Consider the following 225,000-nt stretch of genomic DNA (forward strand, 5'->3'; position numbering starts at 1 on the left):
AGAAGGGCTGGTCTGAGTATTTCAGAAACTGCTGATCTACTGGGATTTTCACGCACAACCATCTCTAGGGTTTACAGAGAATGGTCCGAAAAAGAAAAAACATCCAGTGAGCGGCAGTTCTGTGGGCGGAAATGCCTTGTTGATGCCAGAGGTCAGAGGAGAATGGCCAGACTGGTTGGAGCTGATAGAAGGGCAACAGTGACTCAAATAACCACCCGTTACAACCAAGGTGGGCAGAAGAGCATCTCTGAACGCACAGTACGTCGAACTTTGAGGCAGATGGGCTACAGCAGCAGAAGACCACACCGGGTGCCACTCCTTTCAGCTAAGAACAGGAAACTGAGGCTACAATTTGCACAAGCTCATGTAAATTGGACAATAGAAGATTGGAAAAACGTTGCCTGGTCTGATGAGTCTCGATTTCTGCTGCGACATTCGGATGGTAGGGTCAGAATTTGGCGTCTACAACATGAAAGCATGGATCCATCCTGCCTTGTATCAACGGTTCAGGCTGGTGGTGGTGGTGTCATGGTGTGGGGAATATTTTCTTGGCACTCTTTGGGCCCCTTGGTACCAATTGAGCAATTTTTGCAACGCCACAGCCTACCTGAGTATTGTTACTGACCATGTCCATCCCTTTATGACCACAATGTACCCAACTTCTGATGGCTACTTTCAGCAGGATAATGCGCCATGTCATAAAGCTGGAATCATCTCAGACTGGTTTCTTGAACATGACAATGAGTTCACTGTACTCAAATGGCCTCCACAGTCACCAGATCTCAATCCAATAGAGCATCTTTGGGATGTGGTGGAACGGGAGATTCGCATCATGGATGTGCAGCCGACAAATCTGCGGCAACTGTGTGATGCCATCATGTCAATATGGACCAAACTCCCTGAGGAATGCTTCCAGCACCTTGTTGAATCTATGCCACCAAGAATTGAGGCAGTTCTGAAGGCAAAAGGGGGTCCAACCCGTTACTAGCATGGGGTACCTAATAAAGTGGCCGGTGAGTGTAGAATTCTGTGGAATATTGCAAAAATTGATGGAATGGAAGAAAGTGAAAAGTTGAAATGGTCTCAGTTAAAAGAAAAGAGAACAAAGCTGTAAAACGAGTCCGGCTCAGAGAAACAGCAGAGACAGAGAAAAGGAGAGAAACCGTCACTCTGTTCCACTAATTAAGACTGCAGCTCAGGGATATCTGGGAAATATTAAACACATGAAGAAGAAGACGACAGAAAGGGGTTTGGTTCGCTGGAACTATGAGATGAAATGTAGACGTGTGTCTGATTATGAGGCAACTTCTGACGGGCTTCTCCTGGAAATAGATCCACCTGCTACAGATCATCTGAACAGGAACCATTTTTTCCAGACGCAGCGTAAAGCTGTTTAGATGGTTGTAAGCAGGGGGAGAATTAATGGGGTGAATTAACTGTCAACAAAATCAAGAAGAACAAACAGGTGTTTAAGTTCGTCAGATTGTCAGGATCCGGGACTTTGCCCACCAGAGGGCGCCGTGGATCCAAGCCTGGGGAGTTTGGACGCAGCTTGATCAGCTGTTTCCAGTCTGCTGATTGCGGAAGTTTCCTATATAAGCTGTGTGTGAATATGTCTCTGTGCTGGATCGTGTGTCTTACCTTTGCCATCATGCCTGTCTGAGCTTTGAACCTGTAGATTCCTTCGTGTCTGTGAGTCTGCATATGGGCTAGTAAAACCAACGCATCATGACAGAACGATCCAGCCAACAGACTAGCCCCGCAGACTCCTTCTACGCGCTCCTGGGGAGCTCGCTCTGTGCCGTCTAGGAGACCCCTGAGCCCGCTCTGTGCCGTCTGGAAAACCCTGAGCTCGCTATGTGCCGTCTAGGAGACCCCTGAGCCCGCTCTGCGTCGTCTGGGAGACCCTTGAGCCCGCTCTGTGCCGTCTGAGAGACCCCTGGGCCTGTTCTGCGCCTTCCAGAGCCTTCGGAGGTGGAGCCACAATCGGTGGATCCCTCGGTTCATTGAGGTGGAGCCACAATCGGTGGATCCCTCGGTTCCTTGAGGTGGAGCCACATTCGGTGGATTCCTCTGTTCCTGAGGCGGAGCCGTATTGGGCGGACCTGTTGCAGAGCTGCGGGAGCGGAGACGGCGTCCTTCCCGGGGCTTCATGCGGAAGCGGAGACAGAGTTTCTCCCGGTGCTTCCTGTTGAAGCGGAGTTGACGCCCTCTTCCAAGGCCCCTGCAGCTTTTGAGTCTCTGCTCTGCTGCCGGTTTCATGGCCGGCCACCTGAGCCTTTTTCTGGCATCCCTGGTTCCCCCTTCGCCCTCCATGGGCGAGTTGTTTTTTTTGTTTTCTTTGGGGCGTCTGGAATCCGCCCTTGAGGGGGGTACTGTCAGGATCCGGGACTTTGCCCACCAGAGGGCGCCGTGGATCCAAGCCTGGGGAGTTTGGACGCAGCTTGATCAGCTGTTTCCAGTCTGCTGATTGCGGAAGTTTCCTATATAAGCTGTGTGTGAATATCTCTCTGTGCTGGATCGTGTGTCTTACCTTTGCCATCATGCCTGTCTGAGCTTTGAACCTGTAGATTCCTCCGTGTTCCAATAAATATTGGACTTTTATTCCTCCCTCCGTGTCTGTGAGTCTGCATATGGGCTAGTAAAACCAACGCATCATGACACAGATGTTTCAAATGTGAAAACAAAAGCCAAGCAGAAACCTGCAAAAATACAAACACAACTTCACCGGTAAAAATCCAACCTCTAAAGCTGGGCGTACACTGTGCCACTTTTTGCCCATTTCGGGCCGATTTTCCAGTCGTGCAAGAATTTTTCGATCGGGCCTACTTTCAGCCTGATGGTGCGTGGTGTAGTGTACAGTGGGGAGAACAAGTATTTGATACACTGTTGATTTTTCAGGTTTTCCCGCTTGCAAAGCTTGTAGAAGACTGTAATTTGTATCATAGGTACTCTTCAACTGTGAGTGATGGAATCTAAAACAAAAATACAGAAAAATACAATGTATGATTTTTAAATAATTAATTTCCATTTTATTGAGTGAAATAAAATGGAGTTGTGACCGCACTGTGACGTCACAAAAGTGAGATGGCAGGAGGGAGGGGCTACTAGATTTGGACAAAAATGGCCGCTCCCAGATTCAATAAATCACATATTAGTGATAGGAACATATTAGTTTTAGGTATAGATAATAATATATTGATTATTCTTTGCTGACCGGACTTCTCCTTTAACAACTTTCAGCTGCATTACCGCCACCTACTGGTAGGGACCAAAACATCTACATCATTGTTTGTAAAGCCGCATTAGTTCATTTGTGATTCCTGCTTGTATTGTTGTAACTCTGACTTATATTTAAACTGCTTAAATGGTGAAACTTCGCACAGATGAAACATTTGATATCACACATTTTTGAGTTGACAAGAAAAAAATACAAATCTTGAATTTAAGAACAAAAACCTCTTTATTGACAGGTATCTTACCCAGTAGAAATTGACACATTAAAGTTTTTTTTAAGGATATTCAATAAACTTCAGCTGCACCAATATTTTCATCTTTGCTCCTTTAACCCCCTCTGACCTGCTGGTTATCAACTGGTGCTTCAAATGTTGAACTCTTGAATTGAACAGAGGCCGCCACTCTCTGGTTCTGTTTGGTTCAGATCTGGGTGGTGTTCTGATCACCGTGTTAAATCTATGCACTTGTTATATATTTAATCCCCCCAAGAAGAACTTGGCATCCAGTATTTTCAGCTCATAGCAGAACCGCCAAGCAAGGGATCTTACAGCTGGAGTTTCCTGTGAGATAAAATCCACAGATCATCTCCAAACGGTTCCTGTAGTTTGGGAAGAAGTTTGATCCCATCATGAATTTCTCAATTTTTTCCCTCTCCACATCCACCAGAAGGAAACATCTGTATGGAAATCCATTTGGAACGTTCTCCTGCTCTCCATCGTCTCCCGTGGATGCACTCACACGGAGCTGCTGCCAGTCTGAATCAAGCTCTGCACTGGTGGCACCATAATAATGTTTAGCTTCACGGATGAGGAGACATTGCTCCTGGATGTGATGATATCCATCTTGGTCCTTGAGGAAACTTCCGATCTCTAAAGCTTTTCACATCAATTTAATTTGGACTGAAATTCTCAGTTAAAAAAGCTTTAAAAAGAATAAACTCTGCTTTAGAGCAAAGTTCTGCTCCATCCAATATCTGGTTGATTCTGCTTGCTGTGATATTTGGAATCGGTTTGTAAAAAGCTCTAAGCTCAGGCAGGCACTTCCTATTACAGCTCTGCAGAAAGATGTTAAACAGGTGAGACTCAGTTTTTGGGATACAACTAAAATCCCACTATAACATCATGTCAACATCATTTTTCCTTCTATTTCGATAATAAAGTTGTAAAATTAAGGGAATAAAGTCGCACCGAGAATAGTCTTTAAATTACGACTTTATTGTCGTAATAAAGTCGTAAAACTATGAGAATAAAGTAGTAAAAAAAATTAGGAGAATAAATTCGTAACATTACGGAATAAAGTCGTACAATTACGAGAATAAAGTCGAAACATTACGAGAATAAAGTTCTAAAATTAGGAGAATAAAGTCGTAACATTACGAGAATAAAGTTGTAACATTACGAGAATAAAGTCGAAACATTACGAGAATAAAGTCGTAACATTACGAGAATAAAGCTGTAACATTACGAGAATAAAGTTCTAAAATTAGGAGAATAAACTCGTAATATAACGAGAATAAAGTCGTAACATTACGAGAATAAAGTTGTAACATTACGAGAATAAAGTCGTAACATTACGAGAATAAAGTTCTAAAATTAGGAGAATAAAGTCGTAATATTACGAGAATAAAGTCGTAACATTATGAGAATAAAGTTGTAACATTACGAGAATAAAGTCGTAACATTACGAGAATAAAGTTGTAACATTACGAGAATAAAGTCGAAACATTACGAGAATAAAGTCAAAAAATTAGGAGAATAAAGTCGTAATATTACGAGAATAAAGTCGTAACATTATGAGAATAAAGTTGTAACATTACGAGAATAAAGTCGTAACATTACGAGAATAAAGTTGTAACATTACGAGAATAAAGTCGAAACATTACGAGAATAAAGTCCAAAAATTAGGAGAATAAAGCTGTAACATTACGAGAATAAAGTTCTAAAATTAGGAGAATAAACTCGTAATATAACGAGAATAAAGTCGTAACATTACGAGAATAAAGTTGTAACATTACGAGAATAAAGTCGTAACATTACGAGAATAAAGTTCTAAAATTAGGAGAATAAAGTCGTAATATTACGAGAATAAAGTCGTAACATTATGAGAATAAAGTTGTAACATTACGAGAATAAAGTCGTAACATTACGAGAATAAAGTCGAAACATTACGAGAATAAAGTCAAAAAATTAGGAGAATAAAGTCGTAATATTACGAGAATAAAGTCGTAACATTATGAGAATAAAGTTGTAACATTACGAGAATAAAGTCGTAACATTACGAGAATAAAGTTGTAACATTACGAGAATAAAGTTGAAACATTACGAGAATAAAGTCCAAAAATTAGGAGAATAAAGTCGTAACATTACAAGAATAAAGTTCTAAAATTAGGAGAATAAAGTCGTAACATTACGAGAATAAAGTTGTAAAATTATGAGAATAAGGTCATACAATTACGAGAATAAAGTCGTAAAATTACTGAAATAAAGTCGTAATATTAAGAGAACAATGTCCTAAAATTACGAGAAACAAGTTGTAACATTCAATTTCAATTCAATTCAGTTTATTTATATAGCGCCAAATTCACAACACATGTCATCTCAAGGCACTTTACAGTTCAACCAGATCATACAGTCAAATTGATACAAAGTTTTCTATCTAAGGAAAACCAGTTGATTGCATTGACTCATTGACTCAAATACAATCCCCCACACTAAGCATGCTTGTAGCGACAGTGGAGAGGAAAAACTCCCTTTTAACAGGAAGAAACCTCCAGCAGAACCAGGCTCAGTGTGAGCGGCCATCTGCCGACTGGGGTTCAAGGAGACAGAAGCAGAGATACAAAAAGCAGCTGTAAAAGGTGGCCCCGTCCAGGAAACACGCAGCCAGGCAGACGAGCTCCAAGGCAGCTCCCATGCCAGAGGACGAAGAGAGCACATCCAGCCAGTCACGGTCAGAGAAACAGGACCACACTGGAAAACAGGCCGATCTCCAACATCTATAAACAAGGGTGTTGATAGAAGCAGCACAGCTGATGTTTCTTTCCAGGATGACGTCACAGCCAAACAGGAACAGACGACAACATTACAACATTATGTTGTAATGTTGTATTTTATGACAACTCTTCCAAGAAGCCCTTCCTTCCCTAGAATGAGGAATGTGGAGCATCATGTGAAGTTCTACTTTAGCATCGGTTTGACAAATCAGGAAATCTTTTAGCAGCAGCATCAAACTGGGCAGGATGTCAAAGTGGACTCTGGTTGCTGATTGGTGGAGCTGGTCGGACGTCATCTGCTGGGCGGAGCTCCAAGCTTTCTTTCTGAAAGAGGTTGTGGTTTGACTTCATTCTCTTGACTTCATTTTGGTAATTTTACGACTTTATTCACAAAATTTTAAAAATCTCTTAACCTGGCCCTAACAAACAGAGTCAATTATTGATCCTAAAAATAGGAACTAAAGGTTTAATACTACTGAGTGTATTGCAGCCTAAACACTAACCAGGAAACTGGATAATTTCTTGGTATCAAACTGTTTTATTTAGGTAATTATACAGAGTAATTAAGGGAAATGATGCAGAAAGGTGCTGAAACAGTTTTTACTTTATTACACAGTAATCCTGGATTTCACAAACATTAGAGACAAACTGTAGAACTTTAAATGTAAAACCAACATCAGTCTTTTAAAAGCTTTATTAACACCCGTCGCTAAAGAATGACAAACTTATTGCTGCTCTCCTTCTGCATCGTTATCTCCTTATTCCTGAGCTGTAACAGGAAGTGCTCCTCAGGCTCATGTTTCGATTTAAAGTAAAAAAAGGAAAGAAGGATAAATGTTTGCCTTCATTTTGGAAATCGGATAAGAACGAATCTCTGCGTAATCTACCTTTAAAGTCTTTCACAGAGATCTGCTTTACAGACGTTTATAGAAAAATAGCAGTAAGAACAGAAACATATCTGGAGGTAAATCACAGGAAGGAATCTTTCTTTAACTGTTCACATATTGTCCAGGGAAGCTTTGACTGCACATGAAGTGAGGGTCCATGGAGGCCACTTTGGCAGCGATAAAGGAGTGAATACAGTGGAGGACTGCAGTTAGGTTGGCAAACTCCAGCTCCTGAGAGAAAAATATAGAAGGAAGAGAAGAAGTGCTGGTTTATAAACCAGCATCAAGATTTTAGCATTTTTTTAGCTTTTTCCTTAAAGGAAAAGTCCGCTCATATTCAGAATTCAAACTTTTGAAAGTACTTTAAATATGAAATTATTCCATCCTGTTCAATAAATGATCAGTGTTTTTAATTCAGAGTAATTTTCATGTGAATGTGCTTTACTGCTAACCTGACTCCACCAGATGGATTTGCTCAGCATATCCATCTGGAAACCTTCCGTTGAAGTAATTTTGGGAAGGGGCGAAAATACTGGTTAGCTGATTGGCCTATGTTGGTGATAGACGGGCCAAATAAACCAATCAGATCAACGAAGCATATGACGTACTAACAGAGCGACGACGAAGAGGAGCCAATTGATAGATCAAACTCTTGCCGAAACCAGTCGGGAGAAGAGCAAAAACATCTTTTCCTCTGAGAAAAGCCTCCAGAGCAGTGTTTTGCTCTTCTTTCAGTGAAGAAATACTCTGTAATTCCCATAAAACTTGCTCGATAGCCACCCTAACGCTAGTTTCATCGGCTGAAGCCGCCATGTTCTTTAGACTGAACTGTCGCGCTTCTCGTTGCGTCACACCTCAACCCGCCTCAAAGCCAACGCTGATTGGACGTTCGTTTGGTGAACGGCTCCAAATTTTCTTTAACGGAGAGTCTCCAGACTGATCTGCGAGTGAAACCTTGAAAGCTCGCATTCATCCATCCATCATCCATCCATCCATCCATCCATCCATCCATCCATCCATCATCCATCCATCCATCCATCATCCATCCATCCATTCATCATCCATCCACCATCCATCCATCCATCCATCCATCATCCATCCATCAATCATCCATCCATCCATCTTTCATCATCCATCCATCCATTCATCATCCATCCATCCATCCATCCATCATCCATCCATCCATCCATCCATCCATCCATTCATCATCCATCCATCCACCATCCATCCATCCATCCATCATCCATCCATCCATCATCCATCAATCATCCAGCCATCCATCTTTCATCATCCATCCATCCATCCATCATCCATCCATCCATTCATCATCCATCCATCCATCCATCATCCATCCATCCATCATCCATCCATCCATCATCCATCCACCATCCATCCATCCATCCATCCATCCATCATCCATCCATCCGTCATCCATCAATCATCCATCCATCCATCTTTCATCATCCATCCATCCATCATCCATCCATCCATCCATCCATCATCCATCCATCCATCTTTCATCATCCATCCATCCATCTTTCATCATCCATCCATCCATCATCCATCCATCATCAATCCATCCATCCATCCATCCATCATCCATCCATCCATCCATCTTTCATCATCCATCCATCCATCCATCCATCCATCATCCATCCATCATCCATCCATCCATCCATCTATCCATCCATCATCCATCCACCATCCATCCATCCATCATCCATCCATCAATCATCCATCCATCCATCTTTCATCATCCATCCATCCATCATCCATCCATCCATCCATCCATCATCCATCCACCCATCCATCCATCCATCCATCATCCATCCATCCATCATCCATCCATCCATCCATTCATCATCCATCCATCCACCATCCATCCATCCATCCATCCATCATCCATCCATCCGTCATCCATCAATCATCCATCCATCCATCTTTCATCATCCATCCATCCATCATCCATCCATCCATCCATCCATCTTTCATCATCCATCCATCCATCATCCATCCATCCATCCATCCATCTTTCATCATCCATCCATCCATCATCCATCCATCCATCCATCATCCATCCATCCATCCATCCATCATCCATCCATCCATCCCTCATCCATCCATTCATCTTTCATCATCCATCCATCATCAATCCATCCATCCATCATCCATCCATCCATCCATCCATCCATCTTTCATCATCCATCCATCCCTCATCCATCCATCCATCCATTCATCATCCATCCATCATCCATCCATCCATCCATCATCCATCCATCCATCATCCATCCATCCATCCATCCATCCATCTTTCATCATCCATCCATCCATCTTTCATCATCCATCCATCCATCATCCATCCATCATCCATCCATCCATCCATCCATCATCCATCCCTCATCCATCCATCCATCCATCATCCATCCATCCATCCCTCATCCATCCATCCATCTTTCATCATTCATCCATCCATCCATCCATCATCCATCCATCATCCATCAATCATCCATCCATTCATCATCCATCCATCCACCATCCATCCATCCATCCATCCATCATCCATCCATCCGTCATCCATCAATCATCCATCCATCCATCTTTCATCATCCATCCATCCATCTTTCATCATCCATCCATCCATCATCCATCCATCCATCCATCCATCCATCTTTCATCATCCATCCATCCATCATCCATCCATCCATCCATCATCCATCCATCCATCCATCCATCATCCATCCATCCATCCCTCATCCATCCATTCATCTTTCATCATCCATCCATCATCAATCCATCCATCCATCATCCATCCATCCATCCATCCATCCATCTTTCATCATCCATCCATCCCTCATCCATCCATCCATCCATTCATCATCCATCCATCATCCATCCATCCATCCATCATCCATCCATCCATCATCCATCCATCCATCCATCCATCCATCCATCCATCCATCCATCCATCCATCTTTCATCATCCATCCATCCATCTTTCATCATCCATCCATCCATCTTTCATCATCCATCCATCCATCCATCATCCATCCATCCATCCATCATCCATCCATCCATCCATCATCCATCCATCCATCCCTCATCCATCCATCCATCATCCATCCATCCATCCCTCATCCATCCATCCATCTTTCATCATTCATCCATCCATCCATCCATCATCCATCCATCATCCATCAATCATCCATCCATCCATCTTTCATCATCCATCCATCCATCCATCCATCCATCCATCATCCATCCATCATCCATCAATCATCCATCCATCCATCTTTCATCATCCATCATCCATCCATCCATCCATCATCCATCAATCATCCATCCATCCATCCATCTTTCATCATCCATCCATCATCCATCCATCTTTCATCATCCATCCATCCATCCATCATCCATCAATCATCCATCCATCCATCTTTCATCATCCATCCATCCATCCATCCATCCATCCATCAATCATCCATCCATCCATCTTTCATCATCCATCCATCCATCCATCCATCCATCCATCCATCCATCCATCCATCCATGTTCTTCCTCTTTATCCGGGTTGCAGAGGCAGCAGTCTAAGCAGAGATGCCCAGACTTCCCTCCTCCAGCTGCTCCCCGAGGCGACACCAGGCAGCTCAGAGACATAGTATCTCCAGCGTGTCCTGGTCCCTCCAGCAGGCCTCCTCCCAATGGGACATGCCTGGAACACCTCCTGAGGGAGGCGACCAGGAGGCATCCGGAACAGATGCCCGATCCTCCTCAGCTGGCTCCTTTCCACGTGGACGAGCAACTTCTTCTTTTTTTTATTACAGTTTTCAATTCTGTATTACATCATAAAACATGTTCTTTTCTGTCAACAATAATGGAATAAAATCCACTCCATGTAATATTTCCTACTATTATCTTCAAGTTTAACACATTTCTGTTCAACGTTCCTCTGTGACTCGTTTTCACTGTTATAACTGGTGTGGAGGCAGTTATTGGGCTAAAATATGAGCTTAAAAGCAGCATTATGATTTATGGAGACACAGAAAAGATATATTCTTACCTTCATTTCTATTTGATTGCTCTCAGCGTTCTTGAAAAGCAGCTTTACTCTCGTCTTCCCATCGTCAGAGGAGCCTTTGAGTTGAGAGAACTTGTATCTCCACAGAACCGTCTGCGGAGCATGAGAGGCATTTATAAAACAAAGGACTCTGATTTCAATAACGAGCGCATCAGAAGAGAAGAAAGGATGTAGAAGTGGAGAAGATCAAGATTCTGTTAAAAAAATGCACCAATAAGTGGGGGGGATAATTACCGTTGAAGCGACGTCTGAGCAGCTGAACCCTGATCCAAAATCTATGGTGAAGCTTAGAACTGTCCCCTGGCTGCTGCACATGTAGCTGTTGGACTGAGGAGAGGAAAATGAATCTGCGTTAACGGCCATGCTGATGAAATATTGCTTCTCTAACAGGTTTCAGAGCGCCCCACCAAGGGTGTAACTCTGAAATGAAAGTATGTGGGGGCGCTATAAGGCTGGGGGCTGATGGACCTACAGTTACTCCACCCGAACGCTTTTGTATTTTACAAAAATTATCCATCAATCCAAAAAAATATGGATATGCTGCATTTTAATTATATTTTTTTCTTGTAAACTTTCTGGTAAACTTGAAGACATATTTTCTTTCATGTTCTTTCAAATCTGCAGCTCTCCCTTCTTCTCTCTGTGCTCTGTTTAAAAAGATTTATGAACCTATTTACTAATATAATGAAGCCAGAAACAACATTTCAAGATGTGTAGAAGCTCTGCAGTCTGATTCTATCTGCACAATTAGAAAACGTGTTCATTTTAACCTGTAACTGGGAGGGATGGTCCTCTGAAAAGCCAAGATTTTTTTAACTAGTAAAGAAGAACACAACATAAAAACAGTTTTCTCAGCTTCTTGCATCATAATACTAACTTGTATAAACTGACAATCTGTTGCCATTTTTAGCTGAAAAAGCTCTGGATGTCTAATAAACAGATTTTTTGATGGCATCTTAAAAGCTGCTGGTTAATATTCACTGAGTGCTGCTGTGTCGGTCCTCCTCCACGTAGCTATTCTGTACGTCAGAGAAATGCGACCGCAAATCAGATGACTCAAAGCGACAGATCCGATGATGTCACACCGAGAGACGGGACACGGGAGCAGAGCGAGAGAGGAAAAAAAAACACTGACTCGAAACGTTCTAACCAGACTCGGAACGATTTTCAGCTCGGGCAAAACAATACAATATAGAGGCAGACAGGCAGTTCTTCAAGAATGAATCCATGAAAGCTCAGCGGTTTGGAAGCATTCACTGCCAGAATAGGTGGCATGTGGACAATGAAAACAAATAATCTATGATTCCATCAGTCAACATACCGAAATCAACGAAACCAGCAGTCCTACTGATACTACTACTATTAAGAGTAGTAGTGGTGAAGTGGTGAATTGTAAACTTTGACACACAGCCGTGAGTCAATTGAATGCCTTCCAAAGCCTTCACACTACAGGTGCTGGTCATAAAATTAGAATATCATGAAAAAGTAGATTGATTTCAGTAATTCCATTTAAAAAGTGAAACTTGTATATTATATTCATACATTACATACAAACTCATATATTTCAGATGTTTATTTTGTTTAATTTTGATGATTACAAATGACAACAAATAAAAAACTCAAATTCATCATATCAGAAAATTAGAATATTGTGAAAAGGTTCAAAATTGATGGCCCCTGGTGCCACACTCTAATCAGCTAATTAACTCAAACCACCTGCAAAAGCCTTTAAATGGTCTTTCAGTCTAGTTCTATAGGCTACACAATCATGGGGAAGACTGCTGACTTGACAGTTGTCCAAAAGACGACCATCGACACCTTGCACAAGGAGGGCAAGATACAAAAGGTCATCGCTAAAGAGGCTGGCTGTTCACAGAGCTCAGTGTCCAAGCACATTAATAGAGAGGCGAAGGGAAGGAAAAGATGTGGTCGAAAAAAGTGTACAAGCAAGAGAGATAACCGCACCCTGGAGAGGATTGTGAAACAAAACCCCTTCAAAAATGTGGGGGAGATTCACAAAGAGTGGACTGCAGCTGGAGTGAGTGCTTCAAGAACCACCACACACAGACGTATGAAAGACATGGGTTTCTGCTGTCGCATTCCTTGTGTCAAGCCACTCTTGAACCACAGACAGCGTCAGAAGCGTCTTGCCTGGGCTAAAGAGAAACAGGACTGGACTGCTGGTGAGTGGTCCAAAGTCATGTTCTCTGATGAAAGTAAATTTTGCATTTCCTTTGGAAATCAAGGTCCCAGAGTCTGGAGGAAAAGAAGAGAGGCACTTCATCCACGTTGCTTGAAGTCCAGTGTAAAGTTTCCACAGTCAGTGATGGTTTGGGGTGCCATGTCATCTGCTGGTGTTGGTCCATTGTGTTTTCTGAGGTCCAGGGTCAACGCAGCCACATACCAGGAAGTTTTAGAGCACTTCATGCTTCCTGCAGCTGACCAACTTTTTGGAGATGCAGATTTCATTTTCCAACAGGACTTGGCACCTGCACACAGTGCCAAAGCTACCAGTACCTGGTTGAAGGACCATGGTATCCCTGTTCTTAATTGGCCAGCAAACTCTCCTGACCTTAACCCCATAGAAAATCTATGGGGTATTGTGAAGAAGAAGATGCAATACACCAGACCCAACAATTCAGAAGAGCTAAAAGCCACTATTAGAGCAACCTGGGCTATCATAACACCTGAGCAGTGCCACAGACTGATCGACTCCATGCCACGCCGCATTGCTGCAGTAATACAGGCCAAAGGAGGCCCAACTAAATACTGAGTGCTGTACATGCTCATACTTTTCATGTTCATACTTTTCAGTTGGCCAACATTTCTATAAATCCTTTGTTTTTATTGGTCTTCAGCAATATTCTAATTTTCTGATATGATGAATTTGAGATTTTCATTTGTTGTCATTTGTAATCATCAAAATTAAACAAAATAAACATCTGAAATATATGAGTTTGTATGTAATGTATGAATATAATATACAAGTTTCACTTTTTAAATGGAATTACTGAAATCAATCTACTTTTTCATGATATTCTAATTTTATGACCAGCACCTGTAGGTTACAAGCATCACACCTTTCTTCCTTCTTGCATTGAAATACAGTTTATAGTGGTATTTCACACTCACCATTAAGAAAAAAGCAAAACATGATGAGCACGGACACACAGTTTAGAGTATACCATTTTTTTAGAGGGATATAAAAAGTCTGTCCACAAAGCACAATGAACTCCACCTTTAAGGGAAAATGAGCCGAACCTACTTCAGCGAACCTACTTAAAGGAATAGTACACCCAAAACATGATTAGGCTTCATTTTCTACTCACCCCCATGCTGAACAACACTCTGGAGTACTTTTTTGATATCTCAAATGCATCTGGAGATCTGGGAGGCTTCTTGCTGTCTGCTGACATTCAAATAATGGAGGTCTATGGCGCCCGAGGCAGAAAGGTCCATAAAAGTCCACAAAAAACGTGTCAATATTCCTCCATACTGCTCGTCCAATGTATTCCAAGTGTCCTGAGTGGGTAGCGTCCATAATTTACTCAAAACGAAGTCATTTAGAATGTTTTTAGAGCATAAATAGTAGTGTATAGGATTTCCTAAAAGCGCGTTCACGAGTCTACGGAAACCGCGGCAGACCAAACCAGATGAAAGTGCGCATTCAGCTCGGCAAAGAACTCATGCTCTTCCTCAACACTGAAGTCCTCAGACATTTTTCTTTCTTTGTTTCTTTCTTTGCACAGGTAAACAGCACATTTCTTCTTCTACGCTTGCATTATCGGCAGAGCAGACGCTGAATCGTAGGTCACTCTAAATGCAAAGTGGTCCCATACAGCAGACCTATAAAGTGCTGCTGGTGCGTCTTCCAACTCCTGTTCTTTCCCACTCGCCATACCCACACAATTCTCCACAACTGATTTTTTTCTGCTACACCCGGCTACGCTGCTTCGCTTCTTCTTCTTCTTGTTTACTACTGGTGGTTGGCTTTGGTCGCAGTACCGCCACCTTCTGCTCTGGAGTGTAAACGCTTCGCCTATGAGAAAAAGGAGCAGCGCATGAACCGAACACAACACACGCGAACCGAACCGAGACAGTCGAACCGAACGGTTCGGACGGTTTTCATAAACCGTTCTATCCCTAACACTATCGTTGGACAACATGCGGTAATTTATAAATATTTTAAGTCAAGTTGGGTCCAGATTAGCCAGCAGGTGGGTCTGGATCCGGACCACGGTCCGCTAATTCGTGACCTCTGGTGTACAGATAACAAACTGTTAGAATAGTTGTTGTTTTATTCTTTTTCCCATTGAAATTAGACCTGCTAACAATTGTCTTTTGGATCCCTTCCCATTTGCAAAAAAAGCCAGATCTGAGAGATGGACATACTTAAACATGTTAGCAGCCTTTTTTTTCCTCTGCTTGTTTCATTATTAGTTACATGTCAGATGCGCTGCACCAACTCAGGTTGATCCAGTTAGAGTAAATTAGGAGCTGGCTCAGTGTTATACTGAGAGCTGCAGCCAGTCTAAAGGCCGATCAATACATGAGAACAGAGAAAATAGTTATTTTACTCAAGGCTATAAGAGCAAGAAAAGCTTTCAGGCTGGAAATGACACTTCAATCTCCACAAGAACCAGAAAAGAGTTTAAATCGGAGGCAACTAGACTTTACCTCAGTTCTTCTGAAAAGGTTTTGCCACCTATCAAGGACTCTTTATCAGTTCTGGTGGATCGGGCGTCTGCATCCTTTACATTTTTTAAAGGATCGCTTCAAATGTTCTTGTTTAATATCAATAAACGGCCTAAGGCTGCTTCAATACGTTTGGTTTTGTCTTTGTACTCAGTGGTTCCTGCAGAAATGTTTCATGGGGGGGGGGGTGGCAGATGGGGCCACTAAAAATCTTTCCACTGAAACTAAAAGCCATAATTTTAGGGTTTGGATCTATCATTGTGTTAAAGCTAGCTCATCCAGGCAAAGCCACATCGCTCCCATCCTCTCCTCCCTGCACTGCCTCCCGCTCTGTTTTTGGATTGATTTTAAACTTTTAACTTAGCTTTTTAAAGCTCTTAATGGTTTCGCTAACCTATATTTAACTGCCCCAGCAGAGCTCCCCGGTCTGCTGATCAAATGGTTGTGTGCGTCCCTAGCTCCGGGTATACTGTACACAGTGGGGTGATCGTTCCTTTGTGGTTACGGCACCTAAACTGGAACAATCTGCCCCTCGGTCTGCAGGTTCTCACTGATCTGCACCTTTTGAGTCCAGATTAAAGACTAAGGTCTTCCTGGTGTTGTTGTAAAGTGTTATATAAACTTTGATTCATGGATTGATTGATTGATTGATTGATTGATTGATTGATTGATTGATTGATAATAAAGATGGCGCAGGCATCTTTATTATTGTGCACAAGGAGAAACTGCATTTTTTTTTAAAGTGGAGAGGGCGGGTCTTTTCAAAAAAATCAGTAAAAATCCTCCATAATATCTTTAACAAATGCTGTTGTTCAGTATAATAGTAAAATTGCTGTAAAGTAAAAAGTGACTCAAAAGGAATGAAGACAAAATATTTCAGTTATTGCTCTGCCATTATCCATATCTAATACATAAAACACTTCTGTCGGTTTAAATCCTCACATTGATCTAAAGACTCAGGCTAACGAGCCGACTCTCTGACAATAGACAGATAAGCTAATAAGCTTCATTCTTCTTCGAGACTCTGCTGCAGTTTTCCTCCTTTTTTCTTCCAGAGTGAAACTACTGAACGTGAAGGAAAGTGAGAAAGAAAAGGAAGTACAGAGAAACTCTGACGACTGTCTGAAATTATTTGCATCTTTGTCATAAATGGAGAATTGAAAAGTTTTTCTTTTTCCGACTCAAAATCAGCTTTGGTTCCAAATTAGCGCTCAGAAACGAGGAATTTCACTGTTTTAACTTGACACTCAGTAAGAACTTTTAAATATTGTAGTGTGTTGGGGCAGCTGGAGTTGGTTTTCCCAGCATGCACTGGGCAGCATGTTGGATAATAGCAGCTGCCAGTTAATGTCAGTCGCTGCAGGTTATAAACCTACAATTATATCTGATGCTACTCTTATGTCTGTTATAAGCTACCATCTAAGTTAATGTTATAATGTTATCAACATTTTCCAGGCCAAGGACCCCCAAACTGATGGCGAGATGGAGCGGGGACCCCCGAATTATATATATGGTATGTTCTTTATGTATGTGTTCTTTCAAACTGGTCCTATAGTCACTCTATTACACATGGAGTAATGTAACTAAGTAATTTCTCCCTGGGATTATTAAAGTATTTCTGATTCCTGGTTGATGGGACAGGTGTTGTGAATGAAACGGTGCCCAGCTTGAAAGAGCTCCTGTGTCTCTGAATGTGAGCATTGATGACTGAAAGACATCTTCTGGCTCCATTTATCTGTTTACTACAGTCTGTTGGATTCATGTTAACGTGGATTTAAAGACATTTCAATTAGTGGGAAAAAAAGCAGGGAGGAATATAAAAAAAAAAAGTCTAATCAACCAAAACTTTCGCGTAGCCTGGCTTGTGGTTGTGTTTTCGTCGTCGCTCTGTTAGTACGTCATATGCTTCGTTGATCTGATTGGTTTATTTGGCCCGTCTATCACCAACATAGGCCAATCAGCTAACCAGTATTTTCGCCCCTTCCCAAAATTACTTCAACGGAAGGTTTCCAGATGGATATGCGGAGCAAATCCATCTGGCGGAGTCAGGTTAAAGTATTGGTTGCCACACCACAAGTCTGGGAGTTAGCACCGTTAATGAGTTCTCACCAGTAGGTTTTCCACATGCTTATCAATAAAAAGGGCTCTGGCTTCAGAAGTTGTGACTCCGTCAGGTTAGCATCCATCCACAACTCATCCATCCATCCATCCATCCTCCATCCATCCACCCATCCTCCATCCATCCACCCATCCATCCATCCATCCATCATCCATCCATCCATCCATCCATCCATCATCCATCCATCCATCCATCCTCCATCCTTCCACCCATCCATCCATCCACCCATCCATCCACCCATCCATCATCCATCCATCCATCCATCATCCATCCACCCATCCATCCATCATCCATCCATCCATCATCCATCCATCCATCCATCATCCATCCACCATTCATCCATCCATCCATCATCCATCCATCCATCCACCATTCATCCATCCACCCATCCATCATCCATCCATCCATCCATCCATTCATCCATCCATCCACCCATCCATCCATCATCCATCCATCCATCATCCATCCATTCATCCATCCATTCATCCATCCACACATCCATCCATCCATCCATCCATCCATCCATCCATCCTCCATCCATCCATCCATCCTCCATCCATCCATTCATCCATCCATCCATCCATCCATCCATCCATCATCCATCCATCCATCCATCCACCATTCATCCATCCATCCACCCATCCATCCATCATCCATCCATCCATCCACCATTCATCCATCCATCCATCCATCCACCCATCCATCCATCCTCCATCCATTCATCCATCCATCCATCCATCATCCATCCACCATTCATCCATCCATCCATCCATCCATCCATCCACCATTCATCCATCCATCCATCATCCATCCATCCATCCATCCATTCATCCATCCATCCACCCATCCATCCATCATCCATCCATCCATCCATCATCCATCCATCCATCCACCATTCATCCATCCATCATCCATCCATCCATCCATCCATCCATCCATCCATCCACCATTCATCCATCCACACATCCATCCATCCATCCATCCTCCATCCATCCATCCTCCATCCATCCATCCTCCATCCATCCATCCTCCATCCATCCATTCATCCATCCATCCACCCATCCATCCATCATCCATCCATCCATCCACCATCCATCCATCCACCCATCCATCCATCATCCATCCATCCATCCATCCATCCATCCATCCATCCATCCATCATCCATCCATCCATCATCCATCCATCCATCCACCATCCATCCATCCACCCATCCATCCATCCATCCATCCATCATCCATCCATCCATCATCCATCCATCCATCATCACGCTTATCCCAAGTGGAGTCATGAGGGGTGCTGTTGTCTATCTCCATCTGTCTATGGGCGAGAGACGGCGTCCACCCTGGACAGGTCACCAGTCAATTGCAGAGTGTGCAATTATTCAATAAATCAACTGTTTCTTGATTTAATCATAAAAATAAACCTTGAAATAAATTCCAGATCCTAGAGTTGTATGTAATAAAGATTCATGAGGTATGGAGCTATATACAATGAACTGAACTATACCTATACGGCTTTTTTTACATTCAACACAATCCTTTTCTGGAGGTCTGTTGTTTAATGCATCTGTCTCATGATAAGCAGAATTATTCTTCACTATCTACATTTAAATATTTATTTTTCCTACGGCAAAGCAGAGAAGGTTGGATCTCCGTCTTTTCCAAAGGTCTTTTGAAAGCACTGATGTGTGAGCTTCCTCCCAGCCTTTGTGGGTCCTCACGCCTCTGTAGGCTGCGCTTGCATCACGACTTAATTTTGTGACTGTGTCATCCTCTCGGCTGGAATACAGAGGAGGCTATTCTGATTTTTCTCTCTGTGTTTTTCTTTTCTTTGCACGCACACACTCACTTACGCCGTGGAGGCCTGGTGATTTTAATTATGGAGTGCAGTGTGCAGTGAGTGTGGCATGGGACTGTACAGAAAGTGTTTTCTGCTTACAGAACCCTCCCCTCCCCGTTTCTTAGCTGTGTAGGAATTCAGCTGCGACGGGCACGAATTATAAATAAATATAAAAACAGCAGCAAGCCAGCTGCAAAGTTCTTACTGTCACCAAAATAAGACGCTGTTGTGGGATGCTGAGCTGTGACTACGCTTCGCTAATTGGAAGGGATTTTTCTCTGGGAATTAGCAACTTGGATTGCCCCCCCTAGTAAAATCAGCTTAGCACATTTGGACAGAAGTGTTTGTGTGTGAGTAGAAATGTGATAAAACGAGGAGTAGGAGTAACACAAATAGGAACCCTTGTTCCCAAGAAGAGAACCATAAATATAGTTTAGCTATAGGGCCTTAATGAAGTTTTACAACAAAGTGAAACTTGTGATTTGTATCAGAGCAGATCCACTATTAATGTTTCCTGCGGCCATTTTTTTTATACTCACATCAGAGTTCAGTAACCAGACTCAAAAGACATTTCAAATGCTTGCATTAGCTTTGCGTCACAAAAATATTTAATCCGACTAGCATGAACTGAGAAATGCAGAAAGAGGATACATGCACTGCAAAAGTTGTCAATTTAACAAAGTTTTACAGTCTTACATCCAGATCCCTGTTCCTGCTCTTGCAGCCTGAGTAAAAAAATATTTTCTCTGGTCTTTCAGAGTATTGATCGGCCTGCAGACTGTCTGCAGGACTCAGTATAACAGCCACTGATCCTGCTCTTTTAATTTATCCACACTAACTGGATCAAATTAAGTCTTCTATACACTCCATGTATACAAAATGACAATAAAAGTTGTTTAAGTCTAATGCTACGTTCAGATCAAAAGTAGAGCAAAAACACGTGCTGCTTCGTTTTTGATGCTTGTACAAGTTTATCTCTGGGTAAAAAGTAGTTTTAATATATTTTTAATGAGAAAGTCCTCCTGAAAACTTCATCGTTGCAGTCAGTTCATCCAGATTACCATCCTGCCTTCAAATATTATTTCTGTCGGAGCCGCTCAGACCCCCACATACCGGTGGAGCGCTGTCACTGGGAATCCCATTCAACAGCAGCCTCCTGCCCAGTCACTTCTTAGCAGTTTTCCGCTGGTGTTCACAGCGGCTGGAAGGCGTTTTTTTACGTACATAGCTGCGGACACCAGAAAAATAAAAGCGAACATATTTTACCAGCAGGTACTTTAATAAACGTTAAACGCTAGGCGTTAATATACTGTTTCAGAGGAGTGATCATAGCGCTCTGCATCAGCAGTGCTGTGTCTGACTCCCTGCCAGCTCCCAGATCAGCTTCTCTGATTGGTTGATGCGGCGCGTCCAGCAGCAGAAGTTAAATTTTTCCAACTCCAGCAGCTGCGGCTTCTGAAGAGCATCGCATGTGTCAGATGCTCAAAAGCTCACGAAGCGCTGCTCCTACTGATCAAAACGCGCTGCAGGACCTTTTGCTATGCCTTGATGCTCACCAACTATTGACCTTTCATGTAAACAAGCTGCTTCTGCTGCCTCTGCTGCTTGTGTGAACATAGCATAACACCGCCTCAGAATCCGATGAACCTGAATTGGTAAAGCCTATCAGACATGTTGCTAATAAAGAAACAGACGGACAAAAAGGCCGTTCTTACTGCCTGTTGTCAGTCCACTTCTTCCACTTTGTGAGATTCAACTACAGAAATGTTGCTGCTCTGCACAGCAAAAGGGCTCCACAGCGCTGGGAATGCGGAGATAGCCAATTTCCCCTCATTATTTAAGATAAAATGTTTTGTTTTTTAAAATGATATTAGAAAACTTAAACTTCAGAAAGTTCTTTAAATCTGAAATGATTCCATCCTGTTCAATAAATGATCAGTGTTTTTAATTCAGAGTAATTTTCATGTGAATGTGCTTTACTGGAGGCATCCATGTTTGTCAAAGAACACTACTGCCACCTACTGGTTAGTGACGTCACGGTGCGGTATCGGCTGTTGATCAAGTCCCAGTGCTGTATCTGGTGTTTGTCACAACGCGCTATTATCCAAGTCATCTTGAAAACATTCTTCTTCCAAATGTTGGCTACATATTACGGGTTTTTTCTCTGGCCAGAAGTTCGATGGCAAATCCTCCCTCTTCAAGTTGGCGATCCAACGACCAACCCGTCTGTGGAGGATCAGGAATCAGAAAGGTGGAATAACTCTTTTTTTTCCACTTTTACCCGATGTATTCCAGCATCCAGCTGCCATGCACGTGGGCATTGTCAGTTTCACTATAGCTCTGGTGAATTTCAATGGTGAAGTCCTCTGGAAATCTTCAATAATTGTTGTTGATTGCAGATGTGTCTAGTAGTTCCCATTGATTTAGCTTGGAAAGCGGGGAGAATGGCGCTAGGCTTACCGCACCGTGACGTCACTGCTGGAAGATGGCAGGAGGGAGGGGCTACTATATGTGGGCAAAAATGGCCGCTCCCAGACTCAGTGATCACAAACGAAAATTGTTGTTTTTATTTTTTTTACTGATTAACGCTAAATTCATTAAGATTCTCTGTACTCCTCATAAACTGAGATTAAACAGCTGCAGTAAAATATGGATTCATTAGAACCTTTTTATTTTTACCGCAGAGGCCGATAAAAGTGGCCATCATTGCAGCTAAACCTGAGACCTCATGCTGTGACCTAAAACAGTCCAAACCTCTGCTCCATGTTGGAAACATCCACTTCATCAACCTCCTAAAACGGTTAATATAGGAAGAAATGCAAACATGAACATTTTTGAAGCCCCTGAACATTAGTCTGTGTTGGACCATTTTAATTGGCTGGAGGAAAAACTGAAATCCTTCATTAGGAGCTTCTTGAAGGACTACGTCTCATATTTACATCCTCTTTACATTTTGATTCATCTTAAACCAAGATAGGAAGAAAGGTTTATATGAGACCTTAAACTGTAAGAAATTAAAAGCTGTAGAAACTCAAAGAGGCGTTTTATTCACTGCTAAATCATCTAGAAATAAGTAAAAAGTGTATTTACCATTAATTTTAATAAGGTAAATAAGATGATTTGCCAATGGAATGAGTATTTTTACACCTAAAATAAGATAATTAAGCCGGGCATAATGGTACGATATTTTCATTTGATGCATGCAGCTACAGCTAAAGCTGTACAACGAAACTGCAGGGATGAAAAGTGTGGCCCGACGCTCTGATGCGATCTACCTGCTCACGCTGGTCACTCAGCGCCGTGAGGTGGCACTGGTCGGACTCTTCCCACTGCAAAAAATTTAAATCTAAATAAGTCTTTTTTTTTAAATAGGTGCATTTTTTTCTTGAATTGAGGAAGAATGTGAGAAATTTTGCCAATGGAACGAGACAATTAACATTTACATTTATAGGAAAAAATGTATAAATTATTTCACGACAAAAACAGCCTCAGACTTTATCCAATTTTATCCGCTGTTAAAAGTCAATCATCCTCATTTCCATTTTGACTCAGTCTTTAAAGTTTGATCTATTAAACTAGAAACCAAAACATGACTTTTTCTACAGTAGATCTTTATTTAGACCCGGATTCTGAAAAGGATGAACTGAGTCAGAGGAATTATGCCTTTAAACCCTCAGTGAGCTCTGCTAACATGTCAAGGATTATACGAGGATGTAAAACCTTCCAAATGAAGCCCATTTCCAGCGATGCTACATGCTGCATGCTAATGCACCCATGAAACAGTCATGTGATTATTTCTGCTTCTGACCCGATGTGATTAATATATTTTCAGACAGGTGCTCTGCTGTCTAATATTTATAAATGTCTCTGCTTCAGTGTCCGAGCCCTGCAGCGGTTATCTCTGCATGTGTCAGAGGCCTGGGAGGCTGCGAGGGGAGGGAATTACTGAAGCCAGCGCTGGCCATTTGGTGAAGAGTCTGACCTGACATGTGGCATTCTCTCCTAATTCCTGAATACAATGTGTGATCATGGCCGGCCAGCAGCCTTTAAAGCTCACAGAGAAAGCGGTGATACAGCACATACGGAGGATTAAAGCTTTAAACCCAACATGTGCTGCTCTTGACAGCAGAACCTGCTCTTTTCTTCACTGTATGAGACCCGAATGAAAGAAACTTGGATAATGTGTTTTTTTTTCAGAAAAAAAAAAAAAAAAAAAGAGTGAAGCAAGCAGAAGAAAAGATGCCACTTAGATCTGGGATGAGTTCAAACATTTTGAGCTTCAGTCGTATTTCATTCTACTTTATTACTCTATGCCAAAAAATTTCAGGTTTAAAAAAAGAAAATTAAAAAAATTAAAAACAGCTGTATGTGGAGAGAAAATTGTTTCAATGTTACTGAAAACAAAGAGAAATAAAAAAAAGATATATGTTTCAAAAACAGAACATCGAGAGAGTAACGACTAACATGACTAGCAACACCAGGAAGAAAACAACGCTGGGATTTCTTGAAAGAAGCTAAAAAGATTACTAGCCTCGTGAGACCATCCTGATCTCGCGAGCTTTCAAGGTTTCACTCGCAGATCAGTCTGGAGACTCTCCGTTAAAGAAAATTTGGAGCCGTTCACCAAACGAACGTCCAATCAGCGTTGGCTTTGAGGCGGGTTGAGGTGTGACGCAACGAGAAGCGCAACAGTTCAGTCTAAAGAACATGGTGGCTTCAGCCGATGAAACTAGCGTTAGTGTGGCTATCAAGCAAGTTTTATGGGAATTACAGAGTATTTCTTCACTGAAAGAAGAGCAAAACACTGCTCTGGAGGCTTTTCTCAGAGGAAAAGATGTTTTTGCTCTTCTCCCGACTGGTTTCAGCAAGAGTAGCCTGGCTTGTGGTTGTGTTTTCGTCGTCGCTCTGTTAGTACGTCATATGCTTCGTTGATCTGATTGGTTTATTTGGCCCGTCTATCACCAACATAGGCCAATCAGCTAACCAGTATTTTCGCCCCTTCCCAAAATTACTTCAACGGAAGGTTTCCAGATGGATATGAGGAGCAAATCCATCTGGCGGAGTCAGGTTAGTGGTTTACTCCCTCGGGTATGTTTCAACCTCAAAGTGAAAAAAGTTGAAAAAAGAAACAGGAGAAGGAATCCCGTGACCCATGGGATTCCCGAAAAAATGTCAGTCTCTAGTCCCTGAGCAGGACCCTCAACCCCACACTGCTCCCTGGGTGCCGCACAATGGCAGCCCACTGCTCCCCAAGGGGATGGGTTAAATGCAGAGAGTGAATTTCTCCAGTGTGAGATCATCCATCCATTTTCTGTCACGCCTATCCCGGCTGCTCCACTGAGCAGTCTGAGATCATTAAAGTTCAAATTATATTTTTCTTTTCTACAGGTCCGTGGAAATCTAGCAAAGAAGCAGCGTTCCCTCATGCACGCGCCATATTGAGGGGCTGCTGGTTCTGAATCTGCATCAGAGGTGTCAGTAATAAAGTACAAATACTTTGTTACTTAAGAAGTCGTCTTTGCTATCTATACTTTACTGCTTTAATTATATTTTAGAAAAGTTTTTACTTCTACTCCTTACATTTTAAAAATAGACTTGTTAGTTTTGTTTCATTTAAGCTCATTTAAAAAAAAATAAAATAAAAACCTTCAAAATAATTAGTTTTATCCAGACAATTAATTTCTTTTGGGTTGGATTCGGTGCTGCCCCAACTTGTTGCTCACCACAAACCGAAATAAATCGTTTTTCCAGATGATGCAAAGTTAAATGTGTCACTGTTACCATTAGTTACAAAACTAAGATGAAGTCTAAGGATGTTATCATCCAGAATTGTAGAAAAATGTTCCTTTAAAAAGGTAGAGCAGTAAAGATTCTGGCCTTAACATTTTTTCCTGCATTATTTGTACTTTTATACTTTAAGTAGTTTATAAAATGCTACTTTTACACATTTACTGGAGTAAAAACCTTAAGTTGGTCCTCTAACATCTACAAAAGTATTTTTAAACAGTAGGATTGATACTTCTACTGGAGTAATAAGCAATTATACTTTTGACACCTCTGATCTGCACATATAAAGCATTCAACAGTTTACTACGGAAGCCCTGAAAGGCCAGAGGAAAAAAAATGCCTTTTCTGACTTTGGGTTTGTGGTGGAAAAAAATAAAAGACTTAGAAATGTAAACTAAGAGTTTTTCCCCCGCTCTGTTGCTTGATGTGGTATGAGGATAAAATTCATCTAAGTTTCCCATCTATGTTCCATTTAGCTGTTATAACTAAATAATAAATAAATATTATAATTGAAGGATTCATATTTAAATTGTTGCCACATTATTTTCTCACACCCATGTCTAACTTAAGTTAACTTATGTTAAGCATTGACTGACGGCAAGTTTAAGGTTATCTGAGAAATACAGTCTTGATCTAAAGAAAGAGTCGTTATGATGCTGTCCTACAAATATCCTGGATCATCCCTGCAATTCATTCTCTATTGCTCAAATACAAGTTTGTTATAATAACCACATGCAATGGCCAATGAATACACAGCTTTTGTATCTTACTTATTTTACTTTGCAAAAAACTAATTTTATATTTGGGACATTGATTCTTGAAAACCAGGCCTCTCTGTCTGTTTTATTACATCACTGTCAAAATAAACAATTACAAGAACAAACAGAAAAATTTGCCTTTGATTTTTTTTTTTTTTTTTACTTCCCTTTCAGGGCAGAAAACAAAACAAAACAAACTTTTCTTTTCCATTTCTTTTTTTGCTCTTGCCTTTCAGGGCTTCCATAGCTTACAGTAGTTTAGGTGTGTTGTAAATAAAACTGATCCTAAGAGTATTTGCACTTTTGGCAGTATTCTGACCCCATATTTGCATTTATAATGAATTTGATTAAATTATTTGATTTTATGTCCAGAGAGCAGAATTAGGTTCATATTAGCCAGATCTTTTTTGTAATTCAGGGTTGAAACAGATCCAGATTTTCTTATAAAAATCCCTGAATTCCTCTAAATTTACAGACAATATTCAGCAAAATAACTTTTTCCAAACGCTGCATAAAGAACCATCAGCAGATGTTTGAGCCGAAAAGATATTCCTTTTTTTTTTTTTATCAGTGTCCTGTGGCAATAAGAATAATTGTCTTGATGCCAAAAAGAGCCCAACAGATTTTACTTTCACAAGTGGAGCAGTACGGCTATCGCCAGAGTGTTCCGCTTGTTTCATGCATATAAATAACTTTATTATAATTATGCAGGGAGTTTTACAGATTATATGGACACTTCAATGTAAGTAGAACAGGAAAGGAAAAACAGAAAAAAAGGAGAAAAGATGGAAGACAGAGGAGATAAAAGGGAGATAAGGATAAAGGTTCAGCAGAGGTGGAAAGAGTACGAAAAAATTGTAACTGAGTAAAAGTATCTTTACTTTGCCTAAATTCTACTCAGAGTAAAAGTAAAATTACCCATCTCAAAATTTACTGAAGTAAAAGAACAAAATTACTTCATTTAAAATTTAATTTGATGAGTCATGAATCAAATTGAGCACAAGGTGTTTTAATCGATTTCAAGGCGTATTTCAGTGACATCCACACTGCAAACGATCAACATACTTCCTCACAGCACAAGGACAGTCACAACCTGAACCATAAAATGCAAACTATTTTCAATCCTACTGTCCAACAGACACCATGATAACTAACTTACCGCCACATTTTTTCATAAATTGGATGTTGATGTTTTAAAAGCCGAAAGCTCCGTTTTGCTGGGCAGCCACATGTTGCACTGCATTATCACATTGTTCCCTTTGGTGCATCTGAAAACAAATAATCCTTCCAAATATGGCCGAGGGTTTTTCTGGCTTTCGTCTCCAGAATGTGTTTCCTCTTCAGGTCTTTCCTCATCCATACTCCCTACGTTGTGATTAGCAGCTGCCATCTTCCTGTATCGGCCTTTAAACTGAATATCGGACATCGGCCCCCCCACCGATATTTAACCCGATATTTGATCAGCTTCTGAGTTTCTAAAGTCTAAAAAAATAAAATAAAAAATACTACTTCTTCTTCTTCCTCAAAAAATCTTTTTTACAGACTTAAAAACTTCTAAAGATGAGGGAAAAAATATTGATACATTAAAATCTCTTCATATGCTGATATATTGCCATTTAAAAACACCATATCAATCTCTTTTACTAATGAAATATTGCTATATGTCATCGTTATGCTACGAAATCCCCCGAAAATTCATGAAATGTTGCCATATTTTTAGATGTTGATATATTGACGCGGTATCGATCTATTTTACTAACAAAATCTCACAAGAATTTGCAAAATATCACGAGAGTTTGTAACAGAACGATGAAATTTCACGAGATTTTAAAAAAGTAAAATAGATCGATACCGCGTTTTAAAAAATCAATTTGATATCAGCATATGAAAATATATTTGAGTTTATTATTTTTCAAAGTGTCAGAAATGGATAACAAAACTGCTATTTTCAATGACTACTTATTTTTGTCCAGCTTTAACATCGGTATCGATATCGGTTATCGGCTACATGAGTTTTAAAATATCGGCATATCGGATATCGACCAAAATCCCAATATCGTGCATCCCTAATAAAAAGGGTAAATGCAAGGCAGGGCCACATTTCATTTTTCACCATCAGTTTTTTTTTGTTTGCTTTTTTATCAGTAACGTGAGGGGGTTTTAAATGTAGCAAAGTAAAACTACTTAGGTTAAAATTTACTCGAGTAAACGTAAAAAATTACATATTTCAAAAACTACTCATAAAAAGTACTCAATTACAGTAACTTGAGTAAATGTAATTCATTACTTTCCACCCCTGAGATTCAGATATTCTGTCATGAAGCAGTCAAAGGTCCCGGTTCCACAGGAACTTCTCTCCTTTCTTTCCCCTCCTTAATGCACCAACAGGTCGAACGTTTTGATGGACATGAGCAGTGTTGGGAAAGTTCTCTTTCTACGTGAACTAGTTCAAAGTTCAGTTCACACATTTTAAAATGAACTAGTTCAGTTCATAGTTCATAACTGAAAATTTTGAACTAAGTTCACAGTTCCAAAAAATGAACTAGCTCATAGTTTTTTTTTTTTTTTTCATATATTGCTCAATTACACCATAGCCTACTGTAGAACCACAGACAGCAATTATTTTATCAGTTGTAACTCTGAAACTGTGCGTCAGATTTCATCTTCATATCCAGTTTTGAATCCTTATCCAACCAGGGTTTACATTAGCATTGAGGGGACAGCATTTCCCCATTGTTGCTTTAACGCTTTGTTGCTGTCCATTCACTTCACACTAGTAGCAGCTGCAGCTTTCACCCCTACAGTATATTCTCAAAAACATCAGGAAAAATGTGCTGCTTGAATGGTCTTTTTTATTAGGAATTACTGAAAGAAAAACAGGAAAGTAGTCTTTAAGGGGCAAATGTTTTTTTTTTTATTTTAATCATTTTTGCAATTTGAAATTCCATTTCAGTACATACTAAAAAGGAATCCTGGAAAATTATACCAAGCAGGTTTACATGAATAATAAAACCCTCAACAGCATTTTACTAACACAAACTGAGGGACCAGGCTGAGGTAGGAATTTAAGGTTACTGAAGTGCGGATTTTTTTCCTGAAAGCCGGCGGGCAAAGTTTGCAGAGAAATGTAAGATTGTTGCCATCATCCTCACCGACCACCTGGTCATAAAACTGTTTTAAGTGATCATACTGCTGCTTTGTCGCCTCCACGGTCGCCTCCATGCTGCTGTGGCTTCCACGCTGCATGTTGTTTTGATGACGCACGCGGCTGTAGGCTACGACGCTGGTAGCTGGTGTTGCCAGATTGGGTGTTTTTCCCGCTACATATTAAGGCCTGTTTACGGTGTGATTTAGCCGGGGTTTCGCCTGGAGGGCTCTATAGAAATCTGGCAACCTATTGAACGAAGTTGAACTGAGAGAGCGTGCCGTTCACAGACACCAGAATGAACGAGTTCACAATAACGTTCATCAGGCAGTAATGCAGTACGTTCAGTTCACGTTCGCCCAAAATATGAACGAGTTCATGAACTTACGTTCAATGAACGCGTTCAGGCACAACACTGGACATGAGACTCATCACGCTCAAAGGAAGGAGCTTCCCACCACCAGCTTTACGTCTCCAGAGGCAATTTAATGATTTATTGATGTGAGGATGGATTCTTTATGTTCCTGGTGATGAATGAAACCTTTCCGCTCTCCAACAGCACTTAAAGTTCTGTGAAAAACCGCCAAACCTATTATGGGTCAACATGTATGCAAATCAGTCTCTGCTGCCGAAGCATTAAATTGGCCTGAATTCAAAGAATCTAAGAGAACTCTGAACTTTATCTCATTAAACAGAACTCTGCAACGATGATGATGATGATGTAAGCAGGGAAATTAATCACCTTTAAATAAACCTACACAGTCCGGGTAAAAAGAAAGTACACCTTCTCTAAATGATTGGGTTTCTACACCGAGGAACAATATAAACGGATTTGAGCAAATTTATCCTACAAACAACAGCTCCCACGGTCTCCATGGTAACCGGCTGCAGCACACTGCATAACTTGAAATCTAAGCCAATTCCTTTTGAAATAGGTGTTCCCTCCTGCATTCAGTAGAAAAAAACTCTCCTCCAGACAAATTACACACATGACTTTTTACAATCCCGTAAACTTTAGGAAAATATTAGTTTTAAATAGATATGTTGCATCAGATGCTATCAGAGTTTTATTAGCCTGTTTAATATGCAAACAATATCAGGAGCGGATCGGAAACCAGAGACTCAGTGGAATTCAGAACGAACAGATTGATGGGGAATCAATGAATTCACAAAGAGAAGATTAATTTTAGCTGAAAACAATGTTTCCCAATCGCACTGCAAAAAAACTGAGCTAAATCTATTAAAACTGCTCTTATCAAGTGTGTTTGTCCTTAATCCGATCAGGTAAATAGGACGATCTGCCAGATAAAATAAGATAATTTTATATTATGCACTTGAAATAACTTAATATTCCTTTTTTTAAATGATTACTTTAAACATAATGATATTCTGCAGGTAAATTGTCTCTTATTTATCTCCTCAAATCAAGGGAAAGTAGACTTGACACAAACTGACTGCCGTATGTTTCATTTTTTGCAGTGTGTTTATTTTCCATGGAAATTTTAAAGGTGCTGTGGAGGATTTATTAAAAGACCCGCCTTCTCCACTCTAAAGTCCTAGGGAAATTATATTTAGATGTCAAATCATTCTGGCTTAAACATGTATATAAATGTACTCTTTATCAGACCATATTGGCCGAAAATTTAAAACCTTTCGGTTTAAAAAAAAAAAATCCTGTCTTAAAATCTTTTTTTTTTTTTTTCATTATCTTCTGCAGCCCAGTTAGTTCTACGTCAGCCTGAACATCTAAATTCGGCCAATTATATATCAACGGTCATCTGTCAATCAAATTTGATCAAATCATATGTCGCAGCTAAATCAGAATCCTTTCCTTTCCCATTGAGTTGCGTCCCAGTGTTCACGGGGATGGACGTCTGTGTCTTCGGCAGGCGTAGAGCTAACAGAACTGGCAGCGTTGCGAGGCAAGGGCTCAAACATGTACGGCTGGAAGCCTTCTACACCAAACCAAGCTTCTGCCGCCCTGGCGTCCTCTTCCACAACATCTTCGTCCCCGCTTTCCTCCTCTAAATAAAAAATGGATGACGGAGGAGACTCATCCACGACCTCCGACACTAAACTCTCCTCCTCTTGCATGTTTCCTCTGTCCATAGCGTTCCTTGACAGCGTCGTTTCTAAGTCACCAATTTAGTGCTACTTGGTCCCAATGGAATTTCCCATTGGGAACCTGCTAGCACTAAGATGCTAACTGGTTAGCAAGATGCTTCCGACAAACCGGCCACAACCAAACTTGCTAGTGAACCTTCCTCCACAACAATCCCGCCCACTTCATAAACGACCAATCACATACACTTTATTCACTCGTGTAAAGTCGGGAACCACTCGGGAGAATTCGGAAATTCAACAGTTGGAAGAGTCGCTTCCCTAAAACATAAAAAAAAAAAAAAAAAATGCATGTGCAAGAGCATGCACGAGCCCATTTCTCCTCGTGCGCCCTCTTTAAAATTGTTTTGTTCTCATAGCTCATACAAGCTCACTGTGTCCACACAGCGGCAACTGTATAGTGACCTTTATACTGTACTCCGTTAACTGACCGTTCAGACAGATGATCACTACTTTTTGCTGCATTGTTCACGTAACTCCTCCTACACCGTGCGGTGCCTGCGCCATCTTTGTTATTAGCCACCGCTGTCAGGTAGCGACAGCCTGTGGCGACAGCGGGCCGCTGTGTGAGTAAATCCCATAATGCTTTGTGAGGAGAGCTCTTCACGCAAAGCTGCCTCTTCTGGGGCCCTTTTTTTCTTCTCACACACTTCATAGACACTTTTTCTCTTACGACCCTCTGCCTTTTTCAAAGAACCACAGTGAGAAAGGTGAGTTTCAATGACTGTCTGAAACCGTAGCTCACCACAGATATACGCCTGAAAGTGCACAGAAAAAGATAGCTAACGGGACGAACACGTAGGACGGCCTTACATAAACATATCACCAGATTGATTGACAGTTAGGAGAACCACTGATTTAGATGATCCATCTGGAAATAAAAGATTGTCAATACTTTGAAGTTGATAACCTTAAAGCTTTTGTTCTGAAACAGATTCATACCTGGGAGTTCCGGACTAAAAAAAATCTAAAAACAAACAAAGAAACATTTGGAATGAGTGAAACCAGGAGCAGCTGATAGATGAGGAGATTTTCCACGTTTGGAAAATATCTATCAGCAACCATCTATCTTCTGGATCTTCATCCCAGAAGGAATAAAGCTGCTGATTTTCAGAGTCCCTCCCTGGCTTGTGAGGACAGAGTAACTCCACCCAGCAACGCCGAGCAGGCTGCACCGTGCAGAGTCACAAGTGGGAGTACTTACTCGCACTCGCTGCACCTCCAAGAAGACGGCTCTTTGGAAGGATTTCTCCCAGATTGCCAGGTCGGTGGCCAGCTCCACCCGGAAGGTGTGGCTCTGACCGTGGCCGACCAGAATGCTGAAGCAAAGCGACTCACTGCTGTCCTGCTGCTCAGGAGAGTGTTCCAGGCCCAGGTAGAGCCGGGCCTGCAGCCAGCAGTCCTCCGCCATCCACAGCTGCAACAAACACATGGTTTCATCATGTGTTGGAGAAAAGCTCTGGCTAATTTCTCTCTACGTCTGAAATCTGCTTTTCGTGTCTGTCCTGCTATGAATACTGTTCTATGGAGTTAACTTTATGCCATTATTGTTGCAAAGAACAGAAAAATGTCAGCGGAGAAACTTTGCATTCTTCAATTCTATATTTCAGATCATATTTTTTTCCAAATAAATTTTTTTTTCTATTTAATAGAATATGAATTTATGAAATCTGTAAAAAGTCAAAAATTGATGGAAACATTTTTGGAGCAAATACATTTTGAAATAAAATCTGACTGACTCACAACGTTAATTTAAGAACTGTTTTTTAATTTAGAATTTTTTCAAAATTTTATTTATAGATTTCTTTTTTAAATTATTTTTTATCTTCAAATTTCTTTAATTTTAACAGAGATTTTGTTTCATTTTATCTTTTCGTTTTTTTTTGCATTGGTTTCTTTTCAGATTGCGTTTTAACCATCACAGACCAACGTCTTTACTCCTCACTCCATAGGAAGCCCCAGAAGGTATGAGATAGCAATCTGTTAAATGCCATTTTAAAATAAAGCAATTAAAAAACTCAATTTGAAGTTTTAAATAAATAAATTTGAAAAAAAGAGAGTATAAAAATTAAAATATTAAAGACAAAAGGGAAAAGCTATGAGGGAGTATTAGGGCCAGGCTAGAGATTTTTTTTTTCTTCTCTTTCGAGAATAAAGTCGTAACATTTGGAGAATTAAGTCGTAAAATTACGAGAAGAAACTAATAAAATTACGAGAAAAAAGTCATTTTATGATTTAAAATTTAATATTAATCTCATAATATTACAATTTAATTCTTGAAATAGAAGAAAAAAAATCTGTAGCCTGGCCCTAATACTCCGTCGTAAAAAGCAACAACCTGAAAATAAGAAAATCTGAACAAACAGCAGACTTAATTTCAAAAATCACTTTTTCAAAGTTCCATCTCTGGATTGCATTTTTAAAACTTTTACAAAACCTGTTATTTGCAACAAAAATGGAGCAAACTTCACTCCATAGTTGTTGATCAAACCTTTCTTTAAACCTTCCAGACAGTAAAAATTACACAATGGTTGTCTCCAAAATATACCTTATGAACCTTAAATAGAACCTCATAGAGGTTATACGTCGTCTCGGCTTGTCCCCAGTCAGTGGCGCCAATCTGAGGACAATAAAAACAGTTTGATGAGTGCGCTGGAATGGAACAAGCTTCCCGGCGCCTCAAAGAAAGGTTGGAGGCTTGAGTGTGGCGTTCAGGAGCTGCCTGGGTTCCTGCATGAAGAAAAATACTCATCTAACAAAAAGAGGCTGCAGAATGACAGAATGTTACTGAGGTTTTAAATTTTGTTTTAAAAGGAAGAAACATTTCAATCCATATAGTGGGGAAATCTGGAGCCAATGGACAGAGATTAGGTCTCCTCAGTTTTTGCTAATCTAAGATGAAAATCTAAATGTACGAGAAAAAGTTGCGATTTCTTTGTTCACGTTTTAATGTAGAAAAAGAGAAAATATAAGATGTTTGTGCAGAAGTCAGAGCAATATAAGTATCTGTGAGAAAACATGGAGGCTGTAAGTAGCTTCAGCAGCAGAAAGGCTAACTGGAGGGATTAAAGTGACTTTATTATTGTTAGTTTCAGTAACTCTAATTGATTCAGAGAAGACGCGGTTTTCTAATGATAGCAGCCAGATTCTGCAAAAATGGAAATATATTTAAAGAGATTAAGGATTAGCTGTAACAACAGATTTATCTGAACATTTTTTTTTCAATATAAATACAAATTTTAATAAATCTAACTAAAATATCTTCAAAATGACATCGCCATGTTGTTTACGCTGCTATGAATTCTGGGTAAAAGATGTATGCTAGGTCCTGTAGCACTAGCTCTAGTTAAAACGGTAATGAGTAACTTTAAACCTTTTCCGTTGACATTGATGAAAAGTCACATCATAATGATAAAGATTACCAGGAAACAGAAGGCCCCTAATGTAGCCTTTAGTTTTGCCGCGCACTAAACTAAAGGTTTTCAAGATTTGAAGACGTTTCGCCACCTCTCCAGGAAGCTTTTTCAATTCAAATGATTCAAATGAAAAAAAAAGCTTCCTGGAGAGGTGGCGAAACATCTTCAAATCTTGAAAACCAAGTCCAGTGGATATTTTTTGAATTTTTACGGAATGACTATGACCTGGATGACTGAGAACCTTCATCAGCTACGGGGGATTTAGTTTACACACTAAACTAACAGGGCCAGATTGTAGCGACATGACGATCAGCACAATGTGTCACTGGTTTAGCTCCTTAGGGTTTGAGCTACAACACAAGAAGTTAAGCTAGCATTACCTAATGCTAACTTGCTATGCTAGTGATTATACAAGAACACCAGCATAAAACAATGTAACTTATGAAGATATTAGTTATTGAAGTAAGTTGTGACTAATGAAACTGTTCCCTAACCAAATGTTGACCGAGAGTCCTTAGATGTTGCCTTTTTTAGCGCCACTTTGAACGACTAGAACCACAAGGCACTTAAAATATTAAGGAGCATCGTCTGTTACTAATAAAAACAAGCAGAACCAAATCAATCGGCAGTAAAGTGCTCTGAGTTGGTACTAGTGGAAAAGGGGCATTGTAGTTTAGAACAGAGCACTTCGCTCTCAATCTGCAGGTTTACTAGTGGTTCCTAGAATTTCTAAAAGTAGAATGTGAGGCAGATCTTTTAGTTATCAGGCTCCTCTCCTGTGGAACCAACTACCAGTTTTAGTCCCTGAGGCAGACACCCTGTCTACTTTTAAGGCTAGGCTTAAAACTTTCCTTTTTGATAAAGCTTCTAGTTAGAGTGGCTCAGGTTATCCTGAGCTCTCTCTATAGTTCTGCTGCTATAGGCTTAGACTGCTGGAGGACATAGGGACCCCTTTTTCATCATTCTGCTTCATTCTATCTCTATTCTCCCACTCTGCAGAATCTGTTAGTTCAATCTCTAACGTTCTGCTCTCTCTGCTTTTCCTCATAGTAGCTTCATCTGGTCTGTTCCTGTTTGGCTGTGACTCCATCCTGGAGAGAAATATCAGCTGTGCTGCTGCCATCAACACCTTTGTTTCTAGATGTTGGAGCTTGGCCTGTTTTTCCAGTGTAGTCCTGTTTCTCTGACTGTGACTAACTGGATGTGCTCTCTTCATCCTCTGACATGGGAGCTGGCTCGGAGCTCGCCTCCCTGGCTGTGTGTTTCCTGGACGGGGCCGCCTGTGGAGGAAGTTCCTTTGTATCTATGCTTCTTTTTCTGCCTTCTTCTGTGCCCTTGACCCCCAGTTGACCTCAGCAGACGGCCGCTCACAATGAGTCTGGTTCTGCTGGAGGTTTCATCCTGTTATAAGGGAGTTTGTCCTCTCCACTGTTTCTACATGCATGCTTAGTGTGAGGGATTGCTGAAGAGTCAATCAGTCGATGCAATCAGCTGATTTTCCTTAGATAGAAAACTTTGAATCAATCTGGCTGGATGATCTGATGAACTGGAAAGTGCCTTGAGACGGCATGTGTTGTGAATTGTGGAGCGCATGTCTTCAAGATGGATTCTTGCTGAGGTTGTTTGGTAATTTCTCACTCAGAGGAGACATCGGAGCAGAAACAGAAGTTGATTGAAACACTTTCAGGTCAGCCAACGAGTCTCTTCTCAGCCTTGGTGATTGAATCAGACATTTTTTTACAGGTAGTAGGCTCCTTTAAAGGACTGTGTGGATGTGTTTAACACCTAAAGCCAATCCAGCAGTTAATTAGCCACCTGAAACAATAAACACGGACATACGGAAGGAGGACAGCGTTCTACAAAGCGCCCACAATCACTGTTGTAATCATGTTTTTGTCAGGGTGTATGTGAAGGAATGTTTTGGCCAAAGCCACAAATATGAAAGCAATTTGTCAGACACTCAGCAAAACTCTGAAATGTTCTGGCTTTTTCATAGCCCGCTGACCTGTAGGTGAATGCTGCATAAAGGCTCATGCAATATTGATACCAGGACCAAACCAGTGGTTATGTTCAGGTTGGGAGGCTCATCTATTATTTTTATCATCGTGTAAATAAAACACAGCGACTGCCAGAGCAAATGTTAACATCATGTTCCTCAGTCTGAGCAACCCCAAGGTAACATTAGTGCAAACATGGAGTATGAGGTCTAACCAGGCCAACAGCAGGAAGGTGAAGAGAAGCCGACCTTCCTCCTGTGAACTCATCCCGTTAGTTTGTTCTCTGATGAACTTTTCATCTGAGCAGAAACTATTTTTGGTTATTTCTCCTCCTCAACCATTATTTCTCATAATCAAAGGCAGCGCTTCCGCTCCTACAGATACTGTGGAGCTCAGGATATGTTAACATCACATATGTCAATTCTAGTCATATCTCAGGATTCCCTGAAGTTAGCAACCATTCAAAATGGCCCCTCCCAGTTAAACACCAGCTGAATGGCAGCCCACTTCACCCTTTCACTGAATTACAGGGTCTGACCAGGAGATAATGCTTCTCTTTAAATCTTTATGTCCACAAATAATGACAGAAAGAATATTTTAGTATAAAGATAGATGTTTAAAAAGTCCTTCCCCCCCATCCAAAGGGGTGGACCCGTTAGTCTGTTTCTATTTGCATGTTTTCAAGGCAAAAGAAAGGCTTTGTTGGGCTAGTGTATAAAACCTAAAAACTCAACGTGCTGTTCAGAATGACTAAAATTTAACACTATTCCTGACATTTTGAAGTAAAAAAGCTTCCTGGATGGGAACCGATCGAAACGTCTTCATACTTGGAGACAAAGTCCAGGGGATTGTTTTAACTTTTTTGGGATGTTTAAAAAGGCATTGAAGGGGGACCAGCCAAGGACCAACCAAGGACCAGCCAAGGACCAGCCAAGGACCAACCAAAGACCAACCAAGGGCCAGCCAAGGACCAACCAAGGACCAACCAAGGACCAACCAAGGGCCAGCCAAGGACCAGCCAAGGACCAGCCAAGGGCCAACCAAGGACCAACCAAGGGCGAGCCAAGGACCAGCCAAGGACCAACCAAGGACCAACCAAGGGCCAGCCAAGGACCAGCCAAGGGCCAACCAAGGACCAACCAAGGGCCAGCCAAGGGCCAGCCAAGGACCAGCCAAGGACCAACCAAGGACCAACCAAGGACCAGCCAAGGACCAGCCAAGGGCCAACCAAGGACCAACCAAGGGCCAGCCAAGGACCAGCCAAGGACCAACCAAGGACCAACCAAGGGCTAGCCAAGGACCAGCCAAGGGCCAACCAAGGACCAACCAAGGGCCAGCCAAGGACCATCCAAGGTTCAACCAAGGACCAACCAAGAGCCAGCCAAGGGCCAGCCAAGGACCAGCCAAGGACCAACCAAGGACCAACCAAGGACCAACCAAGAGCCAGCCAAGGACCAACCAAGGGCCAACCAAGGACCAGCCAAGGACCAACCAAGGGCCAGCCAAGGACCAGCCAAGGACCAACCAAGGGCCAGCCAAGGACCAGCCAAGGACCAACCAAGGGCCAACCAAGGACCAGCAGAGGACTAACCAAGGGCCAGCCAACAAGGACCAGCCGAGGACCAACCAAGGGCCAGCCAAGGACCAACCAAGGACCAACCAAGGGCCAGCCAAGGACCAGCCAAGGACCAACCAAGGGCCAGCCAAGGACCAGCCAAGGACCAACCAAGGGCCAGCCAAGGACCAGCAGAGGACTAACCAAGGGCCAGCCAACAAGGACCAGCCGAGGACCAACCAAGGGCCATCCAAGGACCAACCAAGGGCCAGCCAAGGACCAACCAAGGGCCAGCCAAGGACCAGCCAAGGACCAACCAAGGGCCAGCCAAGGACCAACCAAGGACCAGCCAAGGACCAACCAAGGGCCAGCCAAGGACCAACCAAGGGCCAACCAAGGACCAGCAGAGGACTAACCAAGGGCCAGCCAAAAAGGACCAGCCGAGGACCAACCAAGGGCCAGCCAAGGACCAACCAAGGACCAACCAAGGGCCAGCCAAGGACCAGCCAAGGACCAACCAAGGGCCAGCCAAGGACCAGCCAAGGACCAACCAAGGGCCAGCCAAGGACCAGCAGAAGACTAACCAAGGGCCAGCCAACAAGGACCAGCCGAGGACCAAACAAGGGCCATCCAAGGACCAACCAAGGGCCAGCCAAGGACCAACCAAGGGCCAGCCAAGGACCAGCCAAGGACCAGCCAAGGGTCAACCGAGGACCAGCCAAGGGTCAACCAAGGATCAGCAGAGGACCAACCAAGGGCCAACCAAGGACCAGCAGAGGACTAACCAAGGGCCAGCCAACAAGGACCAACCAAGGACCAACCAAGGGCCAGCCAAGGACCAGCCAATGACCAACCAAGGGCCAGCCAAGGACCAGCCGAGGACCAACCAAGGGGCATCCAAGGACCAACCAAGGGCCAGCCAAGGACCAACCAAGGGCCAGCCAAGGACCAGCCAAGGACCAACCAAGGGCCAGCCAAGGACCAGCCAAGGACCAACCAAGGGCCAGCTGAGGACCAACCAAGGGTCAACCAAGGACCAGCCAAGGACCAGCCAAGGGCCAACCAAGGACCAGCAGAGGACTAAGCAAGGGCCAGCCAACAAGGACCAGCCAAGGACCAGCCAAGGACCAACCAAGGACCAGCCAAAGACCAACCAAGGGCCAGCCAACAAGGACCAGCCAAGGGCCAGCCAAGGACCAGCCAAGGACCAGCCGAGGACCAACCAAGGGTCAACCAATGACCAGTCAAGGATCAACCAAGGGCCAGCCAAGGACCAACCAAGGACCAGCCAAGGACCAGCCAAGGACCAACCAAGGACCAGCCAAGGACCAACCAAGGACCAACCAAGGGTCAACCAAGGGCCAGCCAAGGGCCAACCAAGGGTCAACCAAGGGCCAGCCAAGAAGGGCCAGCCAAGGTCCAGCCAAGGCCATCAAGGAAAGTTGGGAAATTTTGAATGGCTCCGAATGTAAAGTCCGTATTTAAAATCCTTCAGTCTATAAATCTCTAAAATTCGTTACAGACTTTCTGTCAGCGGTTAACCTCCCAGACTTCTCAGCTCAGACGGATCAGATCTACTCTGCAGAACCAAACGTAGAAGAGCAGCTTTAGGTTCTTCTGCTCCAGTAATCTTGAATAAACACCTGAAAAACTGTAAAAGCTTTAAAACATGTTTCCTTTGAAACCAGATTAAAACCAATTTGTTTTATCTGTGACTGCCATCTAAGCCTGGTAACTAAAGTTTGCAGTCCAACTTTGATTTCTTTTTGCTCATCAATCATTAATTTTGTTTTTGTTTTGTTTTTAATAATCATCCTATCATTCAAAAAATTCAATTGTATTCTCAGTAATTATTTATGTTCATGAATTATTTCATTACTTTTATCCCACGGCAGTTTTCCTATCATGCTTCCTTTTTTTAAGTACAGAACTTTGAAGGGTCTTTCCACCTAAATGTGCTGCACGTATAAACGTACCGTTCCTTAGTATAAAGTCCTGCTTTAGGAATTCTATTATTTTAGTACCGCAGGTAAGCAGTGTTCTGTCAGGTGAGCATGCCCATAGTCAAATATTTATCCATTTATGTATCCCTTTAGTTTTGAACAAAAAATGAGCATGTATCCCTTTAGTCACGTACAAAAAAAAAAATGTAATTGCTTACTTTTTGGTGTTTTTTGAAGCGTAAGGAAAGCAAAGCAATCTGACCTTAAATTGTTTTGGTTTTTTTGTACATGATTAAAGGGATAAACGCCTGTTGAGGTAGATTAAAGTCTATTTTTACTATTTTTCCTACAAAACTAAAGTGATAAACCAAGGGTGTAGCTTTGTAATGAAAGTTGGTGGGGGCGCTATAAGGGTGGGGGCTGATGGACCTACAATTACTCCACCCAAATGCTTTCATTAGGTTTTTGTATTTTCTTAAAATGAGCTCCAACATCTATTTATTGAATGCTGTCCTATTGTTGAGAACACAAGAGAACCATAATGCACTGATATTATATTTATAGATACTTAGAGAGATGACTTCCAGCGCATTATATATATATAAATGGCCCAAAAACATTAATGTCTAATGCCAAAATCGATGTCATGCATCCCTAGAATTTTCAATTTTTCAGTTCCATCCATCCTTTAAAAAAAATATGGATATGCTGCATTTAAAATATAGAATAGTAATTTTTGTCCTTGTAAACGTTCTTGTAAACTTATATTTTATTTCATGTTGCACATCCCAGTAAATCTGTTTCACCTTTAAATCTGCAGCTCTCCCTTCTTCTCTCTGTGCTCTGTTTTTTAACAGTTTAAAAAGATTTATGAACCTATCTACTAACATAATGATGCCAGAAACAACATTTCAAGATAAATGGAAGCTTTGCAGTCTGATTCTATTGGATCAATAAGAAAATGTGTTAATTTCAACCTGTAACTGGGAGTCATGGTCCTCTGAAAAGCTAAGCTTTTTTAACTAGTAAAGAACAAACTATGTTATATCAAGCTTCTTGCATTATATTACCAACCTGTATAAACTTAAAATCTGTTGACATTTTTGCTGAAAATGCTCTGTATGTCTAACAAATAAGATTTTTCAGCTGTATGAATTTTTTTAACCAACCCGTCTCCTAACTTTTAGTTAAATATCAAAGTAGCTGCTGGTTAATATTCACTGAGTGCTGCTGCGTTTCTCTCCTCCTCCACGTAGCTACTCTGTACATGAGTGAAATGTGACCGCAAGTCAGATGTCTCAAAGCGACAGATCCGATAACGTCACACCGAGAGGCGGGACACGAGAGCAAAGTGAGAGAGGAAACAACTCTGAACAAGATAGCTGTTACCTGTGGCTAAAGTAAATGAGCGGAAAGTGGGCAAAAATGCAGAAATTCTTGGTGGGGACTGACCCTCCACGTCAAAGTTGGTGGAGAAATGTCCCACCAGTCCTTCAGAAAGTTACGCCTGTGAGATAAACACAAATCTGACATCTCGTGCATGCCTATGACTATGGGTATGCTGGTCTGACATAACATCGGCTTCCCAAAGGTCCAGTTTTCTCTCTTTAGAACAACCTTTCCTAAAGTCTTTCAGATCATAATACACATTGTTTTTTGTGACTTTTTTTTTGCCCTCCTGTGGCTCAACCAGGTTCTGGCCTCTGAACTCTTACAACCTCTTTAGCTAATGGGGAGAACAGCCATGTTTTTGTTAGGTCCTGGGTTCTATTCCCATTGAGTTCAATGTGCTGCCGGTCCCCAACCTCCAACAAAACATCTGGAAGATGCTGAAAAAGTCTTTAAAAATCTGCACCAGCAACATCTGTGCTATATTTGTACATGGTGGGGCAGCTGTGGTAGCTGTTTCTCATGTAAACAGAAAGTTTTAGGTGTGATTCCACATTCCTCCTAACAGATGCTGATCTGCCTCTGAGCAAGGCATTTAACTAGAGGTTGCCTACCTATCTGTGTATGAATGTGGAGCTAAAGTTGCTATAAGTTCTCAGTTATCAAAAGAGAATGCCAGGTTTCTGCAGACCGTGATGCAGAAATCCAGATGTTGCATCGTCACTGTTAAGCTACAACACATGGCAGAAAAAAAAAAAAAATAGGTTTGAGTGAAAGACAGACAGGGCAGATTCCTGCTTGAGTCCAATTAAACTGAGGCCAACCCACTCGAGAATAAAACAAGAGCAGAACCTGGAGCCGTGTGCGCTGACAAGTCCATTAACACTGGGCCAAAATGAAAATACTCAGCAGCAGCAGAAGCTTTCACTGCGGCGGCACAGTCGGTCCTCGTCGCTACAAGGACAAAACAATAAGCAGACGCCGCATGGCTGCCGCCTGTCATTAAATTAGCAGAGGATCATGCGGTGTCGGCTAACGTGCTGCCAGCTAGTCTCACATTCAGGCAAAAAACAAGCAGATAGTCAGCAGCATAAAATCATCACGATTTTACTTAAAAACACAAATTCCAACTGAACAATCAACTAACATTTTTAAACATTTGGCAAAAAAGCAAATGAAAATCAGTTTATTTTAAAATTAAAACAATAAAGAAGAAGAATTTGCTGCAAAAACGGAAATATAAGTCAAGTTTATTTTTCTTGAAATAAAGGCTGTATCTGGTGTTTGTTACAACGCGCTATTATCCAAGTCATCTTGAAAACATTCTTCTTCCAAATGTTGGCTACATATTACGGGTTTTTTCTCTGGCCAGAAGTTCGATGGCAAATCCTCCCTCTTCAAGTTGGCGATCCAACGACCAACCCGTCCGTGGAGGATCAGGAATCAGAAAGGTGGAATAACTCTTTTTTCACTTTTACCCGATGTATTCCAGCATCCAGCTGCCATGCACGTGGGCATTGTCAGTTTCACTATAGCTCTGGTGAATTTCAATGGTGAAGTCCTCTGGAAATCTTCAATAATTGTTGTTGATTGCAGATGTGTCTAGTAGTTCCCATTGATTTAGCTTGGAAAGCGGGGAGAATGGCGCTAGGCTTACCGCACCGTGACGTCACTGCTGGAAGATGGCAGGAGGGAGGGGCTACTAGATTTGGGCAAAAATGGCCGCTCCCAGACTCTGTGATCGCAATGAAAAATATTGTGTTTATGTTTTTACTGATTAACGCTAAATTCATTAAATCACTTCAACCGTATTAGTTTTATCTATAAATAATGATCCATTGATTATATTATTATATATAAATATTTTGTTATGGAGGGAGGTTTGTTCCCTTATATTTGCTAAGAGCATGTTTTGTTATCAAAGAAAAAAGTCAATCTAGAAAAGAAACTACATGTCTGATATTTTCACTTTTCTTTTTCAGATTAAATTTAAAAAAAAAAAATTTTTTTTTCAAACTCTATTTGATCTCATTCTCTGCACTTCTGGCCGAATCCAAACTTTCGATGTTGACCAATAAAACTGTTGTTGCCAATGGCCAGATGAAGATCATTTTGAAAATTCTAAAATGGATATATAAATATCGGAAATTTTAAAATCGGAGAAAATGTAAAAGTTACTCTCAAAACCTTTTTTTATATTAAGAAGTTTTTTAAAGTTACTCCAAAAAAGTTTAAAAATCAACCCACTGGACTTTGTTTCCAAGTTTTAAGACGTTTCTCTTCCATCCAGGAAGCTTCTTCAATTCAAAACGTCAGAAATAGCGTTTAGTTCCAGGTTTTATCCAGCAGCCCAACAAAGCCTGGTTTTAGTTTAGAAAACATGCAAATAGAAACGGATGAACGGGTCCCCCCCTTTGGAATGGGGGTCGTTTGGCTTCTTTGTTAGCCTGCAATGCCCCATACCTGTCTATGTCTCTGAAAGGGGGTCGTTAAAGGGAATTGTTGGCCTGGCTGAATAGGTGTAGCCTCGTGAGACCATCCTGATCTCGCGAGTTTTCAAGGTTTCACTCGCTAATCAGTCTGGAGACTCTCCGTTAAAGAAAATTTGGAGCCGTTCACCAAACGAACGTCCAATCAGCGTTGGCTTTGAGGCGGGTTGAGGTGTGACGCAACGAGAAGCGCCACAGTTCAGTCTAAAGAACATGGCGGCTTCAGCCGATGAAACTAGCGTTAGCGTGGCTATCGAGCAAGTTTTATGGGAATTACAGAGTATTTCTTCACTGAAAGAAGAGCAAAACACTGCTCTGGAGGCTTTTCTCAGAGGAAAAGATGTTTTTGCTCTTCTCCCGACTGGTTTCAGCAAGAGTTTGATCTATCAATTGGCTCCTCTTCGTCGTCGCTCTGTTAGTACGTCATATGCTTCGTTGATCTGATTGGTTTATTTGGCCCGTCTATCACCAACATAGGCCAATCAGCTAACCAGTATTTTCGCCCCTTCCCAAAATTACTTCAACGGAAGGTTTCCAGATGGATATGTGGAGCAAATCCATCTGGTGGAGTCAGGTTGGAATAGGCGAGGTCTTCTGTTCTCCTGTAAAGGGGGTTGGGGTTCTAATGACAGTGGGAAGTAATCAACTCCATCACTGCGTTGTAGGTTTTTGAAAGCTGAGTCCCCCCCCCACCCCCCCTTTGCCTTTGAACTGCCTTTATTTTTTTTCAAACTTTACTTTTCACTCCAAATCTTATTTTAAGGACATAAATGCTAATTCCATTGGCAGATTATCATCTATCTGCTCAAATTAAGGACTTATTTTGGATCCGTTTTTTTTACAGTGCAGATAATCTGTCAGTAAAGACAGACGGCGTACCGGGGGAGTTTTGAAGATATAGAAATATGGTCCTCTCAGTGCCAGGAACCTGAAGACTGAACTCCGACATGTGGTGCTGCCCTCTGGAGTTTCACATGTCCAGCCCATGTGAATAATCTGCACAAAATACATGTGAAAAATGTTACTTCATCAAATATGAACACACACTGTTAATAAAACAAACCGAGCCAGACGTCATAATCAGACAGGAACTACTGATGAAGCAGCTTTGAGGTGATTAGAAAGAGTCAGGTTCAGTGGATGTGGCCTTAGAGGGACAGAGGAACATCAGGTCAGAGTTTCCATTGTTTTTCTGAAGTGCATCACGTTTAACAGGCTGACTGACTGATCTCCATCTCTCTCACTCACAGCATCCAGGAAAAAAAAATAACAGCTGCTGTAGGATCGACATGTTTGCCTCCAATACTCGGTGCGGTGTGCAAAACTAAAGCAACAGCATCTGTTACAGTTTATATAGAGTAAATTTTGTTCCATTATTGGATAATAATAACTGACCTTTATTGATCTAACACTGGAGAAATTAACCTCTGTATTTGACCCATCCCCTTGGGGAGCAGTGGGCTGCCATTGTGCGGCGCCCGGGGACCAGCGTGGGGTTAACCCTTTATAGGGCCCTCAGTCAAATACTTTGAAAGTCAAAATTTCAAGCCAATAGTGTTATTGGAATCCAGGAAAAGACGCTATTAACATTCAACAAAATATGGATATTTTGATGGTAAAAATTTTTGTCAATATAATAACCCCGTTGATTTTGAATTGGTTTCCCCTGGAATAAACTGAATTGATTTGATGACCTAGTAAAATGATATCATTGAAGTTATTGTAGGTTATATTCTATTATTTCATATCTATGTTTAAATTGAAAATATCTTTGATATTTTTAGATGCAGCCAATAAATACTGTAAAGACATAAAATTTAAGGGAAAATGTGATTGAGGATGCTTGTGGACTAGGATTTTAAATCAGAATTTTAAAACAATAAGTACAGTAAAAACAGGAAATAAACTAAGAGTTGAAATTAACTTTAATTCAGATGAGTTGAGTGATAACTGAGAGGGAAGCGATGACACAACGAGAAAATAAAAATAAAAATGCAACGGTTTCTACTCCTTTTAGGCTCCAAAATTCTTGATCATTTTAATAATAAACCGCAAAAGACGAGACATTTTTGTAGCAGATGCATCATGTTGACAGATACGTTTTTAAACACAGTTTAGTGAGTTAGTCAGTTGGAAACTACTCCTAGATCGGTCACATAAGTAGTGCATTTTGTAACTATATAAAGTGAAAAGTTTTGAGCAGGAAAAAAAAGGAAAAGTAAATGTTTTGTTTAAGGTTTAGCATAATTAGTTACTGTTTACTATTTCTGTATCAAGTATTAAATGAATAAACTTTATAATCTAAATATAAAATAAAGTAGAAATTAGTGCTGTCAATCGATTAAATTTTTTTAATCGCGATTAATCGCATCAATGCCTAAGTTAACTCGCGATTAATCGCATTTTTTTTTTTTTTTTTTTTTTTTTTTTTATAAATTGCTTTATTATAATTATGCAGGGAGTTTTACAGTTCATATGGACACTGCAATGTAAGTAGAGCAGAAAAACAGAAGAAGAAGAAGGAAAAAGAAAAAGAAAAAAAACAGGACAAAAGATGAAAGAAAGAGGAGATAGGAAGGAGACAATGACAAAACATTTTCAGTCTGCTTCAACACCAGTAACGAGATGAAAAAAAAAAAAAAAAAAAAAAAAAAAGAACAGCACAACCAAAAAACATGGTACGAGATATACAATAAAGCAAACACCTTGAAACTATCGCTAACGTAATATTATTAAGTCTGACATGTACTCTGTGTTACCTGAAGATATGAATGTGGGGTGGAAGTGAATCTCTAAGTACCTGAAGCCTAGCACCTGTAGTTGTTTGTGAGGGTGAACTTGTGCATGTAAAGTTTTAACCATAGAAAAAATGCTCAATAGTGGTTGTGGAGAGCCGGAGAGGCACACCCCCCAGAGCACTGAGTCCAGCGCCGGGAGACCCAAAGCCCCAGGCGCCCAAGGGGACCCCAGAAGCGAAGGCACCAAGGCGGGGCCAGCCCCGGAAACCAGACCCCACCAAGGCAGGAGGAGAGACAGCCACGAAGAAGCCCCCCAGCCACCGCCATGCCGGCGCCCCGGGGAGCCGCGGGGACGAGTCCGCGGGCCCCGCCGGCAGCCTACCACCCCGAAGTAGGGCCGGGCACCGAACACCAGCCCCCCCACGGCGCCGACCGAAACGCCCCAGCCCCACAGAGCACCGAAACACGCCCCGCCCCCCAGCACCAAGCCCCGGCGACCGGCCGCAACACCCACCGCGACCGCACCACCCAGGAAAACACTCAGGCGGCCCCGCCCCCGGCCGGGGCCCATGCGCATCCGCCGCGAACCGGCCGCGAGCGCCGCGGGACCCCCCCAAAACGCCCCCCCCGGCCAAAAGCGCAGCCCCACCCCACCAAGACCGATGCCAACAGCGCGCAACGAAACACATCGCGCACAGAATCAGCCCGAGAGCAGAAAAGCCGCCCGGCGCAAAACCGCAAGAAGAGCAGACCGCAGCCGGCGCAACCACCCCCCCCAGCAGCCCGAGGGGCAGCACAAAGCCAGAGCGGAGCGAACCGCGCCGCCCCCCCACCGGACGAAGCCAAAGCAGCCCAGCCACGTCCGCCGCCCCCCCCCGCCGCCCGCACCAGGCCCTGACATGCGGCCAGAGCAGCTCCGCCGCCCCGGCCCCCCACCACGCGCCGGCCATAGCCACTCCAGGCCCCCACCCGCCCCGCAGCCCCACCCGCCGCGATCAGCTGGAACAGAGCAGCCCCGCCATGCCTCCAGGAGGGAAAACCCACCCGAATACCTAGCCAGCGCAGCCAGCCCGCCCAGACCGGCCCCCCAACACTACCCCCACCGGAGCCGCCCGGACCCCCCACACACCAGCGGCGCGCCGCCAGCAGGACCCCCACCCAGCAGGCCCGCCCGCCCCCCGAGAAAACAGACATGCCAAACCCCCCAAAGGAAGAAGAAAAAAAAAAACAATGCCCCCACAATGCGACAGCGGACACCAGACACCGACCCGCCCGCAACCGCTCCCCCCCACCGAGGAAGAGAAAAAAAAACCTAAATAAATAGGTAAATTAATTAATTAATTAATAATTACAATTAAAATAAATAGGCAAGAGGAGAAGTGCGAGCGGAAAAACCGGAGCCCAAAACAGGACCCAAGACCCGCACCCCACCATGCCGCGCAGCTCCCCCCCTCCCCGAACCGATACCACAGAACCGGCATAGGAAAGAAACACCGCCCAGGAACCGGCATCGTAGCGAAGGCACCGGCACCGACCCCGAAAATCCCCGAACATCACCGAGCCCCACCCCGAAGCGGATCCAGTCCCAGGCCCCAGGGATCCGAGGCCCCAAGGGCACCCGATCCCCAGACAGGAGCCCCAGCAAAGCCCCGGCCGGCCGGGGCCAGCGGAGAGGCCGCCAGGAATGAGCCAGCAGTCCCCCGGGCATCCACCCCCAGCTCCACCAGTGCACCGGTGAGCCCCGACGCCAGCCAGCGGAGGGAGAGCAGGACGGGGGGAATGGGCTCCGCACTTAGCGGAGACTTGAGATGTATTTGGGAGAGGGTGCGGTTGAGACCCCAACCTGGGAGAAAAAAAAAAAAGAAAAAAAAACACACCATCTCAATCATGCCTTCCCTCCCTAGTGCCCCCACTCGTACCACAGGAAAAAAAAAAAAAAAAAAAAAAAATTGAATAAAATAATAATAATAATAAATAAAGAAAATAACAACGCGGACACACATTCACACATAACACTCTCATCCAATAATACCAGGACCAAAAACCCGGTGACACCGGTGGTCGGTCCCGGGACTATCGGATGACCCCATAAGTGAACCTAAAATCCGGATGTGAGGGGAGGGGAGCGGCGACACCGCCACACCAACCCATCTCTTTCCTGCTTCAAGCCCGACCCCCCACCCCGCACACGGACCGGACCACCCCCAGCAAGAGCCCCCCCCGGGACCGGGGCCCACCCATCCCGCGCCGGCCACCCAACCAGAACCGCCCCCCCCCCCCCCGAACAGAAAAAAAAAAAAAAAAAAAAAAAAAAAAAAAAAACCTTCAACCAGGCACTTCATGCCCCTCCATCCAACCTTCTTTGGGGAGAGCGGAGGTGACAGCCCCGCCACCAGCAGGCCACCTAGGCCCCGCAGCCAGCCCCAGCCAAAACCACGGACCAGGCGGCCCGCTCTTCCTCCAGGCCCCAGACTCCAGGCGGCAGCCGGAGAACAGGGGTGTGAGAAGACCCCGATCCTCCCTGCGCCCGCTCGGATGTGGTGTTGTTGCGTGTTGCTCTCAGATGCAATTAAAACTGGGAGTACCAAGAGGGGGTGTCCGGCACACTCCACCCCCCCTCCAGGAGATAGACGGTGCCAGCACACCCCCCCCTTCGACAACCCTCAACCCTCAATGTCTAGATGCGAGAGGGGATGGAGGAGGCCGACCGTGGTGAGGCCCATAAAATAAGCCCCCCCCCCCGTGGCCCTGACCCCCAGCCGGGCACGGAGCCGACACCACCACCACCCCCCCGTCCTGTCCATCCAAAAATAAAAATAAAAAAATAATTAAAAAAAAATAAATAAATAAGTAGATAAATAAATAAAAAAAAAAATAAATAAATAAATAAATTAAATTAATAAAAAATATAAAAGGAAGATAAGAAAAAAATAATAATAATAATAAATAAATAAATGAATAAGGGGGGGGACAACCCCAGCCGGCCAGCCAACGCGCAACACGCAGAGCCCCCACCCCGGACGAAGCCCCACCAGGGGGCAGCACGGACCAGGACCAAGACAGGGAGCCAGACCCGAAGCCCTTCAAAGATCTCCTTCCCTCTATCACCACCCCCCACCCCCCCTCCGGAGATGTAATCCCTCCCCTACAATAACAATCAAGCTACTCACCACACAAGCGACAGAAGACATCCAGGCCGAGATCATACCTACTCCCCCTCCCTCCCCTTCCCCCACTTACAGAGTGCAAACCCGTGAGGGGGTAAGCACTTGCCATAGGTGTTAATGTCCATGCCCCCCCCCAGCCCAGCAGGCCCCGAGGCACCCCGGCACACCAGAGGCCGTGGCAGCAGGGACAGACAGCCGGGCGTACACCGGGCCAGAACCCAAGCAGCACTCCCCACAGAACCCGAACCCCCACCGGGGACCCCGCCCAAGGGCAATGCGCCCCAGGGATCCCAGACCCCAGGACCCACCCCAGACCCACCCCGCAGTAGGGCCGGGCAATGCCCAAAAAACCCCCGGCGCCGGCGCCAGCGCCCCCACTCCGACCCCGGCCCCCGAACGACTCCCCCCCAACACCGGTCCCACAGCACCAATCCGAAGAAGAAGAAAGCCACACAACACAGCAAAGTGCAAATCCCGAGCCCCACTCCAAGCCCCGATCCCCCCGCCCACACACCCCCTCCCACACACAAAAAAAAAAAAAAAAAAAAAAAAAAAAAATTATTATATTCTCCCCCTCACTGGAGAAGAACGGCCGCAAACAAGCCAGTGCCCAACACCCACCGCCACACCACGAGGACCCCTCCAACCAGATGCTCCTCCCCAGAAAAGTCAACATGCCTGCCTAATCGCATTTTAATCACACATTTTTTTTTCTGATTGAAAATCATTTAAATACTCTCGATGACATACAAAAAATACATACAGGCTAGGTTTGTGCCAATGTTCTTTTTTTTTTTATGAAAACAGGTCACAGACACTGATTTATGCCATAGAAACATATGGCAAGAAGATGGGGAGGCATGTAGCAAAAAATAACAAATATGTAGCCAAAAAAAAGGCCCTGAAAACAGGCTGATGTAAAAGACAGTCTTTACAGTTAATACAGTCTTTTGAACAAAGACAAGCATTTTACCCTACTGCTATAAAATGTAGTAGAGTTAACATTAGATGTCAATTAACCAAGGTAATAATGAACAATTTTCAATCAATACATCAAAATCAATAGACCGACATCACTAGATGGAGGTAGTCTATGCTCTAGAAAGTTACTTTTCAGCCTCTTAACAAAAATGAGAACACACACACACCCACCCACACACACACACACACAGACACACACACACACCATACTGACCTGTGGCGAACACAGACAGCAAGAGTGCCGTAGCAGATTCCATTTCACCTCAGTAATCTGTTTTCTCAGCGTATTTCATGTTGCTATAGGCACCAGACACTCAACTTGTTTGTTGGTGGTGGGGCTTAAAGAATAGGCACTAGCGCTACCCAGTGTATGAGCGTCTTTTTTCCTTGAGGAGCTCCGCTCTCGAAGCCTATGGAAAATGCATAGACTGGGGGGAAATAGCCCCGCCTTCCTGCAGGCTGCAGCGGGATGTACTTGGAAAATTGTACCATAAAACCACATAGCGTTAATCTCACGTTAAAAAAATTATCGCCATTAAAATTAATTAATTTTGACAGCACTAGTAGAAATATAACAAAGTCCTTGGTTTCTGATTTCAGCCCAGGTGGTAAGCAGTGATCTGATTGGTTAGCCCCGCTTGGCCTTCATCCAATCAGATAACTTCATGGTGGCTTACCTGGTCCTCTGAAGAGCAGGAACTGTTCAACATTTTTATCTGCAACAGAAAACACAAATAGACACGTCCAGTTAGGAAAGTGTTTGAAATATAAGATATAAGTATCACTGAAATACTCAGTGATTGAAATCTGTTGAAGATTCATTTCTGTTTATTTTCCATTTTTAAATAACTGCTACATCTGTTCATTTCTATATTTGTTCACTTTCTGTGTGGGTCAGCCAAAATAGATGACATATGATGACCAGGATGGCATCACCTTATATGGTAATGCTGTAGGCTGTGTGAGAAGGACAGGATGTTGACTGGGGCCTTTGGGGGAGACACCTCCTGGCAGACTTTAAGATAAATTGGAAAGTATGCGGAGGCTCTCTGCCGTTTGTGCTGGATGCCCCAGCTGAGTGGTCTAACTGCGGCATTCGACACCGTGGACCACGCAGTTCTCCTCTCTCGGCTGGCGGAGCATGTTGGTGTTCAGGGCACGGTCCTGCAGGGGTTCAGGTTCTACCTGAGTGACCGGAGCTTTGCTGTGATGGTCGATTCCTCCTCCTGTGCCCCAATATCATCTGGGGTGCCACAGGGTTCCATCCATGGCCCGGTCCTGTTTTCACTTTACATGCTGCCACTGGGGTCCATCATTGCCAAACACAATTTATCATTCCACCTTTACGCTGATGATGTCCTGGTATATTTACCAGTTCTCCCTTATACTGCCATTGCTCTCGCATCTCTTGGTAGCTGCCTTTTGGACATTTAAAAATTGCTTGTGCAGAATTTTCTCCACCTGAATGAAAGTAAGTCTGAATTCATAATTTTTTGGTTCCAAGGATGTCCCTCAGATTCAGTCCAGGGTTAGGGGTCCAGTCCGCAATGCCGTATCTTCGACCGTGAACTGAACTTCAAACAACAAATAAATGCTGTTGTCAAAGCTAGCATATTCCAGCCATGCCTTTTGACCGAGGTGAAAGACTTTCGCTCACGCCAAGACCTGGTGTGAGTTTAGAATCTCACAATTCTAATGCTGTGTTTACACCGGACGCAGCAGGCGTGGCAGAAGCAGCGAGTTTACATGCAAAGTCAATGGTTGCCGCGCGTCAAGGCGCAGGAAAAGGTCCTGCAGTGCGTTTTGAGCAGCTGAAGCAGCGCGTCAGGCGCGTTTAAGCATCTGACGAACGTGGCGCACCGCAAACGCGCTGCTGCTCGAGATGGAAAAATTGAACTTTTGCTGCTCGACCCGCCGCGTCAACCAATCAGAGAAGCTGATCTGGGAGCTGGCAGGGAGTCAGACACATCGCTGCTGACACAGAGCGCTGTAATCACTCCTCTGAAACAGTTTATTGACGCCTAAATTAACTTAAAATGCAGAAATCTGCCGGCAGAATATGTTCGCTTTTATTATCCTGCTGCCTGCAGTTTGGATTATTTAGATGAAAAACACCTACCAGCCGCCGCGGTGAACCGCGAGGAGGCGACCCAGCCAGAGGCTGCTGTTGAATGGGATTCCTACTGACAGCGCACTGCACTCTGAGCGGCTCCGACAGAAATAACATTGGAAGGCAGGATGGTAATCTGGATGAACTGACTGCACTGATTAAGTTTTCAGGTGTATTTTCTCACTTAAAAACATATTAAAACTACTTTATTCCCACTGATCACAGCAAATATAGCTGCAAGGCAGAGAAAGGATAGAGTAGCTCCGCCCAACGTGCGTCAGACACACTTTTGCAGCTTTGCTGCTCCTGCTGCGTCCGGTGTGAACGTAGCATCAACGTCCAACATAAAACGGGCAAATCCAAACGAAGCACAGAGTTGACGTAAACTCGGGGATGTTGTCTTATTTGGTTCTGGGGTCTAATTTTGTCACATTCACGGCCCAAGAACATGAATAGAGGTAGATGGAAGACACCAGTTTAGCTGTTTAGTCTACAGTTACTCCTACAAGAATTACAGAAGAGACAGTTTCTCTATCGAAAATTAGCCAGAACCATGGGCGAAAACGCAGTGTTCCAGGCAGCATGGAGAAAGGGAAACATTTTCACAGTTGTCCCAAGGATCCGAAGAGTCGATTATTTTTGTCTATCAGAAGATAACTGCAAAGTTTGATGCTCAGCTGTTCATTTGCTCGAAGCATTTTACCGAAGACTCTTCTCTTACTGAAACAAGGGGCTGTTCCGACCGAAAGGCCATCAGAACTGTAAGCTGGAAGTATTATTTTGTCTGGTGACCAGATTTGTGTTTCTGGAAAGGAGGTCACTTTTTTTTCGGTGGGGGGGGTTCTTGTGCCCGGTGTGTTTCTACTACCTGCTGCACTATAGTCGATCAAAATCCTGGATGATTTTTAAATTCCCCTCGGATATTTTTTTAGGTCTGAAAAGTAGGACATGTCAGGGAATAAGAGGACGTCTGGTCCCCCTACCATATCAACAATCTGATGTTTCAGTGAGTGAGTGCTTGTTGCTATGATGCGTCTTTGCTCAGCAGCTTCGCTCGTTATAAACCAACCAATCAGAGCACAGCTCATCTAAATATCCATGATCATACCTGTGGTTTCATTCTAGGGCTTTTAACCAGGCTGCATTAGGGCTCATAGAACAGCTAATATGCCATTTTCAGCCTAACCAATGTTACACACCCTATTAGAGACCTGAAGGACCAGATACCCTATAGAATCATTCTATCACCCTATTAGAGACCTGAAGGACCAGATACCCGATAGAATCATTCTATCACCCTATTAGAGACCTGAAGGACCAGATACCCGATAGAATCATTCTATCACCCTATTAGAGACCTGAAGGACCAGATACCCTATAGAATCATTCTATCACCCTATTAGAGACCTGAAGGACCAGATACCCTATAGAATCATTTTATCACCCTATTAGAGACCTGAAGGACCAGATACCCTATAGAATCATTCTATCGCCCTATTAGAGACCTGAAGGACCAGATACCCTATAGAATCATTCTATCACCCTATTAGAGACCTGAAGGACCAGATACCCTATAGAATCATTCTATCACCCTATTAGAGACCTGAAGGCCAGATACCCTATAGAATCATTCTATCACCCTATTAGAGACCTGAAGGCCAGATACCCTATAGAATCATTCTATCACCCTATTAGAGACCTGAAGGACTGGATACCCTATAGAATCATTCTATCACCCTATTAGAGACCTGAAGGACCAGATACCCTATAGAACCATTCTATCACCCTATCAGAGACATGAAGGACCAGATACCCTATAGAATCATTCTATCACCCTATTAGAGACCTGAAGGACCAGATACCCTATAGAATCATTCTATCACCCTATTGGAGACCTGAAGGACCAGATACCCTATAGAATCATTTTATCACCCTATTGGAGACCTGAAGGACCAGATACCCTATAGAATCATTCTATCACCCTATTAGAGACCTGAAGGACCAGATACCCTATAGAATCATTCTATCACCCTATTAGAGACCTGTAGGACCAGATACCGTATAGAATCATTCTATCACCCTATTAGAGACCTGAAGGACCAGATACCCTATAGAATCATTCTATCACCCTATTAGAGACCTGAAGGCCAGATACCCTATAGAATCATTCTATCACCCTATTAGAGACCTGAAGGACCAGATACCCTATAGAATCATTCTATCACCCTATTAGAGACCTGAAGGACCAGATACCCTATAGAATCATTCTATCACCCTATTAGAGACCTGAAGGACCAGATACCCTATAGAATCATTCTATCACCCTATTGGAGACCTGAAGGACCAGATACCCTATAGAATCATTTTATCACCCTATTGGAGACCTGAAGGACCAGATACCCTATAGAATCATTCTATCACCCTATTAGAGACCTGAAGGACCAGATACCCTATAGAATCATTCTATCACCCTATTAGAGACCTGTAGGACCAGATACCGTATAGAATCATTCTATCACCCTATTAGAGACCTGAAGGACCAGATACCCTATAGAATCATTCTATCACCCTATTAGAGACCTGAAGGCCAGATACCCTATAGAATCATTCTATCACCCTATTAGAGACCTGAAGGACCAGATACCCTATAGAATCATTCTATCACCCTATTAGAGACCTGAAGGACCAGATACCCTATAGAATCATTCTATCACCCTATTAGAGACCTGAAGGACCAGATACCCTATAGAATCATTCTATCACCCTATTAGAGACCTGAAGGACCAGATACCCTATAGAATCATTCTATCACCCTATTAGAGACCTGAAGGACCAGATACCCTATAGAATCATTCTGTCACCCTATTATAGACCTGAAGGACCAGCTACCCTATAGAATCATTCTATCACCCTATTAGAGACCTGAAGGACCAGATACCCTATAGAATCATTCTATCACCCTATTAGAGACCTGAAGGACCAGATACCCTATAGAATCATTCTATCACCCTATTAGAGACCTGAAGGACCAGATACCCTATAGAATCATTCTATCACCCTATTAGAGACCTGAAGGCCAGATACCCTATAGAATCATTCTATCACCCTATTAGAGACCTGAAGGACCAGATACCCTATAGAATCATTCTATCACCCTATTAGAGACCTGAAGGACCAGATACCCTATAGAATCATTCTATCACCCCATTAGAGACCTGAAGGACCAGATACCCTATAGAATCATTCTATCACCCTATTAGAGACCTGAAGGACCAGATACCCTATAGAATCATTCTATCACCCTATTAGAGACCTGAAGGCCAGATACCCTATAGAATCATTCTATCACCCTATTAGAGACCTGAAGGACCAGATACCCTATAGAATCATTCTATCACCCTATTAGAGACCTGAAGGACCAGATACCCTATAGAATCATTCTATCACCCTATTAGAGACCTGAAGGCCAGATACCCTATAGAATCATTCTATCACCCTATTAGAGACCTGAAGGACCAGATACCCTATAGAATCATTCTATCACCCTATTAGAGACCTGAAGGACCAGATACCCTATAGAATCATTCTATCACCATATTAGAGACCTGAAGGCCAGATACCCTATAGAATCATTCTATCACCCTATTAGTGACCTGAAGGACCAGATACCCTATAGAATCATTCTATCACCCTATTAGAGACCTGAAGGCCAGATACCCTATAGAATCATTCTATCACCCTATTAGAGACCTGAAGGACCAGATACCCTATAGAATCATTCTATCACCCTATTAGAGACCTGAAGGCCAGATACCCTATAGAATCATTATATCACCCATTTAAATGTGAACAACTTCATTTCATTTCAAGTTTTTTTTTATTACTGGATTTGATTAGTCAAAGGAACACATTGAATGCTTGTTTATTTCTATTTTTGCTGTACACTGGAAATATTATCTACAAATAAGTACAAATTTCTTAAATTAATCGTATTTTATAACACATTACAGTACATAATTGTATACACTTCGGAAAATAAAGAACCTTAATTTAATCAATGTACATTTTGTAGAAAATAATTATTGTTTGTAGTCTAACTGAACCCCTTATATATATTCACCCCCCAAATAATACCTTACCACCCCTGTTTAAAAAGCTTAGCTCTGACACTGCTCCTTGTTTACCCTAATAATAATAATTATAACAATAAATCTCTTCTTCAAGCCAGACATGAGTTCAGACCAAGGTGAGCTGCATTTGCCGTGATTCTCCCCTGATATCAGAGATGGGTCCTGCTTCTGTTATGGTTTCACTCTGATCTTCAGATTTCTCCTTTTCACTCAGAAAAGCAACAAACTGCCCAGTTCCTTCATGCCAGACTAGAAGCAGCTTCGTTCAGAGTCTCAGCACCAACAAGAGGCTCCATCTAACGGTTGCAGATCCTTAATAACCAGAGTTCTACTTGCTCCCGTAGCAGCGGGACAATTAGATTCTGATTGGCCGTTCAGCAATCATCGTGGCAGTAATTAGGCAATGAAGCCCTGAATTAATCCCCCTTTTTTTTTAAATAAGGCAGCTGTGCAGAGAAATACAGTAGACTGCATACTCACCAAAAACACTTTGCATCATCAGCGCCATAATCAAAGTGAAAAGGAGGAAATGAGGGCGAGGAGAGCACATTTGGAAGGAGCACTTAGCAGTCATTAATTAGAAACGAAGGAGGACTTCTTTCTGTCAGGTGCCACCGGGAATCAAAGTGTGCTCGTCATCCCCAGATCCATCAAAGCCTCGTTAACGCACCGAAAAAACACACAACAGCAGAGCAGATCCTGCCCTCAATCTTTAACCTCCGGCTGATTTAATACAACAGTAACAGAAGTTTGAAGACGGAGTCTGTGTCACCAGGAGAGCTCAGACATAAAGCGTCTAAATCTACTAGAGGTGAACTGCAGTACAGATCAACCAATGCTGGTTTTATTTATTAGCTGGCTGAGTGTGTCCTGGACGGGGCCGCCTGTGGAGCTGGTAGACAGTTGCCTTTTTTATCTTTTTTTGACAGTTGCCTTTTTTAGTCTGGAGACTCTCCGTTAAAGAAAATTTGGAGCCGTTCACAAAAACGAACGTCCAATCAGCGTTGGCTTTGAGGCGGGTTGAGGTGTGACGCAACGAGAAGCGCCACAGTTCAGTCTAAAGAACATGGCGGCTTCAGCCGATGAAACTAGCGTTAGCGTGGCTATCGAGCAAGTTTTATGGGAATTACAGAGTATTTCTTCACTGAAAGAAGAGCAAAACACTGCTCTGGAGGCTTTTCTCAGAGGAAAAGATGTTTTTGCTCTTCTCCCGACTGGTTTCGGCAAGAGTTTGATCTATCAATTGGCTCCTCTTCGTCGTCGCTCTGTTAGTACGTCATATGCTTCGTTGATCTGATTGGTTTATTTGGCCCGTCTATCACCAACATAGGCCAATCAGCTAACCAGTATTTTCGCCCCTTCCCAAAATTACTTCACCATCATGGCTTTATCAAGCTGCTGCCTACCTTTGTGAAGCAGGAAAAAAGACTAAAACAAAGTGAACTTTTTATTGCCTACCTGGAATGGGTGACAATAGTTGAAGATACTTTTGGCTCTAAAAATGATATCTGTGCCCTATTGGTTGGTACTCACCGATACCGATACCACCATTATAGTGATGGATCGGGGCCCCGCCCCACACTGGTATCAGTGCAACACTAAATGAAACCAGACAGGTATGGGGCATTGCAGGCTAGCAAAAGAAGCCAAACGACCTCCATTCCAAAGGGGGGGACCCGTTCATCCGTTTCTATGTGCATGTTTTCTAAACATAAACCAGGCTTTGTTGGGCTGCTGGATAAAACCTGGAACTAAATGCTATTTCTGACATTTTGAATTGAAAAAGTTTCCTGGATGGAAGAGAAACGTCTTTAAACTGGGAAATAAAGTCCAGTGGATTGTTTTTTCACTTTTTTTGGGATGCAGCTAATGCAGGCACAATTCAGCTGATACCGAGACAAGAAAAAAACATGCAAATATGGGCCGGCCGACGTGTTGCTGTTCTGCAGATCTCTTTTGGCTTGGACTTACGTTCTCCTGCGTCAAGTCGTTGATGTTTGTAGATATTGCTTGGAGCCAGTCAATGCTTTCAGCCGCAGTGCAAAACTGAAGAATATTGGTGACGGTTCCATTCAGGGCAAAAACCTCGAAACAGTTGGACCTGGAAAGGCAGGACCAGAGGGGTGAGAGAAGATTATAAAAACAGGCCCAGGGCTGAAGTTCTGGGGAGTCTGAAACTTGTTTTAAGTTTTTAATAAGTTTTAATAAGTCTGAATAAAAACACAAAAAGCAGCTGCAGCTTTAAGAATACGTCAAGGATGCCGATGAACTTGTTTCCTAACTTCTTTTCAGTTCTAGAAAGATTTTTTTATCTTTTCCAGTTGATTTATTAAGTCAAAATAAAAGCAATATCCATCCATTTTTCGTTACACTTTTCTCAGTTGGGGTCACCTAAGGGGACTTTAGAGAAGCCAATTAACCTAACAGTCATGTTTTTGGACTGTGGGAGGAAGCCGGAGTACCCGGAGAGAACCCATGCATGCTCAGGGAGAACATTCAAACTCCATGCAGAAAGACCCCGGGCCGGGAATCGAACCTTGTTGATGCAAGGCAGCAGTGCCATTCACTGCCCCACTGGTGCTGATATGTACGTATACATAAAGTAAAATAATAATTATAAGTATGGAGTACCCCAGGGATTTGTCCTTTTGCCTTAAATCTTTATTCTGCATATAAATGATTTTCTTTATATGTCCAAACTGTTTAAATGTATTCTGTTTGAGGATGATACTACCTTAATTTATTCTGGGCAAGACAACATAACACAGCTGCTCAAAAAAGAACAAGAGAAAGAAGAAAACGTTTGATGGAAACAAATTATTGTTAAATCTGAAAAAATGAAACTTCTGAAAGCCCAGATTTTACACTTAACATTGATGGAACTCAAATTAATAGATTAAGGGACATTTCTGGATTTAATCTTGGGTGAGAATTTAGGCTGGAAATCATATATAAATTACACAAAAAAAAAACTATCAAAAGCAGCTGGGATATAAAGGGTTTAATATTTAACAAAGTAATGTATATATTTTATAGCACTATAACACTAATACTGTTTAGAAGATTGATGCATTGGATGTGAAACATTTATCCCTTTGATTTTTGCAACAAAAAAAAGAGATTTTCACAAGTAAAAACCAAATGAATGAGTGGGAAACACTGTAGATATAGAGCTCGCTACAAATCCAGTATTTCTTATGTTAAAATTGTTGAAGTTTGACAAAATTATCGACTGTTTGGATAAACATTGAGGAGAAAAAAAAGATAAATTATTATTAAAACGGAACTGATATTTTTCAGAAATAACTTAGAACAATGATTCTATGAAGCCGGGCGTACGCTGTACAATTTTTTTTTACAATTTTCGGGCCGATTTTCCAGTCGTGTGAGAGTTTTTCAATTGTGCCGAGTTTCCTTATGATCCTGCGTCGTGCATCGTGTAGTGTACAGGGGGTAACGAAGGGCGATCAGCCTCTCACAACCAAAATCAAACGTGTTTGAAATTCAGTCAGCCGTCGTAAGTGTTGGGTTCAAAAATGTAGGTTTGTAAAAGAAGAACTGAAATACACAGTAAGGGGTTTTCATACGGCTTCTGCAGAAGGAGAGACAGTTGAACCCCAGACTCAAACACATTGTCTCACCCCGGACCTCCTCCACAGAGCGTTTTATTAACAGAACATGACAGATGGTTACAAACAGAGTATTGTTCTGACAGAACAATTGATCAGTTCATAAAGACAGGATGCTCCCCTCTTGACTGAATCACAAGGCAGGATGGTCTCCTGACTGAATCATGAGACAGGAGTGGAGCGTCTCATTTCTACAATGTTTCATATGAACACACATTACTTCAATAATCATCATTGAATAAACCTAACAGTAAGGTGGTTGTGGGCAAATCGCTCTGTGGGCAAACAAGGATCCTTCTTCTTCTCAGAGGAAAACCCAGAAGCATGGCGGGTGGTGCAAAGAGTGAAACTGTAGTAGCCATGTTTGTTCAGCCATGTCTTTGTCCAAATACGTCGTCTCCTTTTCTTTTTAGGGCTTTCAGCACAAATTGCCCAAATCCCTAAAGCAGCGCGTTTCACTCTAGAGAGCTTCATATTCCTCTTCTACTGGTTTGACTTCCAGATAGACGAGTCCGAGTAGCGCCATCTCACTGCAGAGTGTGAGCAGGTAGATCACATCAGAGCGTCGGGTCGCACAGTGTGAAAACAAACATTGTGAGCTGAACTTTTATGCTCTGCGGTTTCGTCGTACAGTGTGAGCTTTAGCTGACTGCAACAATTGAAAAAAATCGTACCCTGTACGCCCAACTTTAGTGGAATCCGTTTTTGGAACAATTTGAACAAAGAAACCAAAGAATCATTCAATATTTATATTTAAAGGGACGATAAAAGCTGTTATGCCTGAATGTGATGCAAAGCAAGTCATTGAGTCAAATTCGTACTTTATTTTGAAATTCTGCAGTAAACCTGCAGTAACCCTAAAATACAATGAGGATGTCATATTTGGAGGACAGATATTTCATTGGTAACGTTTTAGTATTTATAAGTTCCTTGTAAAGGTATTTTCCTACGCAAAATCTAATGTTGGCATTTTATGTTGAAATTACAGCGTTAATTCAAAGATTGTTTAGTCTAATTAACTTAATTAATTAGTTATTAATGAGAGAGTTAACTCATCCAAAGTATCAGAGTTAAATTCAAGTAACTCTGTGAGGTGTCGGATTTAAAATAATCAATTAGTTTGTGTGAGTTTCTCCAGAAATGCTAAAAGTTTTAAATGAGTCATACTCCACGGACGGGTTGGTCGTTGGATCGCCAACTTGAAGAGGGAGGATTTGCCATCGAACTTCTGGCCAGAGAAAAAACCCGTAATATGTAACCAACATTTGGAAGAAGAATGTTTTCAAGATGACTTGGATAATAGCGCGTTGTGACAAACACCAGATACAGCACTGGGACTTGATCAACAGCCGAGACCGCAGCGTGACGTTACTAACCAGTAGGTGGCAGTAGTGTTCTTTGACAAACATGGATGCCTCCAGTAAAGCACATTCACATGAAAATTACTCTGAATTAAAAACACTGATCATTTATTGAACAGGATGGAATAACTTCATATTCAAAGTACTTTCAGAAGTTTGAATTCTGAATATGACTGGACGTTTCCCTCACATTTTTCTTTCTTTTAGTTTTCAAACAATGTGTTGACAAAATTATCATTTAATAACAGATATTGATTTGAAGTCAGAGTTGTACCTAGAGGGAACAGCAATTAGACTGAAGAGGTTTTGCTAACATTATAACCAGGAATAAAACAGTACTTTTTCAAACGGGGGGATTTCCTGAAAAGCAGCCAATCACAGGCAGTTTACTCTGTGGATTGGTCCCTCCCTCAAACTGACAGAAGTTGACGCACAGAAACAGATTAATCAACACGCGGGTAGAGAGAATCTACAGGGGAACGAAAAGCAAGTAAAGGAGCATGAATTCATGTCTGACATAAAATATTATAAATGAAATTAGTTTGTGTGTAAATTTTTTAACCTAAACTCCTTATTTCAGTATTTATTCATATTAATTGCTTCATAATCTAAGGTCTATAGTATTTTTTTTTTATAATGCTGTATTGGCAATTCTGTGTAACATTACAGAATAAATCAAACATCAAGCACAGATATACAACAGTTGGTGACATTATAACTTTAAGAAAAACGAGACATAGAAGCTAAGAAATAAAAAAAAAGGGGAAATAAACAAATAAATAAATAAAATAAACACATAAATAAAATAAACATAAAATAATAATATTTAGGGGTTTACACTGAGTTTACGGTCATTTACAAAAGTGTATAATTTTATACCATTTTTCTTCTTCCTAAATTTAAGTGATTGAAAATACAAACAAAGTTCTTTAAGAAAAACGTTGAAGCTTGGCTTGGTCATCTAAGGTCTATAGTTAGAGCAAAGACTGACAGTAGTTTCTGTTTGTTTGTTTTTTTTTAAAGGTGCCCATGGTTGGACCAGTTCACCACTCATCTAAATAAGGTGTCCTCCTAACTGTCAAGGCCAATCCTACGCCCTCGTCCCCATTTTCACTTACCGCTGGTGAGTCTGACATAGTGGAAAAATTGCTTATCTTTTGGAAAGTAAGCTTGTATCAGTGACCCAAACAGCTGCTTTTAAACAGAGCGTTCACGAGGAGAAATGGACTCGTGCACACCCTCACACGTGGTTGTGCATTTTTGTTCAAAAGTGGAGAGGGCAGGTCTTTTCAAAAATTCATGAAAATCCTCCACTATACCTTTAAGCAACAGAAACAATCGGACATGAACTGTGTGAGCCGAGAACCTGAGGACCTGAAGGGAGAACCTCACAGAAGACACTGGTCCACTGAAAGTCAACACATCCTGAAGGTGACCTCAGCTCTGTGTAAATTCTTTGACTTCATTTCTGCTCGTTTTATATCTGCTTGGAAGATGTCAGGAATGAAGAAGGTCGGAGTCGATAATCCTGGAGAAAGGCTGTCAGCTCAGAGCAAGAAAAGGAGGAAGAATGAAGATGATGAGGCACAGGGGGAGCAGGATGAAATAAGGCGGAGCATATATGCTCTGCTTGACAGGATCTTAACTGGACACATTTCTGCTCGTTCATCTTTGATAAGAAACACTGACATGAATCCTGACGGGCATAAAAACAACTAAAGGTTTCCTGCAGCTGCTGTGTGACCAATTTGCTTCACTCTCTCTGCAGAAACGGCTGCATTTCACAGAACATGAGCAGAGATGATAAAACCCAAACATGTGAGACAAGTTTCCTTCCTCGGCCTCACGCCGATAAACAGGAGCGACTCGGCGCCGGCTGAAGCCGTCTTTGACCGGCCCATCCCTCTAGCTGCAGACGCTCTGAAACTGATCTATGTTTGCATATCAAAAGCTGTCCTGGACAGTTTGAGAGCTTCTGGAAGCAGCCGGTTTCAGTAACATCTGTTCCAATAATGCTGCAGCAGATCTGCATGCTAGAGGTTCTCTGAAGACTGGGAAAATGTTCTGGAGACTCTTCTTTGCAGGGAAGGTTTTCCTTTAATGCTGACAGGAATCGGTCTTTCTGTTATTTCCAGATCTTGTCACACACTGAAAAATTATCTTGGATTGAGGAGGTAAATGAAACATTTTGCCAATGGAACAAGAAAACTTCCACTTTAAATAAGAAAAAAACAATTGTAATGTCTTATTTCAAGGGCAATATTATCTAATTATCCTACTTTAAGAGTAATTCTAAAGGTGCTTCAAATCTGAAATGATTCCATCCTGTTCAATAAATGATCAGTGTTTTTAATTCAGAGTAATTTTCATGTGAATGTGCTTTACTGGAGGCATCCATGTTTGTCAAAGAACACTACTGCCACCTACTGGTTAGTGACATTGTCACGGTGCGGTATCGGCTGTTGATCAAGTCCCAGTGCTGTATCTGGTGTTTGTCACAACGCGCTATTATCCAAGTCATCTTGAAAACATTCTTCTTCCAAATGTTGGCTACATATTACGGGTTTTTTCTCTGGCCAGAAGTTCGATGGCAAATCCTCCCTCTTCAAGTTGGCGATCCAACGACCAACCCGTCCGTGGAGGATCAGGAATCAGAAAGGTGGAATAACTCTTTTTTTCCACTTTTACCTGATGTATTCCAGCATCCAGCTGCAATGCATTTTTGGACAAAAAATGGCCGCTACAAGACTCAGTGATTGCGATGAAATTTTTTTTTCTATTTTTTTAACGACTAACACTAAATTCATTAAATCACCACCAATGCATTAGTTCTGCTGGAGGTTTCTTCTTGTTCAAAGGGAGTTTTTCCTCTTCACTGTCGCTACAAGCATGGTGTGAGGGATTGCTTAAGAGTCAATGAAGCGGGGAGAATGGCGTTAGGCTTACCGCACCGTGACGTCACTGCTGGAAGATGGCTGGAGGGAGGGGTTACTATATTTGGGCAAAAATGGCCGCTCCCAGACTCAGTGATCGCGATGAAAATTATTGTTTTTATTTTTTTACTAATTTTATGAAATAACTGCAAACGTATTAGTTTTAGGTATAGATAACGATCCATTGATTATTCATCGCTGACTTTTCCTTTAAGCTCATCCTTAGCCAGCAGTTTCAGCTGAGGTACTCAGATCAGATCAAAGCTCTAAAACAGCCAAAAGTTTTACCAGATGAACAATTAGATTCTTAATTCATCTCTGATGTGTGGCAGGAATAAAATAAGAATTTTAACATTTATTTTTATTTTTATTGTCTCATTAATTTTTTTATGCAAAAAATACAGTGTGAAAGCAAATGAATTTGTTTTCATTATTAAATGCACTTTGAATTTAGAGAAATTAAGTTTCAAACTGATACATTTAATTTGACGTTTCACACATACAGATCCACTCTGAGTCATTCCAGGTTAGTTTTCTGCCCATAAAGGTTATCTTCTTTCCTTTCTATACTTCTGATTAAAAAAAAGGGTTGTTAGATGTTTTTTCTGCTCAGGTTTGATTATCTTCACTTTTATTCTAAATTTCAATTTTAAACTATTTTTTCGGGGATATTTTGAGAAAGAAAAAACTAAGAGATTTAAAAAAAAAAATGTAATGTAAACGTTTTCTCTTACAAAAATCTTTGTTTTTCTGCACAGAAACAGCCAGTAGTTCTGAGGAACATGTCTTATTTACACCAGGGAGAAAATCCTTTATTTCCTCAGACACATACAGGTGCTGGTCATAAAATTAGAATATCATGAAAAAGTAGATTGATTTCAGTAATTCCATTTAAAAAGTGAAACTTGTATATTATATTCATACATTACATACAAACTCATATATTTCAGATGTTTATTTTGTTTAATTTTGATGATTACAAATGACAACAAATGAAAATCTCAAATTCATCATATCAGAAAATTAGAATATTACTGAAGACCAATAAAAACAAAGGATTTATAGAAATGTTGGCCAACTGAAAAGTATGAACATGAAAAGTATGAGCATGTACAGCACTCAGTATTTAGTTGGGCCTCCTTTGGCCTGTATTACTGCAGCAATGCGGCGTGGCATGGAGTCGATCAGTCTGTGGCACTGCTCAGGTGTTATGATAGCCCAGGTTGCTCTAATAGTGGCTTTTAGCTCTTCTGAATTGTTGGGTCTGGTGTATTGCATCTTCTTCTTCACAATACCCCATAGATTTTCTATGGGGTTAAGGTCAGGAGAGTTTGCTGGCCAATTAAGAACAGGGATACCATGGTCCTTCAACCAGGTACTGGTAGCTTTGGCACTGTGTGCAGGTGCCAAGTCCTGTTGGAAAATGAAATCTGCATCTCCAAAAAGTTGGTCAGCTGCAGGAAGCATGAAGTGCTCTAAAACTTCCTGGTATGTGGCTGCGTTGACCCTGGACCTCAGAAAACACAATGGACCAACACCAGCAGATGACATGGCACCCCAAACCATCACTGACTGTGGAAACTTTACACTGGACTTCAAGCAACGTGGATGAAGTGCCTCTCTTCTTTTCCTCCAGACTCTGGGACCTTGATTTCCAAAGGAAATGCAAAATTTACTTTCATCAGAGAACATGACTTTGGACCACTCACCAGCAGTCCAGTCCTGTTTCTCTTTAGCCCAGGCAAGACGCTTCTGACGCTGTCTGTGGTTCAAGAGTGGCTTGACACAAGGAATGCGACAGCAGAAACCCATGTCTTTCATACGTCTGTGTGTGGTGGTTCTTGAAGCACTCACTCCAGCTGCAGTCCACTCTTTGTGAATCTCCCCCACATTTTTGAAGGGGTTTTGTTTCACAATCCTCTCCAGGGTGCGGTTATCTCTCTTGCTTGTACACTTTTTTCGACCACATCTTTTCCTTCCCTTCGCCTCTCTATTAATGTGCTTGGACACTGAGCTCTGTGAACAGCCAGCCTCTTTAGCGATGACCTTTTGTGTCTTGCCCTCCTTGTGCAAGGTGTCGATGGTCGTCTTTTGGACAACTGTCAAGTCAGCAGTCTTCCCCATGATTGTGTAGCCTATAGAACTAGACTGAAAGACCATTTAAAGGCTTTTGCATGTGGTTTGAGTTAATTAGCTGATTAGAGTGTGGCACCAGGGGCCATCAATTTTGAACCTTTTCACAATATTCTAATTTTCTGATATGATGAATTTGAGATTTTCATTTGTTGTCATTTGTAATCATCAAAATTAAACAAAATAAACATCTGAAATATATGAGTTTGTATGTAATGTATGAATATAATATACAAGTTTCACTTTTTAAATGGAATTACTGAAATCAATCTACTTTTTCATGATATTCTAATTTTATGACCAGCACCTGTACATCATGGCTTCAGCAGAATAAATCATAGCGATTCGAGGGGATTTATCCACTTTTTTAAAGAAGTTTTCTTTATAACAGAGTATTAGGTCCAGACTAGAGATTTTTTTTCTTCCATTTCAACAATAAAGTCGCAACATTACGAGAATAAAGTTGTAATATTAAAAGAATGAATTCATTGTACCACAACCCATTTCAGAAAGAAAGCTTGGAGCTCCGCCCAGCAGATGACGGCCGACCAGCTCCACCAATCAGCAACCAGAGTCCAGTTTGACATCCTGCCCTGTTTGATGCTAACCTGACTCCGCCAGATGGATTTGCTCCACATATCCATCTGGAAACCTTCTGTTGAAGTAATTTTGGGAAGGGGCGAAAATACTGGTTAGCTGATTGGCCTATGTTGGTGATAGACGGGCCAAATAAACAAATCAGATCAACGAAGCATGTGACGTACTAACAGAGCGAGGACGAAGAGGAGCCAATTGATAGATCAAACTCTTGCCGAAACCAGTCGGGAGAAGAGCAAAAACATCTTTTCCTCTGAGAAAAGCCTCCAGAGCAGTGTTTTGCTCTTCTTTCAGTGAAGAAATACTCTGTAATTCCCATAAAACTTGCTCGATAGCCACGCTAACGCTAGTTTCATCGGCTGAAGCCGCCATGTTCTTTAGACTGAACTGTCGCGCTTCTCGTTGCGTCACACCTCAACCCGCCTCAAAGCCAATGCTGATTGGACGTTCGTTTGGTGAACGGCTCCAAATTTTCTTTAACGGAGAGTCTCCAGACTGATCTGCAAGTGAAATCTTGAAAGCTCGCGAGATCACGATGGTCTCACCAGGCTAGAAGTGTGCTGCTGCTAAAAGATTTCCTGAATTGTCAAACCGATGCTAAAGTAGAACTTCACATGATGCTCTACATTCCTCATTTTAGGGAAGAAAGAGCTTCTTGGAAGAGTTATAAAATACAACTTTAGTCTCGTTATTTTACGAATTTATTCTCGTAATTTTATGATTTTATTCTCATAATATTACGACTTTATTCTCTTAGTTTTACGACTTTATGCTCGTAATGTTACAATTTTATTCTCCTAATCTTACGACTTTATTCTCGAAATGGAAGGAAACAAAATCTCTAGCCTGGCACTAATACTCTGTCGTATCTTTAAGCGTCAGAAACCATGAAAGATGGAGGTGAGTGTTTGAGCAAAGGAAACAGAGGAATAGAGATTCAGTTTGTTCCTGTGGGGAAAAAAAACGGCTTAATGCTCATATCTAATCAACATCTGCATCAAACATCGTCCTGCTGGAGCTGATTTCTTCAAAATAAATAGATCACATGTGAGTGAGGCGGCCGCCATCATTTAGCTGTGGCACGTCAGGTTTTATTTAGCCATCAAAATATCCATTTTCTGATCCGTCTCTCTCAGCACCACGAGGTTAAAAGCACAGATTTACTAAACCAATTAAATTTCTCCGTTGATGGGGTGTTGATGAGGTCATCTGAGGAAGATCACACTCATTTGCAGAATGTGAAACTTTGTGACATTTAATTTTGTTGCTTTTGGTCGCTGCTGACACTTTTCGGCCTCTCAGAAGGCTGCTGAGGATAACAGGGCTGGAGCTAAAGCAGTTCAACAGGAGGGCGCTCTGAGGCGCCGCGGAGGAATCATCTGCAGGACGGTGAACAGAAAGATCAGGTAAAATCCAAACACTTCCTTCTGACCGACGAATGCAGCAGCCGCTCAGTCTGAGGGTAAAAGTCAGCATTTTTAACAAATCCTCTGGTGGGCATGACTTCCACGCTGCATCTGCAGTCAGCTCGTTAAAAACTCATGTTCTGCTGCCTGTGTACTGACCCGGTGACTCTCAGGGGCCGATTTGCACCACACTTGAAGGTTTTTCACTTAACAACAGGGAAACATTCTCCAAAGGCTGAGGACGCCTGAAGTGCATTTTACTTTCTCTAAGCGGAGGGGAATAACTGATCACACAACAGAGTCAGTTTCTCCTGATTAAAAACCTCTGATGCTCTTCAGCAATGAAGCTGGAGAGAAACGTTTGGAAGTTTTGAGAGGAGGTCCGTGTTGGAGCGCAGCCACAGAGGCTCTTCCAGTCTTCAGGGAGCAGCAGAGAAGTCCTCGCTGTGAGACGAGAGGCTTCCACATGGCGGCATTGGTCCCGACGGTACAAATTATGGTTTCCAGGCCTGCTGCTGACTAGGCAGGAATAAATCCAGAGAGACAGAGTGGGATGAATCATCCAGTCAACTAGAAACATGGATTTATGGAAGGATCTAAGTATCAGTTCCTCCTTACAGTAGGAGCCATTAAAAAAGGTCCTTCCCAGTTAAATACCGGCCGAATGGCAGCCCACTTCCCTCCAACCCCCAGCCAAATCCCCTCCAACTTCCAGCCACTGCAGTGACCCCCTCCTGCATATTTTTTTTACTCTGACTCCACCCTTTCACTCAATTACAGGGTCTGACAAGGAGATGATGCTTCGCTTTAGATCTTAATGTCCACAAATGATGACAGAAAGAATATTTTAGATGCTTAAAAAAGGGATTGTAGGGGACCAGCCAAGGACCAGCCAAGGACCAGCCAAGGACCAACCAAGGACCAGCCAAGGACCAACCAAGGACCAGCCAAGGACCAACCAAGGACCAACCAAGGACCAGCCAAGGACCAACCAAGGACCAGCCAAGGACCAACCAAGGACCAGCCAAGGACCAACCAAGGACCAACCAAGGACCAGCCAAGGACCAACCAAGGACCAGCCAAGGACCAACCAAGGACCAGCCAAGGACCAACCAAGGACCAACCAAGGACCAGCCAAGGACCAACCAAGGACCAGCCAAGGACCAACCAAGGACCAGCCAAGGACCAACCAAGGACCAACCAAGGACCAGCCAAGGACCAACCAAGGACCAGCCAAGGACCAACCAAGGACCAGCCAAGGACCAGCCAAGGACCAGCCAAGGACCAACCAAGGACCTGCCAAGGACCAGCCAAGGACCAGCCAAGGACCAGCCAAGGACCAACCAAGGACCAGCCAAGGACCAGCCAAGGACCAGCCAAGGACCAACCAAGGACCAGCCAAGGACCAGCCAAGGACCAGCCAAGGACCAGCCAAGGACCAACCAAGGACCAGCCAAGGGTCAACCAAGGACCAACCAAGGACCAGCCAAGGGTCAACCAAGGACCAACCAAGGACCAGCCAAGGACCAGCCAAGGACCAGCCAAGGGTCAACCAAGGACCAACCAAGGACCAGCCAAGGACCAACCAAGGACCAGCCAAGGACCAGCCAAGGACCAGCCAAGGACCAACCAAGGACCAGCCAAGGACCAACCAAGGACGAGCCAAGGACCAGCCAAGGACCAGCCAAGGACCAACCAAGGACCAGCCAAGGACCAACCAAGGACCAGCCAAGGGTCAACCAAGGACCAACCAAGGACCAGCCAAGGACCAGCCAAGGACCAGCCAAGGGTCAACCAAGGACCAACCAAGGACCAACCAAGGACCAGCCAAGGACCAACCAAGGACCAGCCAAGGGTCAACCAAGGACCAACCAAGGACCAACCAAGGACCAGCCAAGGACCAGCCAAGGACCAGCCAATGACCAACCAAGGACCAGCCAAGGACCAGCCAAGGACCAGCCAAGGACCAACCAAGGATCAGCCAAGGACCAGCCAAGGACCAACCAAGGACCAGCCAAGGACCAGCCAAGGACCAGCCAAGGACCAACCAAGGACCAGCCAAGGACCAGCCAAGGACCAGCCAAGGACCAACCAAGGACCAGCCAAGGACCAGCCAAGGGTCAACCAAGGACCAACCAAGGACCAACCAAGGACCAGCCAAGGACCAGCCAAGGACCAGCCAATGACCAACCAAGGACCAGCCAAGGACCAGCCAAGGACCAACCAAGGACCAGCCAAGGACCAGCCAAGGACCAACCAAGGACCAGCCAAGGACCAGCCAAGGACCAGCCAAGGACCAACCAAGGACCAGCCAAGGACCAACCAAGGACCAACCAAGGACCAGCCAAGGACCAACCAAGGACCAGCCAAGGACCAGCCAAGGACCAGCCAAGGACCAGCCAAGGACCAACCAAGGACCAGCCAAGGACCAGCCAAGGACCAGCCAAGGACCAGCCAAGGACCAGCCAAGGACCAACCAAGGACCAGCCAAGGACCAGCCAAGGACCAGCCAAGGACCAGCCAAAGACATTTTGAATGGCTACTACTGTAGATCGAGGCAACATCTCCGGATGGTTCCTGCTCAGCCTTAACATTCCTGAACTTCAGTTACTTTGCAGCAACATGCAGTTATCCTGTTTTTATCACTTTATTGGATTTATAGTTATACATGCATATATATATACATATATATGTAGTAGGGATGGAACGGCTTTTGAAAACCGTCCGAACCGTTCGGTTCGACTGTCTCGGTTCGGTTGGCGTGTGTTGCGTTCGGTTCATGCGCTGCTCCTTTTTCTCATAGGCGAAGCGTTTACACTCCAGAGCAGAAGGTGGCGGTACTGCGACCAAAGCCAATCACCAGTAGTAAACAAGAAGAAGAAGAAGCGAAGCAGCGTAGCCGGGTGTAGCAGAAAGAAATCAGGTGTTGTGGAGAATTGTGTGGGTATGGCGAGTGGGAAAGAACAGGAGCTGGAAGACGCGCCAGCAGCACTTTATAGGTCTGCTGTATGGGACCGCTTTGCAGATATCATCCACGTCTATTTAAAGAAAAGGATAAATGCTGGCCTGATATCTGAAGTTCTATAAAGTCTGACTTTGTATTTTCCAGGTTAACAACCAGAAACACCTTCAGCTTAGTTTGGATCAGGAGTTCTGCTGCTGGCTGAGATCAACATTTGGATCAAAAAAGCTGCCAGAATTTAAGAACACAGTCAAATGTTGGCACGCTGAATAAAATAAGTTTTACTCACTATCCATGCATCTTATTAAAAAGCTGTCGCATCTTGAGATCCTACAGTTATTAGGCATGAGTCTGGCCTGCAGAGGCTAATTTCTGTCTCTTAAATATCTCAGTAAAATAATACTGTAGACATTTACAGCTTTAATTAGATGCTTTTAAAAGAAGTGTTGGCAGCATTTTCAACAACCAGCAGCAAACTAACATTTTGCAAGGTGGTCAAACAATAAAGAAAGCTGCAAAGCAGTTTACAGGTAAATTATTAACTTGACTGCAAACACATTTTATCTCGTTCGTAAGTATTTGTTATAAATTCAGCACAGTATCCATGCTAGAGACAAATGCTTTTTGTGATTACAAGCAGGGCCGTAACCAGGGTTTTCGAAATACCGAGGTCAAATCTTACTTGAAAAAAAAAACCTCCCAATATGGTGACTTTTTAAAATATATTTTGGAAACGTGAATAAAGAGAGTTAAATCACAAGCCCATCAAGGAGGTGAATATGAACATTATTATAACAATTCCAAAACTCACAAAATTAGAGTGTTTGAGTGAGTGAGTGTTATTATTATTAATATCATTATACTATATTATTGTTGTTGTTATTATTAATATTGATTTATAATTATTACTAATATTATTGTCACTATCACCTCCATAGCCTTGTGAGACCATCCTGATCTCGCGAGCTTTCAAGGTTTCACTTGCAGATCAGTCTGGAGACTCTCCGTTAAAGAAAATTTGGAGCCGTTCACCAAACGAACGTCCAATCAGCGTTGGCTTTGAGGCGGGTTGAGGTGTGACGCAACGAGAAGCGCCACAGTTCAGTCTAAAGAACATGGCGGCTTCAGCCGATGAAACTAGCGTTAGCGTGGCTATCGAGCAAGTTATATCGGAATTACAGAGTATTTGTTCACTGAAAGAAGAGCAAAACACTGCTCTGGAGGCTTTTCTCAGAGGAAAAGATGTTTTTGCTCTTCTCCCCACTGGTTTCAGCAAGAGTTTGATCTATCAATTGGCTCCTCTTCGTCGTCCCTCTGTTAGTACGTCATATGCTTCGTTGATCTGATTGGTTTATTTGGCTTTTTTCCCTTTCCGCTCATTTCATTTAGCCAAAGGTAAGAGAGGTTGGATGCAGCTAACTGTGTTCAGAGGGTTTTGCATCTGTTTTTTTTTTTTTCCTCTCACTCTGCGCTCGTGTCCCACCTCTCAGTGTGACATCATCGGATCTGTCGCTTTGAGACATTTAATTTGCGGTCGCCTTTCACTGCTTACAGAGTAGCTACGGGGAGGAGAGACACACAGCAGCACTCAGTGAATTTCACCAGCAGCTACTTTCATTTTTAAGTAAAAGTTAGGAGACGAGTTGGTTAAAAAAATTTGAGATCACGCCACAAAAAAATCTGTCTGTTAAACCTACGGAGCATTTTCAGTTCACTAAAATGGCAACAGATTGTAAGTTTATACAAGTTAGATTCACAATGTACAATGTCAAATGTGTTCTTCTTTACTAGTTAAAAAAAGCTTCTCAGAGGACCATGACACTCAGTTACAGCTTATAATTAACACATTTTCTTATTGAACAGACAGAATCAGACTGCAGAGCTTCTACATATCTTGAAATGTTGTTTCTGGCATCATTATAAAGTTTGCTATATTTACACTAATCAAAAAAATGAAAGGAACACTTTGTAATCAGAGTATAGCATCAAGTTAATTAAACTTCTGGGATATTGATTTGGTCAAGTAAGTAGCAGAGGGGGTTGTTAATGAGTTTCAGCTGCTTTGGTGTTAATGAAATTAACAACAGGTGCACTAGAGGGGCAACAACGAGACGACCATCAAAACAGGAATGGTTTTCCAGGTGGAGGCCACTGACATTTTCCCCCTCCTCATCTTTTCTGACTCCTTTTCACCAGTTTTGCATTTGGCTAGGGTCACTGTCACTACTGTTAGCATGAGGCGCTACCTGGACCCTACAGAGGTTGCACAGGCAGTCCAACTCCTCCAGGATTGAACATCAATACGTGCCATTGCCAGAAGGTTTGCTGCGTCTCCCAGCACAATCTCAAGAGCATGGAGGAGATTCCAGGGGACAGGCAGTTACTCCAGGAGAGCTGGACAGGACCATAAAAGGTCTACAACCCATCAGCAGGACCGGTACCTGCTCCTTTGTGCAAGGAGGAGCAGGAGGAGCACTGCCAGAGCCCTACTAAATGACCTCCAGCAGGCCACTGGTGTGAATGTCTCTGACCAAACAATCAGAAACAGACTTCACGAGGGTGGCCTGAGGGCCCGGCGTCCTCTAGTGGGCCCTGTGCTCACTGCCCGGCACCGTGGAGCTAAACTGGCATTTGCCACAGAACACGGGAATTGACAAATCCGCCAATGGCGCCCTGTGCTTTTCACAGATGAGAGCAGGTTGACCCTGAGCACATGTGACAGACGTGAAAGGGTCTGGAGAAGCCGTGGAGAACGTTCTGCTGCCTGTAACATCATTCAGCATGACCGGTTTGGTGGTGGGTCAGTGATGGTCTGGGGAGGCATATCCATGGAGGGACGCACAGACCTATAGAGGCTAGACAACACCACCCTGACCGCCATTAGGTATCGGGATGAAATCCCTGAACCCATTGTCAGACCCTATGCTGGTGCAGTGGGTCCTGGGTTCCTCCTGGTGCATGACAATGCCCGGCTTCATGTGGCGAGAGAATGCAGGCAGTTCCTGGAGGATGAAGGAATTGATACCATTGATTTCCCCCCACCCCCCCCCCCCCCACCCCCATGCTCACCTGACATAAATCCAACAGAACACCTCTGGGACATTATGTTTCGGTCCATCCGACGCTGCCAGGTTGCACCTCAGACTGTCAAGGAGCTCAGTGATGCCCTGGTCCAGATCTGGAAGGAGATACCCCAGGACGCCATCCGTCGTCTCATTGGGAGCATGCCCCGACGTTGTCAGGCATTAGAGACTGACACGGGAGTGGATTTTCACTCCTGTCCCGTCCCACTCCCATAGAAAAAAACGGTGTCCCGTCCCGATCCCTGGCCAGAGTAGAAATCTAAATCCTGTCACGTCCCACTCCTGGTGAAATTACTCCCACTCCCATCCCGCTCCCATTCAGAATGACTCCTGCTCCTGCACCACTCCCATTCCTGTTGTCTTCAATAAGATTTCTGCCAATACATTGAATCTGAATTTCTATGAAGGGTCAGTTAAGTTCCTGTTTCTAACTGTAGTAACTCTTGGTCCCTCCACTGTTGTTTTTGAGCGCGGGTGAAAAACTCAGAGCGGAAGCACTGTTGGTTTTTGGGTCGTGTAGTTTTTTTGACTCGCATTATAGTGTAGGCTTCAAGGGAAAAAAACTACAAAATGGCGGCGCCAGTACTGGATTTCTTTTCTTTCTATTTTATTTTATTTTTTGGCATCGATCTTAGTTTTTTTTTGTTATTATTGGTTTGCTCCCGCTCCCGTCTGCTCTCGTTAATGTTTAATCCTGTACCGTTCCCAATCACGTGATCGTTACTAATACTGACTCCCATCCCACGGGAATCCCACGGGATTCCAGAAGAAATGTCAGTCTCTATCAGGCACGGACACGTGGGGGCCATACAAATGACTGAATACCATTTTGAGTTGCTGCAATGAAATTTCACCAAATGGACTAGACTGCCGCATCATTTTTTCAGTGTAATTTTTGGGGTGTGTTTGAATTCAGCACTCTGTAGGTTGATCATTTTCATTTCCATCCAATGATATGGCATCCCTTTTGTTCCTAACACATCAGCCAGTCCATATCAGTAGATATAAACAACATGATTTTTTCCCCATTGAGATCTGATGTGTTTTCAAAGTGTTCCTTTCATTCTTTTGAGCAGTGTATATATAAAATAAAGGTAAAACAGATTTATTGGGATATGCAACATGCAATAAAATATATCTCCAAGTTTACAAGAAAAAAAGATGCTATGATATATTTAAAATGCAGCAAATCCCTATTTTTTTAATTATTATTTTTTCATTGAAATTGTACTTCTAGGGATGCTTGATATATAGATTTTGGCATCGGAATTGGCTGTTATTTGTTATTTTTTTTATACATTATTGTTTTTGGGCCTTATATAAATAATGCACTAAAAGGCATCTCTCTATAAATATAAATATCAGTGTACCGTGGTTCTCTTGTGTTCTCAATAATAGGAAAGCATTCAATAAATAGTTGTTTGAGATCATTTTTGGAAAATACAAAAACCTAATGAAAGCATTCGGGTGGAGTATCTGTAGGTCCATCAGCCCCCACCCTTAGAGAGCCCCCACCCACTGTCATCACAAAGTTTTTTTTATTTTTTTTATTCCTTTCTTTAACCAGGAAAATTCCCGTTGAGATTAACAATCTCTTTTTCAAGGGAGTCCTGGCCAAGACAGCGGCAAAAGATTACATTACAGTTTACAATTCTATCTATCTATAATTAGAAATTCATAAAACAGTTACAAACCATAGATCTCATTTCCAAACCTTTGAGCAATCGTTAAAAATGTCCGATTGGAATCAAATCCTTCAACTTCCAGTTCCAACTTCCCAACTTCATTAGGGTTTGGAGGATATAAAGTGTTGATTAAAACAATTTAACATTTCGACTTTATCATAGATATTTGTTGAGTTACGAACAATAGAATTTGGCAAAGTCTGTGAGTTATTTTCAACAGCCAAAGTTTTAATTGTTTTCCAAAACTTTTTAGGGTCATTGAGACTTTCAGTTGTGGTTATAAGAAGAATTCGGACTTTGATTTTTTTGTTTGAGAGGTACCTTTATTTCTCAATTTTCTGAAAATATCCCAGTTTAAGATGGGTTTTCCTTGCCTTTGTCCATGCTAAGTCCAGAGCACAAGTTAAAGCCTTGTGCGTTCTCATGAGCTCGTGAAACGTAATCAGCCTGAAAAGTCCTCAGATGCTGTTCTCGCCCCTCCCTCTTTACTCAGCATGCATCAGAGCAGACTTTGCTCTAATGATGGCTTTTTCAAGACTTTTTGACAGCAGTCGCCATATGTGTGAAATTCAAATCCAAATAAAAAATGACTTTCAAGGATGGCTGTCTTTTTAAAGGTGTTTTCATAAAACTTTTAATGGTTTAAACTTTGTTGTTTCAGATTTAATAAAATTTTGGGGATGGTGAAGGACCCGTGAGACTTTCTTATTGTGAAGTGGTATCAATAAAAAAGCTTCTATTCTGTCTGAATCATTTGCTGTTTTATTTTTCTTGTATCTAATCCAGATGAAGGGGCAGGAAGTTGGTGGATGAAGCTTGGAAGGAGCCAGATGTACACCTGGTTGCAGATAAGACCTGGTAGAGCTGCAATGTTTCTCCTTCCTTCACATAAATCCACCTCGACCGATGGAATGAAAGGCAGAGAATAACTTCCTGTCAGACTGCAGGAAAGCGAGTCGTCTGCCTCTCGGCTGTCAGCGTGATGCCGCTTCAACCGCCGAAGACTCGTTCAAGGAGCAAATTAACATCCAATACTTAAACATTTCAATATAAAAATCAAAAAACATGAGCGTCCTAAAAAACTTCAATGTCGAAAAAAGGAAATGTTTACAGGATTCTTCTATGGAGAAAAACTGATTCCAATGTTAATAGAAAAAGTCTGGTTATATTCAGAATTCAAACTTCTGAAAGTTCTTTAAATCTGAAATGATTCCATCCTGTTCAATAAATGATCAGTGTTTTTAATTCAGAGTAATTTTCATGTGAATGTGCTTTTTTTCACTTTTCCCCGATGTATTCCAGCATCCAGCTGCCATGCACGTGGGCATTGTCAGTTTCACTATAGCTCTGGTGAATTTCAATGGTGAAGTCCTCTGGAAATCTTCAATAATTGTTCACTTTTACCCGATGTATTAGTAAATAAGTAATGTTTATTTATGTAGCACCTTTCACAGACAGAGGTCACAAAATGCTTCACAAAATTAAAATACAAATAAAAATACATTTGTAGTCACAAAAGACATGGTCATAAAACAACCCTATTCTACTAGAATTCAAATGCTTTCTAATTTAGTTTTCAGTTCGCTATTAAAACCATCAACAGAATCAAATAAGTGGAAAGACAGAGGAAGATCGTTCCAGAGCGCCGGAGCCACCGCCTGAGAGGAGCAATCTCCCCTGGTCCTGTAACGAGTACGAGGGACCATGAGCAGGTTCTGGTTCTGAGACCTCAGCCTCCCATTGGGGTTATAAGGAAGCAACAAGTCTCTAATGTAGGACGGAGCCCTGAAGGGCCCTAAAGGTCAGAACCAGGATTTTAAAGAAGAATCCTGAAATCGGCGTAATATGAGCCGTTCTGTTTGTACGAGTCAGTGACCTCAATGCCGAGTTTTAAACCTGCTGAAGACCAGACAACTCCTTTCTGTTTAGAGGGAGGTGTTACTATATTTGGGCAAAAAATGGCCGCTCCCCGACTCAGAAAAATATTGTTTTTATGTTTTTTACTGATTAACACTAAATTCATTAAATCCCTGTGAACGTATTAGTTTTAGATATAGATAAATATCAATTGATTATTTCGAACTTTTCCTTTACACAGAAGCAAGGTGCAGGTGAGAATATTTGGCTTTTTATGGCAACAAGTAATGAATGGAAAAGAAGAACATTTTTCCAGCTCTAGTTTCCAATAACATTTTAAATCCTGTTTATTTTATGACTAGAGCAGCATTTTATGAAGTCACGTTGTTTCTCTCTGAGTTTTAGGTTTTGCAGTTTGCAGAGAAACACAAGCTAACAAATCTACTGAGAACTTCATCATTTTTATTCAAGGAGGCTCTTCTGCTGTTTTTTTTCTTCTTCCCCGGTTTGGGTTTAAAATCCTTGCTGCTACATTTCTTAGGGCTCCTTTATGGGCCCTTTACTTTCCACTGCCTACCGCTTGAGGCTTAAAATTAGATAACTCTAAGCGCTGCGTCCAGTAATCAAGCTGAATAAAGGTTTTAATTAGGTTTACGGAGCAGAACCATGTCATTAATTCACGATTAGGAAACAGCAACTCCATCCTAGCAGTTTCTGGAGAGATTTGTGTTCAGATTTCCAAAAGCAAAGTAAATCAGTTCTTGTTTTCAGTCAAGAATTTAATCAGTTTATTGTCTCTAATGTGAGGACAGTATCACCTGAGTTGAAGCATCTTTTCATAGTTTAAAGGAAAAGTCCCGTCAGCAAGGAATAATCAATGGATCATTATTTATACCTAAAACTAATACATTCACAGTGATTTAATGGATTTAGCGTTAATCAGTAAAAAAAAAATAAAAACAGGTGTTACATATAGTAGCCCCTCCCTCCTGCCATCTTCCAGCAGTGACATCACGGTGCGGTAAGCCTAGCGCCATTCTCCCCGCTTTCCAAGCTAAATCAATGGGAACTACTAGACACATCTGCAATCAACAACAATTATTGAAGATTTCCAGAGGACTTCACCATTGAAATTCACCAGAGCTATAGTGAAACTGACAATGCCCACGTGCATGGCAGCTGGATGTTGGAATACACCTGCCATCTGAAGGCACTTTCCAGTTCACCAGATCATCCAGTCAGATTGATTTAAAGTTTTCTATCTAAGGAAAACCAGCTGATTGCATCGACTCATTGACTCTTCACCAATCCCTCACACTAAGCATGCTTGTAGCGACAGTGGAGAGGAAAAACTCCCTCTGAACAGGAAGAAACCTCCAGCAGAACTAATGCATTGGTGGTGATTTAATGAATTTAATGTTAGTCAGTAAAAAAATAAAATAAAAAATTTTCATTGCGATCACTGAGTCTTGTAGCGGCCATTTTGGCCCAAAATGCATGGCAGCTGGATGTTGGCATATATCGGGTAAAAACAAAGAAAAAAAAGAGTTATTCCACCTTTCTGATTCCTGATCCTCCACGGACGGGTTGGTCGTTGGATCGCCAACTTGAAGAGGGAGGATTTGCCATCGAACTTCTGGCCAGAGAAAAAACCCGTAATATGTAGCCAACATTTGGAAGAAGAATGTTTTCAAGATGACTTGGATAATAGCGCGTTGTGACAAACACCAGATACAGCACTGGGACTTGATCAACAGCCGATACCGCACCGTGACGTCACTAACCAGTAGGTGGCAGTAGTGTTCTTTGACAAACATGGATGCCTCCAGTAAAGCACATTCACATGAAAATTACTCTGAATTAAAACACTTTTATTGAACAGGATGTAATAATTTCACATTTAAAGAACTTTCAGAAGTTTGAATTCTGAATATGAGCGACTTTTCCTTTAATGGAGTAGATTGTTGAAGTGCGAAATGAAAAAGCCAACCTGCAGTGAGGTCAGAACACTCTGGGTCCAAATACATTTGATTTGGCTTATTTTTAGAAGGCTACTTGGAAACCAGGAGCTCTGATGAAAATGTTAAACAATGTCAAACACACAGCTCTAAGGGATCTTTTGTTCCAATGCTTGGACATGATGGAAACCAGATTGAAAAAGCTTCTGTGTAATTACTGCTCACAGGAAAAATCAATGAGAAAGGACAGGCATCATAATCAAAAAGTCTTTGCGGGTCGGACCGCCGCTCTCTCCTCGTAAGCCGCAGCTGCTCTGACCTTTTAAGCCGTTTATGTCCCTGCATAGATATTGGCATTAATGCTCTTTCACCTAAATGAAAGTGCCTGGTAAGCCAACAGCTGCGCTCCCCCAACTGTGCACCTTAGAGGTGAATCATATCATGGTGGATTAGCCTTACCTTAATTTATCGGTGCCAGCTTTGTATCTGGAGACTCTGGCCATCAACAAGGGCAAACAGACAGCGTCCAGCCAGCGCTTCTCATACTTTGGTTCGTTAGCCGAGGGCGAGGGGAGAGATGGAGCCTGTGTGGAACACAGAAACAGTGCAATGAGCTTCAGCTTCCAGAACTGCTGGGTAAATATGGAGAAAAAAACAATCTCATTGGAAGCTGCCTCTTTTGTACACTGAATTTTAAAAACTGATTTTTTTTTTTTTTTTACACATTGAATTTCTTACAATTAATTTTTATCTGGTGAGAATTGAGCTGCAAAAAAAACCCCTGCAAAAATATTCACCTGCAAAAAAAATGAGCTGCAAAAAATGCAGCTGCAAAAGATTCAGCTGGAAAAAGATTCAGTTGCAAAAAATTCACTAGCAAAAGATCCAGCTTAAAAGATGAGCTGCAAAAAAGTAACCTGCAAAAAAAATTAGCTGCAAAAAATTGAGCTGGAAAAAGATTCAGCTGCAAAAAATTGAGCTGGAATAAATTGAGCTGCAAAAAATGAGCTGCAAAAAAAAATAGCTGGAAAAATTTCAGCATCAAAAAATTGAGCTGGAAAAAAATGAGCTGGAATAAATTGAGCTGCAAAAAAATTCCCTGCAAAAAAAAAATAGCTGGAAAAAATTCAGCTTAAAAAAATTGAGCTGGAAAAAAATTCAGCTTCAAAAAATGAGCTGCAAAAAAGTAACCTGCAAAAAAAATGAGCTGCAAAAAATTCAGCTGGAAAAAGATTCAGCTGCAAAAAATTGAGCTGGAATAAATTGAGCTGCAAAAAAATTCCCTGCAAAAAAAAATGAGCGGCAAAAAAAAAATAGCTGGAAAAAATTCAGCATCAAAAAATTGAGCTGGAAAAAATGAGCTGGAAAAAAATTCAGCTTCAAAAAATTCAGCTGGAAAAAAGTAACCAGCAAAAAAACCCCACCTGGAATCAGCTCAGTTATTCAAACTCTAATGGCTGTCTATTCCAAGCTACCTGACGTTTTCTAATCATATCTATTTAAAGCTGCAGTCTGTAACATTGAGAAGAGAGCAGACTTCGACTGAAAATTTGAAGAAAAACAGGTTTCACGCCACTCCCCCACCCTCTCTGCTTCACTCATGCCCCACCTCCAAGCTCCACCCCTCTCACATCATCAGCGCGGCTACCGCATGCGAGCAGTAGCGTCCAAGCAGCGTACGCGGCATGGAGTGTGAACCGGTAAGAGCGATGACACTCACCTCCAAGCAGCTAGATATAAGATGCTGGTTATACCGAAGTTTGTGATTTTTAAAAATCACTTTTTCAAAAAAGTGATTTTTCAAAACTTACAGACTTCAGCTTTAACAAGAAAAACTTCTCATCAGCTTCATTTAGTCATGAATAAAGCCAGGCACAACTGTTGTGTCACATGATCAAATGAGCTAATTTCATTGGCAGCTCGACTGCATCGAGTGTAGATTGCTTTGGCTTGAGTTCACCAAAACGTCGACACATTTTCTAGGCAAATTTTTACCAGGTAAAAATTCTGTGAAAGGAATTCAACGTGTAAAGAACTTCAGTGTTTAAAATTTGCCGTACAAAAAAAAGGCAGATTCCAATGAAACAGTTTTTCTTCCATAGTTAAATTATTTAATGTGCCGTCCATCTCATCAAACAACTGGTTCTGGGCTTCTCAATATTGACTGGATGCTACGGTGAGAGCTTGGTCCCCAATTGCCCCGAAACTAAACCTTGTAGTTTTTTAACCATGAATCCTTTCAGACTTTTTCTTTCGTCTTTTTTTCTGTTACCATACTTCTGGCGTAGAGTAGTGTTAAACTACTCTTTTGGACTTTTCATTTACTAAGACTCTTGGATTGGATTAAAGTCTAACTGATGCATGATCCGTCAGAGTTCATTCATTAACATCCAACAGCAGCAGAGAGGCAGAGGCGGGTAGAATACCCAAAGATTTAACTCGGGTAAAAGAAGCACTACTTCACCATATTTTTATTCAAATAAGAGTTTAAAAAATAGAGTATTTGGTAAATGGGCTACTAAAATGCTGAGTAACTCATCATAATATCTAATGTAGTATATTCACTGGTGTTGCACCGATGTCATTTTTGGCCCCGATACCGATATCAGGCTGTGCAGTATTGGCCGATACCATCTGTTTGAAATTGATGTGTGTATCTATGAAGAACTGCAGACTCCTAGGATGTAGAATAATCGCCATCATGGCTTCATGTCAAGCTGCTGCCTTCCTTTGTGAAGCAGGAAAAAGACTAAAACAAAGTGAATCCAGTAGAACTTTTTATTGCCTACCTGGAATGGGCGACAATAGTTGAAGAAACTTTTGCCTCTAAAAATGGTATCAGTGCCCTATTGGTTGGTACTCGCTGATACCGATACCACCATTTTAGAGCTGGATTGGGGCCCGATATTCACTAGTATTTAAAGTGATCTAATAAGACAGAACTAAATGGGAGGTCTGGATTAAAGAACTAATGTCTTAGCATTAGTCTAACAATTGATCCCTGCAGCAGTGTCTTCACATGTCTGTCTAAAAGTGGATCAGAGCTGCAGCTGCCTGCGTCCTCACTAGAGCTAAGAAAGTGGAGAACATCAACCCAGTTCTCCACTTTCAACCCAGCTAAACTGGAATTAACTCCCATAAAAACTATAAAAGTTCAGAAACCCTCAGTGGCTTTTAGTCAACATTAAAAAAAAATTTCTGAATGGCCTTTGACTCAGTTATCTCAACATTATTAGTGTACGTATGTAGATCTATGGAGTGAATTTTGTACCATTAGTTTTACAAAACCAGGTTTTGTAAATGAAGTATTGAAAATATTGAAAATCTTCTCATTTATAAAAGGTTTGATTTTACTTTTTTTTCATATTTTATATGTTCAATGTGTTTTTCTTGAAAATATTTTGTAATTTTCTTATATATCAAAATTTTTATCTTTTTATGTTTGTATTTATGTTTTCTTCATATTCTATATTTTACAGTGCTTTTTTAATTTTTTTTTTTAATTTTTATGAATATCATTAATTTTCAAATTGTGTTTTAAAGATCACATTCTTCTCCCTTCTAGCCCAGTAGAACCATTCGCTCCTGACCAATGAAAAATGTTTGGCAACATCCAGGCTGACCAATAAAATGCGTCTTCGCTCCAGAGGGAAACCCAGCCCCCAGCAGTAAAGCACATTTTAAAATCAGCACAGTTACTCTAAAAGCCTTTTTATTTTGTTTAGAAATTTTGATTGTAATTTTTTTTTTTTTTTTTCAAATTTCCCTTTACAAAACAGGCTGTTTGCTTCCAACAATAATGGAACAAACGTTTACTTCGTCCGTCAAACTGTTTTCCTAATCATTTTAATTTTCTTATATCAATAATTTTAGACTTAGACAAACGTTATTGTCATTTTGTACACAGCATGTATATAAAACGAAATTTTGAACAGTAAAGCTCTCAAGACATCTACATTTTTTCAAAGTGCAGCAGTGATCAAATGTAAACTACGGAAGAGGATTAGGGCCACTGGAAAAAAAAAAAAGTTAACTGTTTTTTTTTATTTTATTTCAGTATAGTATGGGAGTGCCTCCAAATCCGAGGCCATGGTCTTGAGCTGGAAAAGGGTAGAGTGCCTTCTCCAGGTCAGGGGGGGTGTCCTGCCCCAAGTGGAGGAGTTTAAGTATCTTGGGATCTTGTTCACGAATGAAGGAAGAAGGGAGCGGGAGATCGATAGGCGGATTGGCGCAGCATCTGCCGTGAAGCGGGCGCTGTACCGGTCCGTCGTGGTGAAGAGAGAGCTGAGTCAAAAAGCGAAGCTCTCGATTTACCGGTCGATCTACGTTCCTACCCTCATCTATGGTCATGAACTCTGGGTCATGACCGAAAGAACGAGATCGCAGATACAAGCGGCCGAAATGGGTTTCCTCCGTAGGGTGGCTGGGCTCTCCCTTAGGGATAGGGTGAGAAGCTCGGTCATCCGGGAGGGACTCGGAGTAGAGCCGCTGCTCCTCCACGTCGAGAGGAGCCAGTTGAGGTGGCTTGGGCATCTGTTTAGGATGCCTCCTGGACGCCTCCCTGGTGAGGTGTTCCGGGCACGTCCCACCGGGGGGAGGCCCAGGGGAAGACCCAGGACACGCTGGAGAGACTATGTTTCTCGGCTGGCCTGGGAACGCCTTGGGGTTCCTCCTGAAGAGCTGGAAGAAGTGGCTGCGGAGAGGGAAGTCTGGGCCTCCCTTCTTAAGCTGCTGCCCCCGCGACCCGACCCAGGATAAGCGGAGGAAGATGGATGGATGGATGGATGGATATAGTATGGGAAAAAAGTCAGAATTCTGAGATTAAAGTCAGAATTCTGACTTTGTTCCCATGTTAAACTGAAATAAAATTTAAAAATCCGTTTACTTTTTTTTTTTTCAGTGGCCCTAATCCTCTTCCGTAGTAAACATAGGACTGAGATATGATTTAAAGTTTTTCCAACATTCAGCGTTTTTTTTATTTATTTTCTACTTAAAATAAAATATTATATATCTAGATAGATAGATAGATAGATAGATAGATAGATAGATAGATAGATAGATAGATAGATAGATAGATAGATAGATAGATAGATTTATAATTTCTTTTGTATTTCATAGTAAAATCATCTTACTTTAAGTTTTGACTTTTACTCTCTAACTAAGCCACTGTAAAGAGTTTTTTATAGAGCGGTTGGAAATATCTCACCACTGAAATAAAGCATAGAAATAATCTTTGCTAAAATGCATTTTGGAGTCACAGGCTGAACTCTTTGGGGTCCTCTGGTCTAAAACTCTATGAATGGAAAATAAACCATTAAATTTTGTCATTGCGATGTTTTAATCCTTCACACCCTGGGGTGGATGGTTTCTATAACCCTTTCTTTTCATAGTTCAGCCGTTTCTTTATTACGCCTCCTCCCATGTGAGGAACATCTGGGTAAAGCTATGCAGAGTCAGGGATGCGCTTCAGGGGCATCAGTGATGGTTGCAGGACTGGGACTGGAAGAGTGACCCCCAACCAAACTAAAAGGCTTCCAGGCAGGACTTAATGCTCAGCATGGAGGCAGGCTGAGCTGCAACAACGCCTGCAGGGGTGAAGGTTTGCTGCTTGCCTGCTTCTGTGAATAATTGGAAATTGGATTCCAGAGAAGTGCTGGACAGCTGGAAACCCTGAGCTCCGGTTAGTGTGAGAGGCAGAGGATCCTAACAGAGCGTCTGGAAGTTGGGTGATGTTTGGAGGACGGAGCGCGTCGGAAAACAGGAATAACCTGCTCCCAGGAGCAGCACCATCTTTTCATTCTGGTTAAGAACAAACTCATCGAAGCAGGAGGGTCTATAGAGCAGAGATGGAAGCTGAAACATGTGAGGTGTAACAAAGAGGAATGGCACTTAATCTTCATTTCAATAAAATAAGACTGGAGCCTCGCCTGAAATCTGACAGCCATGTCAACAGCTTGGTTAAGTGGTGTTTCTTTCAGCTGAGGAACCCGTTAGTAATCAAGCCCCCCCCCCCAGGCCCCATCTAGAGACAGTGATCCATGCTTTCACTACTTCATGTCTGGATTACTGCAGCTCTCTTTTGATCAGCGTTAGTCAGGCCTCCCTCTTACTATATCCTGTATGATTTTTAACTTGTGCAGGTAGAGAGCACATCACTCTGGGTCTGGCGTCCCTTCATTGGCTTCCATCCATTTTAAAGTTAGCCTGTTTGTTTTTAAGTCTTTAAACGCTCTTAGCCCTTCTTATTTTTCAGAACTGTGGTGCCTTTAAATGCCATCACATTGGCCCCGTCACACCTTGCTGATTCAGCCAGCGTATGCCTGACGTCCCACAATCTCCTAAAACGCTGAACTTTCGATGTAGTTTTTCAATTTTGGGCGTATACATAGAGTATTCATAAAGAGCACGAGCAATGCATAACGCACGGCAGCGTAATGCCCATGACAAGTTAGTTTATGTTGACTGGAGGTCAGATGTCTTTAATTGCAGTATTAACCTAGCTGCTGTTTATCGCCCGCCCAAAAAAAATAAAAAATAATGAGAAAGAAAGACAGAAACACGAACGAACGAAAGAAAGGTTTCTGGTGGCAGCAGATTGAGCGTCATGTCTGCTAGGGAGTTTGTTGGTGGTGGGCGTGAACTGTCTTATTTTGTTTTTCTATCTTATTTTGTTTTTTGTCTGCACCAACAACACCAAGTCAAATTCCTTGTAAGTGCAAACCTACTTGGCAATAAACTTGATTCTGATTCTGAACGCAGGGAGGATCCATCACTCACCTTCTGGCTCACCCTATGATGGGGATGAAGTCTGGAGGAGAACTGACGGTTTCCTCCTGTGAACCCCCTTTATACCAAAACGCTGCCAATACGCCATTATACAGTAGCTGGAAGGTAGACACACGTTCAGCGCTCGTCTGGAACACGGCAGATACGCTGATATGCGTTGGAGAGAAGTTCTGGATAAGTTACGCAGAAGTTACTCAGAGGTTTAGGATAAGCTAGATGCCATGACTTAAGGTCTGGTTATCCTCCAGCAGCAGTGTGTTGCAGTGAGCTTGTCGCAGATATTTTTGATTCATGCCCAATATTGAAGCGTGGTCTGCGCCATGTTATTCCACGCCACAACGCAAGAGGGACAATCGGGAACTAGCTGTGGGTCGAGATACTGCTGAGGCGGTGAGGAAGTGGGGGCAAGTTTGTCCAGCAACGGAGGGACATGAGGGCGAGAGAGAGCGGGGATCCAGGTGGAAAAAGGTTCCCAGCGTTCTCGCGCACAGAGGCATGCACAGACATTTTGGGGGGCAGGTGCTCGGGGGGGGGGCACTTTTTAGCGCACGTGGAACACTTCATTATAAAAAAAAATACACACGCATGTTGAATGAAATTTGACTTTTATTTGTAACATTCTCTAAGTGTGAGTTTTCAATGGAATAAGTCACAGCATCAGAACAGACTAAAGCGTACTACTTTGAGTACGCTTGCTCATCTTTCTTCTTCTTTCATGTGGCTCATCTCCCTGTTTTCCTTCACCCATCTGCTCTCCCTCACCCATCTGTTTTCCCTCACCCATCTGTTCTCCCTCATCCTGGTCTTTTTCTGTCTCTGTGTCTTCCCTGAACTCTTCCTCATCTCCTGTCCTGGTAGATGTTGATGGTATAGAGCTTCCCTGCTGTGACTGGCTACAATATAATAAAAATAACCATCATGACAATAACAATGATAATAATAATAATAATAATAATTATAGCTTTAACAAATATGCCACATTAGTTTAAATAATGGGCTATTAGGGCAACATGACTGGAAGTCTTGTCTAAGTCACGTGGATATGACTTATGCTAGCCTACAAAATAATAGCTATTTTAATACCTGCTGATTTTGTACAAACCACTTAAAAATAAAATGTGAACAGCTTTTAAGGTTTTTCAATACGTTTAACCCAAAGGAGCAGATCAATAGCATATAACTAAGGCTCCCAACTACAGTGTAAAACTTTATCTAGTTTAACTAGTTTATCAGGTGACCAGTCGGCAAAAATGCTTGTTTGGTGCTGCTGAATGAGACATTTTAATGCACAACAAAATGATTTGCTTGATCTGTATATTACCTGGCTAATGGGGCACGGGAGAAGCAGCCTGTCAGCGACCGTTCCTGCTATCTTTAGACGCTTACTGAACTGCTATGATGCGGCGCGTCTGGCATGCCCTGCGGGCGACCGAGCGAGTTCACGTGACAAAGGAAGAGAGATAGGCTGGTCGGGTGTGCGCAAGGAGGTGGCTCATTTCGGGGCATTGTTTCAGTCCTTTTTAATGGCTCAGGTTTTCAAAAGATCATTTCAAAACCAACCTCAGTAAATCTTAATAATATTAACAATTTTAAAAAATAAAATAAAAACGAGTTTCAAAAGGGCATTTTCGTTGATAAAGGGCAAACTTCGCGCACCAGTCGTTTTCCACAATGGCGGTCATACAAACAAAACAAGCCAGTATGGAAATACGCATAGTGTAGAGCGGATGTAGAATTGATCAACCAGAGGCCTCCTGTCTGCAGCCCTGTCTGCGGTCACCTACACCTTGGGAGAGTTGCAGCAGAGTGCTTGCAGAAGGGGGGCGGGGCATATCTGCAGTAACTGCGACACACACGCAGATGACCTGGTGTCTGAGTATAAACCAGGCTTTATGTGTAACTGACACTTATGTCAACCACCAGGTAACTTACCTGGAAATGATGCCCCATGTATGGCATACGCTGGTATATGTGGGGAAATTTTGAACTTGCTCAAAATGTCTCGATGTACTCGCCGTATGGCGACGTGTTTCAGCGTACCGATAACTTATCCAACATATGCCAGTGTTTTAGGAGATTCTGGGACGTTAGGCATGTATAAATCAGAAAGGTGTCACAGGAGCTTTAGATCATTTGACTGGAAATGCCTTTATTTCATCTTAAGGAGCCTTTTTATGGAATAAGGTCAGGCTGGCCTGTTTTTGGTTTATAAAAGTACACTTTTTCTCTTTGGCTTTTCACCCTGAGTGAGCTAACATCTTTGCCCTAATATTGCACTTGTATTTGTGATATTTTGATTTTATATATTTCCCTGTTTTATTGCGTTTGTTTATTTTTATGAGTAAAGCAGCTCGGTCAGCTGCTATGTTCCATTTTAAGTAATTTCGAAATAAATGTGTGGGTACGGCTGAACCTCTGATGGCTCTCACCTGCAGACCGCCGCCCCCTGTGGGCAGGCTGTCATCTGACAGTGCAGAAAAAATTACGACATTCTGTAATTTTCTAATAGTGACGTTAATTTATTTTATGGGAAACTTTTTTTTATCACGGTGTTCATCTAATTTTGATTAAAAGCGAGGGCGGTTGGTCGGAGAGGTAAACATTTCTATCAGCTGCAAACCTGCTCCTTTATTGCCACAGCTCTCTGCTGAAGTTTCTACAGCAATCAATCCTGCAGCAGCACAGGTGGAAACGACTGCAGATGATAGGAGAATCCGTGGAGAGCCTGATCTGGATGTTTGGATCGAAACTCATCAGGAGGAACGTTACAGAGTTCACAGCAGAGGATGCTGGACACAAAGCTGAGATTTAATCTGTTTAATTGCAAAGAAAACAGAAGACTGAACAAATTTCCCTTTAAAGACAATAATATGTAAACAGAGAAAAGGGAAAGGAGAGTTTAAACGTCTTTGTTCATGAGAGTAAGTCTCCTTCAGGAGTCAGAAGTTTACACTAAATCAGAGGTCATGGATTAGTGGACCGCGGTCCGGATCCGAACCCACCTGCTGCCTAGAGCTGGGCAGCACTACTTGCGTCGCATTTTCTAAGCAAGTTATGCGCACAGGATTTAGTAAGCAAGTACGACGTGACCAGGCGTAAGTCTAGAAAAGCAAAAAAGAGTTTGGATGTAAAGTTATAATAACGTCCGCGGGAGGAAAAACATCCAAAATGCAGCAACATCTGCACACACGCCATGGCATACATTTTTACGAATGCCGTGTTTTTGATGTTTCCGTACAGAAGCTAAAGTTACGACCATCATGGAAGGAAACTCTGGTGGTTAGTAGCTAGTTTTTTATGTCACTGGCTGAGCTTAATGTGGTTCCTAGTAAATCAGATGCTTTTTCTGGAAATAAACCAGTTTCCTACCTCTCTTTAGGTTATAGAACATGCTACCAAGTTGCTCTGCAGTTCAAGAAGCCAGAGAAAGGTGACGCTCATTCATTTAAATCAGGGGGAGATGAGTTTAATTCCCGTAATAGTACAGTAATGCTTTTTCATTAAACGGATGCCTTCTCCATTAGATTTAGATGACTGTGAGGAGACGGGTAGCCTGGCTGGATCAGAGGCTGCAGCTCCCGTTCACTGCCTTCTGTTTTTACCGAGGCAGGCAGAGATAGAATGACCCAGGAGAAGGTAGACCAATGTCACCGTGCATTTACCAAGTTCATTGTTAACAGAATCGATAAGAGAATTGATAAGGGAATCAAATCGTTTTAGAGAATCGATAAGGGAATCGGAATCGTGAAAATCTTATCAATTCCCAACCCTACTCGATACCTGACTGTGCAGTATCGGCCGATACGATATCTGGCTTTGCAATATCGGCTGATACCGATACCCGACTGTGCAGTATCGGCCGCTACGATATCTGGCTTTGCAGTATCGACCGATACCGACATCTGGCTTTGCAGTATCGGCCGATACCGATATCTGGCTTTGCAGTATCGGCTGATACCGATACCAGACTGTGCAGTATCGGCCGATACCTGGCTTTGCAGTATCGGCCGATACTGATATCTGGCTTTGCAGTATCGGCCGATACGATATCTGGCTTTGCAGTATCAGCCGATACCGATATCTGGCTTTGCAGTATCGGCTGATACCGATATCTGGCTTTGCAGTATCGGCCGATATCGATACCTGACTGTGCACTATAGAACGATACCGATATCTGGCTTTGCAGTATCGGCTGATACCGATACCAGACTGTGCAGTATCGGCCGATACCTGGCTTTGCAGTATCGGCCGATACTGATATCTGGCTTTGCAGTATCGGCCGATACGATATCTGGCTTTGCAGTATCGGCTGATACCGATATCTGGCTTTGCAGTATCGGCCGATATCGATACCTGACTGTGCACTATAGAACGATACCGATATCTGGCTTTGCAGTATCGGCCGATACCGATACCATCTGTTTGAAATTGATGTGTGTGTATATATGAAGAACTGCGTCCTGCTTGGATGTAAAATAATCACCATCATGGCTTCATGTCAAGCTGCTGCCTTCCTTTGTGAAGGAGGAAAAAGACTAATACAAAGTGAATCCAGTAGAACGTTTTATTGCCTACCTGGAATGGGTGACAATTAGTGTTGCACCGATACCAGTATCGGAAGGGGCCCCGATACTGCCCTAAAATGGTGGTATCGGTATCGGCGAGTACCAACCAATAGGGCACCGATACCATTTGAGAGCCATACGTTTATTCAACTATTGTCACCCATTCCAGGTAGGCAATAAAAAGTTCTACTGGATTCACTTTGTTTTAGATTTTTTTCCTGCTTCACAAAGGAAGGCAGCAGCTTGACATGAAGCCATGGTGGCAATTATTTTACATTTTTATGGTATCGGTATCAGCCGATACTGCACAGCCAGGTGTCGGGTATCGGTATCAGGGCCAAAAAATGGCATCGGCGCAACACTAGTGACAATAGTTGAAGAAACGTTTGGCTCTCAGAATGGTATCAGTGCCCTATTTGTTGATACTCGCCGATACCATTATTTTAGTGCTGGATCGGGGCCCCGCCAGATACTGGTATCGGTATCGGTGCAACACTTGTTTAAAATAACAGATTATAATTAAAAATGTCTCTTGACCTTTACTGGTTGTTGATTTTCTTTATTTGGACCCCGCAGGTTTTAATAAATTTTTTTGAGACATTGATATTACCTATGTATGAATGAAAAGAAAATAGTTTCTGGATTGTGAAAATATTGTCCTGTAAGGTTTCCCTAAAACTTTATGAAAGGACAGATTATTTTTATGCTTCATAAATATCTGTAAAGACAAAACATGTATTTTTGTTGCTGCTGCTTTAGGCGGCTCATGAGATTGACCAAGATTTATAGATTTCCTTTAATGGTTGTGATTTAATCTGAATATAAAAATCCAACAAAACTTTTTTATTATTGACAGATTTTAATAAGATATATTTATGCCTTATTTTGCTGTTTTCCTGCTAGAAAATATGGGAGAACACAAGGATAATTTATTATACTGCTGGATTTTCTTTTTATATTTGACATATATAGCAGGACATATTTTTTCTTCTTTTCCCCCTCAGTCAAGGTCCCTTGGAATCTTCCTAAACCCCCCCATACAGCGCCCCGACCACCTCCTGTGAAACCAACGCAATAAAACACACCTGCCAAAAGGTCCGGAGGCGCTAAACGTTGACAAAGGTTCAGCTAACTGGAAGTTTCCCCGCATTCAAATGCAAATGGACCCTCGTTCTCTCTCCTAATGGAGAACAGATGTGTTTCACATCATTCAATGAGTTACGGATGAAATGAGCCAACATCAAACAGCAAATCACTCCTTGAGCAAAAGATAATCTGTCAGCATTAAAGCCCCAAACTCCTGGGAATAATCTGCTGTTGTCTAATTATCATTACAGGTGGGGGATATGGATTCATAACGGAAAAACTAAACCGATGTTTCCAGCCGAGCAGCGAACTGCCCTCTGGCTCAGCTGGTGGTCCAACATCTCCACTCCTTTTTTCCCCCTGAACTTCCAGAACAAAGTCAGCTCCACGGAGCCGTGTTTCTGAACAAACCATCATCCTTTGCCCCAATTACGTCAGGCGAGGACAAAATTGTTAGTTTGGCTCTGGAGTGGAGGCCCCGGGAAGCGGGAGGTGTAGCAGGAAACGGGCGGCTATCAGGCTGTCATTGTGGATTAGTGTGACGGAGCACCTGCCTCTGCTGGAGCTGCAGAACACAAACTTAAACCTCAGAGCAGCTCTTGACATGGCGCACGCTGCTCCTTCAGAGGCGACGTGAACCCAGAATAATTATCAGAAAGCCGACGGAAGACAAAGCTCAGTGAATGCTAATTCTCTGCCCAGGAGGAGGCTTTCATGGTGCTGGAGGACATTTCTACCAACATTTCAACAACTGATCCAAGCTTCATCTTCTATAGAGGAAAATAAATTCTCCCTAATTTTCGCTGAGCTTCTCTTTGCATTATCTTTGCCTGATTTGAGATCACCCTCTGAGCGAAAAATTGGTTAAAAAGATGAAATGATTTACGTCCTTTCCACGTTTTAGACTATTTAGAGGTTGGTTTTTAGGCTAAATCTTGATTTAGTCCAGAAACTGTTGTTAAGAATTGGGCTGTGTTTGGTTTGTTCAACTTTAGTCCAATAAAAGACGTTGAAAAGACGTTACAAACCCAGTTTTCAATGTATTTTCAACAATCTAAAAATTGGGGCTTTTCACCTTTCACTTTTCAACCAAATGCAGACGTTGTTTGGATGTAAATGTCGTCTCTTCAATGTAAATTGTTCTTCAATTTTTGCTCTGTGAGACATTTGGTTGAAAAGTGAAAGGTGAAAAGCTTTACTTTTCCGATTGTTGAAAAGGTATTAAAAACTGCTTGTAGCGTCTTTTCAACGTCCATTATTGGGCTAAATCAAGGCTAGGATGCAAGGGTGTAACTTTGTGTTGAAAGTTGGTGGGGACGGCTCATAAGGTAAGTGTTGGGAGCTGGAGTAATACCACCTTCCTCCAGCAGAGTCCGCCGTGGATCCTCCTCAGCCTAGCCTCCTGCACAGCTGAGGCTCATTCCTTCATCAGAGGATCCACACTATATAAGCTGTCTTCAGACCTTGCCTCAATGTCGCAGTGTTGAATTCAGTTGGTTAGCACTAAGGCCAAGATCCTTCTGAGCACTTTGTTGACTTTGAATCCAGACTGGATTCTAACCCATTTTGTCTCTACTTTCAGGAAACCTGTTTTTCTCCTGTGAAGCTCTGGAAGAGCTTAACCTGCCGTGTCTGCCCTCTGAGCCAAACCTGAGGACTCCTCTCTGGATTTCCATGCAGCTCTGGACCAAGAGCTGGAAATTCAAAACCAAGGTCTGACCTCTCTCTAGAAGTAAGACGCTAAGCAGCTACGGACTCTGCTGAACAAACATTCTCTGGACCCAACAGTTCTCCTCCCAAAGCTTAACCAAGAACCCTCAAGGTACAACCTGAAACTCTCAAAGTCAAACTCTTCTGATGCAACGCTAACTGAACTATCTCCCACGCAGACTCCAGTGAACCTGCCCCCCAGGCCTGAACCAGAAACTGTGATTTCTCTGTGCTTGTGAAACAATAAACTTTGTTTAACCTTTCACTTCAGTTTCCGTTTCGTGGGTTCTGCATACTTGGGTCGACAGAAAGGGAGGTCCCTGCGCGACGCCTTTTTTTTTTGTTGGAAAGGATAAAGCCAAAAAAATGCGAATAACATTTATCAATTTAATGCTTACAGTTGAAAACATAACTGTTACAATATTCACTTATATATTTTGTGCAAAAAATATCACATAAATCTAAACAGACAGTAGAAATCAAATAAATATATCAATTTTGTAGAACATTTATTGGCGGTCAATTTTAGGTCACTTTTTAAAATTAATTTACTTTTAAACCAGGACTCGGACAAGATCTTATGGGGCCTTAAGCAGAATATGATTAAGCAACTCCGTCTTTCTGTCAAGAACATCCACCAGCAGGGTATCCAGGGGGGGATTTACCATTAGGCAATACTAGGCAGTTGCCTAGTATTGCCTAATGGTAAAGGAATACAACTATTCCTTATTTGTGCACATTAATTATGTTTTTGATAAAAATCCTTTGGCTAAAATGCCATCAGAACGCTGATAAATAGAGAGGAAAAAGGGACAAGAAGAGAGGGAGAAAACCTAGAACAAATAATGGATGTCTATTCTATTAACATTTCTCTATCTGCAGAATGGGTCTGTTTTATGGGTTTTCTTCTCAGGGGGCCCCCTGCCTGTCTTTGCCTAGGGCCCCAAATTTCCTAAATCCGCCCCTTAGGGTATCAATACTGATTTGATAGAATCTGGGAGAACGGACTATGTTCAACCATCCATTTTCTTTAACCTTATCCCTCAGTGGGATCAGGAGGTGCTGGTGCATATCTCCAGCCACGTTCTGGGTGAGAGGTGGGATCACCCTGGACAGGTCACCAGTCTGTCGCAGTATGTTCAACCAGCTTAAAAGTAATCGGTAATCAGATTTATTATTTGCACTTTTACTAAGTGAACTTTCTAACTCCCTTAAATCTGAAATTCCAATGCCAAAATTGTTTAAAGCTTTTATCTTTGGACCCCCTGCAGAGTGACGTCACACCTGCAAGATCCTATCCTTACCTTCCTGCTAGATTGCAAAAAGCAGCTTGCTCATGAGTTGTCAACTTAACACGCTAAATCTTAAATGTACGTTTACATATAAAAGAAAAAGGGGCGCAGTGCTTGCTACTGAATGGCAACACTATCAAAGTCAGGAAAAAGTTTTAAGTAAAGCCGGGATTAAAACAGTAGCTACAAGAAGCTTGAAATAAAAGGTGTTCTTTATGTTCAACCTAAACACCAACTCCGATAGACCATCAGTAGAGCAGGTGTTTAAATTAATCAATCACTGCTGCGAAAGCTTATAGCAGTGAAAGCTAATAAACCACAGCCATCACTTAATAAACGCAAAATAAACAACCCTCTAAAAACGGAAAACTGTAATGGACCGAAAGTCCTGTTTTTTATGTGGGAAATTATTTGCGTGTGTTTTAGTATAATTCTGATATATTGGCGCTGTTGTCTGTTTCTATGGCAACGATACTGAATGTAGTGTAGCTTAGAGACCTGCATGGGTCGAGTTTTACCAACCCGCACCCGCCCGAACCCGTTAGGATGACTACCGAACCCGACCCGTCACCCGCGGATATCTTCAATTCAAATCCGAACCCGATCCGACCCGTTGATATTTAACCCGCAACCCGACCCGTTAACACATCATAGGCTATTGTACGCTGCGCTGCACCCAGTGCCTGATTAATATAACATTTCTGATGTCCATAACAACACACACGCATAAAAAAAAATCACCACCTACCCGCCCGGACTAAAAAATATCCGCCCGACCCGTTTATTTTTTTAATGTATTTTTCGCGGGTACCCGACCCGTTGCAGGACTCTAGTGTAGCTGACATAACAGGGCCGGAAAAAAGTGGTTTGAGTTTTTTTTCCAACGGTTTAGTTATATTTTAAATACGGTATTAACTTATTTTTACACTATTCTCTATTCTTTTACTACTTTAAGTCTCTCCTGACTAAAATTAGGTCTTAATATTTCCACAAGTCCCTCTCACCTGCAAGTCTGAGTCCACTGCTGTCCCTGAATGGGTTAGCATTTTTGGAGGGAAGCAACAGGTGTTATGGGGAGAGGGCGGAGGGGGGTGATGGGGAGAAAGCGAGAGGCAACAGATTCTTTTTCTGAGTTTTTTGTTGGGGTTTGTGGACGGTGAGCAGCGGGGAGAACTTTTTCTTTCTGAGGAGCGGCATGTATGGGGTTTTAATCAGATATACACAGCACCGAAAGCAAAATACGTGTACAAAATATTGGTGGGGACATGTCCACACCAGTCCTTAAGGAAGTTACGCCTATGCTAGGATGGAATGACCAGATTTAGCCTGAAAACCAACATCTCTCTTTAGGCTGAAATGATCCCTGCTGCATGTGCAACATTTTCTAGCAGACATTTTCCTTCCACTCAGCTTTCCAGTCATAAGGTTAGAAAAAGCACTCTGTAAGAAGTCGACCAGAACGGAACATTTCCTATGAGGTTGGGTGAAGGTTTGAAGAGGACTCAAATGCACAGACTGAAGCTGATGATTCTATAGAAAAAAACCCACAAACATAAATCCACAAAATCCAAAAATACTGAATACCAGGAATCCTCACAACAAGGGGGAAAGAATTGATGACAAACCAGCAACAGTGACTGAGCGAGAAACAAAGACCAGGCTAATGAGCAGACTGGGAGCAGGTGTGACCAGAGGAGTCTAGAAGGGAACTAGGGAAAAGGAGACTGACCTGAGGGGTGAACAGAGGGCAAACAAGAAATACCTAAGAACTCAAATATTCAAATACAAATCCTGGATGCTAATTGGTTGACTGTTGAACCAGCAGAACTCCTCTATTCTGACATCTAGGCTCATTTCCAGGGTCCAAACGTCCCTCAGCTGCTCTAGCCTACCAGTGTTAGGCCAGTCAATGGCTGCAGCCTGTGATTTAACCCCCCATTGTGTTTTCTTTGCATCAGGCTCGGCTCTACTGGACCTGCTGTCAGAACACAAACCGCTTGATTGCTGAACATTAATGAAAACACGCAGAGTTTCTCTCTCATTTCAGGAACTCCAATCAAATCAGGTATTTCCCAATAATGCCTTCAAACTAACGTCGTTTAGAGCTGGACATGAAATTGGACATTTTTACGAGTGCCTGAAATTTATTCTCTTCATGCTGTGAAAGCAGTGATTAAGAGCGATGTCTGCTGCAGCCTTGGGTGACGGCTGCTGCCGATCCAGCTTGTATGAATACCTCAAAATGAGCTTAGAGATGACCGTGATGATCAAGGACTTCAGGCTTCAGGTCGGCGCAGCTAAGACGCGATGCTTTAGCTGTAAAACATCCTGAGGAGAAGAACCACAGTCCTTCTAGTTCCGCAGTAAAGGGAGTCACGGGTCTTATACTGCAAAAAATGAGCTAAAATAAATATAGAAGTGTATTTGAACTGAACTTTGAGCAGCGGAATAGGATGATCTGTCAACATAATGATTATTATTGGTCTTAAAAAGATAAGATATTATGTTCTTGAAATAAGAGAATTGAGTCATTTTTTCTTAGTTTAAACATGAATTGTATTACTCTGGTGAATTTTATTATTTATCTATTAAAAATAATGCAAAAAAATTCTTTGAAGAAAAACTAACTTACAAAACAGAGTCAATAAAGGGGCTATTTCAAGCAAAGGTATTTTTTAGCCTTTGAATCTTTCTAAAATGTAATTTCATTAACAAAAACCTCCTAAATGTTACTTTTGGTCGTTGACCCCTGTTTGATTAACCATTTACTCTACTTGGAAGCTCCTCCCACATCTCCAAAGGGTGGGAATGCCCCCGCCCTCTGCTATAAAACGGTCATTTTGGGGAGGGGTTGCCTAGCGGTTAGAGCATTGCGCTTGGATCCCGGAGGTTTTGAGTTGAAGTCCCATGGACTGCCACTCTTGGTCTCTGATGAAGACCTTTAACCCCAGACTGCTCCCCCGGCCGCCGCACAATGGGAGCCCGCTGCTCCCCAGGGGGATTTAAATGTAGTGACAGCTGAATAAAAAAGGTAAAAAAAATTAAACCAACAATGGACGATCTGGTAGAGACAGGTCGTCCCTATATCATTAAATCCGATAAATGTCAATTTATCATTTGTTGAAATAATTATCAATTATTTAGTAACTTATTAATCTTTTAGTTGAGTATATAGTAGAGATGCACTGATCCATTTGTTCCCGTTTAGTCTGATACCGATACCTGGGCTGAGTGTATCGGCCAATATCCAACACCAGTCAGATTCAATTGCTGAATGAATGAACCATATATGTTCCATGAGAGGGAAAGCTTTAGCCTTAAATAAACATTGTTAAAACGGTAACAAATTATAACAGATAAAATTACTTTATATTACCGATTAACAAATAAGCAGAAAAAAAGAAAGAAATAACAGTTTCCTGTAACGTGCAGTGGGGTGGATCACAGATATTCGATGAGAAGTTAAATGCATTTAGATGTCCGTTTGTGTCTGTTAGGAATGGAAATTTCCTTTTTTCTTGATGTTACACAGAAGGATCTGAGGAGGATTCACTAGAACTTAGAGTTTCTGTGGATCAGTTTATTTACTGAACATAAGCTGGTCTTAATGCTGTGCCACTTCACTGCAAGATATTGCATGAAGATTGGGCTTTAACTAGTTATTGCCAGCTAGCTTGCTGCTAGTTCCCTGGCACTGCCAGCAGATGGCACCAGGTCTGGTTATGTCTCCACATTTTACCTGGTGCTGGAATTCTATTTAGGCTCCAAAAGGACTAAACACTATCAAGATGGACACTTGGTGGTTTTTGTAAATATGCACTTTTAAAAAGTATGTTAGTTTTGGGTTGATCATTAACTTAAGAGCGGACGGAAGCAGCCCATCAGAGGACTATTGTTTATCTTTTCTTAACTGATGTCCAATATGCAAATTCCTCTACTTTAGCACATAAATACATACACATCCATAATCTACTGGTTACCATGCCAACCACTGACAAGCATCAGGCTTAAAGGAATAGTACACCCAAAACATGATTAGCCTTCATTTTCTACTCACCCCCATGCTGAACAACACTCTGGAGTACTTTTTTGATATCTCAAATGCATCTGGAGATCTGGGAGGCTTCTTGCTGTCTGCTGACATTCAAATAATGGAGGTCTATGGCGCCCGAGGCAGAAAGGTCCATAAAAGTCCACAAAAAACGTGTCAATATTCCTCCATACTGCTCGTCCAATGTATTCCAAGTGTCCTGAGTGGGTAGCGTCCAGAATTTACTCGAAACGAAGTCCTTTAGAATGTTTTTAGAGCATAAACAGTAGTGTATAGGATTTCCTGAAAGCGCACGCCTGCGAGTTCACGACACGCATTCAGCTCGGCAAAGAACTCATGCTCTTCCTCAACACTGAAGTCCTCAGACATTTTTCTTTCGTTGTTTCTTTCTTTGCACAGGTAAACAGCACATTTCTTCTTCTACGCTTGCATTATCGGCAGAGCAGACGCTGAATGCGCACTTTCATCTGGTTTGGTCTGCCGCGGTTTCCGTAGACTCGTGAACGCGCTTTTAGGAAATCCTATACACTACGGTTTATGCTCTAAAAACATTCTAAATGACTTTGTTTCGAGTAAATTATGGACGCTACCCACTCAGGACACTTGGAATACATTGGACGAGCAGTATGGAGGAATATTGACACGTTTTCTGTGGACTTTTATGGACCTTTCTGCCTCGGGCGCCATAGACCTCCATTATTTGAATGTCAGCAGACAGCAAGAAGCCTCCCAGATCTCCAGATGCATTTGAGATATCAAAAAAGTACTCCAGAGTGTTGTTCAGCATGGGGGTGAGTAGAAAATGAAGGCTAATCATGTTTTGGGTGTACTATTCCTTTAATTTGGATTAGTATTCCCGACTGGCCATGAAAGGGAAAGTGGCGGCCTAGTGTTTAGGACATAGAGCTTGGAATCCAGAGGTTCTGAGTTCAGGCCCCACTCCCACAGACTGCCAAACTGGGTTTAACCCCCACTCTGCTCCTCGAGCACCGCACAATGGCAGCCCACTGTTCCCCATGGGGATGGATTAAATGCAGAGATGAATTTCGTTGCTTTGTACTCGTGACATTGAAATGACAATAAAAGGCTGGGGGGGAAAAATGAAACGATACACAGCTAAGATTCTTTTGTAGAAACTGTTCCAGGATCCGCAGCCTTCAAACCTCTGCCTCCAGGCTGCCTTTAATTAAACTGGGACCATTAAAAGACGCCATTAGAACCGGCCTAAAAATAACAGCCAAACAGGACGTATCTGCAGAGAACAAAAGGAATGTGGCTTATTAGCCAGATGAGAAGAATCTCATTTGAGGTGACCCAAACTGTTCCGATGCATTCTTCAGAGTTTTTTGTTTGTTTGTTTTTTCCAGGGGGGAGGATTATAATCCACAGCTAAAAACGGTCTGAGTCAGCTGAAAATGTTCATCTCTTTGTATTTGTACCTCAGAGACACAACAAACTAACTGGGAATAGAAAGAAGTGCAGAGTGTTTAATGTTTAATGCTACTTGAAATAAAACTTTAAGACCAAATTTGCAAGAAACACAATAAAAACCTGCTTGTGACAACTTAACCCAAAGGTTTATTTTAACATAAACCACTGCACTAATGTTTCAAATTTTTAAAAGCTTCCCATACAGGAATAAAGCTAAAAACACACAAATGACAGATATATTTGAACAATTATTTAACTGAATTCACAAACTTTGTTTTAGCAGGGAACAAAACTAATCAGTTTTAAAGCCCCAACATAACCAGTGCTAAGTCTTTTTTGCAGCTATTTTTCTTTGTATGGTTTTCTTAGTATGTTTGATTTGGTGATAAGTGGAGGCGTTGCAGAGACAAGGGTGGAACTAAACTGAGAAATACCGGCTGTTTCTCTCTAACTCCATTTTGACGCTTTGTGTTTCGCGCTTCGCATGTGCGACTCCACTGCCTTAATTCCCATCGTTCTGAGCTTGAATGACTTCTTGCACTAAATCCACTGAGCCTCATGTATGTTCCCTGGTTTTAGCCATGGAGGAAACTCTTGGCTGGAGACTATTTTGGATACATTTACGCTTGCTCATATTTTCCAGACAAAAAGTTAATGGTGCATCTCCCAAATGTCCCGGCAGCAACAACGCTTTATTGGTTCCGCTATCGGGACGGAACCAATGATGGAGAGCAGTTATGTTTTTTTTTATAAATAATAAAAAAAATTGTCAATATTAACGCTTTATTTAGATTACAAAAATAAATCGTAATAAAATTGTCCTGTTATGATGTTTTAAAAATTAAGACATACGAAAGACGGATTTAAGACATTTTAATACCAATTAAGGCCTTAGTTTTATTTTGAAGAATTCAATGCCTTTTAATACTTTTTAAGGACCCGTGTGAAGCCTGGCTGTGGGTGTTGCAATGATAGCGGGAATGAATTAACTGAATGGAATTGAAAAAGCTTTCTGGATGAGAAGCGAAACGTCTTCAAACTTGGAAACAAAGTCCATTGGTTTGTTTTTTTAACTTAAAGATGAAACTTCCTGAGCTATTTTCTATCTCTATGCTGTTATAGGCTTAGGCTGCTGGAGGACTAAAGGAGCACTTTTCCTCATGCCGCTTCATTCCATCTCTTTTCTCCCATTTTGAAGTATCGAAATTCCGCTCAAAACTTTATGTTAACACATAAAAAAGTAAGAGCAGACATGAAGTCCAAACAAGCCATATTGCCAGTTTAATCCTGACAATACGAGCCAACATACCCGTGAATAGTCTGGAATTTAAATAGCCTGTATACACATTAGGGTAAAATTTGTGTAATCTCTGACACTTTGCTATATGTTGTGTCAAACCTTTTTTAGGGTAATTAGGACACAGCTGTCCTGCATATTAGCAGTGCCCCCTACAGGGTAAGGAGCAACAGTGCAGGAAACTTGCCAGATGTTTACTAAGCTGCAGCCGAGGGGCCAGCGGCCCCCCACTGGGCTCTGGGCAAAATGAAACGTCTCATGAAATGATGTGGCTCCACTGTAAATCCACCTCCAATCAGCTCTGCTGCAGACACTGTAATCACAACCATCACTTCTTCAACAACAAGCGAGTAAAGAAGCCAATAAATAGAACAAAACTAAAGGTTTGCTTCACAGTTTATGTTCAAGCAGTTTTCAAACCTTCAGACATCAAACGTATTAAACTGCAGACACCAAATCAGCCATTTTTAATCATCTGACGGTAGAGAGTCTGATAGATCTGAAGCCTTCTGTTTCCAGGATTGAACTCTAACAGCCCTGTTTTATTGTTCAATGAGGAAAGAAGAAATGAATCTCACTCCCTCTGCCGAGGTATCGTCTCCAGAACCGCAACGTCTCGCAGCTAAACGCCCTCCCAGCATATTTGCACTAAGGACAAACAGGATTACTAACATGTCAAAGTGGATTTGTGAGCGGCACACAAAAAGGCAGAGGCTGCGGCTGATAGTGCTGCCTCCTGCCTGCCCGGTGGTCAGCGCTGCTGAGCTGACGGCTGCTGTAAATACAGAAGCTCTCTGTGGAGAACAATCGGCTGCGCTTCAAAGTAAAACACAGATTATCCAGCAGCCCAGAGAGCTGCAGCGCAAACCTCTGGGTCGCGCTGCAGGTCGACCCGATCCAGAGCTGAAGTTAAAGCAAACATCATCAGGTTATTTAAACATTTCTAACTATGTTTCACAGACACAAAGTTCCTTCTTATCATTTGAGTTGGCAGCTGTTGGTCTGGGTGAGGTTTCTGCAGAACCAGAAAGCACCATCTGCTCATGAGCTGCATCAAAACATCCAACTGTCTCTACATGCATTTCATTATAATCAGCAGTCCAGTTCAAATCTTTAGTCAATCTTTTGCTTAAAGGTTTTCTTTTTGTTTTTATTTTTTAAAAAAAGAAGAGCAAACTGACACAATCTTTGCCTTTGTGGATAGATGCTGGTGAAGGTTATCAGTCATCAGGATTATAGTCATTAGGGATGCACGATATTGGGATTTTGGCCGATATCCGATATGCCGATATTTTAAAACTCATGTAGCCGATAACCGATATCGATACTGATGTTAAAGCTGGACAAAAATAAGTAGTCATTGAAAATAGCAGTTTTGTTATCCATTTCTGACACTTTGAAAAATAATATACTCAAATATATTTTCATATGCTGATATCAAATAGATTTTTAAAAACGCTGTATCGATCTATTTTACTTTCAAAATCTCGTGAAATGTCATCGTTCTGTTACAAACTCTCGTGATATTTCGCTAATTCTTGTGAGATTTTGTTAGTAAAATAGATCGATACCGCGTCAATATATCAACATATAAAAATATGGCAACATTTGGTGGATTTTCGGGGGATTTCGTAGCATAACGATGACATATAGCAATATTTCATTAGTAAAAGAGATTGATATGGTGTTTTTAAATGGCAATATATCAGCATATGAAGATATTGGGATATTTTAATGGATCAATATTTTTTCCTCGTCTTTAGAAGTTTTTAAGTCTGTAAAAAAGAAGTTTTTGAGGAAGAAGAAGTAGCATTTTTTTTTTTTTTTAGACTTTAGAAACTCAGAAGCTGATCAAATATCGGGTTAAATATCGGTGGGGTGGCCGATGTCCAATATTCAGGTTTAAGGCCGATACCGATAGAGGGCCGATTATATCATGCATCCTTAATAGTCATTCAAAAAAAGTAAACAAAACAATCCACTGGATTTGGTTTCCAAGTATGAAGATGTTTTGCTTCCCATTCAGGAAGCTTTTTCAATTCAACACTGCAAAAATGATCTAGAAATAAGTAAAAATGTCTTAAATTAAGTGTATTTACCCTTAATTTGAGTTTGTAAATACGATGATTTGCCAATGAAATTAGTATCTTTACTCTTAAAATAAGATGATTAGATAATATGCACTTGAAATAAGACAATGCAATTGCTTTTTCTTATTTTAAATGTTAATTGTCTTGTTCCATTGGGAAAGTGTCTCACTTTCGTACTGAAATGGAGAAAAAATGCACTTATTTTATGTAAGAATTGCTTAATTAGATTTCCGTTTTTTGCAGTGAAAATGTCAGAAATATTTATTTAATAATAATTTTTATAAATGAATGAATGACATAGTGAAAAAAATTACCTCCTTATTTTTCTCTTAAAAGACGCTAAATAACCATAAATATTGCTCCTAATATTTGACTGCTTAACTTTACAAACGGCGCATCATAGGGCACCTATATTTTAGGGAGAGCCAGAATCGGTGACTGTAGTGAGGAAGTGGAGCCGTCAGCTCAGCATACAGCGTCAGGCCAGCATACCCTTATTAATACGCATTACATAGTTTCATCTGTCTCCGCTCTCCTTACAGCCAATCACGCCGTTTTATTTCCCGATTTAGTCCGGTTTTTGTCGTAGTTTTGTGGATAAAAAAACAAAAAAGTCATTCACTAGGTCCAATACACACTTTAGCCTTTGCATGTCCGTTTGACGAGAATCTTATTGAAGAATGATCGGCATTATTTCACAGAGAATTCAATATTTATAGGGAGAGGATTCTACAACTCAGTTGACAGGATATGAGATTTATTTGTTTTTAGTTTTTTTAATATGAGCAACATGCAGATCATTTATTTTTTTTTATTTAATTTTACAGTACATGCAAGGACTACTGAATTATTATGAGAATACACTTTAATAGATTATATAACTCCACGGTGGAAAAAGAATTAATTCAGGGTTAGGATTCACTCGGTGATAACAGTCTACTGGCACAATCTGAAGACATTTAATGGGACTGATAACCGCTAATGACGATCACGCGCTCATGTGTATTACTAAGGGTATGCTGGTCTGACGGGGTATGCTGAGCTGACAGAACACCGGTGTCCGCATCTCGGAGTCGCCGGCTCGACCTGATGCAGCCCACTGGGCTCTGCAATGGCTTCCTCAACGTCTCGTTATAAGCAGAGTAAATAATTATCCACTTAAAATGATCTATCCATGGAAAAACCATAAGCATCCTTCTGCTCACTGTCCATGCTTTATAAGGCTAAGCTAGGCTACGCTAAGCGATTTGTAGGTATTTGGCCAAGTCCACACACTATAATTCATCTATTTGTGTGAAGGGGCAGATAGCAGACTTTTCTTTGTTCTGCTCCTTTTTATTTAGATTTTTTAAGTGGTATTGAGTTTGTTTTGTTCGACAAACAATTAAATATATTTTAATATGGTTCCCTCTAACAATCCATCCATCCATCTATCCCTGGCAGTGTTATAGTTCTCCCCTTTTGGGACTCTGAGTTGCTAGTTATTCTGTTTTAATGATCTTTGGTTCGTTTTCCGTTACATTTAAGCAGTCTTTAGTTACTCTCTGCTGCCCCCTTGTGCTTGTTTTCTTTCCCCTTGGCTTCCTTCTAGTTAGTTCCACTCACATCTGCTCCATATTTAGCTCATATTCATCAGTCCATCCTTTGTTCTGTTCCCTTTATATACTCCACCTCTGCAGTCACTCAGTGCTGGTTCCTTGTTGTTGTTTTTGCTTCCTCATCTCTGGCTCTCCACCTCAGTTTTCCTCTGATGTTTTTTTGGTTCTCTGTATTTTTGTACTTTGGCTTTTAACCTCTTTTGCTTTATTAAATCTTCAAGACTCTCCTCTGCCTCCTGATCTCTGCATTTGGATCCTCAAAAACCTCCATCCTATCGTGACACCCAGCTCATATTCAGGCGTGTACAATGTTGTGCAAATATTGGTCTTAACTCCTGAAATTGGACCGTTTTAGTGTTTTGTTTTCTTTTTTGTCTTCTTGCAGGTAAGCGGATGCTACTTTGGTAAAATGGTGCTGCCTTATTTTAGGAGATTTAAAAAAAAAAATCATTTTAACTTCCTGTTAAAAGGGAGTTTTTCCTCTCCACTGTAGCCACAAGCATGCTTAGTGTAAGGGATTGCCTTCAAGTTAATGTGTCGATGCAATTAGCTGGTTTTTCTTAGATAGAAAACTTTGAATCAATCTGACTGGATGATCTGGTTGAATTGTCTCTGTAAAGTGACCTGAGATGACATGTGTCTATATAAAAAAACTGAATTATCCAGACTCCAGCCAAACCCTGGCAGGTTGCATCTGCCTTTTAGCAAACAGGATCCCTGCAGCATAGATCAACAAGGAGACGTTTCTTACTGTGTTGCTTCCGTTTCCATTTAAATGTAAGCCGCTGTCGAACAGCGGAGAGGAAACACGACTGTGGTCCAGTCCAGGAGAACCTGAGGGAGAAAACAATGACAGAAACAAATGGAGAGGAATTTATGAAAATTTGACTAAAATAACAACAAAATTTTGGCCGCATTTGCAGTAACTTTATAGCAATTCTCTTTTTCTACCAGTATGGTTATTAAAACAATCCAACCAGCTCATCACTAAAACACCGCCTACATACTCTATGCTACATTCAAACAGGATGTGATTCAAGCAGAAGACGCAGATAGTTTACATGCAAACTCAATGGTTGACGCGCATCAAGGCGCATCAGACGCGCAGCAGGAGCGGTGCCTCATCAGCTTCTGAGCATCGAGAGCATTGAGGCGTGTGACGCGTTTCAGAAGAAGTAGATGCTGGAGTTGGACAAATGTAATGCCTCATCAACCAATCAGAGAAGCTGATCTGGGAGCTGGCAGGGAGTCAGACACAGCACTGCTGATGCAGAGCGCTATGATCACTCCTCTGAAACACTAAATTAACTTAAAATGTGGAAACCTGTTGGCAAAATATGTTTGCTTTTATTATCGTGCTGCCTGCAGTTTGTGCCAAAATGAAATAAATAAATACAGCATTAAATAAATAATTATATGTGTAATTCATTAAATAAATAAGGAATTCAATATATAAATGTGTCATTAATTTAATAAAATACGTCTTCAATTTATTAAAAAATATATATATAATTATTTCAGTGTGCATTTAATTATTTCATGGTCCTGTGTCGCAGTGCATCGAAACCATTAAAAGAATCTGTCAAACTCACCCATCAAAGTTAGGGGGCGGGGTTAACGCGAATCGAGTCTCTGTAATCGATTTGCTTTGCCTTAATGTGCAGGGCGACCAATCAGGTGTTAGATAACCGCCCCCTAACTTTGATGGGTGAGTTTGACAGATTCTTTTAATGGTTTCTATGCACTGCGACACAGGACCATGAAATAATTAAATGCACACTGAAATAATTATATATATATTTTTAATAAAATGAAGATGTATTTTATTAAATTAATGACACATTTATATATTTAATTCCTTATTTATTTAATGAATTACACATTTAATTAATTGTTTATCGCTGTATTTATTTATTTAATTGTGGCACTTTATATTAGTGACGTGGTTTTAATTAATGAATGACACATTTATTTATTTAATGCCACATTTAATTAATTATTGACACATTTAATTATTTATTTAATGCTGTATTTATTTATTTAATTTTGGCACTTTTTATCCTCCACAGTTTGTATTACGTACATGAAAAATGCATAATTTACTTCCAGCCGCCACCAACAGGAGGGGAAAACGAGCGGGCCTGAGGCAGCTGCTGCTGGGGATTCCCAGTGACAGCGCAGCGCCGGTATGTGGGGGTCTGAGCGGCTCCCACAGAGAAATAATCTTTGATTGAATAACAATAATTAACATGTTGAACAAAAAAAGGGGACCTCAAATAGTAACATTCCCATTTAAATGATTATGTTCAAAATAAAGAAAATATAATTACTTTAAAAATGATAAATGGAATAAGCAAAGGTCATAAAAAAATACAGTTACTTAATGTTACAATGTCAAATTGTGCATTTTTACATAAACAAATTAGATTTAATTCATAATTTTAAATCAGTTTTCAAAGTTTTTAATGAGACAAAAAATAATTAGACTCCATTTTTTAACTTTAAGGTATTTTTCCTATTTGAATCATTCATTAGATTAATAAATAAATATTACTTCCACTTAATTCATGGTACATTTATTTAATTTATTGTAAATTTATGTGCTATTTATTTATTGAATGATATATGTTTTCCCTCTACAGTGGTGGAGGGGGAGGAAGATGAAGGAGAGGAAGAGGAGTAGTGATCAGACTCTTACCCAGAGGCAGTTTCAGGAAGGATGGGACTTCTCTCAGGTAGCGAACGGTGATGGTGACCTCATCACCTGCGGTCCGCAGGAGGTGAACCTGACAGCAGAGGCAGATTGGTTCAGATACAGGGAGGGGGTGGAAGTCTGAATCAGACAGCAGCGTGGAGCCATTTTCACTTCAACCAGCTAAGTTTGGTCGTCCAGAACAAAGAAACAAACAAGCCTCTGAAAGTTATTCCTGAACATAAAAGGCAGCGGTCCGCCCGCCTGACGGTCCATAGAGCTGCCAGGCGCCCATTAGCATGCCATGACCGGTGTTCTGTCAGATCAGCATACCTATAGTCAATACACATGCAAAAGACGTCAGATTTTCCTTTATCCCTTTAGTTTTGTTTGAAAAATAGACTTTAATCCACCTCAAAGGGCGTATATCCCTTTATTCATATACAAAAAACAACAATTTAAGGTCAGATCGCCATACGTTTAATAAAACACCAAACAGTAAGTAATTACATTATTTTTTTTGTACATGACTATAGGGAAACACGCCCGTTGAGGTAGTTTAAAGTCTATTTTTCATACAAAACTAAAGGGATAAACAAGTATTGACTACAGGTATGCTGGTCTGACAGAACATCTGCTTCTACGAGAAAACTCCTCATTCTGTGTTTTGACACACAGGAGGTGAGTGTAGTGAGAACTATGCCAGGCCGTTGAGCTGTCCCCCTCTACTGTTGATCTTTTAAATATGATTCTTCCTGGTCTAAAATACATTCCTACTAGTCAGAACTGTACATATAGATATACTAAATATTTTCGCCAGCAAAAGTTTTATTTCAGGATGCCAAAAATAAACTTGTACAGTAAGAATAAGTATGTTAAAATGGCCACTTTAAATAAGTAAAGATTTTAAGATATCTGAAATGTAGTTCTTACTAGTACAAATTTGACTCCAGAGTCCTTAAAATTTAATGCTTGATTGTAATTGTGACTAGGAAGACTGCTTTAGTGCTATCTCTATAATAGAAATCTGATTAGTCAGCCATCTTATTTTATGTTAAAACTGAGCCTCATTATTATTTTGCAAGTATCTAAAACTTTATTTAAGAAAGGCATTATTAAAATTGAGATATCTGGAATTCTAATTTAACTAGTCATAAAATAAGTAGTTGATATCTATTGTTGTATTTCTACAAGCAGAAATATATTTTTGATGTCACGAATTGGATTTCTGGATATCTGTAATGTTATGTTCATTTTTGATATTAGAAATAATAATTGTGACTAACAATAACTCTATTATGGAGATCTGGAATTAGAGTTCATGCTCGTCAGAATTAATTTTTAGAGAGGAAGAATGTTGTTTTAGATATCTGAAATGTTTGTTTTGACTAGGAAGAAATGCATTTGAGACATCTGGATTACATATTCAGTAAATATCAAAATGGCCTGCCATATAAGAACCACTATTCGGCCTGCAGAGTTTGGGTGGGGGGATGCCAGACGATAAGATGGAGAGCAGCGAGACAAACTAAAGACGTCGACAGACATGAGGCCAACAGCCGCTGCGTTTCTAACATGATTTAGCACGATGCTGATCACAGAGGAAGGAATTTATGACATTCATATCGATTTCTTCAAATGATCCGCTGTTATGGAGCAAACTTTGTTCCATTATTGTTGCATTATTGGTTTGTAAATGTGAAAGAAAAAAATGCAATCAAGAAATGAAACAAAGTTAGTCCCAAAATATGTAAGATTTTCACCTCCTGAAGGTATAGTGGTCTTTTTCCAGGTGGATCATCAAAATAATTGGTCCTCCTAACTGTCAATCATTCTGGTGATATGTGTACATATGGCTGTCCTACGTGCTCCTCCGCATTTCATTTTCACGTACTGGTGGTGAGTCTGACGTAGTAGAAAAATTGCAAATCTTTAGAAAAAAGCAGCAACTTTTAAACAAAGCGTGCATGAGGAGAAATGGGCTCGTACACGCTCTCGCATGTGTTTAAAAGGACACAGGGTTGTGCGTTTGCATTTTCTTTTAAGTGGAGAGGTCGTGTCTTTTCAAAAAATGTTACCTTTAATAACTGCATTGCATATTGTTTTTTAAATTTTCATATAAAAAATGTGTTCTTTGCTTGCAATAATAATGAAGCAAAATTCACTCCATACACTGTCATTTCTACTGAGCCCCTAAAGTGACACTGAAAAGAGAAGAAAAAAAAGTATCTTGTGTGCACCAGATACTTTCTCACATGATCGAGTATTTCGGACAACTTTGTTCTCTAAAACGGATGAACATGAACTTATTAGTCTATATTTTCAGTTTGGGCTACCATTCAAAGATATTCCTGCATTACTTTCAAGACGTCACCATTATGTTTTGTCTGAACGTCACTTAAAGGTATTGTGGAGGATTTTCTTTGAGATTCTCTCCACTTTAAAAAAAAGTTTTTTTTCTTTTTTTTAAGTTGTTTAAAAGCGGTTCTCATAGCTTATATCAGCTTACTGTGTCCGAACTTCCACCCTCACCCCCTAAATCCCTCCATCACTATGTAGACTATATAGTGAACTTTATAGAGAACTCAGTTAACTGACCGTGCGGACAGATGATCACTTCCCTGTTGGTCCACCATGCGGTGCCTGCGCCATCTCTGTTATTAGTCATCGCTGTCGGGTAGCGACAGCCTATGGCTACAGCGGGCTGCTGTGACAGCAAATCCCATAATGCTTTGCGAGGAGAGCTCTCTGCGCAAAGCATTCTGGGATATATCTGGCTCTTCTGAGGCCTTTCTTTTCTTCTCATACACTTCGTAGACTTTTTCTATTATGGGCATTTTCAGAGAACCGCGGTGAGAAAGGTGAGCTTCAATGACGGAAACCGCAGCTCACCACAGACATATGCCTGAAAGTGAAAAAGATCGCTAACGGGACGAACACGTAGGAGGTCCTTACGTAAACATATCACCAGAATGATTGACAGTTAGGAGGACCACTGATTGAGATGATCCGTCCGATGATCCAACCCGGAATCTATAGCTTTAAAAGGTATCCTGAAGTCCTGTTGTCTATTTCAGCACAAAGGAAACACAAACCTTGATTATGTTGGACATTTATTCAAACACAACTGCAAACGACTGTTCAACTGAACGCATAAAGATGTTTACAAAATGTCTGGAAAATCGATTAAATGAAAAAAAAAAAAAAGAAGAGGTCCATCTGATATGAGAAAGTATAATTGGTGCAAATAAGAAAGTCAAGTTGTTTTTTTTCCTCTTTAGTGTCTCTTTAGGGGCTTCTGTAAATTTCATTTTTTAAGTGCAGATTAAAGCTGCTGAGTTCGTTATTTTTAACGTTTTAAACATACTTACTACTTCCTGGTGCGTGCAGTTCTCCACATTAATGCCATTAACCTACAGGAGAAAAACAAAGCAGCGTCTGATCATTTGTTGGAGTCATCATGGCGTCAGACCCTGTTCAGATGTTTAAACTACAGACAGGCTGATAAATCGGGGCTTTTTTATGCCTGTCAGTCCATCCATGCATGTTTTCACCGATCCTGCAGCACTTTTAGCAGTTGATGCTTTCTTTTCCCTCTATTTGTGATAGCTACGATCTTAAACTCCTCCCTGCCAGTAAGCGGCACCCTCATGCTCACCTGCTCTCCTTCTACTGTTTGCTGACCAGCTGCCAGATCAGCTAATGCTAATGCAGGATACTCACCCTGTGGGGCTTTTTTTTTTTTTTTAAGGACAGTTGCCTTTTGTATCTGTGCTTCTTTTTCTATGTCTGCTTCTGTCTCCTTGAACCCCAGTGGGCCTCAGCAGATGGCCGCTCACACTGAGCCTGGTTCTGCTGGAGGTTTCTTCCTGTTCAAAGGGAGTTTTTCCTCTCCACTGTCGCTATAAGCATTCTTAGTGTGAGGGATTGCTGAAGAGTCAATAAGTTGATGCAATCAGCTGGTTTTCCTTAGATAGAAAACTTTGAATCAATCTGACTGGATGATCTGGTGAACTGGAAAGTGTCTTGAGATAACACGTGTTGTGAATTGGCGCTATAGAAATAAACTGACTTAAACTGAATTGATCCACAGCCTCCTCAGAAAACTCAAATTCAAATTAGAAATTCAGAAAGACCAAAATCCTGTTTTTGTGTAAATTAGTTGCATATTAGAAATGTTTTGACCTATTGGATCATATTTTCATCTGTTCCAGCTGAACCTTCTCATTAGAATCTGCAGAATAGGCCGCTGCTGCACAGCTTGTATGCAGATGGTTGTAATATTCTGCTGTGTGACCGTTCAGATCCTCTGCAAATAAACGCCTCACAAAGCAGATTCACAATCACTTCCAGCATGAATATTAATATTGGTCTGCTGATTCCATCTGATCCTGGAGATAAACAGCATCCATCTGATAAAAAAGCTGCTCATGAACCGAAGCAAATAAATACTGAAGGGTTTCCAGACAGTAATTAAAGATTATATTACTAATAAATGTTAGTTTCTTCAGAAAGAAAATTCACTGTTTTCTGTGTTAAATAAAAAAAACAGTTATCAAAAATAAAATACATCCGACCACACATAAAAAAAAATGTTTTTTTCAAGTCATATTTATCACCATATCATTCACATTTTTTACAATATTTAACTTGTTAATTAAATATCTATCAGGCATAAAAACTAAATATTTAATTTGAAGTTAAAGTTTAGGTCTGAGCCAGATCCAAATGAATTATTACACTAGGTTAAAGGTGCAGTAGGAGATCCTGGAAAAATGGTTCCGGTAAGCTATATTTTTGAACATACACAACCATGCCTCTCCCTTCAGACCGCTCAACGAAACCACGCCTTTAAAACACATGAACGCGCATGCTGCCTGTCGAGGTGTTCAGATGTTTCCAAGATCCAGAACGTAACAAGCCGAGACCTAGCGCTCGAGACACGGGCTAACGACAACATAACAGTGGCTAGCTTCCAGCCATGGCGCCCTCCTTTCCATCTACGGTAAGATTGTTCACCATCTAAATGAACGTAAACAGGCTGCAACGGATGCAACTTCAGAAATATTGATAGTAGATGTAAACTAGACTGTCACTGGTCCTCGCGCCTGCATGAGCACTGGGGGGCCGATTCATGTGTCAGGGTACATGCATGAGGGGAGGGACAAGCAGACGACCCTGATTGGCATGTCAGGAACCAATAGTGGACCACGAACCGTGTTTTCTGATTTCACACTGTAGCGGGAACCATTTTTTTTTGTTTCACTTCCAGACCTATTTCACTTTTTGCTACATGACTGTGGGGAGATCTGCAACCCACATGGTAAGAAATGCGTCCGAAAAGATCTCTTACTCCAACTATAAGGCGGGAACACACTGTATATTTTCTTTAATTGTTGCACGCAGCTACAGCTCACACTGTACGATGAAACCGCAGAGCTTAAAAGTTCACAGCTCACGATGTTTGTTCACACGCTGTGCGACCCGACGCTCTGATGTGATCTACCTGCTCTCACTGTACGTCTAAAAACCAGGTGGGACTCAGCTCCGCAGTGAGATGGCGCTACTCGGACTCGTCTATCTGGAAGCCGAACCAGTAGAAGAGGAACATGAAGCTCACTAGAGTGAAACGCGCTGCCTTGGATATTTGGACAATTTAGTGCTGAAAGCCCTAAAAAGAAAAGGAGACGACGTATTTGGACAAAGACATGGCTGAGCTAACGTGGCTACTACGGTCTGTCAGTTTGACAGAAAGAACTCCATTTCACTCATTGCACCCCCGCCATGCTGCTGGGTTTCCCTCTGAGAGGAAGAAGAAGAATCCTTGTTTGCCCACTAAGAGATTTGCCCATGACCACCTTACGACGGCCGACTGAAAATCAAACATTTCTCATTTTAATAATAATAATTAGGGCTGCAACAACGAATCGATAAAATCGATAAAAATCGACTTTTAAAAGCGTTGGCAACGAATTTCATCATCGATTAGTTGTGTCGCGCGATTAATTCGTCATCCGCCGCCGTCGTCGTCATTGCCGTGAGGCGCCTCCCCCATCCCAACTCCGCTCCCACAGGAGTCCCTCTCAGCGCTGCAGTCAGAGGATGTTTACCCTCAGCGTCCAGACTGCAAATGAAGCGCGCATGCGCCGGGATTGACGGCGCAAATTGATCACAATAATTAAAATAGCCTGCGCTTCGTAAAGCGAAAAAAGTCGTAACATGCAACTTTTGTAAAAACAAATGAACATGGCACGGAAGCACCACTGTTATGATGCAGCACCTGAAAAGAAAACACGTTGGAGCCTTCGATGGCAGTGAAGAGAGCTGATCAGCAGGGTGAGCGGCCATGTTTGTTCGGTTTTAAAGTGGGGAAACGTAACGTTAGTTTCTCAGGTAGCTCATCTGATGCTTTCCTTACCGTGTTAGTAGGTTACAGACAGTGATAAGGTTGGCTACTTATTTTACTTTTAATTTCATTTGAATTAGCTTAAGCAGCGTTTATATTTTCTTTATAAATAAATTAACTTGCAAATTATGAGGGCAAGGCTTTTAAAGTTTAAATCTTCTGGCAAAGATAAAGTAAAGAAGATCCTGCAATTTATGGAAGTAAAGCAGAATAAAATCCAGCAAGATCAGTAATATGTCAATTAATTATCTGCCACATTCCCATGTAAATATCTGTCTTTGGAGGATGTGTTTTTTAGCACCCCTAGTTCTCTCATTTTTATTCCAAATACAATTTATAATTTGAATCACAGGGCTATTTTTATCTCTATGGTTCAGTATTTTCTCAAATAGCAACTTTAACTGCTATACTTTCCTGTCTTAAAAGGCAGAACTCTCTGGTCTAAAAAAAACCTCATTTGTTGAAATGGGGGGGCCTATTGTTTGAACCCCTTAGGGGCTTTTAAAAACAAAAATGTCATTTTTTGCGCTTTATGAAACAAAGTAGCCTATATTGTGTGGATGTACAGCTACATTTCTCATGTAAGTTTGCGTAGTTTTAACACAAACATTTATTTTTCATATTGCCCCAGTACAGTTAATGAGCAACCTGTACCTGTGTGCTTGTTTGTTCTGTCTAAAATGTTTATTTTGGAATAAAGAGGTTAGTATAAAAAATATTTTTTATCCGATTCATCGATTAATCGAAAAAATAATCGGCCTATTCATCGATTTTTAAAATAATCGTTAGCTGCAGCCAGTGGCGGCTGGTGAAAAATATTTTTGGTGGGGCTGATATAGCCTAGTTTATGTCTCCAACTAATCCGGAATAAGAATTCAAATAAACAATTGCAAATGAAATACAATTTAACAGTAATGATTTAATTTACTATATAATAACAGTAACAGTGATGATTTGGGTCACTGTGACGGGGTTCTTTGGCCTCCAAGAATCCAGGCTCAGTCGGGTTACCGGTGTTGGTGATTTATTGTGCTCAAAAACTCAAAACAGGGTGCAAAAGAAACTAAACATGTACAAGATCCTCTGGGCCTCAGCCTCCCTCCAGTTACCAGCAATGGAACAAAGAAACAGAAAACAAAAATTGCCGCTTTTCTTCCCACAGCCCTCATTAAATAGTTTAAGCCCCTACCCTCAGGCTCTCTTATTTCTGATTTCTTCTCATTAATCAGTTTTGTCCATATATTACCTCCAAAAACAATTGATGTACAAAAACTTAATTCTTTTACACAGATTCATTGACTTATTCAATTACACCAAACTGGGTTTGAACCCAGCAAAGACGCAGCCAGACTGAAGATGACAAGTCCCCGTAGCATAAACACGTACACACACACACACACACACACACACACACACACACACACACACACACACACACACACACACACACACACGGCTAACCCCACTGAAATATTAAGTGTGCACCCTCAATACGCCAGCAGGTAACCAGGAACAGCTTGTGTGTTTTAAGTTAATGGAGCTACTGGTCTCAGCGCGAGTGTATTGGTCCTCACAAACACAGTATAACAGGAATGTGTGTGTGGCGTGCAAAGTTAGAGGATGTGGATTCGTCACAGTCACAATAACCATGACATGAAATTGAACAACAGGGATGTTCTTCTGGCAAACGGGTAGATAAATAAGGATCTCACCGAATTTGGTGGAAGCTGCATCTCGTTCGTTACATTCGCCATCTTCCCTCTAATTGTCTGCACCTGCGCTTGGGTTCAGAAGCCTGTTAAAGCGCAGTATTTTCAGCGCCCCAAGACCATAAAGTTCCGAGACGCTGATTGGCCATTAAATTCACCTAGCAATAGTACATGATTGGCAGATTCTCTGCAAATGTGGGTCAGTCTGATCAGCGCCCCCAGAACAGAGACGGTAGGAGTCTGTCTGTGGAAATCCACAAATGAATGACAGTAGATAGGGAAATGTAGTTTATATAATTTGTTTTGCTTATAGGTACACACTCTAGAGAGTAAAACTGACATTTATGAGTTAATTTCTAAAAATATATTTTACGTTTCTCTCTTCTTATCAGGGAGGGCGGTGCCCCAGCGCCCCCTATGGGCCGGCCGCCACTGGTTGCAGCCCTAATAATAATACATTTTATTTCAAAGGCGTCTTTCTGGACATTCAAGGTTACCGTACAAACCATAAAAACACAATGGTAGAAACAAAGTCAAAATGCCAAATGAAACCATTAAAAAAATACAAAGACAGAGAAATAAATATTAAAGACTGTTAAAGACACTGAAGGATGCAGTGATGAAACAACTGTGAAAGATAATCCTCCATTTTTTGTCTCCTTTCAGGCTAAATAACCCAAAATATAGCCTGCGAAAGTTTGAGAAACAAAACCCTAACATTTATTACACATTATCCTGCTCAGATGTCATAATATCCCCTCTTCTACTCAGTCCTGATGACCTTTTGCTGACATTAACATGCAGAAATTGCCTATGAGCAGTGAGACAGGAAGTGATGCACCCACCTGCAGGACGGCGTCCCCGACGAACAGCTTCCCCGTCTGATCGGCTGCGGGCATCAATTGTCAGATGTTAATGAAAACGTTACTAAATAATTGCTCATTTCATGCATGGTAATGTGGTGGAAATGACAATCAGTGTCTCCGTCTGGCTAATCTCAGACAACATCCTAAAGCTGGGCGACTCGACACGGGAGAGCATGAAATCTGAAACTAATCCGGGCATAAAGCCATTCTCAGCAGAGTTGGGGGGAACGATAGGACGCTCCGATCCGCCTGCTTCTCTTAGGAGAGAAGAAGATGAAAAGAGAAATACTACTGGCTCCCATCTGACTGGAAGAAAGATCATCAGATCCTATGATGTATACCAGTTCATCTTCTGTCCGTCCATCAGGAATATCAGTCTGATATGTCTCGCAGCATTTTACACCCATTCATCATCAAACAGGTTATAACTGGAGGTTCATTTTTACTTTGCTAAAATATAAGACTGTCTTGGTGGCCTTAGGGTTGCGTCTCTGTTATTTGCAGATGATGTGGTTTTGTTGGCTTCATCAGGGCGTGATCTGCAGCTCTCACTGGAGCGGTTCACAGCCGAGTGTGAAGCAGTCGGGATGAGGATCAGTGCCTCCAAATTCAAGACCATGGTCTGGAGCCGGAAAAGGGTAGAGTGCCTTCTCCAGGTTGGGGAGGATGTGCTGCCCCTAGTGGAGGAGTTTAAGTATCTTGGGGTCTTGTTCACGAATGAGGGGAAGATGGAGCGGGAGATCGATAGGCGGATTGGTGCGGCGTCTGCTGTGAAGCGTGCGCTGTATTGGTCTGCAGTGGTGAAGAGAGAGCTGAGCCAAAAAGGGACGTCCCACCCGGAGGAGGCCCAGGACACGCACTATGTTTCTCAGCTGGCCTGGGAGCGCCTTGGGGTTCCCCCGGAGGAGCTGGCCTTATTGGCTGGGGAGAGGGACGTCTGGGCCTCCCTACTGAAGCTGCTACCCCCGCAACCCAACCCCGGATAAGAGGGAGGGAGGATGGACGGACGGACGGACGGACGGACGATGGATGGATGGATGGATGGATGGATGGATGGATGATGGATGGATGGATGGATGGATGATGGATGGATGGATGGATGGATGGATGGATGGATGGATGGATGATGGATGGATGGATGGATGGATGATGGATGGATGGATGGATGGATGGATGGATGGATGGATGGATGGATGGATGGATGGATGGATGGATGATGGATGGATGGATGGATGGATGATGGATGGATGGATGGATGATGGATGATGGATGGATGGATGGATGATGGATGATGGATGGATGGATGGATGGATGGATGGATGGATGGATGGATGGATGATGGATGGATGGATGGATGGATGGATGGATGGATGATGGATGGATGGATGGATGGATGGATGGATGGATGGATGGAGGATGGATGGATGGATGGATGGATGGATGGATGGATGGATGGATGGATGGATGGATGGATGGATGATGGATGGATGGATGGATGGATGGATGATGGATGGATGGATGGATGATGGATGGATGGAGGATGGATGGATGGATGGATGGATGGATGGATGATGGATGGATGATGGATGGATGGATGGATGGATGGATGGATGGATGATGGATGGATGGAGGATGGATGGATGGATGATGGATGGATGATGGATGGATGGATGGATGGATGGATGGATGATGGATGATGGATGGATGGATGGATGGATGGATGGATGGATGGATGGATGGATGGATGGATGATGGATGGATGGATGGATGGATGATGGATGATGGATGGATGGATGGATGGATGGATGATGGATGGATGGATGGATGGATGATGGATGGATGGATGGATGGATGGATGATGGATGATGGATGGATGGATGGATGGATGGATGGATGGATGGATGGATGGATGATGGATGGATGGATGGATGGATGGATGGATGGATGGATGGATGGATGGATGGATGGATGGATGGATGATGGATGGATGCATGGATGGATGGATGGATGATGGATGGATGGATGGATGGATGGATGGATGGATGGATGGATGGATGATGGATGGATGGATGGATGATGATGGATGATGGATGGATGGATGATGGATGGATGATGGATGGATGGATGGATGGATGGATGGATGGATGGATGGATGGATGGATGGATGGATGGATGATGGATGGATGGATGGATGGATGGATGGATGGATGGATGATGGATGGATGGATGGATGGATGGATGATGGATGGATGATGGATGGATGGATGGATGGATGGATGGATGGATGATGGATGGATGGATGGAAGGATGGATGGATGATGGATGGATGGATGGATGGATGGATGATGGATGGATGGATGGATGGAAGGATGGATGGATGGATGGATGGATGGATGGATGGATGGATGATGGATGGATGATGGATGGATGGATGGATGGATGATGGATGGATGGATGGAAGGATGGATGGATGATGGATGGATGATGGATGGATGGATGGATGGATGGATGATGGATGGATGGATGGATGGATGGATGGATGGATGGATGGATGGATGGATGGATGGATGGATGGATGATGGATGGATGGATGGATGGATGGATGATGGATGGATGGATGGATGATGGATGGATGGATGGATGGATGGATGATGGATGGATGATGGATGGATGGATGGATGGATGGATGGATGGATGATGGATGGATGGATGGAAGGATGGATGGATGATGGATGGATGGATGGATGGATGGATGATGGATGGATGGATGGATGGAAGGATGGATGGATGGATGGATGGATGGATGGATGGATGGATGGATGGATGGATGGATGTGATGGATGGATGGATGTATGCATGCGGATGATTGATCGATGATGGATTGATGTCATGATGATGGAATGAGGATGGATGCAGGATGATGGATGGATGATGGATGGATGGATGATGGATGCATTGCATGTATTCGATCATTCGAGCATCATGGCATGCAGCATTCATTCATGCATGTCATCATCATTCATTCAGTTCATTCATGCATCATGCAATTCATTCATTCATCCTTCATGCATTGTCATCGCATTCATTCATTCATTCATCATTCATTCATTCATCAATCATTCATGTCATTCATTCATTCATTCATTCATTCATTCATTCATTCATCATTCATTCTCGATTCATCATTCATTCATTCATTCATCATTCATTCATCATTCATTCATTCCTTCATTCATTCATTCATTCAGGCTTGGCATTCATCATTCATTCATTCATTGCAGTTCATGCATGGCATTCAGATCATCACCTAAAATGCCGTCCATGTGTACTAATGATCCCACCCATTCCACAGCCCACACCACAAAACCTCCCCCCCCAAAACTAACCCCCCAATATCATGCCCCACTGAAATCCCCCACCCACCGGCCCGCACTATCCATGCCCCGCCCTGCAAATGCAAAACAAGAAGGAAGAGGATGTTCTTTTGTTGTTGTGTTTTGAAACTAGTTCATCCAAAGCCTTCTTCTTTTCAACACATAAGGAAATCTTATCTGCTTACTTTGATGCTTAAGCCCAGGCCGCCGGTCGCCTGTCTTCGCAGTACAACAGTTCTGTGCTTTAGAAAGGGGGAGTTTTTTATTGGCAAAATGGATTTTAGTGAACAGATTGTAGAGCCATGCAGTATGAGTTAATGCGGCTCCGGAGCGCTCGTCTGTACTTACGTTTACTTGGGATTGGCTTCCGTTTGTGCAGACCACATCCAGCTTCTGAATGGTTAACGTGTCTTTGGTGAGTTTGAGGCAGACGTCGTAGGTGTTGCTGCTCTCCTGGTTGTAGAGCAAAGCAATTCCAGATTTGGTCTGTTGGGATAGAGAAGAGCAATTAAGCACACAATGAACATTTTAATCATCCTTTCTCAGTTTGTCATTTGTTCCAAGTGCTTATATCTTCTGGGGTTTTGGGAGAGACCTGAAATAACCCGTCTGGTTGAGGGATGGCAAAAACTTTCAGTTATGAGGAGGGGAGTTAGACCATCCCATATGGAGTAAATTTGGTTACATTATTGTTCCAAAGAACATGTTCACTAAATGGAAATTTGAAAAAAAATGTAACATAAAAATTATAGTTCTTACGCTACGTTCACACCGCATGCGATTTCAGCAACAAGAAAACGTCTGCTGCTTCATTTTTGATGCTTGTCCGCATTAAGGTCAGACGTCCAGTAAAGTGTATCCAGATTCAATTCAAGTCAGTTTATTTCTATAGCGCCAATTCACATCACAAGTAATCTCCAGTTCACCAGATCATCCAGTCAGATTGATTTAAAGTTTTCTATCTAAGGAAAACCAGCTGATTGCATCGACTCATTGACTCTCCAGCAATCCCTCACACTAAGCATGCTTGTAGCGACAGTGGAGAGGAAAAACTCTCTTTGAACATAAAGTTAAAATGATTTTTAAAAAATTTCCTAAAATAAGGCAGCACCCTTTTACCAAAGTAACATCTGTTTACCTGCAAGAAGACAAAAAGAAAACAAAACGCTCAAACGGTCCAATTACAGGAGTTTTAACCAATATTTACACAACATTGTACACGCCTTAACATGAACTGGGGGTCACGGTAGGATGGATGTCTAGAAATGGAGTCACAGCCAAACAGGAACAGGCCAGATGAAGCTACTATGAGAAAAAGCAGAGAGAGCAGAACGTTAGAGATTGAACTAACAGATTCTGCAGAATAGGAGAATAGAGATAGAATGAAGCAGAATGATGAAAAAGGGGTCCCTATGTCCTCCAGCAGTCTAAGCCTATAGCAGCAGAACTATAGAGATAGCTCAGGATAACCTGAGCCGCTCTAACTAGAAGCTTTATAGTTATGTGTCTGCTGCTCCTGTGTTCAATGCCAGAGCAGCTTTGCTATATTAGCTGTGATCAGCGGGTAAAAAGTAGTTAGAATCTATGTTGAAGTGAGAAAGTCCTCCTGAAAACATGGTCTGTGCAGTCAGTTCATCCAGATTACCATCCTGCCTTCAAAGATTATTTCTCTGTGGGAGCCGCTCAGACCCCACATACCGGCGGTTCACAGGAGCACCATCTCACTTTACTGGACGTCTGACCTTAATGTGGACAAGCATGAAAAATGAAGCAGCAGAAGCTTTTTGCTCCTCAAACAGCTTCCGGTGTGAATACAGCATGAGGATGCAGTTAGATGGAAAAACTGGGCCAATATCAGTATTTAATCTCAATGCTGATTTTACAATCCATATCCAATGATATCATACATATATTGTAATATTTATTGAGGGGAGATCAGCAGCAGCTTCTGTTTTCCCCTTTTTGCTTCGATGGCAGCGTTTAGTTTTCCACAAACCAGAAGGTGATTCTCCTTTGTTACTGATGTGTTGAAAAGGTCAGGGTGAGTAGATGGATGAGGTCAAGTTATTCTCTTTTAAGACCCTTGGGAACGAGGGTCCTGCCTCTGCTACTACCGAAGGACGGGAGGAGAAATAAAGGCTCAGCTGAAATGTTTGATGATGATGATGATGAAGAAACAGGCCGACAATCAGGAAACACTAAACAAGCCAAGCGTTTTGATGACACTCAAAGCACAGCAGGCGCTCTTCCTGTCTGATATACAAAAAGTGACACGAAATTGCTTTGCTGATTTTGCTCCCTGCTTCGCACCTCAGTGTTGTTCCTTAAACAAGCAGAAGCTGCACATACAAAAAAATAACTAGAGAATGGAAGGAAGCATAAAACCAGCTTCAGGTTCAGCAACAATAAATTAAAACTGAGAGTCGTTAAAAATAATGTCGACTAGAAAATACCTAAGGTCATTTTTAGGTGGCGGCTCTGCAAAAAGCATCTAGAAATAAATAAACTTTTCTTTTTATCTTTATTTTTAGGATCCAGTGGCCTTTATTTTATTGTTTTTGATAGTATGGAGATAGAAAAGGGGGTTAATTTGGGGGGAAAGACATTTCCCAAAGCTCAGCAGGGCCGGGACTCGAACCTGTCACAGGTTGACAGGTTTGAGTCCCGGGTATGTGGGTTATGTGCTCTACCTTCATGCCGTAGCAGCACCCAGGGGCAGATTTAGGAAATTTGGGGCCCTAGTCAAAGACAGGCAGGGGGCCTCTGAATCTAGAAGACAACACATAAACAGAGCCATTCTCCAGATAGAGAAATGTTAATAGAATAGACATCCATTATCTGTTCTAGGTTGTGTCCCTCTCTTTTTGTCCCTTTTCTTCTTGTTTTCCTCTCTATGTTTTGTACTCAGCTGACTATTCATGCTGTCTCTAAAGGAATGAAAGATTTTTTCCAAGCACTAAGCTCACTTAGCTGATTGCTCCTTCCTGTGTTTCCAAAAAGGCCAAAGTAAATAACCCAGTCCTTCTTTTCACTGTAGACAAGCCATGATCTGCTTATCTGTTCTCCATTTTTCATTTGGATGAAATAATAGCTGCATGAATCATGACAGCAGACAAGATAGAGGAGAGCAGGAGGCGGGGTTACCAATCTACTCGCTCTGGAGAGCAGAGTTCGCTGCTTTTAGATGTTGTCTCCAAAGTCTCCAGTAGCAGAAAAAAAGTCTCTAGATTTGGCGCTAGGAGCGTTTTAGAAATCAAAGTGCTAGAGGGGTCTGAAAAGTGGCTAAATATAGCGACTAAAGCGCTAAGTTGGCAACACTGCTCTTTGCATGGTTTGTTTTCAAATGGTTTGCTGCTGTCTGTTTGGACCTTTCTGAACATGTGCAGCAAATGGACTGATCCAATATGGTGGACACTGAAAGGGGGGGGGGTGAGACACACTTAATAGTATCAGCTTTCTGATGGCATTTTAGCCAAAGGATTTTTATCAAAAACATAATTAATGTGCACAAATAAGGAATATTTGTTTTAACCATACATGAGAACAGAGTTTTATGGGGCCCCCAGGAATTCGGGGCTCTAGGCAACTGCCTAGTATTGCGCCTAATAGGAATTCAAATTTTAAATGAATCAAGCATCTTGCTAACCAGTTAGCATCTTAGTGCTAGCAGGTTCCCAATGGGAAATTCCATTGGGACCAAGTAGCACTAAATTGGTGACTTAGAAACGACGCTGTCAAGGAACGCTATGGACAGCGGAAACATGCAAGAGGAGGAGAGTTTAGTGTCGGAGGTCGTGGATGAGTCTCCTCCGTCATCCATTTTTTATTTAGAGGAGGAAAGCGGGGACGAAGATGTTGTGGAAGAGGACGCCAGGGCGGCAGAAGCTTGGTTTGGTGTAGAAGGCTTCCAGCCGTACATGTTTGAGCCCTTGCCTCGCAACGCTGCCAGTTCTGTTAGCTCTACGCCTGCCGAAGACACAGACGTCCATCCCCGTGAACACTGGGACGCAACTCAATGGGAAAGGAAAGGATTCTGGTTTCAACCGTTGCGTATATTAGCTGCGACATATGAATCTAGACGCTATGACCGAAAAAAATTTGATTGACAGATGACCGTCGATATATGATTGGCCGAATTTAGGTGTTCAGGCTGACGTAGAACTAACTGGCCTGCAGAAGATAACGAAGAAAAAAACCCACAGACTGTAAGACAGTCAATATGGTCTGATAAACGCTACATTTATATACATGTTTAAGCCAGAATGATTTGACATTTAAATATGATTTCCCTACGACTTTAGAGTCGATCTAGCAGGGGTAACATTAAAGGAGACCACACAAGGATTTTCTTTAAAGTGAAAATTGAATTTATTAAATTATACTAAAGAAACAATACCTGAAAAGGGATAAATAAAACGGGGAATAGAAAATGGCTTAATGCAAAACCAATAACTAAACAGAAATAAGCAAATGCAAACAAACCTAACAAAACCCAACCATAGGACAGGATACAAACCAAAGCAAACCAAACGAGGTTTTGAGGAGGTAAGAGAGAGAAGCCTCCTGTCTGCTGCTTGCATGACAGCTTTTAAAGCAGACGAGCACCAATAAGGGCAAAACAGATCACCTGCAGAAGGCCTGCATCCAGAACCCTGCAAGGAAAAGTGCAGAAACCCACTGCAGCCGTAACATCTGCAAAACAAGTTTTTTTTTTATCAGCAACGTTAAACTTCCACTGCATGCCAACTGTAAAACACAAGGATCTTCTTTCTGTTCAGAATCTGCATCAGAAGGAAACTCCAAACTCGCATGGGACAGAAAGCTACCATCGACCGAAAGGATTCAGAAAAAAAAAAACGCTCCCAGATCTGCTGGGCTGAGTGACGTTGTCCGCATTAGCATGTACCTGCAAGCAAAACCGTGGGGGCAGGCGGTACAACTCCCAGAGCTGCACTGCTACAGTAAAAAAATCAACACAAATGCGTAAAGAAGTTGAATCCATTGGGTGATAAAAGGAAAACTACAGGCAGACCTGAGTGACACACAGCGTGTATACCAGCGAGGGCTCAGTGTGCTTAGCTTGCTGCTGCAGATGGAAATGTTTTGGTATCATAATAATATCCTGTCACAGAATATAGTGCAGAAATAAGTTTAACATCAATGATGGGGAAGTAAAGCAGACGATCTAATGCAGTCTGACACAGCAGTGCCTGTTTAAATTCTGCCTTGGTGGAGAATAATTAGATGTGGAGGCAGAACTGTCTGCTGCTTATGGTAATCTCTCTGACCACAAACAAAAAATTAATAACATCTTGTTAAATCCAATCAGTTTCTGAGAAGCAGAGACCAAAGGTTTCAAATCAAGGCGCTGTGATGAAGTGACCTTTGATGAATAGCCCTAAAAGGTGGGAAATTAAACTTGAGAAAATACAATCAGCTCAGCTTCCAAACTGAAAATTAAAGTGTCAGAAAGGCGTCCCATTAGCCGTTAGACCCAAACAGTCTCCATCATCGAGCTTTCATTTCCCTGGAAGAAAACCTCAACCCTTTACACGGGATTCAAGACCTTTTTTTATTCAGTTATGTTTAGTTCTTCTTCTTTAGTTTTCTTCTCACAACACTTTAGTCCAGCAGAATCATAGACTAAAAGCATGTAACAACAAAAGAAACTTGTGGCGCAATATTTAAGCGGTTTTATGGTTTTTCCTTCTTAATTAAGAAAATTAAGGAAGAAGAGGTGATAGAATTATTCTATAGGGTATCTGGTCCTTCAGGTCTCTAATAGGGTGATAGAATGATTCTATAGGGTATCTGGTCCTTCAGGTCTATAATAGGATGACAGAATGATTCTATAGGGTATCTGGTCCTTCAGGTCTCTAATAGGGTGATAGAATGATTCTATAGGGTATCTGGTCCTTCAGGTCTCTAATAGGGTGATAGAATGATTCTATAGGGTATCTGGTCCTTCAGGTCTCTAATAGGGTGATAGAATGATTCTATAGGGTATCTGGTCCTTCAGGTCTCTAATAGGGTGATAGAATGATTCTATAGGGTATCTGGTCCTTCAGGTCTCTAATAGGGTGATAGAATGATTCTATAGGGTATCTGGTCCTTCAGGTCTCTAATAGGGTGATAGAATGATTCTATAGGGTATCTGGTCCTTCGGGTCTCTAATAGGGTGATAGAATGATTCTATAGGGTATCTGGTCCTTCGGGTCTCTAATAGGGTAATAGAATGATTCTATAGGGTATCTGGTCCTTCAGGTCTCTAATAGGGTGATATAATGATTCTATAGGGTATCTGGTCCTTCAGGTCTCTAATAGGGTAATAGAATGATTCTATAGGGTATCTGGTCCTTCAGGTCTCTAATAGGGTGATAGAATGGTTCTATAGGGTATCTGGTCCTTCAGGTCTCTAATAGGGTGATAGAATGATTCTATAGGGTATCTGGTCCTTCAGGTCTCTAATAGGGTGATAGAATGATTCTATAGGGTATCTGGTCCTTCAGGTCTCTAATAGGGTGATAGAATGATGCTATAGGGTATCTGGTCCTTCAGGTCTCTAATAGGGTGATAGAATGATTCTATAGGGTATCTGGTCCTTCAGGTCTCTAATAGGGTGATAGAATGATTCTATAAGGTATCTGGTCCTTCAGGTCTCTAATAGGGTGATATAATGATTCTATAGGGTATCTGGTCCTTCAGGTCTCTAATAGGGTGATAGAATGATTCTATAGGGTATCTGGTCCTTCAGGTCTCTAATAGGGTGATAGAATGATTCTATAGGGTATCTGGTCCTTCAGGTCTCTAATAGGGTGATAGAATGATGCTATAGGGTATCTGGTCCTTCAGGTCTCTAATAGGGTGATAGAATGATTCTATAGGGTATCTGGTCCTTCGGGTCTCTAATAGGGTGATAGAATGATTCTATAGGGTATCTGGTCCTTCGGGTCTCTAATAGGGTAATATAATGATTCTATAGGGTATCTGGTCCTTCAGGTCTCTAATAGGGTGATATAATGATTCTATAGGGTATCTGGTCCTTCAGGTCTCTAATAGGGTGATAGAATGATTCTATAGGGTATCTGGTCCTTCAGGTCTCTAATAGGGTGATAGAATGATTCTATAGGGTATCTGGCCTTCAGGTCTCTAATAGGGTGATAGAATGATTCTATAGGGTATCTGGTCCTTCAGGTCTCTAATAGGGTGTGTAACATTGGTTGGGCTGAAAATGGCACATTAGCTGTTCTATGAGCCCTAATGCAGCCTGGTTAAAAGCCCTAGAATGAAACGACAGGTTTTCTTCCTTTAATGGTATGATCATGAATATTTAGATGAGCTGTGCTCTGATTGGTTGGTTTATAACGAGCCAAGCTGCTGAGCAAAGACGCATCATAGCAACAAGCACTCACTCACTGAAACATCAGATTGTCGATATGGTAGGGTGACCAGACGTCCTCTTTTTCCCGGACATGTCCTACTTTTCAGATCTAAAAAAATGTCTGGGGGAATTTCAAATTCGTCAAAGAATCCCGGCAGAGCCAGCAGGGGTTGGAGGTAGAGACTGACATTTTTTCGGGAGTCAGTATTAGTAACGATCACGTGATTGGGACGGTACAGGATTAAACATTAACGGGAGCAGACGGGAGCGGGAGCAAACCAATAATAACTAAAAAAAACTAGGATCAATGCCAAAAAATAAAATAAAATAGAAAGAAAAAAAATCCAGTACTGGCGCCGCCATTTTGTAGTTTTTTTCCATGAAGCCTACACTATAATGCGATTCAAAAAAACTACACGACCCAAAAACCAACAGTGCTTCCGCTCTGAGCTTTTCACCCGCGCTCAAAAACAAGAATGGGAGTGGAGCAGGAGCGGGAGTCATTCTGAATGGGAGCGGGATGGGAGTGGGAGTAATTTCACCAGGAGTGGGACGGGACAGGATTTAGATTTCTACTCTGGCCCGGGATCGGGACGGGACACCATTTTTTTTCTGTGGGAGTGGGAGTGAAAATCCACTCCCGTGTCAGTCTCTAGTTGGAGGAACCGAACCCGACCTGGTGACGGTAGCCTGAACACCGGCGGCCCTGTGCATCCCCCCCCCCCCGACTGCCTCACCAGCCCCCAGCCCCCCCTCCACCAGCTGAGGAGGGGCGGCTCATGGTTCTTTGCTGAGGTCCGGTCCAGTCGGCGGCCGTCAACAGTTTATACTCGCCCCCACCGAGGCGTGACAAAAGTACAGGCCAGAACCAAATAAGGCAACATCCTCAAATTGACGTCAACTCTGCTTCTTTTGGATTCGCCAGTTTTATGGTGGAATTTCAGAATTTTGAGATTTGCAGAGAAGGGAGGTGTTGATGGGGTTTGAACTTCCCTCTACGTCCATTTTTTTTTTTTTTTTTTTTTTTTTTTTTACATTGGATTAGATTCAACTTTATTGTCATTACACAGGTACAGGTACAAGGCAACAAAATGCAGTTTAGGTCTAACCAGAAGTGCAATAGCAGCAAGTGCATTTCACCCAATGAACTTATTCATCTATGACAATGGAAACTCGGTTTAATGACCCCTTTAAACAGAGGGGGGTGGACTCAGAATTCAACTTTTAAAAACCTACAATGCAGCAACAGAGTTGATTCCTTCCCGCCATCATTGCAACCCCAACCCCTTTACAACGAGATAATTATCTCGTTATCTTGAGAAAACAATGAATGGTTTAATTGTGATAAGACAGTTATGTCATGATCTCGAGAAGAAGAGGAAAAAAAAAGAAGAGTACGAAGGCTCTTGGCTTCTGTACAAAATGGCTTTTTAATTCAAGGAAAAACATAAAATGAATGTCTTTACAATTTCATGGTGAAGGTAAAAAAAACTTTGTAAATTTGTAAGTATTGTATTGATTATATATGTGATTATGTTGCACATGTTTTGTTTTTATAGTGTTAAAATAGGATTAATAAGAATATTTGTTCATTGGAAATCTGTCTTTTTAATGTCGAATCCTATCAGGAATACAGAACACAGATAAGAGGATTCTCTTATTATTTGATTTATTTATTTTTATAGTCAATGTACAAATATTTACTCTGAATGTTAAAAGCGACACTGCTTTTTAAATATGTTTTTTTTATCCTCTATATTTTCTAGTTTCCTGCACTTACTCTGGGCTGCACAAAGATACCTCATTTCTACATGCTTTAAATTTCATCCCTTTTTTTATGTAAACTGTTTTCATATCGTTTCATCCATCTAATTTTCTGACCGACTGTTCTGCAGTTCATGCAGCTTGTGATACTTAGAGAGAGAAAGTTCATGTGCATTGATGGAGTGTCATAATAATGGTGGTTCCAGCCATGGCAGGAGGTCCATTAGAGACAGAGTCATTACTGGCTCACAATCACAAAGGGTGTGAGTGATTGGGTAATGAACGGACAGTTAATTATGGCGCATTCCTTCCTGAATAATCACCTTTAACTTTGAGAATGTTCAACATTAAGAATTCAACAGACACATATGAGAAGCTATATGCTGGATTTGGCTGATTTCATCCTCCATCAGCCTGCATCAACTTCACACCAAATTTTCCTTCATTATTATCTTCTGTTGTTCTGTTGCAGGTTGCAGATAAGAGTGACTCCATTTGTTTTACTGTTTTCAACATTCATGAAACCTGAGCTGCTTTGATGAGCTCAGACATGGAAAACAGTTTATCCCAGCCCTATTTAATTTTAAAATGTTTTTGTTCAGTTTGGTATATAGAAATTTCCTGATTCCAATATTTTCTCAAACCCCTGAAGTGAGCGTTTGTTATTTTCTTTCTTTTTTCTGTCTTAATGTTGGCAGTGGGCTTTAGGCTGCCCTGCAAGGCTTTAAACCTGGGTTTAAATGGAGACTAAGCCATTCTCAAGCACATATCAAGGAGCTCATTTTGAGCCTGGATCCAGATTTATTGTTGATTCTGTTCATGGTGGAGAATCCTGCTTCACAGCAGCAGGTTGAGCCAAACATCCTCTAAATGTGCAGGGTCATCTTTGAGCACGCCATTTCACTTTTCTTTCACCAGTTCACCGCAGTTCTTCCAGCAGTCCACACTTTCTCTGCTCTCTTTTTCTCATGGTCTTCTCCTTCTTTCATCGCCCGGCTTGCTGCAGGTTTGCCTGCTGTGTCTAAAAGTAGCAACAGCAGCAACCCAGACTGACAGCTCATTGGCTCATTTGGATCACGTGCAGCCTAGCCGGACGCTCTCCAGGGCTTTACCGTATTAACAGGAGAAGAAGCGCAGGTAAAATTAGATACCAGCGTCGGACAACATGCGGTAATTTATAAATGTTTTAAATCAGGTTGGGTCCGGATTTGCCAGCAGGTGGGTCTTACGGTGGCCCTGAAGTGCAAACTGCAACTACAAATCTAAAAGCGCAACTACATTAAGGAAATCGCAACTGCATAAAGCAAAGCGCAACTACATTAAGCAAAACAAAACTACATAAAGCAAAGCGCAACTACATTAAGGAAAACACAATTACATTAACCTACCGGAAAAGGTAGGTACCAGTGGAAAACATGAGACATCGCTGATTGGACGACGGCGCCGTTTGACCCTTGAACCGGAAGTCATTCTGCCTGCTGCGGCTTTTAAAAACATGGATATTGTCGGCGCCCCAAACATAGCTGCCGTTATCCAGGAATATTTTGAATCAGGACATACGTACGAGGTGATACTGGATATGCTCAAGACTAATCACCAAATTTCAGTTAGTTTGCGTACACTGAAGACACACTTAAAAGAAGCTGGACTGTTCAGACGACGCAACTTCCGGTTCAAGGGTCAAACGGCGCCGTCATCCAATCAGCGATGTCTCATGTTTCCCACTGGTACCTACCTTTTCCGGTAGGTTCATGTAATTGTGTTTTCCTTAATGTAGTTGCGCTTTGCTTTATGTAGTTTTGTTTTTCTTAATGTAGTTGCGCTTTGCTTTGTGTAGTTTTGTTTTTCTTAATGTAGTTGCGCTTTGCTTTATGTAGTTGCGATTTCCTTAATGTAGTTGCGCTTTGCTTTATGTAGTTTTGTTTTTCTTAATGTAGTTGCGCTTTGCTTTATGTAGTTGCGATTTCCTTAATGTAGTTGCGCTTTGTTTTATGTAATTGTGTTTTTCTTAATGTAGTTGCGCTTTGCTTTATATAGTTGCAATTTCCTTAATGTAGTTTTGCTTTGCTTTATGTAGTTTTTCTTAATGTAGCTGCGCTTTGCTTTATGTAGTTTTGTTTTTCTTAATGTAGTTGCGCTTTGCTTTATGTAGTTGTGTTTTTCTTAATGTAGTTGCGCTTTGCTTTATGTAGTTGCGATTTCCTTAATGTAGTTGTGCTTTGCTTTATGTAGTTTTGTTTTTCTTAATGTAGCTGCGCTTTGCTTTATGTATTTTTGTTTTTCTTAATGTAGTTGTGCTTTGCTTTATGTAGTTTTGTTTTTCTTAATGTAGCTGCGCTTTGCTTTATGTATTTTTGTTTTTCTTAATGTAGTTGCGCTTTGCTTTATGTAGTTGCGATTTCCTTAATGTAGTTGCGCTTTGCTTTATCTAGTTTTGTTTTTCTTAATGTAGTTGCGCTTTGCTTTATGTAGTTGCGATTTCCTTAATGTAGTTGCGCTTTGCTTTATGTAGTTTTTTTTTTCCTTAATGTAGCTGCGCTTTGCTTTATGTAGTTTTGTTTTGCTTAATGTAGTTGCGCTTTGCTTTATGTAGTTGCGATTTCCTTAACGTAGTTGCGCTTTGCTTTATGTAGTTTTGTTTATCTTAATGTAGTTGCGCTTTGCTTTATGTAGTTGCGATTTCCTTAATGTAGTTGCGCTTTGCTTTATGTAGTTGCGATTTCCTTAATGTAGTTGCGCTTTGCTTTATGTAGTTTTGTTTTCCTTAATGTAGTTGCGCTTTGCTTTATGTAGTTTTGTTTTTCTTAATGCGGTTGCGCTTTGCTTTATGTAGTTGCGATTTCCTTAATGTAGTTGCGCTTTGCTTTATGTAGTTTTGTTTTCCTTAATGTAGTTGCGCTTTGCTTTATGTAGTTGCGATTTCCTTAATGTAGTTGCGCTTTGCTTTATGTAGTTGCGATTTCCTTAATGTAGTTGCGCTTTGCTTTATGTAGTTTTGTTTTTCTTAATGTAGTTGCGCTTTGCTTTATGTAGTTTTGTTTTTCTTAATGTTGTTGCGCTTTGTTTTATGTAGTTGTGATTTCCTTAATGTAGTTGCGCTTTGCTTTATGTAGTTTTGTTTTTCTTAATGTAGTTGCGATTTCCTTAATGTAGTTGCGCTTTTAGATTTGTAGTTGCAGTTTGCACTTCAGGGCCACCGTAGGGTCTGGATCTGGACCGCATTCCGCTAATCCCTGACCTCTGCACTAAAGCAGCGTAAATTACAGAAAACTCAAGTTCATCTTTAGCCTTTTTGCAGCTTCTGTATTGAAGTGGATCTAAGATGATTTACATGGAAAGTAAAGCATGAAAATTTACCTTTTTTTTTTTTTTTAACAAAGAATTAATTATACTTGGAGCTTTTTAACAAAAACTCCAATCAGTGAACAGTAAGCTGGATCAGGCTCGTGGCATGGACATCTGTAGATGTAATAAGCTCCTGTAAAATCATAGAAATACAGCCTCGCTGGAGAAGAGAAGGGAACATTCCTCCATTGTATCTGGAAATGCAAGAAAGTTCAACTATTCTGGAGGGAGATTAAACAAGCTCTAGAGACTATAATGGGTATAAAACTAGTTTTTGACCCCAAATTGTTCATCCTAGGTTTATATCCTGACAGACATCGTATGTTCAGAAAGATTATTACTGCCTTGGATTTATGTCTACTTTTGGCATAAAGAGTCATAGCGCTCTCATGGAAGAGTACCAGTAAACCAAAATTCATTAAATGGATTAAGGAAATATCAACAACATTACCAATGGAAAAGATTACTTTCATTTTAAAAAGGAAACTTTCACTTTTTCAAAACATTTGGAGTCCTTTTATGGAATATATAGAAAACATGGATGTGACGGCTGTCGGAGATGAGTTATAGTTGTAGTTGGTCCCCTGCAGTGTCCTAAGATAATCTTCATTTGTATACTTGACGACTTTGGATTATTAGTTTGTATTTTCTGAACTACGTACAATACTGAAATAATATGGGCTAATTTCTGGAAAATAGAGAAACCGTTATTATTGTAACTATTGTTTCTTCTCAGGGGGGTTTGGGCTTGGGGGCATTGTGTTTTGTTTTTTGTTCTTTTTTTATTTGTTTGTTTGTATTTCCTCATATACTCTGTGTGTCATAGGTGCTGCTCTAAAATACTCCGGAAAGAAAAGTCGAACGCTGGACAATAATTTAACTACCCTGGACTTTTCCTTCGATGTGAGAGCACACTTATGTCCTGACTATTATTGAAAAAATTGTTGAAAAACCAATAAAGATAATGTAGGGGAAAAAAAATAATAAATACAGCCTCGCTGCAGAAGAACTGGATCAGAAACATTAGGTTGTATTATTCTAACAGAAGTGCGTTGTAATTGGACAAGTCCGACTCTGTGTGTTCTGGATAAACTGCCCGGAGAGGTTTTTCTGTTTCATGTTGCTGCTATTTAAAGTGAACTGAGTGGGAATTATCTCCTAATGTTACATGATGAGGGTATTCTGACCTGAATGCCGTCTCTTGTCATTGATGCTCCAGGGTATCCCGTCCGAGAACATCGTGTCTCACAGTGAAACCCTAAAGCTCTGCAGAGAGAGAGAGAGATTCGGCTGTTTTTTAAGACTTTCCTTTGTCTCCGTCCATCATGAATGACGCTGAAAATTCTGTTCCCTTAGAAATGGATTCAGGGTCAGAACACTTGTTTGGTTCTGTTGTTCTGACAAAGATGGTCCCTTATGCTTGTCAGGCTACTTGTTTTCTGTCGCTATAGAAACCACTCCTCCTGTCGATCATACAGCTTCCATACATTTTCATCACTTAGTTCATAAATAAAGTCTATTTATTAATGGTATTTGGTTCAGAGTGAGGATGTAGTCAGTAGTAACCATTATTAGCTAACAGCCAATCAGCACTCAGTATTCTGTTTTTTTTTTTTGTTTTTTTATAATTTCTGCACCAGCAGCTCAGTCTGGTTACATACAAAGGTTTTGCCACTAAATGGTGGCACCCTGCTGGCTTCTTTTATTTGATTTCTGTGTTTCACACTTTGTTTTTGCTCTATTTGTGAGGAAACAAAGTGCTTTGTGTAAATTTAACACTAGAAGACCGGATGACAGGAGGTAGATTTTACATGCATGCAAAGATCCATAACCTTAATGAAAGCTGTTCTTAGCTTATTGGTTGTAGAAAAGAAAAAGAAGTTTAAAGTTCAGGCTTAAAGATGACCAGATAACCACCATAAGGACGAACGCTCGGCACAAAATGCTTTATTTCAATATGACCACATGTTTTTACTAGGGATGCACGATATTGGGGTTTTGGCCGATATCCGATATGCCGATATTTTAAAACTCATGTAGCCGATAACCGATATCGATACCGATACCGATGTTAAAGCTGGACAAAAATAAGCAGTCATTGAAAATAGCAGTTTTGTTATCCATTTCTGACACTTTGAAAAATAATATACTCAAATATATTTTCATATGCTGATATCAAATTGATTTTTAAAAACGCGGTATCGATCTATTTTACTTTCAAAATCTGGTGAAATTTCATCGTTCTGTTACAAACTCTCGTGATATTTTTGCAAATTCTTGTGAGATTTTGTTAGTAAAATAGATCGATACCGCGTCAATATATCAACATATAAAAATATGGCAACATTTCGCGAATTTTCGGGGGATTTCGTAGCATAACGATGACATATAGCAATATTTCATTAGTAAAAGAGATTGATATGGTGTTTTTAAATGGCAATATATCAGCATATGAAGATATTGGGATATTTTAATGTATCAATATTTTTTCCCTCGTCTTTAGAAGTCTTTAAAGCTACAGTGTGTAATAATTACAGGGATATAAAGTCAGAAATTTAATATATTATACATAACTATGTTACTTATCATCACCTATGAGCTCAGCCTTTTAACCATAATATTTGCGTTGCCTTAGAATTCGTTATTTATAATTACATAGGAGCGGGTCTCGCAGCCATGGAGGCTGACATCTTTGCGCTACGGCAGCGCAGAGGCAACAAACTAGCGATTGTGAGATCGCCCATTACGCTCGAAAGTAACTACGGCAAGTTGAGAGAGATGAACTGAGACGGTACTGAACAATAGATGGCAGTATTATGCCTGAAAAGCGTTTAGTCTGCCTGAAACCAAAGAAGAAGAAGAAGCAGGTATACAGCGCTTCAGTAACAAGAAAGGTGAACAAGGCGGCAGGCGTGAGTGACTTTGCAAACTGTTTGGCCAAACATCAGACGAATGGAGGATCATGCCTACTCTGTATCACAACGAAAAGCGGCGGACACCGAACCCCCGTCATCTAAGAAGCGGAAACACGACGAGAATAAACGCAAGCGTGACAAAAAACGCGGATCAACATTGGCACGGCATTTACACGATGGAAGTCACTGATGGAGGAAAAAGGTTTTCAAAGTGACGCTCAAGTCGCCAGTTTTCTGTTGGACAGGTAATTAATCCTACACACACAATTGTCTTTTTATACACGTAATACCCCACCCCCACATCCCGTTTCAACCAAACTATTGTCAAGATGTCTGGTAGCATTACCTAGATAAGGCCACAGCTTCATAAAATTACCACAGCTGATAGTAGCGTGTGTGAGTGTGAGAGAGACAGATATATGAAGCTGCATATTAGCGAGCTACGGATATATACCTCGGTTACTTCTCTCCGGCTCCTTTGGAGATCTTCAAGCCTTTCCTCCACTGCTGTAGGCACCTCTCCCTCGGCTGGCCCTAGCTGCACGCCCACCCCGGCCTCTCTGCCCTCTTCCTCTCCCTCTTCCTCGCCTTGTAACCCCCGTGCCACAAACAAGACTTAGACTCTGTAAACGGGGAATATATATTCTTCCAGCGAACACAATCTCGCTGTTAAACTAATGACTACAATTACTTCGTCTGTTTATATCACCATGCAAAGCAGCTCACCAAAACGTCACAACGACGTAGAAAAAATAACGGGTATATTTATTATCTTAAGTCTACATGAAATCTATACCCTACACAGACTAATGAAATACTATCTGTAAAATTATCTATGTAAACAAACCTCATCACTTGAGAAAGTAGGTGATGCGGACGTCGTGGAAGACATTTTGTCCCGTAACGCTCGCCGTACAGTTGGGGGGGAGAAGCGGTGGGGGGGGGGATGTTCATGTTGCTGCAGTCTGCAGTCTGAGCGCTAGATGTCGCTGAAAATTACACACTGTAGCTTTAAGTCTGTAAAAAATAAGTTTTTGAGGAAGAAGAAGAAGTAGTATTTTTTTTTTTTTTTTTTAGACTTTAGAAACTCAGAAGCTGATCAAATATCGGGTTAAATATCAGTGGGGTGGCCGATGTCCGATATTCAGTTTTAAGGCCGATACCATCGTGCATCCCTAGTTTTTATGTTTTCTGTTTTTCATAAGCACCGGGCAGCTTAATGTTTGCTGTAGGGCTGGGCCATAAATTGCATTTACAATTATTAACAATTTAAAGGGGCCATAGAAGTCAAAACAGAGTTTCCATTGTCATAAATGAATAATTGAATAATGATAGTTCAGTGGGTGAAATGGACATACAGAGAAGTTTTGACCACATTGACACATAATTTCTCTGCAAATCTCACAATTCTAGACTTCCACCATAAAACAGGAGAATCCAAACGAAGCACCGAGTTGACGTAAATTCGGGGATGTTGCCTTATTTGGTTCTGGCCTGGACTTTTTGTCACGCCCCGGAGGAGGGGGGGCAGGGCTGAAGTGTCGACTGCTGGGCCGCTGACTGGACCGCACCTCAGCAGAGAGCCATGTGATGGTCACATGGTCAGTAACCCCACACACAACCACTTTTTCATCAGTTTTAAATCACAGTAGCATAAATAAATTGGTTTGTTTATTTTGACAATATTGAAGGCATTAGTTTCAATTGTAGTGCGCACATTTGGTTAACTTTTGTTTATTTAATTTTTTCAAATGCTTAATATATTTTCTGGTTTCTTTTCTGGTGCTGTGGCAGTGCAGTCAACTGGGAGAATGTGGCTGACATGATCATGGACTGATTGGGTCGTACCATCTGGAGTTCCACTATGGGGGAAGACCATGGACTTAACATTTTAAATATGTTGCATAATTTCTTCTTCTCACTTTTGTGATTTGCTCATTTTGTTAATTTGTTTAATGATTGTAATTTAAGTTTAATCCTTAAGCTAACTGTTTAGTTATTTTTTGTTAAATTGGTGTAGATGTTCTCCCTACCTCTTCCTCAGTGTGTCAGTCTGGTCTGATCAGACAGTATTTAAGTCCCCTTTGTTTGCTGTGTGCCAGTTCACTTTTTTTTTGTTCAGTTAGTTTGAGGTTTAAACTTGATATTTTTTTCCCTTAGTTAGTCTCTTCATTTGAACTCATTTAAGGGCCCTGAAATTTTTGTTAGGATTATTGTTACTTTGGGGAAATAAAACCCAGTTTTTTGACAATCACCACTGTGTCCTTATGCTTGGCTGGCTCGGTCCCTCACAGTCATGAGCCGACCGTCCTCCGGAGGAAGGGGGCTGGGGGCTCCAGTCCGCGCCTGCCGTCGTAACAGGCGGCCCGGGCCACAGGCGGCTACGCTCTACCCCTTCTATTCATTCTAGCTAATCTGAATCTTCCATTTGGAGAGCGAGATCATCTGTGGTAGCAGCATCTTCCAGGCATGTGAGGAAAACTAGCAGCAGTTCAGCAGACAGGATGAATGAACGGTAGCCGGCGCGCGCGGATGACGTGATACACGCGCCGCTTCGTTTTCAAAAGATAAAAATATAAAAAATATAACCGCAGATGTCTGGGGGACAGTGATTGGCCTTCATGTTCTGAATGCTGGCGTACCAGAAAGAATAAATGATGAACAGTTTAGTTTGTGGCTTCAAGTTGTTGCCCATAGGAAGACGTTACTGGATATAACCTAACAGAATATCTTCAGAACGGCTCCAAATGACACAAAACATGATGGAATAACGTAAAATCAAGGGCAAAATGTAAAAAAAATGGCGTTCCCCTTTAAGGACCAGCACCAAATACTCTATAGAATCATTCTATCAACCCTTTAAAGTTGGATCCAGTTTTCAAGCAGTAAAGTTTGTCTTACTTGTAAAACGAGACAGAGAAATGCCAGTGAACAGCAGGGTTGTAAACAGTAGAAGTTTGCTGGTAGCAGTGATGGTTTTAAACTGTGACAGCAGTGGGGAGGAAGGATCTGCGCTAACACGCCTTAGTGCACCACAGGTGCAGCATTCTGTTACTGAAGCTTAGTTTGGAAATCTGTGCTGGGTCAGTTTATGAACAGCAGAGTAAAGAATGAATGTGTTTGATTTAATGTCAACAAATCTTTAGCATAAATCAATCATTGAAGATAACTAAAGATGTTCTTTCATACAGTGAAATATACCGTATGCACCATATAACAGTACGGGGGGGGGATTTAAACAGGATGCATCTTCATTCACACACAGCAGGGAAGTTAACTCAAGCAGAGATGCCATCAGTCAAACATTGCGATTCCCCCATGACCTTATAAATCATACACAGCGCTTCAAAACAACATCTAACCTTCATCAAATCTTAAAGGAACGGTTTGTAATTAATAATTATCATTTCCAGGAGGGAGAGCAAAAGTCTGGGAAAGAAAACTAAAAACATATATATTCAAATTTCTCTGTGAGGAATTTCATTTTTTTGGAGTATGATAAAGATTAACTTCATCAGCAGGAGGCAGAGACTGGGCTAGAGAACAAACAAGACCCACAGCCCACCCACAGTGGGGACATCTAAACCCACAAAGGCAAGAGAAGGTCGAGGCTGAGCAGCCCTCATCACTGGATAACCCTGATGCTCTAAAAAAAAAATATATATAGCAGTTTGATCTGACAGCTGGTGATTAGTGTGATTGGTCACACAGTCTGGACCAGAGCCTGAGAACAAACCGCCAGCTGAGAGGAAATCATCTTCTTAATGATATATCAAGAATGCAGAGGCTTCTTCTGAGCACTAAACTCCACCTCAAAGCCGCAAGGCAAAGTTTCTGTGTTTCATCCACAAAGGAAAAATCAGCAAGGAATGATCAATGGATCATTATCTATACCTAAAACTGTTTTAAGTTTTCTATCTAAGGAAAACCAGTTGATTGTATTGCATCATTGACTTGAAGGCAATCCCTCACACCAAGCATGCTTGTAGCGACAGTGGAGAGGAAAAACTCCCTTTGAACAGGAAGAAACCTCCAGCAGAACTAATGCATTGGTGGTGATTTAATGAATTTAGTGTTAGTCAGTAAAAAAATAAAAAAATAAATTTAATCGCGATCACTGAGTCTTGTAGCGGCCATTTTTGCCCAAATCTAGTAGCCCCTCCCTCCTGCCATCTTCCAGCAGTGACGTCACGGTGCGGTAAGCCTAGCGCCATTCTCCCCGCTTTCCAAGCTAAATCAATGGGAACTACTAGACACATCTGCAATCAACAACAATTATTGAAGATTTCCAGAGGACTTCACCATTGAAATTCACCAGAGCTATAGTGAAACTGACAATGCCCACGTGCATGGCAGCTGGATGCTGGAATACATCGGGTAAAAGTGGAAAAAAAGAGTTATTCCACCTTTCTGATTCCTGATCCTCCACGGACGGGTTGGTCGTTGGATCGCCAACTTGAAGAGGGAGGATTTGCCATCGAACTTCTGGCCAGAGAAAAAACCCGTAATATGTAGCCAACATTTGGAAGAAGAATGTTTTCAAGATGACTTGGATAATAGCGCGTTGTGACAAACACCAGATACAGCACTGGGACTTGATCAACAGCCGATACCGCACCGTGACGTCACTAACCAGTAGGTGGCAGTAGTGTTCTTTGACAAACATGGATGCCTCCAGTAAAGCACATTCACATGAAAATTACTCTGAATTAAAAACACTGATCATTTATTGAACAGGATGGAATCATTTCAGATTTAAAGAACTTTCAGAAGTTTGAATTCTGAATATGAGCGACTTTTCCTTTAAGGCCGCTGCAGATATTAATTATATTGACATCAGTTTAACCGATCATCAACACGTGCTGCCGATATGTTTTGGCAGAATTTTAGAATCGGCGTTACTTTTTCTTCCTCCAATAATGATGATTCAAAATTACACAATGATAAAAAATGTTACACAATTTAAACAAAACATTAAATAAGAAATCAAACCAAACATCAACAATGGAAAGCAGGTGGTTGGAGCAGGACTACATGTGCTGAAGTGATCTCAAGGCATGGCAGCATTCAGCACTACAATGCCGCCAGCAATCCGCCCGAAACCCCCCCCCCCCCACCCCCCCCCACCCCCCCCACACACACACACACACGTTTTTTAAAATAAAGCTAAGGTTTTTTAATAACAAAAACCCAAAATGTAATTTAATTTTGGTCCCCAGCACTGGTCAATTTAGACTTTGATTCAACAAATCAATTAAATAACATTTTACATTTCATTTTCAAATGTTGTCTACTTTTCCCTCCTGCCCCACCTGGAATTGTACATTCAAATCAATTTATGAAACACTTTGTGTGTGTGGGGGGGGGGGGGGGGGGGGGACCTCAAAGTGAAAAATCAATTTCCTTTCAATTTCTTTTTAACTTTTGTTTTTCACTGAGTCTCAAAGAAGAAAATGAAAACACACTTTGCATGATTCTTTTAGCAATTATGAGTCAAAAATGCATTTCTGCTTTTAAAATAAAAAAAAGGATTTCTGTTGTTCAATTCATAAAATGTTTGCTGGGACATATTTCTAAAATGAATGAGTAAAATATGTAAAAAGCACTTTCCGATGCACAGAGATGTAAAACTATCATTCATAGACAGACTGTCACACTATTAGCCACTTCGCTAAAATGAAGTGGACGCTAACTATACGCTAACTGATAGTCTTTGGACCAGAGGCTCTGAAAACAACGCTGATTAGTCAGTCACTTGATTTGGATGGGATTAAACTGATTTCAGATAATAAAGTAAAAGATCTTGGTGTTATTTTTGATCAGGACCTGTCATTTAAATCCCAGATCAAAGAGGTTTCTAGAATTTCCTTCTTTCATCTGAGGAATATTGCAAAAATGAGAAATCTCCTGTCCAGGGGTGATGCTGAGAAACTAGTCCATGCATTTGTTACTGCAAGGCTGGACTATTGTAATTCTTTACTATCAGGAAAACCAGCTGATTGCATCGACTCATTGACTCTTCAGCAATCCCTCATACTAAGCATGCTTGTAGCTACAGTGGAGAGGAAAAACTCCCTTTGAACAGGAAGAAACCTCCAGCAGAACCAGGCTCAGTGTGAGCGGCCATCTGCTGAGGCCCACTGGGGTTCAAGGAGACAGAAGCAGACATAGAAAAAGAAGCATAGATACAAAAGGCAACTGTCAACCAGCTCCACAGGCGGCCCCGTCCAGGAAACACACAGCCAGGCAGACATTATGCTCTTTCTGCTTTTCTCAATAATAATAATTACTATATTAATATTTCCTGCACCAAATGAAAACAATACATACACCCACTTATAAATGCATACACATCTACCTGCATATATACATACATACATAATATATACCTATTTACACATCCACTTATATTAACACATACATCCACAAACCTGCACCCAATTTGCCAAGTCATCCCCAGTGCTGTAATTCCCTCACCTCTGTTCATTCTCATACTCATACATTCTCATACTTTTGAATAGTAACCAAGTCTTTCCTTAAAATATCTCAGGCTTTGACTTTGTTACATGTGTCATCATCAGCATTTCTGACTCTCAGCTTACTTAACTGGATTCTTCAAAATAGGGATGGAAGTGAATGGGACCACAGATCAGAGATGGGAAGTAACGAAGTACAAATACTTCGTTCCTGTACTCGAGTAGATTTTTCTGATATTTTTACTTTACTTTACTACTTATTTTTATGGCGACTTTTTACTTCTACTCCTTACATTTTTACACAAATATCTGCACTTTCTACTCCTTCCTTTTTAAAAAATTGGCTCGTTACTTTAGTTTTGAATCATTTCAATGGAGTCACCGTTATTATTTTTCACGTCATCAATACCAAATTCAATCTAATTGGATGGGAATCTACGTTGCATTTGACGCACCACTACAAGATGAATCGACAGATTCGGCGGTATTCATTGGCGGCAAATCATTGCAGCTTGGTGGCGGTGGCGTTAGCATAGTAGCATGGACGACGAGATGATTGAAAATGAACACAACGGAGATCTAGTCCTATTGGCAGACATCCATTTAAAATGTAGGCAACGGCATGAAAAAAGTGGTTTCTACTTTTACTTTTATACTTTAAGTAAATTTACAAGCCTGTACTTTGGTACTTTTACTTGAGTAAAGAAGTTTAATCAGTACTTCCACTTTTACCAGAGTATTTTTTAACACAAGTATCTGTACTTTTACTCAAGTACGGAAAGTGAGTACTTTTGCCATCTCTGCCACAGATGGACGAGCAGAGCAACACACAGGAAAAAATGAAATCTAGATAAGTCATATTTTTATTAAAATAACTGCATTGGTTCTTGAATTGAGGGCCTAATAGAGACATTTTGCCAATAGAACAAGATAATTTACATTTAAAATAAGAAAACACATTTGCATTGTTTTATTTCAAGTGCATATTATCTAATTATCTTATTTAAAGAGTAAAAATACTCATTCCATTGGCAAACTATCTCATTTACCTGCTCAAATTAAGGGTAAATACAATTAATGTAAGAAATTTTTACTTATTTCTAGATCGTTTTCCAGTGCAGCAGCTCTGCAGCTAAAGCCAGCAGGGAGGCTGTGTATGGTGAGAGAAACAAGCTGCACCGACTGTCTGAACCGTAATCTCTGCTGTTTATTGAGCTGGTATGCTGTGGCTTCAACTGTGTCTCCAGTTGGGAGAAAAAAAAATAGCTTTAAACATCAGCCTCATTACCAGTTCTTACACTGGGCTCCAAGTTTAGGAAAACAGAAACTTCACTGTCAGAACGAGTAAATCAGCTGAAATTAGCATATTTTTTAGAGATTACATTTTTCACTGATTCTGATACTTACATTTGGACAGCTGCAGATCCCGATACTTTTCCAATACCAGAGCTCTGTTTCTTCTAATTTTATTTTCTCATCATTAATATTTTATCAGAGGCTTTCAAAAACTCTACAAGTTATTCCAAAAAGTTAAGTTAAAAAACAATCTGCTGGACTTTGTTCCCAAGTTTGAAGACTTTCCGCTTCCCATCCAGGAAGCTTTCTCAATTCAAAATGTTAGAAATAGCTTTGAGTTCCAGGCTTTTATAGAGTAGCACAACAAAAGCCTTGTAATGGCTTAGAAAACATGCACAATGAAACTGGAATATCAGATCCACCCCTTAATAATGGGAGTTGTTGAGGTTGTTATTGGCCTGCAATACCCGATACTGGCCCATTCCCCTGAAAAGACAGACCTTTAATGACTGCCCTCCCATCATTATTAGACCCACGGGGTACCTCGTAGCAAAGCATTTACACCAGAGGATGTGAGAACGGCGAGTGCAGAGAATTCACGTAGAATTACCATGCAAACCATGCAATGGGAGCGTTCACCGCTCCTTCCATATCTTGTGCTACTAGATAGGACCGAGGTGTTGTAAAACAGCAGCACCGCATGGAGAGAGAGGAGCGGTGATTGCTAAAGTTGAAAGATTTGTTCTTTTCTCTGAAATTGTGACCCGGCAACCAATCAGGGACTTGCTGAAGCTTTTTTCACTTAAAATGGAATAAAGAGAAAATAATGTTAACAAAGGTGGAAATAAGGAATGCTCTCAAGAGGCCTTTCAGTGGCTCTAAAAAACCCTTTTAATTTAGTCCTAGAAGGACTGTTCATCATCCTCCCTCACCTCCAGCACAGAGCTCAGTCTGGCACTGGTCACTGCCCAGCATCGGGGCTTTCTGAAGGGGCAGCTTTCCAACTAAGTCCTGCCAAATCAGAGCTGCGTCTGGATGAACCAAACTGGATCTTCTTTTTAGTGCTTTTGGGCCTTTTCAAAAAAATAACTGGTCTCCCCAAGGCGATCCAAAACTTATTCAAAGAGAACAATTCTGCATCAGTCCGTGATGTTCAAGTTTCACCTGTGCTTTATTGTGAAATGCAGACAGTGAGACCTTGACAGGAAATGACATGGGGTTGCCAGGGGTAACGGTAGATCCAAAGCAGATGGTCTGGGAGGCTGGAGACTAACTAAATATTAAACAATCATTCCAACCACTAATAATAAGGTCAACATGCCCACTGTTATATTCAATACCAGCACAGTAATGACATGTGATGCAATAACTTTATATCAGGAAATGAGCCCAGCACTAACTTCTGCTGGGATAGTGATATCTTAAAAACCAAAACAGCACAAATTATAGTTTTACCTACACAAATGAAGAACTGAAAGAGTAGGCTAGATCTTTTTGATTAAATTGGGGGCTTAATGGGGGGATAGTTGACCTTTGGATGACCTAATAAATAATCTTTAATATCTCTGAAACAACAGCAGCACATAGGTTCTTTTTTATTTATTTTCATTCTTCCAAATGACCATTTAAAATTCACAAACTTGCACTAAAGAAGCAATAACCATTCAGTCTACAGTAGTAGCCATTCCAAAGGGCCCTTCTCGTTCAAACGCCAGCCGAAGGGCAGCCAAATTCCAATCACTGGAGTGATCCCCCTTCGCATGTTTTTTTCTCTCCTCCCTTTCACTGACTTACAGGGTCTGACCAGGAGATGGCGCTTTTCTTTAGACCTTAATGTCCACAAATCATGATAGAAGGAATAATATACTACAAAGATTCATGTTTAAAAAGGAACTGTAGGGGACCAGCCAAGGGCCAACCAATGACCAACCAAACACCAGCCAAGGACCAACCAAACACCAGCCAAGGACCAACCAATGGCCAAGGACCAACCAATGGCCAACCAATGAGCAGCCAAGGACCAACCAATGACCAGCCAATGACCAACCAAGGACCAGCCAAACACCAGCCAAGGACCAACCAATGACCAACCAAGGACCAGCCAAGGACCAACCAAACACCAGCCAAGGACCAACCAATGACCAACCAAGGACCAGCCAAGGACCAACCAATGACCAGCCAAGGACCAACCAAGGATCAACCAATGACCAGCCAAGGACCAACCAAGGACCAGTTAAGGACCAACCAAACACCAGCCAAGGACCAGCCAATGACCAGCCAAGGGCCAACCAATGACCAACCAAGGACCAGTTAAGGACCAACCAAAAACCAGCCAAGGACCAACCAATGACCAACCAAGGACCAGCCAAGGACCAACTAATGACCAGCCAAGGACCAACCAAGGACCAACCAATGACCAGCCAAGGACCAACCAAGGACCAGTTAAGGACCAACCAAGGACCAACCAAACACCAGCCAAGGACCAGCCAATGACCAGCCAAGGACCAGCCAAGGACCAGCCAAGGACCAGCCAAGGACCAACCAATGACCAGCCAAGGACCAACCAAACACCAGCCAAGGACCAGCCAATGACCAGCCAAGGACCAACCAAGGACCAACCAAGGACCAGCCAAGGACCAACCAATGACCAGCCAAGGACCAGTTAAGGACCAACCAAGGACCAACCAAACACCAGCCAAGGACCAGCCAATGACCAGCCAAGGACCAGCCAAGGACCAACCAATGACCAGCCAAGGACCAACCAAACACCAGCCAAGGACCAGCCAATGACCAGCCAAGGACCAACCAAGGACCAACCAAGGACCAGCCAAGGACCAACCAATGACCAGCCAATGACCAGCCAAGGACCAACCAAGGACCAGTTAAGGACCAACCAAGGACCAACCAAGGACCAACCAAACACCAGCCAAGGACCAGCCAATGACCAGCCAAGGACCAACCAATGACCAGCCAAGGACCAACCAAACACCAGCCAAGGACCAGCCAATGACCAGCCAAGGACCAGCCAAGGACCAACCAATGACCAGCCAAGGACCAACCAAACACCAGCCAAGGACCAGCCAATGACCAGCCAAGGACCAACCAAGGACCAACCAAGGACCAGCCAAGGACCAACCAATGACCAGCCAATGACCAGCCAAGGACCAACCAAGGACCAGTTAAGGACCAACCAAGGACCAACCAAGGACCAACCAAACACCAGCCAAGGACCAGCCAATGACCAGCCAAGGACCAGCCAAGGACCAACCAATGACCAGCCAAGGACCAACCAAACACCAGCCAAGGACCAGCCAATGACCAGCCAAGGACCAGCCAAGGACCAACCAAGGACCAACCAAGGACCAGCCAAGGACCAACCAATGACCAGCCAATGACCAACCAATGACCAGCCAAGGACCAACCAATGGCCAACCAATGAGCAGCCAAGGACCAACCAATGACCAACCAAGGACCAGCCAATGACCAACCAAGGACCAGCCAAGGACCAACCAATGACCAGCTAATGACCAACCAATGACCACCCAAGGTCCCTTCAAGGAAAGTGGGGAAATTTTGAATGGCTACCACTTTATTTGCTGAATTTTTTCATGTCAGCGGGGTTTCAGCTTCACGCAGCAAAAGCTACTCCTTTTTGATGATGCAGTCCAGGGTGTAAATACTGTGAGCGGGAAACTACCTGCAGGGACCACCGCCTGTGGTCTGAATGCACCATAACACTCCTCTATCTTCCTAAATCAAGTCCACAGACTACGACTTTCAGATGGTTCTGTGAGGACCTGAGTAACCAAACAAAAGATAAGGGGAAAAAAACAACATTTGATCCTTTGATGGCAGAACTGCTGTTAGGATGTCAGATAAACATGTCAGTATAACATTTACTCACATGGGTTTAGTTAATCTTAACCAGTCCACATTAGCTGCATCAAGATGGACCTGATCTCCCTGCTCTCAGTCCATGAGCTCACAGAGCTTTTCTCAAATCAGTGTTAGAGAAGCTAAACATCTTAGAGGTAAAAGCTAAAGTCTTTCAGGCATTTCTACTTAACTTTTCTCTCGTCTGACATTAAGGTGACATCTAAATTTGCTTTGCTTTTGGAAAAAGAAAAAGTTTGCAGACAGATGTAACCTTGAAAAGCGCCACAACTGTCAAGTGACATAAACACCCCGTACTGATCCATAGCCGGGGGGGCGGGAGCTGAACTCGCGCACCCTGCAGAGGATCAGTCGTAAAGTCGGAAACATTCATCAAAAACAGCACATGCAGGTTAAGATGCCAAGAGTTCAGAAGAACCGTGAAATCTCTCCTCCCTCACTGATCCATCACTTCCCATTAACACTGACATCATCCACAAAGAACGCTTAAGTTTTACATTAAATACATCATGCATAAAAAATGAGGGAGCCGAAGATACTTGAGTTCAAAGGCAGGAAGTGTCTTTGCAGGGAATCATTTGCAGCAATGAATTGCTAAATGCAGTTAAGGCTAATTCACTTGGAAAGGTTGTAAAATCACCCGGTGTGTTTAGAGTAAATAAAGATGGCCAACGAAGCAGGAGCATCAGCGATAGTATGTGGGCTTGTTTAATCAAAGAAGAGAATTCAAAGAGAAAAAACTCAAACTGGGTGATTTCCAGCCAAACTCCTGGGCTATCATAGCATCGTCCCAGTTGACCCAACAAGATACGCCGGTCCAACAGAAACCAACAAATGGGTTATACCAGGGGTCTTTAATGTTTTCCAGGCCAAGAACCCCAAACTGATGGCAAGATGAAGCGGGGACCCCCTAATCAAACTGGTCCTATAGTCACTCTATTACAGATGGAGTAATGTAACTAAAGTAATCCCTCCATGGGTTTGTTAAAGTATTTCTGATTCCTGGTTGATGGGACAGGTGTTGTGAATGAATCGATGTCCAGCTTGAAAGAGCTCCTGTGTGTCGCTGAATGTGAGCATTGAGGACTGAAAGACATCTTCTGCCTCCATTTATCTGTTTACTACAGTCTGTTGGATTCATGTTCATGTAGATTTAAAGACATTTCAATTTGTGGAAAAAACTGCAGGAGGGAATATAAAGAAAAGTCTAATCAACCAAAACTTTTCCGACCCCCATGCAGTACCTCCGTGGACCTCTAGGGGTGGAGGACCCCCTGTTGAAGACCTCCGATTTAAGGGTATACTGTTTGCTCAGTTGTCCGCGGAAAACCAGACAATCCGAAATGTTGGACTTCCCCGATTTGCGATCAGAGAGGTACCAAATGTTCTTCAAGCAGACCAGATTACACTTACAGGCTCACGAAGAAATGAAATATGGATATTATGCTAGTTCACATCCTTATGGTGCAGTACCATCAGGGTAATTAACACGGTACCAGCCTGTTCAACCCGATGAACATGCTCGGACTCTACCACTGAGGACAACAATAGAGCATTAGGACTGCCTGAAGAGTTTTTACCATTTTAGCATTAGCATTATACAGTTCTAGCAGATTGGGCATAAAAATCACCTTTTGGTAGAGTTAGGGTCTTGGAGTTCCTTCCTAAAAACCAAGCAGTGATCAGGTTTTCTGATAATAATAATAATAAATCTCTTGAAACTGTTTGCAGCCTTTGTGGTCCTATTGACTCCAGAGAAACAACCAGAATCAGAGAGCCTTCAGTTTTATTGTACAATTAAAAAGATCTTGATGACCTTACTAATCCTCACAAGACCCACCGTCCTCCAGTCATTTCATTAGGGAGATCTTTTTGAATGACTGCATCATAAATTGCAGTGTGTTTGTTTTAGGCTCTGACTTGTTTTATAACGTGACTGCTCTGTGTTATTATTGTGTCTAAAGTCTCTCTGTATAGTTTCCTTGGTTCTTTATTATACTCTGCTCTGTGTGGATCGTGTTTACCCTTTTTTTTACCGTTAATCCGTCTGTCCTCTGTTCATTCTCCTTATTAGCCACCTTTCCTCAGCCTTTTTCCTCACTCGGCTACCATCCTTTCTTTTGACCTGCCTGGTTTCCATGCCACTAATCACACCTCCACAATTTCTAATCCCTTTTGTTTCCAACTACATTGCAAGGTTATTCTTTTGCTCCCAGCCCAGTTCTGTGTGCTCATTTTTTGTCTCATTGGAACAAATTCACAATTTTATACATTAGAGTAGTAGCCATTCAAAATGTCCCCATTTTCTTTGATGGTCCATTGGCTGGTCCCCTACAATTCCTTTTTAAAAATCAATATTTGTACTAAAACATTTTCCAGGCCAAGGACCCCAAAACTGGTGGCGAGATGGAGCAAAAACCCCTAATTATATATATGGTATGAAATTGTGTTTTATCAAACTGGTCCTATAGTCACTAGTGTTGCACGGATACCAGTATGGGGCGGGGCCCAGATCCAGCACTCAAATGGTGGTATCGGTATCAGCAAGTACCAACCAATAGGGCACCGATACCATTTTGAGAGCCAAAAGTTTCTTCAACTATTGTCACACATTCCAGGTAGGCAATAAAAAGTTCTACTGGATTCACTTTGTTTTAGTCTTTTTCCTGCTTCACAAAGGTAGGCACCAGCTTGACAGGAAGCCATGATGGTGATTATTTTACATCCATTCTTCATATATACACACACATCAATTTCAAACAGATGGTATCGGTATGGGCCGATATTGCACAGCCAGGTATCGAGTATTGGGGCCAAAAATGGCACAGGCGCAACACTATTACATATGGATTAATGTAATGAAGGTATTTCTCCCTGGGATTATTAAAGTATTTCTGATTCCTGGTTGATGGGACATAACCTGACTCCGCCAGATGGATTTTCTCCGCATATCCAACTGGATATCCAACCTTTCGTTGAAGTAATTTTGGGAAGGGGCAAAAATACTGGTTAGCAGAGCAGTGTTTTGCTCTTCTTTCAGTGAAGAAATACTCTGTAATTCCGATAAAACTTGCTCGATAGCCACGCTAACGCTAGTTTCATCGGCTGAAGCCACCATGTTCTTTAGACTGAACTGTCGCGCTTCTCGTTGCGTCACACCTCAACCCGCCTCAAAGCCAACGCTGATTGGACGTTCGTTTGGTGAACGGCTCCAAATTTGCTTTAACGGATCTGCGAGTGAAACCTTGAAAGCTCGCAAGATCAGGATGGTCTCACGAGGCTAGATGGGACAGGTGTTGTGAATGAAACGGTGCCCAGCTTGAAAGAGCTCCTGTGTCTCGTTGAATGTGAGCATTGATGACTGAAAGACATCTTCTGCCTCCATTTATCTGTTTAATACAGTCCGTTTAATTCATGTTCATGTGGATTCAAAAGACTAAGATAGGCTGTCGTTGGACATAAGTTCTAGACGTTATGAATACTCTTTGTAGACGCCCAAAATGTAAAAAAAAACCATAGAAAGCTCAGCGTGTGCCAGTGTTTTAGAGGATTCTGGGACGTCGGGCATACGCTGGATAAATACAAGATAAAATCCCCCCCAAGTCAAAATGAACAAACATCTAAATTAAACATTTAAATAAAGGCAGTTCTGAGGGCACTAAAGGTGTGAGTACATAGCAGCTGAAATAATCATCTCCCTTTTTTCCCTTCAGAAACCTAAAGACGATGGATATTCAATACATGCCAACCTATCCATCCACCTTCTAAAAAAAAAATAGTTCTTTCTAATTCCGGAGAGTTTCCAACTCAGCAGGGAAACAATCCGCTTCTTGTTGTTTCGTCATTTAAAGTAGAATGAAAGGCATCAGCTGCACAGTGTGTCTTTTTAGGATAAAAATGGGTTTTCTTTGACAAGACCGGGATGATGTTGGCGGGTGTCACAATCACTACTTTTGTCAAGCTGAACACTTTGATCTAGATCCTTTAAAGTTCTACATATTTAAAAAAAGCAGCAGACTGAGACGCAGAACAAAGAATGAAAGGAACAGTCCTCGTCCTTCGCTTTTCAGGTCAATTAAAGCCACCCTTGGGTTGTGACAACTGTGAAATGTGTATGAATGAATCATTGTGAGAGATGTTTAAATGACAGCAGTGATTACCTTCGTCGCGCCAGCAGCCTGTCTTTACTGGGGTTTCCAGATTCTTTTAGGAAATTGCAATAGGTTACGATTTTAACATGTCGCGTTTATGTCTTTCCTGAGCAGAAACCAAGAGTCAACTATGGTGTAACGTCTGAAAGAGCAGTCACTCACTCTAGCCAAACATTTAAATACATTTAGTCAAAGGTGATGAAAGCTGGTGGGGGCACTCTAAGGGTGGAGGCTGATGGACCTACAGTTTCTCCACCCGAACGCTTTCATTCGGTTTTTCTATTTTCCAAAAATGAGCTCCATGAGCTCCAACATCTATTTATTGAATGCTTTCCTATTGTTAAGAACACAAGAGATATTTATATTTATAGCTGTTAGAGAGATGAACTTTTATGCATCATATAGGGCCCAAAAACATTAATGTATAAAAAAAACGAGTAACAGCCGATTCCGGAGCCAAAATCAATATACCATGCATCCCTAGAAGTATAATTTCAGAAAAATATGGATACACTTCATTTTAAATATAGCAGAGAATATTTTTTTTTTCTTGTAAATTTTCTTGTAAACTTGGAGATATATTTTATTTCATGTTGCATATCCCAGTAAATCTGTTTCTGTTGGGAGCTGGAGTAATACCACCTTCCTCCAGCAGAGTCCGCCGTGGATCCTCCTCAGCCTAGCCTCCTGCACAGCTGAGGCTCATTCCTTCATCAGAGGATCCACACTATATAAGCTGTCTTCAGACCTTGCCTCAATGTCGCAGTGTTTAATTCAGTTGGTTAGCACTAAGGCCAAGATCCTTCTGAGCACTTTGTTGACTTTGAATCCAGACTGGATTCTAACCCTTTTTGTCTCTACTTTCAGGAAACCTGTTTTTCTCCTGTGAAGCTCTGGAAGAGCTTAACCTGCCGAGTCTGCCCTCTGAGCCAAACCTGAAGACTCCTCTCTGGATTTCCATGCAGCTCTGGACCTAGAGCTGGAAACTCAAAACCAAGGTCTGACCTCTCTCTAGAAGTAAGACGCTAAGCAGCTACGGACTCTGCTGAACAAACATTCTCTGGACCCAACAGTTCTCCTCCCAAAGCTTAACCAAGAACCCTCAAGGTACAAACCTGAGACTCTCAAAGTCAAACTCTTCTGATGCAACGCTAACTGAACTATCTCCCACGCAGACTCCAGTGAACCTGCCCCCCAGGCCTGAACCAGAAACTGTGATTTCTCTGTGCTTGTGAAACAATAAACTTTGTTTAACCTTTCACTTCAGTTTCCGTTTCGTGGGTTCTGCATACTTGGGTCTCTCTTGTGAACCCATCATGACAGAACACTGCGACCAACCGACTAACCCAGCGGAACCACTCTGGAGGATTCTGAATGATCAACGGGCCCAGATTCAGAGCCTTGGAACCTCCCTCCGTGAGAGCCATGATGACCTGGCTAGGAGTTTTGAGAGCGCCATTCGTGATGTCCACGACCGGCTTGTGGACAGATTCATTTGTGAGCTCAACACTCGATTTGATTTGTTTTCGCAGGAGTTTTCCAGACAATCAGCTCCTAGAGCGGAGCCCGTTCAACTTCCGTTTCCGGAACCAGAGCCTGTCACGTCACTTCCGGAATTCCGTCCGTCTCTCCCAGAGAAATTTTCAGGTATCCCAAGCAAATGTAAGGGATTTTTGTTTCAATGCCGACTTATTTTTCAGAACTCTCCTGGCAGTTTTCCTACTGAACAAAAGAAAATAACGTTTATTCTGTCCCAACTAACCGGACGTGCCCTAGAGTGGGCGGAGGCAAGGTTTGCCTCAGAAGAAAGCCTCAGGTGTGATTTTTCCGATTTTGTTTCCGAGTTTTCCCAAGTGTTTAACCATGATTCTGACCAAACAATTGACTCTCGTGCTCTGCTGAATCTTAAACAGGGAAATTCCTCTGTAGCAGATTTTTCCATTGACTTCAGGGTTAAAGCTGCAGCCTCAGGCTGGAATGAGTGTGCACTTAAGAGTGCTTTTTTCAACGCTTTAAACGAGAACGTAAAAGATGAACTCGCCACACTCGAGACACCTGAGACTCTGGAGGAACTCATCAGGTTGACAATTAGTTTGGACAACCGTCTTCGAACCAGATCCAAGTCAAAGATTAAGAGTCATGTTTTTCCAGTTTCTGTTTCTACGGCTAAGAGAAGGGACACCTCTTCTTTTGTTTCTCCCGAAGAGGCGTTCAGAACTGAGAGCCGTGTCCAGCCTGAATCTGAACCCGTGTCTAAAACTCATTTTGTTCCACCAGCTTTTGAACCAACTGAGGGGGAGCCAATGCAGATTGGTCACACTAGGCTCACACCCGATGAGAGGAAGAGAAGGTTTAAGGAGAAACTTTGCTTTTATTGTGGAATACCTGGGCATTTTGTTTCTTCCTGTCCAGCAAAGAATAGGATTTGGAGCTCGTCTGCGATTATGGGGAGTCTGGTGAAGCATCAACTAAATAGAAAATCCTCTCATCTACTTTTACCTGCTACCCTGTTCTGTTCTGATCAGACTCTCACTCTGTCAGCCTTCATAGACTCTGGTTGTGAAAGAAACCTTATTGACTCAAATCTAGTTCAACAGCTAAACATTGAGACCACCCCTCTGAGGAAGCCACTTAAAGTCTCAGCCATTGATGGAAGGAGTCTACACCAAGTTACCCACGAGACTCTGCCTCTTCAGCTTCAAGTTTCTGGTAGTCATCGAGAGACTTTAACCTTTCTTGTTTTCCCATCAGCCTGTTCTCCCTTGGTTCTGGGATATGAGTGGTTGGAGCGACACAACCCTCATATTAATTGGACTAATAGACACGTTGAATCGTGGTCTCCCTCCTGCCATGCCTCCAGTCAGTCAACCAGTCCCCGCCCCGCCGAACCTACTGGAGCACCTCTACGGCAGATCCGAGCATCCAGGGGCCCACGGTGGGCGCCCCAGGACACCTCGGAGGCTGCACCGGAGTCGTCGTGGGCGGCTCTCTCCATGCTGCGGCCAGAGCTGCAGTCGGCGGTCCTCTCTGAGTCAGCTCCGGTGCCGCAGTGGGCGGCCCCGACCTGCACCTATCTCTGAGCTGCTACCGGTGGTCTCCCGGTTAAATATCAGAGACTTTCTTTTTTGTCGTCCACCCTTAAGTGGATTGTTTTTTGTTCTGGGACTCAGTTTTTGTTTTTTCTTTTTTTTCTCTTTTCCCCTGCGCCCACCCTGGGTGGGTTGGTTTTTGTTCTCTTGTTTCCCTAGGTCTTGTCTGAAGCGTCTGGTATCCGCCCTTGAGGGGGGGGAACTGTTGGGAGCTGGAGTAATACCACCTTCCTCCAGCAGAGTCCGCCGTGGATCCTCCTCAGCCTAGCCTCCTGCACAGCTGAGGCTCATTCCTTCATCAGAGGATCCACACTATATAAGCTGTCTTCAGACCTTGCCTCAATGTCGCAGTGTTGAATTCAGTTGGTTAGCACTAAGGCCAAGATCCTTCTGAGCACTTTGTTGACTTTGAATCCAGACTGGATTCTAACCCATTTTGTCTCTACTTTCAGGAAACCTGTTTTTCTCCTGTGAAGCTCTGGAAGAGCTTAACCTGCCGTGTCTGCCCTCTGAGCCAAACCTGAGGACTCCTCTCTGGATTTCCATGCAGCTCTGGACCAAGAGCTGGAAACTCAAAACCAAGGTCTGACCTCTCTCTAGAAGTAAGACGCTAAGCAGCTACGGACTCTGCTGAACAAACATTCTCTGGACCCAACAGTTCTCCTCCCAAAGCTTAACCAAGAACCCTGAAGGTACAACCTGAAACTCTCAAAGTCAAACTCTTCTGATGCAACGCTAACTGAACTATCTCCCACGCAGACTCCAGTGAACCTGCCCCCCAGGCCTGAACCAGAAACTGTGACTTCTCTGTGCTTGTGAAACAATAAACTTTGTTTAACCTTTCACTTCAGTTTCCGTTTCGTGGGTTCTGCATACTTGGGTCTCTCTTGTGAACCCATCATGACAGTTTCACCTTTAAATCTGCAGCTCTCCCTATAAATATTTATAAACCTCTTTACTAATATAATGAAGCCAGAAACAACATTTCTAGATCTGCACAATAAGAAAACATGTTAATTTTAACCTGTAACTGGGAGACATGGTCCTCTGAGAAGCCAAGATTTTTTAACTAGTAAAGAAGAACAAACTATGTTTTCTCAGCTTCTTGTATAAACTTACAATCATTTTTAGCTGAAAAAGCTCCGGATGTCTAATGAACAGATTTTTCGGTGGCTTCTCTAATTTTTTTACCAACCCATCTCCTAACTTTTAATTGAACATATATCGAAGTAGCTCCCGTAATGATGCAGCGTATCTCTCCTTCTAACACGTAGCCACTCTGTACGTCAGTGAAATGCGACCGCAAATCAGATGTCTCAAAGCTACAGATCCGATGATGTCACACCGAGAGGCGGGACACGGGAGCCGAACAAGAGAGGAAAAACAACACTGACTCAAAACACTCTGAATACAGTTAGCTGCACCCAACTCTGTTACCTTTGGCTAAAGTAAATGAGCGGAAAGGGGAAAAAAGGGGTGGGGACTGTCCCCATCAAGCCAAAGCTGGTGGGGACATGTCCACAGCAGTCCTTCAGAAAGTTACGCCTGTGCATTAAGTCCTAAAGAAAGGAAAATACACTCTTCCAATCATGGAGTTTCTGTATGCTGATTTTATAAACCAATCAAGTGTTTACCGATTGAACAAGTTTCATCAAATCTCAGCGATATAAAAGCACTTAGACTGTCCTTCTGGGTTGACATACTAAATGACGTGATACCATTGAACGCAACATACCGACAAACACACCGCGCCAGTCACTTCTGATCTACAGTAGCAGCCATTCAAAATGGCCCTTCCCAGTCAAATGCCAGCTGAAAAGCAGCCCACTTCCCTGCAACTTCCAGTAAATCCACCCCCCCCCCAACTTCCAGCCACTGCAGTGACCCCCCTCCCTCTTGCATATTTTTTCCCCCTGACTCCAGCCTTTCACTGAATTAAAGGGTCTGACCAGGAGATGAAGCTTCTCTTTAGATCATAATGTCCACAAATCATGACAGAAAGTATATTTCAGTACAAATATTGATGTTTAAAAAGGAATTGTAGGGGACCAGCCAATGACCCGTCAAGGAAAGAGGAGACATTTTGAACGGCTACTACTGTAGCAAGCAGAATCAACTCTGTTTACATTTTAAAAACTTTCAAAAACTCCATTGTTTACTTTCCTGATTTCTGTCACACTGGTGACATCATCAACGCACACCCAGAGTGATGGTCTGACCAGACATTCAGCTGCCAGGGAGGGGTTAGACATGCTTTATTTGCCAGTGGGAAGGGAGCCAAATGCCGATTGTTAGCGGGTCAACCTAGCTTGAAAAACCAGCTGTTTTCTGTGGGAAAGAGGCTTAACGGGATCCGGGTGGTCAGGATAAAAAAAGTCACATCTTGTCCATTGATCCTTAACACTGACTGGAATTCTGCAGGGTGTTTTCCTTTACACACAAAAACTCTGCTGTCCACAGAACAAGCATTTTGGAAAACAACATCCGATCAGCCTCACGTCTACGAAGAATGTGTCTGAATGTGTGAACTACTAAACGTAGCGTGAAGGGCTTTGAAGAAGTGCTAAAAAAGCATAGACTGTTTGTAAATGTCAAAATGGATATTTTGATGACAAAAATGAATGTCAATGTAATAACAAGAAATGCCAACTTCTTGTTGGTTCTATAAGAAATTCATGAAAAACCCTCTGAGAATGAAAAAAAACACATTTTTTTTGGTGCAACACAACCTTAGAGGCATTAATGCTGATTCTGGTACTTACATGTTTTAGTTTATAAACCTGATTATAACTAGTTAAGGCGTATTAACTTTTTAACGTTACTTTTTAACTTTTCAATTAGCTTTTTACTTTTTACCTTTTTTTCTTGACTGGTTAACTTTGTTTTTAACTTAATTTCCAGTAGGTAATATATCATTCAAGGGCTCATCCAATTGGTCAAATACCAAAATAAGATGTACAGCCATGTAGCAGCATCTTTGCTGAATGGTTGGCAGTGGGGGGCAAGAAGAGAGGGACACAACCTAGAACAGATAATGGATGTCTATTCTATTAACATTTCTCTATCTGGAGAATGGGGCTGTTTTATGTGTTGTCTTCTAGATTCAGAAGGGCCCCCTGCCTGTCTTTGCCTAGGGCCCCAAATTTCATAAATCCACCCCTGTGAGCAGCATAGGTGAAATAAATCCACCTAAAGGATAAGGCTGTCCTCGGACGCATTGATCTCACATGGATTGTTGGTGCAATCGTCGTGGACCCAGCGTGTTCGCATCAGGAATCAGAAGCACTTGCTGCATTTCTACTATATTGCATATTCTGATTTTAGAGAATAAAAATACAAAACTACCAGAACCAACTGAGTTTCAGCGCTACAGACACAGCTTCAGATCGGAGAGTGGGATTATTGCTCGCATCCTTCTTAAGACACCAAGGGTTACATCTGGGACATTACTACAATGTGGTGTCATATTTTCTGCAAAAAAGAAATATATATATATATATATATATATATACACTTCTTCTATATCAAAGGTATGTTTCTTTGCCCTCTAAAGTGAGAGAAATCTGAAATGAGCAGAGGTATTCAAAATAAGAAGACAAATAAGGAATAAAGGAGCGACTGAGATGCCAAAATGCTATCTTGTACCTCAGGAACAGTTATGTTGAGAAAACCATTTTCTGATGCTGAGGGGGAAGGAGAGGGCTCTTCATATCTCACAGGGAAAGAGGTAGGGAACATTAAAATGCATAAGTTTCCTGCCTTGAATTCAAATAAAAATGCTAATGAAAAGCTGTAGCTTTAATATTGTTCAAGACGACATTCCTTTTATTTGCACGGTGTTAGACAAGTTCTAAAGAGCAACTGAGACCAATTGTCATTAATGACCTTATGAAGATGCTAACTAGTATGCTTCAAGAATATAGACTTGCATCTGTCTATCTATATCTGTATATATATATTTATATATCTTGTGAAGGTTTGATTGATTGGAACTGATCCAGTCCTAAGGTCAGGGGAGAGTTTATGCTCCTCAGATTTAATTGGACTTAATCTAATTGGATCTTCTAAAGTTTGGATCCAATGAATGGATTAATGCGCTTTGATGCAGGGATGGTCAGCAGGAGGCTGCGGAGCGCAGGTGGGAATCCTGCGGACTTATAATCCTCCTCTGCATCATGGTCGGCAGCACAGGAGCGGCTGACAGGTGGAACTGTAGAGCCTCCTCCTGCAGCAGCAGCTCCATCTGGTCCTTTGACTCCAGCTTACCGCATCACTCAATCAATCTACCTATTTATCTATCCATCCATCCAACCATCAATTCATGTATCCATCTGTCAATTCATGCATCCATCCATCCACAGGGACTAATTATAAGGCCTAAAAATAATCCTTATTTGTGATGCAACTATGAAATCTGCCCTTTGGCATATTTCCCAGTTCTCATGAGATCGGAACGTTCTCTTCATTAGCTCCTATGCTATTAGGAAGCTATAGAGCCATCTGAATGGATGCAGCCCTGATATATAGTAGTGTGATAAAATGATTACTAAGGAGGGAATGTTGGCTGGAGCTTAGTGACACCTGCAAGTTTCATCTTCCTGCTTCCGTTTCATGACATTACAGCATTCGTCCAAAAGAGCCTGTCTGCACATCAAGGCCGTCTGAATACATCAAATTATTCTATAGAAACTTTGATTGTTTCTTTTTTTTTTAGCTCTGTTAAATAATTTTGGGTAGCAGGAAAATGAAAACTTTAAGAGAGGAATAATTTATGTTCTTCCCCAACAGGAGTGGTTTGTTTAAAACATGATTGACTTGCAGCACACAAAAGCATCGACTTTCACACTCCACTGGGGTATAATTACGTTTCTGCAGCTCCTGCCAAGAGAAAGGAAGGCGAGAGCCCACAGGGGGTCGGCGGGGGGTTTAATGGCATGAATGCTACTTTTTTAACCCTTCCGAAAAAAGAAACAGCAAAACACTGCATTTAATTGGTCATTTAAATCCAGTTTTCACTGATCCTGTTCTTGATAGGCCTCCTACTTTTCTAAAGGTTATGTCGAACAACGATCAATGAGTCCTGTTAGGTGTGTTTGCAGAGAATAATAATAATTCAATCATTTCAGAACTTTATTGAGTCAATATGCAGCAGCAGGTGAGTTTAGTGGAGAATATGTAGGATTCTTATAAAATAAGCAGCAATGGGTTCATTTGAGTTGGATCATATAAACAGTTCAGCCAATCAGCTGCTCTGCATCCAGGGTCAGGTATGAAGGTTATTTGGTATCAAAACTATTTGTGCTAAGTTAGCTAAGTTGTAGAGAGAGTTACATTCTAAGTTGTGTATTTGTAGAAGTAACATTTTTTTGTATATCTGTCCAAATTTCGATTTCAAGTACAAAAATTCTGTTCTACGAGTTGCATATCAAAAACCTCTTACATTCTGTTTCGCTTCAAATGGTTCAAATGGTTGCTAAATTGTTTGTGCATTGCAACTTTGGTGTTTTTTAGTTGTAAATTTTTTTTAAACCTGTTACAGTTACAAAAAAAAAGTTACACTTCAGTACAAATACACAAATTCTGTGAGTTGCACTTCAAACACGTGTATTAAAATCTTCAAATCCTTAACACAAATACAATGAATATAACTGCACAAATCTGGCTAGCCTCGTGAGACCATCCTTATCTCGCGAGCTTTCAAGGTTTCACTCGCAGATCAGTCTGGAGACTCTCCGTTAAAGCTACAGTGTGTAATTTTCAGCGACATCTAGCGGTCAGACTGCGGACCGCAGCAACATGAACATCTCCCCCCCACCGCTTCTCCCCCCCAACAGTACGGCGAGCGTTACGGGACAAAATGTCTTCCACGACGTCCACATCACCTACCTTCTCAAGTGATGAGGTTTGTTTACATAGATAATTTTACAGATAGTATTTCATTAGTCTGTGTAGGGTATAGATTTCATGTAGACTTAAGATAATAAATATACCTGTTATTTTTTCTACGTCGTTGTGACATTTTGGCGAGCTGCTTTGCATGGTGATATAAACAGACGAAGTAATTGTAGTCATTAGTTTAACAGCAAGATTGTGTTCGCTGGAAGAATATATATTCCCTGTTTACAGAGTCCAAGTCATTTTGGTGGCACGGGGGTTACAACGCGAGGAAGAGGGAGAGGGCAGAGAGGCCGGGGTGGGTGTGCAGCTAGGGCCAGGCGAGGGAGGGGTGCCAGCGGGGTGAGAGCAGAGGAGGAAAGGCTTGAAGATCTCCAAAGGAGCCGGAGAGAAGTAACCGAGGTATATATCCAGAAAATTATTTTACAGAAAATTACTGAATCATTACCTGTGAAACGTCAGGGACGTTGCTGAATAAGTATACTGGAGAGGAACAGCATCATCACGCCGCAGCATGTTATTGTTTTAGACAGGTCTGAGCATCCTGTACTCCAAAAACTGCAGTGATATTAGACAATTGTGTGTATAGGATTAATTACCTGTCCAAGAGAAAACTGGCAACTTGAGCGTCACTTTGAAAACCTTTTTCCTCCATCAGTGACTTCCATCGTGTAAATGCCGTGCCAATGTTGATCCGTGTTTTTTGTCGTTTCTTGTCACGCTTGCGTTTATTCTCGTCGTGTTTCCGCTTCTTAGATGACGGGGGTTCGGTGTCCGCCGCTTTTCGTTGTGATACAGAGTAGGCATGATCCTCCATTCGTCTGATGTTTGGCCAAACAGTTTGCAAAGTCACTCACGCCTGCCGCCTTGTTTACCTTTCTTGTTACCGAGGCGCAGTATACCTGCTTCTTCTTCTTCTTTGGTTTCAGGCAGACTAAACGCTTCTCAGGCATAGTACTGCCATCTATTGTTCAGTACCGTCTCAGTTCATCTCTCTCAACTTGCCGTAGTTATTTTCGAGCGTAATGGGCGATCTCGCAATCGCTAGTTTGTTGGCTCTGCGCTGCCGTAGCGCAAAGATGTCAGCCTCCATGGCTGCGAGACCCGCTCCTATGTAATTATAAATAACGAATTCTAAGGCAACGCAAACATTATGGTTAAAAGGCTGAGCTCATAGGTGATGATAAATAACATAGTTATGTATAATATATTAAATTTCTGACTTTATATGCCTGTAATTATTACACACTGTAGCTTTAAAGAAAATTTGGAGCCGTTCACCAAACGAACGTCCAATCAGCGTTGGCTTTGAGGCGGGTTGAGGTGTGACGCAACGAGAAGCGCGACAGTTCAGTCTAAAGAACATGGCGGCTTCAGCCGATGAAACTAGCGTTAGCGTGGCTATCGGGCAAGTTTTATGGGAATTACAGAGTATTTCTTCACTGAAAGAAGAGCAAAACACTGCTCTGGAGGCATTTCTCAGAGGAAAATATGTTTTTGTTCTTCTCCCGACTGGTTTCGGCAAGAGTTTGATCTATCAATTGGCTCCTCTTCGTCGTCGCTCTGTTAGTACGTCATATGCTTCGTTGATCTGATTGGTTTATTTGGCCCGTCTATCACCAACATAGGCCAATCAGCTAACCAGTATTTTCGCCCCTTCCCAAAATTACTTCAACGGATGCATATGCGGAGCAAATCCATCTGGCGGAGTCAGGTTACAAATCTGCTGCCGTAAGTCACAAATTCATTCATTTTCACTTTTGAAGCGTCACTATAAAAATTATCTGTGGCTTGTAGGTAGTACACTTGATGGGACCACAGGGGGCGCTGCTGCTCGATCAGTCTGTACCAAACGGAAATTACAATAGTTTTGCAACAATAGTTCTGGACCATTTGGAGCAAATCTGAGAACGTAAGAGGTTCTTGACGTGCAACTTGTAGAAGAGAATTTGTGTTGTTGAACTGGTTTAATTTACAGTTTCTGCAGCTTTAACTGCCAATTTCTTTACATTCATTACAGGATATAAATATGACTTTAGTGACATTAAGTGTTCTAATCCAGACTGTTACGCTCCCTAAAGGCTAGGGAGTTTATAAATATTAGACATCTTTTTTTAGGCTTTCTTCTTATCTTATTTGAAGTCCTGGACATGATTTAAAAATTATAAATATGACTCCGTGGGGACTTTTCAATTTTAAAAATTTGTTTATGAAAAAGATACATTTTCCAATTACATCTGAAAACATCTATTATGATATTACCATATGATCTTGTTTACATTTAAATCCAAACATTTCTCAACCGTATATTTGACAACATAGCGTCAAATTCTTCCAGAAAGATAATTAATCAATATAAAATAATATAATTCAGAAAATCATTAAAGAAAAATCCACATAAAAATTTACATAATTGGTTAACATTAAATTATTTTAAATACATAAAAACAAAATATTGGTTGGCTTATTGCAGCTAGTTAGTATGACTGACAATTTATATATAAATCAGTCACCAAAAAAATTCACTTAGATTTAGTCATTGAATCAATAATTATATGAAGCATTATATAAAGGTGCAGTAGGAGATCTTGGAAAAATGGTTCCAGCAAGCTATATTTTTGAACATACACAACTATGCCGCTCCCTTCAGACCACGCCTCTAAACCACACCTTCAAAACACATGAACGCGCAGCGCTAGCTGTCTGCAGCGCGTCGCTGATCTGGGAGCTGGCAGGGAGTCAGACACAGCACTGCTGATGCAGAGCGCTATGATCACTCCTCTGAAACAGTTTATTAACGCCTAAATTAACTTCAAATGTAGAAACCTGCCGGCAGAATATGTTGGCTTTTATTATCCTGCTGCCTGCAGTTTGTAGCAGAGACCTGAAAAACGCTAACATCTACTTCCAGCCGCCACCAACAGGAGGGGAAAACCCTGGAGAGGCGAGCGGGCCTGAGGCAGCTGCTGCTGGGGATTCCCAGTGACAGCGCAGCGCCGGTATGTGGGGGTCTGAGCGGCTCCCACAGAGAGATAATCTTTGAAGGCAGGATAGTAATCTGGATGAACTGACTGCACAGACCGTGTTTTCAGGAGGACTTTCTCACTTCAACAAAGATTCTAACTACTTTTTACCCGCTGATCACAACTACAGTAATATAGCTGCCATTGTTCCAGGCAAAGAAAGGATAGAGTAGCTCCGCCCACCGCACATCAGACCCACTTTTGCACCGCGCAGCTAGAGCAGCAAAGATGCTTCAGCCGCGCATCAGAACTAAACTGGTACAAACATCAAAAATGAAGCAGAAACAGCAGCAGAACAGTGGCTAGCTTCCAGCAATGGCATCCTGCACAAGCATTGGGGGATTGAATCGCTCATTATGTCAGGGTACGCGCACAGGGGGGAGGGACAAGCAGATGACCATGATTGACGTGTCAGGAACCAATCCTGTACAACGGTCCGTCTTTTGTGATTGGTTGGGGTTATTCATTGATTTCTCACTGTAGCAGGGACCAATTATTTTAGTTTCACTTCTAGACCTTCTATTTCACTGCTTGCTAAGCGGCTGTGGGGAGATCTTTAAGCCACATGGTTAAAAAAAAAAAAAATGCGTCAGAAAAGATCTCTCTTCTTGGGCGTGCAGGTGGAGCAGCGGTTGGCACGTACAGAAGCCTTAGCCTTAGGCCGACCCGGGTTTGAATCCGACCTGTGGTCCTTTGATACATGTCTCCCCCCTTTCCTGTCAGCCTACTGTCAAAAAACGGAACCACTAGCGCCATAAAAACTCAACAACAAAAAAAAAGAAAAGATCTCCTACTGCACCATTAAGGCTTTAATTTAAATTAACCATTTTAAATCTTTTTTTTTTTAAGTTTAAGTTTTTAAAAGATCATTTATTATATTAATTCTCACTTTTTTGTAAGAAAAAGTTTAAGGTAGGCGATGTTGAAATGAGTGTAGAACAGCAGATACCATAGCAGGTGTTCAAACAAACACCCCTATTTTCAGCTCAGTCAGGAATTTTTGTTTTATCATTATTATTATTAGTATTATTGCTGCATTTGTTTGTGTTGAAAATGTTTTTTATGTAACAGAAAACACAAATTTCTGGCACAGACGGTGAATTCAGACGATAATGGAGCTTAATGCAGCAAAGCTCTCCAGCTTGCTGTGCTGCTCCCAATTATTTTCTCTCCTGTAAATCAACTTCTCCAATGTATTATTAGCCCTGCTGAGTCAACTCGCATTATTAATACTCTCTTCACGTACAAAAAAAAACAATACATTTATCTGGGCAATATTATTAGTCGGTTTAAAAAAAAACTAGGTTTCCATTTCACAAAGCAGGTTTAAAAAAAACTCTGAAATGATCCATCCTTAGGTTGGAAACTGAGTTTTCTGTTTCATAAAAGCTGCTGTGAGTTAGTTTAATATACTCTGAGTATGCCTTTATCAGTCGACCCCTGATTTCATGAGTCACCATGACGACAGACAACAGGAAGTGCCTATTTCACCCCACTGGAACCGGAGATTTTAAAGCAGAAATAAATAAAATAAAAAAGAATGTGTTTAAAAGACAGAAACAACGCTACAGCTGCAAAGGAAAGGAAAATGGTGAAGAAGATTGTTGCTCGATTTAGGTTTTTATGAAGTGGTCTATGGCAAGCCGTTTTTACATTTAATAAAAGCACTCTCCTCTCTTTTTTTCCATTTGTAGATCACTAAAATAAGATTCTTCCTGATCAAAATCATATTCATAGACTGAGCTTTAAAAACAGGTTTTCTAAATTACATGTTTGCAGGAATAGGATTAACAAGATCTCATATGTATTTCTACATATCCAGAATGTTTATTCTAGATGTGAAGAATCTCATTTTGTTTGAAATAGTAATTTTGACACAATTTTTTTTATTCAGATATCAGAAATACATTTTCAGTAAAACTAATACAGCAGCAGACATTCAAAATATCCCCACTTTCCTTGGTTTGCCCTTGGCTGCTCCATGGCTGCTCCCCTTCAATTCCTTTTTAAAGATCAATCTTTATACTTAAGTTTACTTTCTGTCATGATTTGTGGACATTAAGATCTAAAGAGAAGCATCAACTCCTGGTCAGACACTGTAAATCAGTGAAAGGGTGGAAATATGCACGTCCAGGAGAAGGCCAGTGGCTGGAAGATGGAAGGGATTTGGCTGGGAGTTGGTGAGAAGTGGGCTGTCATTCGGCCTCCATTGGGCTGCCAATCGGCCGCCATTCGGCTGCCCTGTCGGCCGCCAAGCGGCCGCCATTCGGCTGCCCTGTCGGCTGCCATTCGGCTGCCAATCGCCATTCGGCCGCCATTCGGCTGCCAATCGGCTGCCAATGGGCTGCCATTCGGCCGCCAATCGGCTGCCAATCGGCCGCCAATGGGCTGCCATTCGGCCGCCCATCGGCTGCCAATCGGCCGCCAATGGGCTGCCATTCGGCCGCCAATCGGCTGCCAATCGGCCGCCAATCGGCCGCCAATCGGCCGCCATTCGGCCGCCTATCGGCTGCCATTTGGCCGCCAATCGGCCGCCATTCGGCCGCCAATCGGCTGGTGTTTGACTGGGAAGGACCAGCTGCTTTAACACCAGTCCCTAAAACCATCTAGGAAGTGTTTTGGAACTTATCCAACCGTAATCAGCTTATTAGTGAACTAATAGCAGCGTTTTAAGTTTAGTGTCGGAGGAATAAAAGCGTGATGAGAGAGCGGCGCTTGTTTCCATGAAGCCCATGGCCGCGGGTCCTCACTTCATAAACTTTATGTGGACATAATGTTATGGCTGTCGTTGGGAATAAAAAGCTTTTGCTCATAAGAGACTGAAGCTGGCTTTTCTGAAATAAAAAGAAAAAAAACAGCACTTCAGCATAATGTCCTCTTTCCTCCTTTATAACTCCAGGCTAACAGTCAGGTTTTATTTCCCTTTTGCTGCCTGTGAGCCAAGATGGATTTTTCCCCCTTAATGAAACAATAAAGTGTTATACAAGTGGACTCTAAAGGAAGAGGCATCAGAAAACCGTCAGGAAGCCGTCAGTAAGCAGGAAGCCTCACAGGATCAGGGAAGTGCAGAAAAAAACAGGACTTCAGTCAATCTGAAGATGGAAGAAAAGAGCAGAAAATTCCAGCTCCTGTTTTTAAAAGAAGCTGTAAGGTTAGGAAATCATCACTGTTGAGGCCATTTATAATAAATTGTTGTAATTTTTCTTTTCTAACACTTTAGTTTCCTTCTTTTGGTAGGTAGAATGTATTTAAGTTAATTTTAATTCATTTTTTATATTTGGTAATGAAGTACACAGAGGAGGATTGTTTGGTAAATGTCTGGTGTGGACGGCAGGTTTTCGAAAATGATTGATCACTTTTTAGAGCTTTAAACAGTGTTTTGTTTTTGACAGCCATCTTTGATTTATTCTTAGTCTTCAGAACGAAAACTATTATTGGTTTTAGTCGCATTTCAGTCGTTACGATATGTGATAAAAAGGTTTTAGTCAGTTTTATGTTGCAAAATAAGTGAACCTTTACAATTTGGAACAACCAGATCCGTTCCCAGACTGACAGCTCTATCCTAGATGCTACAATAGCTGGGTATAGAATGCTGCTGTGCAGATCATCATTGCTGTTAGGCAGAAAACTTTGATTTATAGAAATAAAATAAACTTTTTTATGAATTAATGCCCTACTTTATAAAACAAAGTGTCTTACAAAAGTTGTGAAAATAGCAGATCTAGTTCAACACATCATATTGGTTAATATAGCAGACAGACAAGCTGACAAAGTGACAATAAAGGAATAATTTTAGACATCCAAGGTTTCCAAAGCAAACACTTCCTGATCTACTATGAATTCTGCTTTACACTCAGATCCTGGACATTGATGAACAATAAAGCTCATTCAAATGAAAATTACTCTGAATTAAAAACACTGATCATTTAATAACTTCATATTCAAAGTACTTTCAGAAGTTGGAATTCTGAATATAAGCAGACTTTTCCTTTAAAAACTATATTAACCCTTTAAAGCCCAATCCAAGAATAAAACAAAACAGAAAATAATTTTTTTTTTGGTTTGAATTCTTTATTTGGCCTTTTAACAAAATATGTAAAAAGAAAAAACAGAAATACATTTTTGATATTAATAATTTATTACTATGCGATAAGTCAAGATTATTTTTTGTCTAGTCTTCTACTGGCTGTTATCAGGAATATCTGATTGTGTACAATAGGATTTTGAGCAAAGTTTTTACCATTAAATTATGCAAAAGGTGTCAGACGCAAAACATTTCAAAAACTGTATGTATCAAATATGATACATTTGGCATTATGGGGTTAAAAAAACTTTGCAAAATTTATAAATTTGCGAAAAGTTCACCCCAGCGATCCTGTGTTCTTTGTGTAATGGAGAACCTTTCAATAACGTTAACGTAGAGCTAATAGAGTCACGTGTGACATAAACACAGCGACTCAGCTTCACAGCCGTCTACTTTTAAGGCTAGGCTTAAAACTTTCCTTTTTGATAAAGCTTATAGTTAGAGTGGCTCAGGTTATCCTGATCTATCTCTATAGTTCTGCTGCTATAGGCTTAGACTGCTGGAGGACATAGGGACCCCTTTTTCATCATTCTGCTTCATTCTATCTCTATTCTCCCACTCTGCAGAATCTGTTATGTCAGTCACAGCTGATCAAATCCACCTTGTTATAGTGTTATTGTGAAGTTTAATTAATAATGCATATATTCACCTGAAAACTGATGTCTGTGTGCTACAGACCCCGGTGGCGTGGACTGAAGTGTATATGATAATAAAGTAGTGAATCTCAATCTTTCTATCTGTATTTATTCTATTCCAAATAGGTCTATAGCAGGGGTCTTCAATGTTTTCCAGGCCAAGGACCCCCAAACTGATGACAAGATGGAGCGGGGACCCCCTAATTATATATATTGTATGAAATTGTGTTCTATCAACCTGGTCCTATAGTCACTCTATTAAAGATGGAGTAATGTAACTAAAGTAATTTATACCTGGGATTATTAAAGTATTTCTGCTTCCTGGTTGATGGGACAGGTGTTGTGAATGAAACGGTGCCCAGCTTGAAAGAGCTCCTGTGTGTCTCTGAATGTGAGCATTGATGACTGAAAGACATCTTCTGCCTCCATGTATCTGTTTACTACAGTCTGTTGGATTCATGTTAATGTGGATTTAAAGAAATTTCAATTCAGGAGGGAATATAAAAAAAAAAAAAAATGAATCAACCAAAAGTTTCGCGACCCCCATGCAGTACCTCCGCGGACCCCCTAGGGGTCACGGACCCCCTGTTGAAGACCTCCGCTCTATAGGCTTTATATTTTCACAGCATCCCCTGTTCAAAATGACTTCCAGCGGCCCTTAACAAACAGATTTCCTGCTAAATCTGGACTCTCTGACAGCTTCCAGAGACAGAAACACACCAGCAACGCCGTCGCTGTCCATCACAGCACAAATACGCCCCGAGGTACGACTCAAACACGGCCAAACACTACTTAGGCACGAAGGCTCTGCAGGCAGGGAGCCGGGACTTCCTCACAGCTCATTTACTGCTTCTGTCTGCAGCAAACTGTTTAACAGAAGCCTTCCTACCCATCGCTGACATCTAATCATTAGGAAGCAGTTAATAAATCCACCAACAGCCGCTCTGCCACTGGGAATCCTTTGGGGGGGACTCCAAGAAACTGGCTGAAGAAAAAGGTTCTGACTCGGTTTAACCTGACCGACATATTTGACGGATAATTAGGTGCATTTTTTTACTCCTGTTCATTTTCACAGACGGATTATCTGCTTCTGAAGGCAGATCCATAGAAAACAGCCACAGTTCTTTAACAGGCAGAGTGGCTTCCACTCACCGTATGACCTCACCAATTCCCTTAACCCTTTAAAGTCTGGACCACGAAATTAGACACATCTGCAATCAACAACAATTATTGAAGATTTCCAGAGGACTTCACCATTGAAATTCACCAGAGCTATAGTGAAACTGACAATGCCCACGTGCATGGCAGCTGGATGCTGGAATACATCGGGTAAAAGTGAAAAAAAGAGTTATTCCACCTTTCTGATTCCTGATCCTCCACGGACGGGTTGGTCGTTGGATCGCCAACTTGAAGAGGGAGGATTCGCCATCGAACTTCTGGCCAGAGAAAAAACCCGTAATATGTAGCCAACATTTGGAAGAAGAATGTTTTCAAGATGACTTGGATAATAGCGCGTTGTGACAAACACCAGATACAGCACTGGGACTTGATCAACAGCCGAGACCGCACCGTGACGTCACTAACCAGTAGGTGGCAGTAGTGTTCTTTGACAAACATGGATGCCTCCAGTAAAGCACATTCACATGAAAATTACTTGCTTTGCATCATCGGTAGGGCTGCTTCTAGATCAGAACATCTCAGGCTGCTCTTTGCTTCCATCAACACCCTTCTTTATAGATGTTGGAGCTTGGCCTGTTTTCCAGTGTAGTCCTGTTTCTCTGACTGTGACTAACTGGATGTGCTCTCTTCATCCTCTGACATGGGAGCTGGCTCGGAGCTCGTCTGCCTGGCTGTGTGTTTCCTGGACGGGGCCGCCTGTGGAGCTGGTTGACAGTTGCCTTTTGTATCTATGCTTCTTTTCTATGTCTGCTTCTGTCTCCTTGAACCCCAGTGGGCCTCAGCAGATGGCCGCTCACACTGAGCCTGGTTCTGCTGGAGGTTTCTTCCTGTTCAAAGGGAGTTTTTCCTCTCCACTGTCGCTACAAGCATGCTTAGTGTGAGGGATTGCTGAAGAGTCAATGAGTCGATGCAATCAGCTGGTTTTCCTTAGATAGAAAACTTTGAATCAATCTGACTGGATGATCTGGTGAACTGGAAAGTGACCTGAGATGACATGATGGGAATTGGAGCTATAGAAATAAACTAAATAGAATTGAATTGCTCTCTAACGTCACTACAGATCCAAAGGAACATCAGTGGTGGAACAGGAGGTTCTGTTGATGTTTTAGCTCAGCATGGGTCCAGATTTGACCTCCTGAACAGCCCAGTGATGCAGCAGCTGCCCTGCTGATGGAGCTGGGATCCAAGGCTGGACCAGTTTAAAGGGAACTAAAGGTGGAGGCAGGATGAGCAGAAGTCGGCATCTGAGGAGTCAGAGGCTTTGATTTAAAGTGAAATGACTAAATTTTACATCAAACCACCAGCATGAGAGGTACAGAGAGGTCTCCATGGAAACACGAGAGCGAACATATGACAAATCTGTTCCAACGAGGCATGAAAAATGTTTCTCTTCTTCCAGATGAGGCTGTGCTTGATTCAGAGGTAACAAACGGCACATCAGCACTTCACGCTGGATTCTCCCTCCAAGAATTCAGCAGCGAGCGCAAGAGCGAGGGTTTTAAAAAGGTCGCATCATTTGTTTCCTTGTTCAGGAAAAGTAAATGCTTTAGATTAATGGGGGAGCCTGGAGAAGAGCAGCACGGTGAACAAACGTCTCACAGCCGTAAAGAAACAACAAAGTTAAAACCAGAACAGAAACAGTACACAAGAAAAAACACAGAAATAAACGCATTACATGGGGTTTAAATTGTCGTTCTGAACACTTCATTAAGCAGAGTTTACTGACTCCACCACAAAGATCCACAGGGAGGAAAAAGGGAGGATTAGAAACGCAGGTTTAAATTTAAAATTACTGTTCTGCTCCAATATTTTTCCTGGTTACACTGATTGTTCCTTATGTTCCTAACAGAGCACTTCGCTCTCAATCTGCAGGTTTACTAGTGGTTCCTAGAATTTCTAAAAGTAGAATGGGAGGCAGATCTTTTAGTTCTCAGGCTCCTCTCCTGTGGAACCAACTACCAGTTTTAGTCCGTGAGGCAGACACCCTGTCTACTTTTAAGGCTAGACTTAAAACTTTCCTTTTTGATAAAGCTTCTAGTTAGAGTGGCTCAGGTTATCCTGAGCTATCTCTATAGTTCTGCTGCTAAAGGCTTAGACTGCTGGAGGACATAGGGACCCCTTTTTCATCATTCTGCTTCATTCTATCTCTATTCTCCCACTCTGCAGAATCTGTTAGTTCAATCTCTAACGTTCTGCTCTCTCTGCTTTTTCTCATAGTAGCTTCATCTGGTCTGTTCCTGTTTGGCTGTGACTCCATCCTGGAGAGAAATATCAGCTGTGCTGCTGCCATCAGCACCTTAGATCAGGGGTCACCAACGCGGTGCCCACAGGCACCAAGGGGCCCTCAACGCCTTCTGAAAACAGCAACTCAGCAGTGGGCTAAGTTTGAAATTTTATTTTATTCTGTGACTCTTCTGTTTAATCATTTATAGAGCATTTCATCATAGTAATCATATAGGGCATTTTAGCCTTTATAGAGATTTTAAAATTATAATGTTTAAAGGAAAATTAGAAATTAAAAGTTAACAATAAAAACGTGTTTAATTTGGATGAAGTTTAGGTGAACTCTGACCCCTCTTGTTTATAGGTCAGCTTGGGTAGCCCTTCCTATGATTCAATACCCATGAAGTAGCCCTCAGCCTTGAAATGGTTGGTGACCCCTGCACTAGATTATAGGTGATACAGTTGGATCTGTTTTTCAGTATTTAGTCCTGTTTCTCTCCTAAACATACTAGGTATGGCTAACTGGTGAGGATGGACCCGCTAGCAGAGCGAGGTGCCGTAAGAACGCCGGGACCCTTTTTCCACCTGGATTCCCGCTCTTTTTGGCCCTCATGTCCCTCCGTTGTCAAACAAACTTACCCCCACTTCCTCACCGCCTCGGCCGTATCTAGACCCACAGCTAGCTCCTGATTGGCCCTCTGGCGTTTTTGGTGTGGAATAACAGCGCAGACCACGCTTCAATATTGGGCATAAATCAAAAAAATCTGATACAAGCTCACTGCGACACTCTGCTGCAGGAGGATAACCAGCCCTTAACTGGACGCTCATCCAGGATCCATCCAGAATGCTGCAAAGTCAATGACTGGATGCAATCAGCTGTTTTTTTTTCTTAGACAGAAAACTTTGAACCTTTATTCTGACTGGATGACAGGTGTTGGGAATTGGTACCATATAAATAAACTGAACTGAATTGAAGACCAAACACGCCACAATTTCAGGAAACATCCAGGCTTAGGTCTGTCATTAGCCAGGCGCTGGTTGAACATCAGCTTGGAGGGTCGAGGCCCCGACATCACACGCTCAACCCTGCATCTGTCCACGCAGACGCGCTGAACAGCTTTAGGAGATTATAAGACCAGAGGGGTTCAGCTTGGACCTGCTGGATCTACGGTCACCCATGCTGCTGGTGCCATCCACATGTTCAGGGGGAATTTTTTGTGCGTTGCGCAGAGTGGAAGGATTCATGAAGGAGAACCAGTTCCACTTTCCTCATGGACACATCTGGGGCCGGTATCCTGCAACATTTAGATCCACCATCGGTCCAACACACCTGGATCAAATAGCCGAGTCAGTAGGCAGTCAGCTCCTCCAGAGTCCTGTCAATCATATTGTTGAACCAAACGCACATCTAAAGGTTGCAGGATAGCGGCTCTCAGGACCTGGAAATGCCCTCCTGTCCTGGAGGAGGAACAGAGTGACAGAAACCAGCTGATCTGTGGATGAACCAAACAAAAACCTGCTGACTGGCCAAAGACTGGGGGGGGGTTTCTGCATCTTGCCTATAGACCCATGACCGGACCTCAGCTGGATGTGCGGGTCAGAACAAGTCCAAGTCACCATCAAAGCCAACTGGTGCAGCTGGTACTGGACTCCTTCAGCAGGTCAAAGATCTGCCAGCATGTTGCAGATGAAACCTATTCAGAAACAGGTGGGGGTGGGGGTCACTGGGTGAGCCGAACTGTTCTGATGGTTACACTGGTCTGGGATCAGCTCAGTTTGTAAAGCCGGGCGTCAGTTCTGAAGCTTCGGGCACAAAACGCGCAGAAAGCGGCTCTTTCTAAGGGAAGTTCTGGACGCTGCAGCTTCGCCCTGTTTCTCACACCAAGCCGTCCGGAACCAGAACCAGAACCAGAAGGATTCTCTTACCGAAGTTGGAACCGGGAGGCTGGCGGGTCGCTCGGTCACATTCATCTCCCATCCACCGCTGTCCGGCTCCGCTCACTTCCAGCGGACTTTCTCAACTCATTCATCCACCGACCGAGGCGGCTGGTCCCGCTGAGCAGCGCAGGCAGGCGGCCGCGGCATGCCGGAGGCTCGGAGAGGAGATCCGATGGAGGAGGAGAGCGGAGGAGGTGCTGCAGCTCCGCCTGTCAGCGGCTCCTCTGCTGCCGAGCAGGAGGAGGAGGAGGATCAGTCCGCAGGACTCCCACCTCCAGCCTCCTGCTGACCATCCCTGCGTCATTAACCCTTTGATTGGAGCCAAACTTCTGAAGATCCAATTAAATCTGAGGAACACAAACTCTCTTCTGTTTTTATTAGATTTGTTTTATTGAAGGCATTATTCTTCTATTCACACACGGATAGACCAAAGATGTGTTTTAGGTTTGTTTATTTCAGGGGCGGATTTATGAAATGTGAGGCCCTGGGCAAAAACAGGTCTGGGGTATGAAGGTTATTTTGTCAAAACTATTTGTGCATTTTAAGAATTAATTTGAAGTTGTTTCATTCTAAGTTTTGTATTTGTAGAAGTATAATTTATATAAAATAATTTTTTATATGTTCATATTTTAAGTACAAATGCACAAATCCTGTTCTACAAGTTGCACATCAAAAACCTCTTACATTCTCAGCTTGCTCCAAATGGTCCAGAACCAATGGCGTAAATATGGGTAAGCAGAGACAGCAGTTGCTTAGGGGCCCGGGACCTCTTAGGGGCCCCATCAATGACACCTGATGGGCCCCTACACAATTGTAGACCAGGACGACTCTTTGCAGATGTAACGGTGCAAAAAAATCTTCTTAAACCCTCCTGATACTGAAGTAACTGACCGTACCGGACCTTATTTATTTATTTATTTTTCTAAAACTGTAATTTATTTCCACAAAAATTAAATAGGCCCATAGCGTTTAATATGCACACATATATAACTTTTAGACCCTTGATGTCATGCCCAAAGTCAATAGTAAAACTAAATAAAAGCAAAGAAATATTTGAATAAGTGAATATTTATTTCATGAATTTTTTTTAAATGATATATTACTATATATTATTTAATAGATTTTTACTTTAAAGTACTAGGAATTTTAAAGGGCAAATTATTAGATTAAATTTGTGGCTATTTTTGACAAGTTATGAAATGTAAATTTGTGTGTGTGTGTTTTATGTGCATCAGATTGTAGATTAAGGATCATGTTTCATTTTGCAGAGATGCCTCCTAAGGAGAGGAGGTTCAACATGATGGTGAGCCGTTTACACACGACACCAATAGCAAAGCAGACAGGCCTATTGTTGTCGTTACACCATTGTCCAAAACTATTTGTGCATTATAACTTTGTTTTGTAATTGTAGATTTTTTTTTATGTCACAATTACAAAAAAAAAGTTGTACCTCTTCAAATTCTTCAGTACAAGTACACAGATTGTGATCTGAGTTGCGCATCAAAAATGTCTTCCATTCAGTTTTATTACAGTTGATCTAAAACAAATGAAAACACGTGTGTTAAAATCTTCAAAAGCCGAAAATATCAGGTAAATTATCCAAAGGCTAAATTATGAAATAAACAGTAATTTATCCTTTATTTTGATCGAATAAAAGTCAGGAATACATTCAAAGGCATAACCTTCATGTTCATGTAGCAATCAGACATGTTGCTCTGCTGCACTTGCTGTACATTCAATTCTATTCAGTTTATTTCTATAGCTCCAATTCCCATCATGTCATCTCAGGTCACTTTCCAGTTCACCAGATCATCCAGTCAGATTGATTCAAAGTTTTCTATCTAAGGAAAACCAGCTGATTGCATCGACTCATTGACTCTTCAGCAATCCCTCACACTAAGCATGCTTGTAGCGACAGTGGAGAGGAAAAACTCCCTTTGAACAGGAAGAAACCTCCAGCAGAACCAGGCTCAGTGTGAGCGGCCATCTGCTGAGGCCCACTGGGGTTCAAGGAGACAGAAGCAGCGTAGAAAAAGAAGCATAGATACAAAAGGCAGCTGTCAACCAGCTCCACAGGTGGCCCCGTCCAGGAAACACACAGCCAGGCAGACGAGCTCCGAGCCAGCGCCCATGTCAGAGGATGAAGAGAGCACATCCAGTTAGTCACAGTCAGAGAAACAGGACTACACTGGAAAACAGGCCAAGCTCCAACATCTAGAAACAAAGGTGTTGATGGCAGCAGCACAGCTGATATTTCTCTCCAGGATGGAGTCACAGCCAAACAGGAACAGACCAGATGAAGCTACTATGAGAAAAGCAGAGAGAGCAGAACGTTAGAGATTGAACTAACAGATTCTGCAGAGTGGGAGAATAGAGATAGAATGAAGAAAAAGGGGTCCCTATGTCCTCCAGCAGTCTAAGCCTATAGCAGCAGAACTATAGAGATAGCTCAGGATAACCTGAGCCACTCTAACTAGAAGCTTTATCAAAAAGGAAAGTTTTAAGCCTAGCCTTAAAAGTAGACAGGGTGAAAATACGCCATGTGCTGAAATGTGCGTGGCGTATTTTCTCCTTAAGAAATAATGCAGAGTTTGAGAGTAGAAGTAGAATAAAGCAGAGAGAGAAAGTGGTCCCTATGTCGTTTAGCACTCAGAGCCTTTAGCAGCATAACTATAGAGAGACAGAGCTTGGTTATTTAGCACTTTATACGTGACAAGGAGGTTTTTAAACTCTTTTCTAGATTTTACAGGAAGCCAATGAAGAGAAACCAAGATAGAATGTTTTCTTTTCTTTTTATTTTTTTATTCATCCATTTGGTTTTGGTCAAATGTTCCCGTCGGACCCAGAAAGCCTGAACCACTGGGCTGCTGCGTGCCAATGCAGATCTGGATTACTTTGCTTCCTTGAGTGAACGACTGATCGTCCTCTTAAGCCTCCTCCCCTGGATTTCCCCACAGTAAGACGACCTGGACCTACATCAGAGGATTCAGAACCTCTCCTTCCTTTTACTGAGAATCACAGAACTTCCAGGGGATTCTTAGATTAGTTCGGGTCACGCAGTCGATGTATTGTTCATAAAATACGCCACCTTCAGACACATTACTTTGATGATGAGATTTTTGTGACTTTGGTTAAAGAATAGTGGAGTTTGCCTCATGGATGAGATTCACCCTGAAGATTTCTTCAATGTTTGACTGCTTTGCAACAGGTGAGATTCATTTTGACCAAATCTTCCTAAGAATCAGCAGCTTGAAGAAACCATAGTTGTACAGTGAGTGAGTTTAGGTGCAGCGACCATTTAAATCCCTCATCGCCAGTCTTTGTGTGACTGAATTTTTCGCTCTGTATTAAGAGTCTCTGCTAAATTGGCTCAGCCTCCACCTTCCTCATTCAAAAACTCATCAGACAGTAATCCTCTGCAGACAATAACAGAGTTCCTGGAGGTAAATGATCTCTGCTTCAGGCTTTAGTCAAACAGTCAAATCTTCTCCTCCACATTCTGTCAGAAAATAGAATCATTTGGATCCGACACCGAGAGATAGAGCTTCATTTTACAAGAGCTCTTTTTCCTAAAAGCTTCTTTGTTTGTTCCACTTAGTGTCTGAATCAGATGTGGGCGAGTCAGTAGAAACCAGTAGTATCCAGAACTTTATTAGAAAAAAAAACATTTTACAGACACTAAAATGTTGGATCAGAATTGGATTTTGACGATTTGCGCTCTGGAAACATCAGGAGCTTCTGGGGTCACGGTGTGAAGAGCTGCTTCTCCTCTACAGGAAGGTTTTAGCAGGTAAAATCTTTGGAAAACCGGTGCTCTGTCAGACCAGCATACCCCGTCAGGCTATGGAGGTTATTTTATTTTAAAACTACTTGTGCATTCTAATTCTAAGTGTGAATTTGAAGTTGTAGAGAGAGTTACATTCTAAGTTTTGTATTTGTAGTATTTAAAACAAAAATTCCCCCCTTTTTTTTTTTTTTTTTTTTACATCTGTTCAAATTTTCAGTTCAAGTACACAAATTCTGTTCTACAATTTGCACACCAAAAACCATTTACTTTTTACACAAATGTCACATTAAAAATGATCTGTGACATGTGGGTAGTACACTTGATCGGACAGCAGGGGGTGTTGCTGCGCGATCAGTCTGCACCAACCGGAAATGACATGCTAACATGGTTTGAAGACGTTGAAAACCGAGGCAAAAAAATATACATAAAAAAAATTTATCTGATTTGAAAAACAGATAAAATCAGCAAAAAAAAAATATCAATTTCTTTTTTATAAAATTTGAAAACTACCAATAAAATATAAACATTATAAATTACAAAAGCTTTTACTTTGGAACGTTTTTCAAAGTTTAATTTCTTTTAATTGTTCTTTTTTTTTAAACTTTTTTTGCTTTCAGTAATATTGGAACTATTTGCCCTCCATAGAGTCACAGACGTGCACCCCCGCCGCTTTGCAGCAATCATTGATGAAGCTCTGCACCGGCGGTAATGAGGTCCTGCATCCTTCAGGACCTCCTGCAGCGTCTCCTGCTGTTTTCTCAGCAGCAGCAGCTTCCTGCGTGTGAAGCAGTCTTGATGCAACACGCTGAAGGATGCAGCCGTTCTTTGAACACAAACCCCTGCTAGAGATCAGTCCATAGAGTGAAGTGATCCTTCATCATTTAACTGAAAAGCGGACATCTGGTATCAGTGGGAACCTCGGGGTCACTAACCCGGTCTTGGTTTCTGGCTCTGCTGTGGGACTCTCTGTACATCAGACCAATAATGAATTAATAAATGAACTAAAGATGAAGGGCATCTCCTGGTCTGCTTTAAGTTAATCTAGTGCGGGGGGGGGGGGGGGGGGTGACCTGGAGCTGAGCTTGGTGGGACTCTTCAGGAGCTGCGTGGCTCCATCACAGGGACTCCTCTGGGCTTAAGGGACTCCTTTAAAGTTTCATGTTCAAATCTCGACAACAGCTCGGAGCTCTTTAGATTTCCCCAGAAATCTGAAAGCAGCTGCTGTTTTCTCGCCTGCAGCTTCGTCGTCCTTTGAGCGATAAAAACACAAAGGTTGAATAAAAGCTGCTAGACGATTCCAGAACTTCTTCATTTTTCCTTTCAGTGGGAGCTATAACTCCCCTTCCTATTGACACAGACCTGAATAACAGCAGGTCAGAGAGCAGCGCTGCAGGACAGGAAGCAAACTCAAAGTTCTGCGTTGGTCTTCAGATGAGCTCCCAGGCTGAATGAACCGGAAACCCCTGGATGTTTGGTTCCTGGTTAGAAACGGTTCCCTGAATGCAGCACCGCTAAGCAGCGTGTTTCTGTGAGGGTGAAGCTGTAAACATCATCTCTCACTGAACTGGGACGCATCTCCAGCTCTGCAGGGAGTCCAGTTTCCTGACAGGCCGGAGCATCGGTGGTTCACTCACAGCCCGGTCAGATGCCTCCTTCTCGAGGTCCCCAGCCTGGTGGGGGGTCAGAGAGGAGACGCTGCAGCAGACATGGCTGGAAATGAACAAAACTCCCCACAGAGCTGATGCCTTCCTCTTCAGCTCAGACAGAAGATCACAGCAACGTCTCAACTGACCTCTAAACATGAATCGATTCAACAAAAACTTTAAAGACCAAAAACTTGTTTTGGTCAATAACTCACAAACTGATGGAGGTCGGATTTAGGAAATTTGGGGCCCTAGACAAAGACAGGCAGGGGGCCTCTGAATAGAAAAGACAACACATAGAACAGACCCATTCTACAGATAGAGAAATGTTAATAGAATAGACATCCATTACCTGTTCTAGGTTGTGTCCCTTTTCTTCTTGTTTTCCTCTCTATGTTTTGTACTCAGCTGACTTTTCATGCTGTCTCTAAAGGAATGAAAGATTTTTTCCAAGCACTAAGCTCACTTAGCTGATTGCTCCTTCCTGTGTTTCCAAAAAGGCCAAAGTAAATAACCCAGTCCTTCTTTTCACTGTAGACAAGCCATGATCTGCTTCTCCGTTCTCCATTTTTCATTTGGATGAAATAATAGCTGCATGAATCATGACAGCAGACAAGATAGAGGAGAGCAGGAGGCGGGGTTACCAATCTATTCGCTCTGGAGAGCAGAGTTCGCTGCTTTTAGATGTTGTCTCCAAAGTCTCCAGTAGCAGAAAAAAGTCTCTAGATTTGGCGCTAGGAGCTTTTTAGAAATCAAAGTGCTAGAGGGGTCTGAAAAGTGGCTAAATATAGCGACTAAAGCGCTAAGTTGGCAACACTGCTCTTTGCATGGTTTGTTTTCAAATGGTTTGCTGCTGTCTGTTTGGACCTTTCTGAACATGTGCAGCAAATGGACCGATCCAATATGGTGGACACTGAAGGGGGGGGGCTGAGACACACTTAATATTATCAGCGTTCTGATGGCATTTTAGCCAAAGGGTTTTTATCAAAAACATAATTAATGTCACAAATAAGGAATAGTTGTATTAACCATACCTGTAAACAGAGCTTAATGGGGCCCGTGGAACTTGTAACCCCCCCCCTCTGATGGGGAACGTTTGGACACCTCGGCCTCTGATGACTTCCTGACATAATTTGCTTGACATGAAGCCGCCGCCTGCACCTCTGATGTCCCCAAACAGAGCCTCTGAGGACGGAGCATCAGGGCCACACTGGGAATCTTTTGTTTAATTACAGAATAAATAAAGTAGTAATAATATGAGAAAAAAGTTGTTTTGATAAAATAGATAAAAGCTGCAAAAAAGTAAATCAAGTTTATCCAAACTGCTGCAGAAGGAAGGAGCTTTTCACAGAATGTAACGTTAGAATCGGCTGTTTGGATGTTTGCTCTGCTGCTGCTTCGGCCACAAAACACTTGGAAAAAGAGACAAATTGGTTTTCTGGTAAAATGAAGGTTATATGAATAGAAATTAAGAGTTTATACAGTTTAATAAGAAAAAAATGAGCGGTTCACATCATGGAAGACAGACAACTCAACATAGAAGAACAAACTAGGCATCAGCAGAACCCTCCAGAAACAAGGATGGAAAAGCCTCTGATTCATGTTCACATTTAGAAGATCTCAGAAGGAACTCCAACATTGAATAATCCAGATTAAAAAAAAACATTCTCCGCTCTTCTCTTCTCCACTGCAGTAAAGATCTTGGTCCACGTTTGCTTTGAACAGCAGCTCAGATAACAAACGCTTCCAGCAGAGAAGCGTCCCTGAGTTTAAAAGATGCTGCTTTAGCTACTGGACTGGGAGATTATTGCACTTATTCTCAAAAGATTAAATAATGTAATGTAATCTGCCCTTTCTTAGTAAATAAATCTGAAAACAAGATTTAAAAGACATTCTGGATAAATTATTTGTTGGAAAGGTTTTGCAGTTAAGAGAAAAGTTTATGAATCAGCCTTAAAAAAACAGATATAAATCAATTCATCTATTCTTTAGTCATCATTTAAGGTGGAACCTTCATCTGGAAAATAATCCCTGACATCTGGGCTGATGGTTGGAGACGTTACCTTTAAATCCACCCACAGATCTGCCTCCTGATCAACAATCACAGCCTTATTTCTAAACTCATTACCAAGATGTCACCAAGCGGCTCCGGCCTGCTGCCTCCTGATTGGCAGGTCCTGAGCGGGTCCATCCCAGGCCTTTTCTTCTAGAACTCAGAGCCACATCATGGAGGCGTTGGTGAGACGCTTTGCTTTGGACTCCATCTGCTGGTCAGGCGCTCTGCTTTCATGTTTGGATGTTTTTTCAAGTTGCTCCAAGAAGGGAGAGAAATAAAAGCGACGCTGCAGTCAGATGTAAATGGGCAAACACTTCAAAGCAGCGCGAGCGCAGCTGGAGGAATAAAAATCAAACATAATGTCCGACCCGGTCCAGCCGCCCCCAGGTGACACCGCCAGAACCTCAGTCGACAGCGCGGCTCTTCACCTCCGCCACCAACAAAACAAACCAAACCAGCGCGTGGAGGTGAGATCAGAACCACGGACAGCTCCTGAGTCCGTTTGGATGGCAAACCGAGGCGCAGAGATTTACTCCTCTCTATCCACAGAGTTCTGATCCAACCAACCAGAACCGACCGAGCTGCTGCAGGACGAGGATGAAGCCAAGAACCTTTGGAACAAAACATCAACTCTGGAAGAAATGAACTACAGCTGGATTTTCCTTCAAGAAGCAAAGTTTCCCTTTTTTTAAGCAGGAAAACAAGATTATCGGAAAAAACACGATTTAAGTTTATAAAAAAAAAAAAAGCATCTAATTCCAAGCACTTTATATCCAATTATCTAGATTAAAGTTAAAGGGCAGATCATCTTCTCTGCTCAAATCATGGAAAAATAAACATCTTTTAAGACTTTTTTATTTATTTAAAGTGGTAGGGAAATCATATTTAAATGTCAAATCATTCTGGCTTAAACTTGTATATAAATGTTCTCTTTATCAGATTATATTGTCCCAAAAATTTGAAAAATTCAATTTAAAAACTGAAATCCTGTCTTAAAATCTGTGGGGCTTTTTCCCGTTATCTTCTGCAGGCTAGTTAGTTCTACATCAGCCTGAACACCTAAATTCATCCAATCATATATCAACGGTCATCTGTCAATCACATGTTTTCAGTCATAGCATCTTGATTCATGTGTCGCAGCTAATATACGCAACGGTTGAAATCAGAATCCTTTCCTTTCCCATTGAGTTGCGTCCCAGTGTTCACGGGGATGGACGTCTGTGTCTTCGGCAGGCGTACAGCTAACAGAACTGGCAGCGTTGCGAGGCAAGGGCTCAAACATGTACGGCTGGAAGCCTTCTACACCAAACCAAGCTTCTGCCGCCCTGGCGTCCTCTTCCACAACATCTTCGTCCCCGCTTTCCTCCTCTAAATAAAAAATGGATGACGGAGGAGACTCATCCACGACCTCCGACACTAAACTCTCCTCCTCTTGCATGTTTCCTCTGTCCATAGCGTTCCTTGACAGCGTCGTTTCTAAGTCACCAATTTAGTGCTACTTGGTCCCAATGGAATTTCCCACTGGGAACCTGCTAGCACCAAGATGCTAACTGGTTAGCAAGATGCTTCCGACAAACCGTCCACAACCAAACTTCCTTGAGAACCTTCCCCCACAACAATCCCGCCCCCTTGATATCCGACCAATCACATTCACTTTATTCACTCGTGTAAAGTCGGGAACCACTCGGGAGAATTCAGAAATGAAACGGTTGGAACGGCCGCTTCCCTACGACTAAGTTTCATGGTGAGAAGAGCAGAGGCTGAAGCCCTGAACATATCAGCTGCGTCCGACCTTTTAACCTCCGGATTACGATCAAGTAAAATGATACGACTGGCATAAAATCAAATACAAACAGCATAAAAATAAAACAACAAGCCAGTCCCATCTAGGCGTAATCGGAGAAAATGACTGAAGAAGTGTGCTCCTGATGTCCAGTCTGCTCCGTAGCTTTGTTTTGGTCGCTGTAACCGCAGAAAATCTGCTTCACAAAGATAGGATGTTATAAATAGGATGAGTCTTTACCTGAATTAACCTGTGTCAACAGGCACAGATGCACCGACTGATGTAATTGGGAGAGAATACCGTATTTTTTCATATTTTTCAAAATAAAACATCACTGAGACTCTGATCGTCGATAAATTATATATATACATGTACTTTTTTCTGTGCGGACCGGTGGTTGGGGACCGCTGGCGTAGAGGATCAGTGATAGTCAGGTCTTTCTGTGGCTCCCTCTGCTGGCCACCTTAAACTCCATAAAAGGAAGATGGAATCTGTGCTCATTTAAGAGTTTTTTTTTTTTTTCATGAATTGTTTTTACTTATTTAGTGAATATTTGTTTTACCTATGCCTGAAAAAAGGCTCTTAAAGGAAAAGTCACTCATATTCAGAATTCAAACTTCTGAAAGTTCTTTAAATCTGAAATGATTCCATCCTGTTCAATAAATGATCAGTGTTTTTAATTCAGAGTAATTTCCATGTGAATGTGCTTTACTGGAGGCATCCATGTTTGTCAAAGAACACTACTGCCACCTACTGGTTAGTGACGTCACGGTGCGGTATCGGCTGTTGATCAAGTCCCAGTGCTGTATCTGGTGTTTGGAGGATGTTGTTGATTGCAGATGTGTCTAGTAGTCCCCATTGATTTAGCTTGGAAAGCGGGGAGAATGGCGCTAGGCTTACCGCACCGTGACGTCACTGCTGGAAGATGGCAGGAGGGAGGGGCTACTATATTTGGGCAAAAATGGCCGCTCCCAGACTCAGTGATGAAAATTATAATTTATTTATTTTTTCTTTTACTGATTAACGCTAAATTTATTAAATCACGCAATCTTATTAGTTCTGGGTATAAATAATGATCCATTGATTATTCCTTGTTGACCGGACTCCCTTTAAAAACTGAAAATCACACCATCATTATTTTTCAATGTTTTGTGGACTTTTTGCCACGTTTTCTACATAGATCCGCCCCGGACGAGAACCCAGCAAGGCTCCTCTAACCTGCTGGTTTTCAGAGAAGAACCCAGAAAAACATCCTGATTTCAAACTGAATGGCAGCAGTTTTATTAAATTAAGAAATCGACACATTTAAGAAATAAATCTATTTACACTAGTTCTACTGCACAGATTAAAAACAATGGAGCGAGCAGAGCTTCACCGTCACGTACCCATAAATATTGATCCCAGTTTATTACAATCATGGCAGAAGAACCGAGGAGCAGCTGCTGAAGCTCGCTGACCCGTACGGGAAACGGTTCGGTCGGATCCGGTAGAACCCGTCCGCTTCCAAGCTGTTCAATAATACTAACGGTTCAGAACAACAACTAAAAGTGGTTCCCGGTTTGAGTTCAGACGGTAAATAAACACATGAGCACAGTTAGTGTTAACCAGATCCGGTTCAGTCCGGTTTCCTCAGTGTTCCTCTTTGTCCCGGCCTTTCTTCTCCTTCTCGTCCTGAAGCGCGGTGCCCAGCTTCTTGATCAGCACCGACAGCACTTTGTCCAGGGGGTCCATCACACCCCGCTGCAGCCACTTGGGAATTGTAGTCCTGGCGTGGTGGAAGCCCAGTTTCTGCAGGATGTAGTCCACGCCGACCGGGTCAATCTTCCTTCCGGTCCAGGAAATCAGCCTGAGAGAAGAAAGCAACGGTTTAACCAACGGCTGCTACATCAACCAACCTTCTTCCAGCTGTACGTCCATCTGGTTTCCTCAAACATAAAAGGCTGCGGTAAGAACATTAATAACCTCCATTCTCATGATGAATGAAGCATTTTTTATCTTCTCTTGGCTAATGCTAGCCATTAGCCAAATTTAACTCAGGAAGCTAAAAGGGTTCCGCCCAAAAACTAGACGGCTAATGTTAGCCCTGGCCGCTGCAGACGGGCTAACGTTAGCTAAGGGACAATTTTGTCCGACAATGGAGGGAGATGAGAGCGAAAAAGAGCAGGGATCCGGGTGGAAAAAGGGTCCCAGCGTTCTACATCTTCATGTTATAATAACAGACCAAACTACGCTTCAAAATTGGGCAAAAATCTGAAATATCTGCGTCATACCTGCAACAAGCTCACTGCGATTCACTGCTGCAGGAGGATACTCAGCGTTTAGTTATTCAGGAGGGAAAACAGGCTGGAAAATGTTCAACTTTGTTGGTATTTGATTTATCAAATAAACATATTGGAATAGAAACAATGTTTCCCTGTGACGGACAGGCGGCGCGTCGAGGCCCCGCATTGATACGTTTAGTCCATGTGGTCCAGCTTTACCCCGACTCATTTCATCTTGGAGGATTGAAGACCATATAACATGATAACAGCAGCATAATAATTGGGCTAGACTGCAGTAATATTAAAACAGCTGATCTGTTTTAGTCCAAATGCATGAAGCTGACCTGAGGGTGGGCTCCAGGTGCCAGGTGTTGCACATGAACTCCCTCCAGTCCACCGTGGTGTAGTTGATGGCTTCGTCTCGGTCCTTGTCTGCGGAGGCCGCGCTGTCGTCATGCGGAGCCGTGGGGCTTTTCTGGCCCTGCCGGGCCACGAACATCCGCGGAGCGAAGAGGGCTGAGGAGGAGGAGGTAGACATTTTAATCAGAAATGAAAACCAGACGATTCACTGATGGGCCGGCGGATCTGCTGGCGTCCGGGAAGCCGTCTGGTCTGCATCCATTAATCCAGCAGGAGAGAGAGGAAGCTTTTACGACACACAGAACAAACAGAGCGGGGACTTGGCCCGGTTATAATCGCGGTGAAGAATGCGACCGCAGCAGCATAAAGGAGAGCTCGTTTGTTCTTTTGTGACGCTCTGAAAGCCACTGAAATGAATCCGGAGCTCCCCGCTGTGAGGAGCTGCTCTCCATGACAACAAACAGCTTCCAGCTGCAGCGCTCCGGTCCGCTCGCTCGCTCCCACCCGCCCTGAATCCAAAGACATAAAGCAAACCTTTCTCCTTCTCCTTCAGGTAGGCAGACACCAGGTCATGGAGGAACATGATGAGCTCGGCGTCCATGGTGACGCAGATGTGGTCTGTGAACTCCGTCACCATGCTGCACTCCACTTTGGGTTTGCTGCTGGAGTCTGAAACAGAGACCAACATCAGGAGCCACGTTCCTCTGGGGCCCAATCAGAGCAGAGCCCATCACACGCTCCTACCCGTCAGAGACGGCTCGTCTGAATCCTGCACGTGAATGGACTTGAAGTCCAGCTGCATTCTGGGAAGGGCGAAGATGGTCTCGGTTTCGTGGTCGTAGGTGTGGGAGCCCCGGAAGTTGCTCAGCAGGCTGGAGCTCTTGGCGGTGGCGCCGCTCTCCTCGGTGTTGGCGTCGACGTTCCTCAGCAGGTTGAGCTCTGAAAGCGGCAGAAAGCAAACGTTGTTCTCAGGTGTCTGCAGAACGACCAGCTTCAGAGCAACCAGAAGGTTCCTGCTGCTGGCGGCGTACCGAGACAAATCTGGCTCCTTTTTTATTGTACTTTTACTTTTACAAGTTTTTTCATCTTTTAATGTTTTAATTTAAACTTTTTTCCAAATTTATTTATTCAATATTTTTTACAGATGTATTGTCAAATTGTATATTTTTATAACTTTTTACATATTATATTTTTTGGCTTTTATTTTGTAAAATTGTAATTATAAACATATATTTTTTTTTTATGTTTCACATTCTGAGGCCCTGAAAGCAGAAACCAGCAGAGGAAGGAGCGCGTTGTCTCGTACCTTTGTTTCTCATGGCCGTGACGTAGTTGAACCATTCCTTCACCGTGGCGACTCCATGCGGGGGGTTCTCGTGTCGCCCGCGGGTGATTTTGGTTATGGTGGCCATCGGACTCTCCAGGGCGCCGCAGGGCTTGGTCACCATGGTGTTGTGACCCAGGTGGAAGTCCAGCGTCTGCACGATGTAGGTGGAGTCGTCTTTAGAGCCTGGAACGACACAGGAAGCAGATGGGATTACTGTGTGACCAACATGGTGTCCGTCTGCAGAGGCGGGGCGTTCGGGTCTCACCGTCCTCCCAGATCTTCTGCGCCTCCGTCCAGAAGGCGATGTTGGGCTCCTCCAAGTGGAACAGCGCCCACAGCTTGGAGCGGAAGTTGGGCCCGTGGAAGCAGGCCAGCGTCATGTGGTTGCCATGGAGACTCATGGAGCCGCCCAGCTGCACGGCGTCCTCGGGGAGAGGCATCTGGAACAGGGAGATGTGGCAGCCGGCGATGACCTTCAGCACGCCGGGCCAGTGGCGGTGGTGGGCGGCGTCCACGTCTGCGGAACAGATTGGAAACATAAGAGGAGGCGGAGCGGCGGTCTGAGCAGGATCTGGTTCTGTCTGGTTTGATCCTGCTGCTCCTCTTCCTCCTGATCACCCGCTGAGCTCGTCTGATTAGATTCAGCCGCTACACAGACCCAGATAATTAGCATCAGTCATCATCTCTGCAGTCGTCTCTTACACAGCTCCGCGGCGCCTTTCTCCGCGTTGATGACGGGGGTTTTGGGGGGCAGATAGGGGCCCGGGCCCCACGTGGAGAGGGCCCGCTTGCTGGTGTCGAACTGCTGGGTGAAAAACTCCTGCAGCTTCATGCCGATCTTGATGAGGTCTGGCGTGGTGGAGCGGGAGATGATCACCTGGAAGATGTCCCACTGCAGGTCGCCGTGGACAAAGACCACGCTGCGAGGAAGGGAGGGGGTCAGAGTTACCGCGGCGTTCGCAGAAAGCAGCAAACTCTCCGACTCTCTGCTCACGTACCTCTTCTCTGAGAGGCTGGTGTCCACCGAACACAGGTTGACCTTCCATTCGTCCTGGAGCTGCAGGTCGGCGTTGCTGAAGACGCCCATCAGGATGCTGGAGCCCATGTAGTCCACCCGGGCCTCCGTAGAGCCCATGGTGATCTGGATCTTGTGGCTGGGCTGCTGGTTTGGATGCTCAGAGATATGAGCTGCAGAACAAACACACAGAGAGAAGTTAACATCTTTTTGAACAGGGTCCAGGGTGTTTCAGGTGAGGACACCTCAGGTCTTCATTTCTATATTCTCTCCAGGGTGTTTGACCAATGCTTCCCTGGGGGTCCAGACACCTTTATACAGTAGCAGCCATTCAAAATGGCCGTTCCAGTCAAACGCCGGCCGAATGGGAGCAGAATCCCCTCCACCTTCCAGCCACTGGCCGCCTCCTGGGCGTGCATTTTTTTTTACTCTGACTCCACCCTTCACTGAATTACAGGGTCTGACCAGGAGGTGGCGCTTCTCTTCTCTCAATGTCCACAAATCATGACAGGAAGAATATTTTAGCACAAAGATTGATGTTTAAAAGAGATTGAAGGGGACCAGCTAAGGAAAGTGGGGAAATTTTGAATGGCTAAAACTTTAGGTTCTGGAAGAAATGATGGAAAGTTTGGGGAGATTTGTGCTCATAGTTTTGGGGATTTCTATGGTACTTGGTCGTATCATTTAAAATCATTAAAAAAGTAATGGTTAAATGTGTATATACTGGATTCAAATGTGTGCTTTTAAAAGGAAGTGAGGAATTTGTGAATGTTGTGTAAATAGCAAAGTCCTTCATCAGCTGGCCTTATTAAAGAAAAAAAATTGAACTGTATTGATCTCACATTGGAGAAATTCACTCTCTGTGCATTTAACCCCTCCCCTCGGGGAGCAGTGGGCTGCCATTGTGCAGCATCCGGGGAGCAGTGTGGGGTTAAAGGTCTTACTCAGGGACTTATTGGAGGCTGTGCGGATCGAATCGGGTAGTTGCAAACTTCTAAGAGCACAAGCACACTGCTCTAACCAGAACGCCAACACTCGCCTTTAAAGGCTGAGATTGTGTCTTTGATGGGAGGCTTGATGCTGTGAAGCTGAATGAAGCCTGAATAAGCCTGAATAAAGCGGATATTTCCACTTTACTTTGCCTAGTAGTCATTCGCCTGGTAACAGTACCTGTGTGGGCAGGTCTGGGTCAGAACAACGGAGTCTGTAGTGTCAGACCGTCACTTTGATCTCTGCATCCTGGTGTTAATTTTATAATCTGATCATGTACCTGTTCAACAGCTAAATTATCCACCTTCAAACCTTCAGCTGACGGAGGACCAGACTGACATCCTTTGGTTTGTATCTCGGTTTCTGTGGCTGCTCGAAGCGGACAGAAGTAGCTGCTTCTTGGAGAAAATCTTAAATATAATCAGGTCATTTTGTTGTGAACATCCTGACCACAGCACCGTTCCAGCGGCGCTGGAAAAATATTGTTTACCCTGATGATACAAGAGCGCTACATGCTAGCTCAAAGGTCCAGCTGAGCTGAAGAGTTAATGAGCAGCAGAAGAAGCCAGGAGACGAGGAACATCACTTACAGACCATCTCCAGGGTGTTCACGTCGATGTTGCCGCCCACCACTCCTCCCTTTGAGTCCAGTTTGGAGCGGCCGAGGCCCACAGACATGCTGATCTCTCGGTCCCGGTTGCTGCCGACAGACAGGCGGCCCTGACTTTTCAGACCACTGGTGGTCCAGCTGAAAGAGACAGAACCGGTGTCACAGATCCTCCATTGATGAACCATCTGCAGAACTTTTTAGCCCTGGGATTGAACTTTTAACTTCTTTTATTTTTCTACCAAGTTAACGAAACCCTTTTTTAAAGCAGTGCAGCCTTGGACACCTGCATGGCGTCATCCGTCGGAAGGAGCATCCTGAGGCCATCAATTATTCAAGCTGAGCACAGCAGCAGGCCTTGATTCTACAGCTCTGAGCTAAAAAGAGGAGACAAGGTGCGTCCGGACTCACTTTGCGGGGAAACAAAGCGCAGCAGACAGTCCAGCATTTGTTGTTCTGATTATTCTGCTGCTCGGACACAACAAATGTTCTAAAACTGCAGTAAGCTGAAACGCTGGACTGGGAAAAAAAGGATCCAAACAGATCAAGTCAGTAGAACCGAGCAGAACTTTCACTTATCAGGAAACTACAATCAAAGTTCTACCAGCTTCTGAAGATGGTCAGCATGTTGTTGAATCGTTTGCTTCTCTGGACCAAACATGGAAAAACAACGTTAGAAAGACGGCAATGAACCAAGAAGCTCCTCAACCTGAGCGGTTGGCCTTGGCTGTATCAGTATAGTACTACTATATACTAGGGCTGGGTATTTTCGCTGTTAAAATGAGGAAGTTATGTCCCCTAAAAAAGCCGTAGCGTCTCGGGGGCTTCCTCACGGTTCTTCTCCTGGGAGCAAGATATTAACTACTCTTAACTCAAACTGGGTAAAACCATATAAAAAAGGACTATAAAACAGGAGTTAAAAAGTAACCGAGTTTATTCCAGATCAGGTCGTTACAGGACAGAGAAAATGCTCGGAGCTTGCACAGCTGTGGGCTCAAAAATCACGTCCGCGAGCGTTCGGCAAAGTTTGAGCCCAGAACAAGGTCATCTCCTGCTTCTTATAGCTCATGAGTCTATGTGTTGCATCATGTTGATGCTTAGCTGTCCGTATCAGAAACTGACACGCCATCCATGCCCTGACCTTTATGCAGCTTGCTTCTATGCCCCAGGATTACAGATAGCTCTCCTCTATCAGTCCGGCTCCAAGATGTGCCCATATCCTGTGTATTTTTAAAGACATGAAGGCTGTCCTGATTAGATGACCTCCGTACACACAGTGACATCCACAATGTGAAGGAAGGCCTTCTACTCTGTCTAATAAAGTAACAATGCACATGATGTATAAATAATAAACCTAACATCGCCAAAGTCCTGAATCGATTCGATTTTGATTCGATCTGTTTTTACAAAAATGAAAGTGGTTCAACTGTGTTTCAAAATACTCATGTATTTTGTTTTTTACTGTCACTTTAAACAGGACAGTTTAAATATGAGATGTGAAACGTGCACAAGTGCAAACTTGTTTGTGAAAAGTGAAAATGTGAAGCCTCACTTGAGCGAGCAGACGTGACACAGCAGGTAATCATGAGCTGCATTATCTTCACTGCACAAACCATATTTGCAGCGTTAACTGTAACAACTACAGAGTGTTTTCTGGTCAGCCCCCTTTGTTAATGTCTTAACCCATTTAGGCCGGGAAAGCATTACCGCATTTCTACCATTCAAGCCGGGGGCGCTGTTACGTAATTCTACCATTGACGCCGGGAGAGCATATAAGTCAAGCAAGAAGAAAGAAGTTTTTTTCAAGCCAACATGGAGGAGTTTGACAGAGAAGAGTTGTCAGAAGGCAGTGATTTTGAGGAGTGTGTCGGCTTTGATGACGGTATAGATGAAAATGATGACTTTGAACGCGCTGAACCAATCGAACTACCACCGCAATGCACGGAGTGTTTTCAACCGCACACCTGGAGTGAAAGTTGATTTGCCTGCAGACGCCACACCGCTGCAGGCATTTGAGCATATTTTTAATGAAGAACTTTGAATGCATCTTGTTACCGAGACGAATAGGTACAGTGACCAAACAAACCAAACTCCAACAAGAGCAAAGATGGCAAAGTGGTCACCCGTGACTGTGACGGAGATGAAGACATTTATTGGGCTGTGTATGGGCATGGGACTTCTTGTGTTGCCAGTACGAAGAGATTATTGGCGACAGAGTAAACCTCTCTTCAGGATGCAGTTCCCCCAAAATATGTCCCGGGACAGATTTGTGGCCATCTGGAGGTAAGTTGTATGCAATTTATAACACAGACATATGCATTATTATGCATAATAATACTGTTAATAAGTAATCATCAGATAGTTATTTATGTAATGTTTGTTCTTTATTTTAAAAACGTTTTATATTGCACATTCTCAATGAAGACATGATCACATATGGAAAAAATAAAAGGTTGAATTTTATTTTTATTTTTTTTGATTACTGCTTTTCACTTTTTTTTTTTTTTTGGAAGAATTTCAAAGATAAAATATATTTTGAGTTCTATCTGCTACAGAAGCTGAGATATCAATAATTTACTAGGCGTTGACACAGTTACTGAATTTACAGAAAAACTTCAGGTTTTAGGGGTATTTTTTAAAATCGGCCATAGGTTTTTAAGGTGTTTTTTCCAGGCGTTTTAGGCCTAAATGGGTTAAGCTGTCTGGCTTGAAGTCATCTTGAGTGCATCTTTCCTGTTAATTTGAATGTGAACGTGACGCGCGTCACTATAAAATGAATCGATCTCATTCCCTAGACATCGATTTGGCAAAAATGTAAAGGAATCGATTCAAAATCGATTAAATAGAATTTTTTACTCAGCCCTACTATGTACTGTAATAAAGTAATACTTCTAGCCTGAACTGTTGTAGTAAGCTGTACTATCATTCTACAGTATACTATATCACTGTACTACACTAAGATAATGCAGAACACTCTATTTCAGTAGCCCACCATGTTAGCACCACAGTACGCTATAATTCACTTTCGTCCTCCCTGCAGTGAACGGAACCACCAGAAACAGTGGTTCTACGGTGCGGGCCCATCATCTTCCTCGTTACTTAGTAGTGCGTTCTTGTGTGCTTGTGAAACGTCATCAGCCTCAGCCCTAGTGCTGTAGTTAAAAGCCTTCAGCTGATCCAAAATGCTGCAGCCAGAGTTCTGATGAAAATGAAAAAGAGAGATCATATCTCTCCTATCCTGGCTTCTCTTCATTGGCTTCCTGTTAAATCCAGAATAGAATTTAAAATCCTCCTTCTCACATATAAAGCCTTAAATGGCCAAGCTCCATCTGATATCAGAGATCTGATTGTTCCTTATGTTCCTAACAGAGCACTTCGCTCTCAATCTGCAGGTTTACTAGTGGTTCCTAGTGAGGCAGACACCTTGTCTACTTTTAAGTGTTAGCCCGTCTGCGGCAGCCCTCGCTCCTGCCGAGCCGACTGATCCAGATTTATTCTGCGTTCTCCCAGAGTCCAGACTTTCCTGTGTTAAGAACAGATTCAGCGAGAACAGGTCCGTAATCGCATTCTTGTGAATTGAGAAGCGCCATAAAACTGGATGAGTGTTCAGATTGGTAACCAATAGCCATCAGACAGAGAGGGAACACAAACAAAAGTGTTTAAGACATTGAAGATTTCAAGAATCCCAAAACAGGAAGGAACTCGGCTCATTCTGAGGTTCTGGTTCCTGATCCTGGTATCTAATACCAACATGCTCCTCAGGATGGAGGGTTTCTATTCAGGGACAGAACCTTTAGGGTTCTAAGATCGTTTGTTCTGTTCAGACCCAGCATTGTGTTTGAAAGGAGGAACACCTACGTGTTGTTTCCCATCACGTTGCTCATGTTCATCTGCACGGTGAGCTGCTTCAGGTTGATGGCGAACACCACCAGCGTCTCCCACGGCGACCCCTGTGGACCAGACGACTTCCCGTTCTTACCAAACGACGGCGTTGAGGTTTTGGTCACAGAATCTGCAGGAGAAACGTGATTGGTCAGGAGGAACCCATCACCGTGACGACCACTCTGCTTGTTCGGGAGGCTCACCCCTCCTGGGAGCGGAGGAATCGGACACGCTCCGATTGCGCCCCGGCACGGGGGACCTCAGGTGGCCCAGGCCGCCGGGGGACATGCTGCTCCCGGCGGAGTGCTCTGTGAAGACGTTGGGGGAATGGGGGACATGCGTCCCCATGCTGCCGTCCCATGTCCTCCAGTAGGCTTTGCGGCTGGACTCGGGGGAGAGGTGCTGGGCTATGCTTTCAGCAGAGTCTGGGGTGGCGGGACCAGAAGCTGTGGAGGGAGGGGTCAATTATTCATCATTAATGCTGCACAGCTAGCGAAAAAAAAATCTGAACAAAGCGTCAGAACCACGACCAACAACCAGATCAGGGAGCGCTTACGGGGCAGATTGATGGTCTGGTCTCCCAGGAAGAGGCGCCTGGCGATGCTGCGCCGGTACCAGGCTCTGGGGAACGCCAGGATCTCACTCAGCCGCCTCATGTCGTACTTGAAGGAAGCCGACCCGATGTCACACACCGCTGCAGAGAGGATGACATCCTTGTTACCTGCTCTAAAAACTCACTTTGTGATACCAAAAAAAGTTTAAAATCAATCCACTGGACTTTGTTTCCAAGTTTGAAGACGTTTCTCTTCCATCCAGGAAGATTTTTATATTCAAAATGTCAGAAATAGCGTTCCAGGTTTTATCCAGCAGCCCAACGAAGCCTTGATTTAGTTTAGAAAACATGCAAATAGAAACGGATGAACGGGTCCCCCCTTTGGAATGGGGGTCGTTTAGCTTCTTTGTTAGCCTGCAATGCCCCATACCTGTCTATGTCTCTGAAAGGGGGGGTGTTAGAGGGAATTGTTGGCCTGGTTGAACAGGCGAGGTCTTCTGTTCCCCTGTAAGGGGGGGGGGGGGGGTGTTGCGATGATAGCGGGAAAGATCCTTTCCCACAAAGCAGAATCGTCTTAACTATATTTGGGCAAAAATGGACTCAGACATTGCGACGAAAATTATAGTTCTTTTTCATAATATTCACTCGGTGTCTCGCTATGGGATGCAGCCTCCTGCAGCCCTGATAGAAGCATCTATCTCAATCTGCCAATCCTGATTGGCCGGTGGAAGTGCCCGTCATACGCCACGCCCCGTAGCTCCGACTACTAAAGCGTGTGCGGATCACGGCACTCCAATTCAAAACCTCTTCTCACCTGAGAGCTTATCTCACGTCGGAGCCTTCGCTAGCTTAACTGCCCACAGACGGACCTTGCTAGTTTCCGTCGCCGGACGCTAGCACTGTGCTCTGGCTTCTGCCCTGTCCGCTCACTCCAGACCGGACCGGTAACCTTTTGTCTCTCTTCACGGCGGAATCCCTCTCGGCTCCTCTCCACGGCCGCTCGAGTCGGACGAGCATTTAGCACACCAGCTACTTCCTCGACCCCGCCACGCTAGCACGCCAGCTAGCTACGGTTCCTTTCCCTACCAGCACTCCAGCTCGTCGGGAAATGCCGGCCGTCCAAAACCCCCACGCCAGGGGAGACCACCGTCTTTGTGGCTGCGGGAATAAAATCTCAGGGAAAGACACCCACCCGGTGTGCGGTACCTGTCTAGGAGTCGACCACGCCAGGTTGGCCCTAGAAATTCCCGGCTCCTCTGGACACTGCAAAGTGTTCACGGTCAAGAGCCTCAGACGCAGGCTAGCCCGCCAGGTTAGCATCTCGGACCGTGATCCATTCCTCCCCACCGCCGCACAAGGTGCAGCCGCGGAGGAGGACGTGGACACAGCTGGGGAAGCCCCGGAGACTGACTACGACTGGGGTGCCCAGTGCGAGCAGCTCCATGCCCCCCCGTTTCCCGAGGAAGACGTGCTGGAAGTCAGTCCCATGGAGGAGGATGACGACACCTCGTTCCTCATATCAGAGGACGAGGAAGAGGATGACACCTTCATGGCCCCAGCACAGCCTGAGAGGCCTAAACCGCCGTGCCCTTCCGCCATGGAAGACAGGGGAGAGAGCTCACCAGCTCCCTCCCTCCATGTGGACCTGCTCGACATGTGCAAACGCGCGGCAGAGAAGCTGGAGATTCCCTGGCCGGTCGCAATAGCGGAGCCCACCCGGTCCCGCTACGAAGGCAAACGGCTTCCCCTGGCACGAAATGCGGTGAAGCAGCTTCTCCCTGTCTTCCCCGAGTTGCTGACGGAGCTCTCCAAAACATGGACTAGCTGCCCATACAGCAACAGGAGCCCTATTTCGGGCGCAGCATCCCTCGACTGCGAGGCGATGGACGCCCACGGCCTCCTCTCCATGCCTCCGGTGGAAGTCCCGGTAGCTGCGCACCTCTGCCCAGGCAGCGTGAGCCAGCTGTCTGCAGCTTCCCCCAGACGCCCGACGCTGCCAGCTAAGCCCGAACGGTTCCAGTCTGCGCTGACCGAAAAGGCATACAAAGCAGCAGCCCTCTCGGCCAGAGCCCTCAGCGCCCTCTCCATCCTCACTGCCTACCAAGCGGAGTTGTTTGGCGCGTCTGCTGAGGAGCAAGACCCGGATGCGTGGGAGGAGATGGCGGTCATCGCGGACCTGTCTCTCCGTATCCAACGTGTCGCGGTCCAGGCCACAGGGAAGGTGATGGCAACCCTCGTCGTCCAGGAGCGAGCGCGATGGCTCAGTCTCGCTAACCTGACCGACAGGGAGCGGGATGACATCCTGGATATGCCGATCGTCCCTGAAGGCATCTTCGGCTCTGCATTGGCCACAATGCAGCAAAGATGTGAGGCAAAGAAAAAGGACAACGAGGCCCTCAAACTTTGTCTCCCTCGGAAAGCCCCTGCGCCTTCACCTCCGGTGCAACGCAAAACCTTTGCGCATGCAGCCTCCCAGCCGCCGCGTTTTAAGGTACCAAGACGGCCACCACCGCCAGGGCCGCCCCCTCCGATGAGGAAGGAGCGCGGAGCCGGCTGGCAGGGGAAACCTGCCTCCACGACCGCTACGCCGCCGCCGCCCACAGCCGCCGCGAGCTCGGTCCCACAGGCGAGGAAGAAAAAGAGGGCGGCCTGACAGCCGCCAGTTCCTCAGTTGGTGCAGCCTGCTGTTCCCCGTTGCGCAGGCCCACCGTTTTGGCTTGTTTGTGCGCACCCCACGCCACCGTTGCCCATCCCAGAGCCGGTCTGCGAGGAGAAGGACATCGCCCCGGAGGTCTGCGCGGTTGCGCCCCGAGCGGAATGTCCAAAAGCACAGTCACACACCCTTGTTCAAAGAAAAAATGGTGTCAAAATAAAAATAAATCTGTCACAGCCAGGCCACGAGCCGAGGGTGCAGATAATAAAAAAAGCCAAAACAGACGATGCTCTCTCTATAAGCAGGGTGGCCGCTCAGCCCCCTGCAGCTCTGCTCCCGGGACGGGCACCGCCGTCCCCGCGGAGCAGAGCAGAGCGCTCCACCGTGCCTCCGGTGGTGCCCGAGAATCATTTCTCGGTTCCACCACAGGGGGGCGCGGGGCAGGAGCCGCAATATGTTCCCCCGCTCTCTCTCAGATGGGAAAGCTGGAGAGCAGCAGCAGCTCCACCGTGGGTGTTGCGCACAATTTCCCGGGGATACAGGCTTCAATTCGCCACTGTCCCTCCCCGCTTCTCCGGTGTAATACACTCACATGCACAGGGAGAATCAGCTCGAGTTTTACGGGAGGAAATTCTCTCTCCGATAGACAAACGAGCAGTTTCTGTCGTATCTCCCGAACAGAGTCTGTCAGGGTTTTATTCCAGATACTTCCTCGTCCCCAAACGGGGGGGAGAGGAATCCGCCCTATTCTGGACTTAAGAGCCCTGAACAAATTCCTGCGGAAATACAAGTTCAGGATGCTGACACATGCAGCTCTGTTGCGTCTAGTAAGACCGAACGACTGGTTTTCGTCCGTGGATCTGAAAGACGCGTATTTCCACATTCCCATTTATCCCCCTCACAGACAATATCTCCGGTTTGCCTTTCAAGGGGTGTGTTACGAATACCGTGTTCTACCATTCGGTCTGTCTCTCAGTCCGAGGGTTTTCATACGGTGCACAGAGGCCGCGGTAGCCCCGCTCAGACGCCGGGGGATACGTCTGGCCACGTATTTAGACGACTGGCTCCTGTTAGCGCAGTCAGAACAGTAAGCCAGGGTTCACACACACATTGTCACAAAACACCTGATGGATTTAGGTTTTGTGATAAATATGGAAAAAAGCCACCTATCTCCAACGCAGGAGATATGCTTTCTGGGATTATCCCTGCGCTCTGTTCCGTTCACAGCCCGCCTGTCAGAGGAAAGAGTGACGGTTTTCAGAACGTGCCTGTCACAATTCCGTCTGCACAGGTCTGTCCAGTTCAGACTGTGCCTTCGGTTGCTGGGTCTGATGGCCTCAGCCATCCTCGTGATTCGCCTCGGCCGCCTTCACATGCGGGACTTTCAGCGCTGGGTCGCTTCGCTCCGAATGGACCCCGTGCGTCATGGCGCACGGCGGATAACTGTCACAGCGGACTGTATAACAGCTCTGCGCTGTTGGCGAGCCCCGTCCTTCCTGACCCAAGGGGTGCCTATGGGCACCGTCTCGTCCAGGAAAGTGGTAACCACGGATGCCAGCCTATCAGGCTGGGGCGGCATTCACGAGGGCAGGTCTGTGAGGGGTCGCTGGAGCCAGGCCCTCCAGCGCCTTCACATAAACTTTTTCGAACTTTCGGCGGTGTTTCTTTCTCTGAGACACTTCCTCCCATTCCTCTCGGGTCACCATGTCCTGGTGAGGACGGACAACACGACAACAGTGGCGTATATCAACCGCCAAGGGGGCCTGCGCTCCCGCATGTTGCACAATCTGGCGCGCGACCTGATTCTCTGGAGCAGTACCCACTTTCTCTCCCTGAGAGCGACGCACGTCCCGGGAGACTTGAACACGGGTGCGGACCTGCTGTCCAGAGGCGCGCCAGTGTACGGGGAATGGACGCTGCACCCACAGGTCGTGGAGCAGATATGGGCGCGCTACGGGCGCGCTCAGATAGATCTGTTCGCGTCCAGGGAAAACGCTCGATTCGAGCTGTTCTTCTCTCTGAGCACTCTGAATGCCCCTCTGGGCGTAGACGCATTAGCGCACGCCTGGCCGCACGAGCTGCTATACGCGTTTCCACCGCTGGCCCTGATACCCCCCACTCTCGCCAGAGTGAGGGCATTCAACCACAGACTGATCCTAATAGCTCCGCACTGGCCAGCGCAACACTGGCTGGCGGAGATATTCCAGATGCTGTGCGCCCAGCCTTGGGAGCTGCCGCTGCGCAGGGACCTGCTCTCGCAGGGTGCGGGGACAGTGTACCACCCACACCCGGAGCGACTGCAGCTGTGGGCCTGGCCCGTGAGTGGCTTAATTTAACCACTGCCGGGCTCCCTCAGAGTGTAATTAATACTATCCAAAACGCCAGGGCTCCCTCCACTAGGAACCTATATGGCTCCAAGTGGGGACTGTTTGAGCGGTGGTGTCTTGAACGGGACTACGTTCCTTTTCAGTGTTCTGTACCAGCGATTCTGTCGTTTTTACAGGAACTGATTGATAAAGGAAAAGCTTTTTCCACGGTTAAGGTTTATCTGGCAGCTATAGCAGCATGCCATATAGGATTTGGAGACAAAACGGCGAGCCAACACCCTTTGGTTTGTCGGTTTATGAAGGGCGCCCGCAGGCTCCTCCCCGTCTCCAGACCTTTGCTGCCTCCGTGGGATTTGTCGGTGGTTCTGGAGGGGCTTAAGGGACCCCCATTTGAACCGTTGTTGGGGTCCAGTCTTAAACATCTGTCTCTCAAGACAGTGCTGTTACTGGCCCTGGCCTCTGCGAAACGAGTCAGCGACATTCATGCGCTCTCTGTGAGCCCCGCATGTACCCGGTTCGACCCGGAATACACGCGTATGGTTCTGAAGCCCAACCCGGCCTTTGTTCCTAAAGTGGTTGGTTCTTGTTCACCGATCGAGCTAGCGGCGTTCGCCGCCCCCCCAGGTGAACGGCGAGCGCACACGCTGTGCCCTGTTCGAGCCGTGCGCTCTTATATGGACAGGACGCAGAGCTTCAGGATGAGTGATCAGCTCTTTGTCTCCTGGGCGGAGCCCCGTAAGGGGCAGCCGATCACAAAGCAACGCCTCGCCCACTGGGTGGTGGAGGCTATAGCTTTGGCGTATGGAAGCAGGGGTCTGCAGCCCCCGGCGGGTCTGCGTGCACACTCTACCCGCGGGATGGCTGCGTCCTGGGCTTTATTTCGGGGAGTGTCCGTTCAGGACATTTGTTCAGCGGCGAATTGGTCTTCGCCTCTGACTTTTGTCCGGTTCTACATGCTTGACGTGTCTGGACCGTGCGTGGCCAGTGCGGTCCTAGAGTCATAACTGACCTTGTGGACCTTCCCCATCGGCCGGTTCTTGTTCGATAAGCTGTCTGACAATACGGGAGCTACCATATCCCATAGCGAGACACCGAGTGAATATTATGAAAAAGAACGTTTGGTTATCTAACATAACCCCAGTTCTTAGAATAATATGAGCGAGGTGTCTCGCCAGACGACCCTTCTTGCAGGGCGGCGAGAAGAGGTTTGCTTGTTGAATTGGAGTGCCGTGATCCGCACACGCTTTAGTAGTCGGAGCTACGGGGCGTGGCGTATGACGGGCACTTCCACCGGCCAATCAGGATTGGCAGATTGAGATAGATGCTTCTATCAGGGCTGCAGGAGGCTGCATCCCATAGCGAGACACCTCGCTCATATTATTCTAAGAACTGGGGTTATGTTAGATAACCAAACGTTTTTTATTTTTTACTTAATAACGCTAAATGAATTAAATCACTGCAAATGTATTAATTTTAGGTATAAATAATGATCCACTGATTATTCCTCGCTGACTGGACTTTTCTTTAAAGGTTCAGGGACCTTATTTCTCAAATGTATATGGCAGTAAGTCACGTTTGTTGCATACAAAGGTTTTAACCTACGACTCTTTTTAAAATGTATTTCATTGAAATATTTCTTACTTTAATTGATTTAACTGGACTATTTATTTATTTACTTTATGAATTTTACTGTTTCCTCTTTAATATGAATTGTCAATTAGTATGAACTCATTCCAATTGCTTTAACTTAGTTTAAAGTTGTACGGAAATGGTTGTTCCAACTGCTGCTACTGCTGTGAATAAAGTGAATGTGATTGGTCGATTATCAAGGGGGCGGGATTGTTGTGGAGGAAGGTTCGTAAGCAAGTTTGGCTGTAGCTGGTTTGTCAGAAGCATCTTGCTAAGCAGTTAGCAACTTAGTGCTAGCAGGTTCCCAATGGGAAATTCCATTGGGACCAAGTAGCACTAAATTGGTGACTTAGAAACGACGCTGTCAGGGAACGCTATGGACAGCGGAAACATGCAAGAGGAGGAGAGTTTAGTGTCGGAGGTCGTGGATGAGTCTCCTCCGTCATCCATTTTTTATTTAGAGGAGGAAAGCGGGGACGAAGATGTTGTGGAAGAGGACGCCAGGGCGGCAGAAGCTTGGTTTGGTGTAGAAGGCTTCCAGCCGTACATGTTTGAGCCCTTGCCTCGCAGCGCTGCCAGTTCTGTTAGCTCTACGCCTGCCGAAGACACAGACGTCCATCCCCGTGAACACTGGGACGCAACTCAATGGGAAAGGAAAGGATTCTGATTTCAACCGTTGCGTATATTAGCTGCAACACATGATTTGATCAAATGTGATTAACAGATGACTGTTGATATATGATTGGCCGAATGTAGGTCAGGCTGACATAGAACTAACTGGGCTGCAGAAGATAACGAAAAAACCCACAGATTTTAAGACAGGATTGTCTGACAGTCCGATAAATGTTTAAGCCAGAATGATTTGACATTTAAAAATGATTTCGCAACGATTTTAAAAGCTAACCTGACCTAATTGTAAACATTATAAGATCAACTTTGGTCCTCAAATATAAGATCCATGCAGAACCATATGATTGCTTCGTTTTACCATTTATGGTTTTCAATATTTTTCATTTGCCTTGTTGGGTGTGTCCATTGTAGCCCAGTTGTTTAATTGAGTTCCACAAGTTAAGGACTTTTAACTGAAGTATGATTGACTTGAAAATGATTATTTTGTTAAAAAATTCTTACAATCTTATTATATTTCATATGCAAACAGAGTTTAATGTTTAATGACGAGGATTTGAGCTCGATTCACTTTCATCTGTGATCCCAACTGCCAGTTGGGCGTCGGTCCAAAACTTATAATAAATATCATGTAATCAGCAGCAGCCACAGCAGTAGCTAATATCAACATTTTCTTTGAATTGTATTTATCTAAGCATGATAGAGATGCTGTTGTCATGGGGACGCCTCAGGGTGACCGTTAAACACCCAACCTGTCAATCAGCTGGATGTCTAAACACTTTGTTTTCTTCCATCGATAGCAGGCTTAACGCAGCTATTTATGGACATGCGTGATCAAATCCAACTTCTCGGATTAATCATCACCTCTGAATCTTTTGGAATGAATCTGCGGAGCCGCTGCTATTTTCTGTAAGTGCAACCGGGTCTCTTTGAGGAGTTTCCATGGTGCGCAGACTGATCCATATTTCCATGATTTAAACAGAGATGATTATTTACAGTTTAAGCCCTTGTCACAACTTGACGATTCAGACCAGCGTATGCCTGACGAATTAAAAATATGGCAAAAATACTAGCATACCTAGATAAGTTATGGGTACGTTTTGTATAAGTTATGAGCATGTTGAAGCACACTGAAATATGTCAACATATGACGGGTACGTTGATACGTATGTCGACGGCTGTCATGCGTGGGTCATCAGTTCCAGGTCAGTTATCCAGTGTTGCCAACTCCTCAGTAAGGAAAGTAGCTATTGGCTGTGCTAAAAGTCGCTAGAAGTCGCTAAATGACGTCATTGTCTAATTTGCATAATCTGCCACAGGAAGTGATGTGCATGTTATTGATGCTGTGGGAGAAATAATGTCGTTACAGAAAGACAAAAAGTGAGTAAAAACACTAGGGCTGCAACAACGAATCGATAAAATCGATAAAAATCGACTTTTAAAAGCGTTGGCAACGAATTTCATCATCGATTAGTAGTGTCGCGTGATTAATGCGTCATCAGCCGCCGTGGGGCGCCTCCCCCATCCCAACCCCGTTCTCCCGCAGGAGTCCCTCTCAGCGCTGCAGTCAGAGCCGCGGGATGTTTACCCTCAGCGTCCAGACTGCAAATGAAGCGCGCATGCGCCGGGATTGACGGCGCAAATTGATCACAATAATTAAAATAGCCTGCGCTTTGTAAAGTGAAAAAAGTCGTAACATGCAACTTTTGTAAAAACAAATGAACATGGCACAGAAGCACCGCTGTTATGATGCAGCACCTGAAAAGGAAACACGTTGGAGCCTTTGATGGCAGTGAAGAGAGCTGATCAGCAGGGTGAGCGGCCATGTTTGTTTGGTTTTAAAGTGGGGAAACGTAACGTTAGTTTCTCAGGTAGCTCATCTGATGCTTTCCTTACCGTGTTAGTAGGTTACAGACAGTGATAAGGTTGGCTACTTATTTTACTTTTAATTTCATTTGAATTAGCTTAAGCAGCGTTTATATTTTCTTTATAAATAAATTAATTTGCAAATTATGAGGGCAAGGCTTTTAAAGTTTAAATCTTCTGGCAAAGATAAAGTAAAGAAGATCCTGCAATTTATGGAAGTAAAGCAGAATAAAATCCAGCAAGATCAGTAATATGTCAATTAATTATCTCCCACATTCCCATGTAAATATCTGTCTTTGGAGGATGTGTTTTTTAGCACCCCTAGTTCTCTCATTTTTATTCCAAATACAATTTATAATTTGAATCACAGGGCTATTTTTATCTCTATGGTTCAGTATTTTCTCAAGCAGCAACTTTAACTGCTATACTTTCCTGTCTTAAAAGGCAGAACTCTTCTAGTCTAAAAAAACTAATTTGTTGAAATGGGGGGGCCTATTGTTTGAACCCCTTAGGGGCTTTTAAAAACAAAAATGTCTTTTTTTGCGCTTTATGAAACAAAGTAGCCTATATTTTGTGGATGTACAGCAACATTTCTCATGTAAGTTTGCGTAGTTTTAACACAAATTTATTTTTCATATTGCACCAGTACAGTTAATGAGCAACCTGTACTTGTGTGCTTGTTTGTTCTGTCTAAAATGTTTATTTTGGAATAAAGAGGTTAATATAAAAAATATTTTATGTCCGATTCATCGATTAATCGAAAAAAATAATCGACCGATTCATCGATTTTTTAAATAATCGTTAGTTGCAGCCCTAAAAAACACTATATAATAGTGTTTTCACTCACTTTACTAAATATATATTTAGACCAAATAACATTTTACATTCACATCCCGCTCGTTCCCGCCTTGGATGTAAGTCAGGGCGGAGCGGCACCGTTGATCAATTTGCGCCGTCAATCCCGGCGCATGCGCGCTTCATTTGCAGTCTGGACGCAGAGGGTAAACATCCTGCGGCTCTGACTGCAGCGCTGAGAGGGACTCCTGCGGGAGAACGGGGTTGGGATGGGGGGCGCCCCACGGCAGCAGCTGCCGCTGGAGGAAAGATACATGCTTTCACGTAAGAGTCTCCAAAATCCGCCAGTGACACCGTAAAAAGTCGCCAGATTTGTCGCTAGTCGCCTTTTTGAAAAATAGTCGCTGGAGGGGTCTGAAAAGTCGCTAAATATAGCGACAAAGTCGCTGAGTTGGCAACACTGCAGTTATCTGATAGTTGACATCCGTTCAGTGTCAGTTCCTCATCAGTCGTGGCGTCTATCTTATCCTCTGAGTAACTTCTGCATAACTTATCCAGAACTTCTCTCCAGCGCATATCAGCGTATCTGCCGTGTTCCAGACGAGCGCTGAACGTGTTTCTAACTTCCAGCTACTGTATAATGGCGTATTGGCAGCGTTTTGGTATAAAGGGGGTTCACAGGAGGAAGCCGTCAGTTCTCCTCCAGACTTCATCCCCATCATACGGGGAGCCAGAAGGTGAGTGATGGATCCTCCCTGCATTCAAACTTCCCAGCAGACATGACGCTGAATCTGCTGCCACCAAAAACTTTCTCCCTTTTTCTTTGTTCTTCTTTTTTTTTTTTGTGGCGGGAGGTAAACAGCAGCTAGGTTAATACAGCGATCAGATCTTTTTAGGCGTGGCGCCTCCGGGCGCATCGCTGCCCCCCGTCAGGCGCATCTCTGCTTGCAGCTTTAACTGATGCTTGTGCTTCATTTCCTGGGCATTACGCTGCCGTGCGTTCTGCAGAAGTTAGGCTGTCGTTGGAAATAAGTTCTGGACTCGTTACGAATACTCTATGTATACACCCGAAATAGAAAAAAAAGATAGAAAGTTCAGCGTTTGCCATCGTTTTAGGAGATTCTGGGACATTGGACATACGCAGGCTAAATCGGCCAGGTGGGACAGGAGCCCTTACATCCAACAGAGGCTGTTTCCAACCCGTTAATGTGCTGATAAAGATTAATTTGATTCAGCTTTGTATTTTAAATCATAGAAGCTCAAACTGATGAAAGAAAAGACATCAGGTCTGATGCTCCCAGTTATTTAATCAAATAGTTTCATCTTTCATTTTATTGGTTAAGTATTACTGCGGAATTAAAAAGTTCGATGTTCCACATCAGGCTGTAATCATGAGGCTCCAGAACTTTTCCTCTATTCCTCCTGCTGAGGAGCTGGAATCATTCCTCATTTATTCAGTTGAGGTTAGATCTTCATCGTTGTAAAAACCAGAATCGTTTAGGTATGGCCTGACGTCTTTTATAATGAAATCCCAGGGTTCCTTTGATCAGCAGGTTTCTCCTCACCTTCTCCTCTCTTACCTGAGATGTTGATGAGGGTGGTGTCCAGTTTGCCTCCTTTAGGAGAAACAAAGCTTTCGATGAAGGTTGGAGCTCCGGTCCTCCTCATCCTGGACAAACTGACTTTCACAAACTCCAGGTTGATGCACAGAGAGTCTTTCCTTCCGGTAACCGAGGACGGCTCGTCATCTAGAAGAGACAGACATGAACGTCCTGCTGCTCTGCGACAAAGCTGACATCACGTTAAAGGAGCGTTTTCCCCCGAACCTAACGGTCCTGGACCCGGAGGCAGGCCTGTGACGGCTGATTTCTGCTTCCCGGCGCCGTAGGGATGGAAGACGTAGAGGGAGAAGTCCGACATGCAGGCGGTGAAGCTCAGGCCCGAGGAGTTGGTGGGGGGGCCCGTGAGGTCCGACTGGCTGCTGCTGTGGCGGCTCCGGCCCAAAGGGCTCCCCAGGAGCGGAGACGCTGGAGGAAACCCAACACACCGTTAGCTTAAACACCATCAAAGCTTCCCAGCATCAGCGAAGGGCCACTGACCTTTACTGGGGGGGACCTTGGGGACGTGCTGCCCAGGCGGAGTGGACGTAGGGGGGTGGGATCCCTCCATGGGGTTGGCTGCAGTTGGGGTCTCCAGTTCTCCGCGGTTAGAGGAGAACACCAGGTCTAGAGAGGGCAGCTTGAGCATGCACTCCACCCTGGACATGGGCAGGCAGCTGAAGCGGATCTGAGAGGGCTGGAAGCAAACAGAAGCCATGAGGTCAGAGAGCAGAACCGCAGCATCGGACCGGTGGTTCTGCTCGCTCTTTACAACAGGGAACAGGTGAGAAAACCAAAAGTAGAGGCAGGCTGATGCGTGCGTTCTCCTGTTCATTAGAGCAGCGCTCCCCAACCTTTTTTGCACCACGGACCGCTATATGTCAGACAATATTTTCACGGACCGGCCGGTGGGGGTGGGGGGGTACTATCAAGTAAAATGATACGACTGGCATAAAATTAAATACAAACAGCATAAAATTAAAACAACAAGCCGGTCCCATCTAGGCGTAATCGGAGACAATGGCAGACGAAGCCTGCACCGTAGCTTTGCTTTGGTCGCTGTAACCGCAGAAAATCTGCTTCACAAAGATAGGATGTTATAAATAGGATGAGTCTTTACCTGAATTAACCTGTGTCAAGAGGCACAGATGCACCGACTGATGTAATTGGGAGAGAATACCGCAATTTTTTATATTTTTCAAAATAAAACATCACTCAGACTCTGATTGTCGATATATTACATATATATACATATATACATATACATACATATACACATATATACATATACACACATATATACATATACACACATATATATATATATACACACATATATATATATATACACACATATATACATATACACACATATATACATATACACACATATATATATACACACATATATATGTATATATATATATACTAGGCTTGTCCCGATCCGATCCACGTATCGGATCGGACGCCAATATTGGCAAAAAAATGTGTATCGGCAAACCATGTAAAAATGCCGATCCAGTTAAAAAACAAAACCGGTCCGTATTTTCCAGTTTCGCCGATTGAAACGATCCATTCCACTATATTGCACGTGTTCCCCGAATCTGGTCCGCATTTTCCAGAACACCTTCAACACACCCACAGGTCTTTTTGGGTCTGTCTCCCGGCCTAACCATTAAAACAGGTGAATTGGAAGATAGCGGGGAAAATGTCAGCCGTGTGGGATTATTTTATCCTGCACGATGTGTAGATGGAGACTAGGTGTGGAGGACATTGGGGAGTATAAGGCATTTTTGTGTAATAGTTCACTATTATTTGCACTGATTTTTTTAAGCAGTCTTTTTTCAAGAGTAGAGTCCTGATTCTAAGTTAATAGAATATTTTCCACTCTTGTCTGTTTTGCATTTTTATTAAAACTTACAGTAATACTTGCACCTTTAACTGTTTACGGTTTTACTGTTCACTGTGCAATATAAGATTGCTATTCATAATTTTGTCCAGTTTGTGTTTATCTCTTAATAAACAGGTAAGTTTGTTGTTACCAATCATTGTGTTTTATTCAATCTCACCTAATTCAGCTGGCTAGAAACTTAAATACATGCTCGGATAGGCTGGTATCGGCCAGTATCGGTATCGGATCGGAAGTGCAAAAACCTGGATCGGGACATCTCTAATATACACACATACACATATACATATACATATACATATATATACATATATATACATATATATATATATATATATATATATATATATATATATATATATATATATATATATATATATATATATATATATATATATATATATATATATACACAACTGCTGCTACCTACATTTGTTCCAAAAAAGTTAAAATCGATCCACTGGACTTTGTTTCCAAGTTTGAAGACGTTTCTCTTCCATCCAGGAAGTTTTTTCAATTCAAAATGTCAGAAATATCGTTTAGTTCCAGGTTTTATCCAGCAGCCCAACAAAACCTGGTTTTTGTTTAGAAAACATGCAAATAGAAACGGATGAACGTTGGAATGGGGGGTGGTTTGGGTTCTTTGTTAGCCTGCAATGCCCCATACCTGTCTATTACCCCATTTACACTACCCTTGAAAAACCGTGCCGAGACCGGTTCGAGTTCAGTAACTGAGATAACTTATGGTGTGTAAATGGAAAGCAAACTGAACTGAGCCAAGCTAACTGCAGACCAGTTCCAGAGGTGGGCTCGGCTCGGTTTTTCCCTGGCTCGGTTCTCTGATAACGAGAGCGCATGAGCAGAACGCGTCATCGCCGTCTGGCTGCACATCGCGATTCACACTCCATTCCAGTAGGTGGCGATAATGCCCCTCCGGAAACAGAAGAAGAAGAAGAACTTCTTCTTCAACTATAAACAACAATCGAAATCTTCTCCACGCAACATTTTAAACAATAACGCTGAAGTACAGCAATAATAATCAAGCATAACTTTCTAAATGTGACGGGCGCCGCCATTTTGATTTGCTTGATTTCCTCCTCCTTCGTCTTCTTCTTCTTGTGTTTTATGGCGGTTGGCAAACAACTTTTGGTGCATTACTGCCACCAACTGCTTGATTTCCTCCTTTAATACTGGCAGTAATACCGCAGATCGTCACTAGGAGCCGAGGAGCCGAGATAGCGTGATGCGTAAACGGTCGTCAGAACCGAGCTCGGCCTGGTTAACTGATCCGAGCTCGGACCGGTCTCGGCAAGGACTGGTTTTTCAAGGGTAGTGGAAATGGGGTATAAGTCTCTGAAAGGGGGGTGGTTGAAGGGCATTGTTGGCCTGGTTGAACGTAGGACTGTGAACGCAGCGCCGTCTGCTGTGAACGCAGCGCCGTCTGCTGTGAACGCAGCGGCGTCTGCTGTGAACGCAGCGGCGTCTGCTGTGAACGCAGCGGCGGCTGCTGTGAACGCAGCACCGTCTGCTGCACCGTCTGCTGTGAACGCAGCGCCGTCTGCTGTGAACGCAGCGCCGTCTGCTGTGAACGCAGCGCCGTCTGCTGTGAACGCAGCGGCGTCTGCTGTGAACGCAGCGGCGGCTGCTGTGAACGCAGCACCGTCTGCTGCACCGTCTGCTGTGAACGCAGCACCGTCTGCTGTGAACGCAGCACCGTCTGCAGCACCGTCTGCTGTGAACGCAGCACCGTCTGCTGTGAACGCAGCATCTGGCTAAACTCAAAACATTTAGCATCGTTATCAGCTTAAAAAAACCAAAACAATCAATAAAATCTGTGACCGCGTCGCTGTGATCAACCAGGAAATGTATATAAAAAGAAAAAGAAAACTGCTCCCGTTTGATCAGGTTGAAGGAAAGCGAGCGCTGCAGCGCATCCAACTACTGCAGGCTGAGGATTATGGGAAATAACCAAAGCCAACCCTGTTTGATAAATCAACCTTTGGTGCAGCAGGACTCAGAGGAATCCAGAGATTTAGTGTTGATCAGTTTGTTGACGGTGGAGGAGCTAAAACATTAGTTTGTGTTTGAAGGTGGAAAGATCTAAACCTTCTTCAACAGCTTTAAAACAAAATCAGCTCAAAGTTTGACAGCATTTCTGTTCGTTCTGGTCAATATTGGGGCGTTGAAGTCCGTGTGGGTCGTACCTGAACTCTGACATAGACGACCACGTCTACAGGGAACGAAGAGTAGGCGGAAGTGGAGGAGGAAACCAAGGAGGTTGTGGATTCCTCCAGAGGTTCCACCGGCTCAAACTGGCCCATGTCCTCCTCCTGGGTCGCCGCTGCGGCAGAAAGACACACACAGGACGGTAGGAGGAGGAGAAAAGGATCCACGCAGACTCTTAAAGAGACAAACCGACCGACCTGTGTAGCTTCTGTCCACAGGAGTGATGGGGATGGTCTCCAAGGCTTTCTCCAGGAAATCCAGCAGAGCCGGGCTGATGACCATTTCCTCCGGCAGAGTCTGAAGGGCCACCCACGCGTACAGCTTGGCCGTCTTCACCCCCCCAACAGTCTTAGCTTTGGCTGCAGAAAGACAGAGCAGAGATTCAGCAGCAGGAAGACCTGAAACCTTCAGGACTATCTTGGTCCACATGCACCCCCCCCCCCCCACCAATCACTGCCCCGGTTACTGGAGGGAAACCGCATGCAGCCTGTTCCAAAGCTCCAATGGAGAGCAGATTACAGATGGTGCTACAGCATGCAACCACAAACACAAACACTCTGTACCTGTAGCAATAGGTGGGGGCGGGGGAGGTAGGAGCGAGTTAGTCTTGCTTTGGGGAGGGTTGATAGGGCCGCTATCTTTCATACCATACAGCTTGGACTCTTTGGAGAGCGTGCGGGGCAGAGAGGATCCCCGCGAGGCGTTGGGAGACTCCGTCTTCAGGGTCTTGGAGTTGTAGTGCAGCTTCAGGAGAAGACAGAAAGATGAGAACCCCCCCCCCAAAAAAAGAAAAAAAAAACCCAGAGCCGTCTGGGTGTTTAGAGAGGCCCTGACCTTCACGTCCACTCCTGGAATGTAGAAGACCGTGGTCTCCAGCTCGTTGGATTTGGTCTGCAGCGTGGCGGGGCCTTTCTTCCCGGCCAGCAGGTGAGTGGTGGAGGTGTACGCCGGCTGGAGCTTCTTCTTCTTTGGGGGGGAATCCTGGTCCAGACTGCGGATGCTGCGGTCGCAGCTCCTGAAAAGGCGCCACAGATCAAAACCTTCACTTTGTCTTCCTGTTCCAGTTGATGGTCGTCTAGAGAAGTTAACTCCAACATCACCCAAGGCAAAGAACGCCATTCAGAAAAGGTATTTTAAAAACACGAGACTCATTTATAAAGCGCATCAAAAAGCTCCACCGACATTTTTACAGTTTTCTACAGGCCCACTTTTTATTATTCTGATTTTTTTTTTTATATTTTTCTAATATGATCTATTTATGTGTTCTGTTGGCAAACTGAGTTTTACATTTTGCACTTTTTTCTAAATCCTGTTTTGCAGATTTCAACGTCTACATCAAGCATTGTAGATGTAGATGACCTAGAGGGGAAATCTATGAAGCAGGATTTTAAAACTAATCAAAGTTCAATCTTTCTATGAAACAATTTAGAACAATAAAATCTGATTAAAGTTGGAGAAAATAAATTTAAAGAAATCAAAAGAAAATAATGAGAGAAGAACTAAAAATCAAAGTTTTTTTGTTTGTTTTTAACTAAATAAAAAAAAACAAAAACATAAAACCTGAAAAAAAATATTTAAACAAATAAAATCAGGAAAAAAAAATCTGAAATAATATTTTTTTCAAAATAGAAAAAATTTGGCATAAAACCTGAAAAAAAAATGTGAACAAACAAAATCCGGGAACAAAATCTGAAATTTTTTTTTTTTTTTAAATATAAAAAAAAATACACTAGCAAGAAAATCTGAAATAAAGTTAAAAAAATTATAATAAAAAGAAGATTTGTGAAAATAAAAAAATAAAAATTGTCTAAATAAAATTTGGCACAAATTTGGAAAAAAATATTTGAACAATGAAAATCTGGGCAAAAAAACTACACAGATAATCTGAAATAAGGTTTTAAAATAAAAACTGGATTTGTGAAATCTAAACATTTGGCACAAAACCTGAAAAGAAGATTCAAACAAATAAAATCTGGGGGGAAAAAATTCTGAAAAAATTTATATATATATATAAATAAAAAACTAGAAAGAAAATCTGAAATAAGGTTTGAAAAAATAATAAATAGGATTTATGAAAAACAATTCAGAATAAAATTTGGCAAAAAATCTTAAAAAATATATCTGAAAAAATAAAATGTATAAAAGTTAAAACATTGGATAACCCGCTTTAAAATACTCCCAAAGCCTTTTTCTCTACTGAGAGGTTGTTTTGCTTTTTTTCACTTTCCATAATATTGGAACATTTGTTTTCACAGACGCTCCCAAAGAAACAGCAGCTAATCGCAGGAAGCTCAGCATCAACCTGAGCGTACCTCCTCAGGGCGATCTCCTCGTGCTCCGACTGCTGGGTGGTGGTGTGGAGGACACACTTCCCGCTGTCGATCTCCACACGCACGTCCAGCTCAAAGTCTATGTTCTTCTCCGACGCCGGGCCGCTCAAGCTGCGGTTTGTCGGCGTGCTCGGCCAGCGTTCGCTAAACAGCTGACTGACGGCGGAGAAGCCTGAGGCCTTCCTGTGAGACGCTTGGCTGAGAGATAAAAACACAGAGCAGATGGATCAGAAACATTCCTTCAGCACCTTTACTCCTTAAAGGTATAGAGGAAGATATTTTATTTCCAGATGGATCATCTAAATCAGTGGTTCTCCTAACTGTCAATCATCCTGGTGATATGTTTACGTAAGGCCGTCCTACGTGCTCGTTCCGTTAGCGATCTTTTTCTGCGCACTTTCAGGCGTATATCTGTGGTGAACTGCAGTTTCAGTCATTGAAGCTCACCTTTCTCACCGCGGTTCTTTGAAAATGGCCGAGGGTCGAAAGAGAAAAAGTGTCTACAAAGTGTATGAGAAGAGAAAGGCCTCAGAAGAGGCAGATATATCCCAGAATGCTTTGCACAGAGAGCTCTCCATGCAAAGCATTATGGGATTTGCTGTCACAGCGGCCAGCTGTCGCTTCCTGACAGTGGCGACTAATAATAAAGATGGCGGAGGCCCCGCGCGGTGGAGGAGGAGTTACGTGACCAACGGAGCAAAAAGCAGTGATCATCTGTCTGAACGGTCAGTTAACTGAGTTCACTATAAAGTTCACTATATAGTCTCCGCTTGATATAGTGATGAGTACTTGAGTAAAGAGGTCAAGTTGATACTTAAACTTTTACCAGAGTGTTTTTAAACTTCAGTATCTATACTTCTACTGAAGTAACAAATGTGTGAACTTTCGACACCACTGCACCCTATATAGTGATGGAGGGATTTAGGGGTTAGGGCGAACGTTGGGACACAGTGAGCTTGTAGGAGCTATGAGAACAGCAACTTATAACAGAGCCCACTTCTCCTCGTGCACGCTCTCGCACACATTGTAATAAGTGTTCCCTCTCGGGTACAGGGTTGTGCATGTGCATTTTTTTTGTTTTAAGTGGAAAGGACTTTTTAAAAAATTGCAAAAAGCCTCCACTATACCTGTAAACACTCCCAGTTAAGTCCAGTCCAACCAGTAACCAGCCAATCAGAGTCCAGCTGTGGCTAACTTAAACTCGTAGTTAATCATTTAAATGTCAAATCATTCTGGCTTAAACATGTTTATAAATGTACTTTTAATCAGACTATATTGTCCCAAAAGTTTGAAAATTTGTATTTAAATAAAACATTTTGTCTTAAAATCTGTAGTGAGTTTTTCGTTATTTTGTGCAGCCCAGTTAGTTCTACGTCAGCCTGAACACCTAAATTCGGCCAATCACGTATCAACGGTCATCTGTCAATCAAATGTTTTCGGTCATAGCATCTTGATTCATCAGCTAATATACGAAACGGTTGAAATAATAAATGAAAAGAAAGTTGCTAACTAGTTAGTGAGATGTTTCCGAAGAAACAGGCACAACCAAACTTGCTTGCGAACCTTCCGCCACAACAATCCCACCCCCTTGATAAACAACCCATCACATTCACTTTATTCACTGATGTAAAGTTGTGCACCACTCGGGAGAATTAAAAAATGCAGCGGTTAGAACGGCCGCTTCCTTACGACTTTAATCTGAAACTGTTCTGTTTAAAGCAGGTCTAGCTTCTAAATAAACACCCAAAGTTTGGAAAATCTCCTAGAACTATGGAGGTAGAAACGCTTCAAGATTCAAATGGACAACAAAGCGGCTCCACTCACATAGGCCTGCGGTAGCTGGTCAGTCTCTCCCGTTCAAACTCCTCCTTCTCCGAGTCCTCGGAGGACGAAGAGGACAGGTCGTCCCGCCGGTTGTCGTAGTGCTGGAAGGGAATGCTGGGTGAGAAGACGGCAGGTGTGGTGGGGGCACTGAAAACTGACTGCTGGCCCTCGACACAGGATGGAGGATGGAGGTGAGGATGAGGATGGGATGGGCCGTCGATGGTGACGGACAACAGGTCGCACTCGGACTCCTCTGGGAACTTTCAGAGAAGGACAGAAAGTCACACGTGTTGGTTTGAGACAAACAAGAACGGATCAACAGCCAGAAGATGAAGAGACGAATGAAGGAGGTAATCCAGCCACCAGAGAGGAGCCGCGACCTTTCACCCCTGGAAACATGGAGGCGTCCTCCGTCTGCAGCAGAAAACCACACCAGGCAGAGAACGGGACCCTGTTCCCACCGTTTCTAAAGCTGCATGGGGTCAAAGGTCACCTGACCGGCATTTTCTACTTAAAAAAAAAATAAAAAAATTCTGATCACTCAGCTATGGAGTGAATTTTGTGCCATTATTATTGCAAACAAAGAAAAATTTCTGTTAATCGTAATTTGAAAAAAATTACAATAGAGCACATGTGTCAAACTCAAGGCCCGCGGGCCAGATGTGGCCCGCCACGTCATTTTATGTGGCCCGCTAGAACTCCCACAGCCGTCATTTTGATGGTTCTGAGATTTTAAAGGGAAAGAACTATATTTAAAATTTAATTTATGTTGCTCATGTTAACTCAAATTTCCTGATTCTAAATTTCCTTCATTTTCACTTTTTTTTTTTTTATACAATTAAAACGTAAAAAAATAAATATGGTTAATTCTACCTCGATCCCCCACAACCGCCATTTTGACGGCTCTATTAGTTGCATTGTAAATTCTTCCTGCGGTTGATTGACGATTGGTACCATTGCCTAGCAACCAACATTCTACCTAGAACTTTTTGGCTAATATGGAAAAAGTGGCGTTCAGAAGAAACCTAACAGCGAAACAGGTTTTAGAAATGCTTCAAAATATCGATGATAGTGATTCGGGCGGAGAGGGAGAGACCGATGAGGAGGACTAGGTAGGAAGCGGCTGTGTGACATGTGTGTGTTAGAGCAACAAGCAAGCATATGTTTTCTATGCAACTGTAATTGTCACTTGAATAAGTTATAATAAATAATGAGTTATTTAACATTAAGGAGTCGTTACATTTATTTTACATTACATTCAATTACATTTAGTTACATTTATAAGTTACATCTGGCCCTTTAAGGACAGCAATTACGCTGATGTGGCCCTCAATGAAAATGAGTTTGACACCCCTGCAATAGAGGAATGAAATAATTGACGAGGCTGTGTGGGAAAATATTTCAAGTGTGGGAGGGGCTACAAGGGACGCAAGAAACACATTTATTCACTACAAAATTGTGCATAGGTATTAGTTTACACCAAGTAAGCTATGCAGAATGGGTCTAATAAAGGATAACAAATGCTGGAAGTGTAATAAATGAAAATTAAAAAAAAATTTATTTTAATTTTTAAAAAAACCAATGCTTTTATGCTTTCTTAGTAACAACATTTAAGTGAATGTGATCTGTAAAACCCAATTTGAAAAGAATAAAATTCAATCTAAAAAACAAACTTAGAAAAAATATTATCTGTAAAAAAATATTTTTTTATTATAATATACGTACAAAAAAAAAAAAAAAAACATTTTAAAAATAGCATCAATTGAAATCTGAAAATGGAACAAGCTTTTTCCCCAGATTTCATTTTACAGAAGATCTTTCTTGCAAAAATAATGGAACAAAATTCCCTCCATAAATCCAAGAAGACGCTGAGCTGCAGAGGTTCCGGTGACGTCTGCTATGAGACGCCAACCAGCAGCTAAACTGTAGACCTGAGGCGCCGCATGCAGAGTTAGAGATCAGACAGGATGGGAGGGGTAAGAGAGGCGGACGAATTCATCATGCAGATTCATGACAGGACGGCGGCCCGAGGTATTCACTAGATGTTTTAATGGTGGAGGCTAAAAACAGGCTTCTGTTATAAGAACAGAAGATACGGATGCATTAGGAGATCTGATCGTAATGATTGATTGTGTGGATGAAACAGAAGCTGCATCGTCCTGCTCTGATTCTGCATGTTCCAGCTCCAACCAGCAGCTAACAGCCGATCACCGAGGAAGGAAGAACCACAGGAACCAACGCTGAGGATTTCACGTCAGCAGATACCTTAAAAACCTCTCCTGGGCTGACGGGTAAGGTTGACGGGTCCAAAGCCTGACAATCATCATTCAGTTAAATAAAACCATCATTACAACAGAAAACAAACCTGCAGTCAGCTAAACACATCAGCCAACATGGAGGTCGGCTAAAGTACATGAACATGAAACACAATGAACTCACAAACATGGAACGAGTTCAGGGTTCCTTCTAGGTTCCCTGAACCCTGACAGGCTAATGAGGCTCAGCTGTCCCTGTTCACCAGCTGTTTGATATAAAAGGCAGAAGTTTACCGGATCCTGGATGCTGAAGGTGACCCGGGGTCCAGGGGAGGACGCGTCCACACGGACTTCTGGGAAATCATCCACATCCCCCATCTTGGAGCTGCAGAGACAGACGTTAGCAGCAGCAGCAGCAAAACTTTTCATCTCAGATTATCCTCCATTTTCACTTCTGTGGCTGCGGTGAATTTATCTCGGCTATAATCGATCAGCAGCGCCATGATCACATCCAAGGACTGCTTTAACACCTCCTGTTAGTTTACAGGGACTAAAACTAGTTTTATTTCATACTAATAAATTGCAATTGAGAAAATAATTTTAATAATGTGAGAAAACAGCAAAAAGTTTAAGAATTTTTTTAAAAAATTAAAAAGTTTTTTTTTAACCAGAATTTATCATTTGAAATTGTACATTTTCCACAATTCTCTGTTCAGTTTTACCAATCTAATTCTTCGCTTTTTTGTTTCCAGATCACATTCTCTTCCCCTCTGAGGGCGGGCTTTCTATTGGTCCGCTGGACGTTAGCAACAATGTTTTTTTTTGTTTGTTTTTTTTTTTTAAAAAGGGAAAAAATGAAACAAAATTTGGAAAACGTTTGGTCAAAAACAGGTTTGGGGAGTAGAGTTGCTGTTTTATCAAATTTTCCTTTTTGAAAAAGTTGTTTTCAAATTTAAATTTTCCAAATTTTTTTTTATTTATTTAAATTTATAAAACTTGTTCATTGCAACAATAATGGAATAAAATTTACTCTGTAGTGAATGTGATAAAAAAAAACACATTTTTTTTAAAATAAATAAATGTCAGTTCTTTGTTGACAGAAAAAAAATGTCAAAAGATATTTGAAAAATAATTTGATAAAACAGCCAATTTACTCTCAAAACCTGTTTTTGACCAAAAGGTTTCTAAATTTTCCTGTTTTGAAAAAGTTTTTTTCAAATTTCAATTTTCCAAATTTTTTAATTGTATTTATTTCCATTTATAAAACTTGTTGACTGTAACAATAATGAAATAAAATTCACTCCAAAGAATGTGAAAAACAAAAAACTTAATAAATATCAGTGTTTTTGTTTAAAAAAAATGCATTTGAATAAAGTAAATTATTTGAAATAAAATTTAATAAAACAGCAATTTCTCTCTGAAAACCTGTTTTTCATCAAAAGTTTTCTACATTTTCCTGTTTTGAAAGTTTTTTTCAAATTTTAATTTTCCAATTTTTTTATGTATTTATTTCCATTTATAAAACTTGTTGACTGTAACAATAATGAAATAAAATTCACTCCAAAGAATGTGAAAAACAAAAAACTAAATAAATATCAGTGTTTTTGTTTAAGAAAATGCATTTGAATAAAAGAAATTATTTGAAATAAAATTTAATAAAGCAGAAATTTTACTCTCAAAACCTGTGTTTGATCAAAAGTTTTCTAAATTTTAATTTTCTAAATTTTGTCCATTTATTTTGATTAATAAAACTAGCTGATTGCAACAATAATGGAATAAAATGCACTCCATACATGATGTGAAAGGTTTGCATTAAAACCGGGCTACCTCATGTGAGGAAACCAAATGTTTACCTTTGTTTGTCGACCCGCTTCGGAGGAGGCCGCCCCGCGGCTGCAGAGATGCTTTTGGAGCGGTTGTAGCTGGGCTTGTAGCCGAGGCCCCATTTATCCTTCAGAGAGGCGGCCTGTGTGACGGGAGAAAACGTGTCATTGGTGACATACGCCAGCTTCGGATGATTGGCCCAGTCTGACGCTGGACTGTACCAACTGAGAGCAGTGAAACATGGTTTACCCTCATGCTTGAGCGACGCAGCTTCTTCCTGACGTCTCTCCTGATGTCCTGGACAGCCACCGATTCCAGCTGCTGGTACCGCTGGATCTCCTGGTTGATGGTTCCCTCGCTGGCTCCCAGTTTCCTGCAGCAAACGGGCGGCCATGTTGTATGCAGGGAAGTGAAATACTCCGCTCAGAGGTCGGAAACTTACTTGAGGTCGTCGATAACCTTGGCCTGTTCGTTCAGCTCCCGGATGTCCACCACCCTCTTGGTGACCTTCCTGCCCCGAGCGTCGATCACCTGGTTCCCCATCATCGGCCTGCGGGGGTCCAGGTTCTCCTGTTCAATGCAAACCAAGGAGACGCGTCAGAACGGATGTGATGAAGCCGATGCCAGAGATCCCAATTAAAGCCCAGAGTTCCCTGTAAACCTCCACTAAGATCTAATGACACCAAGATTGAGTGATTGATCCAAACACCAGGAGCAGCTCCACACACCTCCACCCCAATCAGTGAAGAAGGAAAGGCCCGCCTCCACGGCAGGACTGAAGCCGGCTCTAAAGCAAAGAATCTCAACTAATGAGGATCATCAGGGTTTTAATCACAGAGAGATCGGTGCTGATTGGTGTTCTGGGATCCAGAGGTGAAAGTGACTCAGCAAACCCAGAGGACAGTTCCCACCACTTAGAGGGGGGGGTCTACATACACAGGCCCAGGAGAGGGGTCTTTGGGCCCTGCTAGAGCAGGGTGGTGCAGAGTTTAAGCAGTCCTCAGGGACAGAGACGCTCTGAGGCCTGGGGCTGAGGCCCAGGATGTGGTTTACCAGGCGCCTCTTTAAGGTCAGCCGAGGGCTGAACTGGTTCTCTGAGCTCTGCGAACAATGGGGGGAATTCATCATCATCATCCATCAGCACATCATCCTCTATCTATCTATCTATCTATCTATCTATCTATCTATCTAAGACGTCAGTAGCTATTTTTAAAAAAACAGGACATGATGTCATAAAGGCGGCGCTCCATCTGAGAACCAGACTGATCATGAACAGGTTGGATGAGTCCTGACCATGTGGATGGTGGGCGACATGGTGTCGGACTCGTCCTCGTCCGACAGGTCCCCCATGTTCACAGAGTTCAGGTCAGTGATGTCGTCGGGGTCCTCCTCGCCCGTCAGCGACGTCAGCGTGTTTCCCAAGGCGTTGAGGCGCTTGCCGATGTTCGGGTCCATGTGAACGTCGATGCCGCACATTTTCCAGAGCACGTTCAGAGTCCAGCTACCGGCGCTGCTGCTCTCTGAGGGTCAGAGGAGAAAAAGCCTGAGGAAGAGTCCCGCTGCTGGTACACCGATCGCCGTTTTCACTAAAAGCTGCTCTGACCTGCAGACGGCTGCCCCGTGGTCCTGGAGCAGACCTCGTAGGTTCCATCAGGGACCAGGCCTGTTTCCACGACAACAGACAGAAGCAACATTTAGGCAATAACTGCTGATAATCCCAGGAACCCTGCGACGTCTTGCCCACTTACATGCGTTAATGACCAAGTCTCCCCGGACCTCAGGCTTCCAGTCGTCCCAGGACGTCTCGAAGCCCTCTGCGAAGCGGATGCAGAAGTTCTTGAAGTGTCCTTTACTCACCAGAGACTCCGAGGAGCAGGCGGTGATCAGCGTGCTCTCGATGGTCAGGACCAGAGCTGAGCCAGTGTCGAAGTCAATGCTGTGGTTGGCCTGGTGGCAGAGGGCTCAGAGTCAGGGGCTGGGGGGGAGGGGAGGTTCAGCAGCAGGAAAACAAACCAACTTTTTAAAGGCCAGAGCTGCTGGGTGACATTTCACTCTGAAATGATGAAACCCTGATTAAAATCCTTCACTTTTAGACACACTTCAAGGTGAAATGCCAGCAGCAGTTTATAGCGGTTAGGTTGGATCAATCGCAGCCATCAAACTCTGATTTCAGCTCCAGAAATGCTGATCTGATCATCATCATCCTCCTCCTCCGAAGCAGAGCGAGGAGAAACATGTCCGCCTCTGATGAACATCAGACCCCATTTGAAGGAGCAGTTATTGCTGGATTTGAAACATTCTGGGTTATGAGAAGCAGCCCGTGCAACAGAGACCTCCAACCAGGAAGAAAGGCCCCAGCAACAGGTCCGCCGCTGCACACAGACAAGTCAAACACACCACAGACACCAGCGGAGCGCCACTCGCCGTGGCGCCGGGAGGAAAAAGTTCATTTTTTACGCTCTCCAGAAGAGCCCCACAATCATTTCAGTCCCACAACAAACCAGCAGAGAGGATGTAAGAGACTGCAGGTTACTTTGTGGGGGGGTTTGGGTTGGCTCTCTGACGTGCCGACCCCTGCTGCAGAGCTCCCCTCCTGCCCAGCCGCTGCCTGGCCTTTCTATGGAAACAGGTGTGAGACCTTTAACCTTCAGACATCCGTTAGCAGAAGCTTTTAAAGCAGGTGAAGCTTAAACTACGTCAAGAGGAGCTCTGGATCCTAAACTTTTCCATTTTAAATACAAATTTTTTCTTGTTTTTTTTTACTGCTGTTATTGTTTATTTTACTTGACTCCAGAATAGTCAAGTAAAATAAATAGAATAGAATACTTATTACTTATTTTTTTAGAGAACTTTTTACTTGTATTTCTCATATTTTAAAAACTGACTCGTTAGTTTTGTTTCATTTAAGCTCATTTTCATTATGGCCTGTTGGTATTTAGAGAATTAAAACCATCAAAATAATTAGTTTCATCCAAACAATTAGTTTCTTTGTGGTTGCACTCTGTGCTGCCCCAACCAATTGGTTACCACAAACAAAAATTTATAGTTTTCGAAGATGATTAGTTATACAGGTGCTGGTCATAAAATTAGAATATCATGAAAAAGTAGATTGATTTCAGTAATTCCATTTAAAAAGTGAAACTTGTATATTATATTCATACATTACATACAAACTCATATATTTCAGATGTTTATTTTGTTTAATTTTGATGATTACAAATGACAACAAATGAAAATCTCAAATTCATCATATCAGAAAATTAGAATATTGCTGAAGACCAATAAAAACAAAGGATTTATAGAAATGTTGGCCAACTGAAAAGTATGAACATGAAAAGTATGAGCATGTACAGCACTCAGTATTTAGTTGGGCCTCCTTTGGCCTGTATTACTGCAGCAATGCGGCGTGGCATGGAGTCGATCAGTCTGTGGCACTGCTCAGGTGTTATGATAGCCCAGGTTGCTCTAATAGTGGCTTTTAGCTCTTCTGAATTGTTGGGTCTGGTGTATTGCATCTTCTTCTTCACAATACCCCATAGATTTTCTATGGGGTTAAGGTCAGGAGAGTTTGCTGGCCAATTAAGAACAGGGATACCATGGTCCTTCAACCAGGTACTGGTAGCTTTGGCACTGTGTGCAGGTGCCAAGTCCTGTTGGAAAATGAAATCTGCATCTCCAAAAAGTTGGTCAGCTGCAGGAAGCATGAAGTGCTCTAAAACTTCCTGGTATGTGGCTGCGTTGACCCTGGACCTCAGAAAACACAATGGACCAACACCAGCAGATGACATGGCACCCCAAACCATCACTGACTGTGGAAACTTTACACTGGACTTCAAGCAACGTGGATGAAGTGCCTCTCTTCTTTTCCTCCAGACTCTGGGACCTTGATTTCCAAAGGAAATGCAAAATTTACTTTCATCAGAGAACATGACTTTGGACCACTCACCAGCAGTCCAGTCCTGTTTCTCTTTAGCCCAGGCAAGACGCTTCTGACGCTGTCTGTGGTTCAAGAGTGGCTTGACACAAGGAATGCGACAGCAGAAACCCATGTCTTTCATACGTCTGTGTGTGGTGGTTCTTGAAGCACTCACTCCAGCTGCAGTCCACTCTTTGTGAATCTCCCCCACATTTTTGAAGGGGTTTTGTTTCACAATCCTCTCCAGGGTGCGGTTATCTCTCTTGCTTGTACACTTTTTTCGACCACATCTTTTCCTTCCCTTCGCCTCTCTATTAATGTGCTTGGACACTGAGCTCTGTGAACAGCCAGCCTCTTTAGCGATGACCTTTTGTGTCTTGCCCTCCTTGTGCAAGGTGTCGATGGTCGTCTTTTGGACAACTGTCAAGTCAGCAGTCTTCCCCATGATTGTGTAGCCTATAGAACTAGACTGAAAGACCATTTAAAGGCTTTTGCAGGTGGTTTGAGTTAATTAGCTGATTAGAGTGTGGCACCAGGGGCCATCAATTTTGAACCTTTTCACAATATTCTAATTTTCTGATATGATGAATTTGAGATTTTCATTTGTTGTCATTTGTAATCATCAAAATTAAACAAAATAAACATCTGAAATATATGAGTTTGTATGTAATGTATGAATATAATATACAAGTTTCACTTTTTAAATGGAATTACTGAAATCAATCTACTTTTTCATGATATTCTAATTTTATGACCAGCACCTGTACATTTAAGAAAATGATGTCTAAGAAAGTTTTCATCCAGAATTGTAGAAAAATGTTCTTTTAATAGGTTAGTGCAGTAAAGCTTCTGTCCTTTTTATTTTTATACTTTAAGTAGTTTTAAAAATGGTACTTTTACACTTTGACTGGAGTGAAAAGCTCTAACTTCTATAAAGTGTTTTTAAACAGCAGGATTTATACTTCTACTGGAGTAATAAAAATTAATACTTTTGACACCTGTAATAGATTTAAGTTAATGATTAATCCATCACTAAATCAGCTGATTAATTCAATAATCGAATAATTGTTTCAGCCCTGGTCTCCAGGGCGACGTTCTCAGTGGGTTAGGATATCACTGCCAGTTTATTCATTTCCTTCACCATTACTAATATCTGTTTCCGGCAGGTCAATTTGGAACTTGGTCAACATATAAAATCATTAATGGTACATAGACGAAAATACAACAGTTATTAAAACTCTACAGAAAGTATTTGAATTTTGTATTAAATTAAAACAACATTTATATATATACATACATACATACACATACGTACACATATATATACATATACATATATACATACCTATACACATACATATAAATATATACATACCTACACATATACATACCTACATACATACATATATATACATACATATATATACATACATATATATAAATATACATATATACATACACATACGTACACCTATATATACATATATACATATACATACCTATACACATACATATAAATATATACATACCTACATACATAC

General features: G+C 42.6%; 2 protein-coding genes across 2 annotated transcripts in view; both read right to left on the reverse strand.

Annotated features, from left to right (window-relative positions):
* Window positions 1–6,328: 6,328 nt before the first annotated feature.
* On the reverse strand, window positions 6,329–175,666 carry sntg2 (syntrophin, gamma 2). Its single transcript, XM_038307030.1, has 15 exons — window positions 175,405–175,666; window positions 122,477–122,614; window positions 122,314–122,370; window positions 113,145–113,186; window positions 109,780–109,867; window positions 107,833–107,915; window positions 81,635–81,759; window positions 59,543–59,672; window positions 52,009–52,047; window positions 45,325–45,441; window positions 34,205–34,276; window positions 32,861–33,073; window positions 11,426–11,518; window positions 11,174–11,284; window positions 6,329–7,347 (listed from the first exon to the last, which is right to left on the reverse strand). The coding sequence occupies exons 1-15, from the start codon at window positions 175,447–175,449 to the stop codon at window positions 7,219–7,221; spliced, it is 1,482 nt and encodes a 493-aa protein (XP_038162958.1). The 5' UTR covers window positions 175,450–175,666; the 3' UTR covers window positions 6,329–7,218.
* A 10,276-nt stretch (window positions 175,667–185,942) lies between these two features.
* LOC119797835 (transmembrane protein KIAA1109 homolog) overlaps window positions 185,943–225,000 on the reverse strand; it is a 77,744-nt gene continuing 38,686 nt past the window's right edge. The window contains exons 31-61 of the mRNA XM_038307060.1: window positions 222,077–222,160; window positions 221,292–221,490; window positions 221,147–221,206; window positions 220,837–221,063; window positions 220,480–220,644; window positions 219,986–220,113; window positions 219,793–219,916; window positions 219,573–219,685; window positions 218,014–218,104; window positions 217,730–217,777; window positions 215,465–215,724; window positions 213,623–213,838; window positions 212,145–212,325; window positions 211,874–212,054; window positions 211,508–211,669; window positions 211,289–211,425; window positions 207,677–207,872; window positions 207,404–207,604; window positions 207,158–207,325; window positions 195,684–195,821; window positions 195,331–195,573; window positions 195,104–195,257; window positions 191,229–191,386; window positions 189,632–189,821; window positions 189,336–189,553; window positions 188,899–189,150; window positions 188,613–188,816; window positions 188,051–188,245; window positions 187,841–187,975; window positions 187,291–187,462; window positions 185,943–186,531 (exon numbers count right to left, since the gene is read on the reverse strand). Coding sequence (XP_038162988.1) covers window positions 186,315–186,531; window positions 187,291–187,462; window positions 187,841–187,975; window positions 188,051–188,245; window positions 188,613–188,816; window positions 188,899–189,150; window positions 189,336–189,553; window positions 189,632–189,821; window positions 191,229–191,386; window positions 195,104–195,257; window positions 195,331–195,573; window positions 195,684–195,821; window positions 207,158–207,325; window positions 207,404–207,604; window positions 207,677–207,872; window positions 211,289–211,425; window positions 211,508–211,669; window positions 211,874–212,054; window positions 212,145–212,325; window positions 213,623–213,838; window positions 215,465–215,724; window positions 217,730–217,777; window positions 218,014–218,104; window positions 219,573–219,685; window positions 219,793–219,916; window positions 219,986–220,113; window positions 220,480–220,644; window positions 220,837–221,063; window positions 221,147–221,206; window positions 221,292–221,490; window positions 222,077–222,160 — 5,217 coding nt within the window. The 3' untranslated portion in view covers window positions 185,943–186,314. The remainder of the gene's footprint in view (window positions 186,532–187,290; window positions 187,463–187,840; window positions 187,976–188,050; window positions 188,246–188,612; window positions 188,817–188,898; window positions 189,151–189,335; window positions 189,554–189,631; window positions 189,822–191,228; window positions 191,387–195,103; window positions 195,258–195,330; window positions 195,574–195,683; window positions 195,822–207,157; window positions 207,326–207,403; window positions 207,605–207,676; window positions 207,873–211,288; window positions 211,426–211,507; window positions 211,670–211,873; window positions 212,055–212,144; window positions 212,326–213,622; window positions 213,839–215,464; window positions 215,725–217,729; window positions 217,778–218,013; window positions 218,105–219,572; window positions 219,686–219,792; window positions 219,917–219,985; window positions 220,114–220,479; window positions 220,645–220,836; window positions 221,064–221,146; window positions 221,207–221,291; window positions 221,491–222,076; window positions 222,161–225,000) is intronic.

Source organism: Cyprinodon tularosa, unplaced genomic scaffold (assembly GCF_016077235.1).
Source record: "Cyprinodon tularosa strain WSP-4 unplaced genomic scaffold, ASM1607723v1 ctg6, whole genome shotgun sequence".
Lineage (NCBI taxonomy): Eukaryota > Metazoa > Chordata > Actinopteri > Cyprinodontiformes > Cyprinodontidae > Cyprinodon > Cyprinodon tularosa.

Excerpts from the sequence above, each read along its gene's own strand:
- sntg2 (XM_038307030.1), bottom strand. The coding sequence starts at position 175,449 with ATGAATGTGACCGAGCGACCCGCCAGCCTCCCGGTTCCAACTTCG. Across the intron at positions 122,371-122,476 it reads GAAGCCAATCCCAAGTAAAC|CACAGAACTGTTGTACTGCG; the intron begins GTAAGTACAGAC and ends CCCTTTCTAAAG. Across the intron at positions 11,285-11,425 it reads GCTCAGACGTCGCTTCAACG|ACGGTTCTGTGGAGATACAA; the intron begins GTAATTATCCCC and ends CATGCTCCGCAG.